Here is a 288,358-nt window from a genome sequence, read left to right on the forward strand (position 1 = left end):
AAGGAAATTTTTATTTTTCACAATGTCTTGGTGGAAAAAATTGGCAAACGACATTACGATACCCTTAGCTGGTTATGAGATAGAAAACTCAGGAAATTCGGAAAACAAGGTATCAAAGAACCGAACAGTTAAATATGAGCCACCAGTTGAAGAAGAAACCAACAACATTCAAAGCATCCCCGACGTTTGGTTAGTCGTTTTATTTTTCGCATTCATACTGTCACGGATATTAGCATCACTAAGCTATACCATCACTAAGGCGATGCTAAGGCCATGCTAAGCGGTAATTACGTCGTTAATCAAATCATGTATACACATATATAAGGCAGATGTCACACACAGATGCATTTACTTATACGCCTATGTGTGTGCGAGAGACTGTAAACTACAAAAACACATACATCTGAGAGACGCTGAAAAGTAGACAATTGTAAACAAGTAGAAACTATATGAGAACTATAAACACACGAAATAGTTGGTAAGTTCTGGAAATAGAAGAGCCTAGATGTATGCAGCGTAAACTATAAAAGCGGCGCAAGCGAGTAAGAAGTAATTCAGTTTGATTTGAGTTGTCAATCAGTTTCGATTAAGACGATATCTAGCGAGCAATAGCAGTATTATTTTGAAAGTCAGTTTCATTTAAGCTATCGGTTTGGTTATTAAGCCAGCTAATTGCAAAATATAAGTGTTATTGTGAAGTACTTTAATAAACGCAATTTTTCCATTATTCAATATTGGAGTTATTTATTCAACAGTTTAGTGATACGAACTTAGCAGAGGGTTGCGAGTAAGAGGATTTGCAAGCAAATTCGTTACAATTGGTGTCAGAAGAGGAATTGTTGAATAAATTCCAGAGGACAACAAGGACATGACAAAGTTCAGTGAATTGAAGATCCAGCAACTAAAGAAGGAGTGGGAGAGCCGTGGATTGAATACAAGCGGCGTTAAACTCGAACTTCAGGCACGGCTACGAGAGGCAATTGAAGCAGAAGGAATTGATGTGGAAGAGTATGTCTTTCATCTTGATGGCGAGGAGACAACAAAAATTGAAGAGAAAAACGAAACATCGCAGACAGTTACCAGCACAGACTTGAACATGATATTGGTTGCAATAACTGCTCAAACATCGACAGTGGCATCTCAGCTGGAATCGCAGGAGACACGTTTAACATCCAAGATGGAAGCGCAAGAGGTACGTATAACAGAAATGTCATCACAAATATCCACAAATATGGCATGCCAACTGGAATCGCAGGAGAACCGTATAACAGCGAAGATTGAAGCACAGGAGGCACGTATTTCAGAAATGTCATCGCAAATGTCATCTCAACTGGAAGAGCAGAAGACATATATGGCATCCCAGCTTGAATCACATGAGACACGTATTTCAGAAATGTCGACACAGATTACATCAAAGATGGAAACACAACTGAAAGAGCAAGAGGCGCGTATATCATCAAAACTCGAAGCGCGTATGGGCGAGAAAATAACACAGTTTGAAGAAAAATTCGAGGCAGAGGTGGATGCGTTGAGAGGTCGTATACAGGAATTGCAACTTAATCGGCCGGCTGCTTCAGCGAGTAATACGAAGGTAAAAACTCCATATTTTGACGGTTCTGTTCCTTTCCAGGTCTTCAAGCTACAGTTTGAGAAGACCGCATCAGTGAACAACTGGAATGTGGAAGATAAAGTTGCTGCACTGTTCATGGCGTTGAAAGGGCCTGCAGCTGAGATTTTACAAACCATTCCAGAGGGCGAACGGAACTGTTATGAAGCATTGATGGGCGCTCTAGGGAGACGATACGGAACTGAGCATAGGAGACAGATATACCAAATGGAGTTGCTGAACCGCTTCCAGAGGCCTGGTGAAACATTGCAAGAGTTTGCGTCGGATATTGAAAGGCTAGCACATTTAGCGAATGCGGACGCACCCGCGGAATACACTGAAAGGGTAAAAATCCAGAGCTTCATAAATGGCATACGAGATGTGGAAACGAAGCGGGCTACATACGCAGACCCAAAGCCAACATTCGCAGAAACGGTGTCACAAGCTCTGATTCAGGAATCAGCGTCTCTTCTGTGTAAGCCAGTTTTCAAAGCACGCCGTGTGGAAGTAGAAAGCCAGAGTGGGTAGACGCAATATTGGAGGCGTTGAAAGGATCGCAAAAGCGGAGTGAAAAAGTTATCAAATGCTTCAAATGCGGGAAGTTCGGTCACATTGCACGTCATTGCGATCTTGGTCCTAATAGTTCCAACAATGGGGGTGGCCGTAAATGCAAAGCTGGAGGAGATGAGCAAGAGCGAGTAAGAGGTAGAGATCGAGAGCTAGATCCAGCTATTGAATGCCCTGTGATATCTGTGTTGCAAATTGGTAGAAAATTGAGCAGTCTTGCCGTCAGAGGGAATGTGGATGGTAAAGAACGTGTACTGACTGTAGATACGGGCGCATCTCATTCCTTGATCCGATCTGACTTGGTCAACCGGAGAATAAAACCGTTACCTGGAGCAAGGTTGCGTACGGTGACTGGCGAGTATAACCAAGTTCAGGGAGAAGTGATATATGAAGTCTTCATTGGAAAGGTCACGGTTCCACACAAATTCGTTGTGGCGAAGATCGTTGAAGAAGTCATATTGGGAGTGGACTTCTTGGTTGACCGTGACATCAAGATCGATATGCAGAGAAGGGTGATGTGTTATGGGAACCAGGATATACCACTTAACTTCAAGCTGGAGAAGGGGTTCAGTAGTAATCGAGTAATGGTGGAGAAGACTCGACAAAGGCCACGAAAGTCAAAAGGAAAGCTTGATGGATCGAATGGGCCAAATAAAGCGAAATTAAAAGTACCTACGAGGAAAAGACCGGCATCGACAAACCCTAATGGACGCAATAAAATGACTAAAAGAATTTTTCAGAAAGAATGCAAGGGTGATTTCAAGCCAGCGCGTACTACTGTTGTGAAACCTCAAGACGATACTGATGATGCAAAAACAATCCGTCAAGATCAAGCTCTGCGAAGTAGTTCTTCATTGGCCAAGCAACAGAGTGCGAGGGAACGATCCAGGATAATGAGTAGTAAGATGAAATACAGGTACTACAACAAGAATAGTTTGGAAGGTTTCCGGGAGGGAGATTTGGTACTGCTATACAACCGTCACCGGCGGAAAGGTGTTCCATCCAAATATCGGTGCAGTTGGGAAGGCCCGTACAGAGTTGTGAAGACGATCAGTGATGTCGTCTACCGCATACAAGCAATTGGGAAATCACGCAATAGAAGAGTGGTACATTTGGCGATGCTAACAGCGTTTAGATCGAGAGATTTGTCTGATCGGGACGATCAGACTTAGGTGGAGGGCAGTGTCACGGATATTAGCATCACTAAGCTATACCATCACTAAGGCGATGCTAAGGCCACGCTAAGCGGTGTTTACGTCATTAATCAAATCATGTATACACATATATAAGGCAGCCGAGAGATGTCACACACAGATGCATTTACTTATACGCCTATGTGTGTGCGAGAGACTGTAAACTACAAAAACACATACATCTGAGAGACGCTGAAAAGTAGACAATTGTAAACAAGTAGAAACTATATGAGAACTATAAACACACGAAATAGTTGGTAAGTTCTGGAAATAGAAGAGCCTAGATGTATGCAGCGTAAACTATAAAAGCGGCGCAAGCGAGTAAGAAGTAATTCAGTTTGATTTGAGTTGTCAATCAGTTTCGATTAAGACGATATCTAGCGAGCAATAGCAGTATTATTTTGAAAGTCAGTTTCATTTAAGCTATCGGTTTGGTTATTAAGCCAGCTAATTGCAAAATATAAGTGTTATTGTGAAGTACTTTAATAAAGGCAATTTTTCCATTATTCAATATTGGAGTTATTTATTCAACAGTTTAGTGATACGAACTTAGCAGAGGGTTGCGAATAAGAGGATTTGCAAGCAAATTCGTTACAATTGGTGTCAGAAGAGGAATTGTTGAATAAATTCCAGAGGACAACAAGGACATGACAAAGTTCAGTGAATTGAAGATCCAGCAACTAAGGAAGAAGTGATGTGGAATTGATGTGGAAGAGTATGTCTTTCATCTTGATGGCGAGGAGACAACAAAAATTGAAGAGAAAAACGAAACATCGCAGACAGTTACCAGCACAGACTTGAACATGATATTGGCTGCAATAACTGCTCAAACATTGACAGTGGCATCTCAGCTGGAATCGCAGGAGACACGTTTAACATCCAAGATGGAAGCGCAAGAGGCACGTATAACAGAAATGTCATCACAAATATCCACAAATATGGCATCCCAACTGGAATCGCAGGAGAACCGTATAACAGCGAAGATTGAAGCACAGGAGGCACGTATTTCAGAAATGTCATAGCAAATGTCATCTCAACTGGAAGAGCAGAAGACATATATGGCATCCCAGCTTGAATCACATGAGACACGTATTTCAGAAATGTCGACACAGATTACATCAAAGATGGAAACACAACTGAAAGAGCAAGAGGCGCGTATATCATCAAAACTCGAAGCGCGTATGGGCGAGAAAATAACACAGTTTGAAGAAAAATTCGAGGCAGAGGTGGATGCGTTGAGAGGTCGTATACAGGAATTGCAACTTAATCGGCCGGCTGCTTCAGCGAGTAATACGAAGGTAAAAACTCCATATTTTGACGGTTCTGTTCCTTTCCAGGTCTTCAAGCTACAGTTTGAGAAGACCGCAGCAGTGAACAATTGGAATGTGGAAGATAAAGTTGCTGCACTGTTCATGGCGTTGAAAGGGCCTGCAGCTGAGATTTTACAAACCATTCCAGAAGGCGAACGGAACTGTTATGAAGCATTGATGGGCGCTCTAGAAAGACGATACGAAACTGAGCATAGGAGACAGATATACCAAATGGAGTTGCTGAACCGGTTCCAGAGGCTTGGTGAAACATTGCAAGAGTTTGCGTCGGATATTGAAAGGCTAGCACATTTAGCGAATGCGGACGCACCCGTGGAATACACTGAAAGGGTAAAAATCCAGAGCTTCATAAATGGCATACGAGATGTGGAAACGAAGCGGGCTACATACGCAAACCCAAAGCCAACATTCGCAGAAACGGTGTCACAAGCTCTGATTCAGGAATCAGCGTCGCTTCTGTGGAAGCCAGTTTTCAAAGCACGCCGTGTGGAAGTAGAAAGGCCAGAGTGGGTAGACGCAATATTGGAGGCGCTGAAAGGATCGCAAAAGCAGAGTGAAAAAGTTATCAAATGCTTCAAAAGCGGGAAGTCCGGTCACATTGCACGTCATTGCGATCTTGTTCCTAATAGTTCCAACAATGGGGGTGGCCGTAAACGCAAAGCTGGATGAGATGAGCAAGAGCGAGTAAGAGGTAGAGATCGAGAGCTAGATCCAGCTATTGAATGCCCTGTGATATCTGTGTTGCAAATTGGTAGAAAATTGAGCAGTCTTGCCGTCAGAGGGAATGTGGATGGTAAAGAACGTGTACTGACTGTAGATACGGGCGCATCTCATTCCTTGATCCGATCTGACTTGGTCAACCGGAGAATAAAACCGTTACCTGGAGCAAGGTTGCGTACGGTCACTGGCGAGTATAACCAAGTTCAGGGAGAAGTGATATGTGAAGTCTTCATTGGAAAGGTAACGGTTCTACACAAATTCGTTGTGGCGAAGATCGTTGAAGAAGTCATATTGGGAGTGGACTTCTTGGTTGACCGTAACATCAAGATCGATATGCAGAGAAGGGTGATGTGTTATGAGAACCAGGATATACCACTTAACTTCAAGCTGGAGAAGGGGTTCAGTAGTAATCGAGTAATGGTGGAGAAGACTCAACAAAGGCCACGAAAGTCAAAAGGAAAGGTTGATGGATCGAATGGGCCAAATAAAGCGAAATTAAAAGTACCTACGAGGAAAAGACCGGCATCGACAAACCCTAATGGACGCACTAAAATGACTAAAAGAATTTTTCAGAAAGAATGCAAGGGTGGTTTCAAGCCAGCGCGTACTACTGTTGTGAAACGTCAAGACGATACTGATGATGCAAAAACAATCCGTCAAGATCAAGCTCTGCGAAGTAGTTCTTCATTGGCCAAGCAACAGAGTGCTAGGGAACGATCCAGGATAATGAGTAGTAAGATGAAATACAGGTACTACAACAAGAATAATTTGGAAGGTTTCCGGGAGGGAGATTTGGTACTGCTATACAACCGTCACCGGCGGAAAGGTGTTCCATCCAAATATCGGTGCAGTTGGGAAGGCCCGTACAGAGTTGTGAAGACGATCAGTGATGTCGTCTACCGCATACAAGCAATTGGGAAATCACGCAATAGAAGAGTGGTACATTTGGCGATGCTAACAGCGTTTAGATCGAGAGATTTGTCTGATCGGGACGATCAGACTTAGGTGGAGGGCAGTGTCACGGATATTAGCATCACTAAGCTATACCATCACTATGGCGATGCTAAGGCCATGCTAAGCGGTATTTACGTCATTAATCAAATCATGTATACACATATATAAGGCAGCCGAGAGATGTCACACACAGATGCATTTACTTATACGCCTATGTGTGTGCGAGAGACTGTAAACTACAAAAACACATACATCTGAGAGACGCTGAAAAGTAGACAATTGTAAACAAGTAGAAACTATATGAGAACTATAAACACACGAAATAGTTGGTAAGTTCTGGAAATAGAAGAGCCTAGATGTATGCAGCGTAAACTATAAAAGCGGCGCAAGCGAGTAAGAAGTAATTCAGTTTGATTTGAGTTGTCAATCAGTTTCGATTAAGACGATATCTAGCGAGCAATAACAGTATTATTTTGAAAGTCAGTTTCATTTAAGCTATCAATTTGGTTATTAAGCCAGCTAATTGCAAAGTATAAGTGTTATTGTGAAGTACTTTAATAAAGGCCATTTTTCCATTATTTAATATTGGAGTTATTTATTCAACAGTTTAGTGATACGAACTTAGCAGAGGGTTGCAAATAAGAGGATTTGCAAGCAAATCCGTTACAATACTATTGGTCATTGCAATAGCTATGATGCTCAAAAATTATACCAAAATTTAATTTAGACAGCAAAAAAGCATTCAAGAGCGTATTTAAACACAAAAACCTTATTACCTTACTATTAAAAACTCATTTCCAAACAATAACCCTCAAAATGCTTCAATTAACAGTATATTTTCTTGAGACAGCTTTATCAGCACTAAATTCGATAGCAAACCAAAAATTTTAATAATCTTTTTGGATGCTCATGACATCTTAAAGTTTTGATCGACAATTTTTAAAAGAAATGCATGTATTTAATATTCTTCTAAATAATTACATACCCATTATAAAAATAAAGAATTTTATATTTATATCACAACTAATGCTTCAAAGAGTACATAGCTAGAAAGGAAAATGTCAGTGGAAGCATGCAAGACTCTGAAAGAAAATAAAAAAACCCAGCCAATAACACTATTACCAACAGTAATGAAGAAACTAAGAGTCGCAAAGAGAAACCTATTATAAATAAAGCGCTTAATAAATAAATAAATTTGCAATTAGACATGTCGCGCTCGTTTTCATCCAAAAGGATAGAAAATTTGTTGCATAATAAATATAAGCAACCGGATTGTTGAGGAAGTTATTGACTTAGGACAATATTCAACCAGGCTGAAAAATGCCGGCAATCTAGGACTTGTAGGAGAAAAAGTCAGTTGTCCCTTAGGAGACAAATAGTTCAAGAATAATGAATAATCGAGTAAGCATATTTAAAAATAAAAATAAAATAGGTATCCAAGTTCTCAAAGATCTAATATTTGCATTAACCCAGAAGTTATGCATGTGACAAATGTCGAAAAAATTATAGAAATTCTTCATAAATATGAAGATCCAATCTGGGAAGGCCACCCAGGAACCACATCACACATAAGATCTAAAAAAAAAAAACAATATTGCTGGGAAAAATGAAGATGGTATGAGAAATTTTTCCATCCACTGTACCCATTGGTTTAACCACTTATCACTATGTAACTACTTCTTGCTCTAGCAGAAACCGAATCTACCCAATCTACTGTATATCATACGCTCAGAGATCCCGCTTTTCGATCAATGTGAATTTCCAACCAATGATGACTGTAACCGTTATCTTATTCTATACGTTTCAATTTTAATTTGAAATGGACTACCAATACAAAAACTTTTTTAACCGTTTTCATCTAGGAAAACCTCGCCTTTTAGAGAGGCCATAATTCTAGATAATAGGATTTTTGGATCTAGATAAATATATAGTAGATATATAGGGCCCTGTTGAATAGAAAAACAATAGGAAAAAAATTTTTATTAATAACATGTTGAATGGAAAATATCAATAGGAAAAATAATTTTATTAACAACCTATAAGGTAAAAAATATCGATAAAAATAATAGTTTTACTCTAATACCCTATAAGGTAGAAAGCATAGATACAAATAAAAATAATTACACTTTAATCCCGTCTAGAATAGGAAATAATGATAAGCAAAAAATTTCCGACAACATAGAAAATAGCGATATCATAAACAATAAGAAAATAATAATACACAAAAATAGACTTAAATTAATAGAATAAGTAAATTTTCAACTTATAAATATAAAACTCAAATAAAGAACTAATTTATATTTAACTAAATAAAAATAGAATGCTCATGCATTCGTCAAATGCATAAGCATTCTGAAAAAGGGAGATGTAGTGTAAACAGCCAACAATTTCAATGCCAAATGAGTAAACCAGTTAATGTGCTACCCTGTAACAAAATGAGTGTAAATTTTAATCAACACAAAGCGACACATTTACTAATTGTTGCTGATAGCGCAATTCACACGATTTAATACAGATGTATGTACACTGGCGTTGCCAAATATCCCGTATTGGCCGGGGAATCCCGTATTTTTCACAAATTTTAAAGTGTCCCGCCGGGAAATGCTATGTCCCGGAATTTTCACAATATCAAAATTAATAAATTATAATCTGCTACGAAACATGGCCATTAACGTGGGTCGATTTGTATGGACGAAAGTTAACCGATATCGCGCCATCGATTTTCAATAAGATTTTGGCTCAGGAAAAAAAGTTCCACTACGCACACCCAAAAAAATAATTTTCGAGCCTGCGAAATTTAATCGATTTTTTATACATTTTTTTCATTTTCAAGGCTCAAAATCATTTTTTATATATTTTTTTCGTGTCAATTGGCGTAGTCCCAAGTGAATTGATGCCCTACAGATGATGGTAAATGCAGTTTCTTGAAAAAAAAAGCCTGTTATGGAGATTTAGAATTTAAAATGAAATTTTGCAGGCTCGAAAATTATATTTTTGGGTATGCGTATTGGAACTTTTTTCCCTGAGCCCAAATCCTATCGAAAAATCGATGGCGCGATATCGGTTCAAAAACCGACCCAGTCTAATGGCCATATTTGCGGCTTCGATTGCATTCAGCTCATTAGCATATTGCATACAATTCTGTAAAGAAAAAAAATTCATCCCTAATGTGGTTCTGAATGTTGTCAATGTTTGAGATTTCGCTCACCTAAAATTTTCTTTTTGCAAGGCAAGTGTTGTTTTTAAAATAACGTTTGGAAAATGAATCCACAGAATATTGAATTCGCATTAAACACGCATTAACATATTAATTGTTAGCCTGTTTCATAAAATATTTGTTATAAATAAATGAGTTAAAAAGTTTAATTCTATCGAAAAATTATTTCGCCGAATGAGCAACACATACAAATATATATGTGTTTCTTATTTTTCAAATGTCCCGGGAAACTTTTAAAAATCACGGGAATTTGGCTGAAATTTGAGGTTTGTCCCGGGAACCCGAAATAAAAATATGGCAATCCTAGTGTACACCGCGCGACTAAGCCTAATTTGCATTTAGGCAAATTTGCTGATATTGCATTTCCTACAGACGTCACAACTCAACACAAATATGTAGGTACATATTTGTGTCGATTTGTATGTAGGTATGTAAGTTGGTATGTTTAAAGTAAATATGTATGTAAGAATATGTTTAGACTAAGTAAGTATGTAAAGTTAAAGTAAATATGTACGTAAGAATATATTTAGAATAATTTAGTATAAATAAGCTGAAAATATTTGAATAAAGGCAATTCGCACTTGAACTTCAAAACGCACCTTTTATAGATGTGACGTCGACCGAAAAATGACGACGATGTCGACGACGACAATGACGGGTGATTATTATAGAGCCATTTGCTGCAAAGGGAGTGAAATCAGTTTTCTTTAACTTCGTTGGAAAATTATTGAGAACTCCTCTGGGTAGCACCGCAATGTCGGCGCCGTTGTCGACCAAGAATTCGATACGATTTTTTAAATCGGTTATTTGTATACGCGAATTGAACGGCCCATCAGCTGTGCCTACGAGGATGACCAACGGCCTTGTAAGTTTAAATTGCTTTTGCTCGACACTGGAGTCATCTGATATTGAAAAGTAGCCAACTCCCAAACTTTGTTGCAGGCAAAGCATAAGAAGAAGAATTTGACATTTGCTTTGGCTAAGGGTATTTGCACACTTTGCAAGTGAAATTACTTTTGCCACTGGATGGTAAATTTTCTAACATTTTTCGCAATTAAAAACTGTAATATAACAATCGAATATGACACAAAATATGTTAGCAGGTATTTTTGTTGTATAGGGAGAATGTTTATAACAGTGCTTCGCGAAATTTTGTATGGAATGGGCAAGGCGTAATAAACTTCAATTGCGAAGTCTGAAGTTCCTTCATATTTACAGACGCAACATCTTAGTTGATTGTGGCGATGTTATTGGAATGCATAAGCTTGTGTTAAACGCGGGCCGGATTAACCCTTAACGGGGCCCTAGGCCAGGGCCGTAGAGAGGAAATCCGGGCCCCGGACTAAACAATTTACGGGCCCCCTATAAAAAATCCAGCAATAATTTTGATTAATTTGGATACATCAAACAAAATTTTTGCCACATCAACTAAATAAAGTTTGGACTAAGAGCTGAAAATAAAATTAGCACAGAATATTTACTATTTATACTGTTTTATTGTAACGTAGAAATAAAATTCTCTTTTAACAGCCACATATTGTTTCAAATGAACTTTTCTAGTTATTTGGTAACATTTGAGTACCTTTCTGATAAATATAATGATTATAAATTTTAATTATTTAATATAGGAGGTTCGGATATCAAAGAGTGGCTTTTCTTGCTTTTTTCGCTGCAAAATTTTTTATAATAATATCAAAATTTAACTGTCTTGCCAAAACGGATTCAACACAAAGACCTGAAACTCGCTCTTGAGATGAACACGATTTATGAAAGTTTTTGATTCTTGCAAGGACGCTGAAAGAACGTTCTGCACTAGCTACAGTGACAGGTATAGTGCAAAAGATATGTAAAGCAACACAAATGTTGGGGAAAATTGTATACAAATTTTGAACATAGATGGCATTTAGCAATTCCAATGGTGACAGACCTTTATCAAAATTTGCTTTGTAAATGTGTTTCAAGTGAATTGTTTCGGATTCTAAGCTCTGAGAAACGCCCGACTTGTATTTTTCGACAAATTTTGCTGCGCTCGCCCGAACCGTAGTTTCATCCATGTCTTCAAATTGCCAAAAAGAGTAACCGTTTCCTTCAAATTTCTCACAGCTGCAAATCGTTCAATAATGCCAGTGATTACCGAAACAACGATCCCCAAGAATGTATTGTTTTTAAAACCAGAGTCTGGATCATCCGTAATCATCTCATTTCCATTATCTTCAAAACGTCTTTTGGGTTTTCTCTTTCGAACGTCCGGAAACTTTAGCGAGATATTCAGTTGAGTAGCAACTGTTTTGTATTCGTTTAAAATTGTTTCCCATTGGTTCCTGCTCAACTTTAAATCAGCTAATAAGGCATCTAGATGTCGGACCTCAACAGCTATGGTGGCGTCTCTAGCTTGGAGGACCACGTTCCTTTCTTAATGGTAGTCAGTATTTTGAACCAAACTTAGGACAGCAAGATACATTCGAACTTGTTGATGTACTTGAGAATGCCGGTAACATCTCCGTATGCTTCTGCAGTCAAATTTAGCTTAGCTTAAGTAATGCGTGTAGTGCTTGTGTTAATCCTGGAACATGGTTTGCGAATGGTCTGATTGCCTCAATTCTAGCCGACCACCTAGTATCTGACAGACTGTGAAGAGAGCTCTCTACATTTTTTTGAGGATGTCCCATCGTTGTGGACTGCTGCTAAAAATAGTAAAACATTTTTGAACAACTCCGAAGATAGTAGTTGCAGCCGTACAACATTCTGCAGCATCAACACCGAGCATTCGAGTTTTTGTCGAGAATGTGACGTTGTGCTCCTTTGTAAGCTCCTTTAATATTGGCGCCGTTATCGTACCCTTGTGCACGACAATCTTTTAATGTGATTTCATGTTTACCTAGAGTATGGAAAATTAAATCAACGATTTCCTGATAAGTTTTTTTGTTACAATACAGGAAAGCCAAAAACCGTTCTTGAATTGTAAAATTTGTTGCTTTCGAACTGAAATACATAGATGTAGCGCAAAATGAACGTAGTCTGTTCAACGTGACTAGCATCAGACGTAGCATAGCAAAATACTTGGCTTTCTTGCGTTGATCTAAAATAGTTTCCCTCACGTGTTTTGCACAAATTTCTATAAACTCGTTTTTAATGTCTGGGGAAAGATAGTGAACTTGTAAACGTTTGTGCTGCTGCGTTGTGCTTTTGAGTTTCAGTGATTAGCTGCTCACTGATAAGTGTATGAATTGTAGCCTCCTTTTGAATTAGATTTTGTAAAGATCGCCATTGAATATAACATTTAATCTGATCTTGAGTATTTTCTTGGGCTGGCAGTTTATCGTATAGCACCTGGAATTTGCAATATCCATCAGGACAACAAATTCTAGGTCGATTTAAAGTATTGGTGGTCGACAGACGACATGGTAGGTAATAAAAAGCATTGCTACTGGCACTGCACACCAACCAGTCAGGCTCAACTTTCTCTCCATTTGGAACGATTCTGTTTAACAACGAGGTAGGAAATGCATCGTCATGACAATCACGTGGAAAAATAACAAGACACTTTTGATGACCTCGACGAATTATTTCGTTGACTTCTTCAGATCGCAAAAACTCATTATTAACGGTACCGATGTCGAAGTCATTTAAATAATCTGGACTTTGATACAGAGTTGGTGGTATTGTTGGAAAACTTTTTGAAGATGAACCTTCATCAGTGTCACCACGAAACATTACGATTTCGGATTCATGTAAACATACATTTTTGTTTGATGTTTCTATTATCTCCTCAGGCCCAGGCAAAAAATCGTTATCAGTTTTCGTTGCTTTTGAAATTCGGCTAAAAGTTTGCACATGGAACAACTAAAGACTCTCCTGAATTAAAAAAATTTCTTAGTACCTCTAAATCGCGGGCCCCTAGAGACACACCCTTTCTTGTTTGATATTTTTATTGTCTCCTCAGGCCCAGGCAAAAAATCGCTATCAGTATTCGTTGTTTTTGAAATTCGGCTTAAAATTTGCACATGGACCAACTAAAGACTCTCCTGAATTAAAAAAAAAAATCTTAGTACCTCTAAATCGCGGGCCCCATGAGAAACATATTTTTGTTTGATGTTTTTATTGTCTCCTCAGGCCCAGGCAAAAAATCATTATCAATATTCGTTGCTTTTGAAATTCGGCTTAAAATTTGCACACGTAACAACTAAGACTCTCCTGAATAAAAAAAAAAAAATGTTTTGGTACCTCTAAATCGCGGGCCCCCTGAGAAACCCAGGACCCGGGGGAATCCCCCCATTACGCCCCCGCCCCCTCTCGACGGGCCTGCCCTAGACAACCATCAAGTTGGGGTCATTTTTTCTCGTCCGTTCACTTTTTTTTTTTTTTAAATACAAACTTATATCTTTCATAAATATTTGATTGTCACAATGTAACAATATCAATAAAATTACTATCTACATTTTAAACATGTCGTTTTCTACATTATTTTTCTGCAAATTCATTAATTATATCATCAATATCGATTTTGTTCAATAAATCTGACTCAATGCAAAGTATATCTAACATCTCGAGTCGCTCTTGTCGCGTTGTAGCTCTTTCAGCAGCTTTGATTCTTTTTAATTGCGAGAAGGATCGTTCGGAAGAACAATTTCATTAATGTTAAAAAAATTCGAAGAGCTATTTGTGTGCTAGGATATACATCGGCTAGTTGATCTTCCATTAGAATCTTATACAAATGACTGAGTTTTTTGTGCGTCAGTGTATCTGGAGTTCACGTAACTTTGGAATTGTTTCATTTCAATGAAACATTCTTTCAAATCTCTAGAATAAAAAATAACTAAGTTATTTATAGCTTCGTGCAAGTCTCCATCACTTAGAGAAAAGTTTATGAGAAATGAAAATCTCTCTGAAACTTCCATATACTTTCATTGTGAAGATTGTCGGTGATTTCGAGGAAACCTTTTGTCCTAAAATCATCGCGAGGTGAAAATTCTACTTCTGGAGCATTTCCGTCATTAGGTTGTTTTTTTCTACGACGAGTACGTTTTACGATTTCTGTATAACTTACACCAGGTAATAATTATTTTGTTTTTTCCTCGAAATCATTGAACTCTTGCACGGAGTGAAACTGAACTCTCTTCTAACAATCCGTACAAAAAACCACACGTTTGAAAATCTGCTTTTTCACCTTGCAATGACTTACTTACTGAACGCATAGTAGTCAAAATAGAGTTGAAGGCTTCTGCACCCTCTTTTTCAAAAATAACCAAAATTTTTCAAAATAAAAACAACCAGTGTACATTTTGAGATAATTCTTTTTTATTATTCAATATACTCTCCTTTCACTTCGATACACTTCCTTGCCCGCAAATAGAATTTGGCAAATGAGTCGGAAATATCCTTTTTAGGAACCTTGTCTAAGTCGTCGCCTTTTGAATGCGGTCAATTGAGTTTTATTTATTTGAGTAAACATTATTTTCAGTTCTGATTATATTTATCTTTCACTCTCTGGAATTTTATGTTTGTAAGAAAATTTTAAAAGCCTTTTTCATTTTTCGGGGGCCCAGGAAAATGCCTATTCTGCCTACTTATTAATCCGGCCCTGGTTAAACGCATTTATATGAAAAATGTCATTGTGCCGCGGCCTTAAACAGCCTCGATCACCTGTTCAATCCCTGTTCGATTACTTATATTATTTGCTCAATAGTATTTTTCAAAAATTTTTTTAGTCGACTGGTTCATTCTTATTTACTGTGACGAATATAAGGGATACACTCATCTCTAAGCCGATGCTAAGCAGTGCCTTGTATGCACATCAATAGATCAATCATTATGCCTACACATATGTACGTACACGCAGCGGAGAAGAGACGTACAAATACATGCAGGTATCTTATCTGAGATGCTCCCAAAAGTATGCAATTGTAATTGTGGAAGTGTCGCTCACAAATACAAACGGATATGAGAAGCTATACACGTGCATCTGCAGTTATAATAATATGGCAGTAAATAAGTAAATTCTGGAAGCGCCTAAAAGATGCAACGAGGAAATCACAGAGTACAAAAGCATCAACAGTAGAGGCGCGACAATCAGTTGGATTTAAGACGCTATCTGGCGAGCAATAGTAGAGTTATTTATTGCGAAGTACTTTAATAAAGGCCATTTTGCCATGTTAAACATTGGAGTTATTTATTCAACAGTTTAGTAATTTGAACTTAGCAGAAGGTTGCAAATAAGAGGATTTGCAGTAAATTCGTTACAATTGGTGTCAGAAGAGGAATTGTTGAATAAATTCTGGAGATTTCGAATACAACTTGGATATGGCAAAGTTAAGTGAAGTGAAGATCCAGCAACTGAAGAAGGAGTTGGAGAGCCGTGGATTGAATACAACCGGCACTAAACTAGAACTTCAGGAACGACTACGACAGGCAATGGAATTAGAAGGAATTGACGTGGAAGAGTATGTCTTTCATATTGATGGCGATGAGACAACAAAATTGGAGGAGAAAAATGAAACACCGCGGACAGTTACCAGGACAGACTTGAACATGATATTGGCTGCAATAACTGCTCAAACATGGACAGTGGCATCTCAGCTGGATTCGAAGGAGACACGTTTAACATCCAAGATGGAAGAACAGAAGACATATATGGCATCCAAGATGGAAACTCAACTGTAAGAACAGAAGCCATATATGGCGTCACAACTGGAAGAACAGAAGACATATATGACATCTCAGTTGGCTGAGCAGTTGAAAGCGCAGGAGAATCGCATATCCTCGCAGCTGGAGGCACAGGAAACAAAATTCTCATCGCAGCTGGTGGTTTTTAGTGAAATACAAGATAAAATGGAGGCCGACATGGATGCTTTGAAAGATCGGATTCAGGAGTTACAATTGAACCGTCCAATCACTTCAACGTCTAGTCTGAAGGTAAAATCCCCAACGTTTGATAGTTCTGTTCCCTTCCAGGTATTAACGCTCCAATTTGAGAAGACGTCAGCAGCGAACAACTGGAATGCCGAAGATAAAGTTGCCGCATTGTTCGTGGCTTTAAAAGGACCAGCTGCAGAGATATTACAGACCATCCCAGAGTACGAACGTAACAGTTATGAAGCATTGATGGCCGCTGGAGAACGACGGTACGAAAGCGAACATAGGAGACATATATACCAAATGGAGTTACTGAACCGCTTCCAGAGGCCTGGTGAAACATTGCAAGAGTTTGCGTCGGATGTTGAAAGGCTGGCACATTTAGCGAATGCGGACGCACTCGTGGAATACACTGAAAGGGTTAAGATTCAGAGCTTTATAAATGGCATACGGGACGTCGAAATAAAGCGAGCTACATACGCAAACCCAAAGCTAACATTCGCAGAAACGGTTTCACAAGCTCTGATTCAGGAAACAGCGTCGCTTCTGTGTAAGCCAGTTTTCAAAACACGCCGTGTGGAAGTAGAAAGGCCAGAGTGGGTAGAAAATTGGAGGCGCTGAAAGGATCGCAAAAACGGAGTGAGAGGGTTATCAAATGATTCAAATGTGGGAAGCCCGGTCACATTGCACGTCATTGCGATCTTGATCCTAGTGGTTGCAACAGCATGAGTGGTTTTAATAACAAAGCTGGAGGGGATGAGCAAGAGCAAAAAAGATGTAGAGATCGAGAGCTATATCCAGCTATTGAATGTCCTGTGATATCTGTGTCGCAAATTGGAAGAAAATCGAGCAGTCTTGCCGTCAAAGGGAATGTGGATGGCAAAGAACGTGTACTGACTGTAGATACGGGCGCATCTCATTCCTTAATCCGATCTGACTTCGTCAGCAGGAGAGTAAAAACGTTACCTGGATCAAGGTTGCGTACGGTCACTGGCGATTATAACCAAGTCCAGGGAGAAGTGATCTGTGAAGTCTTAATTGGGAATGTCATGGTTCTACACAAATTCGTTGTGGCGGAGATCGTTGATGAAGTCATATTGGGAGTGGAATTCTTAGTTGACCATGACATCAGGATCGATATGCCAAGAAAGATTATGCGCTATGAGAACCAGGATGTGCCACTTAACTTCAGTTTGGAAGAAGGGGTTCAGCAGTAATCGAGTGCTGGTGAAAGAGATTCGACAAAAAACACAAAAGTAAAAGGCAGCAGATCGGGCAAGGGTTGATGGAATGAATGGGCCAAACAAATTAAAACCAAAGGTACCTGCGAGAAAAACACTGGCATTGACAAAACCTAATGGACGCATTTAAACGACTGGAAGAATTTTCCAGAAAGAATGTAAGGGTGGTTTCAAGCCAGCGCGCACTTCTGTTGAGAAACATCGGAACGATACTGATTATGTGAAGCCAATCCGTCAAGAGCAAGCTCTACAAAGTGGTGAATTGGCCAAACAACGGAGTGCGAGGGAACGATCAAGGATAATGAGTAGTAAGATGAAACGTTGGTACGATGAGAACAATAATTCGGAAGGTTTCTTGGAGGGAGATTTGGTACTCACCGGCGGAAAGGTATTCCATCCAAATTTCAGTGCAGTTGGGAAGGCCCGTACAAAGTTGTGAAGAAGATCAGTTATACCATCTACCGCATGCAAACCATTGGGAAACCACGAAGTAGAAGAGTGGTACATTTGGAGATGCTAGCGGCGTTTAGATCGAGAGATTTGTCTGATCGGGACGATCAGACTTAGGTGGAGGGCAGTGTGATGAATATTAGCTACACTAAGGGATTGTCTCATCTCTAAGCCGATGCTAAGCAGTGCCTTGTATGCATATCAATAGATCAATCATTATGCCTACACATATGTAGGTACACGCAGCGGAGAAGAGACGCACAAACACGTGCAGATATCTTATCTGAGATGCTCCCAAAAGTATGCAATTGTAATTGTGGAAGTGTCGCTCACAAATACACGCGCATATGAGAAGCTATACTCGTGCATCTGTAGTTATAATTGTATGGCAGTAACTAAGTAAATTCTTGAAGCGCCTAGAAGATGCAACGAGGAAATCACAGAGTATAAAAGCACCAACAGTAGAGGCGCGACAATCAGTTGGATTTAAGACGCTATCTGGCGAGCAATAGTAGAGTTATTTATTGTGAAGTACTTTAATAAAGGTCATTTTACATTATTAAATATTGGAGGTATTTATTCAACAGTTTAGTGATTTGAACTTAGCAGAAGATTGCAAATAAGTGGATTTGCAGTAAATTCGTTACATTACATATTTTAAAATGTTTGTTTAATGGGCTGCTCAGATTTTATCTGTTAACTAGATTTTAGAAATGAATATATGTATATATGTAGTCTGATTTTTAGTATTCACATTTAAAAGAGAAGCTGATTTCGTTGCTGAAAGCTATCAATTCAATGTTGAAGTCCATTGATTCTATAATTGTCTTGGGGGACTTTAATCTTCCGCATGTTTCATGAACCACATCTGACCATGATATTGTACCCGTTTCGTCCAAATTGTCGAGCAACGGCTTTTTGGCCGAGATAACTGAACGTTGCTTTAGACAAATAAATATAGTTTACGAATCGAAACAAAGTTTTCGGAGTTGCATTACCAATGTATACGACTCACAACAAAAAATCACGTTCCTTCAAGCTGTACAAGAAAACGGGTTCACACTCCGACTACTTGAAGTACTCTATATTGCGTCATAAATATTTTGAATTAAATAAAAAGTGTTACAATACCATCTGCGTGCAATGAAAAAGAAAATAACTTGCAATCCGAAAGCTTTCTATGATTTCGTGAACTCTAAACGCAGGGCTAAAGGCTTTCCTTTTGGTATGAAATACCGTAACGATTTCTCTAGCGACGATCAAGATATTGCTAACTTATTTGCACAATTTTTCAAGTGTAACTATTCCGCTGAATTAATTTCTTTGTCTAGTGAATGAATACCCGTATCAACTTAACTCACTTAACGCAATTAATATTCCATCAATATCTCCAGCAGAGGTTTTTACATATTTAACTTCCTTGAAGGAATCTTATAAATACGGTCCTGACCTAATTCCCACATGTTTTAAAAAAAATGCGCAGAACACATTTATCAGCCCCTAACTGATTTATTCAACATGTCCCTAAAACATGGAGTTTTTCCTTCTGCTTTTAGAAATCTTTTTTAATACCCCTCCACAATAACGGCAGTAGGTCATGTGTAGAAAATTATCGAGGAATTGCAAAATTGTCTGCCATCCCAAAGGTATTTGAAGCCATTGTTACCAATCAGCTAACATTTTCCATTTCTGCATTTATTGCAGACTCTCAACATGGATTCTGTAAAGGCAAATCTACCATTACCAACCTACTTGAATTCACAACTCATGTTTCTAATGGATTTAGAGAAACTCTTCACACCGATGTTATTTACACTGATTTCAGTAAAGCATTTGACAAAGTTTCCCATTCATTGCTTATCCACAAGCTGGATCGACTTGGCTTCCAACCTGGTCTCACTCAGTCGAAATCTTCGTATCTCTGCGGTAGAATGCAACAAGTAATTTTTAAAAATACTCTTTCAGATGTCATTAATGTTCCCTCTGGCGTCCCACAGGGCAGTCATCTCGGCCCAATTCTGTTCTTGCTATTTATTAATGATATTTGTACCATAATAAAATATTCCAAAATTTTAATGTATACTGATGATGTAAAACTTTTTAGGTCCTATGCGTCTATTAAAGAACGTCCCTCGCTTCAGGCGGATTTAAACTGCTTAGTTGCTTGGTGCAACGCGAATTCAATGCCGCTCAACATCAATAAATGTAAGTTCATGTGCCTCTCTCGGAGATCTTTGCCAGCAGCCTCTTACGTAATTGATAATTTTTGTCTTGTATCAGCAAATTATTTTGTTGACTGGGAGTCACGATGGATGGTAAACTTAGTTTCAACCTTTATATTATGACTACTGCCAATAAGGCTAGAGGTATTCTATCATTGGTGAAGGGATGTTCTAAAGAATTTAGTGACCCTTATGTAACCAAAGCCCTTTTTACCACATTAGTTAGACCGATACTAGAATACGGATCAGTAGTCTGGAATCCGCGATATCAAGTTAATGCAGATAGGCTTGAGTCAATACAGAAGCAATTTTTACTTTTTTCTTTAAGGAATTTTTATTGGGACTCTGCATATAATCTTCCACCTTATACTAGTCGGTTAAAGCTTATCAATCTTCCAACGCTCGCTAGTCGTAGAGAAATGCTAGGCGTATTATTTATGGCTAAACTACTAAATGGACTAATTTCTAGCCCCTTTCTTTTGAACGAAGTAAACTTCAATGTGCCATCACGAGCGTCATGACATTACAAACCTCTTCTTTTGAGGAAGTGCAGAACTAATTTCGAATTAAATGAATCTTTGTTTGTGTCATGATTTTAACTCTCATTCGAACTCGTTTATCCTATCTTAACTCGTAACAAAAAACAAAAAAAAATCTTTATATAAAATATTCACTTATTTAGCAATGTAGTATATGTATTATTTCCAACTGATATGTATAATACTCAGCTGATGTTATTTATTCTGTAGCTGAATGAATGTAATCAGCCCTAATCTCGTTATATGAAAAATAGGTCTAAGACCACGTTCACACATGAACCAATCTACAATAATACCTTGTATAGTTATAAGACCTAGTTTACTAAGACGATGTTAAGGAAGGAGCCGTGTGCCCACGGAAGTGGGAAAAGATTCTGACCGCCATTCACCTGGTAATGGCCACAGCGATTCTTTTGCATGCGGTTCAAACAGCTCACTAGTTCCAGTCGCTTGCGGCAGAGGATACCTCTGGGTAGCCCGTCAACATATGTTTAGTGGTGAGGTGATGTGAGATAAGGGGGGGGGGGGGGGGATTTCATCGGCAGCGTCTGTTCACCACCAAAGTGCGTCTGCAAGCCTGTCTGTCTTGGATCAAGTGGCTCGCTATATAAGCGTGCAAATAATATTTTCATCGTCGTTAACCGGGATGTGCGCTGGGCTTGGGACTCGCCACGTCAAACCACACTCCAATGAAAAACTCAAGAAAGTCTAGGAAAGGAAGACAACCCTTAACTGGTGACGACCATGGCAAACATTTGAAGGAATTTGATTTGAGGGCATGGACCTGGAATGTCCGTTTCCTAAATGGGATTGGTGCCATCCAAGAAATGCGTTGGACGAAGCAGAAGAAAGAAGATAAAAAGTGTAACACCTACTGGAGCGGCCATACAAGTAAGCGCAGTTTCGGCGTCGGATTCGCGGCGGGAGAGAGACTTTATCGCCAAATACTGGCATTCAGGCCTGTGGACGAACGTTATCATTCATCTGCGCACCGACAGAGGAGAAAGACGATGAGGTAAATGTTTGGAACCCACAAAAGAGCGCTGCCGCCGAATTGCTATAAAGGTTGTGCCTGGCGACTTTAAGGCAAAGGTGGGCAAAGAAGGTGTTTTTGGCCTCACAGTCGGAAAGTCCAGCCTACACAATGAAACTTCTTCTAATGGATCGGGGCTGACTGACTTTGACTGTGCTCGAAACAAGCTCATAGGCAGCACGAGGTTCATTCATAAATATAAACATCTAGCTACACGCGATAAAATCGACCACGTTGTGATAGACGGACGGCATGCCACCATTGTTTTAGATGTGCGTACGATCCAATGACCAAACATCGACTCGGAACATTATCTCGTCGCAGCCAAAACATGCGGCCGCGTCTGCGCGGCTTAAATCACGGAACAAAAAACACAAGGAAAGCACTTCGTACCGCCGCCGAGGAAACAATTGGTACCGGTGACCACGGAAAAACAACTGGTACGACGAAGAATGCCGCGTTGCAACCCAAAGAAAAGACGCTTTTTACAGCGCTACGTTAAAAGCTAATGTATAAAGAAGGGTATGTGAACGCTACCAGGATTTGAAAAGGGAAGCGAGACGCCTTTTCAGGAAGAAAAAAGCAGAGGCAGAACGGCGTGAGTGCGAGGAGCTTGAGCTGCTAGCCACAAGGAATAACGCTACCAAATTCTACTAAAAAACTTGGCGACAGACGGATGGTTTTAAGTCCGGGGCAATCTCCTGTAAGAATGAACACGGCGACCTTATAACCGATGTCCAGAAAGTACTAACATTATGGAGAGATAGATAAATGGAGACCACGATTAACCGCACAAGGATGATGAACCCGATCCCGAAATCGATGATGATGTATTGTCTGCGGAGCTATTAAAATACGGCGCCGCGATGGTAAGGCGTATCTATCAACCTCTTTGCAAAATATGGTCGTATGAGTACATGCCCAACGATTGGAATCTTAGTGTTCTTTACCCCATTCACAAGAAAGGGGATCCTGCAAACTGCGCCAACTATCGCGGAATCAGCCTCCTTATTATCGCATATAGGGTTCTGTTAAAAGTATTCTGCAAAAGATTGAAGCCCACCACCTTATCAGTGCGGTTACAGACCTGGTAAATCTACCATCGACCAGATTTTCACAATACGCCAAATATTGGAAAAAACCACGAAAAAAGAATCGACACACATCACATCTTCGCCGATTTTAAAGCCGCCTTCTACAGCACGAAAAGCAGCTGCCTATATGCCGCTTTGTCTGAATATAGTTTCCCCGCAAAACTTATACGGCTGTGGAAACTTACGTTGAGAAAAACTCAGTCAGAATTGCGTAGGACCTAACCGAGCCATTCGAAACTAAACGAGGTTTCAGAACATTAGCATAACGCTTCCCAAGGCAGCAGGTTCTATGTACCGGAGCGAGAGGGTTTTTTCTCGACTAAGGGCTGTAATTTCGGTGTAATCCCATTTAATTTGTGGCGTCCCTCCAACAAATTGTCATCCTCGGAGCAGCTCCTTGCAGCTGGACTGCTCCATATCATCCTGCTCCGGGAAGATATTGAACCTAACCCCGGTCCCGGGCTGTGGTTCTGCTGCATATGCCGGAAAAGGATTTATCTCAGTTGGTCATACTCTTGCTAGTGTGTCACGTGCAAAATATGGTTACATCGTTCGGGCTGTTCTGGGTTAGAACCCAACGTTCGACGCCCCCGAAATTTCTATAATAACTGCGTGGCTCCCGGCCGTTCACGTTCAAGGACGTCCCGCGGTTCACTCTCAAACCTCCCCAACCTTCTAGCAGCGCCACAGCAGGCCACATCAAGTGTCCGCTGTTGCTCTGGGCTTGGAAACGGCAACCTTCCGACCGGTACATTCCTTGCACCTTTCCGCCAAAATACTAGTACCAACTCATCGACACCAGGTACTCCAGCAGCAATCGGACCGCACACGCGACAAAGCCTATGTCCTTCAAGGCGTCTTCACCCATCTCTGACTCCCAGAGTGACGACTGTCCCCCCGATACACTTCAGAATTCTGCAACTTTGTTGTTAAGCAGATATAGTTGACTACCTGAATAAAAATAATATGCGTATAGCTGCAATTCAAGAAACAAAGCTAACTGCAGATCGGACCTCCGAACTTGCGATGGCTAAAACATTCAAAGGCAAGATTGCACAAGGGGTAATGGTGGTGGCCTTGCCCTTATCGCCCATCACACCGTACAATATAGTCTATTTCAACCTACCATCAGCTGCAAGAGTAATACTGTGACGAATATTAATGACACTATGTGATACTCACATCACTAGTGTGATACTAAGTAAATAAAGCCAAAACAACAATAAAGCAAGCAGCCACTTGTATCTACATAAAATAATCAATCATTATGTGTTTGCGCGGCGTAGGCTGTCACCCGTCCCATCACCCTCTTGTACATACGTATAGCTATGAATTTATATATATTCCGTATCTTGTATTGTATTCGACTATATTGAATTATATTATATTGAATTACCCCCAAAATCAATACAAGGCATTTACCCTTAAATTCCCTATTGGGTCTCCTCATGGACGTGTGGCAGCCTCCACCGCGAAAATCCACCAAATTTAACTCGCCGCAATCCGAAGCATGGCGATCTGACATCACCGCCAGCTGTCAAAGCGGTCATCATATAATTTTTTTCGCTTGGGATTATTGATGTAATTTTTGCGTTCCTGAAACCAACATTTTTGCTTCTTGATCGATCAACGTTTCTTATTAATTATTATTGCTCATATAGTTTGTGCCAAAAGTCTTTTTTTATAACAAACATAAATTGGCGAAAGCTGCACTGTGCATTGAATTTTGTGAACTTGTAAATATAGAAGGCGCAATTCTACATAAAGGATCGCCGTAATTGTGCATATGCAGAAACCTAACAAAAAATCAAAAATATAGTGAACAAAACTAAAACCTACAGAAAATTGTAGTTTATTTAGCAGCTGCGTGTATTACCCTGAATTATAAAGGTATCAACCCATATTCAAACGTGAAAATCTCTGGTGTTTGGTGAATCACGGCACTTAGGTATCAAACAACTGTGTTGACGGACAGTTTTCCCACAATCCACAAACTACCGTGGCGCATGTTACAGTTCCTATCCTAGGTTTGGAACGGACATTTATTATTACTACCGCGCTAACATCGGAGGAAGTATCATTACAAATTAACACTTAACGTAGCATCATTCTGATCGAGGAGAAGCACCACTAAACCAAAATCACCAAGCTATTCCAGTATCCACACGCATAAGTATCTTCGACTGCTCGGATCAGTGCTTCAAACCGGAAGATAAGCGACAGCAAGAACAGCATTAGCAACAAGACATCTTCAGCAGTCTAGACCGTGCGCAACCCTACCTACAAACCGGTGAGTACCCGCCTCTAAATCATCTAATGGAACCGGGGGGCGTGGTCCTTCGAGCCGGATGTACGTCCACGCACTGGAGAGAAAACGCACAAACACATGCATATATCTTATCTGAGATGCTCAAAAAAGTAGGTAATAATTTGTGCAAGTATCACTCAGATATACACGCACATATTAGAAGCTATAACGTGCATCTGTAGTTATAGCTGGTAATTTTATAGCTGATAACTAAGTTAAATTCTAGAAGTATGCGAACGAGGAAATCACAGAGTATAAAAGGAGGTAAAGCTGAGAATCCGTATTCAGTTTGATTTAAGCACGCTGTCTGTTGAGAAGTAGATGTGTTATTGTGAAGTTCTTTAATAAAGGCCATTTTGCATTATTGAATAGTGGAGTTATTTATTCAACAGTTTAGTGATTGGAACGTTAGTAGAAGGTTGCCAATAAGAGGAATACCACTAAAATTAGTTACAATACCTTAGAAAGTCAATGCATAACAGTCCAGTCAGGCGATGTTGACCTATAAATACTTAACATCTACATTCCTCCTGCCATCTGTTGTTCAAGTGGCTATCGAAGGCTAGTAATAATATCATGGTCAAATACAATAATAAATTGAGGCAATTTCTATTTAAATAGAGTGGTGTTGATACAACTGAATTTAGCTTACACATTAGTAATTTTATAGCTGGTTGGCTCATCTATACAGCAACTATATACCTTTGTTCAGACTGTCAAAATGTGCGTGTTGGTATTAGGCGAATGGAGTGGAATGGAAACATAAAACTTAAAAATTTTGTGTTTTTAAGAAAATGTGTTCAATATTTTGGTTTAATTTTGAGTTTTCCATCACCTTTTGACAATCACTACTCCAGTAAAATGAAAAAAATAAAATCAGCTGATGAAATGAGACAACTTTATAGTTGAGCCATGCGTAACTGACGTTTAAATCTACTAAATAAACGCACTTTACAAGGTTGCATTTGCAGTTTGAAAGAATTTATTACGCAATTTTTTTTAAATTGGTAATTTATTATATGATAAATTGCGCAAGAATTGCTCAAATTGTATAAATTGCCAATTTGGTGTGTGTTTGTAGCTAGTATAAAATATTTATGGGAAATCCAATATATATAATTAACGATTGGGAGTTAAGTACGAAAAGGAAGATAATGCCGTCATATGTAAACTTGGTCTTATCTTCATTTTCGTGCTTAACTCCTGATCGGTAATTAAATAACTAGATATATTTTCCCCTTCAATAAACGGTAATTATGAATAATTTTAGAGATGCTGATTTTTTTGATATACAAAGCACGAAATAAAAAGGAAACATTTTTATGATTAGAATTTAAGTACGTAAATTAAGATAATATGTTTCATACTGAAAATGTGTCCCATGACGTGTCAAATGATGTGTAGTCAGCATTAAAAAACTGAAGGCAAAGATTTAATTCTTTAAGTGAACCGTCTAAGTTATTAAACTAAAACCACATATCGACTATTGAGTGAAATATCACAGTATCTTTTTAATCAGCCTAAGAGTTGAAAAAGATATCTCTTTTGTTGCCGTTGTTACTGGAAGCGTACACAAGATTTTCAACAACATGTGAACATTAGGAAAAGCCACAGAATCGCATTCCTGTAATATTAATCATAGATAAATTGATAAAAAAACTGAAGTACCTCCTTCAGGAATAAGTAGAATTCATGCTTTTTGAGCCTATGTATGAGATCTAACGTATACGTATATAAAATTCAAAAGAAAGAAACTGATCGAATAGAAAAAAATTTAATTTAAAAAAGTCATATCTACACGGAAAACACACTAATGTGTTTTTTACATTTTAAAATATGAAAAACACATTATTTTTTCATTTATAAAATGATTTGAATTCTTCATTTTTGAAATGTGTGTTTTGATATGAAAAAATAATATCAAATTTGCATTATATTTCAAAATAGGAAATGTGTACTTCGAAAAAATGCTGTAAATTTAACATTATTTAAATGTGGAGAATAAAATCAAAGCACGAGAATTAGTATCGTTTAGTTCGGCAAACAAACAGAACCGTAAGCAATCTTGTCGCCGTGACCGTAAGGGCAGAAGAATCATGCAAATATTCAGACGCATGGAGTTTCCATATTTGCCTTTTCATTCCGATGAATGTAATCGCGGTTGAGGCAAACGCCTGAATTGATTATATTCACGCATGCAATAAGTTGGTTGATTTTAAATCAATGTCGGTTATGTTCGTTTAAGCAAGTTGGATGATTGAACACGATCATGTTTCCGTATTTAATCGAACGTTTTTGTGGTCGATTTTTGCTGTTCTCTAATATGTATGTAGATGGTCGTTAGACAAATTTACAAGGAACCTTCTTTATGAAATTATAGTAAAAGTTAACATGTACATTTGTATATTTAATAAATTGCAGAATTATTATGAAACAGCATATGATTAAAATATAAGTGTTCACTTCGTACATACATATGCTTGCATATTAAAAATATAATATCACCAAAAAAGTAAATACGTAGCAGAATTATAAAGAAATTTATTAACATAGACATAAAATCATCCAATATTTGAATTGTAACGACCTAAAAAATCAAATGATCCTGAGGAGGTTTAAGCCCCCCGTAGCTACGCCCCTGCCTTAGTATAAGATCTCCCATGGTCCGATAGTTCCCTTTTTTCAAATATTAATGTCGAAGCTCTCTTCCACACCAGACCCAGCTATTATAGTGTCCTACGCCAATGACTGTACGATAGTGGCAACAGGTTCTGCACTTCCATTGATGAGCTATTATGAAACAAAAAACAATCTCCTAAGTCTTTCCACCTTTTTTACCTCGCGAAATTTGGGGTAAAAGTCTAAACCAACGAACGATGGTGTATTTGATCAATCTAGCTGCCCAAAAGTCGATTTTTTAAAATATTCCAATTTCTTTTTGAATATACTCCCTGGCGTTCCCAGATGTCCACTGAATAGTATACATATCCCAAAACCCATCTGCAACGTCAACGCAGCTAACCGCGCACTTCTAAAATGCATAAAAATTTTGTGCAGTTCGATGTATTTTTGGATTAAAAAGCAATATAATATACTCTTCTAACCTAAATACTTGTTCATTTGTTTAGCCTTAATCAAATCTAGTTACATTTTCTTTTAGGACAGGTAAACGTGTTTTTAATTCATATGTTAAAGTTTTTATACTGCATGTTTTAACTGACTTATTCTACTTGTAATACTACTGTTTTTCAATATTAAATTTTTTAAAAAACTTGCAAACAAAAAGATATATCTTTTTTTCATGGCATATCATGTCAGTAATTGATTGGCAATACATTAGTTTGTGGGTTTTCCAAAGTTTAATAAGAAAAACGGCTACGCATTACATCAATTTTTTGAGTGGTGATCAATTTGGTAAGAGACTGATACCCTTATTGGCAAAAGGTGGCAACCTTGTGGAAACATCCTCAGTGGCAACACTTAGGAGAAAGGTCTTAAAATGTAATATTATATCGATGTAAAAAATTTGATTCAAATCGGTTAAGCCGTTTCCGAGATGGTAGCGGATATACAAAGAAATATAAAAAGAAGGTAAGGTGGCAACCCTTCTTAAAAATGTCAAATATACCCATATTGACATATCTCTTGTAATGCCAAAAAATGACCACGGGTCCATTCGAAACCGGGCCCGATCCATAGTAATTCTGCGCGGAACACCGTGAATTTACTGTCAAATATTTCCTTTAATAACAATGAAGTGAAACAACCACTTTTTGAACAGAAATAACTGCTGTTTTAATTTTAGCCAGCTAGATTGATCAAATACCCCACCGTGCAGCAATGGACCGCTAATATCCGTACACAAATAGCGGGGCGAATAAAACAAATTTTTACGGCTATAAAAATATTTTCACGAAAAACCGGACCAATCCGAAACCTGGGGGTAGGGATCCATAGTATTTGTGCGTAGCACACCTTTCTCATCAAAATTACAACAACCACATGAAAACTGTTGAATTCAACTGCAAATATCTCCTGACAGTTAAAACTTTTCTTTTTCGGATTATTGTTGTCGAGGTAAATACCCGTCGTTTGAAATCCACGTCACGAATGTCGTCCATATTGGACATCCCTGTCGATAGCATTACGCTTCCGACTGTGTTACATCAAAAATACTGGGTGTGACGTTCTATCAGTATCTGCATTTGATGTAGTATGTATGTTTTTTAATTTCAATGAACTGTAATAAATTGTTCAATAAAATTTGAAATTGGATACATAAAAGAACATAAAAAATAGCAGAAAAATATTCAAATATTAAAAAAATAGTAAAATAGTAAAATAAAACTGTGTGATTTTTGTCAGCGTTAAGGCTATAAAATTTTCTGTTTAGCAAATTTTTAATTTGTTTCTATTTTCTTTATTCCTAACCTGAATCTCGGCCTTTGTGGATGTAATAAAACAAAAAAAAAAAAAATAAAAAAAATTTTATTTAACGTGACAAAAATAGTTACATCAAATATTCCCGTGCATTTATAACAAGTAAAAGCCAAGTGATAATAACTTTTAGAAAATGTTGAAAAAATTCGTTACATTGCAATCGGACGTTAGTCCCTCCAAGAATCCATATGAGGTGCGCACTTATATGGGAGACAATCCCAATGCCACCGATTGGAAGATCGAAATGTGTGAAAAAGTGCGTAAATGCGATCGACCAGAAAATTCAACCATTTCTAAAGTTATGACCATCGAAGATGAGTTAAGACGCCTAAATCAAAAAGTAAAGGAGTCGCGCTTTCAGCGCGAAGTCAAAAAGAAATGTGCCAAAACTGATGATTACCTCTTGTGTACACAGCCGCAACGTACACCGAGCGAACTAAAGGAGCATTCAATTATGCGCGAACGTTTTTTAAGAGTAGCCTACGATTTGACTCGTCGTGTGCATGATGGTTCTGAATTGCCATTGAAAGCACCTAGTCACATTGACCTGGCTAGCCCAGTGCCGAGTCAAGATGAGGAGGAAGAAGCAAATACGACTGAGGAGGAAGAATACGGAGAAGATCAAAACAAACCAGTGAAACCTAAGCTTGCAAGCCCTTCCTGCAGTTTGGATGTTATTTATGAGCCATCCGCGAAACTTGTGAGTCTAAAGTTAAACGACATACATATAGACAATTTTACAGTATACTAATTTGTTTCTTAAAAAACTATAAAATCTAAAAGTTGTGCAGACGAATTTACTAAGTTAACGATGCGACTTGTCGAAATTTGAACTAATGATTTTTCATTTACGATAACGACTGTGCTATTCACTAGCTCAGTTTAGAAATCGCTAATGAGGTGACAATTTTATTGAGGTTGAATTGAAGAAACTTGGCTACATAGCTAATTTTGCTAAAAAAATTTAAATATTCTACTACAATCAGCCATAATAGCTGGCCATAGGCCAACCAATATTCATACAAGGTTTTTAGTGACAATTTAAATCGTATTTACCGAATTTTAATTTATTCCAGCACTGGTGAGTAAAGAAGACATCCGTGGAATTTCTGAGCGCGGTGTTTTAACATCACTGCAGAGACTTGATTGATGATACTGCCAAGTTAAGTGAGACGAAAAACTGGAAAGACTAGAAAGATAGTTGTCAATTCTGCAGCATAGCTCATCAATAGAACGACCACTCACTAATTTTAGCTTTCGCTAACGTTAAAACTCAATCGCCAAAAATCTCTGAACCAGTATCAAGTGCGCAGAAAAGCATGCTACATTTGGTACCATCTGGTCATAAGGAATAACCGCCTAAGTCCTTTGAAAAATATGTAAAAGTAAAGGGGCCGTAAAGTTATTCTATACAGCTGTTGCATATTTACTGTAAGATTACATTCCACTTTGATTCTTAAGTAAGTTATTGCCTATTGGCTACAAACAACAGTTTTCCAGGATTGCTCGGATCATCTGTAGAGCATGTATGGTATATACATACGTTTACTCGTAGTGGACTTAGTTTTTTTTTCTTTAACTCGAATACCATATTTTGTGACATCTTTATGGAAGCAAACTTAAATCTCGCATATACTCATTCACTTTTTCAATGCAGGCCGTTAATCAATGAAATTTCATGCAGTTAAGAAGCTCTAAATTTTTTTGGGGTTCTTTTAATTTTTTTTCTGAGTTTGTCATTGTGAATGATGACTAAGTGTGATATCTTATCTATCAACTGCCTGACAGGATGTTCAATATGGCTACTTTTTAGCGTTTTGACAGGGTGTTCAATATGGCGGCGCCTATCTTCAGCGGGTTATAGAAAGAGAAACAGAATGAGAGAGCGATAGGCTATTACAAATCAGGTGATCCAATCACTTTGGAATTTTGACGTCTATTCAGAAGATATCACACTTAGTCATCATTCACAATGGAGTTTGTCTTGTACACACTGTACTGACATATCGCAGTGGCAAACTCTTTAGGATAAATAATTCATTATGCACGTGCATATAATTGTTTTCTATGAGCAATTTAATTTGTTCAATACCATTTAAAGCACTCACAACAAGTATTTGTGTTAAGTTAATAAAAAAATAGTCTTCATATCCATATTATAACGAATTTTGGGAAATTCCTGATAATTACGCACCTTGTGCTAACGTTCGAATCGCTGAACTGTCGAATAAATAACTGCAATATTTAGTATTGCAAAATGGTCTTTATTTAGCAAAGTAATCTCTAGTACAATTATACTTCACTTATATGTGCTTCACAAAAGCCTGTTTAAATCAAACTGATTAGTTATTCCTCAGTGCTGCTTTTATACTCTCTGTTGCCCCGTTCGTATATTTCTCCTAAGGTCTAGACGTTTCACCTTCTAGAACAGTTGTATCTCCTGTTTGGTTATATGCGTGTGCATGTGTGAGTAACAACTTCTGCAATTAGCTGATGATTACATATGTGTATGTGAGATAAAATCTTTGCTTTAAGCTGCTGGTTATGTGTTTGACATATTCTTTGTCGCCTTCTATGGATGTGTGTATGTACACAAGTGTGGCTGCTTGCTGTTTTTGTTGTTGGGATTATTTACTAACAGCATAGTGATGTTAATATTCTTCACAATTTTATCATTTACTCGCGTATCGGGCAGATGTTGTCCTGTCCTCTATTTGAAATGTGAACTTTTTTTCACTCTATCACTCTCTATACCATCGAATAGACTACAACTTTTTTACTTTTTCTTCCAGTTATCCTTGTTTTTGTTTTTTCCTAATTGCCCTCACCTCCACTACCTTCTCATTCTCAAAATTTTATATACCGCCCACTTTTCAAAATTCTATACATAATAATATGTACACACATATATAGGGAACATATCGTGAGTTTAATTGACTACGGCCCTAACCAACGAAACTGAATGGGCGGGTTTATTCCCCTTTCCTGAGGGGAAAACTAAAGAAATTCTCCACAACTAGGGAATATGGAAATATACAGCTGACGTCAATGAGATGAATAACGATCTGGAGCAATATGATGAAGTTGCGGATGAGTATCTGGGAGGTATACGGTCCCAAGACCCAACATTTATCTATGTAAACCAAGCGCTGAAGTAGGCTCATTGAGCAGAAAGAGGTGGCTGGTGTAAAAATATGTAGTAGAGGTTTTACAGCAGCGATGCTTCAACAAATCACAGGCTTATAGATTTAACTGATGGCAAAAAAAATTGGCTTTTCAGAATTTAATTTTAAACAGCTTTGGCTGTCCCTGAAAGCAGTAGGACAAACATCAAATTCTCCCCAGCCGTATGATCAAACCCGACTGACAATATTCTGACTTTCTCTACCTATCTACCTCTCCCCTGTCTAATCCTCTTCCACTCTTATTTTCTATCCCATCTGCATTTTCTGGTTTACTTTATTCGGCTCATTCAATTTCCCGATCCCTCTCAATAAATCGTAACACCCTAATAGAGTTACTCCTACCCTTGAAAAGTGTCAACTTTTAAAGTGCATGAAAAGAACATAAATGGCTACCTCGTGTATCAGCTGATTCAGCAGCGTTGTCAATAATAATAAAAATTCATTAGCAATTATTGCATTCATTTCAATTTTCTTCGCTAAAAATTTGTGAAGTTACGAAAATAAATTGTCACGATCAGATGGTATGGCTGCCAAACCGTCATTTTATGCAGGGTAAAAGTGTAACGCTTTTGTGTTGGGTAACAATTTTCACAAAAGAACGAAATACCCCGTAAAGGCGTTGCCTGTTTTGTAGAATAGAACAAGTTATATTCACAACCCTTGCTCAGCGTACAAAAAGCGTAACACTTTTGTCAGAAAAGAAAACGCTATTAATCTTATCCTTATTCTTACTGTTTTCTTTTTAATACTTTGCCTCAAACCATTAACCTTATTCTTACTTTTACTCTCACTTTCCATCTTTCTCTTGTTCTTTTTACTTTTCCGACTTCCCCTCAACTTCCTCTACTTTTTCTTCCCAATTCCTGTTTCCTTTTCACCTTTCTTGCATGTCACCGTTTACAATGTGAAATATATCGAGTTTCACTCTTTTCCGCACATTACAATACTAAGGTAGTGAAAAAGTAGCAAACTAGTACCAACAATTTTCCCTCTCAACTACTTTAAAACTCATGACCGGACTATGAGGGCCGTCAAATTTTTGTTGTTGTAATATTGACTTCACCTGTCTGATTTTATTACGTCAGTAAAATTTGATATCGTCAAAACCGTTAACTACGGAACCGATGCTACTTGAAAATTCCATATCTGCTTGTGATAATTGTTAAAATCAAATGTTTTTTGTTTGATTTGGCCCTCGGCCCGCGAAATTGGTTGCTTGGTATCATGTTATACGCGATCGTATAAGGCCCACTTGCAGAACGGCAAGTTATTTTTTTAACTCAGAGTTAATTTGATAAATATGTCAAAAATGTACGAGTTTAATCCCTTATGTTAGGTTAAATATGAGTTAAAAAGATAAATCTGTCAATGCCAACCAGATTTATACGATAACAAGAAAGATAAGATAGAAATAACAAGATAAGATAGATAGAATGTAACAAGAACTTCATAGTATAGAATAGGATTTACAATCGCTGTAAAAAGCCAATGAGAAAGAGGGGGCGATAAGCCCCACGTACACCCCAGCATTCTTTTACATGCATAGAGTGCCGTTGAGGCCTTCTTCACCCTCTAATCCACGTTGAGCTTCCATGACAGCTTACTGTCTAGGATGAGTCCTAGATATTTAGTGCAAAGTTTCACCTGTAGGGTAATCCTTCCTAACTTAGGCCTGGTCCAATTTGGGACCTTGTACCTCTTCGTAAACAAGACCATATCCGTCTTCTCCGCGTTGGCTTTCAACCCGACATTAGATGCCCAGGTATGAATATCCCGAAGCGCCCAATCCATCAAAGAGCTAATCGTTGGAAGGCACTTTCCACTTTTGACAATTGGAACGTCATCTGCGTAAGCCGTAAGTTTTACGGGTACCTCATCGAATCGCATGAGCAGTTGGTTGATGACCAGCGTCCACAGCAGAGGTGATAGCACCCCTCCCGCGAAACTTGTGAGTCTAAAGTTAAACGACATACATATAGACAATTTTACAGTATACTAATTTGTTTCTTAAAAAACTATAAAATCTAAAAGTTGTGCAGACGAATTTACTAAGTTAACGATGCGACTTGTCGAAATTTGAACTAATGATTTTTCATTTACGATAACGACTGTGCTATTCACTAGCTCAGTTTAGAAATCGCTAATGAGGTGACAATTTTATTGAGGTTGAATTGAAGAAACTTGGCTACATAGCTAATTTTGCTAAAAAAATTTAAATATTCTACTACAATCAGCCATAATAGCTGGCCATAGGCCAACCAATATTCATACAAGGTTTTTAGTGACAATTTAAATCGTATTTACCGAATTTTAATTTATTCCAGCACTGGTGAGTAAAGAAGACATCCGTGGAATTTCTGAGCGCGGTGTTTTAACATCACTGCAGAGACTTGATTGATGATACTGCCAAGTTAAGTGAGACGAAAAACTGGAAAGACTAGAAAGATAGTTGTCAATTCTGCAGCATAGCTCATCAATAGAACGACCACTCACTAATTTTAGCTTTCGCTAACGTTAAAACTCAATCGCCAAAAATCTCTGAACCAGTATCAAGTGCGCAGAAAAGCATGCTACATTTGGTACCATCTGGTCATAAGGAATAACCGCCTAAGTCCTTTGAAAAATATGTAAAAGTAAAGGGGCCGTAAAGTTATTCTATACAGCTGTTGCATATTTACTGTAAGATTACATTCCACTTTGATTCTTAAGTAAGTTATTGCCTATTGGCTACAAACAACAGTTTTCCAGGATTGCTCGGATCATCTGTAGAGCATGTATGGTATATACATACGTTTACTCGTAGTGGACTTAGTTTTTTTTTCTTTAACTCGAATACCATATTTTGTGACATCTTTATGGAAGCAAACTTAAATCTCGCATATACTCATTCACTTTTTCAATGCAGGCCGTTAATCAATGAAATTTCATGCAGTTAAGAAGCTCTAAATTTTTTTGGGGTTCTTTTAATTTTTTTTCTGAGTTTGTCATTGTGAATGATGACTAAGTGTGATATCTTATCTATCAACTGCCTGACAGGATGTTCAATATGGCTACTTTTTAGCGTTTTGACAGGGTGTTCAATATGGCGGCGCCTATCTTCAGCGGGTTATAGAAAGAGAAACAGAATGAGAGAGCGATAGGCTATTACAAATCAGGTGATCCAATCACTTTGGAATTTTGACGTCTATTCAGAAGATATCACACTTAGTCATCATTCACAATGGAGTTTGTCTTGTACACACTGTACTGACATATCGCAGTGGCAAACTCTTTAGGATAAATAATTCATTATGCACGTGCATATAATTGTTTTCTATGAGCAATTTAATTTGTTCAATACCATTTAAAGCACTCACAACAAGTATTTGTGTTAAGTTAATAAAAAAATAGTCTTCATATCCATATTATAACGAATTTTGGGAAATTCCTGATAATTACGCACCTTGTGCTAACGTTCGAATCGCTGAACTGTCGAATAAATAACTGCAATATTTAGTATTGCAAAATGGTCTTTATTTAGCAAAGTAATCTCTAGTACAATTATACTTCACTTATATGTGCTTCACAAAAGCCTGTTTAAATCAAACTGATTAGTTATTCCTCAGTGCTGCTTTTATACTCTCTGTTGCCCCGTTCGTATATTTCTCCTAAGGTCTAGACGTTTCACCTTCTAGAACAGTTGTATCTCCTGTTTGGTTATATGCGTGTGCATGTGTGAGTAACAACTTCTGCAATTAGCTGATGATTACATATGTGTATGTGAGATAAAATCTTTGCTTTAAGCTGCTGGTTATGTGTTTGACATATTCTTTGTCGCCTTCTATGGATGTGTGTATGTACACAAGTGTGGCTGCTTGCTGTTTTTGTTGTTGGGATTATTTACTAACAGCATAGTGATGTTAATATTCTTCACAATTTTATCATTTACTCGCGTATCGGGCAGATGTTGTCCTGTCCTCTATTTGAAATGTGAACTTTTTTTCACTCTATCACTCTCTATACCATCGAATAGACTACAACTTTTTTACTTTTTCTTCCAGTTATCCTTGTTTTTGTTTTTTCCTAATTGCCCTCACCTCCACTACCTTCTCATTCTCAAAATTTTATATACCGCCCACTTTTCAAAATTCTATACATAATAATATGTACACACATATATAGGGAACATATCGTGAGTTTAATTGACTACGGCCCTAACCAACGAAACTGAATGGGCGGGTTTATTCCCCTTTCCTGAGGGGAAAACTAAAGAAATTCTCCACAACTAGGGAATATGGAAATATACAGCTGACGTCAATGAGATGAATAACGATCTGGAGCAATATGATGAAGTTGCGGATGAGTATCTGGGAGGTATACGGTCCCAAGACCCAACATTTATCTATGTAAACCAAGCGCTGAAGTAGGCTCATTGAGCAGAAAGAGGTGGCTGGTGTAAAAATATGTAGTAGAGGTTTTACAGCAGCGATGCTTCAACAAATCACAGGCTTATAGATTTAACTGATGGCAAAAAAAATTGGCTTTTCAGAATTTAATTTTAAACAGCTTTGGCTGTCCCTGAAAGCAGTAGGACAAACATCAAATTCTCCCCAGCCGTATGATCAAACCCGACTGACAATATTCTGACTTTCTCTACCTATCTACCTCTCCCCTGTCTAATCCTCTTCCACTCTTATTTTCTATCCCATCTGCATTTTCTGGTTTACTTTATTCGGCTCATTCAATTTCCCGATCCCTCTCAATAAATCGTAACACCCTAATAGAGTTACTCCTACCCTTGAAAAGTGTCAACTTTTAAAGTGCATGAAAAGAACATAAATGGCTACCTCGTGTATCAGCTGATTCAGCAGCGTTGTCAATAATAATAAAAATTCATTAGCAATTATTGCATTCATTTCAATTTTCTTCGCTAAAAATTTGTGAAGTTACGAAAATAAATTGTCACGATCAGATGGTATGGCTGCCAAACCGTCATTTTATGCAGGGTAAAAGTGTAACGCTTTTGTGTTGGGTAACAATTTTCACAAAAGAACGAAATACCCCGTAAAGGCGTTGCCTGTTTTGTAGAATAGAACAAGTTATATTCACAACCCTTGCTCAGCGTACAAAAAGCGTAACACTTTTGTCAGAAAAGAAAACGCTATTAATCTTATCCTTATTCTTACTGTTTTCTTTTTAATACTTTGCCTCAAACCATTAACCTTATTCTTACTTTTACTCTCACTTTCCATCTTTCTCTTGTTCTTTTTACTTTTCCGACTTCCCCTCAACTTCCTCTACTTTTTCTTCCCAATTCCTGTTTCCTTTTCACCTTTCTTGCATGTCACCGTTTACAATGTGAAATATATCGAGTTTCACTCTTTTCCGCACATTACAATACTAAGGTAGTGAAAAAGTAGCAAACTAGTACCAACAATTTTCCCTCTCAACTACTTTAAAACTCATGACCGGACTATGAGGGCCGTCAAATTTTTGTTGTTGTAATATTGACTTCACCTGTCTGATTTTATTACGTCAGTAAAATTTGATATCGTCAAAACCGTTAACTACGGAACCGATGCTACTTGAAAATTCCATATCTGCTTGTGATAATTGTTAAAATCAAATGTTTTTTGTTTGATTTGGCCCTCGGCCCGCGAAATTGGTTGCTTGGTATCATGTTATACGCGATCGTATAAGGCCCACTTGCAGAACGGCAAGTTATTTTTTTAACTCAGAGTTAATTTGATAAATATGTCAAAAATGTACGAGTTTAATCCCTTATGTTAGGTTAAATATGAGTTAAAAAGATAAATCTGTCAATGCCAACCAGATTTATACGATAACAAGAAAGATAAGATAGAAATAACAAGATAAGATAGATAGAATGTAACAAGAACTTCATAGTATAGAATAGGATTTACAATCGCTGTAAAAAGCCAATGAGAAAGAGGGGGCGATAAGCCCCACGTACACCCCAGCATTCTTTTACATGCATAGAGTGCCGTTGAGGCCTTCTTCACCCTCTAATCCACGTTGAGCTTCCATGACAGCTTACTGTCTAGGATGAGTCCTAGATATTTAGTGCAAAGTTTCACCTGTAGGGTAATCCTTCCTAACTTAGGCCTGGTCCAATTTGGGACCTTGTACCTCTTCGTAAACAAGACCATATCCGTCTTCTCCGCGTTGGCTTTCAACCCGACATTAGATGCCCAGGTATGAATATCCCGAAGCGCCCAATCCATCAAAGAGCTAATCGTTGGAAGGCACTTTCCACTTTTGACAATTGGAACGTCATCTGCGTAAGCCGTAAGTTTTACGGGTACCTCATCGAATCGCATGAGCAGTTGGTTGATGACCAGCGTCCACAGCAGAGGTGATAGCACCCCTCCCTGCGGCGGGCCATTGTCCACTGATTTCGTGGCTTCGTATAATTCCCATTGTGATGTAATCCTCCTGCAATTTATCATGCAGCCGATCCATCTGGTTAATGCTGGATGTACTTTAATGTAATGAAGACCAATCCATAATCGCCAATTTAGAAACATTCTTGAATGCCCCGGAAATGTCTAAGAAGACTTATAGAGCATATTCCTTATATTCGAGAGCTTTCTCTATGCTTATTACCACCCTATGCAATGCCGTGTCTACCGAATTGCCTTTGGTGTACGCATGTTGTGTTGTGAGAGCAGCTTTTCATCCACGTTGGACTTTTTGTACACATCTATGAGCCTCTCAAAGGTTTTGAGCAAAAATGATGTTAGGCAAATGGGTCTATAATCTTTGGAATACACTTGACCGATCTTCCCCGCCTTTGGTAGGAAAGCTACACGAGCACTTCTCCAAGAGTGCGGTACATTATTCAGTCTTATACACACATCGAATATTATTTTAAGCCATTCCACGACCGATCTACTTGAAACTTGTAGCATGGCCGGGAATATACCATCTGGGCCCGGAGATTTAAACTTAGAAAACGTCTTCACCGCCCATTCGATCTTGGTATCGGTCACCAAGCCTGGCACTACCCGCTCCGTGATCGAAGTATGAGTGCTGCCTGTTGGCTCTTCTAAACCATCTCCCGATGGGAAATGTGTATCGAGAAGCACCTCAAGGGATTCCTCACTATTACGTGACCATTCCCCATTTTCTTTCTTTATTAGTGCCTGGACTATGTTTTCCCTTACTAGGACTTTTCTCAGCCGTGCTGTTTCGCTGGAGCACTCTATGTCCGTACAGACACTTTTTCATTATATTCTCTTCGCACTGGAAATTCACGCTTGTAGATACTCAGTAGATATCTGTACTCATCCCGACACGCTTCGCTTTCTGCGGTCTTTGCTAGCTTAAACATTTCTTCATACATTGCTGAATATTTGATCAATGTATTTAGGGACGCTTCCCCTGTTGGCTATCTGCAAATTGGTTTGCAGGATGTAAAAAAGTAGAGATTCGCGTCCCTCGTTCGTATCTCCTCCCACGCATTGCGGTGCGCATTTGCAACCGCACCTGTGACCAACCTGCTTGTTTATTTGGAAGGTGTAGATCTGGCCTTCCTCCGTAGGCCTAGATACAGTAAGTACCTTCCAATCCTGTGTCGGTATGTTCGGATTCTGATTGTGCAGAAGTCGCAGTATATCCTCCGACTTCATCACGCATGGTATGCATACCTTAACTTTTTGTACCACCTCAAACCGCACGTTCGTGCCTTGCCTTAGGAGGTTTGGAACCACTTCTTCCAGCCACCGCAAGCTCGCGATATTGTCGCACGCTATCATCTTCACACCATTATACAGAGAATTTAGAAAAAAGTTTTGCCAATAAGCAAAAAGTTTTTCTAAGTGGGCTCGCCCATCGGCAGTGATTTGGTAAACACTCCGAGTGTATTTCTGCCATGAAAAGCTTCTCAATGCCTTGCAGATGTCGTTCAGAGTGGGCATAAAACATGTAGGTCTCGGTCTGCCAATTTGTAGGAAACATTAATAGGAGCATGATGAAAATTGGAAGAGCAGCTCATCCTCAAATCTCTTCAGAGGGTATCGGGCCTTACATTTATTTATTTATAATTAAAAAGAACATAAGACATTTCCTTTGCAAACCGTTTTTTTTTTCAGAAGAATAACACACCTTTTGTTCTAATATTTTTTAATTGATTAGATTTCTTATTCTTTAATTGTATTAAAATTATATTTCAGGTATGTACATGTTTATTTATTGACTGTATCTGTTCGCCCGGAAAGTTTAATATGAAGATTTGCGAATTATTTTCGTGTTTTCTTTTTTTGTATTTTTTCTGAACGAATGGCCACTAACTTGTTTATTTATTGTATGTATGAAGGCTTATTACTAAATACGTATATAACATATTTGCTTATATAAAAAGTTCATAGGTTTTCTTAGTTACAACTATTAAGGCGGGTTATGTTCTTTTCATTTATAACTTATAGGCCAATGGTGGATTTTACTTTTTATTACATCTAATATAGGCATTATTTTACATATGTACGTACGTTTATATCACCTTTATTCAATCAGTACAATGTCATCAAGATCTCCTTCATAGAGACCACCCCCATCTGATTGTTTACTTTCAGGAGTTGATTCGTAACTTCCCGACGCTAATGTCAGCTGGTTGTATGCTCCTTCTACAGCTTGTTTTTGCATGTGCACCCCCAGTTGGGAGATCAACTCCAAAGCTTGGACATCCGCATTAAGTAAGGCAAATTGATGTATAACAGCAAGATGCGGAAATATGCTGCCTAATACAGCTGTGGTGCCTGCATTCATTTTGATTTGATCACTTTTTTCTTCCTGGAAATTACTATTCGTCGCGTTAAGCGTAGACGTATTGGTATTTGATGTACTTCCATTAGAGTTCTTAGAATCAGTTACTACCAAAATGACTTCATCGTCGTTGTTCATTGTTTCACTATTCTTCCCATCTAATTCTTCAACCTTCTCTACCTCATCTTCGTCACTGACAACACAATCTATGCTATTTTCATTACTGGCTCCTTGAACTTTACTTTTTTCCTTATCTGTTTCTGACTGCAATTCTTTATCAAGTGAAGTAATTGCTGAAATTTCTGTTTGCATAAAATTTGGCAATGCATCTTTGAATTCAATAATAATATCCTCCACAGCTAATTCGCCGTCCACTGCGTTTGGATCGGATGTACCCAAATCTTCGTCTGTGTATTTGTACTTGCCTCGGAAACGATCCAACCAACGATATGAGGGTCGGAAGCTTGGCAAATTTAATATGGCTGCCATTTTTACAGCTGTGTTTTTGAGCGTTTGATTGGTAATAACTTTGCGTAAACGTAACTCACGGCAACGCTCAACCCACTGATGGAGAATAAAACTGATGGCGGTCATTTCAAATTTACGACGTTTACGCGTCATCTCTTCAATGAAGTTGGTAGCATCGGATTCGCTAAGCGTGGCTAATTGTTGTAGTAGCTCATTTTTGTGCTCTAGGATACGTCGAATTTGTGTAGCACAACAGTGAAATAGTTTTGCTAAACGATTTCGGGATACACTTGTCTCATCGTAGTAATGTATAACAGCAATCTTCTCGTAAAATGTGAGTATATTACGTTCATTACGTCGCTTGATCTGAAAGAGAAAAAAATACAATTAAACTAGCTATTTCGAAAAACATTGTTGCTCCATGTATGTAAATTATTTCTTTTAAATATTACCCATGGCGGAACCATACAAGGTGGCAGCATGGTGACATACCTACAAACCTAAATAAAAGTTCCTTGTACTTTTTTTTTGTAAATTCGATGGACTAATGTCAAAATCGTACTGCGCCGGAATTTGATGTATCAAAAGCTGCCCCTTCTGCCACCGCTCCCACTTACACTCCCAATTCTCTCACAAATATTTTGCTCATATATGGAATCTCTAAAACAAATATGGAATATCTGCTTTCCCTGACAGGCGGATTTCAATATATGTGACCCGGTCTATGAAAAGGTTGCTTATGACTCAAAAAAGAAATTGCGAGAAACAGCTGTTAAAGATAAACAATGAATTTCTTCAGTTTCTTAGTGGTTTTCTTTTTTTTTTTTGAGTCATAAGCCACCTCTTCATAGGCTGGGTCACATATTTGTTTTTTAAACCACTAAGAGTTTTTATGACTTATGTTGAGAAAAACCAAAGTCTGCAGTGTGTGGCAGAGCGCTCTTGCTGTAAGAAATATCACACTATTTCTCAAGGCCTTTAATTTGCTACGTGTGACAGGACCCACGTGCAGTGACTTGCCAATTTTAAAAGGGCATATAATGTGTATACGCGAGTGTTGCTACTGCTACCATGGGTATGAGAATTATCATGCCTAGTGGCAGACCTGCAAATGTAGTAGTAGTAATAGAGAGAAAGTGCTGGTCGAATTAGGTGCAATAAATAGATTTTTTTGATAGGTCGGCTCCTGATTCACTTCCCGGAAAGATAGAAGAGAAAACTGATCCAATTGCGAATCTAACGCATCTCTAAATCCCCTTGAACGCACAAACAAAATTTCATCAAAATCGATCCATCCGCTTAGCAGGAGTTAAGTCACAAACACACGTACAGGAGAAATGTATATGTATGTATATTAAGATGTGTACTATTTATTGAAGCAAAACATACTTTATGAAACCCCCCGCAATCTTTGATTTACATCATTGAATCAAGTGGCTGGCGTTTCCTGTCTAAGATATTTCGCGTCTACCTTGTAATATCTTACTAAATTACACAGTGCTACAAAAAAAAAAAACAAAATTCAAAACACTTTTAAAGTGACATAGCTTCCGTTGTAGGCCTTGACGAGTAAATCATGATAATGTGTTTCAAAACTGTCTAACACCCCCAAATTTTGAAGTTATTGCTAAAAATCGTTTTTCGCCTACTGCGCGCACTCTAACAATCATAACGTCTTCATGTTTTAACTGATTTTCGATCGCTTTACGGTTTCGGAAAGAAGAAGGTACAAGCTTTAAGGCAATATACATTTGTTTATTCTTTATACAAAAAAATTGGGACATTTTCCAACTGTTATCTAAGACTTAACATTTTTTCCCCTATTTTTCACAGTTTGACGTCTTTTTTATGTAACGTATCATAAAAAAAAAAAATATGGGCATGCCGACTCCTAAGGTCTGCTTTAAGGCTGAATTATAGTCGAAGTGTTTGCCAAACCACTGCCGAAGGGCGTTTTTCTAATTGAATAATCTTTTTCTAAATTTTTGGGGTCTTATTTGGTGGACAACCACACAAAAAAGTAGACCGGGGCAAGAGCGGCTGGCGAGAAACTCGGATAAGATAGCGGCCCCAACTGGGGACCCAATCACATAAATGAGTAATAGAAATAAAAATAAACAGCAAGATAAGGAAATTACCTTTAACCCATTTATAGGGCGAAAGTTACCACACTCTCAAGATAGACCTGGTCCATCGGTCGTAGGCCAAAATATCTCGTAACGTAGACAGAATCAAAAGAAGCATATCTGACTGTTACTTCAAATGCAAGACTCCTTGCCCTACTCCTACATAAAGTGACCTCATCAAAAAGACAGCGGAAAATCTTCAAAATCCTTAGGTCTCAGGAGGGAACGAAAATAAATAAAACAAATAAAAATGACCAAATTAGGGAGATCGATTGAGGATCTGATCGAGTTCTTCAAAGGGAGTAATAATCAAGGCATTGCATATCGAATCCACCCTGTGGATAAAGGATTTAAAACAGTAAATAATTGCCAATAATACGGCTAAGCATAGAAGCTCGTCGCCCTCTGAAAAGAGAAGGAAGAATTCGACATATGAAAAGCAAGTAGTCAAGCCACTATCTCACCAAGGGACGTTACGGCAGGGCCTCAGGTAGACAAACCCAAAAACGCGAATAAGGAGAAAATGATTAAGGCCTGAGACCCGTTTCACAAAAATACAAGTCTTGTAATACAAGTAAATGTGTTCTGGAAAATGTTTCCGTTCAGAAGAGGTTTACTGGGCTTAGGCCGGACGCAATCATTATTTCCAAGGCTGGAGATGCTACGTATGCTGACATACTGGAGAGGTAAAACCGGAAAGATATTGAGTATTGGAAATGCGATTCACATTCGGCAGTTAGTTTTAGATGCGCAAAATGGGAAGGAAGCAATCAGATTACCCTATGAAATTGTTGCAACTCAATTTAAATCACTGTGATTCGGCTCAAGACCTATTGTTTGAGAATAGGAGAAACACCCGTTTATAATATGTGGAGACTTCAATGCATGGCCAACGGTACGGGGTAGTAGTCAAACTATCGATAGAGAGAGATTTCGTCTGGAAAGGCTTACATCCCTGGGGCTAGAACTTCTAAATGAACCGTGGAAATATACATTCGACTTTGGCAGTAGACGCACCATTATAGACTTCACGGTTACTAGCAGAAAAATAGCGAGACGAGCAAAGTGGGCCACGTCAGACACAGCGACCACAAATCTATTAGTTAAGAACTAGTGGAAGCTTAACCAAGGAAAACTACAAATAAGATGGAAACAACACCTTTTTGAACAACAAACATTAAATATTGTTTTTTGAGAAAATTCGATTTAATTTTGAAAATAGCAAAAAATCAGTACTAACTTTTCTGATATAAGATCCATGGATTCTATTATTTTTACCAATTTTTTTTAATGTGAAAACATAAAAGTACTAAATAATTAATTTTTTCTGGAACCATGTGTGCATAAGAAATTCATAAATTATATTCTTTTATTAGAATTGTTCAGAAATCTTGAGAAAAAGAAACAATGACTTTAACTACAGGGGAAACATTACATAATTATATGTGCCTTGAATTATACTCTCGCACTGCCTGGAGTAGTCTTCTTCCATAATCTCTATGGTTTTTTGGAACCTTGTAATTTTTCCAAACCGTTTTGAAATCAACGTGTACTGATTCCATAGCTTGCTCGCTATAAAATCCTAGACCTTGCTGTGTTCTTTTACAAAACTCAGGAACATGAAAAAACACAGCATGAACCTTAGGAGTGACAGAAATCGCCAAATCTTTGTAGGTTTTTGCGATTTTTTTTTATATCTTCTTCTTAAGTTATTTTGAGATCACTGGAAAAACATGAAGTTATTACATTATTGAAGTCGGCAAAGCAGCAAACATATTTCAAGCATCCCAAAGAACAAGAACTTCGCAAGATATCTACTTTCTTCAAAAGTGTTCGACACGCGTTTCCTGCAAAGCCGTGTCCGCCATGAATAAACTGCTGGCTAACATTACATTTTTTAGCCCATTCAGCAGCATCTTTTTCGAACTCCTTGCTCATATGCTTATAAAGTGTGTTGACGACTCCTAATATTAAATGAAGTTCAGGTGGAGGAATAATCTCTATTATTTGTGTATATTTTTTACTAGAAATAATGGGTACATGCACACAATTTTCATGATTTTTTGCTTGAACTTTCTTACTACCCGGGAGAGTAAAATTTTTAGCACAAGTTTCTATAGTTCTGTATTCTCCGCAAACACCTAGGTGGTCCTTGTGAGCAGAACACCATGTACACGGGAAATAACTACAATGGGACGCAATTCCTGTGAGAATGTTGGCTAATTTCCAGTCCGTTGCTATAGTCGCCTCATATCCACCTATTTGTAGTAATGACCACATCATATCTACGTTTTCATAATTTTCTTCAGTATGAGCAACAATTCCAAGCAAAAACAATTTATTTACGCCAGTATCCTTAAACTTGGATGGAATACCAGCTCCCTTGTACAAAGTTCGTCGTCCTTCATTGGTGAGATTTCTATTCGTCGTTTGGACCGAAAGACAAATTTTCAAAAATCCACCTCCACCATCAATTCCAAATTTCAAATGCGTTTCATTTACACCTCTCTTTTAACGAATCACGTCTAAGAGACCATCAATGCTACTACAATACGATAATGTTTCTGTACTCTTAATCTTCTTATTATTCTCTTTTGTACGAATGACATTGCACTCCTTTACCATAAAATAGTTGTCCAATGAGTGTCTCATAGTATACAGTTTATCTCTCATTTGTGGATCGAACATTTTTCTATTTCTGGTAGTTCTACGCAATGCTGAGGCTACGCCAACAACAATATTATTTGAAAGTCCAAATTCTGTCCCGATTTTCAAAACATCTTCACTTTTAATAGGTTTTTGTTTATTTTCAGTTTTATTATTGAAAGTTACCCTTAGTGGTCGACCGACCTTTTGAGATAAAGTAATTTCAGCACCACGGCTTTTTTGCACATTATTATTCGAATTCAAAGTAATATTTTTCATCAAATCGACTACTAAATGTTCTTGAGATTTTGGAGGTAATGTGGACTGAATGTGTTTCACAATATTGTCGTATTTCAGAGGGACACCTGATTTACGAGATCTTTTCTTTGTGGTTTTTATCCTATTTTTGACGAAATTCTGATGTCCTGGAGCTCTCGCAAGTTCACATAATTTACAAGTGCAAAACTTGTTGTTTTTTTTTACTCTTTGGTAGATCTAGAAATTGAGAGTTATCCGGTAACTTAATAACAGAAGAAGAATTTCCACTTTTTCTAGCACGATAAACTCTAATTACACAAGTACTGCATATAGCTTTCGGAAAACGAATGTCTTCAAATTCGAACAATGGAAAAACTTCTCCAGCAACCATTTTCGTTTCTCCCTCAAGTTTTCTCATATTCGGTCTTTTCTTCAAACAAAATAAACAAATCCTCTCGCGGTTTTCTTCATGAGATCGAGCGTGGTCTTTTACAAACATTTTTTCACTCCACAATTTCACACAACCTATCACCCTGAAATATTATGTTTCACGCAAATTCTTCCTTTGTCTGTACTTGTTTACGAAATAATAAATGTATAATTCTCATACACTGAACATAGAAACTTTTTCCGAGAATCGAAATATGTAAACAAAGGAATTTATTCCAGAAAATTATTTACGTAGACAAGACTATTAAGGTACAGACAGTTCATATGACAATTACGTGACACAAACACAAAATCCATGGATCTTATCATGGCGCAACGATACAAGGTGGCAGCATGGGACAGCTGATTTTAAGCGTTTTTTTATTTGATTTGATACATCAAATTACGGCGCAGTACGATTTTGACATTTGTCCATCGAATTTACAAAAACGAAGTACATGAAATTTTTATTTATGTTTGTAGGTATGTCACCATGCTGCCACCTTGTATCATTGCGCTATGGTTGGATCATTGAACACGATCATGTTGCCTTACTCTGATAATCTTCCTCTAGCCCCTACGTCCATGCCGTGATGTCATTTGAAAGATCAGTATTACTAGATGAAACGTGTTCCTGGAGCTGTTCACAGTTAATAATTACTTCAGCCTCTTGGCATCTTCCCAAAATAGCTCCTTTGGTCAGTTTGAGTGGTGACTTGAACTCATTGAGTACTCTTACCGGAATACGTCCATCTTGTTTTGTCATAGCCAGGGTTTTTCCTACAAGTATGTTCGGTGCTGATTTGTTTGCTGCTTCGACAACCCACAATTTGTTTGTCCCACAATTTCCATCAACCTTTGCCCAGATGACTGCTTCGGATTTTGGTGGTATTTGCTGACTCTCTTCCACCAGTACTCGTTTACTGCTGTAACCTCTCTCGTAGCCGAAATTAAGTGGCACATCCATGTTCTTATATCACATCGTCTTGCTTCGCATGCCGATCTTGATGCCCTGGTCGATTAAGAAGTCGACTCCAATTATGATTTCATTAACAATATCTGCCACTATAAAATTGTGTACTACCGTGACATTCCCAATTGCGACTTCACATGATACTTCTCCTAGAACCGAGCTGTCTTCTCCAGTGGCTGTGCGCAATCTTGCTCCATGCGATGGTCTTATCTTCTTGTTGACTAAATCCGCTCGAATAATGGAATTGGATGCACCCGCATCTACAGTCAGTAAACGTTCCTTTCCATCCACATGTCCTCCAACAGTAAGATTGCTTGACCTTCTTCCAATTTGTGAGATAGAGATTATGGGGCATTCAATTGAAGGGGCCAGCTGTCGCCCCTCGCGGCTGACTCGCTTTAGTTTAAGCATTGATTTGTCTTGGAGATCTGCTCATCTCCTTCATCTCTGCGCTTAAGACCACCCACATTGTTGGAACTGTTAGGGTTGGTGTTGCAATATCGCGCAATGTGCCCTGGCTTTCCACACTTAAAGCATTTGACTGCATCATTATTCTTCTGCTGCGTACCCTTCAATGCTTCCAAAATTGCGTCTACCCAGTCTGGCCTTTCCACTTTCACGCGATGAGCTTTGTATGCGGGCTTACTCAAAAGCGACGGTGTTTCTTGAGTCAGTGCATAGGATACCGTTTTTGCGAATGTGGGTTTTGGGTTTGCATATGTCGCTCGCTTCGTTTCTACGTCCCGTATGCCATTTATAAAACTCTGGATTTTTACCCTCTCGGTGTACTCCACGGTTGCGTCCGCATTTGCCAAATGTGCCAACCTTTCAACATCCGAGGCAAACTCCTGCAAAGTCTCATTTGCTCTTTGGTGACGGTTTTGCAACTCAATTTGGAATATCTGTTTTCTATGCTCGCTTCCATAACGTCTCTCGACAGCGGCCATCAATGCTTCATAGGTGTTCCGTTCGTACTCTGGAATAGTCTGTAAGATTTCGGCAGCTGGTCCTTTCAATGCTACGAAGAGTGCAGCAACTTTATCTTCAGTATTCCAGTTGTTCACTGTTGCGGTCTTCTCAAATTGTAGCTTAAAGACCTGGAAAGTAACAGAACCGTAAAAGGATGGTGTTTTTACCATTGGATTACTCGTTGAAACTGCTGGGCGATTTAGTTGTAACTGCTCCATACGACCCTTCAAATCATCGACTTCTGCCTGAAATTGAGCGATTTTTGCATCCTGCGCTTCCAGCTTTGATGTTACCCTTGCTTCCTGTGCTTCTAACTGTGAAGACATTTGTGCCACCTGCAATGATAAGCGTTCCTCTTGTTCTTCCATCTTGGATGTTATGCGTGTCTCCTGCGATTCCAATTGGTATGCCATATTGGGTGTAATCTGTGTCGACATTTCTGACATACGCGTTTCTTGTGCTTCAATCTTCGATGTTATTTCTGACGACATTTCTGCAATATGTGCCTCCTGTGCTTCCATCTTGGATGTTATCTGTGTCGACATTTCTGACATACGCGTTTCTTGTGCTTCAATCTTCGATGTTATTTCTGACGACATTTCTTTTACTGTCGATGTTTGTGCAGATATTGCAGCCAAAATCATGTTCAAGTCTGTGCTCGTAACTGTCTGCGATGTTTCCTTTTTCTCTTCAATTTTTGTTGTTGTCTCGTCCCCATCAGGATAAAAGACATACGTCCACATCAATTCCTTCTGCTTCCATTGCCTCTCGTAGCCGTGCCTGAAGTTCGAGTTTAACGCCGCTTGTATTCAATCCACGGCTCTCCAACTCCTTCTTCAGTTGCTGGATCTTCAATTCACTGAACTTTGCCATGTCCTTGTTGTCCTCTGGAATTTATTCAACAATTCCTCTTCTGACACCAATTGTAACGATTTTACTGCAATTTCCCTTATTTGCAATTTTCTACTAAGGTTCGAATCACTAAACTGTTAAATAAATAACTCCAATATTGAATAATGGCCTTTATTAAAGTACTTCACAATAACACTTATACTTTGCAACGAATAGCTTGCTTAATAACCAAACTGATTGATAGCTCAAATGAAACTCCTCCTCGCCTCTACTGTCGCGCCTTTTATACTTTTTGATTTCTCATTGCATACTTCCAGGCTTTTCCATTCCAGAACTTACTAGTTAGTTTCAGCTACAAAATCGCCAGCCACAACTACGTTTATAACTTCTCATTTGAGTAATGCTTGCACAAATTATTGCCATCTCTTGTGAGCAATTCAGATAAGATATATGCATGTGTTTGTGCATTGCTTCTCCGCTGCTCGTATACGTACATATGTGTAGACGCAATTATTGATTCGTTTATGTAGATACATAATGATTGATCTATGGATGTGCATGATATCACTATTTAGCATCGGCTTAGAGATGGCAGCACCCCTTAGTTTTGCTAATATTCGTAACAATATGTATACAATAGTTTTTAATTCATTTAATTTTATTCTATAAATAACAAAAACGTCTTAAAAGGTGAATTTTGTATTAAGTACATACAAAAGGTACTTGTTTTCAGTCATTTTAACAATTATTTTTCTTTTGTTTTCTTTGAGCTCGAATCGAACCTCGCATAAACTCCTATTATCATTTTAGTTTCTTAGTTATATATATTTGCGTTCATTTTTTTTAGGATATTTGCGGTTCAATATTATGACAGGAAAAGTTATTCACTTTTAAATAATCTTGGGCTATACATATTCCTTTTAATGTATCAATTTCCAGACGGTTTCGGATTTTTGTGTTGTTTAAATTTATTTTAGAAAAAATTCGTTCTACATTCGCTGAAGAGTGTGGCAATCACAATAGATCTGCAACGAATCTACAAAAATTAAAAAAAAAAAAAGTGTATGTAGAGTCAGCTCTTTTGATAGTAGAAATAGTTTTCTGAAAATTTTCTGGGGAAGCATAGAAATGCCTTCAAAATATGTCTTAAATTCTAAAACCTTTAATTCCCTATACCCGCTATCAATATCCTGCACAATTTTCTGATCGATTGCGTGCGAAAAATGCAGAATCAATTTTTTTCAAGCAACTTCTTTGGAATCCATTAAACTTAAGTTTTGTAGAACAACATTGTTAAAATCAAAACGCTTTCTAATTTGATCACACAGTTCAATATAAAAAATAATATAATCTTGTTTAAATTTCACTTCTTCTTACTCGGAGATGTTAGAGGCGATAAGCTTATCCATCGCATAAACTCCTATATAAATCTGATCACTTTGCAACATATTTGAAATATTTTTATAATCTATAATTTCTATGTTGTCTAATGTAATACATTCCGGCTTTACAAAATTATACAATATATTTAAATAAAATCTTTTTATTTCTGAATACATATTATGTACTTGAAGCCCCTCACTCTCTAAAATTTTATTAACTTTATTAATATTATGAAGGATATACTTCAGGATGGAGAGATAAATTTCATTCATATCATCCAAGTTATCAAGAATGGTTTCTTCACTGTCTAGCGACCAGCGACCAGCGACAGCGAAGTTAAAAAATATTTTTAATGGCTCATAAAGTTCTATTACACTGTATACTACTGCCTCTAAGGACAGCCAGCGAGTTTGACATGGATGTATCATATTTTTTGGCTGCAATTCCAATAGCGCAATTATATTTTTCAACTGAGTAGGTACTTCTCTGAGAACTATTGGAAACGTAATTATATACAATGTTTCCACACTGCTGGGTAGATTTAAGCAGGCATACGAAGAGCAAAGTGCCAAAGAATGACATATAGATTTAAAAGTAATTAAGCTAGGAGTTCCTTTTTCAACATTTGGGCGACCGAATGCTTCGAGCCGGTCATGTTATTGGCTCCGTCTGCAGCAAAAGCTAGCATATTTTTATACTCAGTTGAGCAGAGCTCACAGGGTATATTAACTTTGATTGGATAACGGTTGGTTGTACAGGTATAAAGGAATCGAGATAGATATAGACTTCCATATATCAAAATTATCAGTATCGAAACAAAATTTGATTGAGCCATGTCCGTCCGTCCGTCCGTTAACATGATAGCTCTAGTAAATTTTGAGGTATCTCGATGAAATTTGGTGTGTCGATTCCTGAGCAATCATCTCAGATCGCTATTTAAAATGAACAATATCGGACTATAACCACGCCCACTTTTTCGATATCGAAAATTTCGAAAAACCGAAAAAGTGCGATAATTCATTACCAAAGACGGATAAAGCGATGAAACTTGGTAGGTAAGTTGGACTTATGACGCAGAATAGAAAATTAGTAAAATTTTGGACAATGGGCGTGGCACCGGCCTCTTTTAAAAATAAGGTAATTTAAAAATTTTGCGAGCTGTAATTTGGCAGTCGTTGAAGATATCATGATGAAATTTGGCAGGAACGTTACTCCTAATACTATGTGTAGCTTAATAAAAATTAGCAAAATCGGAGAACGACCACGCCCACTTAAAAAAAAATTTTTTTTTTAAGTCAAATTTTAACAAAAAATTTAATAATTTTACAGCATATAAGTAAATTATGTCAACATTCAATTCCAGTAATGATATGGTGCAACAAAATGCAAAAATAAAAGAAAATTCCAAAATGGGCGTGGCTCCGCCCTTTTTCATTTAATTTGTCTAGGATACTTTTAATGCCATAAGTCGAACAAAAATTAACAAATCCTTGTGAAATTTGGTAGGGGCGTAGATTCTGGGACAATAACTTATTTCTGTGAAAAATGGCGGAATCGGTTGAAGCCACGCCCAGTTTTTATACACAGTCGTCCGTCTGTCCTTCCGCATGGCTCTTAAGACGATAACTTGAGCAAAAATCGACATATATTTACTGAACTTAGTTCACGTACTTATCAGAACTCACTTTATCTTGGTATCAAAAATGAACGAAATCCGACTATGACCACGCCCACTTTTTCGATATCGAAAATTACGAAAAATGAAAAAATGCCATAATTCTATACCAAATACGAAAAAGGGGATGAAACATGGTAATTGGATTGGTTTATTGACGCAAAATATAACTTTAGAAAAACCTTTGTAAAATGGATGTGACACCTATCACATTAAGTAGAATAAAATAAAAGTTCTGCAGGGCGAAATAAAAAACCCTTGAAATCTTGGCAGGAATACTGTTCGTGGTATTATATATATAAATAAATTAGCGGTATCCAACAGATGATGTTCTGGGTCACCCTGGTCCACATTTTGGTCGATATCTGGAAAACGCCTTCACATATACAACTACCACCACTCCCTATTAAAAGTCTCGTTAATACCTTTAATTTGATACCCATATCGTATAAACACAATCTAGAGTCACCCCTGGTCCACCTTTATGGCGATATATCGAAAAGGCGACCACCTACCCACCCCTTTTAAAAATACTCATTAACACCTTTCATTTGATACATATTTCGTACTAATAAAGTCTAGATTCACCCCTGGTCCACCTTTATGGCGATATCTCGAAAAAGCGTCCAACTATAGAAATAACCCCACGCCCTTTTGAAATACTCATTAACACCTTTCGTTTGATACCCATATTGTACAAACGCATTCTAGAGTTACCCCTGGTCCACCTTTATGGCGATATCTAGAAAAGGCGTCGACCCATAGAACTAAGGCCCACGCCCTTTTAAAATACTCATTAACACCTTTCGTTTGATACCCATATTTTACAAACGCATTCTAGAGTCACCCCTGGTCCACCTTTATGGCGATATCTCGAAAAGGCGTCCACGTATAGAACCAAGGCCCACTCCCTTTTAAAGTGCTCATTAACCCCTAACCGTATCGTACAAACAAATTCTAGGATCGGCACTGGTCCAACTTTATGGCGATATTTCGAAACGGCGTCCACCTAAGGAACTAAGGATCACCCCCTTTTAAAATACGCATTAACACCTTTAATTTGATACCCATATCGTACAAACAAATTCTAGAGTCACCCCTGGTCCACCTTTATGCCGATATCTGGAAAAGGCGGCCACCTATACAACTACCACCACTCACTTTTAAAACCCTCATTAATACCTTTAATTTGATACCCATATCGTACAAACATATTCTAGAGTCACCCCTGGTCCACCTTTATGGCTATATCTCGAAAAGGCGTCCACCTATAGAACTAAAGCCCATTCTCTTTTAAAATACTCATTAACACCTTTTGTTTGATGCCCATATTGTACAAACGCATTCTAGAGTCACACCTGGTCCACCTTTATGCCGATATCTCGAAAAGGCGACCACCTATACAACTAGCACCACTCACTTTTAAAACCCTCATTAATACCTTTAATGTGATACCCATATCGTACAAACGCATTCTAGAGTCACCCCTGGTCCACCTTTATGGCGATATCTCGAAAAAGCGTCCACCTATAGAACTAAGGCCCACGCCCTTTTAAAATACTCACTAACACCTTTCATTTAACACCCATATCGTACAAACATATTCTAGAGTCACCCCTGGTCCGCCTTTATGGCTATATCTCGAAAAAGCGTCCACCTATAGAACTAAAGCCCATTCTCTTTTAAAATACTCATTAACACCTTTCGTTTGATACCCATATAGTACAAACGCATTCTAGAGTCACCCCTGGTCCACCTTTATGGCGATATCTCGAAAAAGCGTCCACCTATAGAACTAAGGCCCACTCCCTTTAAAATGCTCATTAACCCCTTTCATTTGATACCCATATCGTACAAACAAATTCTAGAGTCAACCCTTATCCACCTTTATGGCGATATCCCTAAATGGCGTCCACCTATAGAACTATGGCCCACTCCCTCATAAAATACTCTTTAATACCTTTCATTTGATACACATGTCATACAAACACATTCCAGGGTTACCCTTCGTTCATTTTCCTACATGGTTATTTTCCCTTATGTTGTCACCATAGCTCTCAACTGAGTAACCTTCCTTACTTGTTAGTATATGGTATACAATGTTCAATAAAGCTGGTATCTCAATTTTAAATATATGTGTTTGAATATTTAAAATAAATCTTACATAGAAGGCAGGCTTGAATCGTCGTTTTTCATTACAAAATCGCCCAAGCGTCAAAATGACGCCGGCGTCGTCAATCTGTCAACGCTGGTTATAAATAAGTACAAAATGTTGAAACGCGCCGAACGCCGCTATCGCCTCCGCCGCGCTGAGAGTTATGTTCATGAAAACGACCAAAATTGGCGGCGGAGTATGTCTCTACCACTCAAATATTAGAAAGTCTGTTAAAAGAAATTTTATAAAGAAATAAGCTTTTCTATAAGCCTTCGGACGTTCCAGGTTTTAACATCTTTACATACGTGACTGTTAATGCTTCTTGAAAAACAAATAATGGAACCATAAAGATACCTGAAAATGCGCTTTAGTGTTAAAATTGTACACGTACACCTACCGTTACTACATATGTATGAATCCTAACGCTTGCAAAAGGCATATATTTTTGGTTTGACGCAACATTGGGCGTTCTTAGCAATTATATAGATACTCTCATTTTAATATTCATATTTATATTATGAACAATTTGTTAAAGTTTGTCCGAAAATTTCTTTAACCTTTAAAATTAGCCAAACAATTGGACCAATATTTTGTGTCGTAGAGGACGACATATACGGCTTTAGATGATTACCATAGGAAGACGTTTACTTTTTGCCCTTGGTTGACACTTTTACGAAAACCCCCATAGGAAGTGCATATTTGTCTGGATTCGTTTAGACCGCAAAGGTAATATGAATAAAATGCTCAGCTGAGTATACAAAAATACATCCGAACCCACTTGTTTTACGCCGACTCCGAACGTAGCAAGGTAGATGAGTTTATACTGAGAAGTTTTTCATGGCAGCAATATCGGAGTATTTGCCAAATGAAAGCCGAAAGGCGACCCCGCTAAGAAAAACTGGGTTCTAATTGAAGAAAACTTGTTTCTTTATTTTTGATAATGCTTTGCCTGGCAGTTGAACCACGGCGGCCACCATAAAAAAACGTTTGATATTATCGTACTACCGCATCCGACGCATCGAATGTGGAGTCTATCGATAGTTTTACAACACTAGTATTTAGTCAAAGAAAGTACTATAAAAAAGGCGTTTTTTCTGCAGTCGAGCGTGAAAAAAGCTTCAACTAGCTTAACAATTTCATTATAGGGGAAACATACAGGTGATGGAAGGAAATCAGCTTGCTAGAACTTTTTTTAGTTGCTTTGACATTACTAATTGTTGCGCAGTGCGTTTTTGACACAATAATAGAAAATTATAAAAAAAAAAATACACGGAATTGTGTGTCTATTTGTATGGATGTCACCCTGACTCCACCTTGTGATTTTGTTGATTTCGTTTATCTGCATTGCGTGCATATCGCACTTGCCCCTAGGATTATTCGATGCATGTGAACATAATCTCACCAGTCGACTCTTCTGAGGTATTTAGAATCTAGAAAAACTAAAATTTTGGAAGAGGAACGCCGCACGTTGGGGTTTTATCACCAATGGTGTGGACGCTGGTCATCACACAATTGCGGTTTGCCGGAGGACCAGCCAAACTTACGGCATATGCAGATGATGTTTCAGTAATCATAAACGGCAGATGCATAACAACAATCAGCTCTCTGATGGATCAGGCGGTTCGGGATGTAGATGCCTGGGCATCTAGCGTCGGGTTAACCGCCAAGGAAAAAAAAATTGGTATTACTTACTAGGGAATATAAAGGCCCCAGCGGGTTTGGAGGCTTAGAATATACCCACGGCAGGTATGCCTGTCGTAAGAGGCGACTAAAATACCAAACTTATTCAAGGGGTTGTGTAGCGCATCCCTTTCAAGGTGTTTCCAACCTCACCTACTCGTGGCGAATCCTGTTTCTTTAACAGCCAAGGCCCTGGTGGCCCCAAGTTCCTTATGGATCTAGGGGGTGGGTATGGCCTAGAAGGTTTCATGTGGTCATACCAAATCGTTCCCGAGATGGTCGGGCTAGTACCTTAATGCGTACCGGATCTGCATCTGGCAAAGGACCATCAACATCGATAACACTTCCCAAGCCAATTTTCAAGCCCATACTTTGCTACGGGGTTCTTGTTTGGTGGACAGCCACAGAAGGAGGTGCGCATACCAAAAAACTTAAACTGGCAGAAATATACTCGGAGTGCTTGGCAAACACTGCCGAGAGGAGGCAAATTTTATTCTAATTGAAAAACCTTATGTCTAAAATTTTGATGTCGCTTTGATCGGGACGTGAACCCAGGATTTTCGGTGTGGTAGGCGGAGCAGGCTACCATCACATCATGGTGGCCGCCGTCATAATGGCCAAAAATATCACGTAAGCAATTGCGACAAGGCTTAAAGTCTCGGGTCAGCTTGAGTGCAGGCCGTGTTGCCAAAGCAATATAGCGTCATCTTATATGGGGCAAACGGAATACATGATACCGTGCCTGTGCTTCAAAAGAGATCTTGGGGCCACAATTTAGCCGGAGGGTTGCTGTTAGGGTTCAGAATTGTATATACCGATGGGTTGGTGTTAGGGTTCAGAATTGTATATAACCGGAAGGGGACCGGTCTGCTGTTTACTGTGTCGATCCATAAGTAAGTAGATCGTACGTTGCAGTAATTTACTTCTTTCAGGCGGATATTATAGTCGTGAAGAAAGAACCAGAAAATCTGGAGGAAGCGTGCTTCGTTGATAGTCAGGCTGCGACTAAGGCAATAATCTCACATATCACTTCATCAAGAAGTGTCCTAAAATGCAAAGAAGCATTGGAAAAACTTCGCTCAGGCCGGACCATACATCTTTAGTGGGTTCCCGGTCATAAAGGAATAGAAGGTAACGAAAAGGTTAATGAGTTAGCAAAGGAAAGCCGAGCACTTGCTGAATCAGGTGTAGACACTCCAATCCGTTTGGAAAAAATAAAAGGGATATAGGAGTTGCATATGATCAAACAAGCAGGAAAGTCGTGGACAGAAGCGTGATGGCGTCGCGTTCCTATATTTTCCATTCATTTAAGACTGTCCAGGCCATTTATTGTTCATGTCGAAAATTGGTCCGATATGGTCGAAAGGGGTATCAACGGATACGCATCACAGCCAGTTAAAAGAAACCAATCGCGAAATTTAACTTTTTTTAACCGTTCAAAAGTTATTTAAAAACAAGTAAGGAAGGCTAAGTTCGGGTATAACCGAACATTACATACTCAGCTGAGAGCTTTGGAGACAAAATAAGGGAAAATCACCATTTAGCAAAATGAATCTAGGGTAACCCTGGAATGTGTTTGTATGACATGAGTATCAAAGGTGTTAATGATTATTTAAAACGTAGTGGGGCTTAGTTCTATAGGTGGATGCCTTTTTGAGATATCGCAATAAGGGTGGACCAGGGGTGACTCTAGAATGTGTTTGTACGATATGGGTATCAAATTAAAAGTATTAATGAGGGTTTTAAAAGGGAGTAGCCCTTAGTTGTATATGTGAAGGCGTTTTCGAGATATCGACCAAAATGTGGACTAGGGTGACCCAGAACATCTTCTGTCGGGCACCGCTAATTTATTTATATATGTAATACCACGAGCAGTATTCCTGCCAAGATTCCAAGGGCTTTTGATTTCGCCCTGCAGAACTTTTTCATTTTCTTCTACTTAATATGGTAGGTGTCACACCCATTTTACAAAGTTTTTTTCTAAAGTTATATTTTGCGTCAATAAACCAATCCAATTACCATGTTTCATCTCTTTTTTCATAATTGGTATAGAATTATGGAATTTTTTTCATTTTTCGTAATTTTCGATATCGGAAAAGTGGCCGTGGTCATAGTCGGATTTCGACCATATTTTATATCAAGATAAAGTGACTTCAGATAAGTTAGTGGATAAGTTAAGATACATATATTGTTTTTTGTGCAAGTTATCGTGTTAACGGCCGAGCGGAAGGACAGACGGTCGACTGTGTATAAAAACTGGGCGTGGCTTCAACCGATTTATCCCTTTTTCACAGGAAACAGTTACCGTCCTAGAATCTAAGCCTCTACCAAATTTCACAAGGATTGGTAAATTTTTGTTCGACTTATGGCATTAAAAGTATCCTAGACGAATTAAATGAAAAAGGGCGGAGTTACGCTCATTTTGAAATTTTCTTTTATCTTTGTATTTTGTTGCACCATATCATTACTGGAGTCGAATGTTGACATAATTTTCTTATATACTGTAAAGATATTAAATTTTTTGTTAAAATTTGACTTCAAAAAAAATTTTTTTTAAAGTGGGCGTGTTCGTCATCCGATTTCGCTAATTTTTATTTAGCACACATATAGTAATATGAGTAACGTGCCTACCATATTTCATCATGATATCTTCAACGACTGCCAAATTACAGCTTGCAAAACTTTTAAATTACCTTCTTTTAAAAGTGGGCGGTGCCACGCCCATTTTCCAAAATTTTTCTAATTTTCTATTTTGCGTCATAAGGTCAACGCACCTACCAAGTTTCATCGGTTTATCCGTCTTTGGTAATGAATTATCGCACTTTTTCGGTTTTTCGAAATTTTCCATATCAAAAAAGTGGGCGTGGTTGTAGTCCGATTTCGTTCGTTTTAAATAGCGATCTGTGATGAGCGCCCAGGAACCTACATACCAAATTTCATCAAGATACCTCAAAATTTACTCAAGTTATCGTGTTTACAGACGGACATGGCTAAATGAATTTCTTTTTTCACCCAGATCATTTTGATATATAGAAGTCTATATCTATCTCGATTAGTTTATGCCGTTACGGATTACCGTTATGCGAACAACGTTAATATACTCTGTGAGCTTGCTCAGCTGAGTATAAAAAGGCGCTTTCAATGCTAGTTTAACACGGATTTTGCGTCACCCAATTTACCAAGTTATTAAAACAAAGCACTACAATAAAAGTTATATAAAAAATTTAAATGGTCGTTTTGCATAATTTTTTCAAAAAAATTAAGAAAGATTAATGAATTTAAATAAAATGACCCAAGTCCCAAGTTGTTAAAAAATCAAGTTACCCGAAAAAATTGCCGACTTTTTTCAAAAACTCTATATATCTTGATTGGCTAAAAGAAAAAGCGAAGTCAATGATGCAAAAAACTCTAGTTGTTGTTGTTGTAGCGATAAGAACACTCCCCGAAGGCCTTGGGGAGTATTATCGATGTTGATGGTCCTTTGCCGGATGCAGATCCGGTACCAAGCCCGACCATGTCGGGAACGATTTGTTATGACCACATGCGACCTTCTAGCCCATCCCGCCCACCCACCCCCTACAACCGTGAGGAGTTCGAGGTCGCCAGAGCCTCGGCTGTTAATTAAACAGAATTCGCCAGGATAGGTGAGGTTGACAATTGGTTTTGGAGAGAAAGGGTTGCACTACACAACTCCTTGAATCTATTTGGTATTTTAGTCGCCTCTTACGACAGACATTCCTACCGCGGGTATATTCTAACCCCCTAACCCGCTGAGGTTTAAATACTCCTTTGAGTTGGTTATCATCTCACTTAAGTTAAAGATATGTGTACGTATGAGAAGGGTTCGAAAAATTAGCTATCAAATAGCGACTCAAATGTTAGTTTTGATTGTCACACTTCAGCATTCAACACACAAGAAGTCTCCCGGTTTGGCATTTCTTAAAGTTGGCGGGCCTATCCCCAACTAGTCCCTTTGAGTGAATCACATTTTATAGGCTATCAACCAAGTTTAAATATCACCTACACGTTACGGCTCCAATTACAAATGTAAATACGTAGCCAGGTGAGGTTTTATCCTTCCCAAGAAGACTCGACGTGGTGAAGCAAAGGTTTTCCCAAGACAGTCGAATAAATGACCGGGTGTGCTACTACCCTAACGTAGTGGGCAGTCGAACTAGTTTGTAAACTGAAGCTACGCGGTTATTAAAAATGAACTCTTGTATCAAAAGGCCAGAAAACAACAGTTTGAGTCACGAAGGTATGAGTTCGAAGTCGCAGTCTATAGCTTCTGTGCTGGCATGTGGTGTGAGAGCCAGGAGGCGTGGTAGTGACTGGTGGTTAGGATTGCTACTGTTCGCACATTGGGAATTATAGCTCTTAAAAAGAGCTGTAAAAACTGCAGGCGGCCTTTGGCGGCATCCACAATAGGCGAGCGTTGATGATAATCGTTAAAACTATGCCACGAGTCATGAGTATTAAAAGACCAGTAATAGCAAACGTAAATCGCCTTTGTGCGTGACCAGCAAGGAGCCACAAATGTTTTAAAGAAATTGTGTCGACAGCAAGTATTAGGAGTTAGCCCAATACATCACATCTCCTTCGGCGAAACTACCCTTTGCGTGAGGCATACAGACAAAAGTGTGACATTTTAAATATTAAAATTTTTTTCAGCAAACGCAGTTGTACCAGTGCCTATGACTGGGGTTGGGTTCGAAACCTCCCTGGAGTAAGTGAACGAAGGATAGTCCCTCCGCAATGAGCTACCCTTGAAATTTTTTAACGATCCGCCAGACATTGAGACAAAAACTCCGGATCTTTCCGAAATGGCACAAAACATCGATTTCGTTAATTACATCAAAACCAAGTTTCTGAGTTATCTTATAACATAAGTACTGCCACCTAGTTGAAGTTCTTCCGTTTGGTCGTCAAACAAATCCTGGTAACACTATGTACATATGTGAGGTCTTTATTGGCCGGCCAGTTCAACCTAACCTAACCGAAAGATATTCTCGAAAAACCAAAAAATTACCTCGGAGCCTTCCGAAGCCGGGTGAGATCCATAATATTTTTGCCAGAGCGTATGTATTTCTGCACTGCCGGCTTTCGGCCGCCACCCTGCGCCGGTTCTACACCGGTTTGGCGATCAACATTTAATCCGCGCTTAACACCTCTACACAATTTTTACCTGTGTACAACAGAATTTAAAATTTTCTTTTCAGCCTTAGGTTTACTCAGTTATCTATGAGCAGAATATTTGATTATATTTGTCTGGCAGTAGCTGTATTTACACACACTGCAGCGAGCAAAGCGATTGTGAACTAGCCGTGGTTGGTAGTTGCTGGCTGTTGAAGCGGGTTGGAATGGATGGCAAATGGTCATTAGCTGTTTGTTAGCGTTTGGTATAATACTTGCTATTTGGATGTATACATACATACATATGCACATACGATGTGGGGTTGTGAAGAATAGGAAAATGCGTAAAATGTGGCAAATTTGTTATACAATAAAACTTACCCCTTTGTTGGCGCGTTTAGGCGTTTTAGTTGTCATCGTAATTGAGTTGGCAAATAGTTTAGTGTCTGCTATAATAATAGGTACATATTAGTTTTGTGTGTCAATTGAAAGGTAGCGATGATTAATATTTTTTTTCTGGTTCAATAATATGCGTGCGATAACTTCCTATGTAGTGCGAATATTTTATTTTCCGAAATGACAATTTATGCGTTGATTTTCTTTGCTTGCAGTAATCCAATTTCTACGAAATTAAAACAACTGTATTTGTTTTTTTTATTTAAACGAATTTTACATGTGCTTTGCACTTGTTTACCTCCAAAACAATTTTCTCGCTACTACTCCGATCACAATTTTACACCCCACTCGTGTGCTCGTCAAACAGTTTATCATATCAACAACAAATGCAATGTATTGGAAAGACTAAGTACAATGAATATGATTTTTGTGTTTGTTATTCAATGTACATACATACATATATTTGTTGTTTTTTGTTTTGATTCGAGCAAACTGTGCTCTCCACACATATACCCACACATGCAAACACACAGGTGTACTAATGCAGCAGCTGCAGCTTCAGCGATGATTAACCACTTGTTTGTGTATTCATATTATGTACCTACACTGCATTCCATTTAAGACCCCTCATCACTTTCAACTTCTTTGACGCCCGCAATAGGTATATGTAAGCACCTATGTACATATGTATATTCGTGATTTATTTACGTAGATCATACATTCTTTGGTTCCTTCTCAATTTGATCAGAACGATGAACGAACGTCGTCGTTTTAGTTATGACACACGGATATTATCAAGCAAAAACGAAGTTCCAAGCAATTTTCGCTCGACTCGCCTTCAGGTTTTACTTTCGATGCTTACAAAACGAAGTAATCTCTCCTTATTTTGTTATTACCATACTATTTCTAGTCGCCGGTCTTTTTGCGTTATATGTATGCTTTTCTGCTTGTACACTGCTGCTCTCACTGTTTGTTGATCTATTCTAGTTCGCCTTAATAGGTGCTTTAGCGCTTTACCTTTTGCTGTAATGCTTAACTGCTGAGTAACGCGAAGCGACTAGTGACACTGGTGTTGGTTTTGTGTATTGTTTGGCCATATGAAATAAAAACCATACAATATTTGTAAGAGAAACCCAACCAAGTCCAATACTTACAAACAATGCTAAATCACCACATCAACAGTGAGCACGAATGTAAATAGATACAGTTTGTCAAGAAAGTATTTCCACGTACTGAACATTTTTTTAAATATTTAAATTTGTGTAGCCACCGTTCCATTCTACGGTGGCCTATCTCTAATTAGAGGGCATTTTCATTCAAGGTTTATCTATAAAGTACATACATACAAACATTGCAAGTATGGTAGCTTTCGATTAATTAATTAAAGTATTGATCAAAGAGATATTAAGGTCAAAGTCTATTTTTATCAACATTATCTAATTAAAGCCGGAGTCATTGGTGCCGTATGTCGTATCGTTGTATCCGTATCCCTAACGTAATCAGCTGTTTATTGTTACGACGGTAAACCAAAACCCAATTGGTTGGCTACGATACGGTTACGACTTTAGCGGCACCAATAATCGATTGCATTGATTCTCATAAGGTTGGTCGAATCAGCTGTTAAAATGTTACCGATACGGTTACCGATAAAGCACCAATGTCTCCAGCTTAAAGCTATAAATATTAGGGGGACTCATTTAACCGTATAAATGCCTTATAAAGTGCGTAAACGTATAAATTTATCTGCGTAAACGAACTGTCAAATTTTGTATGAAAAATCATTTACACAATTTGTATAAATTTACGCGCACATTTCATGGTGCAAACGCGGTAAACTCAAAGGAATGCAACCTTGCAAACATAGCAGCCGTCATTTTTATCAGAAATCTTTAACATCAGCGAGTCATTTACAAGAATTTCTTAGTAAAGACGTTTTAGTTTTAATTTTTCACTTAATCTTTGCATTTTTTAATTAATAATAATAATGACAATTTTTTTTGACAGTAATACAGCTGATCAACAATTCAGTTTATAAAGAATATTACTAGGTGCGTTCATATAACAATGTGTGTAAACGGATATAATTTTACACGTTATAAATTTATACGGTTAAATGAGTCCCCCTATTGATACTTAATTTAACAAGAGAGATAACACAGGCCGACAGCATCTCAGACCACCCAGAAATCAGACTACATATTGTAACGAATTTACTGCAATTCCCCTTATTTGCAATCTTCTGCTAACGTTCGAATCACTAAACTGTTGAATAAATAACTCCAGTATTTAATAATGCAAAATGGCCTTTATTCAAGTACTTTCAAAATAACACTTATATTGTTCGACAGATAGCGTGCTTAATCGAAACTGATTCTCGCACCTCTACTGTTTGTGCTTTTATACTCTGTGATTTCCTCGTTGCATCTTCTAGGCGCTTCCAGAATTTACTTAGTTACTGCCATACAATTATAATTACAGATGCACGTATATAGCTTCTCATATGCGCGTGTATTTGTAAGCGACACTTCCCCAATTACAATTGCATACTTTTGGGAGCATCTCAGATGCATGTATTTGTGCATCTATTGTCCGCTGCGTGTACGTACATATGTGTAGACATAATGATTGATTCGTTTATGTAGATACATAATGATTGATTTATGGATGTGCATACAAGTCACTCTTAGCATCGGCTTAGAGATGACAATACCCCTTAGTGTTGCTAATATTCGTAACAATATTTTCCAAGCCTTATGACGCGCTGAATCCAAATCTGGCCTCAGAATTGCTCCATCAGCTCTGGTTTTTCCTAACATAAAAGTGCAAAAAACACCGTATTTGGGGTTATGTAGCCTTGCAGATGTTTTCTTTCACCAAAATTAAAGGATGGCATCTTTAAAAACAAGTCTTCTTTCAAATGGCGTTGAGTTTGCTCAAAAATCATTTTTTTCGCTGAGATATCGCATTTTGAAATTTTCATGTTTCTACATTTTCCTACACCTGAAAATCGATTGAGGTAACATAGACATGATATAGTCGATTACCAATTTTCTTGAATTTTTGGATTCAGCGCATCATAAACCTTCGGAAATATATAGTCTGCTTTCTGGGTCTGAATGTTGGTTAAATTTTGTCGGCCTGTTCCCACAATAGATTTTAAATACCATGAAGCGAATCGCACCAGTTCGGAACTAGCGCAAAACTATTGCATTAAGAGACGGTACTAATTCTAATTCTATCCCCTCGCAATGCTTTCAACCGACACTTTTAACATTGTGATGTCCTGCGCCTTCGATTAATTAATTTAAATAAATATCTCTAAGGATTCAACGCTGTTGGTAAAAGAGTGTCTAACAACCTTTCCGCTCTGAATCCAATTAGCACCAGCTCGAAGGCAGTCATTAAACCTGTATTGCTGTCGCTTTGCGCGACTGTCTCCCACATTCGCTGAAGGGTGGTGTTGTTCCGAAATCGCATGGTACTCAGTACCTTTACCCATTTAAAGGGATCGAGGGAAAAAATCGAAAAAATGGTTCGTACATATTAAAAAGCTCGATAGAAATTATGAAAACTAATCCTTTACATATTGTGAAAATATCGGATTAAAAAATGTCAACAAAATCTGTGCAAAGGCTATATGCAAAAAAAGTTATCTCCGGTTTACTCTTTCAATTTCATTTATTAAAGTAACACTTCCTTGGACATAACTTTTGAAAGGAAAGTTAGGTTTCGACTTCGGATTCTTAATCCTGGAACAAGTTAATGCTTTTGGATACCCCAGTAAAAAATGTAAGACTAATCTTCGGTGCGCCCAACAAACTGTACTTTGTCCTTAATTTCTTTTATACTTGCTGGTATACGGGCTGGTAAAAACTAATAACGGTTTTACTTTTTGTGTGACGCTGTAATTAATTACAAGTAAGGAAGGCTAAGTTCGGGTGTAACCGAACATTACATACTCAGTTGAGAGCTATGGAGACAAAATAAGGAAAATCACCATGTAGGAAAATTAACCTAGGGTAACCTTGGAATGTGGTTGTATGACATGTGTATCAAATGGAAGGTATTAAAGAGTATTTTAAGAGAGAGTAGGCCATAGTTCTATGGATGGACGCCATTTAGGAATATCGCCATAAAGGTGGACCAGGGCTGACTCTAGAATTTGTTTGTACGATATGGGTATCAAATGAAAGGTGTTACTGAGCATTTTAAGAGGGAGTGGGCCTTAGGTCTATCAGTGGACGCCCTTTCGAGATATCGCCATTAAGGTGGACCAGGGGTGACTCTAGAATGTGTTTGTACGATATGGGTATCAAATGAAAGGTGGTAATGAGTATTTTAAAAGGGAATGGGCTTTAGTTCTATAGGTGAACGCCTTTTCGAGAAATCGCCATAAAGGTGGACCAGGGGTGACTCTAGAATGTTTGTACGATATGGGTATCAAACGAAAGGTGTTACTGAGCATTTTAAGAGGGAGTGGGCATTAGGTCTATAAGTGGACGCCTTTTCGAGATATCGTCATTAGGGTGGGCCAGGGGTGACTCTAGAATGTTTGTACGATATGGGTATCAAAGGAAAGCTGTTAATGAGTATTTTGAAAAGGAGTGATCCTTAGTCCATAGGTGGCCGCCGTTTCGAGATATCGCCATAAAGGTGGACCAGGGGTGTCTCTAGAATGTGTTTGTACGATATGGCAATCAAATGAAAGGTGTTACTGAGCATTTTAAGAGGGAGTGGGCATTAGGTCTATAGGTGGACGCCTTTTCGAGATATTGCCATTAGGGTGGGCCAGGGGTGACTCTAGAATGTTTGTACGATATGGGTATAAAATGAAAAGTGTTACTGAGCATTTTAAGAGGGAGTGGGCAATAGGTCTATAGGTGGACGCCTTTTCGAAATGTCGCCATTAGGGTGGGCCAGGGGTGACTCTAGAATGTGTTTGTATGATATGGGTATCAAATGAAAGATGGTAATGAGTATCTTAAAAGGGAGTAATCCTTAGTTCTATAGGTGGACGCCTTTTCGATATATCGCCATAAAGGTGGACCAAGGGTGACTCTAGAATGTTTGTACGATATGGGTATCAAACGAAAGGTGTTACTGAGCATTTTAAGAGGGAGTGGGCATTAGGTCTATAAGTGGACGCCTTTTCGAGATATCGTCATTAGGGTAGGCCAGGGGTGACTCTAGAATGTGTTTGTACGATATGGGTATCAAACGAAAGGTGTTACTGAGCATTTTAAGAGGGAGTGGGCATTAGGTCTATAGGTGGACGTCTTTTCGAGATATCGCCATTAGTGTGGGCCAGGGGTGACTCTATAATGTTTGTGCGATATGGGTATCAAACGAAAGGTGTTACTGAGCATTTTAAGAGGAAGTGGGCATTAGGTCTATAGGTGGACGCCTTTTCGAGATATCGCCATTAGGGTGGGCCAGGGGTGACTCTAGAATGTGTTTGTACGATATGGGTATCAAATGAAAGGTGGTAATGAGTATTTTAAAAGGGAGTAATCCTTAGTTCTATATGTGGACGCCTTTTCGAGATATCGCCATAAAGGTGGACCAAGGGTGACTCTAGAATGTTTGTACGATATGGGTATCAAACGAAAGGTGTTACTGAGCATTTTAAGAGGGAGTGGGCATTAGGTCTATAGGTGGACGCCTTTTCGAGATATCGCCATAAAGGTGGACCAAGGGTGACTCTAGAATGTTTGTACGATATGGGTATCAAACGAAAGGTGTTACTGAGCATTTTAAGAGGGAGTGGGCATTAGGTCTATAAGTGGACGCCTTTTCGAGATATCGTCATTAGGGTGGGCCAGGGGTGACTCTAGAATGTGTTTGTACGATATGGGTATCAAACGAAAGGTGTTACTGAGCATTTTAAGAGGGAGTGGGCATTAGGTCTATAGGTGGACGTCTTTTCGAGATATCGCCATTAGTGTGGGCCAGGGGTGACTCTATAATGTTTGTGCGATATGGGTATCAAACGAAAGGTGTTACTGAGCATTTTAAGAGGAAGTGGGCATTAGGTCTATAGGTGGACGCCTTTTCGAGATATCGCCATTAGTGTGGGCCAGGGGTGACTCTATAATGTTTGTGCGATATGGGTATCAAACGAAAGGTGTTACTGAGCATTTTAAGAGGAAGTGGGCATTAGGTCTATAGGTGGACGCCTTTTCGAGATATCGCCATAAAGGTGGACCAAGGGTGACTCTAGAATGTTTGTACGATATGGGTATCAAACGAAATGTGTTACTGAGCATTTTAAGAGGGAGTGGGCATTAGGTCTATAGGTGGCCTTTTCGAGACATCGCCAATAGGGTGGGCCAGGGGTGACTCTAGAATGTTTGTACGATATGGGTATCAAACGAAAGGTGTTACTGAGAATTTTAAGAGGGAGTGGACATTAGGTCTATAGGTGGACGCCTTTTCGAGATATCGCCATTAGGGTGGGCCAGAGGTGACTCTAGAATGTTTGTACGATATGGGTATCAAACGAAAGGTGTTACTGAGCATTTTAAGAGGGAGTGGGCATTAGGTCTATAGGTGGACGCCTTTTCGAGATATCGCCATTAGGGTGGGCCAGGGGTGACTCTAGAATGTGTTTGTACGATATGGATATCAAATTAAAGGTATTAATGAGGGTTTTAAAAGCGAGTGGCCCTTAGATGTATATGTGAAGGTGTTCTCGCGATATCGACCAAAATGTGGACCAGGTGATCCAGAAAATCATCTGTCGGGTACTGCTAATTTATTTATATATGCAATACCACTAACAGTATTCCTGCCAAGATTCCAAGGGCTGTTGATTTTGCCTTGTAGAACTTTTTCATTTTCTTCTACTTAATATGGTAGGTGTCACACCCATTTTACAAAATTTTTTCCAAAGTTATATTTTGCGTCAATAAACCAATCCAGTTACCATGTTTCATCCCTTTTTTCGTATTTGGTATAGAATTATGGCATTTTTTTCATTTTTCGTAATTTTCGATATCGATAAAGTGGGCGTGGTTATGGTCGGATTTCGGCTATTTTTTATACCGAGATAAAGTGAGTTCAGATAAGTAGGTGGGATAAGTTTAGTAAAGATATATCGGTTTTTGCTCAAGTTATTGTGTTAACAGCCGAGCGGAAGGACAGACGGTGGACTGTGTATAAAAACTGGGCGTGGCTTCCACCGATTTCGGCCATTTTCACAGAGAACAGTTACCGTCATAGAATCTATGTACCTACCAAATTTGAGAAGGATTGGTAAATTTTTGTTCGACTTATGGCATTAAAAGTATTCTAGACAAACTAAATGAAAATGGGCGGAGCCACGCCCATTTTGAAATTTTCTTTTATTTTTGTATTTTGTTGCATCATATCATTACAGGAGTTGAATTTTGACTTAATTTACTTATATACAGTAAAGATATTAAATTTTTTGTTAAAATTTGAATTAAAAAATTTTTTTTTTTAAAAAGTGGGCGTGTTCTTCATCCAATTTTGCTAATTTTTATTTAGCACATATATAGTAATAGTAGCAGCGTTCCTGCCAAATTTCATCATGATATCTTCAACGACTGCCAAATTACAGCTTGCAAAACTTTTAAATTACCTTCTTGTAAAAGTGGGCGGTGCCACGCCCATTGTCCAAAATCTTACTAATTTTCTATTCTGCGTCATAACGTCAACCCATCTGCCAAGTTTCATCGCTTTAATTGCCTTTGGCAATGAATTATCGCATTTTTTCGGTTTTTCGAAATTTTCGATATCGAAAAAGTGGGCGTGGTTATAGTCCGATATCGTTCATTTTAAATAGCGATCTGAGATGAGTGCCCAGGAATCTACATACCAAATTTCATCAAGATAGCTCAAAATTTACTCAAGTTATCGTGTTAACGGACAGACGGACGGACGGACGGACGGACATGGCTCAATCAAATTTTTTTTCGATCCTGATTATTTTGATATATGGAAGTCTATATCTATCTCGATTCCTTTATATATGTACAACCAACCGTTATCCAATCAAACTTAATATACTCTGTGAGCTCTGCTCAACTGAGTATAAAAATGGACATTGATTTTCAGACGGATTTTATGTGTAAGCCCAGAGGACTTTATTTTTCAAATGCCTTCACAGTCCAAAGTATCATTTGTTAACAAGAGCTATTCCCTATTTTATTTCTAAGCTGACATTGTTTTTGATGTTAGTCATGGTTCCCAGATAGATGAGTTCGTTCACAGTATGCGAATGCGCCAACTCGTTCTTGGATGACACCATGTACATAGTCTTGGCGTCATTTACCACAACACCTAATTTGTTTGCTTCTTTATATAATCCATAGAAGGTAGAACTTACGGCGCGTTCGTTAAGGCCAATAATGTCAATATCATCAGCATACGCCAGCAGTTGTGCGCTCTCATCTCGGTTTAGTTCTGCTGCTAGAACTATCTTCTCTAGTATTAGGTTAAAACAATTGCACGAAGGAGAGACGCCCTGTCTGAAACCTCGTTTGGATTGGCTCTTACAGTTCCTGTCCGATACTTACGGAGCTGGTCGTTTGCTCAACGTCATTCCTTTCGTCTGCAGTGGCTATAACTGTTATCTACTAGTCCCTTATGGATATAGGTGTGAGTGCTGAGTTTTAAAAATAACAAAATATTCTTGTTGGGGTAAGAGGACCTGTCTCAACCATATGCGAAAAAGTAGGCCTGTCCCACATTGCACGTAGGTGTTCGACAGTACCGATGTGGGTGCAAAGAGGATCTGCCCGAGAGAACCATCTGGCATGTAAGGTATAATTTGTTTCTTCATAGGTCACGTATTACAAAGGATCTGCTGAAAGTTGATGAGTTTTGTTACATTTTCCTCATATAAAATAGAAAAAAATGCTCAAAAATTGAAATTTAATTGTGGCGCGAGCATTGTTTTATTCACAAAATTATAATTATGCATTTAAACCAAAACTAGGTATCTTGGTTCAGTTGGTATTAATTATCAAGATGATTATCGTAGAATTACCGAAGAATCAGCTTGATTAGTATAGCTTATGTGGTCCTTCTAGCGTACTGTGCGAAATTTTGAATCATAAAAGCAAAGAAATGGTTGCACCTTATCAGTGTAGCTTTAGATCTGGTAAATCTAGACTAACGATAAAAGAATCGACACTCACCATATATTGTCGTCTTAAAATCTGCCTTTCACAGTGCGAAAGTATGCTGCTATGTTTGAATTTAAGTGCAAAACTAATAAAGTCTACTTTAACAAAGATATAATCTTGTTGAACTTTAATATTTAAACTATGACATAACCACTGTAAAAAATTGTGTTTACTTATTAGAACATTGAAACACCTTTGGTACTTTAAGGTAAGATGCACACGAGGCGTAGCTACATAGACACGTACAAGATATGACACGTAGCTACGATTCCTCTACGCCTCAAGATCTGCACACGAAGCTACTTTCAAGCGTCACTACGAAAAGCAAACAATTGTTGAAAACATAATGAATTAAATTATTTCAGGTATATTCGCCCAGAGAAAAAGGAAAAGAGGTGGGAAAAGTTTGCACATCCCCGTGCTTTATAAATTATGAAAGGCAACTTAACATCATCGCGGATTAGTGAAAAAACGTGGTTTCTTGTTTCCAACAGTTTTTAGCCTTTTAATCGCTTCAACAACTCCGATTTTTGATGTTGCTTATTTGCACTGCAATGACGTAGCAAATGCATAGCCAGCCGTGTATTGTAAAAATATTTTTTACAACTATGCAATTCAATGATGCTAGACCACTTGCACAAAATCCTGAACTCCCACTAAAGGGAGTATAAGGGTACTTTTTGGTACTTTTCGTAATTTCTGCCTCCTTTTAACATACACGGAGCGCAAACGTTCATAAATTCAATGAATTTGTACATTGATTTCAATGAAAACATTCATTAAAAACGTGCCAACGAACAAAATGATAATAATTTAATGATCGATATTCATAAATTGTAAAATTTATGAACGTTATTTATGATTATGAAAGAACGGGTTCATAAAATTTAATGACGTTTTTCATAAATTTTTTGAATTTATCCGTAAATTTGTATGAACATATTCATAGTGTATATGAATTTATCGTAGATTTTAATGTATTTTTCATAGACTTTAATGAAAAGATTCATAAACTTTATGAATATTTTCAATAATTTTCACCCCCAAAAAACCACCAAAATCTTTTATTTGTTTACAAATTCATTTTATTAACCCTAAGCTACATTCGTTATATATATAACTACATTCGTGGGGTAGCCTTTACCCCAATAAAATTTTTCAAGGCAGTTAATTAAAAAAAAGTTTTAACACAAAATAAAACAATACACCCTCAAAAATTCACTCTTAAAAATGTATTTAATTACTTTTGTCAAAAAAACTTTTTAAAAGTGATTTTAAAAAACATTTTGTTGGTAATTCATATTAAAGAAATATACTTAAAAATAACATTAAAACAAAAAATCTTTTAGAAAATTACATACAAACTCTGACAAGGAGCTTTTTCGTATATTCATTATTTTAAGATTTCCTGAGATATAAAAAAACTGATTTCATTTATCACATTGTGTACGTATTTCGATTTCCTTAGAATGAGTTTTAAAAAAATATATATTTTGTAAAATTTGTACATACAGGCACTAGCGATGGATACTGAGGGTTCAATAATTAATAAAAACTAAATACATAAAATAAATACGACTCTTGTGAATCCTTAATAGTGAATCTGCAGATATCTTTTTTGCCAGCGATCGTTTTTCTGACTACTTTGACTGTAGGATAAAGATATCCGTGAAGGCACCACAAAGTTTTGAAAACAAATTGTGTTTGGGCTAAAAAATGAAAAATTGTGTTTTATGTATATGTGTATATATTATGCATCTATTAAGAAATACCTTTTTCTAAATCTTCCTACGAAAAGGAATTGATTATAAATTTTGTTGAACTGTCTTTTAAAACTCGAGGCTTCTGCAGAAAATGAAATAACCTCAAGAGTTCATGTTGACAGCTAAGAAAATTACATTACTGCGAAAGCAGGATCGATCTAAAAAAAAAAATTAAAGTTTTTGTTAGTAAATTGCAAACACAAAACATTTAAGATTTATTCACCAGACGATATCCATCAGGTTTCTTATATTCTGGCCACTCGCGAAATATTTGGTGTATGTTTTGAAATTTTGTTTGGGACTTATTTATTCTATAATTGGCGCGAGCTTGCCAAGGGTTTTGAAACTCCTCGGCAGCCAAATTGTCGAACTTCACACGCTGAACCATTTCTTCAGCACCAATTTCCGGAACTTGAAATGAAATAAAAATTAAGTAAACGAAAAATGAGGTAATACACTGCAACACCCACCGTTTTCTTCGACCTCTGGAGATTCCATACGACGCTGTTTAGCTTCCGAACTGTAGCTTTTGATGCTTTTTTTCATGTTGCAAAATTTGGTGTACAGTTTTCATCTCTTTTCGTTTCGATAGAAACTTAATTTCTCGTTTGGGAAAATTTCCAGAATTTCACCTCCTAAGCAGTTGCTACTTTGAATAAAACTTTTCAATAAAACGAAAACTGGACTTATTATGAAATTTTCAACCTTACTCGCAATATCCATGGCATTTTTTCTAGAAAAATTACTATGCCCATGTAGAAAAGTCATCAACTTTAGATAATAATCTTGCAATATTTTTAACTCTTCTTCAATATTTAACTGTTCTATAATGTGGCTTCTATCCGCTGTAAAATCATTTACAACTGCGGAACTTCCCTCATCAACTGGAGTGCATATATCGACAGTATGTGTACTAATATTGGATACGCCGGCCTCATGGGCTCTGGTAGCAATTGAACCTGCCGAAACATCGACATTAGACTTCAACATATTGCTATTTTCACCGGCTTCAGCATCAAAAAACAAAATGAAATGCTTGCGCTGTAAATGCCTTTATAAATATTAACGCTACCAAATAATTGTTGGCAAAATTGGCACCGTAGTCTGTCGCTGAAAAGTAAGAGAATCCTCTTCAAATGTCGAACAAAACCGTCAATACTTTCATATTCCTTCTTACACAAAGCACAGATCATTTTATTTCACAAACAAAACACATATTTTATTTCACAAACAAATTTATGCAGTTTTATTTTACCTTTTTTCACTCAACAACTAATGATGCGAAATTCAGTGCTGTGAACTTTTGAAAAGTTTCCCTCTTTTGCAGCCAAAACACGACGGGATTTGCAGCTTTACCCCCATTATTTGCACAAAAGAATTGATTGGCAATACTAACACCATCAGGTGTATGAATAAATTCTTTGATTTTATGAAATGTTTCATAAACTCAATGAATAATTCCATAGAAGTTTATGAAAAGCATTCATAAACATTGTTCATAAAGCATAAAAACTGAATTTTGTTCTAAGACTAATGCATGAATTTGCATCCATTACCTTTATGAGCATTTTCATAAATTTGTATGAAATTATTCATTTAATTTATGAAAAATTCATTAAAATCAATGAACTTATTCATAAAACCAAGGGCAGAATGTTTATGAACGCCGTTCATGGAAAATTAATGATTTATTTTTATCCGTGTATAGAAGCTTCGAATTTCAAACAATGCTTACATATATTACAAAAAATGTTGTCTAAAAAAATCGTAGAGATCGGTCATATATATAACTTATATCACATGTTTGCAACGCATCAGCAAAAGTAAACTACGGTTTTTGAGGTTGCGTATTTGCCATCACGTAGCAAATGCAAAGCCGTATATAATTTTTTGCAATGTTATATATCTATTGTTTTTGGAATGCAATCCACAAAGCATGTTTTTCGATCCAAATTGTGTAGTATATTTGCAGGCACGCATCAACAGAGCCTAGTTACACTGGATTTTTAGCAACGCTTTATTTATATTAATTGTATAATATATTATAATAATTGTAAGCACAGTTTGTGGTAGGTATTTTCAGAGAGGATAGATATAATAAGAGACGTCGTTTCATACGAAATTTATTTGTAATGTCCCATTTGAGGGGTAATTTTAAATTGCTTCTACACATTTTCATGAGGTATTTTTTATTGTTTTAAAGGATCGTGTTAATTAAGCAATTCATCCTCTTTTAGTGTATTTGCAAATTTTTATCAACCCTTTCGCAATCAAAGAGCTTAACTTGTATTTGTCATTGTTTCATTCATAGGACCCATTCTTATATATATATGTATTAATTTTGATTAAATAATTTGGTCGTGGTCTGCTTTTTTCCTCATTTAAACTATATAATTTTTTTCTCTTGCAGAATCCAGGTTCAAAACCAGCTTAGTTGGTTGCCCAAACCTTACGACTGAACGTTTTTGTAAAAAATCAAAAATTTAGAGGTATTTGTGATCCCTCGGTACATTTAGGCCTATATATAACTTTGCAAAAGTGGACCACGCCCTTGAGTACTGATCGATCCTCATACGAAATAAAAATGTTTCATATTTTGAAAGGGTCTCGGATATAGTTTTTGATCCTTCCAAGTATAGCCTAGTGTGTTTTATATTATCCGTGTTTTTTAACACGCGCGTATACGTTTCATTTGCGCGTGTAAAAAAACGCGTATCTTCGCTTAGATAATGCTTAGGAGACCCATCTAGCGGCTGTGGTTAAACAACTAGCTACAGCAACAGGGTGTACCGAAAAGCGGAGACGCAACGCTCTGATGGCCATAGGGTATAACATATAGCTGAATCAGTTGCGATGAATTGTGGACACACATAGAATACATAGAATTAGTGTAGAGGGTGAAACAAAGACACATATTTCAGTTACATCTGAGTATAATGCGTATTGAAATTTAGTAGGACAAAATTTATGCGCAGCAATTTCAGAGGTGTATTTTTTAGTTTGTCCCTTCGCAGTCAATATAAAGTTTAAGCGTAAACGGATATACGCGTGTTAAAAAACACGGCTATTGTAACTTTGTTATTTGAATTTCGAATGTTAAGTCTTAAGAGGCTGTACAGTTTTTGTTAATGTATTACTAAGGATCAAAAAAGAAAAGAAAAAGTTAGCTTCAGTTTAAGCTCGTTCTTTCTAAAAATTACTATGTCAAATTATGTATATACATATATGGATATATTTACCCCATATATGTATGTATCAATGGGATGTTCCATCGTCAGACAAGTGTACGCAATATTTAATTTTTGTTAAATCATTCTGATAAAACCAGCTATGGATTTCTGCTCTTAATTGAGAGGATGGGGTACTTAACCTTCGTTTATTACTCTCATGTAAAAAACTCAAAATATCTACGTATATTTACAAATCATAATAACAAAACTTATACAAGTCGTTTGAAAGCTTTTTCAAACAAGCTATTTCAATATTATTAAAAGAGCTATGTAAGTCAGCACGTTATTTTAAGATGAAAAATAGGTAAGCTAAATGGTTTTTAATCTATAAAATAAAATTTAAATATTTTTGGGTTGATTGAAGGTTTTTACAACATCTTCTATCCACACTATCTCTAATTTTAAAATAAAAATTATCCTCGAACCAAGGTTCTCTTTCTCATGGCACCTCCCCAATCTGTATAAAAGTTTGAAAAAGTTGTTGGTTTCACACCGCCTTCAAGAAAGGGTTAAACTCCTTATATTTCCAAAATATTTAAATCAGCTATGCAATATACATATTTTGTTGAGGTTCCTCTGTACCTAAATTGGTAAAAGTTTCAATATGTAAAAATACTTTTTTGACAAACTGTGCGCTTGTATCGTACTTAACTCCATATCAGCCGCATAAGAAACGCAACTGTGTGTGTAGAGAGCTTGAACAAACAAACACACATACCAACAAATGCGCATTAAGCGATAAGTAGAACAACAATAGCATTAAACAGCGCTAGGCAACAATGAACACATCCATCCAAACAAGCAGTCACGAACATCAAGCAATATTGCATATGCTATAACAGACATAACAACAGCCACATCGTCTATGGATGTGGTAAGCAAATGAATATATTTATCTATAGACAACAAACGGCAGTGCCATAGTGGCATTCAAAGCAATGGGTATTAAAATTTTAGCCACTCCAAACGACACAATAACAATCATCTATATCTATACTACTAGGTAGGCACAAAGTACGAGCTGTAGTCAATCGAGAAGCTAACGTGCTCATACCAGCCACAAAGAGCAAGTCCATACACCAACACACACATAATAAGTACAAGTGCACAAAATGTACTGCTAATGCTAGAGCCAACAAATACAAAATTAATACATTCTTATACATACATATATACCTTTATAAATATTTTACCACATTTTGAAAAGCGGTCGCAGAGTGGTAGGGTGGTCGGTTGTTCGCGTACGTTTGTTTGCATTAGGTACTTTCGTGCATACGTACATATGTACTTACATAAAACAGAAAAACAACACAGGCACATTTTAAGACTTAGACACCTTTACTTGCTGGGCACTCAAAGCATAGTCACATCAGTTGAGGGGGCAGCAGGTGCAGCGTTCGTGTTTATAAACGAACAAATGTGGCAAGTACATGCTTACGTACATAACCATAAATATTATATGTACGTATGTGGGTACATGTGTATGTATGTATATATGTATCTCTTTTCACTATAGGCTTACGGCGATTTCTTTTCAGGAAATAAAACCGCCCTGTTGGCTATTCTCAGCTCTTTCGTGAGTTTCTGTATTCCTACAACATAATATTTTCCACTCAATAAGACAAGGGGTCTCGTAACCTAGAAATCGAGACATTGAGTATAGTGCCAGGTATCCTAGTACAAAAGTTTGAATTTCATATTGCATGAGGGTTACAATTTTTTCAGAAAAGAACACGCCATTAGTAATCATTTAAAGGTATAAAATTTAGAAAAAAATATGACTAAAGCATTCACAAGTAAATTTTCATTTACAAACAACGAGTATGAGGTAGAAAAGAGGCAATAATACGATGACCTTCACTGGTAAAGTTTTCCAAAAAAGGGAAAGGCCGCGCCATTTGAATGGTTAGTAAAGATTCCTTGCGCTATGCACATGTTACTAGGGCTACCAGACCTTCCGCATTTACAGGACATGACGCGATTTTAGACCATTTATCCCGGTTAGACGATCTGTATCTTACTAAGATTTTTTACACGTCGTTGGTCCTTCCAATACTTGAGTATGGCTTATGCGTTTCATCATATAAAATGGATTACTGACTGGCAAAGCAGTTTTTAATTGTTACACTCCGCGGCCTTGATTGGGACACAAATCTTCACCGTCTACCATGCAGGAGTAGATTTCCCCTTATCAACTTAAGCAGTCTGAAAAATAGAACTCCAAAATTCTTTGCTTTCAGAGAACATGCTAAGCGGAATCGCCTAGAGCTGGATTTCGATTCGATTCTTAATCGATTTAATCGATCTTTTTTTATAAATGTAGAATCGATTTTTTTTTAAATCGTTCGATTCTTTAGGCATCGAAGCTTTCATAACTATCTGCTTTACCGGCGCTTGAGGAAATACATATTCTGTAATTTTTATTATTTTTATAAATTAAGCTTTATTGTGTTGTTGGCTTCGAGAGAAAGATGAAGAAATTTCTGCGCACTTCTGGTAAGCAGTATATTGAAAATGTGTTTATCTATTTTTTGGTATGATCATATATGTATGTAATACTCCTATATTGCCAATAGAGGCTGGGTACACTTACAAACATCAGAGTGCCGATATATTGCTGTTTAAAAGTTTTTGTTTTTGTGATCAAAAATCGAATGTACGCAAATTTAAATTTTTTCTTCTGACAATTATGCTTCAACAATCACAAAAATTTCGTAGGCTGTCTTTTTTTGATTTCAAAATCAAAACTCATTGCGAGCATATTGTTACGAATATTAGCAAAACTAAGGAGTGCTGCCAGCTCTAAGCCGATGCTAAGCAGTGACGTGAATGCACATCAATAATTCAATCATCATGTATCTACATAAACGAAACAATAACTGCGTCTACATATATGTACCATGTACGTGTACGAGCAGCAGAGAGTCAATGCACAAATATGCATATATCGGAGATACTCCTATAAGTATGCAATGAGAAAAACTATAAAATTGTGCAATTGTAGTTACAGCTGAGAAGTTTGAGAGCTACTGGACTAGTAGATTCTGGAAGCGTCTAGAAGATGCGAACGAGGAAACCAAAGAGTATAAAAGGCGACAGATGTAGAGGCGCTGGAATTCAGTTTGATTTGAGATTTCGATTAAGACGCTATCTAGCGAGCAAGAGCAGTATTATTTTGAATAGTAGAGTTTCATTTGACCTATCAATCAGTTTGGTTATTAAGCAAGCTATTCGTTGCACAGTTTGAGTGTGATTGTGAAGTACTTTAATAAAGGTCATTTTGCATTATTACATATTGGAGTTATTTATTCAACAGTTTAGTGATTCGAACTCAGCAGAAAAAGGGCAAATAAGAGGATTGCAAGTAAATTCGTTACAATTGGTGTCAGAAGAGGAATTGTTGAATAAATTCCAGAGGACAACAAGGACATGGCAAAGTTCAGTGAACTGAAGATCCAACAACTGAAGAAGGAGTTAGAGAGCCGTGAATTGAATACAACCGGCATTAAACTCGAACTTCAGGCACGACTACGAGAGGCAATGGAATTAGAAGGAATTGACGTGGAAGAGTATGACTTTCATCTTGAAGGCGAGGAAACAATAAAAATGGAAGAGACAGTTACGCAGACAGTTACGAGCACAGACTTGAACATGATTTTGGCTGCAATACCTGCTCAAACATCGACAGTGGCTTCTCAACTGGAATCGCAAAAGACAGATATAACATCTCAACTGGCATATCAACTAGAAGAACAGAAGACGTATATGGTATCCAAATTGGAATCGCAGGAAACCCGTATAACATCACAATTGGAAGAACAGAAGACATATTTGGCATCTCAACTGGCACAAATTTCGGAACAGGTATCATCGCAGCTCTTTGTGAAACTGGAAGAGCAGGATGCAAAAATTTTACAACTCGAGGACAAAATTGATGCCGAAATAGAAGCGTGATAAGGTCGTATGGAGCAGTTACAACTAAACCGCCCAGCTGTTTCAGCAAACAATCCAAAGGTAAAAACCATCATTTGACGGTTCTGTTCCTTTCCAGGTCTTCAAGCTACAGTTTGAGAAGACCGCAGCAGTGAACAACTGGAATGCTGAAGATAAAGTTGCTGCACTCTTCGTAGCATTGAAAGGACCAGCTGCCGAAATCCTACAGACTATTCCAGAGTACGAACGGAAAAACTATGAAGCATTGATGGCCGCTGTCGAGAGACGTTATGGAAGCGAACATAGGAAACAGATATTCCAAATTGAGTTGCAAAACTGTTACCAAAACGCGAATGAGACTTTGCAGGAGTTTGCGTCGAATTTTGAAAGATTGGCTCATCTCGCAAATGCAGACGCACCCGTGGAATACACTAAAAGGGTTAAAATTCAGAGCTTTATAATTGGAATACGGGATGTCGAAACGAATCGAGCTACATATGCGAACCCAAAGCCAACATTTGCTGAAACGGTATCCCATGCAATGACTCAGGAAAGAGCGTCGCTTCTGTGTAAGCCAGTTTTCAAAGCACGCCGTGTGGAAGTAGAAAGGCCAGAGTGGGTAGGTAGACACAATTTTGGAAGCACTGAAGGGATCTCAACAGAAGAATGCCGGAGTTATTAAATGTTTCAAGTGCGGCAACCCAGGTCACATTGCACGTCATTGCGATATTGGTCCTAATAGTTCCAACAATGTGGGTGGCCGTAAACGCAAAGCTGGCGGAAATGAGCAAGAGCGTGTCGGATGTAAAGAACGAAAACTTGCCCCGGCTATTGAATGTCCTGTGATATCTGTGTCGCAGATTGGAAGGAAATCAAGCAGTCTTACCATCAGAAGGAATGTGGATGGTAAAGAGCGTGTACTGACTGTAGATACGGGGGCATCTCATTCCTTGATTCGATCTGATTCGGTCTACAGGAGAGTAAAGTCATTACCTGGAGCAAAGTTGCGTACGGTCACAGGCGAGTATAACCAAGTCCGGGGAGAAGTGATCTGTGAAGTCTTAATTGGGAAGGTCATGGTTTTACACAAATTCGTTGTGGCGGAGATCGGTGATGAAGTCATATTGGGAGTGGACTTCTTGGTTGACCATGACATCAGGATCGATATGCGGAGAAAAATTATGCGCTATAAGAACCAGGACATACCACTTAACTTTAGTTTGGAAAAAGGGTTCAGCAGTAATCGGGTACTGGTGGAAAAGACTCGACAAGGACCACGAAAGTCAAAGGCAAAGGTTGATAGATCGAATGGGCCAAATAAATCAAAATCAAAAGTACCTGCGAGAGAAACACTGGCATTGACAAAACCTAAAAGACGCAGGAAAACGAAGCAACCAATTTCCGAGAAAGAATGCGAGGATAGTTTCAAGCCAGAGCGCACTACTGTGGGGAAACGTGGGAATGATACTGATTATGCAAAGCAAATCCGTCCAGCGCCAGCTCTACGAAGTAGTTCATCGGCCAAACAACAGAGTGTGAAGGAACGAACCAGGGTATTGAGTGGTACGATGAAACAAAGGTACCATGAGAACAATAATTCGAAAAGTTTCTTGGCGGCAGATTTGGTACTGTTATACAACCCTCACCGGCGGAAAGGTGTTCCATCCAAATTTCGGTGCAGTTGGGAAGGTCCGTACAAGGTTGTGAAGAAGATCAGTGATATCATCTACGGCATACAAAGCATTGAGAAACCACGGAGTAGAAGAGTGGTACATTTGGCGATGCTAGCAGCGTTTAGATCGAGAGATTTGTCTGATCGGGACGATCAGACTTAGGTGGAGGGCAGTGTTACGAATATTAGCAAAACTAAGGAGTGCTGCCAGCTCTAAGCCGATGCTAAGCAGTGACGTGAATGCACATCAATAATTCAATCATCATGTATCTACATAAACGAAACAATAACTGCGTCTACATATATGTACCATGTACGTGTACGAACAGCAGAGAGTCAATGCACAAATATGCATATATCGGAGATACTCCTATAAGTATGCAATGAGAAAAACTATAAAATTGTGCAATTGTAGTTACAGCTGAGAAGTTTGAGAGCTACTGGACTAGTAGATTCTGGAAGCGTCTAGAAGATGCGAACGAGGAAACCAAAGAGTATAAAAGGCGACAGATGTAGAGGCGCTGTAATTCAGTTTGATTTGAGATTTCGATTAAGACGCTATCTAGCGAGCAAGAGCAGTATTATTTTGAATAGTAGAGTTTCATTTGAGCTATCAATCAGTTTGGTTATTAAGCAAGCTATTCATTGCAAAGTTTGAGTGTTATTGTGAAGTACTTTAATAAAGGCCATTTGCATTATTACATATTGGAGTTATTTATTCAACAGTTTAGTGATTCGAACTAAGCAGAAAAAGGGCAAATAAGAGGATTGCAAGTAAATTCGTTACAATATTATATCAGCAATATAGGAGTATTACATATGTATATGGGTATGATACTGTGTTTTGAAATAAAAGATTCAAAAAAGCGCAAAAAGTATGTAATTTCGATATATACTATATATATACCAGATATGCCGCGCGTACTACAGTAGTACCCTGTTATTTTCAATATATTTCGTAAACAGTAATTTAAACTAGGTAACCAACCTGTCGCTGTGCTACTGTACAAAACAGGCATCATAGTTGGCTTTGAAAAAAAGTTTCTGTTGCAATTCAAATTTTTTTTTTCAGTTTTTAACTTTAAATGAAATAATAAGTACTCTAGAAGAATAAAAACGATTTTTCCTATATAACAAAAAATTACTACTTTTCCCTTGTGTATGTGCCCAGCGTACTACACGTAGTACACCCTACAAATCGTTTGAATAATATTTTTTTTTTAATTTATCTTAATTTTTGTAATATTTTATGAACTGTACTAAAAAATTGTGGAAATTGCTTCACCTGGAGGTCCGTCGGTATATTATACAAATTATTTCATTCCCATGAAACGATTAAATGAAGACCCATGTGGCATTCCTTGATGCTTCCAATTTTGTCGGCAGTCAACGAAACGAGAGAGAAACTGTCCTGCTTTCAGGGCCTTACTGGAGGTCGTGGGGTCTCTTGTGCAAAATTCACAGGAGGCCCTTTTTCTAAAAAAAAAAGTTTTTACGAAAAAAAGGGGTTGCTTGTAGAATATTTTTATATTATGTGGCATACATAGTTTCTTTCCATACTTTTTTACAGCCAAATTGTTCTACTACTTGTGTCGCTAATCACAAGTAATCAGCGTTACAAAAAAATAAATATTCTTATATCACTACATTTGACTAGTAAACTAATGACTAATACTCAATGTAAAATCTCAGAAACATTATAACTTCAACGGGTGTTACGAGTTGTGGGTCCCTCTACTTCCTGCTAGGTTTTAATATAATCTGCGCGCACGGTTATATAGTCTCGAGTAGCAGGTATATAAGTGGAATTTCATTGCGTCCATTTACACGACTATATATTAAAGGTCTTAAAATCTTTCAATAATCAGATAATTTTCTGAAACTAATAGTAGCTCAATCGGCACATTCGAAACATCGATTTTCGCTCATCTACAGTTCAAAATCCAAGGCGAAGCTGAGAATTTTTAGTGGATGGTCTAAATCGACGTTTAGTATGTCTAGAAACGATATTTTACTCAATTTCTATCCTAGACGTCCATCCCGATATCTGTTTTTGGATTAGAATTTGAATAAAATAAATAAAAAATAAATTTTTTCCCATAATTTAGTGTATATATTTTTCGGTGAAACTTTTGCGACTCGGGGGTTTGGGCCCCTCGGAGCTGGGACCCTGGTGCACCGCAGCGCTTGCACCAGTCTCGGTACGCCCTGCCTGCTTTATTTGTCGGCAAAAATCGAGTAAATGGTTAAGTACGTAAGTAAGTATAATGTTACAAAGAATAAGCAAAATTGAAATAAACTTTGTTCGCTTTGATTTAATCGATTAAATCGATTTTTTTCTAGAATCGAATCGAAAAAATCGATTCTTAAAAAAATCGAATCAAATCCAGCTCTAGTTCCGCCAGTAAAAGATCTTATTATTAACTTTAAATAGGGGCTCAGGATCCAAACATTTATATTTTTATACTCAGTTGAGTAGAGCTCACAGAGTATATTAACTTTGATTGGATAACGGTTGGTTGTACAGGTATAAAGGAATCGAGATAGATATAGACTTCCATATATCAAAATCATCAGTATCGAAAAAAATTCGATTGAACCATGTCCGTCCGTCCGTCCGTCTGTCCGTTAACACGATAACTTGAGTAAATTTTTAGGTATCTTGATGAAATTTGGTATGTAGGTTCCTGGGCACTCATCTCAGATCGCTATTTAAAATGAACGATATCGGACAATAACCACGCCCACTTTTTCGATATCGAAAATTTCGAAAAATCGAAAAAGTGCGATAATTCATTACCAAATACGGATTAAGCGATGAAACTTGGTACGTGAGTTGAACTTATGACACAGAATAGAAAACTAGAAAAATTATGGATAATGGGCGTGGCACCGCCCACTTTTAAAAGAAGGTAATTTAGAAGTTTTGCAAGCTGTAATTTGGCAGTCGTTGAAGATATCATGATGAAATTTGGCAGGAACGTTACTCCTATTACTATATGTATGTGTTCTAATAAGAATTAGCAAAAACGGATGACGAACACGCCCACTCTGAAATAAGGTTTCCTCATTACTTAACAAATGCCAATGAAATATATAAATGGACACTTTCTCTATTGATACTGTGAATAATATTTAAATTGTATCACCATTGAGCGATGGAATATAGGAAAGACATAAATATAGACAGTTTGTCGAGAATCAGCAATAGCCGATCGATCTTGAAACCTTATTCCAACTACTGTGTATGCCATATATGTATGTATCTGTTCATCCAGTGAAGTTTCAAGTTTGTATCTGGTAAAATGTGGACGAAATAACAAAACCTTGCCTGAACAATCGGTTAGAAGGGATATATATTAATATACCTCCAATCTTGACGATTTGTGTTCAGTATGGCGATATTTCAAGCTGTGGTCTTATGGGAGATATGTATATGCCATGTTGCTTCGATCGGGTCGGTTTCGCTGATTGATTAATCGGAAATCAAAAATTGACAAATCAGTTTGCCTTCAAACAGACCGGATATGGCTAAATAAACTCACATCATAATTCTGATGTTGTTGTAGTTATTGCAGCGATAAGGACACTCCCCAATGGCCTTTGGGCACAAGGCACAAGAAGCGAGATATTTTGAGACCCTGGACCTCGAACATCTCAAGACGCGCACGTGCGATTTATTGTTACTTTTAATACCATTAACATAGTGTCAAAATAAAAGCGAGCCCTGTTTTCTTTCGTCTTATCTAAAATATCGAAATCAAATCCTTAAATGACTGGACTAATTTTAATTTTCTTAATCAATTCTGAATAAAATTTTTTTCAGTGCTATTTTAATTTTGAATAATTTTTAGGGTCAATTTATTAGTGGCGAATGTTTGAAAATAAAGTTCACAATAGTAAACATCCTGTACACCTGTCAAATCGTTGTTAGATTACTTAAATCATTTACTCAATAGTGGTTTTCAAAAGTTTTTGTAGACGACTGATTATTTACATATTTTATAATGTTTGCTTAATAAGCTGCTCATAGAGAAAATACTATTAGCTGGATTTTAATAAAAATAAAATAAAAAAATTTTAAGCACCTCCTTTATATAAATGGACAAAAATCAGCGAAAAATGTCTCCTTGTATAAAGACATATTTTTACTAAACTTTAATTTTTAAATTTTGGCATAGAAATTGCAAAAATATTTATGAGAAGTAAAAATATAAAAGTGCAGCGCACATTACTTGGATTGGAAAGTTGGAAGGAAAGGAGATATTATTAGTCAATCAATTGCGCTCCAGCTTTATATTTTTACTTCTCATAAATATTTTTGCAATTTCTATGTCAAAATTTAAAAATCAAAGTTTAGCAAGAGTATGTCTTTATATAAGGAGACATTTTTCGCTGATTTTTGTCCATTTATATAAAGGAAGTGCTTAATATTTTTTTATTTTATTTGTATTATCTCCTTTTCTTACATTTTCTCGGTGTCTTAACCTATCTGTTAAGTTTTACGCTTGCATTTCAATGAGAAAAAATTTAAGGCGCGATAACCTCCGAAGAGATCTTAGGCCGAGCTCCTCTTCCAATTTGCGTCGTGCTCCTTTTGACGTTTTCCTACACACTGGCGGGACGGGATCTACTTGTTTTATGCCGACTCCGAACGGCATCTGCAAGGCAGATGAGCTTTTCACTGAGAGATTTTCATGGCAGAAATACACTCGGAGTGCTTGCCAAACACTGCCGAGGGGCGACCCCGCTTAGAAAAATTGTCTTCTAATTGAAAAACCTTGTTTCTAACATTTTGATGTTGCTTTGCCCGGGGCGTGAACCCATCATCTTCGGTGTGGTAGGCGGAGCACGCTACCATCACACCACGGCGGCCGTCAATTAGAACTTGCATAACACTCAATCCCTAAATTCCCTCCGTTTCGTTTGATTTTTCTAAATAGCTTAGTCCACGCGCCCCCTAGCGAATCTTTTTGTATTGTGTCATCGGATGTCATCGACCTCTGAATTAATCTCTAAATTTTTAGCATCTAGCTCATCGAGAAGTTACTTAAAATCCGGTTTCAAATTTCCAAATTATTATCTAATTTTTTTCGATCCGTGATCCGTGCGCCATCTAACGGAATTTTTTCTCCTTTTCTTAAATTTTCTCGGCGTCTTATTCTAACTGTGAAGTTAGGTAGTTGTAGCTTAATGAGAACTTACATAAAAATCAATCCCAAAATTCCCTCCGTTTCGTACGATTTTTTTAAATATCTCATCCCGTGCGCCCCCTAGTGAATCTTTTTGTATCGTGTCATCGGATGTCATCGACCTCTGAATTGAGTTTGAAATGTCAAGCCTCTAGCTCGTCGAGAAGCTACTTAAGAGCTGGGTTGAACATTTTCAAATTATTATCTAATTGTTTTTCCTTTTGTTGCATTGTCACGGTGTTCTAACCTATGTGTAAAGTTTCACGTTTGTAGATCTATGAGAAGTTACTTAAACATCGATTGCAAGATTTGTATGAAAAGCGGACAGACATTCAACAGACCTAATATAAAGGAAGTAAAAATGAGTATTAATTTGTAGTCTAAATTTCTGTAGACACATTTAGCAGAAAAGCTGGTTTGAAACACAAATGAGCAATTCATGGCACGCAAGCAAAAAACAAACCTTTCTTCCATTCTCTGGCCATTCGCGACAGCCCTGTCAGCAAGTATTTGACAGGTAGGTATGGTAATAGAGGAATAGAAAGATTTTTCACTTATATGAATTCACAATGATCATAGCCAATTGTATATGTTATATGTGAGGCACATGAGACAATAAAACCAGACAGGAGAAGTCAATATTACAAAATGGAGTCGCATTTGACAATTCTTGCCTTCATAAATTTAAATATTGTACTAGCCCGACCATATCGGGAATGATTTAAATCTTCAAGGCCATCCTGCCCTGCCACTTACTAGATCCATGAGGAACTTGGGGTCGCCAGAGCCTCGGCTGTGAAAGAAATAGTATTCGCCATGGGTTGACAATTGGAGAAATTATATATTGCGCTAGGAACCCCTTGAAGCAATTTTGGCGCCTCTTACGACAGACATACCTGTCGCGGGTATATTCTAAGCCCCCTAAACTGCCGGGGTCATCCTGATCATTTCGGTATATTTGTTGGTGGGTTTATTTTCCTTCTTAAAAGACTTCCGGATTTGAAAATCGGACCAACCTTAACATAAAATTTTATTTTCATGTTAGGTATAAAAATAGTATCGTCATTAATTGAATCTTGACCGCCTAATCGATTTTCGCCATTACGTCACTATTTCGCTATAACTGACGCCAATTAAGAGCATCAAGGAAGGTAAATTCTTCCTTCACCTGCCTCTCCCATGAGGTCTCTCCTCTTTGAAACCGCCACAAACAGCAAACATAACTTTGACACATGGTTACATACAAAGTATGTACTGTGCAAAAAAATAAACTATGCAAGGAAGGCAATTGAGATACAGTTTATAACAACCGAGGCATGACGTGGCTGAACGCGTTTGTAACACTTCAACCATCTTAGAAGTGCGGGTTCAAATCCCACTCCCGGGAGAAAAGGTTTTGAAAAGATTTAAAAGGTATAATCGAAATAGCTGTCGCCTTGCCCGTCCCGATGTCATGTTGTTTAAATTTTTCTCAAAAAATTAAATAAATTTGTTTATAGCTCAGCCATACCGCTACTGAGGTAAAATATCAATAAAACGTAGTTAAATACCGTAGAGTTATTGCAAACTTTGTTAAGGTTGCACCTTTAGGAAAAGTGGGTATGGTCTTCAACCGATTTTGATTATCTTCACTCAGTTTACATAATTTGACAAGGATAGTGTCTCATCCAAATTTCAATGTCATATCTTTAACGGCTTTTGATTTACGGCTTGTTAAACTTCAAAATGTGGGTGGTGCTACGCCCATTTACCAAAATGTTTTGGAATTTATATTTTGCGTCATAAATCCAATCCACCTACCAAATTTCATTAGTTTAGCGGTAAATTTGAATTATCTCATTTTGTCAATTTTTCTTAATTTTCGATATCGAAAAAGTGGACATGGCTTTACAATTTTTTTTCGATACTGATGGTTTTTTTATTTATGAAAGTCTCTTCTTAGTACCTGTAAAACCAACCGTTTTCCAATCAAAGTTATAATACCCTGTGTACAAGTACAGCTGGGTATAAAAGTAGCAATTAAACAAATATTCATACAATAAAAAGCCTTTGAACGAATAGGGCAGCAATTTTATTATAATTTTTTTTTACAGACTTGTTTTAAGAATCTTACACGATTTCTAACGAAATTATTGTCATTGACACACAGTTCAGCGGCGGCAAGAAGAAAGTTTTCCGACTTAGCTTTATTTAAAACGAAGCTAAGAAACAATCTAGATTTTAAAACTATAAACAGCATAATGACACCAAAAGGAAACGAAAAGAATTACGTATGGTTGGCTAAACATTTTTTTAATCGAATGTATTTATTATTGTTTGTAATTGCATTTACTTTTGATCTCAATACACATTTAGGTATGTAATTACTTCTAATCAGTGCTCCTCAAAATTTATTATATGGAAGTGCGAATCACAATACATGTTCAAAATTGTATGTGCACTGAAACTTTTTTTGTATTTAAAGAAATATATTTATAAAATTTTAATTGTTTGAGGTCGGAAAAAGTTGAATATTTGATTTCATTTTACAAAATATTTGCTTAAAATATTACGTCAATAATTATGTCACCAATATACAAAGGCCAATAAATTTATAACTGAAAGTAGCGAAAAAATACATTGACCTCTAACCTGAAGTTTGTGGGAACTTAATCTATATACATACATACATACATATATCGTCGGAATTTGGGTTTCAATAATCATACTAAAAGTGAATGTAGAGATTTCCGCGAATGTTGCATCGGAAATTGAATTTCCCCCCAATTCCAAACAAAAAATGTCTCATAATTCAAATTGAAACAAAAAGTCACAGAAACTACCCCGTAATAGTCTAAGAGCCCGTGACTGCTAGACATTCGTCATTTTATAAAAGTTGAAATTTCGTCCGCGCATACTTCCAACTGAAGCAGGAGTCATAGTGGCTTTAACAGATATCGTGCAAAAATGTTGCAGAAAAATAGACCTTTCTTTCGTCATTTTATAGACTGATTTTCATATATGGTCTTCGTCACGATATAAGAAGCAACTAGCCTCATTGCCAGACCCCATAATGACTTTGTCCAGCCAGACTCTTTTTATAATGCAAAACTGTACATTTTCATAAAGCTAAATATTTTTTCAAAAGCTGAGTTTTTTACGGCAAAAAAAATTTCAAAAGTTTTTTGTAAAGATTTTGTATTTGAATTTCAGTATAAAATTGCTTCTATGTTCTTTGATGTTTAGAAGGATTAAAAATGTCTGGCTAATCAAAGCCACCATGGAAAGTGTCTCGCAGTGAGGCTAGTGGCTTCTTGTATCATGACGAAGACCATATATGAAAATCAGTCTTTATAAAATGACGAAAGAAAGGTCTCTTTTTCGGCAAAATTTTTGTACGATATCTGCTAAAACCATATTATCTCAAGTTTTATAATAAACCAACGATTCTGCATGATTTGGAAGTATGCACTGACGAAATTTCAACTTTTATAAAATGTCGAAGGTCTGGCAGTCACGGGCTCTTGCTCTATAAGGAGAGTCTCTAGTTTAAAATTAGTGTATTTCTACTGCACTCTGAACTTTTATAAAATGTCGAAGGTCTGGCAGTCACGGGCTCTTGCTCTATAAGGAGAGTCTCTAGTTTAAAATTAGTGTATTTCTACTGCACTCTGAACCACTAATAGTTCACCATCTATCTCTTTTACATGTTTTCAAATGGTGAATTCAACATGACGATGTCCTAGGTAGTGGAAATTGTCCCCGCTGCTTTAACTTTTCAGTAGTTCCTAACTATATACAAATTTCTTTTTGGTAAGTTTTCGATAGTTACGTACCGGTGGAATAGTGTTGAGAAAGAGGCATACTTATATGTAGCCACAGCTTGTTAAAGCTGGTAGCAGTTTTTTTTATAGATTTTATAACTGAAAATCTAGCTATTAATGAACTAATACTTATTTGGCACTCTAGGTCCAGTTCTGAACCAGTACTTTGTATCACTAGTTACTGACTTCCCTTGAGGGTAATTAACTAATTCATATGAAATTATAATAGGCTCCTCTTGTTTTGGTACAGTTTTGCTTACATTCTTTGGTCATATGCCCCATATACATACTTCAGCTCCGCGGTCAATTATCTATTTTAATTTTATTTATGAATCAATTTCGATGGCAAATTTTTTTCAGTACTATGTTTTTGAAAAATTTTTAATTGTCAAATTGTTAGTGTAAATTTTTTATCATACACATGTGCCTGAGCTTCATACGGGGGTGTTTTTTCTTGGCACTTTCATAAGAAATTCAAGCATGTTCATGTGATTCGAAATTATATGTGAGGGCATATGGGAGTGCTATGAAATTTTTTTTTTATATTCAAAGTGTGAATTTGAAACTGTACCTATGATCAGCGTTGCCATATATTTTTTTTCCAAGTCGCCAGACGCTGCCCAAAAAATCGTCAAAAATCGTCATATCTATGGCAAAAACCAATAACAACCAAAGTTGAGTTAGAGCGAAGTTGGGTTATTACCAGGGGACGTACGATTGTATTCGCCGGAAACCAAAATGAGATCGACGGATTTGATTCAACAATAATAACTTTATAAGCACATTTCTTAAAATTGTCTTTGATTTTTATTTTTTTTGCCACATACAACATATAATATCGTTTTCAATTCATTTCGTTATATTTTTTAAATAACAAAAATGTCTTAAATGATAAATTTTGTATTACATACAAAAGGTAATTGTTTTCAGTAATTTTAGCAATAATTGTTTTTTTTTGTTTTATTTGATCCCGAATCGAACCTCCTATATAATTTTAGTTTCTTAGTTATAGATTTTTGCGTTCATTTTTTTAGCATATTTATTTTCGGTTCCATATTATGACAGGAAAAGTTATTCAATTTTAACTAATCTTGTGCTATCAATGTTCCCTTTAATGTATCAGTTCCCAGACGGTTTCGGATTTATGTTTTGTTTAAATTTATTTTAGGAAAAATTCGTTCTACGGCAAGCACATTAGATCTGCAACGATTGCACATAAATTAGAAAATGCGTATGTAGAGTCAGCCCTTATGATAGTAGAAGTAGTTTTCAAAAAAACTTCTGGAGGAACCTTAGAATTATCTTCAAAATTGAGGAACTGCGGCATTTCCGGTATAGCGTTTAGTTTTTGGGTAGTTTTGGCGTAACCAATAGTCCAATTCACCTCTTTTTCGTCACATTTTGTTTGGTAAAACATCATCTATAGCGTACCTTATAAAAAGTTGTATACCACCAACAGTTTACAATTTATAAGACGAAATTCGGGTGAGCCCGAAATGCCGCTTCCCCCAAAAATTGGCGGGTAATGTGGTACGCAAACGTAGGCTAATTTGGTATAATATACCATTTAACCCGAATAATAGCCAGATCAGTTTTACTAAAGAAAATATTAAATTACTTCTTTTAAAATTACCAATTTTATTAATAAAAGATAAATAGTTTCTCAAAAGATAAAATAAAATTCCTCTTTGGCTCGTTGATACTAAAAATGAATAAGTTATTGGAAATATCAAAATTGCTTAAAAACTATTAATAATAAATTAAAAATTGGATTCTTTTTGGGAATGCAGACGTTATGAGCCCACGTCGTGTCGCACTGTAAACAAGCACAAGCACACCATTCTGATATATTTCTTTCGTCCTTTCATAACTTTTCGCAAAAGGAGCAAATTGCTCCGTCAGGAGGCATTTCAACAAAATCCCTTGGTTCGATTCTGCGTAGACGACGCTTACTTCGGAGTCATTGGTTAATTCTTCACATTCATATTTTCTAGCTTTCGCTGCTGGTTTTTTGAAGGTTCCTTTTCTTTTTAATTTTGGCTTCACTTTTTCCCGGATCTTCCGAAAGCTTTCTTCCAACTGATTCTTATATGGTGATTTTGTTAATACTGTAGCTTTTGACTTTCTTCCTCTTCCGGTAGCAGCTGGCTTTCTAATCTTTGGCAATGTTAAAATCTGCCATGATGAAACGACTCCTTTACTGGTTGCTACCACAGCTTCTGGAGAAGTTACTCGATTTGTATTAGATGTCGGTGAAGTAAGAGTACGACCAGTCTCCGAAGTTGCTTTATTTTGCTCGGAAACTACAGAGTTTTCGGGAGTTACGTGCTCATAAATATCATTTGCAGCAATATAGTCTGCATCAGTAAAAAATATTTCGATCGAATGGGTATATACCAGTACATCTGAAACCGTTAACTGCAACCTGGCCAGTCTGAACCTTATAATAAATAAATAAACAAAATAAGTGTAAGGCGCAATAACCTCCGAAGAGATCTAAGGCCGAGCTTCTCTTCCATTTTGCGTTGTGCTCCTCTTGATTTTCTCTACAAATTGGCCGGACGGGACCGACTGCGAACGGCATCTGCAAGGCAGATGAGAGCTTTTCATGGCAGAAATACACTCGGAGCGCTTGCCAAATACTGCCGAGGGGCAACCCCGCTTAGAAAAATTTTCTTTTAATTGAAAAACCTTATTTCCAAAATTTTGAAAATTTAATTTGAACAACGGAAAGCCCCGTCTCATCTACATTATAAATGTGAGTGGCTGAAAATATATGCTTCTCAAACTCTTCTTCAAGCAAATCAAAAGACATATTAACATTTTATTTATTGATATATGTATTTTGATCTGTAAACGAAGTTCCAGTAGGAGAATGGATACTTAACTTGTCCTTGTGGCGTTTACAGAAAGCATTAAGCCAGTTTTTACCGACGCAACTATGTAGAATAGAAAACGGATTTGGAATGTTGGCTAAATCGTCATTTTTCATTACAAAATCGTCCAAGCGTCATTCTAGTTGAAAATCGTCAAAATGACGACGGCGTCGTCAATCTGTCAACGCTGCCTATGATTCAGGGCAAAACAAGAACAAAAGTGCTACAAGAGCAGCTCGGCTTCTAATGTTAAAAAAATTATTTTTCATACTCAAACACGCAGCATGTGTAATAACTTGATTTTATGTTTTTGTTTTATCAAATTTTTATGTAAAAAAATTAATTCTTAATTAATACTTAATTTTTTTTCTAACTGTGTTTGCGTTATATGTACGCTAAAATAAAATAAATATCAATGCTGCCAGCAAAAACGCTTTTTCGGTTTGGTTACCATTTTCCACTTTTGGTTACTTTTTGGGAAAATTCTGGTTACTAAAAAGTTAAATTAGCGGCAACCCTGGTTCCCGGGCACTCATCTCAGATCGCTATTTAAAATGAACGAAAGAGGACTGTAACCTCGCCCACTTTTTCGTTTTGAAAATTACGAAAAACCGAAAAAGTGCGATAATTCATTACCAAAGATGGATAAAGCAATGAAACTTGGTAGGTGGGTTGACCTTATGACGCAGAATAGAAAGTTAGTAAAATTTTGGACAATGGGTGTGGCACCGCTCACTTTTAAAGGAAGGTAATTTAAAAGCTTTGCCAGCTGTAACTTGGCAGTCGTAGAGGATATCATGATGAAATTTGGCAGGAACGTTACTCATATTACTATATGTGTGCTAAATAAAAATTTGCAAATTCGGAGGACGAAGACACCCACATTTAAAAAAAAAAATTTATAAGTAAAATTTTAATAAAAAATTAAATATCTTTACAGTATATAAGTAAATTATATCAACAATCAACTCCAGTAATGATAGGTGCAACAAATACAAAAATAATAGAAAATTTCAAAATGGGCGTGGCTCCGCTCTTTTTCATTTAATTTGGCTAGAATACTTTTAATGCCATAAGTCGAAAAAAAATTTACCAATCCTCGTGAAATTTGGTAAGGGCATAGTTTCTATGACGATAACTGTTTTCTGTGAAAATTGGCGAAATCTCTTGAAGCCACGCCCAGTTTTTAAATACAGTCGACCGTCTGTCCTTCAGCTCGGCCGTTAACACGATAAATTGAGCAAAAATCGATTTATCTTTACTAAAGTTAGTTCAGGTACTTATCTGAACTCACTTCATCTTGGTAATAAAAATGGGCTATCCGACTATGACCATGCCCACTTTATCGAAAATTTCGATAAATCAAAAGAAAAAAAATGTTATACCAAATACGAAAAAAGGAATGAAAAATGGTGATTGGATTGATGCAAAATATAACTTTAGAAAAAACTTTGTAAAATCGGTGTGACACCCACCATATTAAGTAGAAGAAAATGGAAAAGTTCTGTAGGGCGAAATCAAAAGCCCTTGGAATCATGGCAGGAATACTGTTCGTGGTATTACATATATAAATAAATCAGCGGTACCCAACATATGATGTTCTGGGTCACCCTGGGCCACATTTTGGTCGATATCTCGAAAACGCCTTCACATATACAACTAAGGGCCACTCTCTTTTAAAACCCTCATTAATAGCTTTAATTTGATACCCATATCGTACAAACATATTGTCACGGATATTAGCATCACTAAGTTATCCCATCACTAAGGCGATGCTAGGGCCACGATAAGCAGTATTTACGTCAATAATCAAATCATGTATACACATATATAAGTCAGCCGAAATAAGTCACACACAGATGCATTTACTTATACGCCTATGTATGCGCGAGAGACTGTAAACTACAAACATCCACATCAATAATTCAATCATTATCTATCTACATAAACGAATAAATAATTGCGTCTACACATATGTACGTATACGAGCAGCGGAGCGGCAATGCACAAACACATGCATATATCTTATCTGAGTTGTCACAAGAAAGAGCAATAATTTGTGCACGTAGTTGTGGCTGGCGATTTTGTAGCCGAAACAAACTAGTAAGTTCTGGAAATCGAAGAGCCTAGAAGTATCCAGCGTAAACTATAAAAGCGGGGCAGGCGAGTAAGAAGTAATTCAGTTTGAGTTGAGCTATCAATCAGTTTGCTTAAGCACGCGATCTGGCGGCCAATAGTAGAGTTTCATTTGAGTTATTAATCAGTTTGGTTATTAAGCCAGCGAGTAGCAAAGTATAAGTGTTATTGTGAAGTACTTTAATAAAGGCCATTTTTCCATCATTCAATATTGGAGTTATTTATTCAACAGTTTAGTGATTCGAACTTAGCAGAGGATTGCAAATAAGAGGATTTGCAAGTAAATTCGTTACAATTGGTGTCAGAAGAGGAATTGTTGAATAAATTCCAGAGGACAACAAGGACATGGCAAAGTTAAGTGAATTGAAGATCCCGCAACTGAAGAAGGAGTTGGAGAGCCGTGGATTGAATACAAGCGGCGTTAAACTCGAACTTCAGGCACGGCTACGAGAGGCAATGGAAGCAGAAGGAATTGATTTGGAAGAGTACGTCTTTCATCTTGATGGCGAGGAGACAACAAAAATTGAAGAGAAAAACGAAACATCGCAGACGGTTACCAGTACAGACTTGAACATGATTTTAGCTGCAATATCTGCTCAAACATCGACAGTGTCATCTTAACTGGCAGAACAGAAGACATATATGGCATCACAACTAGAATCGCAGGGGAACCGTATAACAGCGAAGATTGAATCACAGGAGACACGTATTTCGGATATAAATAAATAAAATAAATGTAAGGCGCGATAACCTCCGAAGAGATCTAAGGCCGAGCTTCTCTTCCAATTTGCGTCGTGCTCCTCTTGATTTTTCCCTACAAATTGGCCGGACGGGACCTACATGTTTTATGCCGACTCCGAACGGCATCTGCAAGGCAGATGAGTTTTCACTAAGAGCTTTTCATGGCAGAAATACAATCGGAGCGCTTGCCAGACACTGCCGAGGGGCGACCCCGCTTAGAAAAATTTTCTTCTAATTGAAAAATCTTATTTCTAAAATTTTGATGTTGCTTTGCCCGGGAGTTGAACCCAGGGCATACGGTGTGATAGGCGGAGCACGCTACCATCACACCACGGTGGCCGTCAGCTGGATATGTCAGCACAAATTTCAGCACAGATATCATCTCAGATCTCCACACAACTAGAAGAGCAGGAAGCCCGTATATCATCTAAACTGGAAGCGCATATGGAAGAAAAACTAACCCAGTTTCATGAAGGCTTCAGTGGTCGACAGGATAAAATCGAGGCCGAGGTGGATGCTTTGAGAGGACGTATCGAGCAGTTACAACTAAATCGTCCAGCAGTTTCAGCGAGTAATCCAAAGGTAAAAACACCATCCTTTGACGGTTCTGTTCCTTTCCAGGTCTTTAAGCTACAGTTTGAGAAGACCGCAGCAATGAACAACTGGAATGTGGAAGATAAAGTTGCCGCATTCTTCGTAGCATTGAAAGGACCAGCTGCCGAAATCTTGCAGACTATTCCAGAGTACGAACGGAACAGTTATGACGCATTGATGGCTGCTGTAGAACGGCGATACGGAAGCGAACACAGGAAACAACAGATATTTCAAATAGAATTGCAAAACCGCTACCAAAAAGCTAGCGAGACTTTACCTCGGACATTGAAAGATTGGCTCATCTTGCAAATGCGGACGCACCCGTGGAATACACTGAAAGGGTAAAAATCCAGAGTTTCATAAATGGCATACGGGACGTGGAAACGAAGCGGGCTACATATGCGAATCCAAAACTAACCTTTGCTGAAACGGTATCGCATGCACTGACTCAGGAAACAGCCTCACTTTTGAGTAAGCCAGCGTACAAAGCTCATCGCGTGGAAGTGGAAAAGCCAGACTGGGTAGACGCAATTTTGGAAGCATTGGAGGGTACGCAGCAGAAGAATAATGATGCAGTCAAATGCTTTAAGTGTGGAAAGCCAGGGCATATTGCGCGTTATTGCAACACCAACCCTAACAGTTCCAACAATGTGGGTGGTCGTAAACGCAGAGCAGAAGGAGATGAGCAAATCTCCAAGACAAATCAATCGTTAAACTAAAGCGAGTCAGCAGCAAGGGGCGGCAGCTGACTCCCTCAATTGAATGCCCCATAATCTCTATCTCACAAATTGGAAGAAGGTCGAGCAATCTTACTGTCGGATGACATGTGGATGGAAAGGAACGTTTACTGACTGTAGATACGGGTGCATCTCATTCCATCATTCGAGCGGATTTAGTCAACAAGAAGATAAGACCATTGCATGGAGCAATATTGCGTACAGCCACTGGAGAAGACACCCAGGTAATTGGAGAAGTAGAATGTGAAGTAGCAATTGGGAACGTCACGGTACTACACAATTTTATAGTGGCAGGTATTGTTGATGAAATCATAATTGGAGTGGACTTCTTAATCAACCAAGGCATCAAAAGCGACATGCAAAGCAAGACGATGCGATATAAGAACATGGATGTGCCACTTAATTTCGGCTACGAGAGAGGCTACAGTAGTAAACGAGTGCTGGTGGAAGAGAGTCAGCAAATGCCACCAAAATCAGAAGCAGTCATCTGGGCAAAGGTTGATGGAGATTGAGGGACAAACAAATTGTGGGTTGTCGAAGCAGCAAATAAATCAGCACTGAACATACTTGTAGGAAAAACCCTGGCTATGACAAAACAAGATGGACGTATTCCGGTAAGAGTACTCAATGAGTTCAAGCCACCATTCAATTTGACCAAAGGAGCTAATTTTGGAAGATGCCAGGAGGCCGAAGTAGTTATTTACTGTGAACAGCTCCAGGAACACGTTTCATCTAGTAATACTGATCTTTCAAATGATATCACGGCATGGACGCAAGAGCTAGAGGAAGCCTATCAGAGTAAGGCAAAACAACTGCTCATAAAATACGCGAACATATTTGACCAGGATGGTTCCAAACCAGGCCGCACCAATGTTGTGAAACATCAAATTGACACTAGAGACGCGAGACCGATGCGTCAAGCTCCACGTAGTGTTCCAATGGCGAAGCGGGAAGTGGTGAGTCAAATTATACAAGAAATGAGCGACAGCGGTGTCATCGAACAATCAGCTAGTCCATGGAGCTCACCGGTAGTACTTGTAAAGAAGAAGGATGGAAAAATGAGGTTTTGCGTGGACTACCGGAAGTTAAATGACGTTAAGAAAAAGGATAGCTACCCATTGCCAAGAATTGACGACACTCTGGACTCGCTATCTGGTACGAAATGGTTTTCCACACTGGACTTGAAAAGCGGCTATTGGCAAGTTGAGGTGAAGGAGGAAGATAAAGAGAAAACAGCCTTCAGTGTCGGTGATGGTCTTTGGCAATTTACAGTTATGCCTTTTGGACTTTGTAATGCACCAGCTACTTTTGAGAGACTCATGGACCAGGTACTGAAAGGACTATATTGGAAAACATGCTTGGTGTACCTGGACGACATCATCGCATTGGGCAAGAGTTTTGATGAACATCTTAAGAACTTGGAGGAAGTTTTCCAGAGAATAGTTGGCGCTGGTCTGAAGTTAAGTCCCAAAAAGTGTACGCTGTTTAAAAAGGAAGTAAATTATTTGGGCCACAAAGTAACTACAGAAGGTGTCTGTACAGCGAATGAAAGATAGAGGCAGCAAAGGATTGGCCAAGACCACAGAACCTACATGAATTGAGAAGTTTTCTTGGGCTGTGAACATATTACCGCCGATTTGTACCAATGTTTTCCAGCGTAGCCCATAGCCTCCATGAGCTTACAAGAAAAAACAAAGCTTTTGAATGGAAGAAGGAGCAAGAAGTGGCTTTCCGAAAATTGAAGGAGCGTTTATGCACTGCCCCAATGTTAGCATATCCGATTCCAGGAGCAACATTTATTCTAGATACAGATGCGAGTGGATATGCTATAGGAGGCGTTTTATCACAACTGGTCGATGGACAGGAGAAGGTAGTTGCATATTACAGCCGTTCGATTGGGAAACCAGAGAGGAACTACTGTGTTAGGCGGAGAGAGCTGTTGGCATTGGTAGAGTGCATTAAACATTTTTACAAATACTCTACGGCCAGCGATTCCGTGTCAGGACAGATCACGCAGCGTTGAAATGGCTTCTGTAGTTCCGTAATCCGGAAGGACAATTGGCACGGTGGATCGAGCGACTACAAAGCTACGACTTTTCCATTGAGCATCGGAAAGGTAGTACCCATGGAAATGCTGATGCCATGTCACGAAGACCATGTAGTTTGGAATGCAAGCACTGTTCAAAAGCCGAGGCTAAAGAAGACATTATAGATGTCCGGCTAATGAATATAACATGTACAGATGAATGGGACAAGGAACAGCTAAGAAAGTGCCAGCTAGAAGATGCAGATCTGTCACGTGTTTTGCAAGGGCTCGAACGAAATGAAAGACCAAACAGAGAAGAGATGTCAGCAGAGAGTCCCATTGCGAAGTCATATTGGGCACAGTGGAACAGTTTAGAATTGATATCCGGTTACCTTCATCGAGTATGGGAGAGTGAGGATGGTAAATAAAATAATAAACTGATAGTTATTCCCAGAAAGAGGATTCCTGACGTGCTCAGCGAGCTGCATAATGGTCCAAGCGGAGGTCATCTTGGAATCACGAAGACGCTCGAGAAGATTAAACAGAGATTCTATTGGGTTGGTTGCCGTCAGTCGGTCACTGAGTGGATTGCGAACTGCGAGGTTTGCAGCAGAGCGAAAGGGCCCAGAACACGAAGTCATGGCCAGATGAAGCAATATAACTCAGGTGCGCCATTTGAAAGGATCGCCATGGATGTCGCAGGTCCATTTCCTACTAGCAACCGCGGAAACAAATACGTACTGGTGGTTATGGATTATGTCAGTAAATGGACAGAGGTATACCCAATCCCAAGAAGCAGAAACAGTAGCAGAAGTGGTTAAAAACGAATGGGTTGCAAGGTATGGTGTACCAATGGAGTTACATTCTGACCAAGGCAGGAATTTCGAATCAGCTGTGTTCCAGGAAATGTGTAAGTCATTGGGCATTCGAAAAACACGGACAACTGCATTGCATCCTCAATCCGATGGTATGGTAGAACGATTCAATAGAACATTGGAGGAGCACTTAAGGAAAGTAGTAGACAAGTACCATGAAGAATGGGATACCCGCATACCATTATTCTTGATGGCTTACCGATCAGCAGTGCATGAGACAACGGGCCAAACCCCTGCAAAAGTAATTTTTGGCAATGACCTTAGACTGCCAGCTGATTTGAAGTTTGGGATAGATGCCAATGCGGAGAGAAATGTCAGGAAATCCACTAGTGATTTGGAAGAAGAGCTAAGAGAAATACATGATCTGATAAGGCAACGAACAAAGATTATGAGTGACAAGATGAAAGCCAGATATGATAAAGCAATTAATTCAGAAGGTTTTCAGGAAGGAGATTTGGTGCTGTTATACAACCCACAACGTAAAAAAGGTTTGTCCCCGAAATTGCAGTGTAATTGGGAAGGCCCATACAAAGTTGTAAAACGGATCAACGATGTAGTGTACCGCATACAAACCATCGATAAACCACGAACCAAAATGAAAGTGGTCCATTTGGAAAGGCTGGCAACGTTTAGATCGAGAGATTTGTCTGACCGGGACGATCAGACTTAGGTGGAGGGCAGTGTTACGGATATTAGCATCACTAAGTTATGCCATCACTAAGGCGATGCTAGGGCCACGATAAGCAGTATTTACGTCAATAATCAAATCATGTATACACATATATAAGGAAGCCGAAATAAGTCACACATAGATGCATTTACTTATACGCCTATGTATGCGCGAGAGACTGTAAACTACAAACATTCACATCAATAATTCAATCATTATGTATCTACATAAACGAATAAATAATTGCGTCTACACATATGTACGTATACGAGCAGCGGAGCGGCAATGCACAAACACATGCATATATCTTATCTGAGTTGGCACAAGAAAAAGCAATAATTTGTGCACGTAGTTGTGGCTGGCGATTTTGTAGCCGAAACAAACTAGTAAGTTCTGGAAATCGAAGAGCCTAGAAGTATGCAGCGTAAACTATAAAAGCGGAGCAGGCGAGTAAGAAGTAATTCAGTTTGAGTTGAGCTATCAATCAGTTTGCTTAAGCACGCGATCTGGCGGCCAATAGTAGAGTTTCATTTGAGTTATTATTAATCAGTTTGGTTATTAAGCCAGCGAGTAGCAAAGTATAAGTGGGGACTAAACATTTTACGGGCCCCCTAGAAAAAATCCACTAATACATTTGATTAATTTGAATTAATGACGTCTCATTCATGAATCATTATTAATGGATTACATTAGAAAAATTTTTGCCACATCAACTAAATAATTTTTGGACTAAGAGCTGAAAATAAAATTAACACACAATATTTACTATTTATACTATTTTATTGTAACGTAGAAATAAAATTCTCTCTTTCACAGCCACATATTGTTTCAAATAATCTTTTCTAGTTATTTGGTAACATTTTAATACATTTCTGATAAATTTAATGATGATTATAAATTTTAATCATTCAATATAGAAGGTTCGTATATCAAAAGGTGGTTTTCTTGCTTTTTCGCCGCAAATTTTTTTATAATAATATCAAAATTTAACTGTCTTGCCAAAACGGATTCAACACAAAGACCTGAAACTCGCTCTTGAGATGAACACGATTTATGAAAGTTTTTGATTCTTGAAAGGACACTGAAGGAACGTTCTGCACTTGCTACAGTGACAGGTATAGTACAAAAGATACGAAAAGCAACACAAATGTTGGGAAAATTGTATACAGATTTTGAGCATGCGTATGTAGATTAGACTGGGTCGATTTATTAACCGATATCGCGCCATCGATTTTTCGATAGGATTTGGGCTCAGGAAAAAAAAAGTTCCATTACGCATACCCAAAAAAAAAATTTTCGAGCCTGCGAAAATAAAATGGCGAAAGGGTACATTTTTCTACCAAAACACTCCCCAAAACCCAAAAAGTATTTTTGTTTTTTCAAAAAACTTTATCGCCGACGTTTTTACAACAGTTTTGGGTATTCTCTTTCGAAAGTCCGGAAAACTTTGAATAGAAACTGTTTTGCGTTCGTTTAAAGTTGTTTCCCATTGGTTCCTGACCAACTTCAAATCAGCTAATAAGGCATCTAGATGCCGGACCTCAACATCTATGGTGGCGTCTCTAACTTGGAAGATCACGTTTCTTTCATTAATGGTAGTCAGCATTTTGAACCAAATTGATACATTCCAACTTGTTGATGTATTTGAGAATGGCGGTAACATCTCCGTATGCTTGCGTAGTCAAATTTGGGTTTTGTATGAAAGACTATGAAGAGAGCTCGGTACATTTTTTTTGAAGATATCCCATCGTTGTGGACTGCTGCTGAAAATAGTAAAACATTTTTGTACAACTCCGAAGAAAGTAATTGCAGCCCTACAAAATTCTGCAGCATCGAGACCACATAAATTCAGACTGTGAGTTGCACAAGGCGAGTAATCAGCATTCGAGTTTTTGTCGAGAATGTGACGTTGTGCTCCGTTGTAAGCTCCTTTCATATTGGCGCCGTTATCGTACCCGTGTGCACGACAATCTTTTAATGGGATTTCATGTTTACCTAGATTATGGCAAATTAAATCAGCGATTTCGTAGTTACAATTCACGAAAGCCAAAAACCGTTCTTGAATTGTAAAATTTGTTGCTTTCGAATTGAAATAGCGTTAGCGCAAAATGAACGTAGACAATAGCCGTGTTCTTTAACACGCGTATATCCGTTTACGCTTAAACTTTATATTGACTGCTAAGAGACAAACTATAAATACACCTCTGAAATTGCTGCGCATAAATTTTGTCCTACTAAATTTCAATACGCATTATACTCAGATGTAACTGAAATATGTGTCTTTGTTTCACCCTGTACACTAATTCTATGTATTATATGTGTGTCCACAATTCATCGCAACTGATTCAGCTATATGTTATACCCTATGGCCATCAGAGCGTTGCGTCTCCGCTTTTCGCTACACCCTGTTGCTGTAGCTAGTTGTTTTACCACAGCCGCTAGATGGGTCTCCTAAGCATTATCTAAGCGAAGATAGGCGTTTTTTAACACGCGCAAACGAAACGTATACGCGCGTGTTAAAAAACACGGCTAATATGGCTAGCATCATGCATAGCATCAAGGATATTAGCAAAATTCTTGGCCTTCTTGAGTTGTTCTAAAATAGTTTCCCTCACGTGTTTTGCACAAATTTCTATAAACTCGTTCTGAATGTCTGGGGCAAGATAGTGAACTTGTAAACGTTTGTGCTGCTCTTGTGAAATCCTCACTTTTTCCAAATGATCTCTAAGTATCGGATCATAAGGCTTATGAGAACTTAGATGCCAAAAAAATGTCCATTGGTTCGTTCACCAAGATATATACTTTCGTCTTTGAAAGCTAGACCTCTTTTTTTATTCACGGTACCGATATCGAAGTCGTTTAAATAATCTGGACTTGGTACAGAGTTGGTGATATTATTGGAGGACTTTTTGAAGATTAACCTTCATCAGTGTCACTACGAAAACTTTACGATTTCCGATTCATGTAAACATATATTTTTGTTTGATGTTTTTATTGTCTTCTCACTGTTCGAAGGCCCAGTCAAAAAATCATTATCAATATTCGTTGCTTTTGAAATTTGCACATGGAACAACTAAAGACTCTCCTGAATTAAAATAAAAACATGTCTCAGTACCTCTAAATCGCGGGCCCCCTGAGAAACCCCGGGCCCGGGGGAATACCCCCGTTCCGCCTTCCCTCTCGTCGGGCCTGCTCCTAAGAGAAAAAACCAAAAGTAATTTCATGTTTTGAGGCCCAAGTGCAAACAATTTTTATACTCAGTTGAGCAGAGCTCACAGAGTATATTAACTTTGATTGGATAACGGTTGGTTGTACAGGTATAAAGGAATCGAGATAGATATAGACTTCCATATATCTAAATCATCAGTATCGAAAAAAAATTTGATTGAGCCATGTCCGTCCGTCCGTCCGTCCGTCCGTCTGTCCGTTAACACCATAACTTGAGTAAATTTTGAGGTATCTTGATGAAATTTGGTATGTAGATTCCTGGGCACTCATCTCAGATCGCTATTTAAAATGAACGATATCGGACTATAACCACGCACATTTTTTCGATATCGAAAATTTCGAAAAACCGAAAAAATGCGATAATTCATTGCCAAAGGCGGATAAAGCGATGAAACTTGGTAGATGGGTTGACGTTATGACGCAGAATAGAAAATTAGTAAGATTTTGGACAATGGGCGTGGCACCGCCCACTTTTAGAAGAAGGTAATTTAAAAGTTTTGCAAGCTGTAATTTGGCAGTCGTTGAAGATATCCTGATGAAATTTGGCAGGAATGTTACTACTATTACTATTTATGTGCCAAATAAAAATTAGCAAAATTGGATGAAGAACACGCCCACTTTTTAAAAAAAATTTTTTTTTAATTCAAATTTTAACAAAAAATTTAATATCTTTACTGTATATAAGTAAATTAAGTCAAAATTCAACTCCAGTAATGATATGATGCAACAAAATACAAAAATAAAAGAAAATTTCAAAATGGGCGTGGCTCCGCCCATTTTCATTTAGTTTGTCTAGAATACTTTTAATGCCATAAGTCGAACAAACATTTACCACTCCTTCTTAAATTTGGTAGGGGCATAGATTCTATGACGGTAACTGTTTTCTGCGAAAATGGGCGAAATCGGTGGACGCCACGCCCAGTTTTTATACACAGTCCACCGTCTGGCCTTCCTCGCGGCCGTTAACACAATAACTTGAGCAAAAACCGATATATCTTTACTAAACTTATTCCACGTACTTATCTGAAGTCACTTTATCTTGGTGTAAAAAATGGCCGAAATCCGACCATAACCACGCCCACTTTATTGATATCAAATATTACGAAAAATGAAAAAAATGCCATAATTCAATACCAAATACGAAAAAAGGGATGAAACATGGTAATTGGATTGGTTTATTGACGCAAAATATAACTTTGGAAAAAACTTTGTAAAATGGGTGTGACACCTACCATATTAAGTAGAAGAAAATGAAAAAGTTCTACAAGGCGAAATCAACAGCGTTTGGAATCTTGGCAGGAATACTGTTAGTGGTATTGCATATATAAATAAATTAGCAGTACCCGACAGATGATTTTCTGGATCACCTGGTCCACATTTTGGTCGATATCGCGAAAACGCCTTCACATATACATCTAAGGGCCACTCGCTTTCAAAACCCTCGATTAATACCTTTAATTTGATATCCATATCGTACAAACACATTCTAGAGTCACCCCTGGCCCACCCTAATGGCGATATCTCGAAAAGGCGTTCACCTATAGACCTAATGCCCACTCCCTCTTAAAATGCTCAGTAACACCTTTCGTTATTTACCCATATCGTACAAACATTCTAGAGTCACCCCTGGCCCACCCTAATGGCGATATCTCAAAAAGGCGTCCACCTATAGACCTAATGTCCACTCCCTCTTAAAATGCTCAGTAACAACTTTCGTTTGATACCCATATCGTACAAACATTCTAGAGTCACCCCTGGCCCACCCTAATGGCGATATCTCGAAAAGGTGTCCACCTATAGACCTAATGCCTACTCCCTCTTAAAATGCTCAGTAACACCTTTCGTTTGATACCCATATCGTACAAACATTCTAGAGTCACCCCTGGCCCACCCTAATGGCGAAATCTCGAAAAGGCGTCCACCTATAGACCTAATGCCCACTCCCTCTTAAAATGCTCAGTAACACCTTTCGTTTGATACCCATATCGTACAAACATTCTAGAGTCACCCCTGGCCCACCCTAATGGCGATATCACGAAAAGGCGTCCACCTATAGACCTAATGCCCACTCCCTCTTAAAATGCTCAGTAACACCTTTCGTTTGATACCCATATCGTACAAACATTCTAGAGTCACCCCTGGCCCACCCTAATGGCGATATCTCGAAAAGGTGTCCACCTATAGACCTAATGCCTACTCCCTCTTAAAATGCTCAGTAACACCTTTCGTTTGATACCCATATCGTACAAACATTCTAGAGTCAGCCCTGGCCCACCCTAATGGCGATATCTCGAAAAGGCGTCCACCTATAGACCTAATGCCCACTCCCTCTTAAAATGCTCAGTAACGCCTTTCGTTTGATACCCATATCGTACAAACATTCTAGAGTCATCCCTGGTCCACCTTTATGGCGATATCTCGAAAAGGCTTCCACCTATAGAACTAAGGATTACTTCCTTTTAAAATACTCATTACCACCTTTCATTTGATACCCATATCGTACAAACATATTCTAGAGTCACCCCTGGTCCACCTTTATGGCGATTTCTCGAAAAGGCGTGCACCTATAGAACTAAAGCCCATTCCCTTTTAAAATACTTATTACCACCTTTCATTTGATACCCATATCGTACAAACACATTCTAGAGTCACCCCTGGCCCACCTTAATGGCGATATCTCGTAAAGGCATCCACCGATAGACCTAATGCCCACTCCCTCTTAAAATGCTCAGTAACACCTTTCATTTGATTCCCATATCGTACAAACACATTCTGGAGTCACCCCTGGCCCACCCTAATGGCGATATTTCGAAAAGGCGTCCACCTATAGACCTAATGCCCACTCCCTTTTAAAATGCTCAGTAACACCTTTCGTTTGATACCCATATCGTACAAACATTCTAGAGTCACCCCTGGCCCACCCTAATGGCGACATCTCGAAAAGGCGTCCACCTATAGACCTAATGCCCACTCCCTCTTAAAATGCTCAGTAACACCTTTCATTTGATTCCCATATCGTACAAACACATTCTGGAGTCACCCCTGGCCCACCCTAATGGCGATATTTCGAAAAGGCGTCCACCTATAGACCTAATGCCCACTCCCTTTTAAAATGCTCAGTAACACCTTTCGTTTGATACCCATATCGTACAAACATTCTAGAGTCACCCCTGGCCCACCCTAATGGCGACATCTCGAAAAGGCGTCCACCTATAGACCTAAGGCCCGCTCCCTCTTAAAATGCTCAGTAACACCTTTCATTTGATACTCATATCGTACAAACAAATTCTATAGTCAGCCCTGGTCCACCTTTATGGCGATATCCCTAAATGGCGTCCATCCATAGAACTATGGCCTACTCTCTCTTAAAATACTCTTTAATACCTTCCATTTGATACACATGTCATACAACCACATTCTAGGGTTACCCTAGGTTCATTTTCCTACATGGTGATTTTCCTTAGTTTGTCTCCATAGCTCTCAACTGAGTATGTAATGTTCGGTTACACCCGAACTTAGCCTTCCTTACTTGTTTTTTTTGTTATTGAAATAAAACAATTTAAAAAAATTTTAAGTCAAACGGTTTTTTTGAAAACAATACTTACATTTAGTAATAATAATACTACAATCTAGAAAATAATTAGGTAGGTCCTAGGTACTAGTCTTCACACTCGTCATCAATCTACTCGAACTCCAAAGTATTTTGATATCACTTCTACCGGACTGTATCTAATATTTGTTTTTTCACTTACATTATAAGGAATGGCAAAAGAAAAACTACAAGTTAATTAATGGATTTAGCACCCCAGTGAATAAAAACGATATTCTTTTTTGGAGTTTCCCTTTTTTCTTTTCCTTTTTGCTACTGTTCCGGCTCCGAACATGAATGGAGCATAGATCAGAGCCATAGGATAAAATGTTATAGTATTTCGCTCGTTTTGCCTTGAGATACGTCTTGTTTTAGAGTGGAGCCAATATCAAAACAGCTATAAACGATATTTGTAGTAGAGCGAGAGCATATATGCTCCCTTGGGCGTTCGTGGTCATTTCGGAATCTTTTCGGCACTATGTTGAGGCAATAACAGGGTAATTTATGGGTAATTTGTTGCAGAATTATATCATTGATTATTTAAGAGGCATTTTGGGGTAATCTCGCTATTATTTTGGGTGATACTTCCGGTTCATTTCGGGAGTCGGCTAACTTCTGGGTAATTTAGGGGATTTCGGGATGATTTTGGGGACTGTCTCTTAATTTTTCCTTGGTCATTTGGAGGTCACATCGGGATAAATTAAGGTTAATGTGAAGTGGTATTATATGCTATTTCATGGTAAATTCGGGGTCATTTGGAGATCATCTCGGGTTGATTTTGGGCTTGAATTTTTCTGGTTTCTCCCAGGGTATTTTGCGGATCACTCCGGGATTATTTGGAGCTCTTGCGAAAAAACATTGAGAATGAGCCTTCGGAAAGTAAAGTAGTAGAACCCCTTAATACCCTCAAATCATCCCGAAAGAAAACTGAAGGACCTTCTTATAGCCTATTAAATCGTCTGGAAATGACTCCAAATTGGGTTCGAAGTGACCTCCTAATGACCCCGGGAGTATCCAAAAAAAAAAACCAAAAAACATCCGGAAGTGACCATCAAATTACCACAGGATGACCACCACAGAGTCCCAAAAATCATTCCGAAATGGACCTGAAGTGATCCCAAAAGGACCTATAAATAATCTTTGATAATGGAAATGATTCCAAGATTACCAAAACCATCCCTAATACCATTGCGAAACAGCCCTCAGCGATCCAAAAATGATCCCAAAACGACACTGAATTTAATTTATAAAGTACTCATTACTACCCGGCTTTGCTTCCCAAGTTTTTTTTTGGTGTCGCATAGTGTTATTGCTGAGCTTCGTTCATGAATGGTATGTGGTCTTCGTAATCGTAGAAGACAGTTCCGTCCTAATTTGTTCAAAAGCTTTTACAATTTAATGAGCATCGCAAAACCGGCATTTCATTTGGGGTAACCCGGTTACCTTATTATCAAATTACCAGTTAAAACATATTTTCCTTCAGCGTATTTTGTTTTTATAAACTGTACGCAGATAAGCCGAAAATCAAGGCCACGTGAATACCCCAAAGTGCGTCAACGGTAAAACTTTCTTTTTATTGCTTCAGTAATTCTGACATTCGATATAGTTGGCGCACTAAACTTCGTTTAATTTTTTTTAAATGGAAAATACAAGGGGTCTTGAGAGGTTGCTTCACCCTTCGTAGCGGTATTTATTGATAGATATGGGAACGATTTTCCGTCATCCCTTGTCAAATTTGATTGAGAGACAAACCAGTTTCAGCGTTGCGCCATCATCAGTGTCGATTTACGTTGTCGTTCTTGGTGACCAAAGGTTCAAGATTATAATCATGTTTTTCACAGAGGTGACTTCTTTTCAGCTTAGTGCTAATAAAACATAGCTCATACTTTCTGGACTATAGGTGTGCTCAGCAAATATTATCTCTCAGTTATACATGTACCATGGTCAAACAACATCTAAATATGTATGTTACTCAATCTTATCCATAATACTGTCACGGATATTAGCATCACTAAGCTATACCATCACTAAGGCCATGCTAAGCAGTATTTACGCCAATAATCAAATCAAGTATACACATATATAAGGCAGCCCTGAGAGATGTCACACACAGATGCATTTACTTATACGCCTATGTGTACTCGAGAGACTGTAAACTACAAACATTCACATCAATAATTCAATCATTATGTATCTACATAAACGAATAAATAATTGCGTCTACACATATGTACATATACGAGCAGTGGAGCGACAATGCACAAACACATGCATATATCTTATCTGAGTTGTCACAAGAGAGGGCAATAATTTGTGCACGTAGTTGTGGTTGGCGATTTTGTAGCCAAAACTAACTAGTAAGTTCTGGAATGGAAAAGCCTAGAAGTATGCAATTAGAAATCAAAAAGTATAAAAGGCGCGACAGTAAAGGCGAGGAGTTTGAGTTTGATTTGAGTTGTCAAGCAGTTACGACTAAAGGCTCCATTACTGATACTTATCATAGACTTGACTTGGCTTGAGAACTGTCACTTACAGTTCTGTTAAATGAACATTGCATGTTACTGATTACTTAAAACTTGGCAACACTTAACTTGACTTAGAAGTCTGTTGAATTTTGATTTTCTATGTAAGTTCTAAGTGACGTTTGCATTTTGAGATGTCATTTGTTTGTTTCCATTTCATTTTGACATTTTGTCATACAAATTGACATTTATTTAAAAATAAATTTCAACGCTGATTATGATGCCAGATTGTATGCGCCAAGTGGAGTATAATAGTGGCTAAGTTGCCAAGTTTACGCCAAGTCAAGTCAAGTATATGCTAAGTATCAGTAATGGGGGCTTAAGACGATATCTAGCGAGCAATAGGAGTATTATTTTGAATAGTGGAGTTTCATTTGAGTTATCAGTTTGGTTATTAAGCTATTCGTTGCACAGTTTGAGTGTTATTGTGAAGTATTTTAATAAAGGCCATTTTTCCATTATTCAATATTGGAGTTATTTATTCAACAGTTTAGCGATACGAACCTAGCAAAAGGGCAAATAAGAGGAATTTGCAGCAAAATCGTTACAATACTATATGTTTTGGCATTCTCTTTTTTCCTAATCAAAAAATAATTTTATTTCTTTTTTCTCTTTAGCTTGAACTGAAACGCCCCAAAAGTGGTATGTTTCACAATCAAACTGTTCCGCCGCTTCCGCCATTAGATGAAGATGTGATTGGATATAGCAGTTATAATCCACGTATCCTACAACAAAAGTTCGACGAACAGAATTTGTCGCGTGTTGACTTGATACAAGGACGTGATCCAAATGATTTATGGACATGGAATATCGGCTTACAACAACAGGAAAACCAATTGGATGGCGCGTTTCTTGAAGCTTCCACACAAAAATTTGGTGAGTAAGTGGAATGCTCTAGAATTATGTAAGCATGGTTTCTTATTTCATTTCCTATGGTTGACAAATCTTTTGTGCAGATTGTAAACATTTACAGTTAACGACGTTCAGAATACCCAATGATTTGGATAAAACATTTACTGCAGAAATCGTGTTTGGCACCGAAGCAATTAAACCAGAAGAAAAAACGAAAGAAAAGGCAAGGTATGAACAATTTAGAAGTTTGCACAAATATTATTTCGGCCTAAAAGTTCCACTAAGCGGATAACTATATAATGCTGCAAAACTGCCAATATTTTGATCACTCAAAGGTTTGTTATTTGAGGAAAGGCTAAGGGGGCCTTCATCCTTTTCTGACAGTGCTGATGGAGTTATGCAAGATCATTTGACAAAGTCTGATTTTATACCCGCCTTGTATATTGTACAGCCTTTTAATTATGCTCATTTTTCCAAATGATGTTTGCTCAGAAGTTAAAAATGGGGTGTAGACGTGTGGGTGATCAACGTTTTAAACTCATGCTTGATTCACGCGACGTTAGTTATGACATCGAACTTCATGTTATTTGTGAAATATTTAATTTAACTCTTCTAAAATCACTATTTTTTCGCTCAAGGAAGATTCACATGACACTTGCAAGGCATGATTTTTCAAGAAATTTAACGGCAAAGCTTAGTCGTAACTGAAAACCAGTAATATATTTGCGGAGTATCAATAATCTCCGATCAAAATCAAAATTGTTTGTTGCTAGCGCAGGCACAACCTCCATAGCTAACAGCCACTCCAGACGTTTCGCTGTTGGTACCATTCAGTAACAAGTTCAGCGCCTTCTCGTAAAGTTGGTACTATTCGGGTTCAGTGCGGATATCTGTTGGATCGCAGCTTTGCGGATGTTGTGCCGCATCATAAATTCGACTCCGTCGTGATCGTCCCATAGTAGCTGTTTTTTTTTTTTTTTGAAATGCATGTGAAAGGCGTCGTCACTCCAACGGGTTAGGGGGCTGAGAATATACCCGTAAGAGACGAATAAAACACCCAAATTATTCGAGGGAGAGCACTACCCTTTTAAGGGGTTGACAATGCAATTTATAGCTTCTCCAGCCCAATCGTCAACCTGACCTACCTTTGGCGAATCCTGCTTATTTATCAGCCAAAGCTCTGGCGACCCCAAGCTCCTTATTGCACTAGGGCGTGGGAGGGGGAGATGGCCTAGAAGTTTCAATGTGGTCAAATTTGTATCGTTCCCTAGATGGTCGGGTATGCACCTTAATGTTGCTTGCTACCGGAACGTACCGTCTCTATATCCAGCAAAGAACTACGATAACGCGCTCCAAAACCTTCGGGGAGTGTCTTTATCGCTACAATAAAAACAACGTCGTCATTCTATGGGTAAGGGGCACAGGTTACGCCTATGTTGTATGAGGCTAGTTCGCATGTGCTACTTAAGCTCGGGACGGGACGTCCTTGGGAGAGTGCCGGGGTACCCAGTGTTTTTGGGTCTACTGAGCACTGAACATCTAAGAATGTGACATCGTCCAAAGCAGGCATTGCACTGATCAGATATCGTAAACGTATATATTCAGTACTGACAAACGGTGCACAGGGTTATAGGGACTAAGACCCGGCTTCCTTGACCTACTCGTGTGCTGGCGCCAAAAAGAGGAGAGAAGACGGGGGAGTGGCTGGTGCTTGGCATTGCTTCGGCGCATGCTACGGAGATTGTAGTGATGGGTTGGAGCGGCCCTATGAGCTGGTTTCACCGTAGAATGCGGGCAGCAGCGTATACTTGTTGAGGTTTGCTTAACAGCGGTGCGGATAGAAGGTAGTGAGGGGGCGCTTAGACGCAGACTACGGGACTCCCTGAGCAGGTGCCACGCAAGTTTTGAAAAAATCAAGGAGTCGACAAATGTTTGCATCTAGCCCACAACACCCCGTTCGATGTAACCACCCCTATAACGTGACACACTGACATGAGTTTGACCGTTCTAAAAAACTCGTTTCCGGCACACACAGCAAAACTATTTCTCTGGACCAGGGCTTGCTTCAACACCATCCCGCAGAAAGGAAGTATGGAGCTGTATCGCTGCTAAAAGCTGCTCTGCGGATGACAATTTATGGGAGGGATGCAACAAATTAAATGAGCTTACACTGAAATGCTCCCCTTGGCTGGGAAAACAGCCGAGTCGCTTCGGTACATAGAAGAGGCTGCCGTGGGATTGGAAAGCGATGATTTTTCAGGTTATCGAAAACAATAGTTACCGGCAAGTTATCGTTCTGACAACGATAATGAACCAGTAACTCGTCCCAAGGTAGATCCGAAATGGTAACGAAATATTTGCCGAAAGGCCATGAAATTATTTCGATACCGAAAACAGTCACTAAATAATACAAACCACCGGAATAGCTGAGAATAAAGACGACATTATTTTTAGAAACTAAAACGCCAAAAGCTAAAATTATTACACTGACTGCCTATGCGCCGAACCACTATGGGGGAAATTGAAATTAACTTTTCTAAAAATCAAATTTCTCAGCAACGGTTATGGCTAGAGCTATCAAAAAAATTAAAAAAAAACTCGAATGGCCAATTTTATGCCGATATGAAAAAATAGGATATTGATAAAAGTTTCAAATTGAAATAGCAGGACAATTCTCTCAGTCTAGGAAGCCTAGTAAACATTGTGAATGATAACTAAGTGTGTTATCTTATCTGTCAACTGCCTGACAGGATGTTCAATAGGGCTACTTTTTAGCGTTTTGATAGGGTGTTCAATATGGCGGCGCCTATCTTCAGCGGGTGATAGAAAGAGATACAGAATGAGACAGCGATAGTCAATTACAAATCAGGTGATCCAATCACTTTGGAATTTTGACGTCTATGCAGAAGATATCACTCTTTTTCATTATTCACAATGCTAGTAAACGTAGAAAGATGGGATGATGAGATGCTGAGCTAGAATGTTTAAAAAAATATATATGTATATATTTTAGGTGCAATTTAAATGAGTGAAAATTCCATAGAGTTTCGAGTGCATTTGTAAAGAGTTGAATGTTCGCTCACATAAAATGCACTTAAAACCTATCAATGGCATGAATTTTGGGGACCTCAAATGTGTAAATTTCTGTTGTAATCCATTTCTTATTTTTACATACTCGAACACAGCAACTCAAAATTTATATTAAGATTGGTTTAAGAAAAGAAAACCCAAATACATTTAAACATTTATCACTGTATTGTTCTAAGATTTTTATCGATATCCGATATTTCTCATAACGGCAAAAAATGTCCCATAACTTTTACCTTAAATGTTGCTGAGAAATTGATTTGTGGGAAAACTTTTTTCAATTTACAACATAGTGCGGCAACGTTGCAAAATGCCCTTGAAACGTTTCCAAAGTATTTCTGCCATGAAAAGCTTTTCAGTGAAAACTCATCCGCTTCGCAGATGCCGTTCACAACCGGCATGTATGTGCCAATTGGTAAGAAAAACTAAAAGGAGCACGACGCAAATTGGAAAAGAAGCTCGGCCTAAAATCTCTTCGGCGGCTAACGCGCCTTGTATTTATTTATCTTTATTGTGTTTTCGTTTAAGTGCAATGGAATGTACTTGGCCGAACAATCAAATTGATTAGATGTTTGTTTGCGACTCTATAACAAATTCCTTCTTTAACGTGTACTCTTTTTCTCACAGTTATTTTAATCGTCCTAAAGAGGTGGCCTGTTTGTATGCCGCTTACATTGAGAGTTTTCGCTTCAATCCTGACTTTTGGACCTCAGATACTTTGGATGGCATTTTGACAACTGGTGAAAAATTGTTAAAGAAAAGCACCAATTTAAATTATAAATCCGAAGACAACGAATTCGATATTATACCACAAATTGTTGACAAACAAGCCGAGGTTGGCTTTAAGCTTCATTTCACCGGACCACTAGACTCTGAACCAAATATATACAAAGTGCTTTCATTATATTTTTTCAAGTACAATGCGGCTGTATTGATAGCCAAAGATATTTATTTGTTGATATGGAAGCGTTGTACAAATACGTTCTATATATTTGATCCCTATGGACGTGATGAGTTGTGCCAGCGAGACTTTGAGAATGGTAATTGTTCACTAATGGCAGTTACCTTTGTTGAGCATTTGGTACATTTAATCATCAGCTTCACCAAGGCTGATGTGAAGGGCGAAATCAGTTTATATGAAATATCAATCAAAAATTTTGGAAAAATACCTACTCCTATACAAAATAAACCATTCCCGAAGCGCACACACAGATTATGGGCAGTAGTTAATGGAACATATGCGATTATACCAGCAGCTAATAACGGCCTCCAACAACCGATAACAGGTAATGAACAAAATGGCTCGGTAATTATTTCACTACTCGCATTATTGTATTCGAATATACAGCGGGCATCCACATGGCGCATGGAAGTCATTGATGAGCTAATTAAGTTTGGAACAGCATTTTACAAAAATTTTTTGAAACGTTTGAAGTTGAAGAAGAAACAGCATTTGAACATTGTGGATGTGCCGGATGTGATTATGCTTGGCGCATTTAGGGCTACAATGAAAAAGCAACCCTTCCTTTATACCGGTCATGTGACCAACTGCAAATCATATATCGAGTCGCAATTGACGTCTGTTATTCGTGATCTATTCGCGAGTAATAACGATGCGGCTCTTCTACAAATCGATAATTCCGTTGTGGCAATTTGGCGTGATTTAGAATTCTACTACCTCTTTGATCCTTTTCGACGTGGGAAGGCCGGTCAGGTGCTCGATCCTGAAGATTTCCTAACAAAAGGAGTTGCATGTTTACAAATGCATTCTAACTTTGAGTCATTTTGTAGAATTCTTTACATTAAGGCACTAAAAATGCGGCGCGGCGGCAAATTTTTTGTTCACGCCATACACATCGGCTGTATCAGGCCAATGATATCGGCGCTAAACTTGAAAAACAAATATCCACGCTTGCAGATTACATACCCTAAAATTCTTACATCATCCGATCAAGACAAACGAACCTCCAAGAAGGTTAAGAGCAAGAAGAAACTGGGACGCACTTTCAGTATACAATCCATACCGGATGAAGAGCGTATACCTGAGTTCGAGAATGCCGATGTTGTTGCAACATTATTGGAAGAAATCATATGTGAGGCCATCGATCGCATGGTCGAGCCTACGCCTAGTCGTGCACATCTCTACAAGCAAGTAGATAAGGTTCTGCTACGCTCCGACAAGGAATATTTGCAAGGCTTACGTTACAAGTTGACGCATGGCGAAGACTACGATAATTTGTATACCGAATTCCAGAAGCAGCCGGAGCCACCACAGCGTCCTATAACTTTGGAAGAGGAATTAGAAATACGTACAAACTTTGAAATGTTGCCTGACGGTACCTGGGTTGTAATGGGGCAATCCTATATACCAACTGAAGAGGATGAAGTCAGCAAATTAAATGGGCTCCTCTCAACATTAGTAGCTACCGCGCTCAGCGCCAAATATAACATTTCCACATGGAATAAGGAACTGGTTGATTATGCGGTCGAATCATCCAATAGCTTCGGTGAAGAATTTTCCAATTATGAGGCCACATTAAGCGCTTTTCTATCCAAGAAAATGCCAAAAATAAACATTGGCAAAAATATTTATATGCTACACCTGGAGCGAGTCATACAAAGCTCAATGACGCGAACTCTACGTCAAATGCTTCTCGAGAGTTTGATAACCTATAATCGCTTGATTGTGATTTGTCAGATGTTCTCATGTCTCATAGTTAAACGTTATAATTTCTTGTATATGTTTATTGGATTTCCATGTACGCCAGTAGGTTATCGAAAGTTTGGTTCTGGTCCGGGTTGTTTGCTTCGCTTCATTGAGATGGATTCTCTAATACGGCGTATAGAGTTTGGATGTAATCCGCAAGGTTGCGCAATTACTAATTATGTAGCTGTAGCAATAAAAGTATTAGATGTGACTAATGTGCCGCCCGAGCGTTTCAGGAAATGGCCACCAGATGTTGAAGATTCGATATATGCGGCTGAGTGCGATCGTAAACAAAAAATGGACAGATTGCGTATGGATAAGATTCGTTTCCTGGATAGGGAACTACGTAAGGAAAATGAACGCATCAAACGCTTCCTCGAGGAAAAGGAGGAGAAAATAGCATCCCGTTCACAAAAAGGTAAAGGTATGTATTTGAGTCGTGGTTAATTATTATACTAGATTTATAGAGTGTAAGTTTTTTAGTTTCCACGGTTCTTTATTATTCTCTTACGGTTCGCCATATAAACTGGATCAGATAAAAAAAATTAAATGTTAGATGTGGCGGTATACTGAAATGTGTTTAGTTAGTGCTAGTTATCTGGTTATAAGTTATAACACACTAATCCCATTGATAGAGGAGATAAATGTGGAAGTTATTGAATTTTTTGGTAGCTTTCACCGATTAAACTTTGCCGAAGAAAGCGGTAAGAAAATTAGTAATGGAATGCTCATCCTCATACGTATTTAAGATATAGCGTTTATTTTGAACCATGTTTGGAACATGACGACTTGTAATAGTGGGTAAAGTGCTAAAGTTTCGAAGGTCATGATGTTGGTTCTGTATGAAGGTACTATCAAAAACGTTAGCGGCGGACGGATGGGTCTGTCCCCAATACTGATATATGCATGTACATCATCCAGTTAAAGCTAAAATACCTAATGCATAAATATAGCTTTCTAGGTTTAAAATACATGCTCATAGAGGGTTTTGCTTTTTAAGAAATATTTTATTCAATTTTCAAAATGAGAATTAATACCATTTGAGTCAAATTTTGAAGCTGGTATTAACGTTTCAGAGATCACTTAACCCATTATTCAATTACTAGGATCATCAAAAATCAAAAGCCATCGAAGGTCTGTAAATCTGTGACACAGATATCAATTCCATACTCAAATAAATTTTTTTTGATGGGATTGATTTTTTGCCATAGGAAATTCTTCACAAAACAATACAATTTTTCTTAAAACAAAAGAAAAACCTATCATATATGCATGAAAATTTATACAAATTCATATAATAAATTCAGGAAAACATTTCTGTGTCTATTGCCATTCTTATGTGTATCTAATAAAAATATGGCTTAGAAGTACATTGACAAAGTCTATAGTACGAGTATTCCATGGAAAATCGTGACTTCTTGCCGCTTTCCGATTTGCTCTCCTTATTAATTTTCAATGTCATTATATTTTAAATATATCACACCTCGAAGTACCGCAGAAGAAGAATTTAAAATCAGTATTAGCTTGAGAAAACATTTGTTGAAAAAAGGTATAACAAAATAGAAAAACAAATTGAAAATTTTAGTTAATACTAAAAATTTCCTTAGCAACCCTTTTTTATAACTTTCATGAAAATGAAATGGTATATTAATTTCGTCACGAAACCCAAAATTGTAAGTCCTTAAAGGAAAATAGATAGACCCACCATTAAGTATACCGAAATAATCAGGTTGAAGAGCTGAGTTGATTTAGCCATGTCCGTCTGTCTATTTGTATACAAACTAGTCCCTCAATTTTTGAGATATCTTGATAAAATTTGGTGAGCGAGTGTATTTGGGTGTCCAATTAGACATTTGTCGGAACCGGCCGGATCGGACCCCTATAGCATATATCCTCCATACAACCGATTTTTCAGAAAAAGAGGATTTTTGTAATAGCTTACGCAATTTAACAGACTGAAGCTTCAAACTTCACCATACACTTTCGTATATTACACATATTGTTGCCTGAAAAAATTGATGAGATCGGTCGTATATATAGTATATATCCGCCACAACCGATTGTTCAGATAAGAAACTTTTCGTAATTACTGCCCTATTTTAAGAGCTAGAGGCTTCAAATTTCAACGAATGCTTACGTATATAGCATATATTGTTGTCTGAAAAAATCATAAAGATCGGTTGTTCGCGACCGATATTCCCTTAGTATTATTCATTAAATTTATATCGTAATCTTGATATGTAATAATCGATAATTGTTATCGCTGGTCAATAATATTTGTAATAACTAAACTTATATTCTTTGTCTTGATTTACCTACTTACAGTAATTCATATACGATATGTACATACATATTTGTGTAGGTATATACATACATACATATGTGCATATATTACTTATTTCTTCTTGTACTCATTTTTGATTATGAATTCTGTTAATAAATCAGTCAAGGTTAAACTCTAAACGGCATCGGTCAATTTGTAATTTGACATATATTTTTTGGTCCTTTTCGCAGTCGGATAAATTTTTAATTGTTCGTAAAACACCGCGAATCACGTGTTTTCTCCGTTAAATTAATAACTATAATATCACAAATATCGGTCGATTGAATTGAAACAATAATACCGCGTACCAAGTGTTATAATTTAATTCAATTCAAAATGGATAAATTACTAAAACAACGTGGGTGGGTTAAAGGCACTATTACACGTGCCTGTGCAAACGCTAGGGGCTTTGATAAGTCCACTACGATGGAGCACTTAAAAAATAGACTGCATAAGTTAGAGGAGTCCTACAATGAATTTGTAGACATCAGCAAGGCGTTGTATGATTATGAAGGGGCAGACAACTTCATAGACCCAGCGGAAGATGTGGAGGAGTACGAAGAAAAATACTTCGTCGCTCATGCCGCTATATCCCGTTTGATCAATGATCAACTGAGTTCCCAACACGTGAAGGAAACTGAATCCGATGATTCTATTGATAAGTTACTGACTCAACAAGCCAAGTTCCTGGATAACTTCAGTGCAGCAGTAACTCATTCAAATGTGCATCTCCCTAAAATTTCTCTGCCTAATTTTTCTGGAAACTATTCAGATTGGCCGTCATTTCGCGACCTTTTTCGAAGCGCAATTGACGAAAAGTCAAATTTGAGCAACATCCAAAAGTTCCATTACCTAAAGTCATACTTACAAGATGAAGCATTAAGTCTTGTTAAACATATACCATTGACTGACAATAACTATAAAGACGCATGGGACAGGCTAGTAGAGCGATATGACAAAAAGCCGCTAATTGTTCATTCCCTTGTGCAACAGTTTTTGTCTTTGTCACCATGTACTAGTCCCAACATAGCAGCTCTTCGTAACTTAACCGACAAAGCTGACGAAACTGTACGCGGTTTGGATGCCCTCAATTGCAATAGTCGGGACCCTTGGTTGGTAGCCATTTTGTTAGGCAAAGTTGATGAAGAAACAAAAAGGGAATGGGCAAAGAAAGGTGATTCTCATGTAGTTCGGTCATTTGATGAGTTTGTTAAATTTCTGTCACATCGGTGTGATGCGTTAGAATCGTGTAGTCCATCTCGTTTAGTCAACAAAAAGCGCACAGCATTGGCACATTATGCTCAATCGGGAGAGTCAACAGCAACAACAAATTATTGTGTTGTATGTGAAGAGCAGCATACAGTTTCTCAATGCCAAAAGTTTAAGCAAATGGATAGCGGAACAAGGAGGGCATTTGTAAAAGATAAGCATTTATGCTTCAATTGCTTGCGCTCATCTCATAATGTAAATCAATGTCCATCCAATTTCCGGTGCAAACTTTGTCGCTCAAAGCACCACACGTTAGTGCATATACATAAAGAGCCCGTGAAGAATACACAGCAGTTGCAACAACAATCAAGCACGAAAACAAAAGAAAGTATTGCGATTAAAGCTGCAGCATCAACGGACCACGCTCCTCGTACTTCGGCTGTCTCTGCACATGCTAACAACAAAAATGCCTCAATGTCGTTCATGCCTACCACTCTCTTACCGACTATCATGGCGAACGTGGTTGACCGTTGGGGGAATGTGGTGAATTGTCGCGTTTTACTTGACACAGGGTCTACTGTATCATTCATTGCTGAAAACTTCGCGCAACGCATCGGAATTCCACGTACAAATGCACGTATTTCAGTGCTTGGTTTGTCTGCCTGTACTGCAGGAACTACACGAGGCTGTGTTCAACTTAAATTACTCTCGCGCTTGTCTGACTATTTTCTTAAAATAAGCGCATATGTTTTACCTAAATTGACAACCGATATACCTACACACCGCATCGACTGCTCAACCTCAGAGTGGGAACGAATTCTGAATTTGCAATTAGCTGATCCAACATTTTTCGACAAGGGATCTGTCGATGTCATAATTGGTGCTGATCAGTTATGGGCCATCTTTACAGGAGAACGCCAGCATTTTGATAAATCAATGCCTATTGCATTAAATAGTAATTTCGGTTGGGTAATTGCCGGTACATGTAATGCAACTCAACTGGGCTCACCACCAGCAATAGTCAATCATGCTTTCGTTGATTTGGATTCGCTCGTTCGTTCCTTCATGGAAATGGACAGTTTACCCACCACAACTACTGTAATTCCAGTGGACGCAGCAGAGGCACATTTCTCCGCTACGCATACTCGTAGCCAAAATGGTACTTATATAGTGGAATACCCGTTCAAAGAAGACGCACCACCAATTCATCATACGCTACAACAAGCACGAATGCGTTTATTTGCCATGGAGAAAAGGTTTCGTACTATACCCGAACTAAAACAACAATACGCGGAATTTATGAGAGAGTATTTGACATTAGGACACATGGAAAAGCTGTCGACAGAAGAAAGGGAGCAAGACCATGAAAACATTTTTTATTTACCGCACCATGCTGTCTTGAAACCGGAAAGTACGACAACACAATGTAGGGTTGTCTTTGATGGTTCGAGTAACGATTCGTCCGGTGTTTCCCTCAACCAGCGCCTACATGTCGGCCCACCTATACAACGAGATCTTTTCACAGTTTCCCTGCGTTTTCGACAGCATCGCTTTGTGTTTTGTGCAGATATACAAAAAATGTTTCGCGGCATTCGAGTTTCAAAAAAGCATACTGATTTTCAAAGGATTGTGTGGCGAACAGACGAAGCCATGCCAATTGAGCATTACCGGCTTTTGACGGTAACATACGGGCTCACGTCATCACCTTTTATAGCAGTTCGTGTTTTAAAACAACTAGCTGATGACCATAAATTAGAATTTCCTGCTGCATCGCTTGTGCTTCAAAACGATGCTTATGTAGACGACATTTTAACTGGCTGCAGCTCAGCTCACGATTTAATTCAACTTAAAGACGAACTTATTTCTTTACTATCTAAAGCCAATTTTTCGTTGCGAAAATGGAGCTCGAACTGTTGGCCGCTGCTAAATACTCTTCCTAAAGAAATATGCGAATATAACCCCGTTGATTTGACATCACAATCAGTTGATGCATTCGTTAAAATACTAGGAGTACAGTGGAATCCATGCAGCGATGAATTATTTTTAAAAACTAAACCAGTGATGCTTGTGGAACACCCCACAAAACGATTAATGTTATCAGAAATGTCGAAAATATACGACCCATTGGGCATAGTGTCGCCAACTGTGGTTTTGTTCAAGGTATTGTTTCAAGAGTTGTGGTTACTGGGGCTACATTGGGACGATAAACTCCCTCTTGAGGTGTGCGCTCGCTGGCAGCAATACGTACAAGAGCTAGAGTTATTAAAACAAATATCAATTCCGCGCCTCATTGCCTCTTGCGAAGGCTCAATCGAAATACATGGTTTTGCGGACGCATCGTCGGTTGCATACGCTGCAGTGGTTTACAGTCGAATAAAGATAAATAATGAATATCGCACAAACATTATAGCATCGAAGACGCGTGTTGCACCCTTAAAACCCATATCAATACCTAGGCTTGAACTTAACGCGGCATTATTGCTTACGAAATTAATCAAGCTAATTCAAAGCTCATTGACAGTAACCATTGAAGATGTATATTGCTACACTGACTCGGAAATAGTACTCCATTGGCTCTCATCACACCCGCGCAGATGGACGACTTATGTATGTAATCGTACTGCTGAAATATTGGAAAGTTTCCCACGAAGTTATTGGCATCACGTTTCTTCAGAACATAACCCAGCCGATTGCGCATCACGCGGTTTAACACCATCAAAACTCATCACACATCAACTTTGGTGGAGTGGCCCTGCATGGCTTGTGCTGCCCAGAGCTGAGTGGCCAATAGCTAAAAATATAACACTACCTCAAGACGATTCATCAGTTCTCGCTGAGCAGAAACCAATAAAACAGCAATCACTTTTCATAGCGAGCGAAGACGACGTTATTGACAAGCTGCTGAACAGAGTATCATCGTGGATTCGTCTTATTCGCGTTGTTGCCTATTGTCTACGCTTCGGATCTGTCAGAAAAGGTGAACGCCTTGGATGGCTGAGTTCCTCTGAGCTACAACGCGGAGCCAATCTCGTCATTAAGCACGTTCAGCAGACGATATTTCATGCTGAATATCAACTATTACAACATAAAAAACCATTGACGCAAAAATCATCGTTGATACGGTACACGCCGTTCATAGATCAGAACGGCCTATTACGCGTCGGTGGACGCATCAAACACGCAGACGTCAACTATAATACTAAGTATCCTATTTTGTTGCCTAAATGTTCTTTTGTTTCACTACTTTTAGTTCGCTACATCCATGAAACGTACCTCCATACCGGAGTAGAAGCTACTGTCACACATCTGCGCCAACGTTATTGGATACTTGGTGCCCGAAATCTGGTGAGGAAAGTAGTTTTCTCATGCAAGAGGTGCTTTATGCAGCGACGTACTACCAGCACTCAACTCATGGCAGATCTCCCCTCACCACGAGTGCAACCCAGCCGTTGTTTTCTTCATTGTGGACTCGACTATGCTGGACCCGTTCCTATTAAGATTTCGCGGGGACGAAACCCAAAGGTTGGAAAGGCGTGGTTTTCTATATTTGTTTGCTTTTCTACAAAGGCGCTACACATTGAATTAGTAAGCGACCTTACGGCCGACGCTTTCTTAGCTGCCTTTCGTCGGTTCATAGCCCGTAGAGGCAAACCTACAGATTTGTACTCTGACAATGGTACTACATTCCATGGTGCTAAACGAAAGATGAACGAATTACAACAGCTAATTATGTCTGAAGCATATTTAAAAGAAGTAGCGGAATCACTAGCCAACGAACAGGTGCATTGGCATTTCAATCCGCCGTCTGCTCCACATTTTGGTGGTCTATGGGAGGCTAGCGTACGCTCTATCAAACTGCATCTAAAACGTGTCATAGGCCACAGCATTTTAACATTTGAAGAGTATACTACAGTGCTGGCTCAGATTGAATCAATCCTCAACAGTAGGCCATTGAGTGCAATATCTGATGACGATCTTGATCCGCTTACGCCCGCTCATTTCCTTATTGGGGAACCGTATACGTGTGTACCAGAGCCTTCTCTTTTGAATATCAATCCTAATCGTTTGGATCATTGGCGTCATTTACAAGCTATGGTCCAAGGTTTTTGGAAACGATGGCATACAGAGTACCTTACGTCATTACAACAGCGTCAAAAATGGCAGACAGCCACCCCTAATTTAGAGAAAGGAGCACTTGTGGTCCTCAAGGAACCGAATCTGCCACCTTCGAAATGGGTTCTTGGCAGGATAACCGAAGTTACTAAAGGAGACGACGATCGAGTACGGGTTGTCACAGTAAATACCAGTAGCGGAGAGTACAAACGACCTATTACCAAGATAGCGCCACTCCCATCATCCTGAACAGTCGTTCAGGGGGGGCGGTATGTTCGCGACCGATATTCCCTTAGTATTATTCATTAAATTTATATCGTAATCTTGATATGTAATAATCGATAATTGTTATCGCTGGTCAATAATATTTGTAATAACTAAACTTATATTCTTTGTCTTGATTTACCTACTTACAGTAATTCATATACGATATGTACATACATATTTGTGTAGGTATATACATACATACATATGTGCATATATTACTTATTTCTTCTTGTACTCATTTTTGATTATGAATTCTGTTAATAAATCAGTCAAGGTTAAACTCTAAACGGCATCGGTCAATTTGTAATTTGACATCGGTGGTATATATAGTATATATATGGTGGTATATATAGTATATATATATAGTATATATATATTTTCGCAATTTTAGCCCCATTTTAACAGCTAGAAGCTTCAAATTTCACCAAATGCTCACGTATATAGCATATACTGTTGTCTGAAATCATAGAGATCGGTTGTATATATAGTATATATCTCATACAACCGATTGTTCAGATAAGAAACTTTGCGCAATTTCTGCCCCGTTTTAACAGCTAGAAGCTTAAAATTTCACCAAATGCTCACGTATATAGCATATATTGTTGTATGAAAAAATCATAGAGATCGGTGGTATATATATTATATACTTCATATAAACTGTCATTTTTGCCCCTTTTTTACGGCTAGAAGCTTCAAAATTCATCAAATTTCATCAAATAGTTACGTTTAGGTCATATATTTTTGAAATACGTGATGCGTAGTCATAGTTTTTACATGCAGACCACAAAAAATGTGAAGCTTTGCATCCTCACACAAAGTACCTACCTATTTGTTATTTTATATTTATCTTAAAAATCGTTTAGATATGTTCAAATTTCACAGAATGCTTACGTATATAGCATATATTGTTGTCTGAAAAAATCAATTTAAATTATAAATCCGAAGACAACGAATTCGATATTATACCACAAATTGTTGACAAACAAGCCGAGGTTGGCTTTAAGCTTCATTTCACCGGACCACTAGACTCTGAACCAAATATATACAAGGTGCTTTCATTATATTTTTCAAGTACAATGCGGCTGTATTGATAGCCAAAGATATTTATTTGTTGATATGGAAGCGTTGTACAAATACGTTCTATATATTTGATCCCTATGGACGTGATGAGTTGTGCCAGCGAGACTTTGAGAATGGTAATTGTTCACTAATGGCAGTTACCTTTGTTGAGCATTTGGTACATTTACTCATCAGCTTCACCAAGGCTGATGTGAAGGGCGAAATCAGTTTATATGAAATATCAATCAAAAATTTTGGAAAAATACCTACTCCTATACAAAATAAACCATTCCCGAAGCGCACACACAGATTATGGGCAGTAGTTAATGGAACATATGCGATTATACCAGCAGCTAATAACGGCCTCCAACAACCGATAACAGGTAATGAACAAAATGGCTCGATAATTATTTCACTACTCGCATTATTGTATTCGAATATACAGCGGGCATCCACATGGCGCATGGAAGTCATTGATGAGCTAATTAAGTTTGGAACAGCATTTTACAAAAATTTTTTGAAACGTTTGAAGTTGAAGAAGAAACAGCATTTGAACATTGTGGATGTGCCGGATGTGATTATGCTTGGCGCATTTAGGGCTACAATGAAAAAGCAACCCTTCCTTTATACCGGTCATGTGACCAACTGCAAATCATATCTCGAGTCGCAATTGACGTCTGTTATTCGTGATCTATTCGCGAGTAATAACGATGCGGCTCTTCTACAAATCGATAATTCCGTTGTGGCAATTTGGCGTGATTTAGAATTCTACTACCTCTTTGATCCTTTTCGACGTGGGAAGGCCGGTCAGGTGCTGGATCCTGAAGATTTCCTAACAAAAGGAGTTGCATGTTTACAAATGCATTCTAACTTTGAGTCATTTTGTAGAATTCTTTACATTAAGGCACTAAAAATGCGGCGCGGCGGCATATTTTTTGTTCACGCCATAAACATCGGCTGTATCAGGCCAATGATATCGGCGCTAAACTTGAAAAACGCGAAGCTTTGCATCCTCACACAAAGTACCTACCTATTTTTTATTTTATATTTATCTTAAAAATCGTTTAGAAATGTTCAAATTTCACCGAATGCTTACGTATATAGCATATATTGTTGTCTGAAAAAATCATAGAGATCGGTGGTATATATATTATATACCCCATATAAACTGTATTTTTTGCCCTTTTTTTACAGCTAGAAGCTTCAAAATTCGTCAAATTTCATCAAATAGTTACGTTTACGTCATATATTGTTGAAATACGTGATTCGTAGTCAGAGTTTTTACACGCAGACCACAAAAAACCTAAAACTTTGCATCCTCACACAAAGTACCTACCTATTTTTATACCTTTCATGAAAATGAAATGGTATATTAATTTCGTCACGAAACCCAAAATTGTAAGTCCTTAAAGGAAAATAGATAGACCCACCATTAAGTATACCGAAATAATCAGAATGAAGAGCTGAGTTGATTTAGCCATGTCCGTCTGTCCGTCTGTCTATTTGTATGCAAACTAGTCCCTAAATTTTTGAGATATCTTGATAAAATTTGGTGAACAGGTGTATTTGGGTGTCCGATTAGACATTTGTCGGAACCGGCCGGATCGGACCACTATAGCATATATCCTCCATACAACCGATTTTTCAGAAAAAGAGGATTTTTGTAATAGCTTACTCAATTTAACAGATTGAAGCTTCAAACTTCACCATACACTTTCGTATATTGCACATATTGTTGCCTGAAAAAATTGATGAGATCGGTCGTATATATAGTATATATCCGCCACAACCGATTGTTCAGATAAGAAACTTTTCGTAATTACTGCCCTATTTTAAGAGCTAGAGGCTTCAAATTTCAACGCATGCTTACGTATATAGCATATATTGTTGTCTGAAAAAATCATAAAGATCGGTGGTATATATAGTATATATATGGTGGTATATATAGTATATATATGGTGGTATATATAGTATATATATATAGTATATATATATTTTCGCAATTTTAGCCCCATTTTAACAGCTAGAAGCTTCAAATTTCACCAAATGCTCACGTATATAGCATATACTGTTGTCTGAAAAAATCATAGAGATCGGTTGTTATATCAACATTCAAGTTGATATTTTAAAAAAATCTTATTTTGATTTTAAGTATAAAAATTTATTTTTGTTTATTTTTGAGTTTAGATATTTTCCAACTAATTAGAATTTTCTTTTTTTGAAGTTATTAAAAATTTTAAGTTAACACGAAAACTCAATTAAAATTATTTTAAAAATTAAAGTAAAGAGTACAAAGTAGTTAACACTATATTTACTCCCCCTCCAAGAAAATTTGAAACAAACAAATTATTAATTAATATTAAAAGTAACCTTTTTTTGTTTTTTGTTGTTTAATGTATTTGTATTTAAATTAGTGTTAATAAGTATGTTTGCTGGTTTAAGTAAATCAATTGAAATATTTTTAATAGTATTTTTGTATTGAATTGTAAATGTTTTATTTTTCTTAGAGATAACTTTAAAAGGTCCTTCATAAGGTGATTCTAAATTAGATTTACGAAGAACTTTAACAAAAACATACTCACTTTATAATTGTTTAGGAACGAAAAAATTTTCTTTATTATGATGAAACACTTTAGAACGAACAAGCGAAAAATATTCTCTTATTTTATGAAGAGCGTCATTAGAAAAATCATGTTCTTTATTACTATTTGAAATAATTAATTCACCAGGTATTCTAAGTGTTTGGCCATAAACAAGTTCAGCAGATGAACATTTTAAATCTTCTTTAATAGAAGTTCGTAAACCAAGTAGAATGAATGGTAAAATGTCAGACCAATGAACCGAGTCGTTTGATGCTATAATTGCTGCTTTTAAAGTTCGATGAAATCTCTCTATCATGCCATTTGCTTGGGGATGGTAAGGAGATGTATGAATTTTATGAGAACCTAAAAGTTTAGTTAATTCCGTAAAAAATTTTGAGGTGAATTGTGAACCTTGATCTACTGTAATATTCAATGGTATACCAAATCGTGGTATATAATTTTGAATAAAAGTTTTTACTATAGTATTTGTTGAAATATCTTTAAGTGGATAAGCTTCAGGCCAACGTGAAAATCTGTCAATAATTGTTAAAATATAACAATTTCCATTTGAAACTGGAAGAGGTCCAACAATATCCATATGAATATGTTCAAAACGGCCTGATGGTATTTGAATTTTTTGGATAGGAGATTTAGTATGTCTTGAAATTTTGGATATTTGACAATTGATGCAAGATGAAGTCCAATCGTTAATTTCTTTACGCATGTTAGGCCAATAATATTTATTTTGAATTAATTTTCTAGTTGTTCTTATACTTGGATGAGATAATGAGTGAATTTTGTCGAATATAATTCTTCTCATAGAATGTGGAACATAAGGTCGAAAAGGTTGTAGAGAAACATCACACCATATGTTTAAATTAATAACTGGAATATGAATTTCTTTTAAATTATTTTTAGAATTTGGATCAGAAATGGTTTTTTGTAAAAATGTATCAGTTTGCTGTTCTTTATATAAAGTTTCTAAATTTATATCTTGAGTTGAAATTGCATTTATTTCTGGAATACGGGAAAGTGTGTCGGCAACTATGTTGTCTTTTCCACGTATATATTGAATATCATTTGTAAACTGAGCAATATATTCAAGATGACGTAGTTGACGAGGAGATCTATCTACTTTAGAATTTAGAACATGAATTAAAGGTTTATGATCAGTATAAATTGTAAAAGTTCTACCTTCAAGAAAATGTTTAAAATGTTTAATTGAATTATAAATTGCCAAAAGTTCACGATCAAATGTTGAATATTTAGTTTCTGTTGTAGTTAGTTTTCTTGAAAAATAAGCTAAGGGTTCTAGTATATTATTGCTAGTTTGTTGAAGAACTGCTCCAATAGCAACATTTGATGCATCTACTGCTAATGATAAAGTACCATTTTTGTCGAAATGTGTAAGTAAAGTATTTTTAGCAAACAGTTTTTTAACATTTTCGAAAGCTGTTGTGGTTTCATTTGTCCAATTTAATTGTTTGAGTTTGTTTTTAATTGCATGTGTTAACATTTCATGCAGAGGACTAAGTTCTGTTGCTAACATTTTAATATATCTGTGATAGTAATTTATCATACCTAAAAATTTTTGTAATTTATTTATAGAAATTGGTTTTTAAAAATTTGTTATGATTTCAATTCTATCTAAAGATGGTTTAATACCTTCGCCTGAAATTTCGTAACTTAAAAAATTTAATTTATTTACACCGAGAGTACATTTTGAAGGTTTGATATTTAAATTATATTCTTCAAGTCTTTTGAAAACTGATTTTAATGATTTATATGTTGATCTTCATTATCACTGGCAATAAGAATGTCATCAATGTATGTAAATACAAAATCGAAATCAGAAAATACTTCATTAATAAAGCGTTGGAAAGTTTGAGCACTGTTTCGTAAACCGAAAGGCATTCTTACGAATTCAAACATTCCAAAAGGGGTAGTTATTGCAGTTTTATGAATGTCTTCTTCTGCCATTGGAATTTGGTGGTAAGCACGCACAAGATCAATTTTGGAAAAAAATTGTTTGTTTTTTAAATCAATTGTTAAATCGTGAATATGTGGTAAAGGATACCGATCTGGTGTAGTAATAAAATTAAGTCTTCGATAGTCTCCGCAAGGTCTCCAATCATTTGGTTCTTTTTTAGGAACGAGATGAATTGGAGATGCAATAGGAGAATTTGAGGGTCTGCATATACCCGTTTTAACTAAAAATTCAAATTCAGCTTTAGCAATTTTAAGTTTGATTGGATCAAGACGTCTGGGTTTCAAAAATGGTAAAATACCTTTTGTTTCTATCCTGTGAACCGTATGGTGTTTAACTTTTTTAGTATAATCTGGTTCACAGGTAATAGATGGAAATTCATTAAGTAATTTTGAAAACTTATTTTCGACAATAGGAATTTTGAGTGAGAAAATATCAGAAAATCCAGAAGATCCAGTAACTTTAATTTTTGTAGTAGAATCCATTATTTCTTTATTTTTAATATTGACAATAATTCCGAATTTTTCTAAAAAGTTTGCTCCTAAAATTGGTGTATCAATATTCGCAATAATGAATGGAAATTCAAAATCTCTTCTTAAACCTAAATCAATTTTAAGTAGTTTTGTACCGAAAGTTTCAATTGAAGAACCGTTTGCTGCGGTCAAAGTAAGATCCGAATTTCTTTTATAAATTTTAAATTTAGAAAAAGGAATAACTGATACAACTGCGCCGGTATCGATAAGTAAATGAAGTTTATTGAATTTATCAAATATGAATAGGCGATGAGTAGGTTTAATAATAGTTCCATTATCCGTCACCGTCATAATGGATCGTTTCAGTTTAAATTTTGTTCGGAATTTGAATTGTGATTTTGATTAAAATTGCATGGGGGTATACATTTAAGAGCGTTATTCTTAAATTTTTTGTGATACCAACAAATATTTGTTTGTGAAGTAAAATTACGATTGTTTGAAAAATTTCTTGATTTTGAAAAATTTCGAGATTTAAATCTATTTCTATCTTTAGATCTTGAACGGATTTGTAATTGATTAATATCATTAGAAATTTTATTTAAATTTTGAAAAATAGCCGTGGTTAATTCAGTTAAATTTTTAACGCATTGTTCTAAAATATTATTATTTATACTTGAGACTACAGGAGATTTGGAAGAATGACGTTTGTTGATTAAATCAAAAAGTTTGTCAGCTAAAATAATTACTTCATCTTTATTTTGATTGTTACTAGAAGTTAAATGGATTTGTATTTCTTGTGGCAATTTACGAATCCATAATTTGAAAAGTAATTCTTGACTTACAATGGAGTCAGTACCTATAAGTGATTTCATAAATCTGAATAATTCAGATGGTGAACGATCACCAAGTTCAGTTTTTGAAAATAATTGTTCTAATCGTTTTTCTTCGCTAAGAGAAAATCTTTCACATATAATTTTTTTGATTGTATCATATTTATTAAAAAGAGGAGGAGGGTTAATAACATCTAAAATTTTAGATATAGTATCTCGTTGAAGAGTAATTAGAACATTTTGAAATTTTAAATTATCATCATTGATATTGTTAATTTCAAATTGTCCTTCAACAAGCAAAAACCAGGCATCAGGACAATCTTGCCAAAATTGTGGTAATTTAATAGATTTAGTAGAAGGAAAATTTGTAAAGTTATCTTGTGTTGAAGTATTTTGTGTTGTATTAGAGATGTTGTTTTGTGTTGTATTAATGTTAGAATTTTGAGTTGTATTGTGAGTCATGATGTTATTTGTATGGTTGATATTTTGATTTTCTGCATTTGTAAATTTACGAGTTCGTATTGGTGAACGTAGAACCATATGAAAAAAAAAAAAATAAAATAAAATGAAAAATTTGAAAATTAGGAAATATTTAAGATTTTTTTTGGAAAGGGAGTTAACAATTTAAATAAAATATTTAATTTTATATAAAAAATAAGTAAATTTAAATAATTGTTAAAATATAAAAATAATATTAAAATAAATTTGAAAGTTAAAAGGTTTAAAATTTTAATTTAAATTATAATTGAAAAATTTTAAATTTAATATTAGAATAAAAATTATACTTACATAAAATTAAATTTAATAAAAAAATATTAAAATTAATAAGTAGTTGATTGATGATTGTTTAAAAAAATATCTTGAAATTAATATCTGGATTGTTTGATATCGTAATGCTTTTAAAATATGCAATGGCTTTGTTGTTTTATTTGTAAATCTCTTAATTTTCATCGTGATGTCTTCATTTTAAATCTGTTCTTGTGTGTATTGCGTGCAAAATTGTTGTTGTGGTTTGGATAACCCAATCGCTGCTTTTAAGAGTATTAGGTTGTAAATGTTTTAATTTTGTTTACACACACGTTTTTAGAGTTTTTTATGTTTTTAATTTGATTTTCAACATTTATTCTTTGTTTTAATGTTTCGTATATATAATTTACAGCGACTGTTATATGAAATTTGCACAGAATGTTGTTGTATTGTTTAGTTAGTTGATTCTTGACAAACACCAAATCACCAGCACAGTCCTTGAGAAGTTGAAGCAATTCAGGCAATGTACATTATAATGGATTGTTGATAGATATTGTATTGTAATAGTAGAGAATTTAATTTTGTTTTATTTTTGTTCACTATTGTATTAAAAATTTAAAGATTCTTGTTCAATTAATTTAATGATATTGAAGCGAAAATTTTGCACATAAACTATTTTGTAAATAATAGTCTAAATTATTTTAGATGTTTTTACACTATACACATTTTTAGTTTATTTTAGAATATGTTTCTGTTAATCAAATTCCTATATAAAATAGTCTTTGAGTTTTAAACTAATCACTGCCTTAATGATCTGGCTTTTCTTTAATCACATTTCCGTATCATTGTGTAAGCACATGTATGTGATAATTATAGTCACATTAACATCTATAATTCACTAGTTCTGCATTTAACAACGTTAATTTAAGTCCAAATTCGTTGTACAAGTATGCACGTTCAAATAATTTTAGGTCTCCTGGCAGGATCGCCAATATATCAACATTCAAGTTGATATTTTAAAAAAATCTTTTATTTTGATTTTAAGTATACAAATTTATTTTTGTTTATTTTTGAGTTTAGATATTTTCCAACTAATTAGAATTTTCTTTTTTTGAAGTTATTAAAAATTTTAAGTTAACACGAAAACTCAATTAAAATTATTTTAAAAATTAAAGTAAAGAGTACAAAGTAGTTAACACTATAGTTGTATATCTCATACAACCGATTGTTCAAATAAGAAACTTTGCGCAATTTCTGCCCCGTTTTAACAGCTAGAAGCTTAAAATTTCATCAAATGCTCACGTATATAGCATATATTGTTGTATGAAAAAATCATAGAGATCGGTGGTATATATATTATATACTTCATATAAACTCTCATTTTTGCCCCTTTTTTACGGCTAGAAGCTTCAAAATTCATCAAATTTCATCAAATAGTTACGTTTAGGTCATATATTTTTGAAACACGTGATGCGTAGTCATAGTTTTTACATGCAGACCACAAAAAACGTGAAGCTTTGCATCCTCACACAAAGTACCTACCTATTTTTATACCTTTCATGAAAATGAAATGGTATATTAATTTCGTCACGAAACCGAAAATTGTAAGTCCTTAAAGGAAAATAGATAGACCCACCATTAAGTATACCGAAATAATCAGGTTGAAGAGCTGAGTTGATTTAGCCATGTCCGTCTGTCCGTCTGTCCGTCTGTCTGTTTGTATGCAAACTAGTCCCTCAATTTTTGAGATAAAAAAAAAAATAAATGTAAGGCGCGATAACCTCCGAAGAGATCTAAGGCCGAGCTTCTCTTCCAATTTGCGTCGTGCTCCTCTTGATTTTTCCCTACAAATTGGCCGGACGGGACCTACATGTTTTATGCCGACTCCGAACGGCATCTGCAAGGCAGATGAGTTTTCACTGAGAGCTTTTTCATGGCAGAAATACAATCGGAGCGCTTGCCAGACACTGCCGAGGGGCGACCCCGCTTAGAAAAATTTTCTTCTAATTGAAAAATCTTATTTCTAAAATTTTGATGTTGCTTTGCCCGGGAGTTGAGCCCAGGGCATACGGCGTGATAGGCGGAGCACGCTACCATCACACCACGGTGGCCGCCATTTTTTGAGATATCTTGATAAAATTTGGTGAGCAGGTGTATTTGGGTGTCCGATTAGACATTTGTCGGAACCGACCGGATCGGACCACTATAGCATATATCCTCCATACAACCGATTTTTCAGAAAAAGAGGATTTTTGTAATATCTTACCCAATTTAACAGATTGAAGCTTCAAACTTCACCATATACTTTCGTATATTGCACATATTGTTGCCTGAAAAAATGTATGAGATCGGTCGTATATATAGTATATATCCCCCACAACCGATTGTTCAGATAAGGAACTTTTCGTAATTACTGCCCTATTTTAAGAGCTAGAGGCTTCAAATTTCAGCGAATGCTTACGTATGTAGCATATATTGTTGTCTGAAAAAATCATAAATATCGGTGGTATATATAGTATATATATGGTGGTATATATAGTATATATATATATTTTCATATTTCATATATATATATATTTTCGCAAATTTTAGCCCCATTTTAACAGCTAGAAGCTTCAAATTTCACCGAATATTTACTTATATAGCATATATTGTTGTCTGAAAAAATCATAGAGATCGGTTGTATATATAGTATATATCTCATACAACCGATTGTTCAGATAAGAAACTTCGCAATTTCTACCCCATTTTAACAGCTACAAGCTTCAAATTTCACCGATTGCTTACGTATATAGCATATATTGTTGTCTGAAAAAATCATAGAGATCGGTTGTATATATAGTATATATCTCATACAACCGATTGTTCAGATAAGAAACTTTTCGCAATTTCTACCCCATTTTAACAGCTATAAGCTTCAAATTTCACTGATTGCTTACGTATATAGCATATATTGTTGTCTGAAAAAATCATAGAGATCGGTTGTATATATAGTATATATCTCATACAACCGATTGTTCAGATAAGAAACTTTTCGCAATTTCTACCCCATTTTAACAGCTAGAAGCTTCAAATTTCACCAACTGCTTACGTGTATAGCATATATTGATGTCTGAAAAAATCATTGAGATCGGTGGTATAAATAGTATATATCTCATACAACCGATTGTTCAGATAAGAAACTTTGCGCAATTTCTGCCCCGTTTTAACAGTTAGAAGCTTCAAATTTCACAAAATGCTTTCGTATATAGCATATATTGTTGTCTGAAAAAATCATAGAGATCGGTGGTATATATATTATATACTTCATATAAACTGTCATATTGACCCCTTTTTTACGGCTAGAAGCTTCAAGATTCATCAAATTTCATCAAATAGTTACGTTTACGTCATATATTTTTGAAATACGTGATTCGTAGCCATAGTTTTTACATGCAGACCACAAAAAACGTGAAGCTTTGCATCCTCACACAGATTACCTACCTATTTTTTATTTTATATTTATCTTAAAAATCGTTTAGATATGTTCAAATTTCACCAAATGCTTACGTGTATAGCATATATTGTTGTCTGAGAAAATCATAGATACCGGTGGTATATATAGTATATATCCCATACAACCGATTGTTCAGATAAGAAACTTTGCGGAATTTCTTCCCCATTTTAACAGTTATAAGCTTCAATTTCACCGATTGCTTACGTATATAGTATGTATTGTTGTGTCAAAAAACCATAGAGGTCGGTGATATATATAATATATATATGATGGTATATATAGTATATATATATAGTATATATATATTTTTTTACGATTTCCGCCCCATTTTAACAGCTAGAAGCTTCAAATTTCACCAACTGCTTACGTGTATAGCATATATTGATGTCTGAAAAAATCATTGAGATCGGTGGTACACATAGTATATATCTCATACAACCGATTGTTCAGATAAGAAACTTTGCGTATATATATTATATACTTCATATAAACTGTCATTTTGACCCCTTTTTTACGGCTAGAATCTTCAAAATTCATCAAATTTCATCAAATAGTTACGTTTTCGTCATATATTTTTAAAATACGTGATTCGTAGTCATAGTTTTTACACGCAGACCACAAAAAACCTGAAACTTTGCATCCTCACACAAAGTACCTACCTGTTTTTTATTTTATATTTATCTTAAAAATCGTTAAGGTATGTAGATCTGTTCACTATATATTTCTTATCTTATACATCCGATTATTCGGAGATTACGAACGGGATAAGATTATTGTTCAGCCCCATTCATGAAAGGTATGAAGTCTTCGGCACAGCCGAAGACAGTCCCGTTCTTACTTGTTTATTTTATATTTATCTTAAAAATCGTTTAGATATGTTCAAATTTCACCGAATGCTTACGTATATAGCATATATTGTTGTCTGAAAAAATCAATTTAAATTATAAATCCGAAGACAACGAATTCGATATTATACCACAAATTGTTGACAAACAAGCCGAGGTTGGCTTTAAGCTTCATTTCACCGGACCACCAGACTCTGAACCAAATATATACAAAGTGCTTTCATTATATTTTTTCAAGTACAATGCGGCTGTATTGATAGCCAAAGATATTTATTTGTTGATATGGAAGCGGTGTACAAATACGTTCTATATATTTGATCCCTATGGACGTGATGAGTTGTGCCAGCGAGACTTTGAGAATGGTAATTGTTCACTAATGGCAGTTACCTTTGTTGAGCATTTGGTACATTTAATCACCAGCTTCACCATGGCTGATGTGAAGGGCGAAATCAGTTTATATGAAATATCAATCAAAAATTTTGGAAAAATACCTACTCCTATACAAAATAAACCATTCCCGAAGCGCACACACAGATTATGGGCAGTAGTTAATGGAACATATGCGATTATACCAGCAGCTAATAACCGCCTCCAACAACCGATAACAGGTAACGAGCAAAATGGCTCGATAATTATTTCACTACTCGCATGATTGTATTCGAATATACAGCGGGCATCCACATGGCGCATGGAAGTCATTGATGGGCTAATTAAGTTTGGAACAGCCTTTTACAAAAATTTTTTGAAACGTTTGAAGTTGAAGAAGAAACAGCATTTGAACATTGTGGATGTGCCGGATGTGATTATGCTTGGCGCATTTAGGGCTACAATGAAAAAGCAACCCTTCCTTTATACCGGTCATGTGACCAACTGCAAATCATATCTCGAGTCGCAATTGACGTCTGTTATTCGTGATCTATTCGCGAGTAATAACGATGCGGCTCTTCTACAAATCGATAATTCCGTTGTGGCAATTTGGCGTGATTTAGAATTCTACTACCTCTTTGATCCTTTTCGACGTGGGAAGGCCGGTCAGGTGCTGGATCCTGAAGATTTCCTAACAAAAGGAGTTGCATGTTTACAAATGCATTCTAACTTTGAGTCATTTTGTAGAATTCTTTACATTAAGGCACTAAAAATGCGGCGCGGCGGAAAATTTTTTGTTCACGCCATAAACATCGGCTGTATCAGGCCAATGATATCGGCGCTAAACTTGAAAAACGTGAAGCTTTGCATCCTCACACAAAGTACCTACCTATTTTTATACCTTTCATGAAAATGAAATGGTATATTAATTTGCTCACGAAACCGAAAATTGTAAGTCCTTAAAGGAAAATAGATAGACCCACCATTAAGTATACCGAAATAATCAGGTTGAAGAGCTGAGTTGATTTAGCCATGTCCGTCTGTCCGTCTGTCCGTCTGTCTGTTTGTATGCAAACTAGTCCCTCAATTTTTGAGATATCTTGATAAAATTTGGTGAGCAGGTGTATTTGGGTGTCCGATTAGACATTTGTCGGAACCGACCGGATCGGACGACTATAGCATATATCCTCCATACAACCGATTTTTCAGAAAAAGAGGATTTTTGTAATATCTTACCCAATTTAACAGATTGAAGCTTCAAACTTCACCATATACTTTCGTATATTGCACATATTGTTGCCTGAAAAAATGTATGAGATCGGTCGTATATATAGTATATATCCCCCACAACCGATTGTTCAGATAAGGAACTTTTCGTAATTACTGCCCTATTTTAAGAGCTAGAGGCTTCAAATTTCAGCGAATGCTGACGTATGTAGCATATATTGTTGTCTGAAAAAATCATAAAGATCGGTGGTATATATAGTATATATATGGTGGTATATATAGTATATATATATAGTATATATATATATATTTTCGCAAATTTTAGCCCCATTTTAACAGCTAGAAGCTTCAAATTTCACCGAATATTTACTTATATAGCATATATTGTTGTCTGAAAAAATCATAGAGATCGGTAGTATATATAGTATATATCTCATACAACCGATTGTTCAGATAAGAAACTTTTCGCAATTTCTACCCCATTTTAACAGCTATAAGCTTCAAATTTCACCGATTGCTTACGTATATAGCATATATTGTTGTCTGAAAAAATCATAGAGATCGGTTGTATATATAGTATATATCTCATACAACCGATTGTTCAGATAAGAAACTTTTCGCAATTTCTACCCCATTTTAACAGCTATAAGGTTCAAATTTCACTGATATTTACGTATATAGCATATATTGTTGTCTGAAAAAATCATAGAGATCGGTTGTATATATAGTATATATCTCATACAACCGATTGTTCAGATAAGAAACTTTTCGCAATTTCTACCCCATTTTAACAGCTAGAAGCTTCAAATTTCACCAACTGCTTACGTGTATAGCATATATTGATGTCTGAAAAAATCATTGAGATCGGTTGTATATATAGTATATATCTCATACAACCGATTGTTCAGATAAGAAACTTTGCGCAATTTCTGCCCCGTTTTAACAGTTAGAAGCTTCAAATTTCACAAAATGCTTTCGTATATAGCATATATTGTTGTCTGAAAAAATCATAGAGATCGGTGGTATATATATTATATACTTCATATAAACTGTCATATTGACCCCTTTTTTACGGCTAGAAGCTTCAAGATTCATCAAATTTCATCAAATAGTTACGTTTACGTCATATATTTTTGAAATACGTGATTCGTAGTCATAGTTTTTACATGCAGACCACAAAAAACCTGAAACTTTGCATCCTCACACAAAGTACCTACCTGTTTTTTATTTTATAATTTATTTTATATTTATCTTAAAAATCGTTAGGGTATGTAGATCTGTTCACTATATATTTCTTATCTTATACATCCGATTATTCGGAGATTACGAACGGGATAAGATTATTGTTCAGCCCCATTCATGAAAGGTATGAAGTCTTACTTGTTTATTTTATATTTATATTTATCTTAAAAATCATTTAGAAATGTTCAAATTTCTCCGAATGCTTACGTATATAGCATATATTGTTGTCTGAAAAAATCATAGAGATCGGTGGTATATATATTATATACCCCATATAAACTGTATTTTTTGCCCTTTTTTTACAGCTAGAAGCTTCAAAATTCATCAAATTTCATCAAATAGTTACGTTTACGTCATATATTGTTGAAATACGTGATTCGTAGTCAGAGTTTTTACACGCAGACCACAAAAAACCTAAAACTTTGCATCCTCACACAAAGTACCTACCTATTTTTATACTCAGTTGAGCAGAGCTCACAGAGTATATTAACTTTGAATGGATAACGGTTGGTTGTACAGGTATAAAGGAATCGAGATAGATATAGACTTCCATATATCAAAATCATCAGTATCGAAAAAAAATTTGATTAAGCCATGTCCGTCCGTCCGTCTGTCCGTTAACACGATAACTTGAGTAAATTTTGAGATATCTTGACGAAATTTGGTATGTAGGTTCCTGAGCGCTCATCTCAGATCGCTATTTAAAATGAACGATATCGGACTATAACCACGCCAACTTTTTCGATATCGAAAATTTCGAAAAATCGAAAAATTGCGATAATTCATTACCAAAGAGGGATAAAGCGATGAAACTTGGTAGGTGGGTTCAGCTTATAACGCAGAATAGAAAATAACTAAAATTTTGGACAATGGGTGTGGCACCGCCCACTTTTAAAAGAAGGTAATTTAGAAGTTTTGCAAGCTGTAATTTGGCAGTCGTTGAAGATATCATGATGAAATTTGGCAGGAACGTTACTCCTATTACTATATGTATGCTTAATCAAAATTTGCAAAATCGGAGAACGACCACGCCCACTTTTAAAAAAATTTTTTTTTTAAAGTGAAATTTTTACAAAAAATTTAATATCTTTGCAGTATATAAGTAAATTATGTCAACATTCAACTCCAGTAATGCTATGGTGCAACGAAATACAAAAATAAAAGAAATTTTCAAAATGGGCGTGGCTCCGCCCTTTTTCATTTGATTTGTCTAGGATACTTTTAATGCCATAAGTCGAACAAAAATTTACCAATCCTTGTGAAATTTGGTAGCGTCTTAGATTCTAGGACGATAACTGTTTTCTGTGAAAAAGGGCGAAATAGGTTGAAGCCACGCCCAGTTTTTATACACAGTCGACCGTCTGTCCTTCCGCTCGGCCATTAACACGATAACTTCAGCAAAAATCGATATATCTTTACTAAACTCAGTTCACATAATTATCTGAGCTCACTTTCTATTGGTATAAAAAATGGCCGAAATCTGACTATGACCACGCCCACTTTTTCGATATCGAAAATTACGAAAAATGAAAAAAGGGCCATAGTTCTATACCAAATACGAAAAAAGGGTTGAAACATGGTAAAATAGGTGTGACACCTACCATATTAAGTAGAAGAAACTGAAAAAGTTCTGCAGGGCGAAATCAAAAGCCCTTGGAATCATGGCAGGATTACTGTTCGTGGTATTACATATATAAATAAATTAGCGGTACCCGACAGATGATGTTCTGGGTCACCCTGGTCCACATTTTGGTCGATATCTCGAAAACGCCTTCACATATACAACTACCACCACTCCCTTTTAAAATTCTTATTAATACATTTAATTTGACACCCATATTGTACAAATACATTATAGAGTCACCCTTGGTCCACCTTTATGGCGATATATCGAAAAGGCGTCCACCTAGAGAACTAAGGCCCACTCCCTTTTAAAATACTCATTATCACCTTTCATTTGATACCCATAATGTACAAACGCATTCTAGAGTCAACCCTAGTCCACCTTTATATCGATATCTCGAAAAGGCGTCCACCCATAGAACTAAGGCCCACTCCCTTTTAAAATACTCATTAACACCTTTCGTTTGATACCCATATCGTACAAATTAATTCTAGAGTCACCCCTGGTCCACCTTTATAACGATATCTCGAAAAGGCGTCCACCCATAGAACTAAGGCCCACCCACTTTTAAAATATTCATTAACACCTTTCATTTGATACCCATATCGTACAAATTAATTCTAGAGTCACCCCTGGTCCACCTTTATGGCAATATCTCGAAAAGGCGTCCACCCATAGGACTAAGGCCCACGCCCTTTTAAAATACTCATTAACACCTTTTATTTGGTACCCATATCGTACAAACTAATTCTAGAGTCACCCCTGGTCCACCTTTATGGCGATATATCGAAAAGGCGTCCACCTATAGAACTAAGGCCCACTCCCTTTTAAAATACTCATTAACACCTTTTATTTGGTACCCATATCGTACAAACTAATTATAGAGTCACCCCTGGTCCACCTTTATGGCGATATATCGAAAAGGCGGCCACCTATAGAACTAAGGCCCACTCCCTTTTAAAATACTCATTATCACCTTTCATTTGATACCCATAATTTACAAACGCATTCTAGAGTCAACTCTGGTCCACCTTTATATCGATATCTCGAAAAGGCGTCCACCCATAGAACTAAAGCCCACCCACTTTTAAAATACTCATTAACACCTTTCATTTGATACCCATATCGTACAAATTAATTCTAGAGTCACGCCTGGTCCACCTTTATGGCAATATCCCGAAAAGGCGTCCACCTATAGAATTAAGGCCCACTCCCTTTTAAAGTACTAGTTAGCACCTTTCATTTGATACCCATATCGTAAAAAAATTCTAAAGTCACCCCTGGTCCACCTTTATGGCGATATCTCGAAAAGGCGTCCACCTATAGAACTAAGGCCCCCTCCCTTTTAAAATACTCATTAACACCTTTCATTTGATACCATATCGTACAAACAAATTCTAGAGTCACCCCTGGTCCACCTTTATATCGATATGTCGAAAAGGCGTCCACCCATAGAACTAAGGCCCACTCCCTTTTAAAATACTCATTAACACCTTTCTGTTGATACCCATATCGTACAAATTAATTCTAGAGTCACCCGTGGTCCACCTTTATAACGATATCTCGAAAAGGCGTCCACCCATAGAACTAAGGCCCACCCACTTTTAAAATACTCATTAACACCTTTCATTTGATACCCATATCGTACAAATTAATTCTAGAGTCACCCCTGGTCCACCTTTATGGCAATATCCCGAAAAGGCGTCCACCTATAGAATTAAGGCCCACTCCCTTTTAAAGTACTAGTTAACACCTTTCATTTGATACCCATATCGTAAAAAAATTCTAAAGTCACCCCTGGTCCACCTTTATGGCGATATCTCGAAAAGGCGTCCACCATATCGTACAAATTAATTCTAGAGTCACCCCTGGTCCACCTTTATAACGATATCTCGAAAAGGCGTCCACCTATAGAACTAAGGCCCACCCACTTTTAAAATACTCATTAACACCTTTCATTTGATACCCATATCGTACAAATTAATTCTAGAGTCACCCCTGGTCCACCTTTATAACGATATCCCAAAAAGGCGTCCACGTATAGAACTAAGGCCCACTCCCTTTTAAAATACTCATTAATACCTTTCATTTGATACCCATATCGTACAAACAAATACTAGAGTCACCCCTGGTCCACCTTTATGGCAATATCTCGAAAAGGCGTCAACCCAAGAACTAAGGCCCACTCCCTTTTAAAACACTCATTAACACCTTTCGTTTGATACCCTTATTGTATAAACGCATTCTAGAGTCACCCCTGGTCCACCTTTATAACGATATCCCGAAAAGGCGTCCACCTATAGAACTATGGCCCTTTCCCTCTTAAAATACTCTTTAATACCTGCCATTTGATACGCATGTCATACAAACACATTCCAGGGTTACCCTAGGTTCATTTTCCTACATGGTGATTTTCCTTATTTTGTCTCCATAGCTCTCAACTGAGTATGTAATGTTCGGTTACACCCGAACTTAGCCTTCCTTACTTGTTTATTTTATATTTATCTTAAAAATCTTTTAGGTATGTAGATCTGTTCATTATATATTTCTTATCTTATACATCCGATTATTCGGAGATTACGAACGGTATAAGATTATTGTTCAGCCCCATTCATGAAAGGTATGAAGTCTTCGGCACAGCCGAAGACAGTCCCGTCCTTACTTGTTTATTTTATATTTATCTTAAAAATCGTTTAGGTATGTAGATCTGTTCATTATATATTTCTTATCTTATACATCCGATTATTCGGAGATTACGAACGGTATAAGATTATTGTTCAGGCCCATTCATGAAAGATATGAAGTCTTCGGCACAGCCGAAGACAGTCCCATCCTTACTTGTTTATTCCTTCATATTAATTAGCTGAAAAATGCATAATGTTCATTTCTGAAAACAGAATAACAGGGTTGAGTTATTTTGAAATGAAACAAATCAAAATAAAAAATAAAAAATTATTCATCATTTTAAATTTTCTTATTGATGAATAAAAAGTTATTTTTTATTGAAGCATTTCTTGAATAATAAATAACATTTTCTCGTTATTCAAAACATTCTAATTGATGATAACTGCCCATTCTTATTTTTGCAAATTTTGAATAAAGAGTTGAGTTATTATTCATTATTTACAAAACATGGAATAACAATAAAATTTTAGTTTTTATTCAGTTATTCAAAAATAAAACAAGTAAGGAAGGCTAAGTTCGGGTATAACCGAACATTAAATACTCAGCTGAGAGCTATGGATACAAAATAAGGGAAAATCACCATGTAGGAAAATAAACCTAGGGTAACCCTGGAATGTGTTTGTATGACATGTGTATCAAATGGAAATGATTAAAGAGTATTTTAAGAGGGAGTGGGCCATAGTTGTATAGGTGGACGCCATTTAGGGATATCGCCAAAAACCATGGACCAGGGCTGACTCTAAAATTTGTTTGTACGATATGGGTATCAAATGAAAGGTGTTAATGAGTATTTTAAAAGTTCCATAGGTGGACGCCGTTTCGAGATATCGCCATAAAGGTGGACCAAGGGTGACTCTAGAATTTCTTTGTACGATATGAGTATCAAATGAAAGGTGTCGATGGGTATTTTAAAAGGGAGTAGGCCTTAGTTCTGTAGGTGGATTCCCTTTCGAGATATCGCCATAAAGGTGGACCAGGGGTGACTCTAGAATGCGTTTGTACAACATGGGTGTGAAACGAAAGGTGTTAATGAGTATTTTAAAAGGGAGTGGGCCTTAGTTCTATGGGTGGACGCCTTTTCGAGATATCGCTATAAAGGTGGACCAGGGGGGGGGCTCTAGAATTTGTTTGTACGATATGGGCATCAAATGAAAGGTACTAATGAGTATTTTAAAAGGGAGTGGTGGAAGTTGTATATGTGAAAGCGTTTTCGAGATATCGACCAAAATGTGGACCAGGGTGACCCAGAACATCATCTGTTGGGTACCGCTAATTTATTTATATATGTAATACCACGAAGAGTATTCCTGCTCAGATTCCAAGGGCTTTTGATTTCGCCCTGCAGAACTTTTTCATTTTCTTCTACTTAATATGGTAGGTGTGACCATTTCTATTGAAAAAGCAAAAGTATATTGGCTGAGTCAAGCCCTTAAGCAAAAGCACGCGCAGTTGTTTTCTTGTGAGTTAATTGCTTACAAATTACATAAATCTATATCTTGCATGCTTTCCTCCATAGTTTGGGATCACTTACTAATTAAGTTAAGTAGCAAATTAGATCGTCTCTCCCAACAATATATGCGTATAAAAAGATTTAAGTTGCGTAAGCTAAGAGTTACGAAACCGCCCATGAGTTTTTCAAGTAAATTTATACCCGACCTTATCATTAACAAATCTGATATGAGTCTGGAAGAAAATGAAATTGAGCTTTTAAAAAAAGGGTTGAACTTCGCTTTGCCGTATTAATGCTCACCTATGGAGGATATGATCGTTGACTCGGAGTTAGCCCTCGGAAGAATAGAACCTGATGAGGCCGAAAATGTACGATTTAGCCTAAAACAAGTTTTACTAAGAAAACCAGGCCCTAATAATTCTAAACAATCCAATAATTTTCATAACGCTGTAAAATCTTTAAACCAAAAGAACATATTTATTACGAAATCCGACAAGGGAAACTGTGTTGTTGTGATGAATGAAGATGATTACAACAATGGTATGCGTGCTTTGATTGAGGAAGGTAAATACGTCAATGTAAAAAATCCTCTCCCAAAAATGAAGAGAGAAGTTGTGGAGCATCGGAAAAAGTATGCCGAACTTTTCGGCCGTCAGTGGGACATGAAAATGCATAGATCGTATGTGCGGGTCCCCTGTTTATATGGACTATACAAGGCGCACAAACCGGGAAATACATTTCGACCAATAAATGCCGGTTATACTTCCCCTACATCTAATATAGCCAGATGGCTGAGCAATTATTTTAATAGTCTCAAAAGCTTTGATGAATTTTCCATAAAGGATTCTTTGGAATTAGTATCGAAAATAAAAGATGTACGACTGAGCTCAAATGAATGCTTTGCGTCGTTCGATATATCCTCGTATTTCTCCAGCGTGCCGAAGAAAGGAGCCTTGGATGCGCTACTTGCTTGGCTCGATAGGCAAAACATTAATCCCTCGGTCGCAGGTGCTTTATTTGAACTAACCGTTTTATGCGTGAACCAGTCATTTTTCCAGTTTGGAGGCGAATTCTTCGAGCAAACCGATGGCTTACCGATGGGATTAAATATAAGCCCCTTCTTATGCAACCTTTTTATGAACACTGTCGAAGAACAATTAATCCAGAGCTCACTTTTCCCACGGGTATATTTTCGATATGTAGATGATTGCGTGGTCGTTGTTGAGAAGGAACAAATAGAAAACACGCTTAACTTGTTTAATTCAATAGATAATGCTATACAGTTTACATATGAAACTGAAGAGGATAATGTACTACCTTTCCTTGATCTCAAACTTATACACAATATCGACGGATTTATCGAATTCGATATTTATCGAAAACCCACATCCACTGAGAGTTTCATTCCAATTGAATCAAACCACCACTACTGCCACAAATTGGCAGCTTTTAATTCTATGGCTCATCGCCTTGTAAATGTACCGCTCAGCTGCAGCGCATTTAAAAGAGAAAAAGAGAAGATAATAAGTATAGCTGAAACGAATGGGTACTGCCTAACATCATCATACAGCTAATTAAGAGGCACCAAATCAAAAAAGGAAAGAAGAGAATGCACCTCGTTTTTCGATACAGTGGGCAAAAATGGTGGCAACGCTATTTGTAGTATCGCGTACGATGAACATTATTTCAACAATATTAAAAAAGTTTTCAATAAAGCACACCTTAAGGTTGTTCCAAAAACAAAGACAAAGCTGAAATCTTTGCTTAAATCGACGAAGGACAAGTGTGACAGTTTAGATAAGCCGGGGGTTTATTCGGTCACATGCTCACAAATCAATAACGACGGAGATGTATGTGGCGCAAAATATATAGGCCAGTCGACTCGCACTGTACGTATCAGGATGAGCGAACATTTGAAGTACATTAAAAATATTGAACCGAAAAGTGGAATTGCGGAGCACGCTTTATTGAACGAGCACGTAATGAGTGAGGATGACTGTAAAGTGATTAAATCGGAATCTAATATTAATAGATTAAATATCTTAGAATCATTACATATTTATGTAAACAAAAATGTCGCGGTGAATCGGGATATTGGCCCAATGTACTCTACTCTTTTTTCAGCCATACAGTAAACTTATGATTTGCTTGCTATTGTTATTGTTCTTGTCATTGCACATTTTCTCATTACTTTTGTTATATGTAGCTACTGTATTTAGTAAATTATGTTTGCATTTTTTTTAATATTTATGGACTTATTCTGCGATATATATATTAGACAATGTTTAGTTGAACACTACCAACTGAGGATGGCACCACGCGAGTGCCAAAACAATTTTGTATTGAAAAGTATTATTGTTTTTATAATACAATAAAAAATATATTAAGTGACGAAAAGGAGTTTTACGTGTTTTTCGTTCTCGCCAGACATTTTACAAAGTTTTTTCTAAAGTTATATTTTGCGTCAAAAACCAATCCAATTACCATGTTTCATCGCTTTTTTCGTGTTTGGTGTTGAATTTTTTCATTTTTCGAAACTTTCGATATCGAAAAAGTGGGCGTGGTCATAGTCGGATTTCGGCCATTTTTTATACCAATACAAAGTGTGTTCAGATAAGTACGTGAACTAAGTTTAGGAAAGATATGTCTATTTTTGCTCAAGTTATCGTGTTAACGGCCTAGCGGAAGGACATACGGCCGACTGTATATAAAAACTGGGCGTGGCTTCAACCGATTTCGCCCTTTTTCACAGAAAACAGTTACCGTCCTAGGATCTAAGCCCCTGCCAAATTTTACAAGGATTGGTAAATGTTTGTTCGACTTATGGCATTAAAAGTATCCTAGACAAATTAAATGAAACAGGACGGAGCTACGCCCATTTTGAAATTTTATTTTATTTTTGTATTTTTTTGCACCATATCATTACTGGAGTTGAATGTTGACATAATTTACTTATATACTGTAAAGATAATAAATTTTTTGTTAAAATGTGAATTAAAAAAAATTTTTTTTACAGTGGGCGTGGTCGTTCTCCGATTTTGCTAATTTTTATTAATTACGTTTCTGCCAAATTATGATATCTTCAGCGACTGCGAAATTACAGCTTGCAAAACTTTTAAATTACCTTCTTTTAAAAGTGGGCCGTGCCACGCCCATTGTCCAAAATTTTACTAATTTTCTATTCTCCGTCATAAGTTCAACTCACCTACCAAGTTTCATCGCTTTATCTGTCTTTGGTAATGAATTATCGCACTTTTTCGGTTTTTCGAAATTTTCGATATCGAAAAAGTGGGCGTGGTTATAGTCCGATATCTTTCAATTTAAATAGCGATCTGAGATGAGTGCTCAGGAACCTACGTACCAAATTTCATCAAGATACCTCAAAACTTACTCAAGTTATCGTGTTAACGGACGGACGGACGGACATGGCTCAATCAATTTTTTTTTCGATACTGATGATTTTGATATGTGGAAATCTATATCTATCTCGATTCCTTTATACCTGTACAACCAACCGTTATCCAATCAAAGTTAATATACTCTGTGTGCTCTGCTCATCAGAATATAACAATAAAACATAAATTTAATTTAAAAAATAAATAATTGACCTTATGGCTACTTGAAACAATAAAGAGTTGGCCTTTTGACCATTACTGAAAAGCACGATGGTCATACTGTAAATATCATTGACATTGTCACTATTTCCAATTTGGCGCTGTGTTTATTTTATATGGTCATAATTTCAGTTGACGTGATGTTATGACCGTTGACCTTTTGATATGTACCCCTCCAGCAAAAGTATTTTGCAAAGGTGTTAATATAGAATACCATCATCTTCAAAATAAATGGGTCCTTAGGAGAACCGTTTTTTCACTAGCGAGTTGTTTTGTAGTTAAATTAAAATTCTCTTGTTATACTCACCGTGCTTTGCACTCAGAGTACATTAACTTTGATTGAATAACGGTTGGTTGTACAGGTATAAAGGAATCGAAATTGATATAGACTTTCATATATCAAAATCATCAGTATCGGAAAAAATTTTTATTAAAATACGTCAGTCCGTCCGTCCGTCCATCCGTTAACACGATAACTTGAGTAAATATTGAGATATATTGACCAAATGTGGTACACGAGGTTATCTGGACCCAGAATAGATTGGTATTGAAAATGAGCGACATCGGATGATAACCACGCGCACTTTTTATATATATAACATTTTGGAAAACACAAAAAACTTGATTATTTAGTAAATGTATTACCTAGAATGTTGAAATTTGAAGTGTGGACTGATATTCAGACTATTGATAAAAGTTTTAAAACAAATTTTAAAACGGGCGTGGCACCACTCACCTGCGATAAAATCAATTTTACAAATGTTATTAATCATAAATCAAAATTTTTTAAACCTATCGTAACAAAATTCGGCAGAGAGGTTGGCTTTACTATAGGGAATGCTCTGAAGAAAAATTAACAATATCGGTTAAGGGCCACGCCCACTTTTATATAAAGGATTTTTAAAATGGTCGTGGACGAATAAATTAAGTTATATCTTTGCAATAGAAGCTTTATATCAATGGTATTTCATTGCCCAAGTGGATTTATAACAATAAATAGGAAAAACTTCAAGTTTAAAAAAAAAAGGGGTGGCACCACCCCTTTTATGACTGAGCACTTTTTTATGTTTCGGGAGCCATAACTCGAAGAAAAATTAACGGAACGTAATAAAATTGGGTAAAAAAATTTTCCCTATATCAGGAAATATTTCTAGACAAAATGGACGAGATCGGTTAAAGACCACGCCTACTTTTATATAAAAGATTTTTAAAAGGGTCGCAGACAAAAATAATAAGCTATACCTTAGCGAAAAGGAGCTTTGTATCAATATAATTTTACTTTCTAAATTGAATTATAACATTAAATTGGAAAACACTAAAATTTCAGAAAATGGGTGTGGCATCGCCCCTTTTATGACTAAGCAATTTTCTATGTCTCGGAAGCCATAACTCGAAGGAAAATTAACATATCGTAATGAAATTGTGTGCACATATTTTCCTTATAGCAGAAAATATTTCTAGTAAAAAGGACGGGATCGGTCAAAGACCACGGCAACTTAAATATAAAATAAGTTTAAAAGGGTCGTAGACTAGAATAATAAGCAATAACTTAGATAAAAATAGTTTTGAGTCAATTATATTTCAATTATCAAGTTTTATTCTAAGAGGAAATGAGGAGGCATTTTTTTAGCAGGCGGTGCCACGTGTTATGTAGAAAAGTAATTGATCTGAAATGAAATGTGCAATTAAAGTTCACGTTGAGTATATAATGTTCGGTTACACCTGAATTTAGACACCTTTACTTGTTTTTTTTTTTTCTAATGTTGCCAAGCCATAAATTCCGATGCGTGCTATAGTTTTGATTTACCTATGCTTTCCGTTTTTTGAAGTTGTACAAAAATAAGCCTTGTCGTCTTGGTTGGCATAAAGTAAAGCATTTTAATCAACTTTTAAATTTTGTCAGAGATCGAGTTAGGACCCTGCAATAATATGAAATGGATATAAAGTGCCTAATTTTCCAATCAAGTTAACTCGATCTAGAAAATCGAAGATATGTCTATGGTATCCCAGTCCCAGGCCAAGTTATGCATATCCGCATGAATATTTTTCATCCATTTCAATAAGTACTTCACATTACATGCGCCAAAACCAAATGCACCTCCCAACTATACACTCATGCAAATGCATGAAAAAAATAAGTAAGGAAGGCTAAGTTCGGGTGTAACCGAACATTACATACTCAGTTGAGAGCTATGGAGACAAAATAAGGAAGATCACCATGTAGGAAAATGAACCTAGGGTTACCCTGGAATGTGGTTGTATGACATGTGTATCAAATGGAAGGTATTAAAGAGTATTTTAAGAGAGAGTAGGCCATAGTTCTATGGATGGACGCCATTTAGGGATATCGCCATAAAGGTGGACCAGGGCTGACTCTAGAATTTGTTTGTACGATATGGGTATCAAATGAAAGGTGTTACTGAGCATTTTAAGAGGGAGTGGGCCTTAGGTCTATCGGTGGACGCCTTTTCGAGATATCGCCATTAAGGTGGACCAGGGGTGACTCTAGGATGTGTTTGTACGATATGGGTATCAAATGAAAGGTGGTAATGAGTATTTTAAAAGGGAATGGGCTTTAGTTCTATAGGTGAACGCCTTTTCGAGAAATCGCCATAAAGGTGGACCAGGGGTGACTCTAGAATATGTTTGTACGATATGGGTATCAAATGAAAGCTGTTAATGAGTATTTTGAAAAGGAGTGGTATTAATGGAAGGTATTAAAGAGTATTTTAAGAGAGAGTAGGCCATAGTTCTATGGATGGACGCCATTTAGGGATATCGCCATAAAGGTGGACAAGGCTGACCGTAGAATTTGTTTGTACGATATGGGTATCAAATGAAAGGTGTTACTGAGCATTTTAAGAGGGAGTGGGCCTTAGTTCCATAGGTGGACGCCGTTTCGAGATAGCGCCATAAAGGTGGACCAGGGGTGTCTCTAGAATGTGTTTGTACGATATGGGAATCAAATGAAAGGTGTTACTGAGCATTTTAAGATGGAGTGGGCATTAGGTCTGTAGGTGGACGCCTTTTCGAGATATCGCCATTAGGGTGGGCCAGAGGTGACTCTAGAATGTTTGTACGATATGGGTATCAAACGAAAGGTGTTACTGAGCGTTTTAAGAGGGAGTGGGCATTAGGTCTATAGGTGGACGCCTTTTCGAGATATCGCCATTAGGGTGGGCCAGGGGTGACTCTAGAATGTTTGCACGATATGGGTATCAAACGAAAGGTGTTACTGAGCATTTTAAGAGGGAGTGGCCATTAGGTCTATAGGTGGACGCCTTTTCGAGATATCGCCATTAGGCTGGGCCAGGGGTGACTCTAGAATGTGTTTGTACGATACACTCAGAGAAAAACGCCGTTCTAAAATCCAGCACCACCGGACTCAATTCAAGCTTTTCATGTTCTTACTCTTTTGTTCTTGAAAAACGAACGACCTGTTCTCAAAACAACAACCTTGTTCTTGAACTGACAACCATTTTCTTGAAAAGAGAACAGATGGTCTTAAAATATGAACAAATGTTCTATGAATGAGAATAATGTTCTTAAATTAAGAACAATGTTCTTAAATTAAGTTTAAGAAAATAGAAACGGTATAATTCGTGTGTACTACAATGATAAATACAACATTTGGCACAAGCTTTCAAGCAGTTGAAGTGGCACAGCGGCTACGATGTTGCGGTTGTAATCGTGTGGCTCGAGTTCGATCACAGCCAAACTGTGAAGTTTTTAAAAACAATTTTTTTAAATTATATTTATTTAACTCTTATTTTTCGCTGAATTTCATTCACATGTGGACAGGTAATTCTCAATCTTGTTATCCAATGTTTTAAATATATATTCAGATTGCATCATCATAAAAGAACAATTTCCCAATAAGAGAAAATGCATATTATGCGTTTTTTCTAATATTTTGGAATTTTAATAATATTTTTTTTTTGTTATTATTATTTTTATTAATGACAAAAAATTATTTATTAATAAAAAATAAATAAATGGGTACTACTTAAAAAAATTACCTTCCACACTCCCCCAAATATCAAGCACAATCCGTTCTTGAATTGAGACCGAAAAATGTTAAATCGACCACAAACCGTTCTCGAAGCGTGAGAACGAAAAATATTAAATCAAGTCCAAGTAGTACTTGAAATGAGCACAGAAGGTTCACACATCAATACCAAAGTGGTCACAAAATACGAACGGTGTGCTTGGAAAAACTGTTCTTAAAACAAGCCAGTCGTTCACGAGTTAAGAAAAAACGTACTTAACAGACTTTTGTCAACGAATGTTCTTAATTTTGAACTTGTTTCGTTCATTTTAGAACGATTTTTTCTTTGAGTGTATGGATATCAAATTAAAGGTATTAATGAGGGTTTTAAAAGCGAGTGGCACTTAGATATATATGTGAAGGCGTTCTCGCGATATCGACCAAAATGTAGACCAGGTCCACAAATCATCTGTCGGGTACTGCTGATTTATTTATATATGCAATACCACTAACAGTATTCCTGCCAAGATTCCAAGGGCTGTTGATTTCGCCTTGTAGAACTTTTTCATTTTCTTCTACTTAATATGGTAGGTGTCACACCCATTTTACAAAGTTTTTTCCAAAGTTATATTTTGCGTCAATAAACCAATCCAGTTACCATGTTTCATCCCTTTTTTCGTATTTGGTACACTCAAAGAAAAAATCGTTCTAAAATGAACGAAACAAGTTCAAAATTAAGAACATTCGTTGACAAAAGTCTGTCAAGTACGTTTTTTCTTAACTCGTGAACGACTGGCTTGTTTTAAGAACAGTTTTTCCAAGCACACCGTTCGTATTTTGTGACCACTTTGGTATTGATGTGTGAACCTTCTGTGCTCATTTCAAGCACTACTTGGACTTGATTTAATATTTTTCGTTCTCACGCTTCGAGAACGGTTTGTGGTCGATTTAACATTTTTCGGTCTCAATTCAAGAACGGATTGTGCTTGATATTTGGGGGAGTGGGGAAGGTAATTTTTTTAAGTAGTACCCATTTATTTATTTTTTTATTAATAAATAATTTTTTTCCATTAATAAAAAATAATAATAACAAAAAAAAAAATTATTATTAAAATTCCAAAATAATAGAAAAAACGCATAATATGCATTTTCTCATATATTTCTCTTATTGAGAAATTGTTCTTTTATGATGATGCAATCTGAATATATATTTAAAACATTGGATAACAAGATTGAGTATTACTTGTCCATATGTGAATGAAATTCAGCGAAAAATAAGAGTTAAATAAATATAATTTAAAAAAATTGTTTTTAAAAACTTCACAGTTTGGCGGTGATCGAACTCGAGTCACACGATTACAACCGCAACATCGTAGCCGCTGTGCCACTTCAACTGTTTGAAAGCTTGTGCCAAATGTTGTATTTATCATTGTAGTACACACGAATTATACCGTTTCTATTTTCTTAAACTTAATTTAAGAACATTGTTCTTAATTTAAGAACATTATTCTCATTCATAGAACATTTGTTCATATTTTAAGACCATCCGTTCTCTTTTCAAGAAAATGGTTGTCAGTTCAAGAACAAGGTTGTTGTTTTGAGAACAGGTCGTTCGTTTTTCAAGAACAAAAGAGTAAGAACATGAAAAGCTTGAGTTGAGTCCGGTGGTGCTGGATTTTAGAACGGCGTTTTTCTCTGAGTGTATAGAATTATGGCATTTTTTTAATTTTTCGTAATTTTCGATATCGATAAAATGGGCGTGGTTATGGTCGATTTCGGCCATTTTTTATACCAAGATAAAGTGACTTCAGATAAGTACGTGGGCTAAGTTTAGTAAAGGATATATCGGTTTTTGCTCAAGTTATTGTGTTAACGGCCGAGCTGAAGGACAGACGGTGGACTGTGTATAAAAACTGGGCGTGGCTTCCACCGATTTTCGCCCATTTTCACAGAGAACAGTTACCGTCATAGAATCTATGCCCCTACCAAATTTGAGAAGGATTGGTAAATTTTTGTTCGACTTATGGCATTAAAAGTATTCTAGGACAAACTAAATGAAAATGGGCGGAGCCACGCCCATTTTGAAATTTTCTTTTATTTTTGTATTTTGTTGCATCATATCATTACTGGAGTTGAATTTTGACTTAATTTACTTATATACAGTAAAGATATTAAATTTTTTGTTAAAATTTGAATTAAAAAAAAATTTTTTTTAAAAAGTGGGGTGTGTTCTTCATCCAATTTTGCTAATTTTTATTTAGCACATTATATAGTAATATTAGTAACGTTCCTGCCAAATTTCATCATGATATCTTCAACGACTGCCAAATTACAGCTTGCAAAACTTTTAAATTACCTTCTTGTAAAAGTGGGCGGTGCCGCGCCCATTGTCCAAAATCTTACTAATTTTCTATTCTGCGTCATAACGTCAACCCATCTACCAGGTTTCATCACTTTAACCGCCTTGGCAATGAATTATCGCATTTTTTCGGTTTTTCGAAATTTTCGATATCGAAAAAGGGGGGCGTGGTTAAAGTCGATATCGTTCATTTTAAATAGCGATCTGAGATGAGTGCCCAGGAATCTACATACCAAATTTCATCAAGATACCTCAAAATTTACTCAAGTTATCGTGTTAACGGGCAGACGGACGGACGGACATGGCTCAATCAAATTTTTTTTCGATACTGATGATTTTGATATATGGAAGTCTACATCTATCTCGATTCCTTTATACCTGTACAACCAACCGTTATCCAATCAAAGTTAATATACTCTGTGAGCTCTGCTCAACTGAGTATAAAAATAAACCATCGAGATGTCCTGAAAATATACCCATGTGTGTAACCAGTTCGCGTGTAGTTCTGAAGCTTTTAGGGTAATATTGAGATGATTTTGGGGAGTATTCGCGGGGTTTTTTCGGGGCCGTTTTGCGGGTAATTTCCGGGACACCCTGAGATCCTCCCGGGGTCTATTGGGGTCCATTCCAGGGGCTCCCTCGCGATCCTCCTAGGGTTTTGGGGTCATTTCGGGGATGGCTTTTGCGACTCCCTCGGGTTCTTTTGGAGGTCATTTTGGCATGGTTTAGGGGAGTACCTCGGGGTCCTCCCGGGGTCATTCCGTGACCCTTTGGGACTCCCTCGGGGTCATTTCGGGATGGTTTTGGGGTCTCCATCGGAGTCATTTGGAGGTCATTTCGGGATAGTTTTGGGGACTGCCTCGGGGTCATTTGGGGGTCATTTCGGGATGGTTTTGGGGGACTCCATCGGGGTCATTTGGGGGTCATTTCGGGATGGTTTTGGGGCCTCCCTCGGGGTCCTCTGGAGGTCATTCGTAGGTCATTCCGGGATCTTTTGGGGGACTCCCTCGGGGTCATTTTCGGGATGTTTTTTGGGGACTACATCGGGGTCATTTGGGGGGTCATTTCGGGATGGTTTTGGGGCCTCCCTCGGGGTCCTCCCGAGGTCATTCGTAGGTCATTCCGGGATCTTTTTGGGGACTCCCTCGGGGTCATTTCGGGATGGATTTGGGGTCTCCCATCGGGGTCATTTGGGGGTCATTTCGGGATAGTTTTGGGGACTGCCTCGGGGTCATTTGGGGGTCATTTCGGGATGGTTTTGGGGACTCCATCAGGGTCATTTGGGGGTCATTTCGGGATGGTTTTGGGGCCTCCCTCGGGGTCCTCCCGATGTCATTCGTAGGTCATTTCCGGGATCTTTTGGGGGACTCCCTCGGGGTCATTTCGGGATGTTTTTGGGGACTACATCGGGGTCATTTGGGGGTCATTTCGTGATGGTTTTGGGGACTCCATCGGGTCCTCCTGGGGTCATTCGTAGGTCATTCCGGGATCTTTTTGGGGACTCCCTCGGGGTCATTTCGGGATGGTTTTGGGGACTACATCGGGGTCATTTGGGGGTCAATTCGGGATGGTTTTTGGGGACCCCATCGGGGTCATTTGGGGGTCATTTCGGGATGGTTTTGGGGCCTCCCTCGGGGTCCTCCCGAGGTCCTCCCGAGGTCATTGGTAGGTCATTCCGGGATATTTTGGGGGCTCCCTCGGGGTCATTTCGGGATGTTTTTGGGGACTACATCGGGGTCATTTGGGGGTCATTTCGTGATGGTTTTGGGGACTCCATCGGGGTCCTCCTGGGTTCATTCGTAGGTCATTCCGGGATCTTTTTGGGGGACTCCCTCGGGATCATTTCAGGGTCATTCCGGGATCTTTTTGGGGACTCCCTCGGGGTCATTTCGGGATGGTTTTGGGGACTCCCTCGGGGTCCTCCTGGGGTCATTCGTAGCTCATTGCGGGATCTTTTTGGGGACTCCCTCGGGATCATTTCAGGGTTATTCCATGATCTTTTTGGGGACTCCCTCGGGGTCATTTCGGGATGGTTTTGGGGTCTCCATCGGGGTCATTTGGGGTCATTTTTGATAGTTTTGGGGACTGTCTCGGGGTCATTTGGGGGTCATTTCGGGATGGTTTTGGGGACTCCATCGGGGGTCATTTGGGGTCATTTCGGTATGGTTTTGGGGCCTCCCTCGGGGTCCTCCCGAGGTCATTCGTAGGTCATTCCGGGATCTTTTGGGGGACTCCCTCGGGGTCATTTCGGGATGTTTTTGGGGACTACATCGGGGTCATTTGGGGGTCATTTCGTGATGGTTTGGGGGACTCCATCGGGGTCCTCCTGGGGTCATTAGTAGGTCATTCCGGGATCTTTCTGGGGACTCCCTCGGGGCCATTTCGGGATGGTTTTGGGGACTTCCTCGGAGTCCTCCTGGGGTCATTCGTAGGTTATTGCGGGATCTTTTTGGGGACTCTCTCGGGATCATTTCAGGGTCATTCCGGGATCTTTTTGGGGGACTCCCTCGGGGTCATTTCGGGATGGTTTTGGGGTTTCCATCAGGGTCATTTGCGGGTCATTTCGTGAATAGTTTTGGGGACTGCCTCGGGGTCATTTGGGGGTCATTTCGGGATGGTTTTGGGGACTCCATCTGGGTCATTTGGGGGTCATTTCGGGATGGTTTTGGGGACTCCATCGGGTCCTCCTGGGGTCATTAGTAGGCCATTCCGGGATCTTTTGGGGGACTCGCTCGGGTAATTTCGGGATGTTTTTGGGGACTACATCGGGGTCATTTGGGGGTCATTTCGTGATGGTTTTGGGGACTCCATCGGGGTCCTCCTGGGGTCATTCGTAGGTCATTCCGGGATTTTTCTGGGGACTCCCTCGGGATCATTTCAGTCATTCGGGGATCTTTCTGGGGACTCCCTCGGGGTCATTTCGGGGATGGTTTTGGGGACTCCCATCGGAGTCCTCCTGGGGTCATTCGTAGGTTATTGCGGGATCTTTTTGGGACTCCCTCGGGATCATTTCAGGGTCATTCCGGGATCTTTTTGGTACTCCCTCGGGGTCATTTCGGGATGGTTTTGGGGTCTCCATCAGGTCATTTTGGGGGTCATTTCGGGATAGTTTTGGGGACTGGCCTCGGGGTCATTTGGGGGTCATTTCGGGATGGTTTTGGGGACTCCCTCGGAGTCCTCCTGGGGTCATTCGTAGGTTATTGCGGGATCTTTTTGGGGACTCCCTCGGGATCATTTCAGGGTCATTCCGGATCTTTATGGGGACTTCCCTCGGGTCATTTCGGGGATGGTTTTGGGGACTCCCTCAGAGTCCTCCTGGGGTCATTCGTAGGTTATTGCGGGATCTTTTTGGGGACTCCATCGGGATCATTTCAGGGTCATTCCGGGATCTTTTTGGGGACTCCCTCGGGGTCATTTCGGGATGGTTTTGGGGTCTCCATCAGGGTCATTTGGGGGTCATTTCGGATAGTTTTGGGGACTGCCTCGGGGTCATTTGGGGGTCATTTCGGGATGGTTTTGGGGACTCCATCGGGGTCATTTGGGGGTCATTTCGGGATGGTTTTGGGGCCTCCCTCGGGGTCCTCCCGAGGTCATTCGTAGGTCATTCCGGGATCTTTTGGGGGACTCCTCGGGGTTATTTCGGGATGTTTTGGGGGACTACATCGGGGTCATTTGGGAGTCATTTCGGGATGGTTTTGGGGACCCCATCGGGGTTATTTAGGGGTCATTTCGGATGGTTTTGTGGACTCCATCGTGGTCCTCCTGGGATCATTTCGGGATGGTTTTGGGGACTCCCTCGGGGTCCTCCTGGGGGTCATTCGTAGGTCATTCCGGGTTCTTTTTGGGTCTCCTCTTCGGGTCATTTCGGTATGGTTTTGGGGACTACATCGGGGTCATTTGTGGTCATTTCGGGATAGTTTTGGGGTCTCCATCGGGGTCATTTGGGGGTCATTTCGGGATGGTTTAGGGACTCCCTCGGGGTCCTCCGGGGTCATTCGGGGATCTTTTTGGGGACACTCGGGGGGGTCATTTCAGGGTCATTCCGTGATCTTTTTGGGGGACTCCTTCGGGGTCATTTCGGGATGGTTTTGGGGACTCCATCGGGTCCTCCTGGGGTCATTCGTAGGACTTTGCGGTATCTTTTTGGGGGACTCCCTCGGGATCATTTCAGGGTCATTCCGGGATCTTTTTGGGAACTCCGTCGGGGTCATTTTGGATGGTTTTGGGGACTCCTTCGGGGTCATTTGGGCGTCATTTCGGGATGGTTTTGGGGACTCCCTCGGTTCCTCCGGGTCATTTGGGGTCATTCCGGGATGACCCCGGAGCACCCCGAGGTAGTCCACAAAAATATACCGGAATCACCTCTAAATGAGCCCGCTGAAGTCCCCAAAACCATCCGAAGTGACCCCCAAATTACCCCGGAGGGAGTCCGCAAAACCATCCTGAAATGATCCCCAAATGACCCGATGGAGTCCCCAAAAGCATCCCGAAATGACCCCGAGGGAGTCCCAAAATCATCGCGGAATGACCCCCAAATGACCCCGAGGGAGTCCCCTAAACCATGCCAAAATGACCTCCAAAATACCCCGAGGGAGTCGCAAAAGCCATCTCGAAATGACCCCAAAAACCCTAGGAGGATCGCGAGGGAGCCCTTGGAATGGACCCCAATAGACCCGGGAGATCCTCAAGATGTTCAGAAATTACCCTCAAACGGCCCCCAAAAAACCCCGCGCATACTCTCCAAAATCATCTCAATATTACCCTAAGAAGCTTCAGAACTACACGCGAATTGGGCATATTTTTAGGGCATCACGATGGTTTATTTTTTTATTTTTGAATAACTGAATAAAAAATAAAATTTTATTGTTATTAAATATTTTGCAAATAATGTATAATAACTCAACTCTTTATTCAAAATTTACAAAAATAAGAATGGGCAGTTATCATCAATTAGAATATTTTGAATAACGAGAAAATGTTATTCATTATTCAAGAAATACTTGAATAAAAAATACCATGTTATTCATCATTCAAGATTTCTTGAATAATGAATAAAAATTTATTTTTTATTTTTTCGTCAATGGTTATTCAAATTTGTTGATAACGCCCATCCCTGCAGACTAAGCCTACACCTAGACCAGGTATGTGAACACTGTAAACTGGAGTAAATTTCCATGTCTAAACTTTGCTTTAGATAACCACTACATCAATCTTAATATATAAAAAACACGTGTCACAACATTTTCGGCCGCGATGGACTCCTAAACTACTGCACCGATTTTGAATTTGGGTTTCACCCCGTGTGTAGTTTGATCTAACTTTAGACATAGGATAAGTTATATCTCAGTTTATAGTCACAATATTATTTTATTGCAATTTTTTATACTCAGTTGAGCAGAGCTCACAGAGTATATTAACTTTGATTGGATAACGGTTGGTTGTACAGGTATAAAGGAATCGAGATAGATATAGAGTTCCATATATCAAAATCATCAGTATCGAAAAAAAATTTGATTAAGCCATGTCCGTCCGTCCGTCCGTCTCCGTCCGTCCGTCCGTCCGTCTGTCCGTTAACACGATAACTTGAGTAAATTTTGAGGTATCTTGATGAAATTTGGTATGTGGGTTCCTGAGCGCTCATCTCAGATCGCTATTTAAAATGAACGATATCGGACTATAACCACGCCCACTTTTCGATATCGAAAATTTCGAAAAATCGAAAAATTGCGATAATTCATTACCAAAGAGGGATAAAGCGATGAAACTTGGTAGGTGGGTTCAACTTATGACGCAGAATAGAAAATAACTAAAATTTTGGACAATGGGCGTGGCACCGCCCACTTTTAAAAGAAGGTAATTTAGAAGTTTTGCAAGCTGTAATTTGGCAGTCGTTGAAGATATCATGATGAAATTTGGCAGGAACGTTACTCCTATTACTATATGTATGCTTAATAAAAATTAGCAAAATCGAGGAACGACCACGCCCACTTAAAAAAAAACTTTTTTTTTAAGTGAAATTTTTACAAAAAATTTAATATCTTTGCAGTATATAAGTAAATTATGTCAACATTTAACTCTAGTAATGCTGTGGTGCAACGAAATACAAAAATAAAAGAAATTTTCAAAATGGGCGTGGCTCCGCCCTTTTTCATTTGATTTGTCTAGGATACATTTAATGCCTTAAGTCGAACAAAAATTTACCAATCCTTGTGAAATTTGGTAGCGGCTTAGATTCTAGGACGATAACTATTTTCTGTGAAAAAGGGCGAAATCGGTTGAAGCCACGCCCAGTTTTTATACACAGTCGACCGTCTGTCCTTCCGCTCGGCCATTAACACGATAACTTGAGCAAAAATCGATATATCTTTACTAAACTCAGTTCACATAATTATTTGAGCTCACTTTCTGTTGGTATAAAAAATGGCCGAAATCTGACTATGACCACGCCCACTTTTTCGATATCGAAAATTACGAAAAATGAAAAAAGTGCCATAATTCTATACCAAATACGAAAAAAGGGTTGAAACATGGTAATTGGATTGGTTTATTGACGCAAAATAAACCTTTAGAAAAAAACTTTGTAAAATAGGTGTGACACCTACCATATTAAGTAGAAGAAGCTGAAAAAGTTCTGCAGGGCGAAATCAAAAGCCCTTGGAATCATGGCAGGATTACTGTTCGTGGTATTATATATACAAATAAATTAGCGGTACCCGACAGATGATGTTCTGGGTCACCCTGGTCCATATTTTGGTCGATATCTCGAAAACGCCTTCACATATACAACTACCACCACTCCCTTTTAAAATTCTTATTAATACATTTAATTTGACACCCATATTGTACAAATACATTATAGAGTCACCCCTGGCCCACCTTTATGGCTATATATCGAAAAGGCGTCCACCTATAGAACTAAGGCCCACTCCCTTTTAAAATAATCATTATCACCTTTCATTTGATACCCATAATGTTCAAACGCATTCTAGAGTCAACCCTGGTCCACCTTTATAACGATATCCCGAAAAGGCGTCCACCTATAGAATTAAGGCCCACTCCCTTTTAAGGTACTAGTTAACACCTTTCATTTGATACCCATATCGTAAAAAAATTCTAAAGTCACCCCTGGTCCACCTTTATGGCGCTATCTCGAAAAGGCGTCCACCTATAGAACTAAGGCCCCCTCCCTTTTAAAATACTCATTAACACCTTTCATTTGATACCCATATCGTACAAACAAATTCTAGAGTCACCCCTGGTCCACCTTTATATCGATATCTCGAAAAGGCGTCCACCAATAGAACTAAGGCCCACTCCCTTTTAAAATACTCATTAACAGCTTTCGTTTGATACCCATATCGTACAAATTAATTCTAGAGTCACCCCTGGTCCACCTTTATGGCAATATCTCGAAAAGGCGTCCACTCATAGGACTAAGGCCCACTCCCTTTTAAAATACTCATTAACACCTTTTATTTGGTACCCATATCGTAAAAACTAATTCTAGAGTCACCCCTGGTCCACCTTTATAACGATATCCCGAAAAGGCGTCCACGTATAGGCCCTCTCCCTTTTAAAATACTCATTAATACCTTTCATTTGATACCCATATCGTACAAACAAATTCTAGAGTCACCCCTTGTCCACCTTTATGGCAATATCTCGAAAAGGCGTCAACCCAAGAACTAAGGCCCACTCCCTTTTAAAACACTCATTAACACCTTTCGTTTGATACCCTTATTGTACAAACGCATTCTAGAGTCACCCCTGGTCCACCTTTATAACGATATCCCGAAAAGGCGTCCACCTATAGAACTATGGCCCTTTCCCTCTTAAAATACTCTTTAATACCTGCCATTTGATACGCATGTTATAAAACACATTCCAGGGTTACCCTAGGTTCATTTTCCTACATGGTTATTTTCCCTTACTTTGTCTCCATAGCTCTCAACTGATTATTTATTTGTTTATACGTAATAATAAAATGTTACGTATACGCAGTGGCACTCATATTTTCAGGTGGTGCGGATATACTTCCGTGTAATTGCTTGGTGTTTAAACAATCTGCTTATCAATAAAAAATATTATAGCGAATGATATCAATTATAGCACAACATCACCAGGCCCGTCGAGAGGGAGGGGGGGTTTCTGAAGGGGCCCGCGATTTAGAGGTACATGACATTTTTTTTTAATTCAGGAGAGTCTTTAGTTGTGTAGAGGGTAATTTTCATACCCCTGGGTGACTAGGGCTCGAGATATAGGCCAAAACGTGGGCCAGTGAATGCCTAGACAGTGTTTATACAATCTGGATATCAAATGAAAGCTGTTGATGAGTGCTTTAGTACAGAGTAATATATTATCCAGAGACGGACTGGGACTGGGATTAGGACTAGGACTGGGACTGAGACTCGGAGTGGGACTGGAACTGGGACTGGAATAAAATACGTACCACCCTCTGGGACAGGCAGTAAGGGATGCAGAAGAATGAGAAGAAATTGAGAGAAGAGAAAAGAGAGAAAGAGATTGAGAAAGAGATAGAATGAGACGAAGATGGAGATAGATGAAGCGAAAAACACGGAGGGAGGTGTGAATAAAAGGATTAGGAAACAGTGAAGAGGGGTGGGGGGGAGGGCAGAGTCAGACGAAAAAAGCTTATTAAAATGTATGCAGATAGGCCAAATTTAGGGCAGGAAAACGTCTGCCGGGTCTTCTAGTTTTTCTATATGCATATATAATATAAGCCACGATGCTTTTATGCGACTTTTCACACACATATACAAATATTTCAAGTGCAGGTTTCTATTTATATTTAGACATGTACCACACAATATAAATCCAAAAAATTTAGAATTGCAGGAAAAAAAACTAATTTTTGAAAAATTTCTCAAAAAAAAAAAAAAAAATTGTTTTACTCAAACATTTAGAAAAATTGACGCAGTTTTAAAACCCATTGTAAATAAAGTGCAATTTGCAAGTTTCTGAGAGCTCTCGTTGATTTTTAATATTTTTTTCTATGCTGTGCCAATTGAATAATTGCATAAATAATCATTTAAATTCAGTGTAAATCTGCTCTTTATTATATGTTACGGCTTCCAAACTGCACACATAAAATCTCCACATTTTAGTTTTTGCAAATCCCCAAAATGATTTTGACCTGTTTTTCGTTATAAAATTGATTTTCCAAATAAATTTCAGTTTGAATTTCTCACTCAAAAAATGTATATAATAAAACAAAAATTTTAAAATTGGGCTCGACATTTCTCTTCTTAATCTCAAAATCTTTCCATAACATAAAAAATGTCCAAATGGATTAAAAATTACGACATGCAAAGATTAATACAAAGAAGAATATCAAGCGAAAGTTTTTTAACCTCATGTTGTATTTTCATCGGGATTTAAAGTGTGTTCTGAGTTTCAAGGCCGGACAGACACAACGGGCCTTATATAAAGGAAGTAAAAATCAAAAATAATCAAAAACTATTTTTTTTTTTAAGTCGGAAAATTATGATTTTGTTATTCTCAGTTGAGGAGTTGCGTTCGAAAAGGGATCAAGGGTCGAAGATTCCTTTTTACGTAAAACAGCTCAATAGGAAGAGGAGGTCTAGTTTTATACCAACACCAAATATTTTCTTTATATATGTATTTCTGAAACTGATTTCGTGGCAATGCAAAATTTAAAGCTTTGTGCCAGTTTTTTGCTTTGTTCTACAAAAAAATTTAGCTACTTAAACTCCCTCCCACACAGTGTGCCCATATAACCTATGTTAACGTCACCCGATTTCGCTGAAATTTTATATTTGCCCTTTTTAACATGGGAAGTGGGACATACACAAATTTTATTAACGTACCACTGTTGCAAAAAGATAACATCAACAACATTTATTTTGACATATTTGGGGAAAATTGTGAAAAATTTATTTTGTCAACATATACATTGGAAAGATTGTGTATAAAGTATACCATATATCGTTAGCTTAACGAGAAAATGTGCTAAGTCACTTTTTTTGAAAAATTGTATTTTAATGCAGTTTTAAAACTGAATTCAAAATACGTCGATCACAAGAAAAAAACATTTTAATATTTAATTTTTACGTTCTGTTTGCAATGATGTGTAAATGTGCTAAGGCGTCAACTGTTCAGAAAAAATGTGCTAAGTCAACCAGTCAATAATATAAATCTGAATTACTAGTCATTTCTTTGTGCGCGCATTTTATTTACTTATTTAATTCATTCAGTCTAAAAGTACATGCTTTGTTGTTGTCATTGTTGTTGTATTAACGATAAAGACACTCCCCGAAGGCTTTGGGCCGATGTTGATGGTCCTTTGCCGCATATAGATCCGGCACGTTCCGGTAACAAAGCACTATTAAGGTACTAGTCCGACCATCTCGGGAACGATTTATATGACCACATTAAACCTTCTAGGCCATGCCGTCCCCCCACCCCCTAGTCCCATGAGGAACTTGGGGTCGCCAGAGACTCGGCTGTCAATGAAACAGAATTTGCCACGGTGAGGTTGACAATTGGGTTGGAGAAGCTATATATTGCGCTAGGAACCTTTTGAGAGGGTTGCCTACACAACCCCTTTCAATTGGATGCACCCAATTGAGACATATCTTTGGTGTATGATAAATGTTTTGCGCTGACCATAATCTACTTCAATTCTTACATGTCGATAACTACATGCTTTGTTACAGACAAGTTAAAAATAGAAAACAATTCAAGCTTAAACTTATATAAGCTGCTATTAAAATTAAGAACACTACTGAATCGTCCTAGTTATAGGTTCATTCATAGCATAATTCGTTTTATTAGTTATTTAGATAAATAATCTATTATGCTGAAGATCACGCATTGGAATATATGGGATGAACAAATTAGATAAATAAGAGCAATTCGTGCTAACGTTTATTACATTATAGGCAAGCATTAGTGAGATAAAAGTTCTTCTGTCATGCAAAGCCTGAAGACCAAGCAATTTGCACCTGCTTGTATATGATGGGAGGCCGTTTGGCCAGTGAAGCATACGTAAAGCAATTTTTGTAAAAAATTTTTAAACTCTCAATTTTATAGGAGTTAGATTCATAGAAAGATTTCATATTATTGAGCAATATTCAAGTCGACTTCTTACCAATGATATATAAAGTGCCTTCAGCGTCACAGGGTCCTTAAAATCACTGGCGTTACGTCTACTGAACCCAACTATTGCAACAAATTTTGAAAAAACGAAGTCAATGTGACTAGAAAAAAAGAGAGTTTGGAGTTAAAAATTACACTAAAGTCTTTACTCTCTTGACAACGATTAAGAAATTTAGTTTTCAGTTTGTAGATAATGTACGTGGCAGTTTTTTTTTGGAATAAGAGACAACACAGCATTTTTTTGAATTTAAATATAAATTATTGTCTGCGCACCATCCGGCAAAAGAGTCCAGATCAGAACCATTAGAAATAGTTTGACAAATAAATAGTATTTTTTCTGAAATATATAGTTTTAGTGTTTTATTTTTTTTATCTCTTTCAAAGCTTCTACACTTAAAAGCATTGCAATTAAGGTATCCTCATTCACAGTTTTGAAAAAAGAAAGTCATTTCAAAAGTTATTCATTTTTTTTTCGTATCCTGTAAAATTCGTAAAAGTTGACTCAGCACATTTTCACATTAAGCTAACGATATTATGAAAATGTTTCAAATACTGCAAAAAAATGCTACATCACCTCACCCAGTTAGCATTTAGGTGATTAAATTTTGAATTTCCCTACAAATCAGTAGAATTTGATAACTCTTTCTGACTAAAGAGTTATCATACAATTGAACGAAAGAAATATTCAAATAAGGATACCTTTGATGATCAAAAACTGAATATTGTTTTTCAATCACATTTTGGAATCATATTTGAATCAAATGTGTTTACTTTAGGTGATCCAAAATTTAAAATCATTTTTAATTCAGCTTTCCGAATCTTTTCTAACTATATTTGTTGACTAAATAATGAATTAACAATTTTTTGTTATATCGGCCTACTGATTTGTAAGATCGCGGGTTCGAATCGAGCTCAAGGCCTAACAATAATTATTTTATTATTATTATTGTTATTATAAATTTTTTCTTAATTGAAAAAATTATTAAATTAGAATAGAAGAAAGAAAAAATTTAGACAACTGCCAAAGCTCGTTGTATAGATCCATTTCGGGAACTGCTAAATTCCATCATCGGCAACGTTTATGCGCCGCTGTTGTAACCATTCAGCCATCACAGCAGTTTTTTGTTTATCTTCATTAATCCTACTTCTATTCTGGTTCTTGCCAATTGATATTCACAACACTGCGACATCTGTTGCAGAATGAATGTGAAAATTGGACTTGTTTGATGGCAATGCTGCCATAGTGTCAAATTTTACTTTTCATTGAAAATCTTGTTTTTTTCACATACACATATTTTTTCAATAATTAAGTTCAGAAAAAATATACATATAAAAATTTTATTATTTATACAAAAGATTTTTTTAAAGATAAGAAATAATGTAAAATGCTGCTCGTAACCGAAGATTTCCCTAACCATTTTACCACCTTCTGCTTCCCAGAAAATACGTAATGGTTGGCCAATACAAAGGCTGTGAACTATTTGAGCCCGAGGTCAGAGAAACTCTCTTGACATATGTAGCTTAATCAAGGCCGCATTAACCCTCAACGGGGCTCTAGGCAACCATAAATTTGGGGGCCCTTTTTCACGTCCGTTCCCTTCTTTTTTCGATTAAAAAATACAAACTTATATCTTTCATAAAAATTTTATTGTCACAGTGTCGATTACTATATACATTTTAAATATGTCGTTTTCAACATTTGTTTTCGACAAATTCATCAATTATATGATCAATATCGATTTACATAGTTCAATAAATCTGACTCAATGCAAAGTATACCTAACATCTCGAGTCGCTCTTGTCGCGATGTAGCTCTTTCAGCAGCTTTGATTCTTTTTAATTGCGAGAAGGATCGTTCGGCAGAACAATTTGTGATCATTAAGAAAAAAAAAAAAAAATCCGAAGAGCTATTTCTATGCTAGGAAATACCTCGGCTAATCGATCTTCCATTAGAATGTTATACAAATGACTATGATTTTTTTGTGCATAAGTGTATCTGGAGTTCACGTAACCCTGGAATTGTTTCATTTAAATGAAAAATTCTTTCAAATCTCTAGAATAAAAACGAACTAAGTTATTTATACCTTCGAGGAGGTCTCCATCACTTAGAGAAAAGTTGATGAGAAATGCAAATCTCTCTGAAACTTCCATATACACTTCGTTTGATTTCACTGTGAAGATTGTCGATGATTTCGAAGAAACCTTTTGTCCTAAAATCATAGCGCGGCGAAAAACCTACTTCTGGACTTCTGGAGCATTTCCGTCATTAGGTTGGTTTTTTCTACGATGAGTACGTTTTACGATTTCAGTATAACCTACACCAGGTAATGACTGTTTTGTTTTTTCCTCGAAATCATTGACCTTTTGCACGGAGTGAAACTAAAGTCTCTTCTAGCAATCCGTACAAAAAACCACACGTTTGCAAATCTGCTTTTTCACTTTGAAATGACTTACTCACTGAACGCATAGCAGTAGCAGTATCCAAACCACAGTCTTCAGTAAGAAACCTTAAAGTTTGATTCGCTAGACTTTCACCAGTATGACCTTCCAACTGAAGAAAAGTTAAAAACCTTTTTATTATTCAATATACTCTCCTTTCACTTCGATACACTTCTTTGCACGATTATACAATTTGTCAAATGAGTGGGAAATGTCCTTTTTAGGAACCTTGTCTAGTTTGTCGGTCGTCGCCTTTTGAATGCGGTCAATTGAGTTTTAGTTTGCTGAGTAAAATTTATTTTCAGTTCTGATTATATTTTTCTTTCACTCTCTAGAATTTTATGTTTGTAAGAAAATTTTATAAGACTTTTTAATTTTTCAGGGGCCCCAGATTTTTGGTGGCCTATTCTACCTACCTGTTAATACGGCCTTGAGTTTAATACGGCTTCAACATCCCATATCGTATCGTAAGGTGTTGACGATAATAGCTGTTGTATATAGGTCAAGTTTTTTTGAGAATTACCAGTGGTTCAAATAGTCCACGTCCGCATGCTTTCTTCCCCTGGTGAAATAAGATTATTATGAGAATGAGAAATAAAGAATAAATGGATGATATTCGCATTCAAAAATGATTAAAAAATCTCAACCAAAACGATTGAAATATGTTCACGAATATGATAAGAAAATTACTATGAAAAGCAGTTAAATATTACTCTAAAGCAATCAAAGCTCAATTTTGCAATGATATCAAATATGTATAAAAAGCGTTGCGAAATATGAATAATAAACAATTATTCAAAAATAATCACATTTAGGGTTAATTTTTCTCCCGACGGTACATTAATTTTCGAACAAAAAATGCTTTTAAATTTGAACGGGCTTAATCATCTTGGGGTATGATATCTAAATATTTTTTGATCAAATTTGTCAAAAAATGCTCGCTGGACAAATATTTAAAACACGTACTTATTTTCAAAACGAAATTTCCAAAAAAGATCGTTTTTGTACGCAAAGTCCTCAGTTGTAATGAACTAATAATTGTTTTTGCTGAAACCAATTGAAAGAACACTGTGTGACAGCAACAAAATACTTGAGAATTTATACAACTTTTCTAGTAAGCTGGAAGATCTAAGAATGACTGCATACAAGATTTTACCCGGATACCTCCAAAATGACCTTTCCGACGATATACATACCAATAGGAAAACTTCAGAAAACTGTGAAAATTTTCCCAATGAGCCAATTTTTTTAACCTTTTTTGGGTTTTGTCAAGTTTTCTGCTATCTGTATGCACTATTTTAAATGCAGACTGCACCCATCACTGAATCAGAATTGAAATAAACTAATTATGAGTTCAATGAGTATTCATTTTCTTTAATGTACTAAAAACTGGCTAAGTTATTCAAATTTTCATGAAGAGTTTGAAAAAAATATAAATTGATCAAAATGACTCAGAAGTTTTTACTTGTCGATTGTTGCCTAATTTGACTGTATCTTATGTAGTTCTCTACCGATTATTAGTTTTTCACCAGTTTTAGATAGAAAAAACATTATTATATATATTCAAGATATGACGTACACACTTTTTAGGATATGTTATGAAATTTGTGAGTACACACAAATCCACACATATTTTAAAAAGTGTGTAATTCATTTTAAAGAATGAAATTTTCCAATACTGAGTAAGAAGCTTAAAATCGGTTGAGAACTACTTATGTAAGTTACAGTCAAATTAGACAACAATTGCCAAGTAAACATTTCTGAGTCGTTTTGATGCAATTTTATATTTTTATTCAAATTTTGGTTTCATGAAAATATGAATAATGAAAAGGTGGCTCATGACTCAAAATAATAAGAAACTGAAGAAATGCATTGTTTACCTTTAACAGCTGTTTCTCGCAATTTCTTTTTTGAGTCATAAGTCACCTTTTTATAGGCCGGGTCACATATATTAAGGGTTGGTGTAGTCTGTCTATAATTTTCACAGTTGTGTTATGTTTTCCTAGTTAATATATATATCGTTGGAAAGGTCTCTTCTTATAAGATCCGGAAAGAAACTGAGGATCGGTTCCTAACGGACAAAGTTATAGGCTCGTAGGGGGTTTAAAGGTACGAAAAACTGTTTTTTACCCGTAGCTCACAATTTTCGAGGTGTCCGAGGAAAAGCTTATATGAGGAAAATATTTACATCATCTACAAGAAAATTGTATCACTTCCCAGGTTTTTTACTTTTGTCATTTCTGTAACACTGTGTACTCATTACCAATTTAAATCTATTTCTCATCAATAAAAATTAAAATTTAACAGGCCTTGTTTTATTGCATAATCTCTTTGAGTTATCAAAATCATTTCAGATTTGTTATTTAAAATTTAACGTTTGTTTCTAAATTATTTGTTTTCTTTTGTTTGCGTAAAATAGGTAAGAAGAAGGTCAGCATGAAGCGTTCAGCCACCGACCGTACCGATGTTGAAGAAGAGTTTGAAGATTATGAAATGGAAGAAATGGAAGAGTATGAGGAGGAAGAAATTGAATTGAAACATAAGCCTGGCAAGAAACTTGATCGCGAAATTGATTATACCTTTAAGCCGCGTAAAATTCTCTATGGCTATCGAATGCGTGAGAAAGATTGCAACTTTAAGATACAAGGCACAATCGCACTGGACGGACGCTCCGATGCACATGTGGACAAGATCAAACCATGCTTCTTCGCGAGTACTTTGGCAATTTTATATACAATTCTACGTCCTCTTAACCAATGGTCAGCACAGCGTGTAGATCGTGTTATCGAAAGTGGAAAAACTATTGCCAGCCGTGTTTCAAATATGACATCGGCCTTCGAAAGATTCATCAAAAACGTTACCGTTGACGATTATAAATTTGATGTCTGGGTTAAGACACATGATCCAGCGGGCATGTCCGGTGCCAATATAGCACGCAAGATATCCAAATCTATGCAAGCTCGCAAGTATATGCTCCTCCAAATATCTAATACAACATTCGCAATCTTTCACGATGAATACTATCACCTTTTCGATCCCTATCGAAGCATGGAAACAATACAAGAAGGTGAGGAAGAGGAGGATGATTATGGAGATTATGTCGAAAAAGAAGGACCTCGCAAAGGTAAATGCAAGAAAGGTGTGCAGCGCTATGCCGAACGTAATACAGCTTCGTGGATACTCTTTGCTGATGTCGAGTCACTATTGAAGTATGTGGATAAACGTGCGGCAAATCCATCTTGGCAAATGGCCGAAGAGTATGCGTTACATGTTATTGATGTGATATCGTACAGAAAGGCGGGACCGAAAACTCGTATACTGCAATTGCTTACAGATTTATCAGTGCCGATCGAATGCAAGACCACACAACATGGTGAAGATGAAGCCGTTATGTGTGCGCATCCAGAGACAATGGCATGGTTGGATCTGGAGAACTGTTTGCCCGTTTGGAGTCGCATGAATAGACGCAACACTGCTGGCCGCTACCGCAATTTGCCTGTAACTAAATTGAAACGTTTCGATATCGAGATTGATGGTCGTTTGTGGTCTCTTTGGGGCAATCTACATCCTGAAGCGCCAGTATTTGATACACAATCGCGTGGTAAACAATATCTGGCATGCAATGTGATGGCTTGTTGCGCTGCAAAGGTATATCGATTGACCGATTGGAGTCCACATTTACTCGATACGATAGTCATCAATGGCGATCGTTACCATCGTGAGAGTTTGGAAAATATTAAAGTTTTGGATTACGAATTCTCGTTAGAGGACTTAAATTTAGAATGTTCACTTGAGAGCATTAAATTTGTTGTACATCTCGAGCACGTGGCATTTGGTAAATTGTATAATCCAGGCACTCGTACTACAATGAATTTGGCCGATGCGCTGATGTACTTCTTCAGTCATTTCCAATTTGGTATTTTGCAGTGTTATAGGCATTCTTTGGCTATTGGACGTACAATGGGCTTTGATGGTGGTTTCTTTATGTACGATTGCCAGAGCAAGGATCATCCGCTGTTCCCGAAAGGACAAGGTGCTTCATATCTATTGCGTACCAAACATCTTGAAGTCTTGCTTTACTGTATCGTGGTGACGCTCAATGTTCCATATTATAACGTGAGTTTCACTTTACATAAAGTGGAAATGTTAAGAGAGGGTGCTTCTCTTGATGAGGAAGGAGAAGCAAGTGAAAATACTGGCAATAATTAAATTAGTACAAAAACTATTTAAAATTTTGCACATTTAATTTTGTAAGATTTAGACATAAAATTAACGTTATTGTGAAATATTTATATTCAAAAAATATAATAATAAATCAAACACAACAACAACTATAAAACAATCTTCTCTAGATAGGAGCTACTCATAACATCGTGAATAAGACAAGTATGATATCTTCTGATTGATAGCGCCATATCTGCCCGTCTGTCCGTCCGTTAACACGATAACTTGAGCAAACATTAAGATATCTTCACCATATTTGAAATACGGGCTTATCTGTATCCAGAATATAAACATAGGTATTGAAAGCGAAATTGAGCGAAATCGATATCGAAAATTTGGAAAAAATTATATAATTCAAAAACAAACACCGTTAAGCTAATGAAATTTGGTAGGTAGATTCGTTTTATGACGAAAACCTTATATTTCAAAAAATTTTGGAATATGGGCGTGGCGCCACCCACATTTAGAAGAAGAAAATTTGGAAGTTTAACAAACCGTAAAAAATAAAAACTAAATAAATAAATAATGAAATAAATAAATAAATAAATATTCCTAAAGCTCTAACTTTAATAAAGTTTGCAATAACTCTATGGTATTTAACTACATTTATTTATTTAGTCTATGATTGACACATAAGATTACATAAGAGTTCATATGTTTATATATAATAAAGAAACACTTAACCTAAAGCAGAAAAGAGCATATTTTTAAAGCATTACCGCGATAAAGAAAAATCAAGACAATGTTTATGATTAATTGACTTAAAATTCTCAACAGCAAACACATAATGTTGACGCAAAGTGCGTTGTGGAACATGGAAGTTCAAAGATTCAAGAATTATTGGACAATCGATTATGCCATTAACAATATCATAAAGGAACATAATTGTGGATATTACTATTCTACTTTCCAGGGAATGAAGGTTAATTAACTTACACCTTGAAGAATAAGGAGGAAGGGGCTGGTCGAATTTTATATCAGATAAACAAGAATTCATAAAAGTTTTCTGAACACGTTCAATTCTCATATTGTGAACCTCATAGTGAGGACTCCATATGATAGAAGTATATTCAAGCCTAGATCTAACGCATTATACAACAGCTTCTTAAATTCGGAGCCATTTATTTTAATAAATGCTAATAAGGCGAAAGCTTTGACTGATATTCTACCTCACTAGTTGTATGGTTGAGCTAAAAACAAAACTTAAACAAATTTTGAATTGGGCGTGACCCGAAAAGCCGAAAAAAATCTCCCAATCCGAACGAAATTTGGCATAAACATTTTTTTCATAGCTTGAACTGTTTGCTCTGAAAATGAGCGAAATCGCCTGAAAGCCACTTCTACTTTTCATACCCAGCGTGCTTTGCACAGAGAATTTTGGTAACATAACGGTTCATAGTAACGGCATAAACGAATCGAGATAAATATAGACGTCCATATATCAAAATGCTAAGGATGAAAAAACGAATTTATTTATTCGTCTGCCTGTGCACTCGATAACTTGAGTAAACATTGAGATATGTAATTGATGGGTTCCTTGGCACTCATCTTCCATCACTATATTACGAAAAGTATAAATATTTACGTTAAATAATATCGTCCGGAGTCGAAAATTCGCCAATTCAATTTCTTTGATAAGAGATATCAAAATTAAAGCAATAATGGAAGTTTCCATACATGAGGCATATGTAAAAATTTCCCCCTCTTTGAGATGTACTCCAGTCCCTTTCGCATAACTTCTACTGCTTTGTACAATACGGTGATTATGTGGAGCAGCTCCAAACCAAATTTCACTAACCAGGCGCTTTTGGTATTTCATCTCTTTGTACAAAAATAAATAAAAAAATGTTAAGCACTTCGTTTATGTAAATGGACAAAAATCAGCGAAAAATTACTAATAAATTGACTAATAATAACTCCTTTCCTACCAACTTTCTAATCCAAGTAATGTACGCTCCACTTTTATATTTTTACTTCTCATAAATATTTTTGCAATTTCTATGTCAAAATTTAAAAACCGAAGTTTAGCAACAATTTGTCTTTATATAAGGAGACACTTTTCGCAAATTTTTGTCCATTTACATAAAGGAAGTGCTTAACATTTTTTGTATCTTATTTTTATTTTCTCCGTTTCTTACATTTTCTCGGTGTCTTAACCTATCTGTTAAGTTTTACGCTTGTAGCTCAATGAGAACTTACATACATAAAAGTCAATCCCAAAATTCCCTCCGTTCCGTTTGATTGTTCTAAATATCTCAGTCCGTGCGCCCCCTAGCGAAACTTTTTGTATTGTGTCATGGGCTGTCATCGACGTCGGAGTTAATGTAACAGAAGCCTTATAATCTCACCCTGTTTCCAACGTGGTGCAACCCTGTTGTCTATTGTGAATGGACAACTGGTGTTGAGACAAGTTGGAAACGGGGAGATCGGCTCGAAAAAATCGAGCGGCCATTACAATTTTGGCTGGACATCGCGGCGGACTCAATTTTTTTATTAGAACCCCAGAAAAACAATATAGTGCACCATAAATTAAAAAAAATCAAATAAACCGAAAGTGGTGCTTTTATTTATTTGTTGCGAGTCAAAAAGACACCTAGTTATCAAGGGCAGACACCATAATAGCTACCACACGTATTACAGAGACAATGGTATGGAGGCGGCGCCCTCCAAAACGACAGCTGGATGCAGGCAACGTGATGGGACCGTGGCATAGGTAAGACATAACCTCGCAAAGAGAACTCCGGTAACTTCATGGAGTTCACATGGCGACCGTGACCGTGGAAAAAACTATAAAAAGGAAACAAGCGCTAATTAAACTAAATATGAGAACTAAGAATCTATAACTAAAAACACATATACAATTCTAATGCAACTAAAAATACATACACAGTTCAAGAGCAACTAAAATAAAACAGTTTTATTAATTTACAAACTAAATGAACTTAAACAGGATACTAAACTACGGCGTGCACTACTACGCGCATTTCTGGGTGCACATCCCAGTTTGCACTCCATGTAAAGCACTACAAAAAAAAAAAAAAAATTTAAAAAACTACAAAAAAAAATATAAAATGCAAAAAAACTACAAAAAGTATATATAAAAAATTCAAAACCCTAAAAATATATAAAACGCAAAAATTTACAAAAAAAAAAAATTCCAATCATAACGGCATATAAAAGCCCACGCCAGGACCAACAAACATCAGCAGTAGCAGCGACCAATGGCAGCAGCATCGACATCGGCAACAGTCGTAATTACCAGCCACCAACGGCAGCAGATGTAGCAGCAAAAAAACAAATAAGTATATACAAATATGTATATAGGTATTCAAAATTACTTTTTTAGGAATGTTAATAAATATATGTATACTTAACGTCACAATTTTTTTTTGTTTAAACGCGGTGTGTCCGCATTACATAGTACACATTTTGGATTTTTCTTAAAACAATGCATACGTTTATATAAATATCTAAAATATTTTGATATCTTCTCTTTTCGAATTTGAATCGAATTTTGAATTTTTCTTGCGTCAAATAATTAGATTAAAAAAAAACATTTTTTTATACACAAACTAGAAAAAAATTTAATTGGTGATATACAACCCAAACTCGTATTTTCATTTGCAGTAATGCAAATCGCGGCCACCGTGGTGTGATAGTAGCGTGCTCCTACTACACCGTATGCCCTGGGTTCGCACCCCGGGCAAAGCAACATCAAAATTTTAGAAATAATGTTTTTCAATTAGAAGAAAATTTTTCTAAGCGGGGTCGCCCCTCGGCAGTGTTTGGCAAGCGCTCCGGTTGTATTTCTGCCATGAAAAGCTCTCAGTGGAAACTCATCTGCCTTGCAGATGCCGTTCGGAGTCGGCATAAAACATGTAGGTCCCGTCCGGCCAATTTGTAGGGAAAATCAAGAGGAGGACGACGCAAATTGGAAGAGAAGCTCGGCCTTCGGAGGTTATCGCGCCTTATATTTATTTTTTTTAATGCAAATCTATATTTGGAAATTATAGAAATTTTTATAAAGTGTGTATATATATGCATATAAATCGTGGCTAAAAGAAAATATAGTGCATTTTAAAATAACGTATGCATATAAATTGACACACTTTGTGAAAATTTAATTACTTTTGAAAACATTCAATACTTTTAAAACACTTTAAAAATTTACTACATTAAAAACTTTATTAAATTCTTAATACATCCTATACTTTGAAAATACTTTAAAATACAAAAAAAAAAAAAACAAAAAAAAACAATAAAAAAATATAAAAAAAAAAATGATAAAACAAAATAAAATTTAATACAAAAAAAAGAAAACGAAAAAAAGAAACATTTTGCTGTGAAACGGTGCGGGCGACACGTTAAACAATGTTGAAATAAATACTAAATTGCAAGAAACATATCCCGTTTAAAATTAAATCGCCTTGCGAAAATTGGGGAAAAAATAGATCAGTCTTCCATTGTAGGTCGTATATGGTAGCACACCCGGTGCAAAACAAAATTTTTCAAATCCAAAACTTAATTGACGGTTCATCAGGAATACAATTCAATCCACTTTCAAGCAATTCTAACTTCCAATAACCCTAAAAAATTTATGCCAAAATTCAATACACAGTTCAAGTAAAGCGGTTTCAAATTAGATTATAAAATCATTTTAAATCTCTTTTCAATGAAAATTTTTTTGCACATTCATGACACAAACTTGCCACTTTCTCTCATTCAACTTAGGTGATAAAACAACTTCAAATTCCCTTTCAATTCAAATTTGTTCAAATTTATGTCTCAAATCTGCAGCAACAATTCAATTTAGTTTAATACAACTTGGGTTTGGCTCGAAATCCCCAAACACAAAATCCCCAAATCAAAAGCCCCAAATCAAAATCCCCAAACACAAAATCCCTAAATACAAAATCCCCAAATTCAAAATCCCCAATTCCACATTTCTTACATTTGATTTATTTCATTGCATTTCCAAACAAAAGTTTTTTGTTTTTATTAATTAACAACACATATCTAACATAAAAATAACATATTATGATTAAAGGATACAGAATTCAAGTTAATTAAAACGAAAGTAAAATATTATTTGCAACAGCTCGTAAATAATTAATTTTATCTAGTTTGGTACGATTTTTTAAATTTTTTTTTTATTTTTTTTTTCGACGTTTCAACTTTGCTTTTTTACAGGTATTTCTATTCCTGACTGGAGCTTTTCCAAATTTGTCTTTATTAAAATCATTTCTTTTCCCAGCTCTCGTATTATTGCGTACAGACACAGTTCTTTCTGCCAACAATAATTTTAAGTCTTCGGTGCCAGGCCTCTATGGAGTTTTGGGTCCGAGGAAAGTTTTCTTTGAAGGTATCTGCTACACTACAAAACTCAGGTTCATATTTCGGATTGCTAGATCCGGGTTTTCCGATTAAATAGTTAACCCTAAACCAAGCACCAATTTTTTTAAAGTCATAATCTTCAGTATTAGCAAACAGCTCTTTAAATACACCAACACCTCCTCTGTAGGTACAAATACCAGGCTTTTTAGCATACGTATGTGCATACTGAAATTGCAATCATTCCCATATTTTCGAGTTAGTCTCTCTTTTTGTATGCGTCTCCACATTATCTGGCCAAAGTGAAATAAACAGCCTTTGTACTTCGCATCAGGAAAATATTCTTTTGCAGCAGATGCTATAGTTTTTTCAAAATCGGAAATAATTCTAGTGGGATTTAAGCATATATTTTTTGAAGCAGCCAAGAAACTTAACCGATGAAAATACTCTTCGTATGCTTGCTTTGATTTGTTGCTCATTAAGCAAAAAATTAGGGGCACAAACTGACCATCGATTAGGCCTTGAATTGTGAAAAGCTGTCGGAATAGAGTTGGCACCACATAAAATGTACCATCCATTAACCAGCATTGCGAACTACCCAAGGCTTTTAATGAGTACGTTGTACCCAATATTATGTTTTTCTCATCACCGAAACAGCATTCACTTAAAAAAAATGGTTCACCTTCCAAATTTCTTAAATCTTCGGGAAATTTTATGTCTTGCGAACTAATTGGCTCGCTACATACGTCATGCAATTTTCGAATATGTCGTACTTTAAGCTTTTGTGCTCGTTTTGAAGGAAGGTACACCCTACACTCTGGCTCACAATTTACTACAGTTTCCCTAATGATTTTGGAAGGTTGAAGTCCTGGCGAATTGGCCAATTCTTTTAATTTAGCGTTGGCATTTATCGTGGCCAAATGAAAGCTTCGGGGATCGTGAGAGTGTTCGGTGGGGCTTTTTTAATTGCATGCTCTTGATTATTCGATTATGTTGTCACTACCATACTTTTACACAATAGAGACTTCCTTTCCGCACACGACCAACGATATTGCTCTTTATTTCTGGAATGCAGATGGAAAGTATACCCATCAACAAATAACAAATCTTTCCCTTTGTTGGACTTTTGTATTTTGATTTCCGTTTTATTTATTTATTAAAAAGTTTTTTCAAGCACTAATAGCTAACACAAGCACAAGCGAACGATACTCGTATAATACTTCAAATGTAACTATGTTTTTTTAAATATGTATGCACACATTCATGCATATGTTCAAAGTTGACTTTGTTCTTTCTATTTCCTAAACAGCAAGTTGAGAAAGAAATTTTGAAACACCGGCTTCGCAATCCCCAGTATTTCTGTGCAGAGCCCCCTTTTGAGGAGGTGGCCAACGGCCATGCTTCATAAAAATAACCCTTAGCCGATCCAACTCTGGCTATGCGATCCCCAGTATTTCCGCATTAAAAAAATTTTCTGCGTAGGTGGCCTACGGCCACGCTTATAAAAATAACCCTGGGCTTCGCCATGCCAATTCCGGATGTGTGCACTAACCGTGGCTACCGCCACGGTGATGTCCTTCTGCGTAGTACACCCTTCTGCGTAGGCCTTCGGACGGGCTTCATAAAAATACCTCTTAGCCGATCCGACACTGGCTACGCGATCCCCAGTATTTCTGTTCTACGTAGGCGGCCCATGACCGCGCTTACAAAAAATAACCCACGGCCGATCCTACACTTGAAGGATTCGGTATTTGGGGATTTTGCACTTGGGGATTTTGAATTTGGGGATTTTGTGTTTGGGGATTTTGTGTTTGGGGATTTTGAATTTGGGGAATTTTTTTTGGGGGATTTTGTGTTTAGGGATTTTGTTTTTGGAGATTTTGAGCCTCTCCATACAATTTAGGCTACAAAGTCATTTGAAATCTCTCTTCAATTCAAATTTGTTCATACTCATACCCCAAACTTGCAACTTTTTCACAATTCGATTTAGATTATAAAATCATTTGAACCTTCTTTTTCATTCAAATTTGTTAATGTCCAAGCATACAAAGCTGCAAGTGTAAGAGTTTTTCTTCTGCTAATGTCAAATTTCGAAACAAAATTCAAAGAATTGAGACAAAATTTCTTTAAAATTAAAAATACGCGTTTTACATACAGGTCGTTCCTTACCGACAACGCATGAGAAGTTAAATCAGGGCCGTAGCCAGAAAATTGCCTTGGGGGGAATTCAAAAACAATTTTTTTTGCAGTTAAATAAATAAAAAAAAAAATGTTGTCTTTAGCTTTAACATTAAAGTACTTGTATTCAGAATATGATATGAAAAAGGTTACATTAAAAACTCAAGCGCATGCGTCGGCTTTTCTTTGCCATTTCATCTAAAATTTCATCAACGGTAACAATTTGATCACGGTGGATGCTTAGTGATGCACATCCATTCAATCGATTTTCACTCATCGTGTTTCTCAAATAGTTTTTAATCAGCCTAAGAGTTGAAAAAGATCTCTCATTCGTTGCCGTTGTTACTGGAAGCGTACACAAGATTTTCAACAACATGTGAACATTAAGAAAAGCTACAGAATCGCATTCCTGTAATATTAATCATAGATAAATTGATAAAAAAAAAAACAAAGTACCTCCTTCAGGAATAAGTAGAATTCATGCTTTTTGAGCCTATGCATGAGATCTAACGTATACGTATATGAAATTCAAAAGAAAGAAACTGATCGAATAGAAAAAAATTTAATTTAAAAAAGTCATATCTACACGGAGAAAACATTAATGTACTTTTTACATTTTTTCATTTGTCAAATAATTTGAATTTTACATTTTTGAAATGTGTTTTTGGTATGAAGAAAAAATGTAGATATTACGTTATAATAATGTGTTTTCCACATGGAAAATAATGTCAAATTTGCATTATATTTCAAAATAGGAAATGTGTACTTCGAAAAAATGCTGTAAATTTAATAAATGTGGAGAATAAAATCAAAGCACGAGAATTAGTATCGTTTAGTTCGGCAAACAAACAGAACCGTAAGCAATGTTTATATGTAGCTTGTCGCCGTGACGTAAGGGCAGAAGAGTCTTCAAATATTCAGACGCATAGAGTTTTCAAATCGCCTGAAAGCCACTTCTACTTTTCATACCCAGCGTGCTTTGCACAGAGAATTTTGGTAACATAACGGTTCATAGTAACGGCATAAACGAATCGAGATAAATATAGACGTCCATATATCAAAATGCTAAGGATGAAAAAACGAATTTATTTATTCGTCTGCCTGTGCACTCGATAACTTGAGTAAACATTGAGATATGTAATTGATGGGTTCCTTGGCACTCATCTTCCATCGCTATATTACGAAAAATATAAAGATTTACGTTAAATAATATCGCCCGGAGTCGAAAATTCGCCAATTCAATTTCATTGATAAGAGATATCAAAATTAAAGCAATAATGGAAGTTTCCATACATGAGGCATATGTAAAAATTTCCCCCTCTTTGAGATGTACTCCAGTCCCTTTCGCATAACTTCTACTGCTTTGTACAATACGGTGATTATGTGGAGCAGCTCCAAACCAAATTTCACTAACCAGGCGCTTTTGGTATTTCATCTCTTTGTACAAAAATAAATAAAAAAATGTTAAGCACTTCGTTTATGTAAATGGACAAAAATCAGCGAAAAATTACTAATAAATTGACTAATAATAACTCCTTTCCTACCAACTTTCTAATCCAAGTAATGTACGCTCCACTTTTATATTTTTACTTCTCATAAATATTTTTGCAATTTCTATGTCAAAATTTAAAAACCGAAGTTTAGCAACAATTTGTCTTTATATAAGGAGACATTTTTCGCAAATTTTTGTCCATTTACATAAAGGAAGTGCTTAACATTTTTTGTATCTTATTTTTATTTTCTCCGTTTCTTACATTTTCTCGGTGTCTTAACCTATCTGTTAAGTTTTACGCTTGTAGCTCAATGAGAACTTGCATACATAAAAATCAATCCCAAAATTCCCTCCGTTCCGTTTGATTGTTCTAAATATCTCAGTCCGTGCGCCCCCTAGCGAAACTTTTTGTATTGTGTCATGGGCTGTCATCGACGTCTGAGTTAATGTAACAGAAGCCTTATAATCTCACCCTGTTTCCAACGTGGTGCAACCCTGTTGTCTATTGTGAATGGACAACTGGTGTTGGAACAAGTTGGAAACGGGGAGGTCGGCTGGAAAAAATCGAGCGGCCATTACAGTTTTGGCTGGACATCGCGGCGGACTCAATTTTTTTATTAGAACCCAAAAAAACAATATAGTGCACCATAAATTAAAAAAAATCAAATAAACCGAAAGTGGTGCTTTTATTTATTTGTTGCGAGTCAAAAAGACACCTAGTTATCAAGGGCAGACACCATAATAGCTACCACACGTATTACAGAGACAATGGTATGGAGGCGGCGCCCTCCAAAACGACAGCTGGATGCAGGCAACGTGATGGGACCGTGGCATAGGTAAGACATAACCTCGCAAAGAGAACTCCGGTAACTTCATGGAGTTCACATGGCGACCGTGACCGTGGAAAAAACTATAAAAAGGAAACAAGCGCTAATTAAACTAAATATGAGAACTAAGAATCTATAACTAAAAACACATATACAATTCTAATGCAACTAAAAATACATACACAGTTCAAAAGCAACTAAAATAAAACAGTTTTATTAATTTACAAACTAAATGAACTTAAACAGGATACTAAACTACGGCGTGCACTACTACGCGCATTTCTGGGTGAACATCCCAGTTTGCACTCCATGTAAAGCACTACAAAAAAAAATTTAAAAAACTACAAAAAAAATATAAAATACAAAAAAACTACAAAAAATATATATAAAAAATTCAAAACCCTAAAAATATATAAAACGCAAAAATTTACAAAAAAAAAAAAAATTCCAATCATAACGGCATATAAAAGCCCACGCCAGGACCAACAAACATCAGCAGTAGCAGCGACCAATGGCAGCAGCATCGACATCGGCAACAGTGGTAATTAGCAGCCACCAACGGCAGCAGATGTAGCAGCAAAAAAACAAATAAGTATATACAAATATGTATGTATATAGGTATTCAAAATTACTTTTTTAGGAATGTTAATAAATATATGTATACTTAACGTCACAATTTTTTTTTGTTTAAACGCGGTGTGTCCGCATTACATAGTACACATTTTGGATTTTTCTTAAAACAATGCATACGTTTATATAAATATCTAAAATATTTTGATATCTTCTCTTTTCGAATTTGAATCGAATTTTGAATTTTTCTTGCGTCAAATAATTAGATAAAAAAAAATTTTTTTTACACAAACTAGAAAAAAATTTAATTGGTGATATACAACCCAAACTCGTATTTTCATTTGCAGTAATGCAAATCGCGGCCACCGTGGTGTGATAGTAGCGTGTTCCTACTACACCGTATGCCCTGGGTTCGCACCCCGGGCAAAGCAACATCAAAATTTTAGAAATAATGTTTTTCAATTAGAAGAAAATTTTTCTCAGCGGGGTCGCCCCTCGGCAGTGTTTGGCAAGCGCTCCGGATGTATTTCTGCCATGAAAAGCTCTCAGTGGAAACTCATCTGCCTTGCAGATGCCGTTCGGAGTCGGCATAAAACATGTAGGTCCCGTCCGGCCAATTTGTAGGGAAAATCAAGAGGAGCACGACGCAAATTGGAAGAGAAGCTCGGCCTTCGGAGGTTATCGCGCCTTATATTATTTTTTTTTTAATGCAAATCTATATTTGGAAATTATAGAAATTTTTATAAAGTGTGTATATATATGCATATAAATCGTGGCTAAAAGAAAATATAGTGCATTTTAAAATAACGTATGCATATAAATTGACACACTTTGTGAAAATTTAATTACTTTTGAACACATTCAATACTTATAAAACACTTTAAAAATTTACTACATTAAAAACTTTATTAAATTCTTAATACATTCTATACTTTGAAAATACTTTAAAATACAAAAAAAAAAAAAACAAAAAAACACAATAAAAAAAATATAAAAAAAATGATAAAACAAAATAAAATTTAATACAAAAAAATTTTTAATACAAAAAAAAACGAAAAAAAAGAAACATTTTGCTGTGAAACGGTGCGGCCGACACGTTAAACAATATTGAAATAAATACTAAATTGCAAGAAACATATCCCGTTTAAAATTAAATCGCCTTGCGAAAATTGGGAAAAAAATAGATCAGTCTTCCATTGTAGGTCGTATATGGTAGCACGCCCGGTGCAAAACAAAATTTTTCAAATCCAAAACTTAATTGACGGTTCATCTGAAATACAATTCAATCCACTTTCAAGCAATTCTAACTTCCAATAACCCTAACAAATTTATGCCAAAATTCAATACACAGTTCAAGTAAAGCGGTTTCAGATTAGATTATAAAATCATTTTAAATCTCTTTTCAATGAAAATTTTTTTTCACATTCATGACACAAACTTGCCACTTTCTCTCATTCAACTTAGGTGATAAAACAACTTCAAATTCCCTTTCAATTCAAATTTGTTCAAATTCATGTCTCAAATCTGCAGCAACAATTCAATTTAGTTTAATACAACTTGGGTTTGGCTCGAAATCCCCAAACACAAAATCCCCAAATCAAAAGCCCCAAATCAAAATCCCCAAACACACAATCCCCAAATACAAAATCCCCAAATTCAAAATCCCCAATTCCACATTTCTTACATTTGATTTATTTCATTGCATTTCCAAACAAAAGTTTTTTGTTTTTATTAATTCACAACACATATCTAACATAAAAATAACATATTGTCACGGATATTAGCATCACTAAGCTATACCATCACTAAGGCGATGCTAAGGTAATGGTAAGCGGTATTTACGTCAATAATCAAATCATGTATACATAGATATAAGCAGCCGAGAGATGTCACAAACAGATGCATTTACTTATACGCCTATGTGTGTGCGAGAGACTGTAAACTACAAACTCACATACATCTGAGAGACGATGAAAAGTAGAAAATTGTAAACAAGTAGAAACTATATGAGAACTATAAACACTCGAAATAGTTGGTAAGTTCTGGAAATAGAAGAGCCTAGATGTATGCAGCGTAAACTATAAAAGTGGCGCAAGCGAGTAAAAAGTAATTCAGTTTGAGTTGAGCTATCAATCAGTTTAATTAAGCACGCGATCTGGCGGCCAATAGTAGAGTTTCATTTGAGTTATCAATCAGTTTGGTTATTAAGCCAGCGAGTAGCAAAGTATAAGTGTTATTGTGAAGTACTTTAATAAAGGCCATTTTTCCATTGTTCAATATTGGAGTTATTTATTCAACAGTTTAGTGATTCGAACTTAGCGGAGGATTGCAAATAAGAGGATTTGCAAGTAAAATTCGTTACAATTGGTGTCAGAAGAGGAATTGTTGAATAAATTCCGAAGACTTCGAATAAACTTGGACATGGCAAAGTTAAGTGAATTGAAGATCCCGCAACTGAAGAAGGAGTTGGAGAGCCGTGGATTGAATACAAGCGGCGCTAAACTCGAACTTCAGGCACGGATACGAGAGGCAATGTAAGCAGAAGGAATTGATGTGGAAGAGTATGTCTTTCATCTTGATGGCGAGGAGACAACAAAAATTGAAGAGAAAAACGAAACATCGCAGACGGTTACCAGTACAGACTTGAACATGATTTTAGCTGCAATATCTGCTCAAACATCGACAGTGTCATCTCAACTGGCAGAACAGCAAACATATATGGAATCGCAGGAGAACCGTATAACATCCAAGATGGAAGAGCAGAAGACATATATGGCATCACAACTAGAATCGCAGGAGAACCGAATAACATCGAAGATTGAAGCACAAGAAACGCGTATGTCAGAAATGTCGACACAGATTACATCGAAGATGGAAGCACAAGAGGCACGGATATCCGAAATGTCGGCGCAAATTTCAGCACAGATATCATCGCAGATCTCTGCTCAACTGGAAGAGCAAGAAGGACGTATTTCCTCGAAGTTGGAGGCGCAAGATACAAAAATTTTACAGTTTGAAGAAAAAATCGAGGCCGAGGTGGATGCTTTCCAGGTCTTTAAGCTACAGTTTGAGAAGACCGCAGCAGTGAACCAATGGAATGCTGAAGATAAAGTTGCAGCTCTGTTCGTGGCACTGAAAGGGCCTGCCGCGGAAATCTTACAGACCATCCCAGAACCACTACGAAACATTGATGAGCGCTTTAGAGAGACGCTACGGAAGCGAGCATAGGAAACAGATATTCCAAATTGAATTGCAAAACCGCTACCAAAAAGCAAATGAGACATTGCAGGAGTTTGCTTCAGATATTGAAAGATTGGCTCATCTTGCAAATGCGGACGCACCCGTGGAATACACTGAAAGGGTAAAAATCCGGAGCTCCATAAATGGCATACGAGATGTGGAAATGAAGCGGGCTACATACGCAAACCCAAAGCCAACATTCGCATAAACGGTGTCACAAGCCCTGATTCAGGAAACAGCGTCGCTTCTGTGTAAGCCAGTTTTCAAAGCACGCCGTGTGGAAGTAGAAAGGCCAGAGTGGGTAGACGCAATATTGGAGGCGCTGAAAGGATCGCAAAAGCGGAGTGAAAAAGTTATCAAATGCTTCAAATGCGGGAAGTCCGGTCACATTGCACGTCATTGCGATCTTGGCCTTAATAGTTCCAACAATGTGGGTGGGCGTAAACGCAAAGCTGGAGGAGATGAGCAAGAGCGAGTAAGAGGTAGAGAGCTAGATCCAGCTATTGAATGCCCTGTGATATCTGTGTCGCAAATTGGTAGAAAATCAAGCAGTCTTACCGTCAGAGGGAATGTGGATGGCAACGAACGAATACTGACTGTAGATACGGGCGCATCTCATTCCTTGATCCGATCTGACTTGGTCAACAGGAGAGTAAAACCGTTGCCTGGAGCAAAGTTGCGTACGGTCACTGGCGAGTATAACCAAGTTCAGGGAGAAGTGATATGTGAAGTATTGATTGGGAAGGTCATGGTTCTACACAAATTTGTTGTGGCGGAGATTGTTGATGAAGTTATATTGGGAGTGGATTTCTTGGTTGACCATGTCATCAAGATCGATATGCGGAGAAGGGTGATGCGTTATGAGAACCAAGATGTGCCACTTAACTTTAGTTTGGAAAAAGGGTTCAGCAGTAATCGGGTACTGGTGGGGAAGACTCGACGAAGGCCACGAAATTCAAAGGTAAAGGTTGATGGAACAAATGGGCCAAACAAACCAAAACCGAAGGTACCTGTGAGAGAAACACTGGCATTGAAAAGCCCTAACGGACGTACTAAAACGAAGAAAGAATGCAAGGGTGGTTTCAAGCCAAGGCACACTACTGTTGTGAAGCGTCGGAACGATACTGATTATGCAAAGCAAATCCGTCCAGCGCAAGCTCTGCGAAGTAGTTCTTCATTGGCCGAGCAACAGAGTGCGAGGGAACGATCCAGGATAATGAGTAGTAAGATGAAACACAGGTACGACAAGCAAAATAATTCGGAAGGTTTCCGGGAGGGAAATTTGGTACTGTTATACAATCCTCACCGGCGGAGAGGTGTTCCATCCAAATTTCGGTGCAGTTGGGAAGGCCCGTACAAGGTTGTGAAAAAGATCAGTGACATCATCTACCGCATACAAAGCATTGAGAAACCACGGAGTAGAAGAGTGGTACATATGGCGATGCTAGCAGCGTTTAGATCGAGAGATTTGTCTGATCGGGACGATCAGACTTAGGTGGAGGGCAGTGTCACGGATATTAGCATCACTAAGCTATACCATCACTAAGGCGATGCTAAGGTAATGGTAAGCGCTATTTACGTCAATAATCAAATCATGTATACACACATATAAGCAGCCGAGAGATGTCACACACAGATGCATTTACTTATACGCCTATGTGTGTGCGAGATACTGTAAACTACAAACTCACATACATATGAGAGACGATGAAAAGTAGAAAATTGTAAACAAGTAGAAACTATATGAGAACTATAAACACTCGAAATAGTTGGTAAGTTCTGGAAATAGAAGAGCCTAGATGTATGCAGCGTAAACTATAAAAGTGGCGCAAGCGAGTAAAAAGTAATTCAGTTTGAGTTGAGCTATCAATCAGTTTGATTATGCACGCGATCTGGCGGCCAATAGTAGAGTTTCATTTGAGTTATCAATCAGTTTGGATATTAAGCCGAGTAGCAAAGTATAAGTGTTATTGTGAAGTACTTTAATAAAGGCCATTTTTCCATTGTTCAATATTGGAGTTATTTATTCAACAGTTTAGTGATTCGAACTTAGCGGAGGATTGCAAATAAGAGGATTTGCAAGTAAAATTCGTTACAATATTATGATTAAAGGCTACAGAATTCAAGTTAACTAAAACGAAAGTAAAATATTATTTGCAACAGCTCGTAAATAATTAATTTTATCTAGTTTGGTACGATTTTTTAAATTTTTTTAAAATTTTTTTTTCGACGTTTCAACTTTGCTTTTTTACAGGTATTTCTATTCCTGACTGGAGCTTTTCCAAATTTGTCTTTATTAAAATCATTTCTTTTCCCAGATCTCGTATTATTGCGTACAGACACAGTTCTTTCTGCCAACAATAACTTTAAGTCTTCGGTGCCAGGCCTCTATGGAGTTTTCGGTCCGAGGAAAGTTTTCTTTGAAGGTATCTGCTACACTCCAAAACTCAGGTTCATATTTCGGATTGCTAGATCCGGGTTTTCCGATTAAATAGTTAACCCTAAACCAAGCACCAATTTTTTTAAAGTCATAATCTTCAGTATTAGCAACCAGCTCTTTAAATACACCAACATCTCTGTAGGTACAAATACCAGGCTTTTTAGCATACGTATGTGCATACTGCAATTGCAATCGTTCCCATATTTTCGAGTTAGTCTCTCTTTTTGTATGCGTCTCCACATTATCTTGCCAAAGTGAAATAAACAGCCTTTGTACTTCGCATCAGGAAAATATTCTTTTGCAGCAGATGCTATAGTTTTTTTCAAAATCGGAAATAATTCTAGTGGGATTTAAGCATATATTTTTTGAAGCAGCCAAGAAACTTAACCGATGAAAATACTCTTCGTATGCTTGCTTTGATTTGTTGCTCATTAAGCAAAAAATTAGGGGCACAAACTGACCATCGATTAGGCCTTGAATTGTGAAAAGCTGTCGGAATAGAGTTGGCACCACATAAAATGTACCATCCATTAACCAGCATTGCGAACTACCCAAGGCTTTTAATGAGTACGTTGTACCCAATATTATGTTTTTCTCATCACCGAAACAGCATTCACTTAAAAAAAATGGTTCACCTTCCAAATTTCTTAATTCTTCGGGAAATTTTATTTCTTGCAAACTAATTGGCTCGCTACATACGTCATGCAATTTTCGAATATGTCGTACTTTAAGCTTTTGTGCTCGTTTTGAAGGAAGGTACACCCTACACTCTGGCTCAAAATTTACTACAGTTTCCCTAATGATTTGGGAAGGTTGAAGTCCTGACGAATTGGCCAATTCTTTTAATTTAGCGTTGGCATTTGTCGTGGCCAAATGAAAGCTTCGGGGATCGTGAGAGTGTTCGGTGGGGCTTTTTTTAATTGCATGCTCTTGATTATTCGATTATGTTGTCACTACCACACTTTTACACAATAGAGACTTCCTTTCCGCACACGACCAACGATATTGCTCTTTATTTCTGGAATGCAGATGGAAAGTATACCCATCAACAAATAACAAATCTTTCCCTTTGTTGGACTTTTGTATTTTGATTTCCGTTTTATTTATTTATTAAAAAGTTTTTTCAAGCACTAATAGCTAACACAAGCACAAGCGAATGATACTCGTATAATACTTCAAATGTAACTATGTTTTTTTAAATATGTATGCACACATTCATGCATATGTTCAAAGTTGACTATGATCTTTCTATTTCCTAAACAGCAAGTTCAGAAAGAAATTTTGAAACACCGGCTTCGCAATCCCCAGTATTTCTGTGCAGAGCCCCCTTTTGAGGAGGTGGCCCACGGCCATGCTTCATAAAAATAACCCTTAGCCGATCCAACTCTGGCTATGCGATCCCCAGTATTTCCGTATTAAAAAACTTTTCTGCGTAGGTGGCCTACGGCCACGCTTATAAAAATAACCCTGGGCTACACCATGCCAATTCCGGACGTGAGCACTAACCGTGGCTACCGCCACGGTGATGTCCTTCTGCGTAGTACACCCTTCTGCGTAGGCCTTCGGACGGGCTTCATAAAAATACCTCTTAGCCGATCCGACACTGGCTACGCGATCCCCAGTATTTCTGTTCTACGTAGGCGGCCCATGACCGCGCTTACAAAAAATAACCCACGGCCGATCCTACACTTGAAGGATTCGGTATTTGGGGATTTTGCACTTGGGGATTTTGAATTTGGGGATTTTGTGTTTGGGGATTTTGTGTTTGGGGATTTTGAATTTGGGGAATTTTTTTTTGGGGGGATTTTGTGTTTAGGGATTTTGTTTTTGGGGATTTTGAGCCTCCATACAATTTAGGTTACAAAACCATTTGAAATCTCTCTTCCATTCAAATTTGTTCATACTCATACCCCAAACTTGCAACTTTTTCACAATTCGATTTAGATTATAAAATCATTTGAACCTTCTTTTTCATTCAAATTTGTTAATGTCCAAGCATACAAAGCTGCAAGTGTAAGAGTTTTTCTTCTGCTAATGTCAAATTTCGAAACAAATTTCAAAGAATTGAGACAAAATTTCTTTAAAATTAAAAAAATACGTTTTACATACAGGTCGTTCCTTACCGACAAGGCATGAGAAGTTAGATCAGGGCCGTAGCCAGAAAATTGCCTTGGGGGGATTCAAAAACAATTTTTTTTTGCAGTTAAATAAATAAAAAAAAAAAAACGTTGTCTTTAGCTTTAACATTAAAGTACGTGTATTCAGAATATGATATGAAAAAGGTTACATTAAAAACTCAAGCGCATGCGTCGGCTTTTCTTTGCCATTTCATCTAAAACTTCATCAACGGTAACAATTTGTTCACGGTGGATGCTTAGTGATGCATTCAATCGATTTTCACTCATCGTGTTTCTCAAATAGTTTTTAATCAGCCTAAGAGTTGAAAAAGATCTCTCATTCGTTGCCGTTGTTACTGGAAGCGTACACAAGATTTTCAACAACATGTGAACATTAAGAAAAGCTACAGAATCGCATTCCTGTAATATTAATCATAGATAAATTGATAAAAAAAACAAAGTACCTCCTTCAGGAATAAGTAGAATTCATGCTTTTTGAGCCTATGCATGAGATCTAACGTATACGTATATGAAATTCAAAAGAAAGAAACTGATCGAATAGAAAAAAATTTAATTTAAAAAAGTCATATCTACACGGAGAAAACATTAATGTACTTTTTACATTTTTTCATTTGTCAAATAATTTGAATTTTACATTTTTGAAATGTGTTTTTGGTATGAAGAAAAAATGTAGATATTACGTTATAATAATGTGTTTTCCACATGGAAAATAATGTCAAATTTGCATTATATTTCAAAATAGGAAATGTGTACTTCGAAAAAATGCTGTAAATTTAATAAATGTGGAGAATAAAATCAAAGCACGAGAATTAGTATCGTTTAGTTCGGCAAACAAACAGAACCGTAAGCAATGTTTATATGTAGCTTGTCGCCGTGACGTAAGGGCAGAAGAGTCTTCAAATATTCAGACGCATAGAGTTTTCAAATCGCCTGAAAGCCACTTCTACTTTTCATACCCAGCGTGCTTTGCACAGAGAATTTTGGTAACATAACGGTTCATAGTAACGGCATAAACGAATCGAGATAAATATAGACGTCCATATATCAAAATGCTAAGGATGAAAAAACGAATTTATTTATTCGTCTGCCTGTGCACTCGATAACTTGAGTAAACATTGAGATATGTAATTGATGGGTTCCTTGGCACTCATCTTCCATCGCTATATTACGAAAAATATAAAGATTTACGTTAAATAATATCGCCCGGAGTCGAAAATTCGCCAATTCAATTTCTTTGATAAGAGATATCAAAATTAAAGCAATAATGGAAGTTTCCATACATGAGGCATATGTAAAAATTTCCCCCTCTTTGAGATGTACTCCAGTCCCTTTCGCATAACTTCTACTGCTTTGTACAATACGGTGATTATGTGGAGCAGCTCCAAACCAAATTTCACTAACCAGGCGCTTTTGGTATTTCATCTCTTTGTACAAAAATAAATAAAAAAATGTTAAGCACTTCGTTTATGTAAATGGACAAAAATCAGCGAAAAATTACTAATAAATTGACTAATAATAACTCCTTTCCTACCAACTTTCTAATCCAAGTAATGTACGCTCCACTTTTATATTTTTACTTCTCATAAATATTTTTGCAATTTCTATGTCAAAATTTAAAAACCGAAGTTTAGCAACAATTTGTCTTTATATAAGGAGACATTTTTCGCAAATTTTTGTCCATTTACATAAAGGAAGTGCTTAACATTTTTTGTATCTTATTTTTATTTTCTCCGTTTCTTACATTTTCTCGGTGTCTTAACCTATCTGTTAAGTTTTACGCTTGTAGCTCAATGAGAACTTGCATACATAAAAATCAATCCCAAAATTCCCTCCGTTCCGTTTGATTGTTCTAAATATCTCAGTCCGTGCGCCCCCTAGCGAAACTTTTTGTATTGTGTCATGGGCTGTCATCGACGTCTGAGTTAATGTAACAGAAGCCTTATAATCTCACCCTGTTTCCAACGTGGTGCAACCCTGTTGTCTATTGTGAATGGACAACTGGTGTTGGGACAAGTTGGAAACGGGGAGGTCGGCTGGAAAAAATCGAGCGGCCATTACAGTTTTGGCTGGACATCGCGGCGGACTCAATTTTTTTATTAGAACCCAAAAAAACAATATAGTGCACCATAAATTAAAAAAAATCAAATAAACCGAAAGTGGTGCTTTTATTTATTTGTTGCGAGTCAAAAAGACACCTAGTTATCAAGGGCAGACACCATAATAGCTACCACACGTATTACAGAGACAATGGTATGGAGGCGGCGCCCTCCAAAACGACAGCTGGATGCAGGCAACGTGATGGGACCGTGGCATAGGTAAGACATAACCTCGCAAAGAGAACTCCGGTAACTTCATGGAGTTCACATGGCGACCGTGACCGTGGAAAAAACTATAAAAAGGAAACAAGCGCTAATTAAACTAAATATGAGAACTAAGAATCTATAACTAAAAACACATATACAATTCTAATGCAACTAAAAATACATACACAGTTCAAAAGCAACTAAAATAAAACAGTTTTATTAATTTACAAACTAAATGAACTTAAACAGGATACTAAACTACGGCGTGCACTACTACGCGCATTTCTGGGTGAACATCCCAGTTTGCACTCCATGTAAAGCACTACAAAAAAAAATTTAAAAAACTACAAAAAAAATATAAAATACAAAAAAACTACAAAAAATATATATAAAAAATTCAAAACCCTAAAAATATATAAAACGCAAAAATTTACAAAAAAAAAAAAAATTCCAATCATAACGGCATATAAAAGCCCACGCCAGGACCAACAAACATCAGCAGTAGCAGCGACCAATGGCAGCAGCATCGACATCGGCAACAGTGGTAATTAGCAGCCACCAACGGCAGCAGATGTAGCAGCAAAAAAACAAATAAGTATATACAAATATGTATGTATATAGGTATTCAAAATTACTTTTTTAGGAATGTTAATAAATATATGTATACTTAACGTCACAATTTTTTTTTGTTTAAACGCGGTGTGTCCGCATTACATAGTACACATTTTGGATTTTTCTTAAAACAATGCATACGTTTATATAAATATCTAAAATATTTTGATATCTTCTCTTTTCGAATTTGAATCGAATTTTGAATTTTTCTTGCGTCAAATAATTAGATAAAAAAAAATTTTTTTTACACAAACTAGAAAAAAATTTAATTGGTGATATACAACCCAAACTCGTATTTTCATTTGCAGTAATGCAAATCGCGGCCACCGTGGTGTGATAGTAGCGTGTTCCTACTACACCGTATGCCCTGGGTTCGCACCCCGGGCAAAGCAACATCAAAATTTTAGAAATAATGTTTTTCAATTAGAAGAAAATTTTTCTAAGCGGGGTCGCCCCTCGGCAGTGTTTGGCAAGCGCTCCGGGTGTATTTCTGCCATGAAAAGCTCTCAGTGGAAACTCATCTGCCTTGCAGATGCCGTTCGGAGTCGGCATAAAACATGTAGGTCCCGTCCGGCCAATTTGTAGGGAAAATCAAGAGGAGCACGACGCAAATTGGAAGAGAAGCTCGGCCTTCGGAGGTTATCGCGCCTTATATTTATTTTTTTTTTAATGCAAATCTATATTTGGAAATTATAGAAATTTTTATAAAGTGTGTATATATATGCATATAAATCGTGGCTAAAAGAAAATATAATGCATTTTAAAATAACGTATGCATATAAATTGACACACTTTGTGAAAATTTAATTACTTTTGAACACATTCAATACTTTTAAAACACTTTAAAAATTTACTACATTAAAAACTTTATTAAATTCTTAATACATTCTATACTTTGAAAATACTTTAAAATACAAAAAAAAAAAAAAACAAAAAAACACAATAAAAAAAATATAAAAAAAATGATAAAACAAAATAAAATTTAATACAAAAAAATGTTTAATACAAAAAAAAACGAAAAAAAAGAAACATTTTGCTGTGAAACGGTGCGGCCGACACGTTAAACAATATTGAAATAAATACTAAATTGCAAGAAACATATCCCGTTTAAAATTAAATCGCCTTGCGAAAATTGGGAAAAAAATAGATCAGTCTTCCATTGTAGGTCGTATATGGTAGCACGCCCGGTGCAAAACAAAATTTTTCAAATCCAAAACTTAATTGACGGTTCATCTGAAATACAATTCAATCCACTTTCAAGCAATTCTAACTTCCAATAACCCTAACAAATTTATGCCAAAATTCAATACACAGTTCAAGTAAAGCGGTTTCAGATTAGATTATAAAATCATTTTAAATCTCTTTTCAATGAAAATTTTTTTTCACATTCATGACACAAACTTGCCACTTTCTCTCATTCAACTTAGGTGATAAAACAACTTCAAATTCCCTTTCAATTCAAATTTGTTCAAATTCATGTCTCAAATCTGCAGCAACAATTCAATTTAGTTTAATACAACTTGGGTTTGGCTCGAAATCCCCAAACACAAAATCCCCAAATCAAAAGCCCCAAATCAAAATCCCCAAACACACAATCCCCAAATACAAAATCCCCAAATTCAAAATCCCCAATTCCACATTTCTTACATTTGATTTATTTCATTGCATTTCCAAACAAAAGTTTTTTGTTTTTATTAATTCACAACACATATCTAACATAAAAATAACATATTGTCACGGATATTAGCATCACTAAGCTATACCATCACTAAGGCGATGCTAAGGTAATGGTAAGCGGTATTTACGTCAATAATCAAATCATGTATACATAGATATAAGCAGCCGAGAGATGTCACAAACAGATGCATTTACTTATACGCCTATGTGTGTGCGAGAGACTGTAAACTACAAACTCACATACATCTGAGAGACGATGAAAAGTAGAAAATTGTAAACAAGTAGAAACTATATGAGAACTATAAACACTCGAAATAGTTGGTAAGTTCTGGAAATAGAAGAGCCTAGATGTATGCAGCGTAAACTATAAAAGTGGCGCAAGCGAGTAAAAAGTAATTCAGTTTGAGTTGAGCTATCAATCAGTTTGATTAAGCACGCGATCTGGCGGCCAATAGTAGAGTTTCATTTGAGTTATCAATCAGTTTGGTTATTAAGCCAGCGAGTAGCAAAGTATAAGTGTTATTGTGAAGTACTTTAATAAAGGCCATTTTTCCATTGTTCAATATTGGAGTTATTTATTCAACAGTTTAGTGATTCGAACTTAGCGGAGGATTGCAAATAAGAGGATTTGCAAGTAAAATTCGTTACAATTGGTGTCAGAAGAGGAATTGTTGAATAAATTCCGAAGACTTCGAATAAACTTGGACATGGCAAAGTTAAGTGAATTGAAGATCCCGCAACTGAAGAAGGAGTTGGAGAGCCGTGGATTGAATACAAGCGGCGCTAAACTCGAACTTCAGGCACGGATACGAGAGGCAATGTAAGCAGAAGGAATTGATGTGGAAGAGTATGTCTTTCATCTTGATGGCGAGGAGTCAACAAAAATTGAAGAGAAAAACGAAACATCGCAGACGGTTACCAGTACAGACTTGAACATGATTTTAGCTGCAATATCTGCTCAAACATCGACAGTGTCATCTCAACTGGCAGAACAGCAAACATATATGGAATCGCAGGAGAACCGTATAACATCCAAGATGGAAGAGCAGAAGACATATATGGCATCACAACTAGAATCGCAGGAGAACCGAATAACATCGAAGATTGAAGCACAAGAAACGCGTATGTCAGAAATGTCGACACAGATTACATCGAAGATGGAAGCACAAGAGGCACGGATATCCGAAATGTCGGCTCAAATTTCAGCACAGATATCATCGCAGATCTCTGCTCAACTGGAAGAGCAAGAAGGACGTATTTCCTCGAAGTTGGAGGCGCAAGATACAAAAATTTTACAGTTTGAAGAAAAAATCGAGGCCGAGGTGGATGCTTTCCAGGTCTTTAAGCTACAGTTTGAGAAGACCGCAGCAGTGAACCAATGGAATGCTGAAGATAAAGTTGCAGCTCTGTTCGTGGCACTGAAAGGGCCTGCCGCGGAAATCTTACAGACCATCCCAGAGTACGAGCGGAACCACTACGAAACATTGATGAGCGCTTTAGAGAGACGTTACGGAAGCGAGCATAGGAAACAGATATTCCAAATTGAATTGCAAAACCGCTACCAAAAAGCAAATGAGACATTGCAGGAGTTTGCTTCAGATATTGAAAGATTGGCTCATCTTGCAAATGCGGACGCACCCGTGGAATACACTGAAAGGGTAAAAATCCGGAGCTCCATAAATGGCATACGAGATGTGGAAATGAAGCGGGCTACATACGCAAACCCAAAGCCAACATTCGCATAAACGGTGTCACAAGCCCTGATTCAGGAAACAGCGTCGCTTCTGTGTAAGCCAGTTTTCAAAGCACGCCGTGTGGAAGTAGAAAGGCCAGAGTGGGTAGACGCAATATTGGAGGCGCTGAAAGGATCGCAAAAGCGGAGTGAAAAAGTTATCAAATGCTTCAAATGCGGGAAGTCCGGTCACATTGCACGTCATTGCGATCTTGGCCTTAATAGTTCCAACAATGTGGGTGGGCGTAAACGCAAAGCTGGAGGAGATGAGCAAGAGCGAGTAAGAGGTAGAGAGCTAGATCCAGCTATTGAATGCCCTGTGATATCTGTGTCGCAAATTGGTAGAAAATCAAGCAGTCTTATCGTCAGAGGGAATGTGGATGGCAACGAACGAATACTGACTGTAGATACGGGCGCATCTCATTCCTTGATCCGATCTGACTTGGTCAACAGGAGAGTAAAACCGTTGCCTGGAGCAAAGTTGCGTACGGTCACTGGCGAGTATAACCAAGTTCAGGGAGAAGTGATATGTGAAGTATTGATTGGGAAGGTCATGGTTCTACACAAATTTGTTGTGGCGGAGATTGTTGATGAAGTTATATTGGGAGTGGATTTCTTGGTTGACCATGTCATCAAGATCGATATGCGGAGAAGGGTGATGCGTTATGAGAACCAAGATGTGCCACTTAACTTTAGTTTGGAAAAAGGGTTCAGCAGTAATCGGGTACTGGTGGGGAAGACTCGACGAAGGCCACGAAATTCAAAGGTAAAGGTTGATGGAACAAATGGGCCAAACAAATCAAAACCGAAGGTACCTGTGAGAGAAACACTGGCATTGAAAAGCCCTAACGGACGTACTAAAACGAAGAAAGAATGCAAGGGTGGTTTCAAGCCAAGGCACACTACTGTTGTGAAGCGTCGGAACGATACTGATTATGCAAAGCAAATCCGTCCAGCGCAAGCTCTGCGAAGTAGTTCTTCATTGGCCGAGCAACAGAGTGCGAGGGAACGATCCAGGATAATGAGTAGTAAGATGAAACACAGGTACGACAAGCAAAATAATTCGGAAGGTTTCCGGGAGGGAAATTTGGTACTGTTATACAATCCTCACCGGCGGAGAGGTGTTCCATCCAAATTTCGGTGCAGTTGGGAAGGCCCGTACAAGGTTGTGAAAAAGATCAGTGATATCATCTACCGCATACAAAGCATTGAGAAACCACGGAGTAGAAGAGTGGTACATATGGCGATGCTAGCAGCGTTTAGATCGAGAGATTTGTCTGATCGGGACGATCAGACTTAGGTGGAGGGCAGTGTCACGGATATTAGCATCACTAAGCTATACCATCACTAAGGCGATGCTAAGGTAATGGTAAGCGGTATTTACGTCAATAATCAAATCATGTATACACACATATAAGCAGCCGAGAGATGTCACACACAGATGCATTTACTTATACGCCTATGTGTGTGCGAGATACTGTAAACTACAAACTCACATACATATGAGAGACGATGAAAAGTAGAAAATTGTAAACAAGTAGAAACTATATGAGAACTATAAACACTCGAAATAGTTGGTAAGTTCTGGAAATAGAAGAGCCTAGATGTATGCAGCGTAAACTATAAAAGTGGCGCAAGCGAGTAAAAAGTAATTCAGTTTGAGTTGAGCTATCAATCAGTTTGATTATGCACGCGATCTGGCGGCCAATAGTAGAGTTTCATTTGAGTTATCAATCAGTTTGGATATTAAGCCGAGTAGCAAAGTATAAGTGTTATTGTGAAGTACTTTAATAAAGGCCATTTTTCCATTGTTCAATATTGGAGTTATTTATTCAACAGTTTAGTGATTCGAACTTAGCGGAGGATTGCAAATAAGAGGATTTGCAAGTAAAATTCGTTACAATATTATGATTAAAGGCTACAGAATTCAAGTTAATTAAAACGAAAGTAAAATATTATTTGCAACAGCTCGTAAATAATTAATTTTATCTAGTTTGGTACGATTTTTTAAATTTTTTTAAAATTTTTTTTTCGACGTTTCAACTTTGCTTTTTTACAGGTATTTCTATTCCTGACTGGAGCTTTTCCAAATTTGTCTTTATTAAAATCATTTCTTTTCCCAGATCTCGTATTATTGCGTACAGACACAGTTCTTTCTGCCAACAATAACTTTAAGTCTTCGGTGCCAGGCCTCTATGGAGTTTTCGGTCCGAGGAAAGTTTTCTTTGAAGGTATCTGCTACACTCCAAAACTCAGGTTCATATTTCGGATTGCTAGATCCGGGTTTTCCGATTAAATAGTTAACCCTAAACCAAGCACCAATTTTTTTAAAGTCATAATCTTCAGTATTAGCAACCAGCTCTTTAAATACACCAACATCTCTGTAGGTACAAATACCAGGCTTTTTAGCATACGTATGTGCATACTGCAATTGCAATCGTTCCCATATTTTCGAGTTAGTCTCTCTTTTTGTATGCGTCTCCACATTATCTTGCCAAAGTGAAATAAACAGCCTTTGTACTTCGCATCAGGAAAATATTCTTTTGCAGCAGATGCTATAGTTTTTTTCAAAATCGGAAATAATTCTAGTGGGATTTAAGCATATATTTTTTGAAGCAGCCAAGAAACTTAACCGATGAAAATACTCTTCGTATGCTTGCTTTGATTTGTTGCTCATTAAGCAAAAAATTAGGGGCACAAACTGACCATCGATTAGGCCTTGAATTGTGAAAAGCTGTCGGAATAGAGTTGGCACCACATAAAATGTACCATCCATTAACCAGCATTGCGAACTACCCAAGGCTTTTAATGAGTACGTTGTACCCAATATTATGTTTTTCTCATCACCGAAACAGCATTCACTTAAAAAAAATGGTTCACCTTCCAAATTTCTTAATTCTTCGGGAAATTTTATTTCTTGCAAACTAATTGGCTCGCTACATACGTCATGCAATTTTCGAATATGTCGTACTTTAAGCTTTTGTGCTCGTTTTGAAGGAAGGTACACCCTACACTCTGGCTCACAATTTACTACAGTTTCCCTAATGATTTGGGAAGGTTGAAGTCCTGACGAATTGGCCAATTCTTTTAATTTAGCGTTGGCATTTGTCGTGGCCAAATGAAAGCTTCGGGGATCGTGAGAGTGTTCGGTGGGGCTTTTTTTAATTGCATGCTCTTGATTATTCGATTATGTTGTCACTACCACACTTTTACACAATAGAGACTTCCTTTCCGCACACGACCAACGATATTGCTCTTTATTTCTGGAATGCAGATGGAAAGTATACCCATCAACAAATAACAAATCTTTCCCTTTGTTGGACTTTTGTATTTTGATTTCCGTTTTATTTATTTATTAAAAAGTTTTTTCAAGCACTAATAGCTAACACAAGCACAAGCGAACGATACTCGTATAATACTTCAAATGTAACTATGTTTTTTTAAATATGTATGCACACATTCATGCATATGTTCAAAGTTGACTATGATCTTTCTATTTCCTAAACAGCAAGTTCAGAAAGAAATTTTGAAACACCGGCTTCGCAATCCCCAGTATTTCTGTGCAGAGCCCCCTTTTGAGGAGGTGGCCCACGGCCATGCTTCATAAAAATAACCCTTAGCCGATCCAACTCTGGCTATGCGATCCCCAGTATTTCCGTATTAAAAAACTTTTCTGCGTAGGTGGCCTACGGCCACGCTTATAAAAATAACCCTGGGCTACACCATGCCAATTCCGGACGTGAGCACTAACCGTGGCTACCGCCACGGTGATGTCCTTCTGCGTAGTACACCCTTCTGCGTAGGCCTTCGGACGGGCTTCATAAAAATACCTCTTAGCCGATCCGACACTGGCTACGCGATCCCCAGTATTTCTGTTCTACGTAGGCGGCCCATGACCGCGCTTACAAAAAATAACCCACGGCCGATCCTACACTTGAAGGATTTGGTATTTGGGGATTTTGCACTTGGGGATTTTGAATTTGGGGATTTTGTGTTTGGGGATTTTGTGTTTGGGGATTTTGAATTTGGGGAATTTTTTTTTTGGGGGGATTTTGTGTTTAGGGATTTTGTTTTTGGGGATTTTGAGCCTCCATACAATTTAGGTTACAAAACCATTTGAAATCTCTCTTCCATTCAAATTTGTTCATACTCATACCCCAAACTTGCAACTTTTTCACAATTCGATTTAGATTATAAAATCATTTGAACCTTCTTTTTCATTCAAATTTGTTAATGTCCAAGCATACAAAGCTGCAAGTGTAAGAGTTTTTCTTCTGCTAATGTCAAATTTCGAAACAAATTTCAAAGAATTGAGACAAAATTTCTTTAAAATTAAAAAAATACGTTTTACATACAGGTCGTTCCTTACCGACAAGGCATGAGAAGTTAGATCAGGGCCGTAGCCAGAAAATTGCCTTGGGGGGATTCAAAAACAATTTTTTTTTGCAGTTAAATAAATAAAAAAAAAAACGTTGTCTTTAGCTTTAACATTAAAGTACGTGTATTCAGAATATGATATGAAAAAGGTTACATTAAAAACTCAAGCGCATGCGTCGGCTTTTCTTTGCCATTTCATCTAAAACTTCATCAACGGTAACAATTTGTTCACGGTGGATGCTTAGTGATGCATAGCCATTCAATCGATTTTCACTCATCGTGTTTCTCAAATAGTTTTAATCAGCCTAAGAGTTGAAAAAGATCTCTCATTCGTTGCCGTTGTTACTGGAAGCGTACACAAGATTTTCAACAACATGTGAACATTAAGAAAAGCTACAGAATCGCATTCCTGTAATATTAATCATAGATAAATTGATAAAAAAAACCAAGTACCTCCTTCAGGAATAAGTAGAATTCATGCTTTTTGAGCCTATGCATGAGATCTAACGTATACGTATATAAAATTCAAAAGAAAGAAACATCGAATAGAAAAAAATTTTATTTAAAAAAGTCATATCTACACGGAGAAAACATTAATGTACTTTTTACATTTTTTCATTTGTCAAATAATTTGAATTTTACATTTTTGAAATGTGTTTTTGGTATGAAAAAAAATATAGATATTACATTATAATAATGTGTTTTCCACATGGAAAATAATGTCAAATTTGCATTATGTTTCAAAATAGGAAATGTGTACTTCGAAAAAATGCTGTAAATTTAATAAATGTGGAGAATAAAATCAAAGCACTAGAATTAGTATCGTTTAGTTCGGCAAACAAACAGAACCGTAAGCAATGTTTATATGTAGCTTGTCGCCGTGACGTAAGGGCAGAAGAGTCTTCAAATTCAGACGCATGGAGTTTTCATATTTGCCTTTTCATTCCGATGAATGTAATCGCGCAAACGCCTGAATTGATTATATTCACGCATGCAATAAGTTGGTTGATTTTAAATCAATGTCGATTATATTCCTTCAGCAAGTTGGATCCATGGCGCAACGATACAAGGTGGCAGCATGGAACAGCTGATTATACACTTTTTTTATTTGATTTTATACATCAACTTCCGGTGCGTAACGATTTTGACATTTGTCCATCGAATTTACAAAAACAAAGTACATGGAATTTGTATTTATGTTTGTAGGTATGCCATCATGCTGCCACCTTGTATCATTGCGCTATGGTTGGATCATTGAACACGATCATGTTGCCGAATGTAATCGAACGTTGTTGTGTTCGATTTTTGCTGTTCTTTGATATGTATGTAGATGGTCGTTAGGCAAATTTACAAGGAAACTTCTTTATGAAATTTTAGTAAAAGTTAGCATGTACATTTGCATATTCAATAAATTGCAGAATTATTATGAAACGGAATATGATTAAAATATAAATGTTCACTTCGTACATACATATGCTTGCATATTAAAAATATAATATCACCAACAAAGTAAATACGCAGCAGAATTATAAAGAAATTTATTAACATAGACATAACCGCTTCCCAAGGCAGTCGGTTCTATGTACCGGAGCGACTCGGGATTTTTCCCGACCAAGGAATGTCCTTTCAGTGTAACCCCACTTAATTTTGCGAGAGCGGAAATGGAGGCGGCCTCGCGTTTATCATACACCACTCTGTGCAATATTATATATTTGATCCTGGCATCGACCGCAGGGACAATGTCATAGAACGTCAAGACCTATCTGTCCGGTCAGGCGATGCAAACCTAGAAATCATCAACGTCTACATCCCTCCTGCCACCTGTTGCCCCAGTGGATACCGCCATAATATCAGCGCCTTACTCACTGGCAACAATCGCATTATCTTAGGCGATTTCAACGCCCATCACGATCTATGGCATTCAAATTTGCGGGCGGACAGTAGGGGTGAGATGTTGGCGGATCAAATAGAAGAAACGAAGTTCTGCACAATAAACGGAGACGCCTCCACACGTATGGTAGGAAGCTGTCACAGTTCGCCAGATATCTCAATCGTGAGCGCAGAACTCGTAAACTGCGTCAATTGGCAGCCGATGGTAACATTGGCATCCGACCACCTGCCTATACTTATTTCGCTCGAGCATACCGCCGATTTCATCGTCACAGAAAATCGCACTTTCATAAACTCCAAAAAAGGAAAGTGGGACGAATAAAAATCTTTTACAGACAACCTCTTTGCTGTCCTCCCTATCCCGACTGATGCCCGCCAAGGGGAGCGTGCCTCCGCAAGGTCATTGGATCCGCCTCGGCACGTTTCATTCCCGCCGGGAGAATTCCCGAAATTCGGCCCACTTCCCGGCGGAGGCCGCAAACTTAGCGAGAGAACGTGACCTTATAAGACAGCTTGATCCAGGCGATCCCCAAATAAGGGATATAAACCAACGCATCAGATTGCGTGTGGATGAACACAAGCGGGCGAAATGGGAGGAGCACCTAAGAGGTCGTAACCTCTACCGGTGTGGGCAAACTTTGGTCCACCGTAAAGTCCTATCGAATCCGTTTAAGCATAAAGACAAAGTTTCCATCGCCTTTGGCGATAAAGTGCTGTCGGATGCGAAAAAATGCGCGAGCGCTTTCTGCCGACAATATATAATGCATTCTACGGTCGACAAAAATAGACGGAGGGCCAACAGACACGCACATAAACACAAATTCAGCGCGTCACCAATCACCATCACCGCTAAAGAGGTTGAGGACGCCATTGGTAGTGCTAAACCATCCAAAGCATTGGGCCCATACGGCATAGCCATGCCGATGCTTAAAAGCCTAGGGAAAGAGGGTTTCAAATATTTAGCGCATGTCTTCAACCTGTCTCTTTCCACCTTTTGTCATACCCGAAAGGGAAAATGGCCGAGGTGGTCCCGCTACTAAAGCCTGGGAAACCAGCTAACATAGGAGAGTCGTATCGTCCGATATCTCTCCTATCGCCAGTAGCAAAGACGCTTGAAATCATTTTGCTCCCCTATTTCCAAGCAAATTTGCAGCTAGCCTGTCATCAGCATGGCTTCAGAAAACTCCATAGCACTACCACCGCGCTAAATGCCATTAGCACCCAGATAAATTGCGGTTTAAATCAAAACCTCCACCATAGAACAGTACTCGTAGCGCTAGACCTATCAAAAGCTTTTGATACGGTCAACCATGGCTCGTTACTGCAAGACCTGCAGGGGTCTACCCTTCCCCCATGTCTTAAAAGGTGGACCGCAAATTATCTGGGTGGTCGGCATGCATCGGTGCAATTTAGAAACCAAACATCAAAACCAAGAAGAATTAAACAAGGGGTGACACAAGGTGGTGTCCTCTCCCCACTTTTGTTTAATTTCTACATATCTAAGCTACCTTCACCACCGGAAGGAGTCACAATCGTTTCCTACGCCGATGACTGCACAATAATGGCCACAGGCCCAGGCCCACAGATCGATGAGCTTTGCAATAGAATAAACGGCTACCTCCCTGATCTCTCCAGTTTTTTCGCCTCGCGAAACCTGGCATTATCACCGACTAAATCTTCCGCGACATTATTTACAACATGGACGTCCCAAATGTCGACCATTTTGAACATCCACGTCGATGGCACTACGTTACCGACTGTCCTACGCCCCAAAATCTTGGGTGTGACGTTTAATCAGGATCTACATTTTGGTGAGCACGCAACCGCATTTGTTCCGACAATTCAGAGCCGTAACAAAATCCTCAAATCCCTCGCTGGCATTACTTGGGGAAAAGATAAAGCAACGCTCATGACTACATACAAAGCAATTAGCCAGCCGGTTACGTGCTACGCGTCACCCATATGGTCGCCAAGCCTAAAAATCACCCTCTGGGAGAAGCTACAGGCCTACCAAAATACTGCTCTCAGAATCGCCACGGGCTGTCTTATGTCCCCAGAACACCATCTGCATAATGAAGCGAGAATACTCCCCATGAGGGAGAGAAATGAGATGCTGACCAAACAGTTCCTGTTGAATACCCAGAAACCTGGGCATCCCAACAGACATCTGATTGATGAACCAGCACCGCCTAGGGGCTTAATGAGTCATCTCCGTAAGCATTTTGAGGAAATACGGCACCTGAGAACCCAGCCGTATGAAGCGGAAAAACACAAGCAAGTCCTTGGTGAACTTCACAAACAGGCGTCGGACCTTTATGCCGGGAATTGCCCGGTGAATCCAGTACTCAAAGAAAAGTATCCAGAACTCGCGGAAGAGGAACGCATACTTCCCAGGGAAACGCGTGTCACTCTTGCTCAACTTCGTTCTGGATACTGTAACAGGTTAAACTCTTACCTATCCAGAATCAAGCCCGACATACAAAATGTATGCCCCGCTTGCAATGTGTCCCCACATGACACCAACCATCTCTTTAATTGTAATGTGGAACCAACGCCTCTAACACCCCTTTTCTTATGGTCCACCCCTGTTGAAACAGCAAGTTTCCTTGGACTCCCGTTAGAGGATATTGATGACAATTTGTGATCGGTCGCGGCTGTTAGGTGGGGCGAAGCACTGCTACAACAACAACATAGACATAAAAACATCAAATATTTGAATTGTAACGACCTAAAAAATCAAATGATCCTGAGGCAAGGGGGGTGTAAGCCCTTAGCTTTTCGATCAAGGTTTAACAATCAAAATAATTTTCGCAACAACAATAGAGGAAATAACTACTATAACAACACTAAGGGCCGTTTTCTCGACTGCGTGCTAAAATTTATCTCTTCTTCAAACGAAATTTTGTTTTCTGTAGTGCTTGTTTTGTTTATCCCGTCGACAAATTTAACAGACAGTCAATCCAGCCTTTAAAATTTATCGGCTCGAAAACCACAAAACAGCTGATTGTCAAGTGAATTTATTTTGAAAGAAAATTAGAAAATAAATAAAATTAAAATTGCTATGGAAAACCGACGTGCGTTTTATGTGCATGCACTGGAAGAAGCATATGAGGAAACAAGTGAGCGAACTATAGCCAAGAGGACTTTTCGCAACCGTTTGGATTATTTTGAAGAGTACACGGAGGAAGAATTCACGAAAAGGTTCCGGTTGAAAAAATGCACCTGCATGGATATTTTAAGTCGCATTGAAAGCGCTATTACGCCCAGCACTAATAGGTAAGTTATAAATAGCAGTGTTTACTTTTGCTACTCCAGAGCAACTGCTTGGTTGCTGTGCCTCCGTTAGTATTGATCTAATGACTGCTGTGTATGATCCCATGACCAGGTTTGGTTTTAGGCCACAGTTTCTGCTGAATATTCTTTTGCTCCAGAGTGGCAATAGCAATAAAGGTTCTATTCCACGAATAATCCAAATCTGAACTTAAACAAAGCATAGGACCATGGGGTAAACCTAAATCAAATATTTAAATGTTATAAAAGCAAATGTTTACCACATAGTTATGAGCTACGTCCATGTTATCCCCACTGCCGAAGCCACTCCCAGCTTACTTAACCCATTTTATACTCGAACAACTCACATTGCCCATTTGTCTCCATTCTCTATTGAAGTTCAAAGCCACAACAATAGCAAAAATAACACTACAAAAAAGCAAAGCATAAAGCTGGGTATTGTCTTCACGCGTGAAAAATGTTGCAAGTGGCCTAGAAACCATTTGAAATCGCAATTTCAATGCCTAGAATGAAAAATATGTTCCTATCATCGTATCCCATCTTATTCAATCCTTTCCACGTCTTGAACTTGTTTTTTCATGGCGTAATTACCTTGGCAACATTTTTTGCCTTGAAATGTTGCTAACGCCTATAATTCCAAATGCTTTGATTTTGTGGCTTAAAAAACTATTCTACAAGGTAGCAATACTATGCTAGAAACCTTTGTTATACTTCATTTATCTGAAAACAAAAAGCAATTAATACTCTTCATTTATATATTTTTCAGACGAACCAATGTTACACCAAAAACTAAGCTTTTGCTAACACTCAGGTTTTATGCAACAGGAAGTTTTTTAATAACTGTGGCCGACTTTTGTGGAGTAAGCGTACCCACGGCATGCAGAGTAGCAAGAGAAGTGTCCAATGCTATTGCATCACTCTCTAAAGATTGGGTGAAATTCCCTGATCCAGCTGGCATGCAGCAAACTGTATTCGATTTTTATAAAATCGCAAAATTTCCCAGAGTTATTGGGGCTATTGACTGTACCCACGTTAGGGTGCAATCACCAGGTGGTGAAAATGCGGAAATGTTCCGCAATAGAAAGGGTTATTTTTCACTCAATATTCAAGCGGTGTGTGATGCAAACTTACGTTTTCAAAATTTAGTAGCGAGGTGGCCAGGATCTGCTCACGACAGTCATATATTCAACTGTAGCCGTTTGAAATACCAACTGGATACGGGATATTTTAAAGACTATATGATCCTTGGGGATAGTGGCTACAAACAATGTCGATATATGATGACTCCCCTACTAAATCCACAATCTGCGGCAGAAAGGTTATATAACGAGTCCCAGATTCGTACTCGGAACACCATAGAGCGAACTTTCGGAGTTTGGAAACGACGTTTTCCAATCTTATCTATGGGGATTCGAGTATCAATGGACACCGTTATGGCAATTATATCGGCTTGCGCAGTTCTTCATAACATTGCTATATCTGCGAAAGATCCGCTTCCTCCAATAGATATTGAAATATCACCATCACAAATTTTAGAGGAACCTGAAACCAGCTTTAGGACCGACGGAGACTCAACTGCGAGAACTGTTTTGATAAGCGACTATTTTGCAAGGTAAATTTCAAATACAAATGCCCGGTTTTTCAGTTGAAGTTTAAACTACAGTCAAAGTTGACTGGAGTTTATTAGTCACTTTGTTCATTTTCAAAAAATTTTGCTGCCTATCTTGATTTAAATAGTCAAAGTGGCAGGGTTAAACTCTAGTCAACTTTGAATGGAGTTTAAACTTTAACTGAAAACCCGGGCCTAAATACTATATTATTTTTTCTAAATTCAAGTTTTTATTTATAATTTTATTTACAGGCTATCAAGACCAGCTTAACAGGATGGGTTTAATTTTACATTATATTCTAATCATATACCCCTTCGCGTGATTGTAGCTGCACTCATATTGCCAGGTTTTTGGATGTGCATGAAAATATACACTCGCCAGCATATGTCTGCGTACAGGTAGTTTTTTGCAATTTTTATCAACTTTAGCCTCAGTAGAATAATTTTAGCTAATTTCTATATAAATTTGTATGAAAAAAATTGCCAAAAATCAGCTTCTTATGTATGCACAAAGGCATCAAATCCCTTTTAACGCTTACCAAACAAATTTTTAGTTTCGTTTTGGTATGGTGAAAATATTGTTCAGGACATTAATACATCTTTGGATGTTCTGCGCTAAATCCCAGCATCTGTCGATCATGCTTCCAGCTCACATAGCTGTTGTTGTATTAACGATAAAGACACTCCCCGAATGTTTTGGGGTGTGTTATCGATGTTGATGGTCCTTTGCTGGATACAGATCCGGTACGTTCCGCTAACAAAGCACTATAAAGGTGCTAGCCCGACCATCTCGGGAACGACTAATATGGCCACATTAAACCTTCTAGGCCATACCGCCCGTTGTAGTAGAAACGATTGCCAAAGCAAAACTATTGATCGAAACGTTGCTGATCTTGTCAAAAGTAATGTAATGAACGCGAGCAAATAACATAGCTAATAGAGCGGTTGAGGGCTCTTTTGTTTTTTTCTACATAGACTATGACAGAGATATTGAACCTTCAGCGAAAATACTCCAATGAAAAAATTGCCAGACTCAGTCAGGCCGCCCTCAAGGCAATCTCGGCATTTGAAATAAAATCAGCACTGGCCGCAGTAAATTTGGGGACATCTATTAGTAGAAGAAATGGGAAAGAGGAAAGAGCAATGGCGTAATATGCCAGGCCTGAGACAATCTAAGCTTCTGTTAGGGGGTTACTGCACAATTCGATGCAGGGCATTAATAGGCCTCTCGAAAGATAACCTAAGAATGCTAACAGCTATTCTTACAGGACACTGTAGACTAAACAGCTACATGCAAGATCTGGGTATAATATCGAACAACACATACCGATTTTGTGATCGATCAGCGGAGACGGCGGACCATATCCTTGATGCAATCTCAAGGCGTAGGGCTAAGTTCATGGGCTCAATATGCCCAGATCATTCTCACATAAAATCTCTCAAACCAGGTGAACTGCTAGGGTTCATCAGAGATGTTGGCTTGGATGAGATGTTGTGAAGCAGCTGAGGGCATAATAGACCAATGGTCACAGTGCAATCCTCAATTAATTATCTATCTATCTATCTATGACAGATATATTAATCTGTAACTCGATTAATGATCGGTTTCGAATTGTTTATTCTATATGCATATAGTGTTTGTGATTATGTTACTTATTAGTATCTTGAAAAATAATAATTTTTACTTTATTTTACGATAACAATGTTTTTCTGAATACATTTTAGAAATTATTAAATTAGCGCGCGGTGAAGGTGATTCACAAATCTCGAAAACAACACAATGCGAGCAAGACACTTATGAAATGCAAGTGCGTGCAGCAAATATAGGTAACTGTAATTTTGTTCAGTTTGTTAGCTCAGCAATCAATTTTTCTCTCTTCCAGTGCGCGCTGGCGAATCACTAATGAAGCTTGTATCAGATATTAAACAATATCTCATACTAAACGATTTCCACTCAGTCAATGAAGCAATTACAAATAACTCACAACTATTTCGTTCAAAACAAATGGAATGTGATAAGAAATTAATGAAATTACGTGATGAAATAGCAATGGATTTGTATTATCTCGTAGAAGAATACTATACTAGCATATTTAAATGAAAATAAATAACAATTAAAACAACAGCTGCATAAAAACTAAATATTAAAAATTCACAGTTATTGGTTAGTTTGAACTCTGGGAATCTTCATCGTCCACATATTCGAAGTTTCGTTTTGTGTATGCAATATGGTGCTGGCGTATCTTTGTTGGGACTGATTTTTTCTTTTGGTAATGGTTTGCCGGCGCTTGGTCTGGTTTTGCTGCAAATAATAGATTAATTCAGCAGTTATTTTTTTTTATAAAGTCGCCTAATATTCAATACCTTCCAACAGAAGTTTCAACGAAAATAAGTTTTTGTTGGTAAATTGATCTCTGACTCACATTTCACATTGATATTATTGCCAGCTTTAAAACCTGACTCAAATGATTAATACCATTTCAAAATTTCGCTATCAGCAATGAAATTATTTTACAAAAGCGAAATCCTCCATAAATCTTTCTATATAGTTATATTTATATATAGCGTGTTATAGCTACAAATATTCATATAATGTTGGGTTGTATGGTATGGAAGCGGTCGAGATAGGTAGACATAAACTTGCCTACATAAAAATTATCTATGTATGTCGAAAACGATTTTTATTGGGCAATACCCGTTAACATTTCTGATGATATTTGCTTTGAGAACGAACAAACACGCCTTCGATATATAACTATAGCACTTTACCCACTATTACGAGGCGGTTTTTTTCCTCTCCTAAAAAATTGTGATTTTGCTGATAGAGCGTATTGAATATAAGCTGAAGATATTTCAGTTGCAACTTACCTCTTTTCAGGCAAACTGGGCGCCATCATATTATTACGATAAGTTATGCCATATATATAACCAGGGCATACCACCGGGGCGAGTACTTTTAAATTAAATGAGCTTGGCAGCGTTGAATAGTGTAATTCAAAATAATTATTTGTTTTATCTTTAATGCTTGTTTCATTGGTTAACTTCATTGTGATTAGAACATGTGAATCGTGACAACGAGAATTAAGTGCTAACCGATTTTTATATTCCTCCGTATTTGGTTCCTGTTCGATAAATATGCGCGCTTTCTCAACATCCATTTGGAAATGTTCCAAGCACAAAAGTGTCCATGGTAGCTAAGAAATTTATCATTTAAATGCACCAAACCACGCAATCGATTACCCAATTCGGCGACTAGTTCTTCATGGGCAAACAACTCCACAATCAGTTGTATTTTTATAAGTTTTTGGTTTTTACTAAATTGAAAATGGAAGAATTAAAATTTTCATTTACTCAAAACGTTTAGCACAGTCAGGCGGTTATGAATAAGATAATTCTCAGATATCCATGTAAAATAATTCAACATCTGCAACTTCTAGTCAAGAGACAGTTTTGATAAATAAAGTTCATAACTATAAATAATTTTGAAATAAGTTTAAAAACCGATGTTCTGTTATCCCTGCTAAATTTTTGAGGATAAACTGGCTTCGACATTGTGCCCTCATCCGGTTACATTTTTCTGGTTGAAGCTTGTTGTTGTTATTGAATGGTACGTGACCAGTTTTAGATTCGATTCCGTTCAATGGCACCGTATTTTTTTTAACGGAAAGCAAAAGTTAATTCGCGGCCACCGTGGTGTGATGGTAGCGTGCTCCGCCTGCCACACCATATGCCCTGGGTTCGCACATCGGGCAAAGCAACATCAAAATTTTAGAAATAAGTTTTTTCAATTAGAAGAAAATTTTTCTAAGCGGGGTCGCCCCCCGGCAGTGTTTGGCAACCGCTCCGGGTGTATTTCTACCATGAAAAGCTCTCAGTGAAAAGTCATCTGCCTTGCAGATGCCGTTCGGAGTCGGCATAAAACATTTAGGTCTCGTCCGGCCAATTTGTAGGGAAAATCAAGAGGAACACGACGCAAATTGGAAGAGAGGCTCGGCCTTAGATCTCTTCGGAGGTTATCGCGCCTTATATTTTATTTTTTTAAAAGTTAATTACGAAGTGAAGTTATACTACATGACCTTACCCGTAATAGTCAGAGTTGAAACTACAAAACTCCCCAACTGCTTTCCAACTAATCTTGATAACCATGATGCATTTCATTATGTACATAATATATAAAATTGCTTTTTTATGCGAGAAGTGCGATCATTGAAGACACCTAGCAGTTTTTCCTTACCCCACTATTGGATTGTAAATATATTACTAGCGTATAACTTTTGTTTTGACCCATGATCAATTTAAAATATATATTTCCGACATTTTACCAAGATATAATGTTCGCTCCGGTGGCATTATAGAAGCCTTCCCCAGCGAACCGCTAAATTTTAAGCTGTGTTATTAGGATTCGGTACGGATACTTCACGTAAGTTTAAGCCGAATGTAAAAACTGTTTCTATCAATTATTTGTCCTTAAAAACTTACTGTAATAAGCGATCGATTTCGTCAATAATATCATTTAATTCATTCGGATTGCATGGACTGTTAGCACGGCGCAAGACCGATGAGAAAAACATTTCCTGAAAAGATAATGAAATAAAATTTTCTAAAATTATTATTATATAAAATTTTTGTTATTTTGGAAATCAGTGTTCTTACATTTGGTAGAATATTTTGCCATTTTTTCCTTTAGCTCAAGCTCTAGCAACTTATTCTTTAGCTGAAGATTTATGAGTTCCTGCTTATGCTTCTCTTCAGCGTGCAGCTTTTCTATCTAATGTTTCTCAGCGGCTCGCGTGTTTTCACCCCTATAAAACTCTTGTTGTAGTAGCACAAGGTTCATTTTCTCTTCCTCCATATTTCGCTTGCGGCTCGAACTTTTTACCACACAAAGTTCGTCACTTTTTTTCTGCCGCAAATTGGCAGAATGATTGTTAGTGAAATCTTTTACCCGAATGTGTTAGTGTTCTATGGGATCGACAATATAATAGTATAGAACCGGGGGGGGATCCATAGTATTTTTGCGCGGGTACCTCCGAAACCGGGGGTGGGATCAATATTATTTTTGCGCAGAATACCTTTCTGCGTTGGCGGCCTTCGGCCGCGCTTATAAAAAATAACCCTGGGCTACGCCATGCCAAGTCCGGGTGTGTGGTATAACCGTGGCTACCGCCACGGTGATGCACAATTTTTTTGGTGGGTACAACACAACTGCAAATATCTCCGGATATAGATAAAATTTTTCTTTTCCGCCACCGGCTTATTGTTCTCGAGATTAATAAGCGTCTTTTGACACCTCTCTCGATATTTTTGGTAGCGTATTAGCAGTCGACCCCTCAACTAGACTATTACCTATATAATTATTTAACTAGTCCAATGCTTTTAGCTCACACTTCCAAAAAGTCCAATCCTTTTAGCTCACACATTTATGTATTTGGTAAAATTTTTTTTTAAAGTTCCGTTTGTCCTCGGGGACCTTATGTATTCTATTTTCCACAACGGTATACATGTATGTACATAAATCGATAGCTTTATGTATGTTTAATTTTACACATTTTTGTAAATTTATTTTTTTAAAACATTATAGTAATTTTTGAAGTTAATTTTTTCGGTTATTAGCCCGATAGTACTTGTATGAGTTTGCAACTCAATTTGCGTATAAAACGAAAATTTTATACATATATTTTAACACTTCCCGTGAGTGGTTTGTATATTATTTGTTGAAAATGTTTCACTTTCAGTTCACGACGAGATTGAAAACGCGAATTGTTCGAAGAACTTATATTTTTTATTTATTTTTGTGACACAGGTTTAACTTTTATTTACTTTTTTACAGCTGTTTTTGACATTTCCTTTTCCTTCCGTTCGCAGTGCTACCACCTTTTCAAAAATATTAAATAACTATTCAACAGGAGGTTGAGAAAATGAACTAGAATTTATCTTGCCAACAAATTTACCTGCCCGTTAACTAATCCTCCCTTTAACAGGAAGTCGAGAAAATGGACCTAATAGATACAACAACAATAGTAATTTCAATAGGTTCAATAACAATAATAATTTCAATAGGTACAACAACAGTAATAACGGTAGATACAATAATAGCAATCAAAATAGGCAAAACAACGACAATCGAAGCAATAGTAATTCGCGTAACACTAGCAACATTCAAAATAGGTTAGAAAACAGAACCAATACTAACGCCGGAAGTTCAAATACGCGAAATATTGCAAACGTTCGCTCTTTATACTTGGCGCCCCTCAGCAGCGAACACTGAGGTACGAGGAGATAAGCGAATAAATACTAAAAATATTTTCTGTGTGAATTTAAATTACTCGGATTTTGTCGAAATTTATATAACCGGATCTAAAAAATTATGCAAATTTTTACTAGATACGCAGGCTGATATTTCTTTGATTACTTAAATAAGCAAATTCCCATTAACTATGACGATATAGTTAATATCACTGGCGTTACATCAAATTCTGTTCCTACTTTAGGTAGAATAAACATAGACCCACATTTTTCTAATAATCCAGTCAAACATAGCTTACATGTGGTAAACGATGACTTCAATATTCCATCAGACGGTATACTGGGTAAAGATTTTCTTCATCATAACAAATGTGTAATAAATTATTCAAATAGTTGCATCTCATTAAATCCAATAAAGAAAAAGTCATTATGCCAATCCTACACGGAACGGAAAGAGATATTTGTATTATACCACAAAGATGCGAAGTTTTTCGAGTTTTCGACTTAGGTCACTCAACAACTCCACTTTTCGTTGAATCTCAAGAAATACAAAAAGGCGTATTTACCGCAAGATGCATTAAAAACTCCGATAACCCAGTCATAAAATTAATCAATACAACAAGTGATGTACAATTCGTACATAAAAATTCTATTAAAGTAGAAAACTTATCAAATTATCACGTCTATGTAATCGACAAAACTAAGTCAGATGAGAAGCGAATTAACGAAATAACTTCGATTTTAAAAGATCAAATTCCAACAGATGCCCATCTGAACTTTTAGATCTATGCATACAATATGCTGACATATTCGCGCTTGACAACGATAAAATGACGTTAAATAATTTTTATGATGCGGGTAACTGACAACGAACCGGTGTATATAAAGAACTATCGTCTACCCTATTATCAGCGGGTAGAAATTAACAAACAGGTTACAAAATTACTAGGTAATGATTTAATCGAAGAAAGATATTCTAATTACAACAGCCCACTTATCCTAGTTCCGAAAAAGAAAATCAACGGGGAAAGAGCGTACAGAATGTGTGTTGATTTTCGCACACTTAACAAGAAACTAATAGCGGACAAATTCCCATTAGCACGAATCGATGATATCTTAGACAATCTTGGCAGAGACAAATTTTTCTCAATCTTAGACCTTTTTTCTGGATTTCACCAAATACCTTTACACATAGATTCACGCAATATACCTCATTTTCTACTGATCGCGGAGCGTATCGATGGAAGGTATTGCCATTTGGTTTGAACATTGCACCAAATTCGTTTTCAAGAATGATGACCATCGCATTTTCAGGAATTCCACCTAATGTAGCTTTTCTCTATGTAGATGACATTATAGCCATCGGCTGTAGCGAATCCCATCGCATTAAAAATTTGTTTAAATTATTCAATACTTGTAGATAATTCAACCTTAAACTCAATCCAAATAAATGTAATTTATTAAGACCGGAAGTAACATTCCTAGGACACAAATGCTCAGCTGAAGGTCTGTCACCAGACGATACAAAAATAGATGCAATTCGTAACTATACTAAGCCAACAGACAAAGACGCCGTAAGAAGGTTTGTAGCTTTTCCAAACTTTGCATCTCTGTCAGCACCTCTGAATATACTGAATAGAAAAAGAGTAGAATTTAACTGGGACGAAGCATGTGATAAAGCTTTTGATGCACTAAGAGCATCCCTAATGTCACCAAAGATATAACAATACCCAGATTTTTCCAAACAGTTTACCATTACAGTAGACGCTTCTAAGACGGGATGTGGGGCAATACTCAACCAAGAACATCAAGGCAGCGATTTACCCATATGTTATGCGTCAAAATCTTTCAAAGAGGCAGAACAAAAGAATTATTAGCCATTTATTTTGCGATTAAGCAATTCAGACCATACGTTTATGGCAATCACTTTATATCAGATCACAGGCCTTTAGTCTATTTATTCACTATGAAAGACCCATCTTCAAAACTTTCTAGAATTAGACTTGAGTTGGCAGAATACAATTTCACAATAGAGTACATAAAGGGAAAATCAAATGTAGGAGCTGATGCACTTTCTCGTATAACCATTGGCGAAATAAAAGAATCAACCAAAAATATATTTGCAGTTCAGATTAGGGCTATGAGTAAGAAAAAAGATAAACGTGGCGTTTGTAGTTCAATGGCTCTATCGAAATTATAGACTTATGTGAAAATATACAAACAATAAACGTTTATGACAAAATTCACTCATAACTTTAAAAAAAAATCCTCGTATTAGATCAGAAATATTTCATGATAAAAACAAAAATTTTTTAAGAATATGCGCGCATATAAAGCATAAACGAACAATTTTACTTGATTTTGAATTTTCCAACGAAATAAAGGATTTCGATACTTTACTTTCGAGCCAAAAAACGATTTAATTTTCAAATACATTACAATTACAAATTTTCAAGAAAGAGGAAATAAGCTTTTACAATTTCTAAAAATTATTTTAATGGATCCAATTGAAAAAATCACTGATCAGGAACAAAAATCAAAATGATTAGCAATTTATCACAATGATCCCATCACTGGAGGTCACTGTGGAACGAAAAAGCTATACGCCAAATTACGAAACAAATTTTACTCGGAAAACATGACAAAAGACATAGCTAGTTATGTTAGGAAATGCGAAAAATGTCTTTTGAACAAAGTCAAAATAGTAAATAAAGAAGAACTCGTTCTAACCCCTACTCCTAATAAACCTTTCGATATTGTTGTAATTGACACAATAGGCCCATTGCCAGAATCGAGATATGGTAATAAGTACGCGCTTACCACAATTTGCGTTCCGACAAAATACTTAGCTACAATATCAATACCGGATAAAAGTAAAAACCATCGCATCAGCACTATTCAAAGGCTTCATTTTAATACACGGTGCTATGAAATCCATTAAATCATATTTAGGCACTGAATTCAAAAATGAAGTTTTTGCAAACTTAACCAGTTTATTAAATATTGATCACAAATTTTCTACACCATATCATCATGAAACCGTAGGAACTGTCGAAAGAAACCATAGAGTTTTCAACGAGTACCTACGTGCGTACTTAAATGATTCCTTTTATGATTGGGATACATATTTGAAATATTTTAGGTTTTGGCATAACACAACGCCAAATACGGTATTCGATAATAAACCCCTTTTGAACTAGTTTTTGGTAAAAAGGCCATTGTGCCATCTGAACTGAAGAAGAAACAATCGAACCAATTTATAATATCGAAAACTACTCAAAAGAAGTAAAGTACCGAATGCAAAAATGCCACGCCTTCGCTAAAGAGTTAGCAGAAAAACACAAAATACGAAATAAAGATGCATACGACAAAAATGCACATAAACGATATGGTTTTGGTTCAAAAAGAACCACGGGAAAAACATAAAAACATATATCAGGGTCCATATTTAGTAGCAAATATGGGCGGTGTAAATGTAACCATTTTTGATAACGAAATCAAAAAATACAAAACGGTACATAAAAACCGCATAAGAGAAGTACCTAAATAAATAAAATCGGATGTACCCAATTTCATTTTGAGATAGGCAAAAACATTTTTTTTTAATAATTTTATTACACTACATCTAAGCAAATTTAAATACAAATTTATCATACTTTAAACCCATACTTAATTTAAGTAAAAGCAAATTTAAATGAAAATATGTCAAACAGTGAAAACAATACATAATATAAGTAAAATAAACAAATAGAAAATGTATGTATAAGTTACTATACAAAACCGATGAAAATGAAATTTTGAATTACAAAGAAAACAAAAAAAAAAAAAATTTATATATGTATATATAAACTATTAATACAATAAATGAAAAACTAATCATAACAACTATAAGTACAAATAAATGTAATTAATTAAATTAACTAAGTTAACTTACAACAAAAAAAAAAAGAAAAAACAGAAACACAAACAAAATTATATATAAAATACTAATAGTCATATACGTTAATATGTAGGTTAAAATACTACTAATAGTAATTAGTTAAACTAACAAAGTTAGCCTAGATATATCTGCCGCAAAAGTTCAAAATTTTGAACGTAAAATTCACCCAAAAAAGTTGAAGCCGACAAACCTGATCAACTGGTCGACTTCAACCTTCTTTTCGAAAAGGGGGATGGTGTAACAGCAGCCTTATAATCTCACCCTGTTTACAACGTGGTGCAACCCTGTTGTCTATTGTGAATGGACAATAGGTGTTGAAACAAGTTGGAAACGCGGAGGTCGGTTCGAAAAAATCGAGCGGCCATTACAATTTTGGCTGGACATCGCGGCGGACTCAATTTTTTATTAAAACCCCAAAAAAACAATATAGTGTACCATAAATTAAATAAAATCAAATAAACCGAAAGTGGTGCTTTCATATATGTAATACTCCTATATTGCTACAAAAGGCTAGGTACATTCCCAAACATCAGAGTGCCGATATATTGCTGTTTAAACGTTTTTGTTTTTGTATTCAATAATCGAATGTACCTAGATTTAAATTTTTTCTTGTCACACTTATGCTGCTACAATCACAAAAATTTTATAGGCTGTCTTGTTTTGATTTCGAATTCAAAACACATTGCGAGCATTTTCTATTAGCAATATAGGAGTATTACATATATGGGTGCTTTTATTTATTTGTTGCGAGTCAAAAAGACACCTAAATATCAAGGGCAAACACCATAATAGCCACCACACGTATTACAGAGACAAGGGTATGGAGGCGGCGCCCTCCAAAACGACAGCTAGATGCATGCAACGTGCTGGGACCGTGGCAAAGGTAAGACATAACCTCACAAAAGAACTCTGGTAACTTCATGGAGTTCACATTAAGCTCTAAATTTTTAGCCTCTAGCTCATCGAGAAGTTACTTAAAACCCCGTTTCATATTTCCAAATTATTATCTAATTTTTTTGATCCGTACGCCACCTAACGGAATTTTTTCCCCTTTTGTTCTTCTGTCACGGTGTCTTAACCTGTCTCTGAGGTTTCATGTTTGTTGCTCAATAAGAACTTACATAAAAATCAAGCCCAAAATTCCCTCCGTTTCGTACGATTTTTCTAAATATCGCATCCCGTGCGCCCTCGAATCTTTTTCTATCGTGTCATCGGCTGTCATCGACTGAATTAAGTTTAAAATTTCAAGTCTCTAGCTCATCGAGAAATTACATAAAAACTGGTTTGAAAATTTTCAAATTCTTATCTAATTATTTCGATCCGTGCGCCACCTAGGGGATTTTTTACTTTTGTTGCATTGTCACGGTGTTCTAACCTAGGTGTAAAGTTTTACGTTTGTAGTTCAATGAGAAGTTACTTAAAAATCGATTGCAAGATTTGTATGAAAAGCGGACAAACATTCAACCGACCTAATATAAAGGAAGTAAAAAAAAATAGGTAGGTACTTTGTGTGAGGATGCAGTTTCACGTTTTTTGTGGTCTGCATGTAAAAAACTATGACCACGAAACACTTACTTCAACAATATATGACGTAAGCGTAAGTATTTGATGAAATTTGAAGCTTCAAGCCGTAAAAAAGGGGGCAGAAATGATAGTTTATATGGGGTATATACTATATATACTACCGATCTCTATGATTTTTTCAGACAAAAATATTGTAACGAATTTAGTGAAATTCCTCTTATTTGCAACCTACTAATAACGTTCGTATCGCTAAACTGTTGAATAAAATAACTCCAATATCCAATATCTAATGCAAAATGGTCTTTATTAGATTACTTTGAAAATACTTCACAATAACATTTATACTTCGCAACCAATATGTGAGCGAAATAGTAGCTGATGATGATATGCGTTTGAGGGTATCTCTCTGCTGCTTGTATGTATGTGCGTACATGATGATTAATTTGTTTACGTACATACAAGTGTGTCAGCTTGTTTTATTGTTGTTGTGGCTTTATTTACTTAGTATCAGATTAGTGATGTGAGTATCACTTAGTGTCACTAATATTCGTCACACTGCCCTCCACCTAAGTCTGATCGTCCCCCTCCACCTAAGTCCCAGCAAACACAGTTTCTAACGTTAGAGAAATATTGTAATTTTACATTAGAATTCTAATGTAGTTCTCTAATGCAATTCGAATCAAAAACTAGGTTAGAATTCGACTGTCAAACGATTCGAATAACACTAGAAGTGCGATGTTATGATTATTGTCACAGTTATCGATTATTTGCACGACATGATCACTCATTCTTAGTGTCATACAAACAAAATGAAAATAGTGGAAATATGAAAAAATGCGAAATAAGTTTTTTTATTTATAATAATTAATACTAGTAAGTGAAAATGAATCAAAAAAGGTTAAAAAAGGAAAGCGAGCAGATTATTGAAGGGCTACTTGAATGGCATGAAGAAAACGATTCCTCATCCGTACCTCAAACCAACGCTGAGCTCAATCTTTAAGTACGTTTTTAATTTATTATAATAGAAAAAGCCTTTGAAATATGTTCATTCTTAATACATAAGATTATAACCAAATAAACGTATTTGATATAATGAAACAATGAAAATTTCGCTGATTTTAAATAATTGAATTTAATTGCGCATCACTTGAAAATTCTCATTAGAAACTCATTAGAATTTGACGTTAGAATTCGATTAGAATTCTAACCCTTTTCTCGATATCGAGAACGAAGTCCCCTTTTTGTCGAGAATGCTATAATTCTCGACAGTTTCGCAAATCGTCCTCTAACCTTCTACCTTAGAGAAATACATTAGAATTCGATTTGTCTTCTAATCGTTTTCTAACTTAAATGTTTGTTGGGGTCTCGATCTAACCGCTGCTAGCCTCTCCAAATGAACCAATCTTCTATTTCGTGGTTTCCCAATTGTTTGTGTGCGGTAGATGACATCACTGATCCTCTTCACAACTCTGCCCGGGCCTTCCCAACTGCACCAACATTTGGATGGAACACCTTTCCGCCGGTGAGGGTTGTATAGCAGTACCAAATCTCCCTCCAAGAAAGCTTCCGAATTATTGTTCTTGTCGTAACTGGGTTTCATCCTACTACTCATTATCCTGGACCGTTCCCTCACACTCTGTTGTTTGGTCAATGAACTACTTCGTAGAGCTTGCGCTTTGCTTCGCATAATCAGTGTCATGCCGACGTTTCAGTGCGTCCATTACGGTTTGTCAATGCCTGTGTTTTTCTCGCAGGTACCTTCGGTTTTGATTTGTTTGGCCCATTCGTTCCAAAACCCTTGCCCGATCTGCTGCCTTTGACTTTTGTGGTTTTTGTCGAATCTCTTTCACTAGCACTCGCTTACTGCTGAAACCTTGCTCAAAACTGAAGTTAAGTGGCACATCCTTGTTCTTATACTGCATAATCTTTTTCTGCATATAGATCCTGATGTCATAGTCAACTAAGAAATCCACTCCCAATATGACTTCATCAACGATCTCTGCCACAACGAATTTGTGCGGAACCATGACCTCCCCAATTAAGACTTCACATACCACTTCTCCCTGGACTTGGTTATACTCGCCAGTAATCGTACGCAATTTTGCTCCAGGTAATGGATTTACTCTCCTGTTGACCAAATCAAATCGGATTAAAGAATGAGATGCGCCCGTATCTACAGTCAGTACACGCTCCTTACTATCCACATTTCTTTTGACGGTAAGATTACTCGATTTCCTTCCAGTTTGCGAGATAGGTATCACACGACATTCAGTAGCTGAGCAAGTTCTCGATCTTTACATCTGACTCACTCTTGCTTATCTCCTCCAGCGTTTACGACCAGCCAAGTTGGAACTACCATAACCAGTGCTGCAGTGACGTGCAATGTGACTTGGGTTACCGCATTTGAAACACTTCATAACTCCGGCATTTTTCTGTTGCAATCCCTTCAGTGCTTCCAAAATTGTGTCTACCCAATCTGGCCTTTGCACTTCTTCGCGATGAGCTTTGTATGCGGGCTTATTCAAAAGTGACGCTCTTTCCTGAGTCATTGCATGGGATACCGTTTCAGCAAATGTTGGCTTTGGGTTCGCATATGTAGCTCGATTCGTTTCGACATCCCGTATTCCAATTATAAAGCTCTGAATTTTAACCCTTTTGGTGTATTCCACGGGTGCGTCTGCATTTGCGAGATGAGCCAATCTTTCAAAATTCGACGAAAACTCCTGCAAAGTCTCATTCGCTTTTTGGTAACAGTTTTGCAACTCAATTTGGTATATCTGTTTTCTATGCTCGCTTCCATAACGTCTCTCGACAGCGGCCGTCAATGCTTCATAACTGTTCCGTTCGTACTCTGGAATGGTATGTAAGATCTCAGCAGCTGGTCCTTTTAAAGTCACGAACAATGCAGCAACTTTATCTTCAGCATTCCAGTTGTTCACAGCTGACGTCTTCTCAAATTGGAGCTTAAATACCTGGAAAGGAACAGAACCATCAAACGTTGGGGATTTTACCTTCAGAGTAGACGGTGAAGTGATTGAACGGTTCAATTGTAACTCCTGAATCCGATCTTTCAAAGCATCTATCTCGGCCTCCATTTTATCTTGCCGTTCACTAAAAGCCTCCAGCTGCGATGAGAATTTTGTTTCCTGTGCCTCCAGCTTTGTTGAGATACGCTCTTCTTGTGCTTCGAGCTGTAATGTTATGTGTGCCTCCTATTCTTTTAATTGTTCTGCAATTTGTGACGCCATGTATATTTTCTGTTCTTCCAATTGTGTTAAATATTCCATGTTATACGGTTCTCCTGTGTTTCCATCTTGGATGTTATACGGTTCTCCTGGTATTCCAATTGTGACGACATTTGTGACGACATTTCTGAAATGCGTGCCTCCTGCGTTTCCAATTATTTAAATATATATATTCTGTTCTGCAAGTTGAGATGACACTGTAGATGTTTGAGCAGATATTGCAGCCAAATCGTGTTCAAGTTTGTGCTCGTAACTGTCTGCGATGTTTCGTTTTTCTCTTCAATTTTTGTTGTTGTCTCGGCGCCATCAAGATGAAAGACATACTCTTCCACGTTAATTCCTTCTGCTTCCATTGCTTCTCGTAGTCGTGCCTGAAGTTCGAGTTTATTGCCGGTTGTATTCAATCCACGGCTCTCCAACTCCTTCTTCGGTTGCTGGATCTTCAATTCACTCAACTTCGCCATGTCCTTTGTAACGAAGCTTTCCCTGTGCCCCGGTGCTTCTTTATAAATTGCTGGGGTATACTCACCGTGTACAGGGTTTCTTACAATAAATTTTTTACTGTGGGCCCCTTTTCCAAGTCTTACTTTATTACTTTATTGAACTTCATTCATTTACAGCTAAATTATATCTAAAACTTCATTTAAACTCAATTTTCATTCAATGCTATTTGTATTCGGTGTCGCCGCCGCCTGGTGGGTAACGGTCCACCCAAGTCCCGTTGGTATGCCTGCTGGCGTGCTGGCTTATGTTGTTGATACCCCTATTTTAAGTATTTTCCTATTTGTATAATGGCTTGTATTGGCTAACGGTCCACCAGGTCCCGTTAGCGCGTGGTTATTGGACGCCTACGCTGGCGTTCGCCATGGCGCTGGCTGTCGTGCTGAGTATGCGGTCACTGAGGACGCTCGTTGATTTACGCGTTGACGCTGGCGTCGCGGTTAGTATTTCGCCGCTGAGGACGTTCGATGATATAGTATATGCGGTCACTACGGATGCTCGTTAATGACGCGTTGATGTTGGCGCCGCGGTTGTTATTTCAGATGCGTTGACGTTGGCGTCGCGTTTATTGTTTCGCAGCTTAGGACGCTCGATGGTTATGTGTATGCGGCCACTGGGGACGCTCGAAGTGAAAGAGTAAGCGGTAACTGAGGACGCTCGTTGGTGACGCATTGGCGCTGGCGTCACGGTTAGTATTGCGCCGCTGAGGGCGCTCGATGATTATGTGTATGTGGCTACTGGGGTCGCTCGAACTGAAAGAGTAAGCGGTCACTGAGGACGGTCGTTGGTGACGCGTTGACGCTGGCGTCACGGTTAGTATTGCGCCGCTGAGGACGCTCGATGATATGTGTATGCGGCCACTGCGGATGCTCGTTAATGACGCATTGACTTCGGAGCCGCGGTTGTTATTTCTGATGCGTTCACGTTGGCGTCGCGGTTATTATTTCGCTGCTGAGGACGCTCGAATTAAAAGTGTGGGCGGTCACTGATGACGCTCGTTGGTGACGCGTCTACGCTGGCGTCACGGTTGGTATTTAGGCAGCTTACTGGGGCGCTCGTTGACAGCGCGGTGACGCTGGCGTCGCAGTTATGTAGCGCCTTATGGGTCGCCTCACGTTCGACGGTGATGAATCGGTGAAACTCAGCCTTGAGCGTTAATTGAGCGAGGGAAAATCCACACTCTCAAGCACCGCTCAGTCTGCGTCTACGTCGGGTGGTGATGTCTCTCACTGGTAAAACCCTAACTACGAGCTATCACTTTCCATCCGTAGATCCGAACAGTAATCACCGTGCCGGGCTATATCGTTTGTTTGGCGGTGATGGCGCTGCGGCGCCTTTCGGATCACCTAGCGGTCGGCTGTGACGAGTCAGCGGAGCGCAGCCCTAAGCGTTAAGTGAGAGGGGGAAAGCCCGCACACTCACGCACCGCTCAGTCTGCGTCTACGTCGGGTGATGATGTCTCGCACTGATAAAACCCTAACTACGAGCTATCACTTTCCGTCCGTAGATCCGAACAATGATCACAGCGCCGGGCTATACAGTTTGTTGGCGTCGATGGTGCTGGTGTTGGCGCGGTTGGATGCGTCGGCGTCGATGATTCGGTAATTGGCCCAATTGCGTCCTCGTCGATGGCCCTGCAGCTGGCGCGGTCGACTGACTGTGTCGACGTCGGCGTCACTTTTACTACTGCGGCCTCCACTCGCGGTTTTATATAGCGACTCACGGTTGGTGGTGGCGGCGTGCGCAACCTAAAGCTTGGCTTTGCTCAGTTCGCGTCTAATCTGAGTAGTGATGTCCCACACTGGTAAAACCCTAACTACGAGCTATCACTGTTCAGCTTAGAACTGTTCACCACCACGGCTCCGTGCTGACTAATTCATTTCTGGCTATGGTCGTGCTATTATAAATTGAATCGAAAATAATCCATGTGTTGATGATTTTGATTTGCTCGCAGGCATGTTGCGACCATGTTGTTACGATCGGTCGTGTGTCGGTAGAAGCTGTAGTCGTTGTTGTCGCATGACTTGGGGATATTGTTGTTCGATGTTGCGATTGACGTTGGTATGGCCTAGTCTATTGCGTGTTGTATTCGTGTGTTTGACTTACACACACTAGGTTTATTGTGTGATCGTGTTGCGGGCTTCGGTCAGCCTCATGTTGCGGTGATTAATTTGGATGTTGCTGGCTTCGCTCGACCTTATGTTGTGGTTATAATGTTGTGTGTGTGGTTGTTTCGCTCAGCTTTAATTTGCTGTGACAATGTTGTGTGGGTCAAATTTTATGTCAATATGTGGTCCTCACACTTTATTTTGGATGGGGGTCGTGTTTTTGCAGATAGTCACCCTGTATCCTTGTGTGATGAACCTTCGTCGGGATTTTCCAACGCCCTTAGCCATTTTCTTGAAGCACTCTCGGATTTTGCCCGCTATTTCTGGGAACCTGTCCAATGCCTGGCCTGTTACGTCTTCGGCCGAAAAGGTCATCACCTCTGGTCGCGACTCTTCGTTTGGACGGTTCGGTGACAGTGGTTGTGTATTCGTTGTGGGTGGGGGTAGCGGTGGCTGCTTGTCGGTGGTAGCTGCTGGCGGTGTCGTGTGTATGGTTGCTCGTGGATCGTGGGCGGTACTCCGGAGTGTAGTGAGTATCTGCATCCGTTTTTTGCCGTGAAGCGTTGCTTTATTATCCCTGGTGAGCCTTCCTTGTGTCCTGTGTAGCGCATCACTCTCTCCATGGCCTCCAACACATAGACGCCACAATCGTTGTCGTTCTCCTGCTGTGGTACCGGGAGCTGCAGTTCGTGGGCTGCGAAGTCGTCCCGGCCTCTGCTGGTATTCCCATCGCAAGAAAACGTGCCACGCCTTGGCTGCGTATGGCACCCTACCTCTTTCTCTCGAGTCCGCGACCCATATATATCGCTGATGCCAGCACTCCATGTCGGTGACGTGGTGGGTGACTTCTTGGGTGGCCAGTACCACCTTATACCAATGGTTGGCTACGTTGTGTGGTGCTAGTACCACGCGTTTCCCGAATAGGTCTGTCTTCCGAAGCCAACGATGTAGACGCCGATACCTCTCCTCGCACCTTCCTGATTGAGCTAATTGAGGGTGATGGTCTGCTCCCCGTACTCGGCCTGTATGCATTTCGCCCACCGCAGGTCCACTTCATACAGCGCCATTCCATCCGACTCCGGTGGGTAGAATAGTTCTGGCCCGTTTGTTTGCCCTGGGGTTGTACTTTCGTCTGAGGAGAGTTCGATGGTCGGCGGTTCTTGCACCACGAGAGTCTTGGTTGTGGTAGGGTTCGTTGCGTATGTGTCGTTGATGTTGGCCTCCGATGTTCCACCGACGTCGGTGGTATTTCCACAGTAGATTGCCGCGTCGTCTTCCTCGTCACCTTCTGTCTCGCCACTAGAGTCGGCTGTGCTGTTGTTTGCGCTGGTGTCTGATGGACTGCCGCTGATGTCGGATGGACTGCCGCTGGTGTCGGTTGAGCTGCCGCTTACACTGGTGGTTGCAGGTTGGAAATGGCTTTGGGGCCTTACTGGCGCTCATGGACTCCACCCAGGCTGTTGTGCGTGAGGCCGCTGCGAGCGGAGTGACGGTGCGTCTTATCTTTACTCCGGCGGCGGCCGTTTGTACGGCGGCTGTACGTGCAACTACTGCGTAGGCCATAGCTGTACGCCGAGCGTTTGCTTGCGTGATGCGTTCCTGTGCTGCCTTGGTAAATACCCCTGCGGTAGTGTTGGCCGCCGTGTTCGGTGGGGTTATGCGTCTGGAGGATGCGCTGACGGTGTGCGTGGCAGCGCTCCTACGTACGGTACTGTGAGTGTGCGTCAATTGCATATGGCGTTTCGCTGCGTGCGTGGCGTTTTCGCGAGCAGAGTTGGGATTCGTGGGCCTCCTCGGCTAGTTCCAGCATCATGATCCTGGGCCGTTTCGCCTCTACTTCCCCAATACGGTCGTGTACGCGTTTCACGCTTTCCAGCAATTTTTGTTGTTGCTCCATACTTGCTAAATTTGGGTTTATTAAATTCTCTGATTTTACTCGAAGTGGTGTTGTCAGTATAAAGGTCAGAGATTGAATAAAAAAAATGATGTGGGTGTTGTCCCTTCGCTGATCAGTGATAGAATGAGAAATGATTTAGGGTGTTTTCCCTTAGCTGGTCAGTGATCGAATGGAGAAAAATTGTTTGGGTTCTTGGGTCTTTCTTGTAAAAGAAAAGTTTTCTTTTCCCGCTGGCTTCGCCATAGTTCTGCGGTCTCCGCCGCGTAGTATAATTTTAAGTCGCTGATGTTCGCCGTTTTCTTTTTCCTCCGTCGATTTTTCGCAGTTGGACGATAACTGGTGATAGGTATCCTCGGATTTGGTAGGTGATGCGGGGATATTTTCCCGTCTTGTTTCTGTTGCCCCTCCTTATACTTCTGGCACGACTCGCATTGGCGTACGTAACGGCTGATGTCGCGAAATATCCTTGGCCAGTATTAGCGGTTGGCGATCCTTGCTAACGTCCGGCGAATACCCATATGTGCCGCGCTTGGTGTGTCGTAGTTTTCTTGTAGTATACCCTGTCGGAGCGGGGTTGGTACGCATAACTTCCACGACGCTGTATCCTCGTCGTGGAATCGGCATGGAATGTGGCGGTAGAGTTATCCGTCCACTAGTACATAGTCGGCATTCTTCTCCGGGTTGGTTTGCACTTCGGTGACGCGTCGCTGCCACCACCTGCAATGTGGATTCGTTGTCGTGGCTTGAAGTAAGGTCTCCAATGGCTGTCGGGACACTGCGTTCGCCACGTTCTGGTGATTGTTATTGTATGTGCCCCTGGTATTATGGCCTTGTTCAGGGCGTGTGATAAGGGCCGACGCGCAGTGGCTTTGGTGTACATGTGGGATTGGATTACCGATACTCAGTTGACTGGATTGTGCTGCTTGTTTCGATCTCTCGGGCAACCTTTGCCATGTTTCGGAACACTCGAAGGTGACGCAGTTATTTTCATTACTGGAAACTGAATGTGTTGATTTTATTAACCGACCAGGTTATTGCTGTGATGACAATCCGAGTAAGCTACGTTCCCGGAGGCTTGTATCATGGAACTGTGTCCTGTTTGTCTTCTCACCTCTTGTTTTGGTTCGCCTTGAGCGTCTTCCTTTGGTCTCCTTACGTGGAACACCATTCGTGGTAAGAGGTTTTCTTCTACCGTTCGCCACTTGTGGCGCGATAACACATGGTGTGGATGCGCTTTGCCTAAACGGTTCGGCCAAAAAGACGTCATCAGTGGCCCCGGGCATAACGTGTAACACGGTGTGGTGTGACAATTCGCCGAGGCGTACTTCCGTCCGTATGGTATAGAAGATTTGGCTGCTAGTACCGTCGGCTATGATTATTTGGAGGGCTGCGGCTACCCTTTCTCCGCCTCCTGAGTTGACCACGCGTTCTGCTGCGAAACTTCGTGAGGCCCGGTGTCGATCACGGCTTCTGCTGGTTGTCCACCAAGTTGGACTAGGGCGTAGAGATGGCCACGCTCCTGGCGCATGGTTACTGGTATGTCGGCGCTGGGTCCTGTGGATTCACCGCGCCTTTTACTTGGTGTATCCCTTTCTCGTTTCCTGACGGTTCGTCGACGGTGTTAAGTGGTAGGAGCGAACCGGTTCCTACGAACGACGCTCCCCCCAAAAAGACTAAAAAAAATTGTAACGAAGCTTTCCCTGTGCCCCGGTGCTTTATAATAAATTGCTGGAGTATACTCGCCGTGTCCAGGGTTCCTTATAATAAATTTATACTGTGGGGCCCTTTTCCAAGTCGTACTTTATTACTTTATTGAACTTCATTCATTTACAGCTAAATTATATCTAAAACTTCATTTAAACTCAATTTTCATTCAATGCTATTGGCATTCGGTGTCGACGTGGCCTGGTGGGTAACGGTCCACCCAAGTCCCGTTGGTATGCCTGCTGGCGTGCTGGCTTATGTTATTGATACCTCTGTTTTAAGTATTTTCCTATTTGTATAATGGTTTGTATTGGCTAACGGTCCACCAGGTCCCGTTAGCGCGTGGTTATTGAACGCCTACGCTGGCGTTCGCCACGGCGTTGGCTGTCGTGCTGAGTATGCGGTCACTGAGGACGCTCGTTGATTTACGCGTTGACGTTAGCGCCGCGGTTATTATTTCGCCACTGAGGACGCTCGAAGATTATGTGTATGCGGCCACTGGGGACGCTCGAAGTGAAAGAGTAAGCGATCACTGATGATGCTCGTTGGTGACGCGTTGGCACTGACGTCACGGTTAGTATTGCGCCGCTGAGGGCGCTCGATTATTATGTGTATGCGGACACTGGGGACGCTCAAAATGAAAGAGTAAGCGGCCACTGAGGACGCTCGTTGGTGACGCGTTGACGCTGGCGTCACGGTTAGTATTACGCCGCTGATGACGCTCGATGATATGTGTATGCGGCCACTGCGGATGCTCGTTGATGACGCGTTGACGTCGGCGCCGCGGTTGTTATTTCTGATGCGTTGACGTTGGCGCCGCGGTTATTATTTCGCTGCTGAGGACGATCGAAATGAAAGAGTGGGCGGTCACTGAGGACGCTCGTTGGTGACGCGTCGACGCTGGCATCACTGGGGTGCTCGTTGACGGCGCGGTGACGCTGGCGACGCAGTTCTGTAGCGCCTTACGGATCGCCTCAAGGTCGACTGTGATGAATCGGCGGAGCGCAGCCTTGAGCGTTAATTAAGTGAGGGAAAAACCACACTCTCACGCACCGCTCAGTCTGCGGCTACGTTGGGTGGTGTTGTCTCGCACTGGTAAACCCTAACTACGAGCTATCACCTTCCGTCCGTAGATCCGAACAGTGAACACAGTGCCGGGCTATACCGTTTGTTGGCGTCGATAGTGCTGGTGTTGGAACGGTGGGCTGCGTCGGCGTCGATGATTCGGTAATTGGCCCAATTGCATGTGTCCTCGTCGATGGCCCTGCAGCTGGCGCGCTGACTGTGTCGACGTCGGCGTCACTTTTTGTCAATTGAAAATGCGAAATTCGTTTTATTCAGTACTTTAAACATTGAATTTAAATAAACGTGTAATAAATAGTATATCGAGCAATGACAATAGGGGGACTCATGATAGCATATAAACTTATAAGGTGTAAAATTATATCCATTTACACACGCGGTTATATGAACGTACCTAGTAATACTCTTGATAAACTTGATTGTTTTTCAGCTGTATTATTTCCAAAAAAATTTTTTTGATTGTTATACAAATTAAAAAATACCAAGATTAAGTGAAAAATCAAAACTAAAACGCCTTTACTTGCTGATGTTGAAGATTTTTGATGAAAATGCCGTCTGTAATGTCTGCAAGGTTGCATTCCTTTGAGTTTACCGCGTTTACACAATGAAATGTGCGCGTAAATTTATACAAATTGTGTAAATGATTTTTCATACAAAATTTGACAGCTCGTGCGTAAACTAGATAAATTTATACGTTTACACACTTTATAAGGCATTTATACGGTTACATGAGTCCCCCTAATAACTGCGAATTGGTATGGGTTCAATGCACTGCCCATGAAAGAGATGCCCACATGGTAATAGGCAAACAACGGACTTCCTTTGCATTTCATTTACGCACACAGCAGAATTGTCTTTAAACTCCATTTCGGTAGCGCTCGGAAAGTTCGGTTATATGTTTTTATTTGGTCAGTTACCGATAGACTTATAAATAAATTCAAATATGTAATTATAAATTATTTGCTGCATACATTTTCTAACCGTAAAGTGGTTTATGTAAAAGTATAATATAAAGTGGTTTATGCAAAAGTATAAATAAGGAGCCCGAAGTCCGTGGGACACAATGGGAATAATATACAAAGCCTTATTAATACCTAGTGTTATTTTAGTGAAGTAAGTAGGTAGTGGTTAAATACCATCCTAAAAGCTAACCACGGTTTTAAGTTATTTAAGCAATTAGTTTGGATCTGCTTTCTCATTTGCAACTGACTATTCTTATTTCCATGTGACGCTTTCGAATTTTCAAGTGATACTTTCTTATTTATATCTGAGTACGTATTCTCAATTACAAATGACGCCTTCTCATTTACAAGTGACTATTCGCATTTCCAAATGACGCTTTCGCATTTACAATTGACTAATCTCATTTCAAAATGACGCTTTCGCATTTACAATTCACTATTCTCATTTACAAGTGACTATTCGCATTTCTTTGTGACGTTTTCGCATTTAAAATTGACAATTCTCATTTCCAAATGACGCTTGCGCATTTACAATTCACTATTCTCATTTACAACTGACTATTCTCAATTACAATTGACGCTTTCGAAATTTCATTTACAGTTTTCTCATTTACAAGTGACTATTCACATATCGAAGTGACGCTTTCGCATTTACAATTGGCTATTCTCATTTCCACATGACGCTTTCGCGTTTATATCTGACGCATTCTCATTTACAACTGGAAATGGTGTAGTTGTTAAAATGGGGCAGTTATTACGAAAATTTTTTATCTGAACAATCGGTTGTATGAAATATATACCATATATACGACCGATCTCATCCATTTTTTCAGACAACAATATTTGCTATATACGCAAGCATATAGTGAAGTTTGAAGCTTCAATCTAATAAATTTAGGAAGATAAGGTAAAAATCCCCTTTTTCTAAAAATCGGTTGTATGGAGGTTTTATGCTATAGTGGTCTGATCCGGCCGGTTCCGACAAATGTCTAATCGGACACGTAAATACACCCGCTCACCAAATTTTATCAATATATCTCAAAAATTGAGGGACTAGTTTGCACACAAACAGACAGACAGAATGATCCTGATCATTTCGGTATATGTACTTATTGTTGGATCTATCTATGTTCCTTTAAGGACTTACAATTTTGAAGATTCGTGACGAAGTTAACATACCATTTAATTTTCATTAAAGGTATAAAAATTGGATGCTGCTTCGGTAGGGACTTGAACCCAGGATGTTCGGTAGGAAAGACGGATCACGTTACCAACACAACACTGTGGCTCACTGTTCACAGCCTCCATTACTCAATTACAACGAGCAACAGCAAAAATTTGTATTGACATTACTCCGAAAAGTGTTAACACTGCACTTTATTTTTGCATGTGTATTAAATTAAGGGCATCATTCTGTATTTCGAAGAAAAGCTCAGGCGAACGATTCGTCTCTTGAGGATTTAGTCTGGAAATGAGCATTGTGTGTAACACAAGTGTGATATCTTCTGCATAGACGGCAAAAGTAAATATAGACACTATCAACTAGTTTTAAAAATACTATTATAAGGTATTATGCTGGCCTAACCAATCAAAGATCTCCCACTAAAGTGACGGGAGAACTAGCATCAAAAAACTTTAGACAATTTATCGTAAGCGGAGATGCCTTTCGGAAGTGGTTTGCAACGACAAGTAGGCCAAACAATTTGTAGGAACACTGGAAATGCGACTCACACGTTTGGAAGAGGCAATCGCCCTTAGTTTTCTTGGGGATTTATTTTAATATGATGATAGTACTAATTCAAAACTTCGAAGGGCATACTCGATATTTTAAAGATTTTTAAACTATCACGTAAAAACTGGCAGTAAAATTTTCATCATTTCATTTCATGGAGTTCCTACCTTGGTACAAAATATGGTATGGTTGGCCCATCTCGTCGGCTGATTTTATTTTTTTCATATCACTGGCATAGGAATTTTCAAAAGGATATGGCAAACGCAAAATATAACCACCACACTGACAATAAAATGGTAAATTTTTTGTAAAAAAATATTTTCACATCACTATCAGTTATTTTTCAGTAAATGGATCTAATTTAGCGAACTATTTTCCCACAACACACAAGAATGGCAAAGTTTTATGTTTTCTCTCCATTCCATTCGCCTAACACCCACACGCATCTTTTGACATTCTCAACAAAGGTATGTTGTTGCTGTAGAGATGACCCAACCAAATAGTTGAACCTATTAGTATAAAGGGTCTGGCAAAGTTGACATAGTCCTAACGCCATAGTCATAACCATATTTTTACTTATCCATATCAATTGCCTTAACCTAAAAATAGTGAAATTTTCAAAAAAAATTAAGAAAACGCAAAAAATTACAAACATACATATACCACAAAAAATAAGTCTCTTAGTCAAAACGTATCCAAAACAATAAATAAAATCTACAAAAAGTTAATAAATTCTCCAACTCAAATATTTTTAGGTTATGGATATGGCAAAAAACCAAAAACCAATTGGTTGACTTTGGTATGGTTATGGCTAGGGCGTTATGGTATGGCACCATTGACAATTACATTGATTTCCATAAGGTTGGTTGGATCAGCTGTTGTATATGGATATGGATACGTCATGTTTAAACGGCCCTTAAAATAGTTTTTTTTTTATGTCTCACTGAATTTAGGGATCTGCTATTCTGAGAACCTCTTAGCAATGACTCCGACCATTATATGCTCCTTGCAAAGAAATACCAGTTGTATTCCTCTATTTTATTATCGAATCGACAATAGAAAGATTTCCTAGCAGTTATTTTGAAAAAAATTTCGTTTATTCATTGAGTAAAGTGCACATATGATCCTAAATCAGAGAGACATGTTATAGTTAAATTATCATTAGGGCAGGTATTTCATTCCATTCTCTTTCGGAAAACTCGAGTTTAAGCCCATCGCATGGTAATGTTATGGCTTAATTTGTTTAAGCTAATCATAGCATATTTTGCGAACTCTCTCACATGTTTGTATATAGTTTTGAATTCTATCGAATTTTGCAAAATTTAATTAATGTCGATCTGCATTTGTATTGAAAGTGCTTTATTATTTTCCTAACTAGAAGGAGATGCTCTTTAATATGCTGAGAAATATGACTGCTTCACTTGATCACTTGTGTTATTGATTGAAAGATTTCCGTCGTCTAATCATGCCCGAATAGGTACAGCATAATGGTCCTCCCTCCCCTCCTTATCACTACCTAGCCCTTCCTCCCTTAATCGCACTTTTCCTTAATACTGTTCTTATGCCATTTCCTCTATCTGTTTCAGCATTGCACTCCCTTACTCCTGCTCCAACTCTCACTCCCTCCCCCACCCTAACAATTTTGAATATATATACCTACCAAATTGTTATTCTGAAAATCGGTTAATACCTTTCGGGATAAAAGGTGTTTAGTGTTAAAAAATAAACTTTTATACAGCTAAGTTGTAAAGAGTCCTGATGTAAATATTAGCTTCAGCGGCGCACGATTTTCTCGACTGCTCAGTGTGACACACAAATTCGCACTTAACATCAGAGCTCAGAAGAATTAAAAAATGTGTGCCTAGGGAGGTGTCCTATTCCCACTTTTACTTAAACTTTAAATATCGAAGCTCGCTTCCCCAGCAGAAGGAGTTACCATTGTGTCCTGCGTCGATGACTGCACGATAATGACCACAGGTCCCGACCCATCTATCGATGAGCTATGCTGTAAAATAAACGACTCCCTCCCGTTATCACCGATCGAATCCTCGGCAATCTTACTTACAACGTGTACCATATTGGACATACACGTCGATGGCATTGCGTTACCGACTGTCTTACGTACTTAATTGTTAAACGGTTAAGCACCAATTAAGTAAGTAAGACAGTCGGTAACGCAATGCCATCGACGGTTATGACAGTCCAAGGTGCACCAGTCGCTTCTTCAGTCTGCCACCTGGTCCTTCCAGCGGAATGGGCCCGCCCTCCTCCTCTGCTTCGAAATTATAGCTACCAACAGTAGCGTGGATTCCAAGGCGAAAATGCGCTGACTCTTTGCTCGGTGACAGCAGGTACGTATTTTCCTCGTTTACTATCAAACCCATGTTTACCGCTTCTTTTTCCAGTTTGGAGTAAGCAGAACTGACGGCGGGGGCCGATGATGTCAATGTCATCAGCATACGACAGCAATTGCACGCTTTTATAGAAGATTGTTCCAGATCGGTTAAGTTCTGCAGCTAGTTATGATCTCCAACATCAAATTAAAGAAATCACACGATAAGGGGTCACCCTGTCTGAAGCCTCGTTGAGTTTCGCACGGCTCGGAGAGGTCTTTCCCAATTCTGACTGAGCTGATGGTGTTCCTCAACGTCATTTTGCACAGCCGTATAAGTATTGCGGGGAAACCAAATTCAGACATAGCGGCGTATAGGCAACTCATGTTCATGCTGTCGAAGGCGGCTTTAAAATCGACGAAGAGGTGTCGATTCTTTTCTCGCGGGTTTTTTCCAAGACTTGGCGCATTGTGAAAATCTGGTCAATGGTAAATTTATGAAGCCGCACTGCGATATTAAGAAGGCTGATTTCGCGATAGTTGGCGCAGTTTGCAGTATTCCCTTTCTTGCGGACTGGGCAAAGAACATTTAGATTTATATTTTGCAAAGAAGCTGATGTATGCGCATTACCAACTCATCGCCATAAATCTGGTTATTGCCATTCATTATCTCATGATCATTTACAAAGCAGTTGGCCGGCGGCTTGCATGCAACGCGTCCCCAATAAGGTCGCCAAGCCTAAAAGAAACACACTGGAGGAATCTTCAGGCCTGTTAAAAGATCGCGCCAAGAGCTGCCACGGGATGTCTTCTTAAGTATCCAGAACAGAGTGAAGCGAGGATATTCCCCATAAAGAAGAGAAACGAAATACCCAGAAACCGAAATCGCAACAGACATCTGATTGAAGCGGCCTCACCTCTTAGGAGCTGAAGAATTCATCTCCGTGAGCATTATGAAGAGATCCAGCACTTAAAAATTCAGCAGTATGAAAATAGGGAAAATGAAAAGGCTCTCACAGAAAACCAGAATAAGTCGTCGGACTACTATGCCAGGAATTGCTTGGTGAAACTGGTTCTTAAAGACAAATACCCTAAACTCGCAATTAAATGAAGAAACCTCCCCAGGGAGGCGCGCATAACTCTGGCTTAACTTCGATCTAGATACTGTAATATGTTAAACTCTTACTTATCTAAAATCAACCCGAAATACCCAATGTTTGTGCCATTTGCCACTTGTAATGTGTCCACTTATGACATCAATCATCTTTACAACTGCAATGTGGAACCAACGCCTCTAACACACATATATCTTTGGTCCAATAATCCTTTTGAAACTGCAAGTTTTCTGGCCGCTTCTATTGGATGGGGCGAAGCACTGCTAAAACAACAACAACAACTCACAAATTGGCAGACCTCCCTATTAAGTATAGGCTCCAAAGATATTAGGCTCTAAGTGATGTGAGAGACTCTGAAGCCTAACTGCAGCTAGCTGATTTTAAATATTAAAAAAAAAACACACAAAATCGAAATATGATCGAAATGTACAACCTAATTATAATTTTATTACAAATTATTTACAACAATAAACCCCTAACAAATATTTAACATAAGTTCATGACGGTAGATTTATTGTCTGAAGCGTCTTATCACATTCTAGTGATAACCATTTGACTTGTCTTGCACAGGATTCGAAGGAGTTTGTAGTTTGGGCGCTGCACTACTCATTTGGAAATGGACGAACGACATGGGAGCAACATCGGTTTCATGGGTTTGCATCATTCTCTGTTCGTGCTGGTGTACAAAATCAACAGGTGAAATTTTCGCTGACTGATATTCCGGCAAAAGATATTCGTCATTGTATGCAAGCTTTTGGTTATTTGGTGAAGTCATTGGCGGATGTAAAAGTTCTTCATCAAAGATTTCTATGGCTTCTTGGGCGGCTTCGGCTACATTTTCGATATCACCAAATTGACCGATTGTTTCGCGTGATGGCTGCATTTGTAGTTTATTTAACATTGGCTGTTGCTCCGAAGTAGTTTTATGTGCTCGATTATTGTATGTTGTGGGTGCTTTATAAGGTTTTTGTTGTTGCATATCGTATTTATGTAACTGCGGGAGCATATATAGATTTTTCGACATGTCCAGCGGCTGCTGCGGCTGAGGGGGCAAATACTGTGGCGCTGGTGCTGATTGCTCTTGTAGTTCTTGTTCATGACTAGGTGTTGTTATTGGAGCCAAATATTGCTTTGATGGGATGTCCCTTAAGTGTTCCTCGGAATTTTTAATTTCCATATTTTGCGGCTTGGGTGCTAAATAATGCTTTGATGGTGAATTTTGCTGTTGTTGTCCATGCATTTTCCTATAATTAGTCATACTTGCAGCTTGATTTATGTGTGTTATTTTTGAGCTCATTTGCTTATTTAGTTGAAAGTCATTTAACATTTCCATATTATTTCTGAATGGATTCCGCTTTTCCACTGGCGGTGCCAAATACTGTTTCTGCGGCGGAAGAGTCGGTGGTTGTTCCTCCATTGAGGGCTTTGGAGGCAATGACGCCGATGGCGGGGCTATTAGTTCTTTTGGCATCACCAAACTTAAGGTAAATTTAACATTTTGATTAGTAGCCTCAAAGCCGTAAGGCGTTTGTCCTGGTTGTAGATATTCAATTTGTGTAGGCAGTTCCTGCAGTTCTTGCTTCTCAATTGTGGTGAAAACTCGTTCCCCGCTGCTCTGGCCACTCTTTGAGTTTATTGCCATCTTCACTGCTTTGCTAAGTTGCATCATCGGACTTGGTGGTATGTAGTGCTTGGCTAAATGTGAAACATCTGCCATGGCAGCGCCGAAGGTCGCACACGCTATGAGTGCTAATGTGGAAAAATGCTAAAGATGAAGAAAATGTTTAGTGCTTAATTACCTATCATACCATATTTGTGTTTTTGTAAATGTTCACTAACGGTAAAAAATATAGGTACTCACCATCTTTCTAGCGTTTTTGTTGTTGTTGCCGTATAATATTATTCTTAATTTGCACAATTTACCGTTTAGATTGTGCGTCCGCTTTTATGCGACCGTATTTTTGATGAAGTGTAGGTACTGTTAAATTGTCGATTCGATTGTGATTGAAATCAAGTAACAAACCCTTGCTTTTTATATTAAAGAGCTGGTAACAAGTAGACCTTGAGAGGCTTAATAATTATATTTTCAATATTTTACCAAGAGCTCACTTGTCTCTGGTAATTGTGCGAGTGGGATTGATTTTTTTATTTGCCAGAGCTCACTGTACATGTTTTATTATTTTTGTTGTTGGGGAAAAATAAGAAACTACATGTTTGATAGGAAATTGTAATTATTATTATACCCAGCTGCACTTGTAGACAGGGTATTATAACTTTGATTGGATAACGGTTGGTTGTACAGATATAAAGGAATCGAGATAGATATAGACTTCCTTATATCGAAATCATCAGTATCGAAAAAAAATTTGATTGAGCCATGTCCGTCCGTCCGTCCGTCCGTTAGCACGATAACTTGAGTAAATATAGAGATATCTTCACAAAATTTGGTACGCTAGCTTATCTGGACCCAGAATAGATTGGTAATGAAAATGAGCGAAATCGGATGATAACCACGCCCACTTTTTATATATATAACATTTTGGAAAACATACAAAACGTGATTATTTAGTAAATAATACACCTCGAATGTTGAAATTCGACGTGTGGACAGATATTGAGACTCTTGATAAAAATATGAAAACATTTTTCAAAATAGGCGTGGCACCGCCCACAAAAATCGTTAAACCTATCGTAACAAGATTCGGCAGAGAGGTTGCCCTTACTATAAGGAATGGTTTGAAGAAAAATTAACGAAATCGGTTAAGGACCATGCCCACTTTTATATAAAAGATTTTTAAAAGTGTCGTGGAGAAATAAATTAAGCTATATCTTTGCAAAAAAGGGCTTTATACCAATGGTATTTCATTTCCCAAGTGGATTTATAACAATAAATAGGAAAAAATTCAAATTTAAAAAAATGGGCGTGGCACCGCCCCTTTTTATTACTAAGCAATTTTTTGTTTCGGGAGCCATAATTCGAAGAAAAATTAACGGATCGTAATAAAATTGGGTACACAAATTTTCTCTATAGCAGGAAATATTTCTAGAAAAAATGGACGAGATCGGTTAAAGACCACGCCCACTTTTATATAAAAGATTTTTAAAAGGGTCGTATACGAAAATAATAAGCTATATCTGAGCGAAAAGAACTTTGTATCAAAAGAATTTTGCTTTTTATAATTGAATTATAACATTAAATTGGAAAACACTAAAATTTTCGAATATGGGTGTGGCACCGCCCATATTTTGTCTAAGCAATTTTCAATGTTTCGGGAGCCATAACTCGAAGAAAAATTTACATATCGTAACAAATGTGTACACAATATTTTCCTTATAGCAGGAAATATTTATAGTAAAAATCGATAAGATTGGTTAAGGACCACGCCCACTTTTATATAAATGACTTTAAAAAGGGTCGTAGGCAACAATAATAAGTTAAATCTTAGCGAAAAATAATTTTGTACCAATCGTATTTTGTGCCATTATAACAAGAAATGGGAAAAAATTCAAATCTTGAAAAATGGGCGTGGCACTGCCCCTTTCCCAACGTTTCTGGAGCCATAACTCGACGAAAAATTTGGTGTTTAACAGGAAATATTTTTAGTAAAAATGGACTAAATCGGATAAATCGCTTTCTTTTATATACAAGATTTTGTAAAAGGGCGTAGATACAGGTAATAAGCTATTTCTAGTAAAAGTTGGAAATATTCGTTAATAACCCTGCCCTTTTTTTGTAATAACGCTTTTTAGTACAATGGCACATGTGTGTTTATGTTTGTTGTTCTGTTATATCTTTATTTTAAAATAAAATAGGAAAATCCCCATATCTGAAGGAAAACTGCATTATTACCCGCTCAAGGTCATTGGTGTTAGCCTCTGCATCCTTTTTGCTTCTTTTAAACGCAAATTAGTTCAGAATAGAACCATATGTATATGTATTATTGCGCAGCTTTGTAACACTATTAAGCATACAAAACAATCAACAACAGCATTTCAAGTGTACAGCTGAGTATATAATGTTCGGTTTCACTCGAACTTAGACTTTCTTACTTGTCTTTATTTAACTTATTTGGATAGCTTCAAAAAATTACAATCAAGAAAATTTTGACCAATGAATCGAAAATCAAAGGCGAATCTGTTTTCTCAAATATTATCGACATGGATTGCTATAAAGTGTAACAGTTGTTGTACCCATTATTAAAAATAAATAAATGTAAGGCGCGATAACCTCCGAGGAGATCTAAGGCCGAGCTTCTCTTCCAATTTTCGTCGTGCTCCTCTTGATTTTCCCTACAAATTGGCCGGACGGGACATACATGTTTTATGCCGACTCCGAACGGCATCTGCAAGGTAGATGAGTATTCACTGAGAGCTTTTCATGGCAGCAATACACTTGGAGCGCTTGTCAAACGCTGCCGAGTGGCGACCCCGCTTAGAAAAATTTTCTTCTAATTGAAAAACCTTATTTCTAAAATTTTGGCGTAGCACGCTACCATCACACCACGGTGTACCCAGTATTGGTGTTCATAAAACTGAACTAATAAAATTATGTCTCTCGAAAGGGTTTTAAACGAAATCGGCCAATGAAATTTTGTAAAAATTGATGCGTAGAATTCCGAAAATATGATTCCCTTTGCAATTCTTGGAAAGTCCTTCGAAAATAGTGTGATTTACACACAATTTTTTTGTTTTTTTTTTTTTGCGGTGTTTTATATTTGCGCCAACTACATCTGCGTTTACGGATAAAAAACGCTCATCGGCAATTACTCATGGCAGTAGTGTATGGTGAAATAGAGGAGACACGCACTTCTTCGGTTTAATGCATACCAAAATTGAAGGGGAGGAATAGTGGAGACACATACTTTAAGTACTAATTTGATGCGCAACAATTTCACAAGTGCAGATAAAGATATGCACTTAGCAGTCCATATTAGTCTTAAGTGCTATGGATGTATATGCGCGTAAAAAAAATGCAGGTAATATTTTTCACTACCTAATGATGGGTATCTTTTTAATGAAGTTCTTATTGTTGGCGTGAATTTATTGCTTGTGTCTAAAGATATTTTTGCTCATATTTTACTCACAGTTTTTCCTACTGTTTTCTGACGAAATGTAAATAGAAGAATAAATTGTGAACAAAGAAGTAAGGAAGGCTAAGTTCGGGTGTAACCGAACATTACATACTCAGCTGAGAGCTTTGGAGACAACCATGTAGGAAAGTGAACCCAGGGTAACCCTGAAATGTGCTTGTATGACATGGAAATGAAAGGTGTTAATGATTATTTTAAAAGGGAGTAGCCCTAAGTTGTATATGTGAAGGCGTTTTCGAGATATCGACCAAAATGATGTGGACCAGGGTGACCCAGAATATCATCTGTCGGGTACCGCTAATTTATTTATATATGTAACTAGCTTATGCCCGTGGGTTTTATCCCAAGTTTCTATAAAAATATGCAGGCTGCGCGTAACTGGCCATGGGTTGGTAAGATTGACTTCTGCTACAGCTAATGACTTTTGTTGTATGATATATTAATATTTGTAACAGGATTCCCCTCGCGTAGGTGAGGTTGAAAATTGAGTTGCAGAAGCTCTGAAGCTATAAAGGTTTGTAGTGCGCTCATCAATCCTTTGATTTGTGGCTAATGATCGTCCTTGAGCTTCATTGCTAGGGATAGGAAATTTGAGGCATTTAAAATTGAAAAGACAAATCTATCGGTATCAATGGAATCCTTTGTTTTAAACTTTTTTGTTTTCGAAATTTTCCGATAAAATTAAGCTTGGTCCCACTACATAAGCGTGGATAATAGAAATAGCGACCCATAAATATTATGATATTATGGGCCCTTTTTTAAGGATCAATCGATGAGGAGAAATTTCTGATGGCTCAAAAGAGCTAATAAACTTAATCGGATATGCACAGCTTGGGACTCTTCGACGACTGTGTTAATAGAGTGATAAATTGTCTTGGTTCTAGTGATATTAACATCCCCATTTTAAAGTGCCTAAAATTCCTTTTCTCAAAGCCATTTATAGTTTGTAAAGATAGATTCAATATTTGGAAGAAACATTAGCTATTAAAGCTTCAGGTAATGTCATAATTTCTCAAGAAATTGCAGGAAAAAAAATCAAGTCTGTTAGTAAAGAAATAGGAATTTTGCAATAATTAATTTCAAGAAGTTGTTTAGAAAAAGCTGCTGCTGAAGTGTTTTCGCCAAAATGCCCTCTCATATTTCTAAAAAGAGTAAATTTTTGTACGTAAAGCTGTTTATAGACGAAGAAGCACGCATTTACTTCAACTGCGGCTGTTCCAGCAAGTAAAAGGAAAGCACCACCTTTGGGATGATCATTACACCTTAAATTCTTAAGAGTTCGGTCTAAAACTTGCAGCGACTGTTTATGAGTCATGGTGCACGCATCGCACACCCTCACTTTGGCCTGACCGTTTGCCTATGTTGCACATCGGTGTATCAGATGTTTGCAGACAGTGGTCATTTAAATGCGGAGTTGTACGTCCACCACACAAAGGGTATATACGGTATCTGAGAAAGCAACTGCCATAGTGATTTCTATTTTTGGTCTTACATCAATTAATATCAATATAAAGAGAAATGTTTGTTTCCGGTTCTTCCAGGCGTATCCAAAAATACCAACCCTAAAGATAACATAAAATAATACTAAAGGAATAACAGCCAAACCCAATTCTGCAATGAAACCTTACGTGTTGAAATAACCTAAGTATTTAAGGCAGCCATAGTTCTGAAAGTCCCATTTGTCTTGTTTTTTTTTTTTGCAATTCCATATATTACTGCTGCTGTTCGGACTTAACGTCATATTGCTCCTTACCAATTTTCATTATTCCATTTGTATGGAATGGTGTTAGGGAAGGACCCAATTTAACTCTTTACAGGATTTCAATGTTCTTGAATGGATACTTCCAGAGTTATGCTGTATCAAACATTCCATTTTTATGGTAGGTGCCACCCCCTTTTTTATATTGAAATTATGTTTAGCCTATGACCATCTTTGGAAGGTTTCAAGTGGGTGATTCAAATTTAGTTGTTATCGGCCGATCCGTCTAGGGCACAACCCGCTTTATACCTACATACAAACATTCATAATTTTAACTTTATATATTTATAGATAGAAGATGTGGTTAGACTAAAGTTAACAAAAAATTTAGCTGTTATAATGACCTAAGTTTGTACGGCAGCCATAGTTCTGAAAATTCCCATTTGTAGGGAAGGTGCCACGCCCCCTTTTTCCAATTCCACATTTTACTGGAGGTGTTAGTACTTAACCTCATGTAGCTCCTTACCAATTTTCATTATCCTACCATTACTACATCCAGAGATATGCAGTATGGTATATTCCATTTGTATGGGAGGTGCCACGCCCCCTTATGCCTATGGTCTGGTAAAGTATCGGGGAAAAGTATCGAGGTAACTTGGAAAAAATCACCGAGTGCGAAATACTCGAGTATTTTTTGTAAAAGTATCAATACTACTAACTTCTGCAGTGGTCATTATGTGGAATATCCATCTTTTCCGCAAGCGTGCCTAAAGCGCAATGATCGGTGCAGACTGCTATAAGTTTGTAGGTGTCGGCTCTAGATCAACCCAGTAGAATCCTTGTCCTCCTTTTATTGTAGCTCTTGAAGTTACACAGCCCGCGGTGCTCTGCCATGTTCATGTATAAATTTCGAATTTTCCACTCGGCCACCCCAGAGGGGTATGTCTACTTCGACGGTGGTTATTCTCTAAGCTCCTTCCATCGAGCCCCTCATTTCCTTCGATTTCCCATGTCTCGGAACTCAGATAGTGGAAATTTCCAGAGTGTTAGTTAACGCAGCTATAAGTTATTTGCACACCCCTACTAGCTTTGAGCAACTGGCACCTTTATTGCTGATTGGCTGTCAAAAAAGATAAATACTTTGCCAGTTATGTTCCGGACCTGAAGTGATTTGGAGACCTGCCAAATCGCTAGAACTTCTGCTTAAAACAAACTTCAGTATGACGGCTGTTTGAATGACGTGGAAATATCTGGGAAATGCGAATAGATTCCAGCACACACATCGAGGCCATTTTGGAGCCATCGGTGTAGATTAGTCCGCCATTTTTAGTCGGAACCATGCCCCTCTTCCAATCATTCCTACTTGGAATGATAGTGTTAACACCGCCCTCACACTGCAGCTTGTGGTAATAAAAATCTGTTTCGGAATCAAAAGTTCCCTGCGCAAGTAAATTAAGTATACTGCTATGCCTTTCCTGAGTATCTCTCCAGCACCCAGATTCTATGAGTCTCAGTGCGATATATGCCGGTCTACATAGGATGTGGATGCCTATCGAAAGCAGGTTTAAGATGGGATCTAAAACCGCCGTTGGGCAGGTGCGGCAGGCTCCGGTGGTGCCAACGCACGGGTGTGCTGAATTTTCTGTAGGGTGGTGAGATTGTAATTCCGGCTAAGAGCTTTTCACCATACTATAGATCCAACCGTCAGCGCTGGTCGCCCCCTGCCCCATACAGCCTGAGATTCCGTTTTTTACCGAACATCGAATTGCAGGCGTATAAAGCGTTCCAATTGAAATTTAAATCGATTGAAAGTCCCAGATATTTGGTATTACTTGATAGGGTTACTTGCTGGCCGTTTAGCCTTGGAAATTCAAAGGTGGGGGTTTGAACTTCCTCGTGAAAAGTAGTAGATCCATATTTTCAGAATTAGCCTAAGGCCACATCCATGTGCCCACCTAATTAGTTTGCCAAAGTTCAAACACTGTCCTCCTTCGTATAGTACGGGGAAAATTGTTCGTGATGAGTTCTATAATATGTTACCTTAACATCGGATGAAACAAATTTGAATTGTTGCATACGAGAGGCGTGTAGTTCGATGCACATCTAATGTTTGAGTGCGTGTTTAACTTTATTTCGTAGGTTTACCCCAACAATGGTTATGGGCCCAGACGAGATTCTGTTTCAATAAAAGCGTTTTAAAGTTATTGACGCGGTAAATGTTTTTTGTAATACTACCGAAATGAGTTCCGGGCTATATCAAATTGAAAAACTAGATGAAAGCAACTATGATGGATGGAAAATTTTGATCAAATCCGTGTTAGTGCATTGCGATTTATGGGGCTATGTGTCCGGTGAAAGTGTCGAGCCAACTGAGCAGGTTGCTGCAGAAAAATGGAAAAAGTTGGACGGAAAAGCATTAGCTACATTGCTTTTGTGCATAAAACCGAGTCAATTACTGAATGTGAAAAATGCTAAAACTTCGAAAGAAGCATGGGAAAAATTGGCTGCAGTTCATGCACCTAGCGGTCCAGCGCGGAAAATTACAATTTTCAAGTCGTTGGTCAACTTGAAAATGGGTGAGGAAGACCCCATGGCAGAGCATTTAAACAAATTTTTTGATCTGTTCGAGAAACTTGTTGAGTTGGACATAAAGTTGCAAGACGAATTACTTGCAATTGTTATGCTTTCCAGTCTGCCGAAAAACTATGAAAATTTCATTGTTGCGATCGAGTCTCGAGACAGCTTGCCAAGTACAACTGTACTTAAAACCAAATTATTAGAATAAGAAAAAAGGCGAAAATCTGAGTGTGTGAGGTCCGAATCCAATGAGGTTGCATTTTTTGCGAATAAGTCCCGCAATCAGTCTCATCAACAACGGCAAGCGCAACAACAAAACAGAACATTCAAGGGCAAATGTTATAAATGTCATAAGAGAGGGCATTGTGCCTCGTCTTGCAAATCAAGTAACATAAGCAAACCGAGTGTTAATTGCGCTATGCTCAATGCCTCTCAGCATCGAAATAAGCTGAACAAGTCTGTTTGGGTTTTGGACAGTGGATCGTCGTGTCACATGAGTTGTGAAAAATCGTCTTTCACTCAATTTTCCGAGCATCGTGAGAAGATAGAGTTAGCAGGAGATAAGTTCATTTACTCCGAAGGTATTGGTGTTGTACGCGTAGAGACGAAGTCTAGCACAATTATCTTACATGATGTACTTTATGCTCCGTAACTCAAGTCTAATTTCCTATCAGTGAGCAAGTTTACGGCGAATGACTGTAAAGTAGAATTTGGCAAAGAGACTGCAAGAGTGATGACACTTCAAGGTGTAGAATATTGCGAGCGAACAAAAATGGTGATCTCTTTATATATGAAGTGCAATCAAATAATTTGTGCTTTGCGACAGCAACAAATAATTACATTAAAGCTTTTAAATGGCATAGAAAGTATGGGCATTTGAATATTAAAAGCTTGGAGCAGTTGTCAAAGAACAATATGGTGCGCGGAATGAGCATAAAACCATTGGAAAAATTTGAATGTGACATTTGTTTAAAAGGCAAAATAAACTAATTGCCGTTTGCAAAAAATTATGATAAATATAGTAAAAGTGTTTTAGAAATCATTCATAGCGACGTTTGTGGTCCTATACGTACTCCATCGCTCAGTGGTGCTAAATATTTTGTATCGATGATTTCACCAGAACAATCTTTGTGTACTTTATAAAGCAAAAAAGTGAAGTGCTTGAAAAGTTTAAGATATTTAAATCTGCTGTAGAGCGCGAGACGGGCAATAAAATAAAAATATTTCATTCGGATAATGGCCGAGAGTACGTGAATAATGATTTTTGCAATTTCTTAAAGAAAGAAGGGATTCGCAGGCAATTGACTGTTTCATACACGCCGCAACAAAACGGCATAGCAGAGCGAGTAAATCGAACGTTAGTTGAGATGAGCCGCTGCATGTTGCTTGATTCGAAATTGCCAGAATTTTTGTGGGCAGAAGCCATCAATACAGCTGTTTACGTGCGAAATCGTTCGCCGACAAAAATATTGCAAAATATTACACCACATGAGGCATGGACTGGCCGTAAGCCAGCTGTTTCTTACTTCGAGATATTTGGCGCAAAAGGCATTGTTTTGAACAAATTTCCGCAAAAATCTAAGTTCTCGGCAAAAGGAAGAGAATGTTTCATGGTGGGCTATGCAAGTGAAGCAAAGGCATACAGGTTATATGACCCGAAGCAACGAACAGTAGTGATTGCACGTGATGTAAAATTTTTACAAGGTGAGCGTTCCGAGGCGGTAGCTGATTTCACACCAGAAGATGTATATGTGTTTGACAGTACGACCGAAGTACCAGCAGTAAATAGCAAAAAGGAAGTAAGTGAATGCACAAACGACGCTAATAGTTCAGTATGCACAGATTTTGTAAATTCTGAAGAATGCGATACGACCGTCCAAGCCGAGAATACTGAAAATAAAGATGAAGTACTTCCAAAGGCAAGTTACACTGAAGCCGAAAACATAAAAATGAAACTAAGACCACGGAAGCCGTTAAGCCCACAAGTAAATTTAATGAAAACTGATAATCCTTTAACAGTGGAAAATGCAATGCAACGAGAAGATGCAGACAAGTGGAAGTCTGCTATGCAGTCTGAATTTCAATCCCTTATACACAAAAACACGTGGACGTTAGTCGATTTGCCAAGTGGTCGTAAAGCAATAAAATCAAAGTGGGTGTTTAATGTCAAACGTGATAAAGATGGCGTTGCTGTTCGCTACAAGGCACGCCTAGTAGCTAAAGGTTGCAACCAAAAATATGGCGTTGATTTTCAAGAAGTCTTTTCACCAGTAGCGAGATATTCTTCAATTCGCTTGGTATTAGCGTTCGCTGCAGAATACAATTTGTTCGTACATACCATGGATGTTGCTACGGCATACCTTAATGGAAAGTTAGATGAAGAGATATTTATGGTGCAACCAGAAGCATTCGTTGACAAAGATAACCCAAATAAAGTGTGCAAATTGAATAAAGCATTGTACGGTCTTAAGCAATCAGGACGACAATGGAATGAAGAACTTAATATTGCACTTATGAAACTGAATTTTGTAAAGTGCAACGGGAAAGCGTGTGTGTACGTTAAAAATGTTCCAGGCGAAGTAGTAATCGCTGCAGTTTATGTCGGCGATATATTGATTGCATGCTCGTGTGTCGATATGCTTGAAGAAATAAAACACCAAATATCTGTGTAGTTCGACGCGGTAGACAAAGGACCCATTGATCAGTTCTTGGGTATGGAGGTTTCTAGAAATAGAGACGGTATTCAGATATCGCAAAAGCAGTTAATCCGAGATTTACTTGAAGATTTCGGCATGTCCGAATGCAGAAATTGCTCAACACCTTTATACCCTGGCGTAAAATTTGAAAGATGCGATGGTGGACCCAATTGTGTATTGGTAGACCAGAAGAAGTACCAGTCTGTCGTTGGTTCCTTAACTTATTTGAGCATTTGTACCCGACCAGACATCATGCATTCAGTTTGCAAACTGGCACAATTCAACAAGCATCCGCATGTCGAGCACATGAATGCCATTAAGCATTTATTAAAGTATCTTAATACAACCCTTAATTTAAACCTTACTTATTTCCAGAGTCGTGAAAAATTAAAAGGATTTGTTGACGCCGACTGGGGTGGAAATTGCGTTGACCGTAAATCATATACGGGCTTTGCGTTCTTTATTGCAGGAGCACCGATTTCATGGGAGAGTAAAAAGCAAGCCACCATTGCCCTCAGCAGTACTGAAGCCGAGTACGTCGCTCTCTCTGCAGCCTGTAAAGAACTGGTTTATTTGAGGCGCTTCATAGAAGAGTTGGGTTCAATGAACTCGTCGAAAATGCTACAGATTTATATGGCGATAACATTAGTGCGCAAAAGTTGGCTAAAAATCCTGTTTTCCACACTCGAACAAAACACATCGACATTAAGGTTCACTACGTTAGAGAAGTAGCAGAGAAGGCGCTTGTAAACATAAAATATTTGCCAACAGAAAAAATGGTTGCAGATATTTTAACTAAAAATTTAAAGAAAATAAAACGTAATGAATTTACCTCAAAATTAGGGTTGAAATAAAAATGTAAATTTAGATATATGTACATACTAGCCTTTACCCGCGGCCCCGTCCGCAAGGAGAAAATGAAATATGTGGGCTATTCACGTTAGCCTGCTTATAAAGTTATCTGTTTAAAATTTTTTTTCTGTCTAATGCATTTTATTTTTGTAATTGAGTAAAAAAAAGAACTTTATGAGCTGATAACCTGATAGGATCCCAAAATGATAACGAAATTATCCAGAAAAAGCCACGAAATGACCCCGACGCTATCGCGGACGGATCCCGAAAACCATCCAGAAACGCCCCGGAAGTGTTTCCAAAAGTTCCCGAAGTAGTCCCAAAAAAACCCGAAATGACAACGACACGATTCTAGACTTATCCAGATAACCACACAGAAATGATGCCTGAAGGGTACCAAATTGATCCCGAAATAGTCCCGAAAAAGTTCCGAAATTACCCTGACGGGCTCCCGGACGGATCTCAGAAACCATCCAGAAAATATCCAGGAAGGGTCCCTAAATTATCCCGACTAACACCAGAAAAAGTTCCGAAATGGCTCCGAGGGGATCCACGATGGACCATACAGAAATGATTCCGGAAGGATTCCAAAATGATCCCGAAATAGTCCGGAATTGACCCAGATGGGATCCCGCACAGATCCAGAAATGATCCCGGAAGGGTGCAAAAACTATCCCGGAAAAGTAACAAAAAATCCCGAAATGGCTCCTACGGCATCCCGGACGGATCCAGAAATGATCTCGGAAGGGTCCCCAAATGATCCCAAAATGGTCCCGAAATGACCCTGATGGATCCGGCAAACCATCAAGAAATTATGCCGAAAGGGTCCCAAAATGATCCCGAAATAATACAGAAAAAGTCACGAAACGACCCCTAGATGATCCCCAAATAATCCCGTATTAGCCCCGAAAAGGTCCCGAAATAACCCCGACGGGATCCCCGACAAATCCCGAAAACCATCCAGAAATGATGCCGGAAGGAATCCCAAATGATTCCGTAAAAGTCCCGCATTGATTCCGACGGGATCCCGAACGGATACCGAATATCATCCAGAAGTGATGCCGGAAAGGTCCTCAAATGATCACCTAATAGTCCCGAAATGACCCTTAAGGGGTCATGGATGGATCCCATAAACCATCCAGAAATGATCCCGATATATTCCCGAAGAAGTCCCGAAATGACCCTGACGGGATCTCGAACGCACCCCTAAATGACCTTGACGGTATCCCGGACAGATCCCGAAATCCATCCAGAAATGATCTTGGGAGGGACCCCAAATGATCCCGAAAAAGTCCCGCAATAATTCCGAGGGGATCCTGATCGGATACCGATAACCATCCAGAAGTGATGCCGGAAAGGTCCTCAAATGATCACCTAATACCAAAATGACCCTGACGGCATCCCTGACTGATTCCAAAATCCATCCAGAAATGATCTTGGGAAGGTCCCAAAATTATCCCGAAATAGTCTCGGAAAAGTTCAGAAATTACCCTGACGGGTTCCCGGACGAATCCTGAAAGCCATCTCTAAATGATCCCGAAAAAGTCCCGAAATGACCCTGACTGGACCCCGATAGGATCCCGAAAACTATCCAGAAATGATGCCGGAAATATCCTCAAATGATCACCTAATAGTTCCGAAAAGACCCTGACGGGATCCCGAACGGATCCCGAAAACTATCTAGAAATGATGCCGAAAGGGCCCGCAAATGATCCCGTATTAGTCGAGAAAAAGTACCGAAATGAACCCGACGGGATGCCGGACGAATCCCAAAAACCAGCCAGAAATGATGCCGGAACTGACACCAAATGATCCCGAAAAAGTCCCGCAATAATTCCGACGGGATCCTTAGCGGATACCGAAAACCATGCAGAAGTGATGCCGAAAAGGTCCTCAAATGATCACCTAATAGACCAAAAATGACCCTGACGGCATCCCGGACAGATCCCGAAATCCATCCAGAAATGATCTTAGGAGGGTCCCAAAATTATCCCGAAATAGTCTGGGAAAAGTCCAGAAATTACCCTGACGGATACCGGACGAATCCTGAAAACCAATCTTAAATGATGCCGAAAAAGTCCCGAAATGACCCTGATGGGACCCGGAAAGGAACCCGAAAACTAACCAGAAATGATGCCGGAAAGGTCCTCAAATGATCTCCCAATAGTTCCGAAAAGACCCTGACGGGATCCCGAACGGATCCCGACAACTATCCAGAAATGATACCGAAAGGGCCCGCAAATTATCCCGTATTAGTCGAGAAAAAGTCCCGAAATGACACCGACGGGATACCGGACGAATCCCAAAAACCATCCAGAAATGATTTTGGAAGGGACCCCAATGATCCCGAAAAAGTCCCGCAATTATTCCGACGGGAATCTGAACGTATACCGAAAACCATCCAGAGTGATGCCGGAACGGTCCTCAAATGCTCACCTAATAGTCCCAAAATGACCCTGAGGGCATCCCGGACAAATCCCGAAATCCATCCAGAAATGATCTTGGGAAGGTCCCAAAATGATCCCGAAATAGTCTTGGAAAAGTCCAGAAATTACCCTGACGGGTTCCCGGACGAATCCTCAAAGCCATCCTTAAATGATCCCGAAAAAGCCCCGAAATGACCCTGACGGGATCCCGAAAGGATTCCAAAAACTATCCAGAAATGATGCCGGAAAGGTCCTCAAATGATCCCCTAATAGTTCCGAAATGACCGTGACGGGATCCCGAATGGATCCCGACAACTATCCAGAAATTATGCCGAAAGGGTCCGCAAATGATCCCGTATTAGTCGAGAAAAAGTCCCGAAATGACCCCGACGGGATCCCGGACGAATCCCAAAACCATCCAGAAATGATGCCGGTAGGTATCCCAAATGATCCCGAAATAATCCCGAAATGACCTCGTCGGCATCCCGGACGGATACCGAAAATTATCCAGAAATGATGCCGGAAAGGTCCACAAATGATCCCCTAATAGTCCCGAAATTACCCTGATGGGATCCCGGACGGATCCCGAAAACCATCCAGAAATTATGCCGGAAGAGCCCCCAAATGATCCCGAAAAAGTCCCCAAATGACCCCGACGATATTCCGGACGGATCCCGAAAACCATCCAGAAATGATGCCGGAAGAGCCCCCAAATGATCCCCAAAAAGTCCCCAAATGACCCCGACGAGATCCCGCACGGATCCCGAAAACCATCCAGAAATGATGCCGGAAGAGCCCCAAATGATCCCGAAAAAGTCCCCAAATGACCCCGACATACTCCAGAAAAGGTTCCGAAATGGCTCCGAGGGAATCAACGACGGATCGCGAAAACCATACAGAAATGATTCCGGAAGGATCCCAAAATGATCCGGAAATAGTCCGGAAATAACCCAGATGGGATCCCGCACAGATCCAGAAATGATCCCGGAAGGGTCCAAAAACTATCCCGGAAAAGTAACAAAAAATCCGGAAATGGCTCCTACGGCATCCCGGACGGATCCAGAAATGATCTCGGAAGGGTCCCCAAATGATCCCAAAATGGTCCCGAAATGACCATGATGGATCCGGAAAACCATCAAGAAATTATGCCGGAAGGGTCCCCGCATGATCCCGAAATAAAACAGAAAAAGTCACGAAACGACCCCTAGAGGATCCCCAAATGATCCCGTATTAGCCCCAAAAAAGTCCCAAAATGACCCTGACGGGATCCCGAAAGGATTCCGAAAACAATACAGAAATGATGTCGGAAAGGTCCTCAAATGATCCCCTAATAGTCCCGAAATGACCGTGACGGGATCCCGACAACTATCCAGAAATGATACCGAAAGGGTCCGTAAATGATCCCGTATTAGTCGAAAAAAAGTCCCGAAAGAACCACGACGGGATCCCGGACGAATCCCAAAAACCATCCAGAAATGATGCCGGTAGGTATCCCAAATGATTCCGAAATAGTCCCGAAATGACCTCGTCGGCATCCCGGACAGATCCCGAAAATTATCCAGAAATGATGCCGGAAAGGTTCCCAAATGATCCCCTAATAGTCCCGAAATTACCCTAATGGGATCCCGGACGGATCCCGAAAACCATCCAGAAATGATGCCGAAAGGGTTCCCAAATGATCCCGTATTAGTCGCGAAAAAGTCCCGAAATGACCCCGACGGGATCCCGGACGGATCCCGAAAACCGTCCAGAAATGATGCCGAAAGGGTTCCCAAATGATCCCGTATTAGTCGCGAAAAAGTCCCGAAATGACCCCGACGGGATCCCGGACGGATCCCGAAAACCATCCAGAAATGATGCCGGATGAGCCCCAAAATGATCCCGAAAAAGTCCCCAAATGACCCCGACGAGATCCCGGACGGATCCCGAAAACCATCCAGAAATGATGCCGGATGAGCCCCAAAATGATCCCGAAAAAGTCCCCAAATGACCCCGACGAGATCCCGGACGGATCCCGAAAACCATCCAGAAATGATGCCGGAAGAGCCCCCAAATGATCCCGAAAAAGTCCCCAAATGACCCCGACGAGATCCCGGACGGATCCCGAAAACCATCCAGAAATGATGCCGGAAGAGCCCTCAAATGATCCCGAAAAAGTCCCCATATGACCCCGACGAGATCCCGCACGGATCCCGAAAACCATCCAGAAATGATGCCGGAAGGGTCCCCAAATGATCGCGAAATAGTCCCGAAATGATTCCGGAATAGTCCCGAAAATATTCCAAAATAACCCCGACGGGATCCCGGACGGATCCCGTAAACTATACAGAAGTGATCCCGGAAGGGTCCCAAAATGATCCCGAAATAGTCCCGAAAAAGTCCCGAAATTACCCCGGCGTAATCCCGGACCGATCCCGAAAACCATCCAGAAATGATCCCGGAACGGTCTCGATATGACTCTTACGGGATTACAAATAAGGTGAAGCTAATTATAAAACCATGTTAATAAGGCAGCAGGCGCATTGGAGCGAATAAAAAGTTAGATAGAAACATACAGGTAAAGCTAATAAAAGCGTGCTAATAAAAACAATTGATGGAGGGCGGATGGCGGGAGTAGAGGAGAGGACCACTGATCGTTCCTCCAAAATTGTCTAGATCTCGTTCTGTATGTACCAGATACCAAAAACTATTAATTTAGGAGAAAATTTAGATTGAGTTATAACAATTTATGGATTTTACACCAGAGGGGGAGATAAAGGGGGGCGGGCGGAGGGTGTCACTGCTTACTTTGTAAGCCCTCGACTTATTTGACCCCTTGAGTCTGTGATATTGGTGAAGGCCAGTATACGTAAAGTTATAATGTGTAAAAATTATGAAAAATAATTTCTCGAAGGGTCGTGGGACCCCCACCCCACTTTCCATGTTCGAAAAAAATTTCGCTAGTAGACTACTGTCTGTGTCCCAAATTTCATCAAAATCCGTGTAGCCATTCTGGCGTGATTCAGTCGCAAAGATGAAAAAATATAATAATTAAATTATAACTGTTCCTAGGGGGCGGGGACCACGCCCCTTTTGAAAAATATATAGCTAGTAGATCCTTCTAGACTATTGGCTATATGTGTGCAAAATTTCATCCAAATCGGTCCAGCCGTTCTTGCGTTATTGAGTCACAAAGACAAACGTCTGGACAAACATCCAAACATCCAAACATCCAAACATCCAAACATCTAAACATCCAAACATCCAAACATCTTAACATCCAAACTTTCCCATTTATAATATATATTAGATTAGATGCATATAGGTACGTATTTATATATTTTTTCTTTTCGAGTGAACATAAACTTATATGATCTTTAATGAAATAAGAAGCATATGAATTGAATTGTCCAAGTTTTCTTTTTAAATAAAAAGTGATAACTAATTTTGAGAGAAGGATTGTTAGTAAAATTCCCAATTATAAGAATTGATTTACATCGACAACACCGACAAAATTGTAACACTTTTCTCTCTTCTATATTTCACCTTACATTTTATATGAGTTAGTGCTGTTAATAAATCGTGCGATGCACATCTAATGTTTGAGTGCGTGTTTAACTTTATTTCGTAGGTTTACCCCAACACTTGTGACAAAGAGTTTCTTTTGTTTTCCGTTTGAAATGCAGTACAACATGATGCCGCGTAATCAGATACCGCTGTTGGCAATGAAACTGGAGCTGGAACTAAAGTTAAATTTGATTCTGGCAGTGTAGCTTCCGTTGATTTTAGTTCTGGTAACGACACTGTAGATACGCTCGCATAGGTTACTTTTCTTGACTTTCCAACCCCGAGTACTATTGTAATACAAATATAGCAGTCCGTTGAATGGCAAGTTGGTTCCCTCCACTTCATTGGTGTAATAAATGTCATATGTCGCCTAAATAGACATTTTCAGAAATTAGTCAGCTATGCATTAAAAGGGAGCAAATTTCTATTTTTTACAACGCACCTTTTTGTTCCGGTTTCCGAAAAAATCCATTCGACTCGACATGTGGTGCACACAGTATTCGGTGTCCATGGTTTTTCATTGGTTTTAGACTCAATTCCAAAATACTTATAGTATGAAACTTTCAACGGATTTGAAAACACACGTCGCAGATGAAACAGAACATATCTGGATCATTGGTACACTCAAACTCTCGCGCCCTTTTATTCATTTTAAATAAGAGGATTTGCCCTAAATTCGTTACAATATTATATTTTTAAATAAATGACGGGTTAAAAACTGAACAGTATCCGGCGAGCCTTGCAGATATTATGAAGAAACAAGGCACATGTACTATTATTTCTACTTAGATCAAGTAAAAATTCAAGCCTACCAAGGCAAAAAGATTCCCTAGTTCTACAAAGAAAACACTACCTGCCTTAAAAATATGCTCTTGCTTGAAATGTACCTGAGTTTGACAAAACGACACTAACAGTTTTTTGTATCTAACAACCCTCTACCTGCTAACTAACTGATATACGAATACTAACACATATGTACATATGTACCAGTAGGGTACTTAAGTATTAAATGGATATATTTACTTGAATGCTTATAACTTTTGTATTGGTCCAACGATTTTGTTTAATGAAAGCTTATTTTTTGCAATAAAACAGAGCTTAGAGAGAAAAAAAAATCTGCAAAAAAAATAAAAGTATTTGAAATCCTTCCTCACAAAATACAAATTTTTTTATATTTTTACAAAAAAATCCGTAATGATTGTTCGTTATCTTTGAATCTGCAGGGCTTAAAAAAAAGTGTTGTTTGCACAGTTTACAGAAAATTTACCTTTTAAAAGCTTCAAACCGTTTTGGAATTGCTTCATTCGTTCTTGAGATATATATGATTAAGTGGACCCAATTTTTATTTTTATTTTTTTGAAAAAAGGGTAATTCGTAAAAATCTCAAAAACTTTACTATAGAATTAAAAATAACCTTTATTTTCAGAATTAGGGGGTGATTTTACATAGTAATTTTATAATGGCGCCTCTGGTGCAGAAAAAATTGGAATTTGTTATCCAGTGTTATCGGCAACTTTTTTTTTGAGTAGCGTATCATATATACACCCGGCTACTCTAAGTAACAATTTGACATTTTATTTCAATTATTTCATGAAATTTGTTTTATTTATTGACAGTTGCAAAATAATTAAGAAATATTAGAAATATCAAAAAAAATTTTAAAAATTTGTGCTCAAAATCAATAAAAAGTTCTTAAAAAAATTAAAAAATTTATATAATAACATATCTCACTTAAGCAGAGCTTTAACTGTTTAGAATTATTAGATCTTATATTTTAACCTGCACTGTCTCCATTGTAGTTTCATAAGACGTTTCAGATTTTCATATTGAAAAAACTATAAATGGGGCCACATGCACAGTTTCAACTTAAATTCACATTTTTGAATTAAAAACATACATTTTCATATGTTTAACAATATTAGATTATTCTATTTTGAAACATTCTTTATATTGCTCAGGTCTGACAATAAAAATCTAAACTTGAAAATCGTAAAAAACAGCTGTTATCCATGAATTTGACAACTGCGCCTACCTTAAAATATTTTCCTATCACAAGCTTACATGAAATACGAATTTCAGGTTGCCATACCAGAAATTTTGTAATGATTGAACAAATGATTGAAGATTTTGATTAATATGAAATCTTCTGCGTTTCGAGATTTAATTTTGTATGATAAACCTTGTAATATTTAACGCTAAATCCTCTCAGATGCCTAAATCTCGAATAAAGCTCTATGTGGAGATATAAAACTTGCAACGGAACCTCGGTGCTCGTCCGCTTTCCTCGTCACCGGCTCTTCTTCAAATTACGAGTTTCAGCAACAGAAATATTTGTGTGTAATCAGCGACTTTGACGGACGGACATGGCTAAATGAATTTCTTTTTTTGTCCAGATCATTTTGATATATAGAAATCTATATCTATCTCGATTAGTTTATGCCGTTGCGGATTACCGTTATGCGAACAAAATTAATATACTCTGTGAGCTCTGCTCAGCTGAGTATAAAATTGTAAACAAACATCTTGTTCTTCCTTTTTTTCAAGCGTACGTACGCTCAGCGACCAACATTGCCGTATGCTTAGCTACATGAGCTTTCATGCTTTGTCGGTTTCATGCAGCTTACGCCTGTTGTTGTTGTTGTTGTTGTAGCAATGCTCGCCCCACCTAATAGCCGCGACCGATCACAAATTGTCATCAATATCCTCTAACGGGAGTCCAAGGAAACTTGCCGTTTCAACAGGGGTGGACCATAAGGAAAGGAGTGTTAGAGGCGGCGGTTCCACATTACATACATTTTGTATGTCGGGGTTGATTCTGGATAGGTAAGAGTTTAACCTGTTACAGTATCCAGAACGAAGTTGAGCAAGAGTGACTCGCGTTTCCCTGGGGAGTATGCGTTCCTCTTCTGCGAGTTCTGGATATTTTTCTTCAAGTACTGGATTCACTTGCTTGTGCTTGTGTTTTTCCGCTTCATACGGCTGGGTTCTCAGGTGCCGTATTTCCTCAAAATGCTTACGGAGATGACTCCTTAGGCCCTAGGCGGTGCTGGTTCGTCAATCAGATGTCTGTTGGGATGCCCAGGTTTCTGGGTATTCAACAGAAACTGTTTGGTCAGCATCTCATTTCTCTCCCTGATGGGGAGTATTCTCGCCTCATTATGCAGATGGTGTTCTGGGGACATAAGAAGACAGCCCGTGGCGATTCTGAGAGCAGTATTTTGGCAGGCCTGTAGTTTCTTCCAGTGGGTGGTTTTTAGGCTTGGCGACCATATGGGTGACGCGTAGCACGTAATCGGCTGGCTAATTGCTTTGTATGTGGTCAAGAGCGTTTCTTTATCTTTTCCCCAGGTACTGCCAGCAAGGGATTTGAGGATTTTATTACGGCTCTGAATTCTTGGAACAATTGCGGTTGCGTGCGCACCAAAATGTAGATCCTGATCAAACGTCACACCCAAGATTTTGGGGTGTAGGACAGTCGGTAGCGTAGTGCCATCGACGTGGATGTTCAATATGGTCGACATTTGGGGCGTCCATGTTGTAAATAAGGTCGCGGAAGATTTAGTCGGTGACAATGCCAGGTTTCGCGAGGCGAAAAAACTGGAGAGATCAGGGAGATAGCCGTTTATTTTATTGCATAGCTCATCGATCTTTGGGCCTGGGCCTGTGGCCATTATTGTGCAGTCAGCGGCGTAGGAAACGATTGTGACTCCTTCCGGTGGTGAAGGTAGCTTAGATATGTAGAAATTAAACAAAAGCGGGGATAGGACACCACCCTGTGGCACCCCTTGTTTAATTCTCCTTTGTTTTGATGTTTCGTTTCTGAATTGCACCGATGCCTGCCAACCACCCAGATAATTTGCGGTCCACCTTTTAAGACATGGGGGAAGGGTGGGCCCTTCCAGGTCTTGCAGTAACGAGCCATGGTTGACCGTATCAAAAGCTTTTGATAGGTCTAACGCTACGAGTACTGTTCTATGGGGATATTGATTCAAACCGAAATTTATCTGGGTGCTAATGACATTTAGCGCGGAGGTAGTGCTATGGAGTTTTCTGAAGCCATGCTGATGAGGGGTTAGCTGCAAATGTGCTTGGAAATAAGGGAGCAAAATGGCTTCAAGCGTCTTTGCCACTGGCGATAGGAGAGATATCGGACGATATGACTCACCTACGTTAGCTGGTTTCCCAGGCTTTAGTAGCGGGACCACCTTGGCCATTTTCCATTTCTCGGGTATGACAAAGGTGGAAAGAGACAGGTTGAAGACATGCGCTAAATATTTGAAACCCTCTTTCCCTAGGTTTTTAAGCATCGGCATGGCTATGCCGTCTGGGCCCACTGCTTTGGATGGTTTAGCGCGACCAATGGCGTCCTCAACCTCTCTAGCGGTGATGGTAATTGGTGACGCGCTGAGTTTGTGTTTATGTGCGTGTGTATTGGCTCTCCGTCTAACTTTGTCGACCGTAGGATGCATTATATATTGTCGGCAGAAAGCGCTCGCGCATTTTTTCGCATCCGACAGCACCTTATCGCCAAAGGCGTTGGAAACTTTGTCTTTGTGCTTAGTCGGATTCGATAGGGACTTTACGGTGGACCAAAGTTTACCTACACCGGTAGAGAGGTTACAACCTCTTAGGTGCTCTTCCCATTTCGCCCGCTTGTGTTCGTCCACAAGCAATCTGATGCGTTGGTCTATATCCCTTATTTGGGGGTCGCCTGGATCAAGCTGTCTTATAAGGTCGCGTTCCCTCGCTAAGCTCGCGGCCTCCGCCGGGAAGTGGGGCCGTATTTCGGGAATTCTCCCGGCTGGAATGAAATGTGCCGAGGCGGATTCAATGACCTTACGGAAGGCACGCTCCCCTTGGCGGGCATCAGTCGGGATAGGGAGGGCAGCAAAGCTGCTGTCTGTTGCAGATTTATATTCTTCCCACTTTCCTTTTTTGAAGTTTATGAAAATGCGTTTTTCGGTGACGATGAAGTCGGCGGTACGCTCGAACGAAATAAGTATGGGCAGGTAGTCGGATGCCAATGTTACCATCGGCTGCCAGTTGACGCAGTTTACGAGTTCTGCGCTCACGATTGAGATATCTGGCGAACTATGACAGCTTCCTACCATACGTGTGGGGCGTCTCCGTTTATTGTGCAGAACGTCGTTTCGTCTATTTGATCCGCCAACATCTCACCCCTACTGTCCGCCCGCAAGTTTGAATGCCGTAGGTCGTGATGGGCATTGAAATCGCCTAAGATGTGCACCTGGCCTAAGTAACAATTTGACATTTTATTTCGATTATTTCTTGAAATTGGTTTTATTTATTGAAAAGGTGAAAAATAATTAAAATTATTAGAAATATCAATAAAATTTTTAAAAATTTTTGCTCAAAATCAATAAAAAGTTCTTAAAAAAATTAAAAATTTATATAATAACATATCTCCCCTTAGATCTTTAACTGTTAAGAATTATTAGATCTCATATTTTAACCTGCACTGTCTCCATTGTAGTTTTTTAAGACGTTTTAGGTTTTCATATTGAAAAAACTATAAAATGGGGCCACATGCACAGTTTCAACTTTTATGAAGTTTTTCAACTGAAAAAATTCACATTTTTGAATTAAAAACACACATTTTCACATGTTTAAAAGAGCAGAAACATATGAGAATATTCTATTTTGAAACATTCTTTATATTGCTCAGGTTTGGCAATAACAATCTAAGCTTGAAAATCTTAAAAAAACAGCTGTTATCAATGAATTTCACAACTGCTCCTACCTTAAAATATTTTCCTATCAAAACCTTACATGACATATGAATTTCAGGTTGCCATATCAGAAATTTTTTAATGATTACAGATTTTGATTAAACTGAAATCTTCTGCGTTTCGAGATTTAATTTTGTATGTTAAATCTTGTAAGATTTAACGTTAAATCCTCTCAGATGCCTAAATTTCGAATAAAGCTCTAAGTGGAGATACATATGCTATAAAACTTGCAAGAGTTAACGGAACCTCGGTGCTCGTCCGCTATCCTTGTCACCGGCTTTTCTTCAAATTACGAGTTTCAGCAACAGAAATATTTGGGTGTAATCAGCGACTTTGAAAACATTTTTGAGAATTTAGACTTATTGCTCAGATAAGTTTATATATAAATCGAAAGGTTCCAAATTTAGTCAAAAAAGGTTCGAAAATAGCGTCACCCGATGAATGATTTAAAATTTAGCATCAAGCCTTTAACTGTGTGTGCGTACGAATGCTTTTAAGAAATCTTTGAAGTGCATATCATTATGCTGTACATTGCGCCAGATCTTTCTGACAGTTTCAAGTGATTATCATAAATTTGTTGACTAGGGTGGGCCGATTTGTATGGACGAAAGTTAACCGATATCGCGCCATCGATTTTTCGATCGGATTTGGGCTCAGGAAAAAAAAGTTCCCCTACGCATACCCAAACAAAAAAATTTTCGAGCATTCGAAATTTAATTTTTTGACTTTTTTTCGACTTTAATTTTTAAGGGTTTTTTCATGACCAACTAAAAAAATTTTCATATGTATACCCTGTCCGACCCAAAAATGTTCGCTAAAAACGTGTTTCTTTTTTTCAAAAAACTGTTATTGAAAATATGTTAAAAAAATTAAATTTCGCAGGTTCGAAAATTATTATTTTTTGGGTATGCGTAGTAGAACTTTTTTTCTGAGCCCAAATCCTATCGAAAAATCGATGGCGCGATATCCGTTAATAAAAAAATGACCAAGTCTAATGTTGATATCTATGTAATTGAAATGAATTTACTGAGCGATTTACTTATCTACTTTAAAGTGGTTTTGTGTCTTCTGTGTCTTGAACTTACAAACCAATAACATTGATTTTAACATTGCAATAAGGCAAATAATAATACAAAAATATGTCCCATATTATCGATTTAACATTGTAGTTCACGGTCAGTATTATTTACTTAAGAAGTTTACAACTGTAAAAATAAAATGTCACCGTTTAAAACTTAAATCAATTTTTATTCACTAAACTTTTTACCTTAACAAATCCATAACACGTCGCTTTATTTCATTAAATATCGGCACTTTACAACGGAAGACTAACAATACTCCAATAACGGTGGGTCTTCCCTCGCTGTCAGTCAGTGTTATTGACAAAAAAACTGAACTAACTTTTTACGAGACATATGTACATCAAGTTATAGGTCTAGTAAGTATACAAAATCTGCGTAATGCGAATTTTCTGCAGTCTCAAAATCTGTGCCAAAAACCAAAGGGGGCATTTGACATTAAGTGTTCCCACTTAAAAAAACTATGTAGATATCTCCAATGATCTTGGATTTAATCGTCTGTTCATCTATTATAGTAGTAAAACATAATTAGTTTTATATACATACATTGCATAATAATTTGTTTAATTAAATTGTATTTTATTACGATGGACAAACTGAAAATAATTTAACTACTGCATCGATAAAATAGAATAACTGCAAACAAACAGATGTAACGATAGCCTAGCGGTAGGCCTGCATGATTTGAAATAGATTTTTTTTTTAAGTTTTAATCTAGAATATACAAAGATATCTGAAGAGATTTTTGGCATTGTCAAAATATCTGTATTATCAGATAGTTGTTGTTGTTGTAGCAATGTTTCGCCCCACCTAATAGCTGCGACCGATCACAAATTGTCATCAATATCCTCTAACGGGAGTCCAAGGAAACTTGCTGTTTCGACAGGGGTGGACCATAATGAAAGGGGTGTTAGAGGCGTTGGTTCCACATTACAATTAAAGAGATGGTTGGTGTCTTGTGGGGACACATTGCAAGCGGGGCATACATTTTGTATATCGGGGTTGATTCTGGATATGTAAGATTTTAACCTGTTACAGCATCCAGAACGAAGTTGAGCCAGAGTCACTCGCGTTTCCCTAGGGAGTATGCGTTCCTCTTTCGCAAATTTTGGGTACTGTTCCCTGAGTACTGGATTCACCGGGCAATTCTCGGCATAAAGGTCCGACGCCTGCTTGTGGAGTTCACCAAGGACCTGCTTGTGTTTTTTTGCTTCATACAGCTGAGTTCTCAGATGCAGATCCTGATTAAACGTCACACACAAGAGTTTGGGGTGTAGGACAGTCGGTAGCGTAGTGCCATCGACGTGGATGTTCAATATGGTCGACATTTGGGACGTCCAAGTTGTAAATAAAGTCGCGGATGACTTAGTCGGTGATAATGCCAGGTTTCGCGAGGCGTACAAACTGGAGAGATCAGGGAGGTAGCCGTTTATTCTGTTGCAAAGCTCATCGATCTGTGTGTAACCCCATCAGCTAGTAAGCTCATTCCTTCCAGCTTTTCCATCATAATAAAGTACAATAATTTAATAAAACAAATTATTGTGCAACGCATCTTAAACTCATGCATATTTACGAATGTTACAGATCTCCTAATATAAACGAAATTTGGTGGAAATTATTATATAAGGTGCCTGTATACAAAAGAAGGACCAAAATACGAACGGGTTACAATGATACATGGCCTTGAAATTTTTTTCCTTTTGCCTTGGGATTATTTTAGATTAAACAATTTTCTATACACAAAAATAAATTAAAATGATTATTGTAATATATTTTCGGTTTTTTTTGCAAATTTTTCAAATTTAGCAGTTTTGATTTTTTTGTTGCTTAAAATATAGCGCAGTTATTCCTATCCATAGAAAGTATTGGTCAACTTGTGGCGCAGACTGAACTTTAATTTGTTTTCAAGCTTCGAAGCAAAAATAAAAAAAACATAAATACCTACATTTAAGAATTCATGAGCTTAACACCGGCTTATAATAATTGAATTTCAATTATTATGTTTTTTCTAAGAGAAACTGAAAAGAAAGAAACATTTACTGGCATATTGCGATGGACCATTTCGAAAACCGCCAACGTAATCATCATCAGGCAATTTTGTAATGTTATCAAAGTTTTCACCGGGATTAGGGTAGAAATGAGAAAACCTGAATTAAGCATGAAAACAAATGCCAGCAGGATGGCCTAGTGGTTAAAGGCTACTGCAGTTTCACCATGTGATTCACGGTTCGAATCCCGGTGAACCCTTTGATAACATTACAAAATTGCCTGATGATGATTACGTTGGCGGTTTTCGAAATGGTCCATCGCAATATGCCAGTAAATGTTTCTTTCTTTTCAGTTTCTCTTAGAAAAAACATAATAATTGAAATTCAATTATTATAAGCCGGTGTTAAGCTCATGAATTCTTAAATGTAGGTATTTATGTTTTTTTTATTTTTGCTTCGAAGCTTGAAAACAAATTAAAGTTCAGTCTGCGCCACAAGACATAATAACTGAAATTAAATTATTATAAGCCGGTGTTAAGCTCATGAATTCTTAAATATAAGTATAAACTGAACACACCATTAAGCAAACATACATAAATACCTACGTTTCCCCATGCATCAGTAGTTAAAAAGTTCAGGTCTAAAGGGGCAGGCAAAACGCCCGAAATGAAATCAGTCCAGCTATGGTTGCCAATGATTAAGATTGCTAATGATAAAATAAATGTATACATTCAGGCCTACTCTGGGATTCGCGATGTTTCCGCTTGGGTCTTTTGAATTGGTTATTTATTTACATTATATTCACGATGTCCAAAACCCGCAATAACATACAAGAAGTTATTTAATATTTGATTTTTCCTAATATTTTTGATAAATTTTTGCTATATTTATTTATTACTAGTAGACCCATCTAATTTTTCTTATTCTTCTCTATCCCTTGTTTCCAGTCCCAGTCGGTCCCTGGTCCATTTCCCGGAAAAAAGTGTCGTAAATACTAATCTGGGTAAAGAGATACCAATGTATATTCAAAATTTCAGGTAAATCGAACCGTAAATAGAACCTGGAATACAAAGTTCAGGTTAATGGAACAGTGATTAGAATTTGCTCGAATATATTGGTCCTGGTCTACTTCCCGGAAAGAAACTTCACAGGGACACTATCCGGCCTGCCTTCCCGGAACCTCTCCACTAACACTTAAGCTTTATGGTAAGGTACTAACTTTAAACTAACTTTCAAGTATTATTACGACTTTTTGAAGGAATTTGTATAGTTCTTCTCTCCGTTATCAAAATAGTACTTCAAGAAATATTCTAAAAAAATTAGCGAAATCGGTTCAAACCGTTCTCGAATTTGCTCTCAGCAACACATTTTTATGCTAAAGATAGATTAAGATACCATGTTTTAAGTTTTCTTTCTTTTTAGCTGTTTACTCTGTTCTTATTATACCTATGTATGTACATATATGAAACCAACTAATTTTCTTATATAGTTCCTATATTTTTTTATGAATTTATTGTCGCATCCCTAATGCGTTTTCTGGTAACGGAAACCAACATACTTGTAAAATGAACTAACCCAAATTTACACTATTTTTTACTTCTACCTACTACTATTAATATTATAAGTTTTTTTGTGTTATGTGGCAGGAGGAAATGCTTCATGTACTAACCGGATTGTTAAGCCTTGGTGTTACACTCTGTTGTTACCCACTCAAAACTTAACCTCCCAGGGCCCGCAACTGCGTTACCTTTCTCTTTCTACCCTCACAATATTGGGCTAAGAAACCATCTTGCAATTTCACGAGGGCAATATTCCTTGCGTATCAGCAGTGAACTTTGCTAGGTTTAAAAAATAAACTTAAATTTTCGACCGTTGGCCTGTTCCAAAGCTTCTGCTGCTATCCTCACGGCTACAATTTCCGCCTGAAAGACACTATAGTGATCTAGCAGCCTGCAGCATGTATTTTTTTCTGGATCGACACAGTGAACATCAGAACCTACCCCCTCCATATGTTTGCAATCATCGGTATACACGTATGTAGTAATTTCTGCCCTTTTCGCAGCCTTGCTGCAACTCCAACTATATTGGCCTCAAGATCTCTTTCGAAGCTCAGCAACTGAACTATTACCACCTAAAAATCTCCTTTACCTGTGCTCAACTTCTTCGCCATGGTTGCTTTGCTTTTCCTTGAAACTTCTCAGAGGACAAGCTTTGTTATTTGCAGTTGTCATCGTCTTTGCACTCCTCCAATTCCTCTACGGTGGTAACCCCTTTAGATTGTATCAGTCTGCCTGCTACACATTTGTGGAATTTGCATCAGTCCATAGTCCTAGGGTTTCTAAAGGTTTCTCCTTCTCTACCCTCTTAACGGGGATGCTGTACTTGATATATGCATGGTCTGAGAAAGATAGCCTGTCAAGGACCTTCCAATCATCATATTACTTGACGTTGGCCCAACATATGTAGGAAAGGATACCCGTGTTAATCACATGTAGACTATTCTGTAGAATATATCAAAAAAGGGACTCATCTTTATAGTTAATATCGTCTCCTCCCCATACGCTTTGATGCGCATTGGCATCCTACTCTAAGGCAAGCCGTCCTTAGGTCTGCAGTCCTGGAATTAGGTAGAATTCACGAGTAAAGGTGCTTTCTTACCATGAATCCACGCGCCGGCTGCATACAGTTTTACTCCAGATGAGAAACATGGCTCCTGTATCAGTGCCACATCAAACGAGCCCTCCTCAAGAGTTGGGAGGAAATCGCTCGACGCGACTTAATGTGTTGAAGGTATACATGTACAATTTGAAGCGCCATTGAGCTATTTAGCATCATTCAGCTGTATGTCTACGGCCATACCCTCGCATTTGATGCTGCTTTCAGATTCTCCAGGTCCCTTTCTACCTCGCCTTGTCATTAGGATTCTTCTTTCTAAGGCGCATATAAATACTGGTAGAGCCTCAGGATATTTTCCCCACCTGTGAGTGCAAAACATTCAGGAATTCTTTATTAATTTCGAGGGTGAGGAGTCGCTCTGGCCCCCCCCCCCCCCCCCCCCCCCCGTGTGTGTTGAGCAACTCTCTGCAGCCATTGTCGCGTTATTGGTGCAAGTTAACCCCTTGTTCATTATGTATCATTTTGATCATAATACTAATCAGCTCCCCTTCCACTGATCTCCACCTTTCGGTATACAACTTTGTTCATCTTCTTCTCGGTGAAAACTTGAGTTTCAGCGTAAGCTCCATTTAGTTCCATCGGGTAAATTGGAGTCTGATAGTTACCTACCTTTTGCTTATCAATCTTTTCGTTTTTACGTCTTATGCCATTATTTCCCTCATATTTCCTGTCATTCGGGCTAGTTCGCCTCCTGGTTCTGAGACTGGGGCGTTTGTCTTCCCTTTTCTGCTTTTTAAAAGTAGGCTTGTCGGCTACAGCCAATCATCACCTTCTGACTGGCCTTCTTTACAATATTATTCCACTGTCTCAAGTGGTCGGTTTGGTCGAACACTGCTTCTTAACGCTGCACTTTTTTTTAATGCTATTTGGCATTATGAGAGCGTTCTCTTAAACTCCCTATCTCGTTCCCGCCCTAACATAAGTTCTTTGGACTGAAAGACCGCTCCTTCACCGAGCACACTACACACCATTATTGCTATCCGCTTCCGAATCATGGCTTATAGCGATTTCCTCTTTCCAGGTTTGTGGCGCCATCGCCTTTTCATTCTAATCCTTCCTCAGTTTTGAAGCTTTTGAGTTCATCATAATGTCGTAAGACTACTGTCCAAATAAATTCACTATATTTCGTCTAGCCGTTCACTTATGTCCCATCTGTAGTAACTAGAGTAGTAGCATGGTGGAGTCACCAGGTGGATTAAATAGAAAAGGACAGAAGATGTACGCTATCTGGAACTGGACGCTTGTATTTTCGAGGATCAAAAATTTTCTCCGCTTTGAAGAAATAGGAGTAGAAAAATAAATAGCTTTCTATGGAAGCCATTACAGAAACAATTTGTGCTAATATACAATAACAGTGCCAACTAACGCCAATGCAGAAGGGGATACTAAGGTGCCGTTTAAGTTTACATTACTGTTAGCATTGAATCAGAATCAAAAGTGCAATTTGGTCACTGAAACTGTGATGAGCAGTGAAATTCAATGTTTGCGGCCAAAGTTAACTGACCTCAACTTCAACTTCAGTTGAAGCTTTCACTGAAACCCGACATAATAGTAAAATTACCAATTACAGCAAAATTTTCACACCGTGTGCAGTTTGATCGAACTTGAAAGGTAGGATCGCGTTCCTGTGAAGTTTCTTTCAGGGAAGTGAACCAGGGACCGATCTATTCGAAAAAATTCTATTCACGATTCGATTTGCCCAAAATTGGGTATATATGTAGGTAGCCCTTTGCCTAGATTAGTATTTATGACACTTTTTTTTGGGAAATGGAAACGCATCTATGATGGAAGCAGTAAGGAAGGCGGTCGGCATGATGTGTTGGTGCACAGTGGCTAGTCATTGTCGGCTGGGGCGGGTCCTTGCCAACCTTACTGTTCCTGCGCCATAATCAGAAAAAAAGTTATATCATGCCTTAAAAAAAACTCAGCTGTCAGATTCAAAAAAAACGACAGAAGCGCAGAGACCGACTCAAAACGCTTATCAATTCAAAATAAAACAACATCCGGCCGAACCGGATGTCACGGACAGACCGTTAGCATTCAAAAAATTTAAATTAAAAAAAAAAGAAATTCAGAAGAAAAAACTAACGCAAAAAAAATTACCGAACCGGACACGGCCGGTTACTAACGCTGAAAAGCAAACTAAAAAAAAAAAACGGCTGAAAAATAAATATACAAATAAAAGGGCCGAATATATATAGGGGGCGCCGCGGATGTTGTTGCGACGCCCGGTGCATATCCCACCCTCAAAATCCATGGCCACCGTCGCACCTAAAATTCCGGTGGCTAGGACTGGGACTACGACTGGGAATAGGAGCAGCACTGAGACTGGGACTTAGACTGGTACTAGGACTGGGACTAAGACTGGAAAAAAGAGATGGAGAAGAACTAGAGAGTAGGGAAAAGGTGGAAGGAGAAAGAGATAGTGTTGGACGAATATAGAGAGACATGGATGGAAGAAGGGGAAAAGAAGTGAGGGAAAAGACGGAGTGGGAGAGAGAGACACAGATAAAGAGACAGACAGAGGGAAGAATGAATAAAAGATAAGGAAAAGGTGGAGAGGGGAGAGTAAGACGTAAAACCTGCTTAAAAGTTCTGCAGATAGACCCAGGATAGGGCAGACCAACGTCTAGCGGGGCTGCAGTATATACATAAAGCATGTGTGTATACGTCACTTATTTAGTTGAACTTTACTGACTTTTGCGACACATAAATAGGTTTTGGGTTCGACTACTGGTGGCGTTATATTGAAAAGTTTTACAAACCCTTTCGCAAATATGATTTTTTGGACAAAACAGCTACTGTGAGTAAAATTTTTAGTTAATTAGAGAACCATTGTTCTAGCGAAGTTTTAAATACAAAAGGTTCCACCTCTAGAGTGTAATTTCTAACTGCAAGCTCAAAATATAATAGAAACTGGAAAATTTTACAGAAAATCTAGTTCCCAGGGATGGACCACATGTAAACACGTAGATTATCTACTGACGATATTTATAGATAAAGGCATGTGTAAACGTAGTATTAGCTTCGAAGATGAAAATAGTCTTATTAGACTACGATTACTCATGCGCTTATTTACACTAAATCCGCGCCTAAACGTTGCCGATGAAGGAATTTAGCAGTTCCCGAAATGGATCTATACAACGAGCTTTGGCAGTTGTCTAAATTTTTTCTTTCTTCTATTCTAATTTAAAAATTTTTTCAATTAAGAAAAAATTTATCATAACAATAATAATGATAAAAAATTATTGTTAGGCCTTGAGCTCGATTCGACCCCGCGATCTTACAAATCAGTAGGCCGATATAACAACAAAAATTGTTAAATCCGCAATAGTTAATCTTCGTGCTTACATATGGTCCATTCCTAGGAACAATATTATTAGCTGTAAAATATTCACGTTTCTCTTTTATTTTATGCTTCCAGTTTAAGACTACACTCTAGAGCTGGAACTCTTTCTATACCAATTAACGAAGTGAAAATTTTATATGGGAAATCTAATCGTGGTAAATATTGGGGACAATCCCGCAAATTATTGTGAAAATTTTAGAATAGCACCCCTTCATATAAAAAAAAAAGTTTTTAAAGAGTGAAAGAGGGGTCTTTTCTGATCACAAATATGTATAACTTAAAGTGCGGAAACTTATAGTTTGAAAGTTATTTGTTGTTAAAGTTTGGAGATTTAGCAAATTTCTATACCACTTTCACTTACAATTTGTACATCTTTTAATACCTTCATCCACATACACTTAATTTGCATTTTTCTATATTTTACATTTAATTTTTGCATTATTTTTACTTAATATAAGTGTTTTTATTAAAGCAATCGCGCTTTTGAACATGCACACATATATATATATATATATACATATATTTTATTTATGACATTACAAACCTGTGCTGCCACATAAACAAACAAAAAAAAAATAATAATAATTATTACCTTACCAACTTTCAGATTATAAACAAAAAGGAAAATATATATTTTTACGGATTGTAGGTATATTTAATAGCCTCATTTAATTTGACAGCCGCGCTTATAAAAAATAACCCTTAGCCGGTCCAACACCGGCTTCGCGAACGACAGTATTTTTGGACAGAACACTTCCTCTAAATCGTCTAAAATGAACGCATTTTTGAAATGAAGACGAACCAGCTCCACCATAAAATAATTGATGTGGCAGCACAGTTTTGTCATATCATAAAAAAAAATATACGTAAGTGAAAATTGGTATAGAAATTTGCAAATTTTAACAAATAACTTTTAAACTATAAGTTTGCGCACTTTAAAATATATTGTGACGAATATTACCACCTCTAAGTGTTTACTAAGTAAATAATCACGCAACAACAGAAAAAAAACATTGAAGCGAGCCACACATGTACATGTACATAAACACATTAATCATCATGTACACATATGTATGTACACACAAGCAGCGGAGAGATATGCACAAACCCATGCATATATCTGAGATACTCACAAAAGTATGCATTCATCATTACTCATATATAAACGCGCATTTTGCTATGCGAGAGGCTATAAACCAGAGCCATTCAAAACTGAAAGTGAATCTGTATTAGTGAGAGCGTAATCGTCGCGATGATCGTGCGGGTGAATTGATTTTTCATTTAGTCGTTTACTAGCAAGCAACGCTAACAACAAGCATATGTATCGGGCATAATTTTTCATACATATTTTGATACCGATCAGCCGATACCCATTACTGATGTAGCTACGCCAAGTGCCAAGCAGCGGCTAACTCAATTAACGACGACAGAGCGAATCATATGCGTGTGAATTGAGAGGGCACAATTGTGCTATGAAATGAATGGCCCTGCTATAAACTACAGATACACTCGCGACGCGTATAGCTGTTAACCAAGTAGAAAATTCCAGCAGAAGCAATGCCTAGAATTATGCGAACGAGACAACAGAGAGTATAAAAGGAGCGAAAGCTGAGTAGGCAGTAATCAGTTTGATTTAAGCACGCTATTGGTTGTGAAGTCAAGTGTTATTGTACTTTCAAAGTAGTCTAATAAAGACCATTTTTGCATTATTTAATATTGGAGTTATTTATCCAACAGGTTAGCGATTCGAACGTTAGCAGAAGATTTGAAATAAGCGAAATTTCCCGAAATTCGTTACAATTGGTGTCAGAAGAGGAATTGTTAAATAAATTCCGAGGACTTCGAATACAACTTGGACATGGCAAAGTGGAGTGAATTCAAGAGCCAGCAACTGAAGAAGGAGTTGGAGAACCGTGGTTCGAATACAACCGGCAATAAACTTAAACTTTAAGCACGACTATGAGAGGCAATGGCATTTGAAGCAATTAACGTGGAAGAGTATGTCTTTCATCTTGATGACGAAGAGACAACAAAAATTGAAGAGAAACACGAAACATCGCAAACAGTTACGAGCACAGATTTAAACACGATTTTGGCTGCAATATCTGCACAAAAATCGACAGTAAAATCCAAGGTGGAAGCACAGGAGACACGCATTTCTTAAATGTCGTCGCAAATGTCATCCCAACTGGAATCGCGAAAGACAAATATAACATCCCAACTGGAAAAACAGAAGACATACATGGCATCCCAGATTGAAACACAGGAGGCACGTATATCCGAAATGTCGTCACAAATAGCATCCAGGATTGAAGCACAGGAGTCACGTATATCTGAAATGTCGGGACAAATTTCAGCACAGGTATCATCGCAGATCTCTGCACAACTGGAAGCCCGTATGGACGAAAAAATAATGAGGTAGATGCTTTAGAAGGTCGTATACAGGAGCTGTAACTAAATCGCCCAGTTGTTTCAGCAAGCAATACGAAGGTAAAAACTCCATCCTTTGACGGCTCTGTTTCTTTCCAGGTGTTTAAGATTCAGTTTGAGAAGACCGCAGCAGTGAACAACTGGAGTGCTGAAGATAAAGTTGCTGCACTATTCGTGGCATTGAAAGGATCTGCTGCTGAAATCCCGCAGACTATGCCCGACGGAGAGCAGAATATCTACGAAACATTGATGAGCGCTCTAGAGAGGCGATACGGAAGCGAACACAGGAAGCAGATATACCAAATAGAGTTGCCAAACCGCTACCAAAAAGCTAATGCGACTTTGCAGGAGCTTGTGTCAGATGTAGAAAGGCCTGCACATTTGGTGTATGCCGACTCAACCGTGGAATACACCGAAAGGGTAAAAATTCAGAGCTTTATAAATGGCATACAGGACGTCGAAACGAAGCGAGCCACATACGCAAACCAGCATACAAAGCTCATCGTGTGGAAGTGGAAAGGCCAGATTGGGTATACACAATTTTGGAAGCACTGAAGGGATCACAACAGAAAAATGCCGGAGTTATGAAATGTTTCAAGTGCGGCAACCCAGGTCACATTGCAGGACATTGCAGCAACGTTTCAATAGTTCGAACAATGTGGGTGGCCGTAAACGCAGAGCTGAATTAGATGAGCAAATCTACAAGTCCACTCAATCGTTAAACTAAAGCGAGTCAGCAGCAAGGGGCGACAGCAAGCTCCCTCAATTGAATGTCTCATAATTTCTATCTCGCAAATTGGAAGAAGGTCAAACATTATTACTGTCGGAGGACATGTATATGGAAAGGAAAGTTTACTGACTGTAGATACGGGTGCTTCTCATTCCATCATTCGATTAGATTTAGTCAACAAGAGGATAAGACCATTGCTTGGAGCAAGATTACGTACAGCCACGGGAGAGGACACCCAGGTAATTGGAGAAGCAGCATGTGAAGTAGCAATTGGGAACGTCATGGTACTACACAATTTTATAGTGGCAGAGATTGTTGATGAAATCATAATTGCAGTGGACTCCTTAATCGACGAAGGCATCAAGATCGACATGCAAAGCAAGACGATGCGATATAAGAATATGGATATGCCACTTAATTTCGGCTACGAAAAAGGCTACAGCAGGAAAGGAGTGCTGGTGGAAGAAAGTCAACAAATACCAGCAAAATCAGAAGCAGTCATCTGGGCAAAGGTTGATGGAGATTGTGGGACAAACAAATTGTGAGTTTTCGAGGCAGCAAACAGATCAACACCGAAAGTACTTGTAGGAAAAACCCTGGCTATGACAAAATAAGACAGACGTATTCCGGTAAGAGTACTCAATGAGTTCAAGTCACCACTTAAACAGCCAAAACGAGCTATATTGGGAAGATGCCAAGAGGCTGAAGTAGTTATTAACTGTGGACAGCTCCAGGAACACTTCTCAACTAGCATCAGTCTTGCTAGTTTCAAACGACATCACGGCATGGACGGAGGGGCTAGATGAAGATTATCAGAGTAAGGCAAAGCAGCTGCTCCTAAAGTACGCAAACATATTTGACCAGGATGTTTCCAAACCAGGCCGCACCAATGTTGTGAAACATCAAATTGACACTGGAGACGCGAGGCCGATACGTCAAGCTCCTCGTAGTGTTCCACTGGCGAAGCCGGAAGTTGTGAGTCAAATCGTATAAGAAATGAGCGACAGCGGCGTCATCGAACCATCAGCTAGTCCATGGAGCTCACCGGTGGTACCTGTGAAGAAGGAGGATGGGAAAAGAGATTTTGCGTGGACTACCGCAAGTTGAACGACGTCACGAAAAAGGATAGCTACCCATTGCCAAGAATAGACGGCACTCTGAACTCGCTCTCTAGTATGAAATGGATTTCCACACTGGACTTAAAAAGCGGTGCTGGCAAGTGGAGGTGGAGGAGGAAGACAAAGAGAAAACAGCCTTCAGCATCGGAGATGGTCTTTGGCAATTTACAGTTATGTACCAGCTACTTTTGAGAGACTCATGGATCAGGTATTGCAAGGACTACATTGGAAAACATGCTTGGTGTACCTGGACGGCATCATCGTATTAGGCAAGAACTTTGATGAACATCTTAAAAACTTGTAGGAAGTTTTCCAGAGAATAGCTGGCGCTGGTCCGAAACTAAGTCCCAAAAAGTGTGCGCTGTTTAAAAAAGAAATGAACTATTTGGGTCACAAGGTAACGGCAGAGGGCATCTGCACTGCGAACGAAAAGATAGATGTAAAGGATTGGCCAAGACCACAGAACCTCCATGAATTGAGAAGTTTCCTTGGGCTGTGCACATATTACCGCCGATTTGTACCAAATTTTGCCAGCGTAGCCCATAGCCTCCATTAGCTTACAAGAAAAATTAAAGCTTTTGAATGGAAGAAGGAGCAAGAAGTAGCTTTCCAAACATTGAAGGAGGTTTTGTGCACTGCCCCAATGTTAGCATATCCAATTCCAGGAGCAATATTTATTCTAGATACAGATGCGAGTGGATATTCTATAGGAGGCGTTTTATCACAACTGGTGGATAGACAGGAGAAGGTAGTTGCATATTACAGCCGTTCGATTGGAAAACCAGAGAGGAACTATTGCGTTACACGGAGAGAGCTGTTGGAATTGGTAGAGTGCATTAAACATTTTCACAAGTATATCTACGGGCAGCGATTCCGCGTCAGGACATATCACGCAGCATTGAAATGGCTCCTGCAGTTCCGTAATCCAGAAGGTCAATTGGCACGGTGGATCGAGCGACTACAAAGCTATGACTTTTCCATTGAGCATCGAAAAAGTAGTACCCATGGAAATGCTGATGCAATGTCACCAAGACCATGTAGTTTGGAATGCAAGCACTGCTCAAAGGCCGAGGCTAAAGAATACATTATAGATGTCCGGCTAATGACTATAACATGTGCGGATGAATGGGACAAGGAACAACTAAGGAAGTTTCAGCTAGAAGATACAGATCTGTCACATGTTATGCAAGGGCTCGAACGAAACGAAAGACCAAACAGAGAGGAGATGTCAGCAGAGAGTCCCATTGCGAAGTCATATTGGGCACCTTGGAACAGTTTAGAATTGATATCCGGTTGCTTGCATCGAGTATGGGAGAGTGAGGATGGTCAACGCAAGAAGAAACTGATAGTCGTTCCCAGGAAAATGATTCCTGACGTGCTCAGCGAGCTGCATAAAGGTCCAAGCGGAAGTCATCTTGAAATCACGAAGACGCTCGAGAAAATTAAGCAGAGATTCTATTGGGTTGGTTGGCGTCAATCGGTCATCGATGGATTGCCAACTGGGAGGTTTGCAGCAGAGCCAAAGGGCCCAAAACACGAAGTCATGGTCAGATGAACCAATATATTTCAGGTGTACCATTTGAAAGGATCGCCATGGATGTCGCAGGTCCATTTCCTACTAGCAACCGCTGTAACAAATACGTACTGGTGGTTATAGATTATTTCAGTAAATGGAAAAAGGTATACCCAATCCCAAATCAAGAAGCGGAAACAGTAGCAGAAGTGGTTACAAACGATTGGGTTGCAAGGTATGGTGTACCAATGGAGTTACATTCTGATCAAGGCAGGAATTTCAAATCAGCGGTGTTTCAAGAAATGTATAAGAAATTGGGCATTTTAAAAACACGGACAACTGCATTGCATCCTCAGTCCGATGGTATGGTGGAACGATTCAATAGAACCTTGTATGATCACTTAAGGAAAGTAGTCGACAAGTTCCATAAAGAGTGGGATATACACATATCATTATTCTTGATGGCTTACCGATCGGCAGTGCATGAGACAACGGACCAAACTCCCGCAAAGGTAATTTTTGGCAATGACCTTCGACTACCAGCTGTTTTGATGTTTGGGATAGATGCCGATGCGGAGAGAAATACCAAGAAATCCGCTGGTGTCTTGGAAGAAGAGATTAGAGAAATACACGACATTGTAAGGCAACGAACGAAGATTATGAGTGGCAAGATGAAAGCCAGATACGGGAAGGTAATTTGGTGCTGTTATACAACCCGCAAAGGAAAAAGGTTTGTCCCCGAAATTGCAATGTTGTTGGGAAGGCCCATACAAAGTTGTAAAACGGATCAATGATGTAGTTTACCGCATACAAGCCATTGGCAAACCACCAACTAAAATGAGCGATCAGACTTAGGTGGAGGGACGATCAGACTTAGGTGGAGGGCAGTGTGATGAATATTACCATTGTTGAAGCCAAAAGGCTTGCAATGGTTGGGAATCGCTGGTGTTCTCCCAATTCAGCAGTTCCCTACAAAACAACTCTGTCATGGGAAAATCACCAGTGATCACTTGCATACTAAGAGAGAAGTAACTAATGATTGGCTGAAACGATGAGTCTTTTTATAACTATCATCGGAATCGCATCCAGCCATCATCGTGTCTTACAGGTAATATATAAGTTTTTCTCTTGTGATTAACTTTCTAGTTTACCTACAAATCTATATACTTACTTTCATTGTATATCTACGTATTTATCTTTTTAAATACACTTTTATCATTATTCTAATTCGTTGCTTTTAATTTATTTTGGTACCAAATCTGCCGTGAGTTCGTACCGGCATTTTCTTCGTTCGATACCCGCCCGATCAACCATCTCTAAGTGTTTACTAAGTAAATAATCACGCAACAACAGAAAAAAAACATTGAAGCGAGCCACACATGTACATGTACATAAACACATTAATCGTCATGTACACATATGTACTTAAAAGCAGCGGAGAGATATGCACAAACACATGCATATATCTGAGATACTCACAAAAATATGCAATCATCATTACTCACATATACACGCGCACATGGCTATGCGAGAGGCTATAAACTACATATACATACGCGACGCGTATAGCTGGTAACCAAGTAGAAAATTCCAGCAGAAGAAACGCCTAGAATTATGCGAGCGAGACAGCAGAGAGTATAAAAATATTTGAAAAAACTAACGAAATACAAGGAAAATACAATCTAGTTCATTAAAAACAAACGAACCAGTTTGTATTTCGATAGGTTTTTTGACATTCGGCCGTTTTTTCTTTATTTTTTTCTGACATATGAAAAGTTTGTTTTTAGTTTGAAAATTTGGTGCATAAAAACACAATTAAAATCAACTTTCTTGTGAAAAAAGTAAACCATTAGAGACCGAAGTAATTTTCGCGTGTTATTTGCATTGTTTTTATTGTTAAAAGTGTTAATGTAAAAATAAAATGTATAATATAAACAAAAACATGTCAAACTCACTGATTTTGGGGGAATAGTGGTCTCGCTTTTTCATGATAGGGATTGGTTTTGTGTTTTGAAGTTCCGATAAAGTTTCGTCAGTTTTTTTAGCTTGGAATCCAAGCAAAAATAAAGTAGTGTCATATATGCTTAATAAAGACCATTTTTACATTATTGAATATTAGAGTTATTTATTCAACAGTTTAGCGATTCTAACGTAAGCAGAAGATTTGGAATAAGCGGAATTTCCCGAAATTCGTTACCATATATATTAGTGATCGGGAGAACTCCCTCTTTCATTTGATATATAGTTTAACCCCGAACTCGGTGGGTGCTAAACTAAATCGCTGCCAAATTATTTTCTCAGCAACGGAGCATAATAAAATTCCATAAGTTTGTGGGAAGCTGCAACTAGTACTTTCGATAACTTAGCGGTTGCGATACAATCAAAAAACTGGTTCGATATATGCTTTATGGCGTCGCACATTTAATCGCAAAAGCGGCGGCTTCATCAAGCCACATTGTAATTTTAAGTCACAATTTTCCATCAATCATAAATATTCTTTTTCCTTATTTGGCACACAAAATTTTACGCGTTTTTATAAAATTTATACGCCTTTTTTTATATATATTTACTTTAAGATCGAAGTATATATATACAAATATAACAATTGCAAGAATAGTTTGTTATTGCACAGGAAGAATTTCGAACTGATTGATAATATATTTGCCGTTATATTCCCGGAAGTGAGAGGCTAAATTATGAATTGTGCCACGTGTAAAGTAAATAAAATAGGTCCAAAGACTGCACCATTTGGAGGCTACTTATGTGGAAATGAACATATGCAATGCGACGACTGCAACGAAAGAACGGACGGTCAGTGTGGCATTTGCGAGGAGAGTACCTCCTTCGTGCAGATGAACTTCAATCACCGGGATAGGGACACTTCGCCTATGCATCGAACGTTCCCTACTTCCGGGCAAACAGCTACAGCACCAAGCGTGGACGCGGATATTAATTCAGTGGCGGCTGCAACACTTGAAACGAACTCCTCGTATATTTTCCCCAAATCATTCTACGCTGATATGGAAACCCAGTCTAGTATTTCACAAGAGCAGTTGAGTATGCAGGAATCACACGACTCCATCAGCGTAGATCAATGCGACTCTGATCGGCTTATAACACATGGAATACAAGCATTGCCATTGCAATATCAATCGCCTGTACCTGCGAACATATTCGGAGGTGCAACAGCCACATCTACGGCCACCGGAGCTGAAACTACAATGGGGGCAGCAACATTAGCGGCAACACCTACGCCAATGTCCATGTCAATGTCGCTCCCAATGTCGATGAACCAGTATTTACCTAACGCACATGAACACATTCAAATGGAGACAATATTCTTTGGTAGTAATCATCAACCCCAGTCGGCTTCGAATTTTACTTTTCAATTTCGTGCTGAAAACGGTTTTCTGCGCTTGATGCGGCAGCGGGATTCGAGTACCCCAGCATTGGAAGTTATCGAAGCACCGAATAGTATACAATTGACTACTGACCGTACAAATATTTGCGATAATTCCTGTGACGGTGGTTGTGACAGTGGTGGTGGAGGGGAAAAGGAAAACACAACACACCCTATCGCTGATGTGAGTAAACCCCAGTTTATTGTATAAAGGGAAAAATATCAATCTAATTTGGTTTTGTCTGACTTGAGAGGACTTAAGCCGCTACGCCTGAAACTCTGGCTACCGAAAGTCAAAATGTTGATACAGCCAAATTTTTTTCAAAGACAGCAAAGAGAGAGCATCTGTGCATTAGTATCATGAACCAATTAGTATAGTGGGGTAATACCTCTAGGTAATATAACTGTAGATTTAAGCTACGTGTGTTATACCTGATTCGAGAGTATTCCTCTATCACCTCTTCTCAAGTCTATGGAGGTTTCTCTCTGCAAATATGGGTGCTGCTCGAAATACCTTCTGATCCGAAGCATCCGCTGGCATTCTTATATCATGACCTAGCCAGAAGTTTTACATTAAACCTCTTTCGATATATACCGTTGGCAGCACGGAAAACCATAAATTTCCCGGAGAATTTCTCTTTGAAGACTCCAAAGCCATCCCATCTGCTCCTGACGCTGTCTATGTGTCTGAGATATGCGCGGGGAAAAATAAGCCAAGAGACTTATAAGCTGTGATTTTTGCTGAGGGTATTTTATTTTTCAATTTGTCCACTCAGTCCGAAGTATAGCAATTATTGGCAAAAGTGATTCTCTGTTTTGTTTATTTTATTTATTGCTTGTGACTCTTCTCCAGGATTAATCGTACCCTGAAGATCTGGTCGATAGAAGATTTAACCGAACGCACTGATAACATCCAACCAGTTTATTGACTTTTGACCTCAGTTTTTTAAATACGGAGGATAAAACCTTAAACGTGATATAAGGCAAGCTGATTTTGTGGTAGTTGGCGCTGTTTGTTTTTTAGAATACTCCTCATTGACCTCTGTAGTTGTTATTTTCTCGACCGTTGCAGCCTCTCTGAAAATCGAGCGCTTACATCACTGAAAAATTTGGATTATCCTATTTTGCCAATTTGGAATTGTTATTGTAGGGATGTAGCCCGACTTCCTCGATAGTCGTAGTTTTCGGCAGTCACTAAAATTCCAGTGCTATTTGACAGGTCGATTTTTAGAGTGATTTTGAAATGAATACCGTATCGATACTTTAAATTCCACATCAAGCCACAATCCTTAGGGCCTGTTGCACGGAGCTGTCTCTCTCGTATTTCCTAACATCAAATCAACGATGCCGTTCTCTAACATAGTGATATGCATAAGAAACCGGTTACCATTAACCCCTAGAAGCGTTCCTGGTATAAGTAAGGTAGGACATAGGGTTCTAAATCTATCGATAGTGCCACCGTCGATAGTTTAGTTTTAGAAAATAAACTAGAAAGAAGTTCTTAACTGCGAAGGAACTCATATATATTTGTGCCATCGATAGTTTTGCAACTCGAGTATGATACTTTAAATTCCACGATTATTCGAGCTGGGAGTTTGATTTTCACTTTCCTACAAAAGAAAGGAAAATAATATTAAAACAAATCCTTCGTAGCTCTTTTTAACACGCTTATATTAGCTTCACTTGTATGTATATATGTATGTTTGTTTGTAACTCTCTTGGCTAGGCGTGAAAGGAGAGTTAGACCCATCTAGCGGCAATTGTTATCGACTCGAGAAATAACTCGCTACAAAACGAGTTGTGCTTAATAGCGGAGACACGAAACTCCATGCTACGTGCTACGTGCTATCAACATCATACTGAAACGGCACCATATTTGCATATTTTTAAACGGATTTATTTAGCTTGTCTTGACAGGGTGGACGGCCGGCCGGCACGAATTTTGTAATTGAAATTTAAGTAACTTCCCGATATGCTACAAGCTTGAAACTTGGAATAAAGTTCAGAACCCAATGACAATGCAATAATAAGAAAAAAACTTCGATAGGTGGCTTATGGATCGAAATATTCACAAAAATCGTATTTCTTGGCCGATTTGGTTCATATTTGGAACAAATAATACATACAAGAATGGAAAGAGACCTATGAAAAAATATCCCCGCTAGGTGGCGCATGTGTCTAGATATTCAAAAAAATTGTATTTGTGGTCCGATTTGGCTCGTATTTGGAATACATAATATGTACAAGAATAGAAAGCGACCTATAAAAAAAATCGCCGCTAGGTGGCCCAAGGATCGAGATATTCACAAAAATCGTATTTGTGGTCCGATTTGGCTCATATTTGGAACACATAATACATACAAGAATAGAAAGCGACCTATGGTAGGTGCAAGGGTCGAGATATTAAAAAAATCGTATTTGTGGTCTTATTTGGCTCATATTTGGAACAATTATTACATACAGTCCGGTAGAAGTGACATCAAAATATTTTGGAGTTCGAGGAGAGACAAGCATACGTGGCGCAGAGTCGAGTAAAGTCTTTGGAAGGATTATGTATTAGGACTTAGATTGTAACAAATTGTCAGGAAAGAGTCCTTGTAATAATGAATCACTAAATGAACTAAATATAATGAGAAATAATGGACAATTAAATAAAGACTAAAAACTTGAAAATAAAATAATTAAACAATTTTTTTTAAGTTAAACGGTTTTACTCAAAACAATACTTACATGAAGTAATAATAATACTAAAATATAGAAAATAATTAGGTAGTTCCTAGGTACTAGTTATCACCCTTCTCATCAATCTAGGGCGTTGATCAGACAATTAAATAAAAGCGTTGGACGCTTAAAATTTCTATTGATAGTCATAAGTGAGACCAACTGAACCTTAATCAGGTTATGCTACGCCTCACATTTTTAGAAATTTCACGCGCCCAACGCCTTTATTTAATCAATACCAATCAATTGATGAGGGGTGTGATGACTAGTACCTAGGATCTACCTAATTATTTTCTAGCTTTTAGTATTATTATTACTTCATGTAAGTATTGTTTTCAATAAAACCGTTTAACTTAATTTTTTTTTTATTATTTTATTATAAACTATATTTGTATTATTATAACAGATCTTCGCAAGTTCGCCACATAGTATTTATGCAATTTTTTCGATAATTTTTTTTAATTCAAGGATACTGAGGACGTCATACATACATCAGAGATACGTTTTATGGAATCAAGTGAAAGTATGAAAAACTATTTCTCGGGTGGCACTATGCATCCCATCTTAAAGGCAAAACATGAACCTCAACGCACAAGTACTACGACTCACAGTCGCAATTGTCAACCGCAAGAATCGTTATCTATGAAAAAAGTTCACGACTTTGAGACACGCAATACGGCTCAACCCGCCGAGCTTGTCGAAAGCTATCTACGAAATTATGGTCCGCTCGCTTTATGCCAATTCCCAGCCTATTCATGTAGTCACAGTTGTCAGGAAAAGACTTGCGAAGCTATGAACGATTGCCGCCAGCCAATCACACAATCGCAATCTCAGTCGAACCAGAAGCGCACGGTTTCGGCCTCCACTGAATCAGAACCCACGTTGGCAAGTACTAACAAGCCTGAAGTGTCTGCTAAGTATTTGCCTCAAGAATATTTTGTTATGCAAGCAACAGGTGTGGCAACGCCTGCACCTGGTACGCTGATGCCAAACACTGATAAGATAGCGCGTCCCAGTATTGATATACGTATGCAGAAAGTATTGGAGACTTTCCAGGAAGATCAGCGTACTGCAACCATTAGCGAAAAGCCAATACTTCATCAATCAAAGAAATATTTAAAAATTATGGTTAATTCAGAAAAACCAACCACAATTGAACCGCCAATAGGTATTGATACGCAACTGGATCAGCTGAGTTCTTGTGATTTGCCAATTGAAAAACCGAGTATTGATATTATGGCACAACTGTCAAATACACATCGCGCCTTCTATAATCCGCCTACAGGCGAACGCATCCAAAGCGTTCATAATCAAACATTTACTCCTCAATCAACTGAGCCGCCTCCACAATTTCAGCTCATCACGTGCTCTAATATAATGGCTGCAGATCTTATCCTTGCCAAAGGACGGTTTATCAACATGAAACCGATCCCCGCCTGTCAATTGACAATACCACGACCACCGATCAAGTGTCCGGAATCGTCGTGTGAACGCATGATTTTCGTGTCCGATTTTAATAAACATTTAATTGTTGACCATAGCATGTTGCCCATGGAACGTATTGCACCACGCCAATGTAAAAACTTCTTTCTCGATCCGAAGTTGGCACATTGCGGCATTAGCAAATGTCACTTGCTCTATCTAATACGTGATAAAATTACCGATTTGGGAAGCAGCAAATTCAAAGATTTTCTGCCACTCTTGGTGATGAGCACGCGTATTCGTCTTTCGGATTTGTGCGGTATTGATGTGCAGGAATATCCAGAATTTGGTGAGAGCGAAGCTAATACGGAATACTTGGTGATTTGGTTAACTGGTATTGTGCCAGAAGAATTTCCGGTGGGTGTAAGTTTGACGGTATGGCCTCGTTCGGGTCAAGTGCCTACCTGCCATATGGTGCATTCGGGTGAAATGTATTCAGTTCGTCGTTCACAGGAAGTTAAAGATGTTTGTCGCAGTGGTCAAATGTTGTTGTTATCAACTTCGGAAATACAGTTACTTACCAACGGTAGTAAAGAGATGCTCGAATTACAAATTGTAGTTCATTAGAAAACCAACCAAGCAAGTTCGGGATCAAGATAATTGCAGCTGCGCATCCTTTAACAAGAAATCCATCATATCTACCTTTACACATCCATCCAAAATACCCACACAAGAAATCGAGTATATATTTTATATTAACTTTAATTATTTATATAAAAATGTATAGTTGCTCCAACTAATAAATTTAAAAATTTCGGGAACCTGCGAATAAAACTTTTATAAAAAAAATATGTATAAGGTCTGTTCCGAGTTTCACAAAGAAACTTTAATCTGCTTCGAATGCACATCATACAATTTGTTATTAGCTGTTTTAGTAACCGTATTACTCGGAAACACATTCCCAACCACAGAATGCATAACTCTCTTACAACAAGATGCGCCAGTGGCTTCTTCGTTTTGCTAACTAGCGCCAATTGGTAACACCTGGGGAATTTAAATCGTTTTCCACCGCGTCCTTCCAGCGAAGTGGGTGCCGCCTTCCTGCATCCATAGGCGGGCTCCGATAAAAACATTCTAAGCCAGACCGCCACCTTTAATTCACATAATATGGCCTAGCCAGCGTACCCGCTGTATTTCTATTCGCTGGACTATTTTGATGTCTGCATAAAGCTCGTAGCTCATTAAATCCTGATTGGGGCGCCGTCGCTAGCTCGTAGTAGTACGTCCGTACTTTGATGAACTTTTCTCTCGAACACTCTCAGGCCAGCTTCATCTGACGTTTTCATGGTCCATGCTTCCGTACCATATAGCAGAACGGGTACGATAAGTGAATTGAAGAGCATGAGGATCGGACTTAACCTAATTCAAAGTAGCTTTTATTGGCAACAGTGACTTTTCGCTGCCTTTCAAAGCTGATTTGTTGTGTTATTGCTGGTTCCCTAATAAACGAACCCATTTACTATTTCGAAACTATGGCTGCCAACAGTGGCGTGGTTGCCATGGCGTAAGACTATTTGCTTGATGAAAACAGGTAGTTACTTCGCTTTGTCCTAAATCACCATCAAACCCATCTCTGCCGCTTCTTTTTCCAGTTTGGATTAAGCATACGCCAGTAATTCCACGCTTTAGTAGAATATCGCTCCAGAGCGGTTAAGTTCTACAGCTTGTATTATTTTCTCCAGCATCAAATTAAATCGCACGAAAGGGGTCACCCTGTCTTAAACCCCGTTTAATTTCGAACGGTGTGGATATTTGGAGCTGTTTGCAGGATTTCCTTTCTTGTGAACTGGACAAAGAACGCTTAGGCACCAATCTTCAGGCATGCACTCGTCCGAGCATATTTTGCAACCAACTCATCACCGCCGTAATTGAATAGCTTTTGATACAGTCAACCACGGCACGTTATTGCAAGACCTGGAAGGGTTCACCCTTCCTCCAAGTCTGAAAAGGTGGACCGCAAATTATCTGTCTGATCGGCATGCATCGGTGCGATTCAGGAACGTAATATCGAAACCCAGAAGAATAAAACAAGGGGTATCAGAGGGTGGTGTCCTATCCCCGCTTTTGTTTAACTTCTATATATCGGAGCTCCCTTCGCCACCAAAAGGTGTCATCATTGCATCTTCGCCGATGACTGCTCGATAATGCCTGCATGCATCCGCAACTGTGCCTAAAATTCAGAGACGTAGCAAAATCCTCAATATCTTGCCAGCAGAACCTAGAGTAAAGATGAAGATACGCTGATTATCACTCACAAAGTAATTGGCAGATATGGTCTCCAAGCCTACAGGCCTGCCAAAACACTGCTGTAATAATCGCTACGGGCTGCCTTTATATGTTCGTAGAACACCACAGAGGGGCGGGAGTACTTCCCTTGTTACAGGCTAATCTCTTACCTATCCAGAATCCACCCCGACATACAGAATGTATGTCCTGCATGCAATGTGTCCCCACATGACACCCCTCATCTTTTTAATTGCAATATGGAACCAACGCCTCTAAAAACCCTCTCACTCTGTTTCACCCCTGTTGAAACTGCAAGTTTCCCTTGACTTCCGTTATAGTATACTGATGACAAAACACTGCAACAACAACAACAACAACAATATCCC

At 38.0% G+C, this 288,358-nt stretch overlaps 4 protein-coding genes and 1 pseudogene across 9 annotated transcripts; 3 read left to right on the forward strand and 2 right to left on the reverse strand.

Annotated features, from left to right (window-relative positions):
- Window positions 1-29,897: 29,897 nt before the first annotated feature.
- Window positions 29,898-174,543, forward strand: LOC137252903 (uncharacterized). 2 transcript variants are annotated; one of them, XM_067789038.1, is made up of 5 exons: window positions 29,898-30,464; window positions 112,212-112,470; window positions 112,551-112,674; window positions 116,161-118,664; window positions 172,724-174,543. In XM_067789038.1, exons 1-5 carry the CDS (start codon window positions 29,898-29,900, stop codon window positions 174,511-174,513), a joined length of 5,244 nt encoding a protein of 1,747 aa, XP_067645139.1. In that variant the 3' UTR covers window positions 174,514-174,543. The 2 variants fall into 2 exon arrangements, with proteins under 2 accessions (XP_067645139.1, XP_067645140.1); XM_067789039.1 differs by having other exon boundaries at window positions 116,161-118,658.
- On the reverse strand, window positions 41,081-63,891 carry ebd2 (earthbound 2). Of its 5 annotated transcripts, XM_067757324.1 has the most exons (4): window positions 63,313-63,891; window positions 63,154-63,260; window positions 62,841-63,081; window positions 41,081-42,546 (listed from the first exon to the last, which is right to left on the reverse strand). In XM_067757324.1, exons 3-4 carry the CDS (start codon window positions 62,874-62,876, stop codon window positions 41,452-41,454), a joined length of 1,131 nt encoding a protein of 376 aa, XP_067613425.1. In that variant the 5' UTR covers window positions 62,877-63,081; window positions 63,154-63,260; window positions 63,313-63,891; the 3' UTR covers window positions 41,081-41,451. The 5 variants fall into 5 exon arrangements, with proteins under 5 accessions (XP_067613425.1, XP_067613423.1, XP_067613422.1 ...); XM_067757322.1 differs by having other exon boundaries at window positions 62,841-63,260; XM_067757321.1 differs by having other exon boundaries at window positions 63,154-63,891.
- A 33,782-nt stretch (window positions 174,544-208,325) lies between the features above and the next one.
- LOC137253833 (putative nuclease HARBI1) lies at window positions 208,326-210,580 on the forward strand. The gene is made up of 3 exons (XM_067791357.1): window positions 208,326-208,611; window positions 209,393-210,238; window positions 210,488-210,580. Exons 1-3 carry the CDS (start codon window positions 208,397-208,399, stop codon window positions 210,504-210,506), a joined length of 1,080 nt encoding a protein of 359 aa, XP_067647458.1. The 5' UTR covers window positions 208,326-208,396; the 3' UTR covers window positions 210,507-210,580.
- Window positions 210,581-212,280: 1,700 nt separating this feature from the next.
- Window positions 212,281-215,148, reverse strand: LOC137252580 (uncharacterized; annotated as a pseudogene).
- Window positions 215,149-280,755: 65,607 nt separating this feature from the next.
- Window positions 280,756-286,405, forward strand: LOC137253217 (uncharacterized). Its single transcript, XM_067789770.1, has 2 exons — window positions 280,756-281,727; window positions 284,733-286,405. The coding sequence occupies exons 1-2, from the start codon at window positions 280,840-280,842 to the stop codon at window positions 286,311-286,313; spliced, it is 2,469 nt and encodes an 822-aa protein (XP_067645871.1). The 5' UTR covers window positions 280,756-280,839; the 3' UTR covers window positions 286,314-286,405.
- Window positions 286,406-288,358: the final 1,953 nt, after the last annotated feature.

The sequence above is a fragment of the Eurosta solidaginis genome, chromosome 5, assembly GCF_040869045.1.
Source record: "Eurosta solidaginis isolate ZX-2024a chromosome 5, ASM4086904v1, whole genome shotgun sequence".
In the NCBI taxonomy this organism is placed as follows: domain Eukaryota; kingdom Metazoa; phylum Arthropoda; class Insecta; order Diptera; family Tephritidae; genus Eurosta; species Eurosta solidaginis.

Bases quoted from the DNA above. Each gene is read 5' to 3' on its own strand.
- LOC137253833 (XM_067791357.1), top strand. From the start codon at position 208,397: ATGGAAAACCGACGTGCGTTTTATGTGCATGCACTGGAAGAAGCATAT. The intron at 208,612-209,392 runs GTAAGTTATAAA...TATATTTTTCAG, and splicing joins ATTACGCCCAGCACTAATAG to ACGAACCAATGTTACACCAA.
- ebd2 (XM_067757324.1), bottom strand. From the start codon at position 62,876: ATGACAACTAAAACGCCTAAACGCGCCAACAAAGGG. The intron at 42,547-62,840 runs GTAAGTTTTATT...TTTCTCTTTCAG, and splicing joins CTAAACGCGCCAACAAAGGG to ATCAAGCGACGTAATGAACG.
- LOC137252903 (XM_067789038.1), top strand. From the start codon at position 29,898: ATGTTGAAAAAATTCGTTACATTGCAATCGGACGTTAGTCCCTCCAAG. The intron at 112,471-112,550 runs GTGAGTAAGTGG...TCTTTTGTGCAG, and splicing joins AGCTTCCACACAAAAATTTG to ATTGTAAACATTTACAGTTA. The intron at 118,665-172,723 runs GTATGTATTTGA...TGCGTAAAATAG, and splicing joins CCGTTCACAAAAAGGTAAAG to GTAAGAAGAAGGTCAGCATG.
- LOC137253217 (XM_067789770.1), top strand. From the start codon at position 280,840: ATGAATTGTGCCACGTGTAAAGTAAATAAAATAGGTCCAAAGACTGCA. The intron at 281,728-284,732 runs GTGAGTAAACCC...TTTTAATTCAAG, and splicing joins CAACACACCCTATCGCTGAT to GATACTGAGGACGTCATACA.